At 42.8% G+C, this 266,091-nt stretch overlaps 4 protein-coding genes across 10 annotated transcripts; 1 reads left to right on the plus strand and 3 right to left on the minus strand.

Annotated features, from left to right (window-relative positions):
* Positions 1-12,199: 12,199 nt before the first annotated feature.
* On the plus strand, positions 12,200-134,196 carry CASTOR2 (cytosolic arginine sensor for mTORC1 subunit 2). 7 transcript variants are annotated; one of them, XM_039732920.1, is made up of 10 exons: positions 12,214-12,379; positions 72,196-72,266; positions 93,368-93,412; positions 114,849-115,042; positions 115,806-115,938; positions 117,245-117,368; positions 117,943-118,053; positions 119,407-119,489; positions 120,297-120,391; positions 124,276-134,196. In XM_039732920.1, the coding sequence occupies exons 1-10, from the start codon at positions 12,267-12,269 to the stop codon at positions 124,339-124,341; spliced, it is 1,035 nt and encodes a 344-aa protein (XP_039588854.1). In that variant the 5' UTR covers positions 12,214-12,266; the 3' UTR covers positions 124,342-134,196. The 7 variants fall into 7 exon arrangements, with proteins under 7 accessions (XP_039588858.1, XP_039588854.1, XP_039588856.1 ...); XM_039732922.1 differs by having other exon boundaries at positions 93,371-93,412; XM_039732923.1 differs by lacking the exon at positions 12,214-12,379 and adding an exon at positions 58,941-59,053.
* Positions 134,197-134,695: 499 nt separating this feature from the next.
* Positions 134,696-153,432, minus strand: RCC1L (RCC1 like). Its single transcript, XM_039732919.1, has 11 exons — positions 153,121-153,432; positions 152,357-152,486; positions 149,747-149,875; positions 148,849-148,915; positions 147,731-147,782; positions 146,076-146,160; positions 144,874-145,055; positions 143,163-143,247; positions 141,961-142,134; positions 140,544-140,629; positions 134,696-139,008 (listed from the first exon to the last, which is right to left on the minus strand). Exons 1-11 carry the CDS (start codon positions 153,385-153,387, stop codon positions 138,931-138,933), a joined length of 1,335 nt encoding a protein of 444 aa, XP_039588853.1. The 5' UTR covers positions 153,388-153,432; the 3' UTR covers positions 134,696-138,930.
* Positions 153,433-155,564: 2,132 nt separating this feature from the next.
* On the minus strand, positions 155,565-164,227 carry NCF1 (neutrophil cytosolic factor 1). Its single transcript, XM_039732987.1, has 11 exons — positions 164,083-164,227; positions 163,547-163,627; positions 163,157-163,232; positions 161,764-161,929; positions 161,577-161,632; positions 161,149-161,271; positions 160,682-160,789; positions 159,755-159,872; positions 159,044-159,151; positions 157,367-157,509; positions 155,565-156,466 (listed from the first exon to the last, which is right to left on the minus strand). Exons 1-11 carry the CDS (start codon positions 164,152-164,154, stop codon positions 156,348-156,350), a joined length of 1,170 nt encoding a protein of 389 aa, XP_039588921.1. The 5' UTR covers positions 164,155-164,227; the 3' UTR covers positions 155,565-156,347.
* A 5,715-nt stretch (positions 164,228-169,942) lies between these two features.
* Positions 169,943-238,971, minus strand: GTF2I (general transcription factor IIi). Its single transcript, XM_039732894.1, has 34 exons — positions 238,742-238,971; positions 230,350-230,455; positions 228,872-229,010; positions 221,296-221,430; positions 220,763-220,946; positions 220,547-220,575; positions 219,517-219,565; positions 218,780-218,823; positions 217,507-217,584; positions 214,417-214,476; positions 210,583-210,645; positions 203,708-203,812; positions 195,368-195,433; positions 192,465-192,648; positions 191,022-191,074; positions 189,391-189,474; positions 188,481-188,664; positions 188,109-188,167; positions 187,367-187,438; positions 186,666-186,858; positions 185,859-185,917; positions 185,116-185,211; positions 184,559-184,654; positions 182,916-182,981; positions 181,490-181,673; positions 180,600-180,652; positions 179,938-180,045; positions 179,033-179,116; positions 178,035-178,218; positions 177,074-177,102; positions 175,638-175,700; positions 174,207-174,245; positions 171,881-171,955; positions 169,943-170,448 (listed from the first exon to the last, which is right to left on the minus strand). Exons 2-33 carry the CDS (start codon positions 230,446-230,448, stop codon positions 171,897-171,899), a joined length of 3,000 nt encoding a protein of 999 aa, XP_039588828.1. The 5' UTR covers positions 230,449-230,455; positions 238,742-238,971; the 3' UTR covers positions 169,943-170,448; positions 171,881-171,896.
* Between the last annotated feature and the right edge of the window lie 27,120 nt (positions 238,972-266,091).

Consider the following 266,091-nt stretch of genomic DNA (forward strand, 5'->3'; position numbering starts at 1 on the left):
TAATTGCTGAGAAGATTGGTGGCACAGCAGCATGCTCTAACTCTTCTCAGTGTTCTCTACATGGCTAATGCATGGCTCATTGCTGCTTTCTCCCTGGGCAATTGCCTCTGGAGTAGCTTATACATCAGCAATCTCTGAAGTACAAGGCATTATCACTTGTTGTTGCTACAACAGTCATTGCCACAACAGAAAATGAGGTACATAAAAATGTCAGTCACAAAATACCAATCCACAAATAAACCTTATTTTGGACTAGCAGAAGGACTTAAGGTGAGATAATGTCATGGTGTTTGAAATGGCTGTGGTTCAGCTCTTAACCCTAACTGCAGACTTGGGTCAAGGCAGCTGTGAGCTCACAGTCAGTTTGTGGACAGGCCTTTCTTGTTGCTTAGAATCTCAATCAATTTGCACTCAGCTGTGTTCCAGCCAGTAGCATCTGTAAGACTTTGTCTATATCCTGTTTCCATGGCTTGTGGCGTCCAAAAAAATCAACTAAAAATATTTTAAAATTGCGTGTTCTTTGGTAGAATATATATATATATTCAAAAGGTAATTCTTTCATTTGTTTTTTGTCTAAGTTTGATAGGGACTTGGAGCTAGATGAGGATGCTGCCTTGGAAATACAGCATCAGGGAGTGGCACAGTTCTTTTCAGACTCAGGACAACTACAGTGAAACATGCATTACCTGCCTGGAGCAAGGCAGCACAGTGCAGTACACTGAGCTCCTCAGCCCTGGGCCCCAACAGCAACAGCTCCCCTGCAGCCATGAGCATGGACAAGCACACACCCAGGTTGAGTTCACTAAGAATTTGCCAAGCAGCTGAGCTATGTTTTAAAAGCCTTGGCATATACAGGGTCTGAGATCTCTGGGAAAGGATTTAAACAATGCAGTTGCTTGTGACAGCATAGAAATATTCAAGAACCAGAAAGGGCCTTTCTCTCTTCCCTCTGGCTTAAAAGAAAAAATTTCCTGCAGTTAGATTGTTGGAAACAAAATCTTACTGTAGCCACATAATTTAAAAGGAGTGTCTGGCACTTTTAGGGCTCTTAAACATCATCAGAAAACACTGCTTCCCTAGCCAGGAAACTCAGCTTGCCCCTTGTTCCACTGATTTGTTGAAACAGTGCTGATAATGAAGTGTTGCATGCAAGGAGATCCAGTCTCAGGCTGGGGGGGTAGAGAGCAATGAAGGGTCTCTCATTTTAAGTCTTATCCTTCTAAAGACTTTAAATCTTAATCATTCTAAATGTAGTGCTATCACAAGGCTTACAAGGTTTTGTCCTTGTTTAGTTTTCTTTAGCCAAAATAATTATCAATCCCTAGTGTGAGTGCAATTATGTAATTTGTGTTAAAACTAGAGTGTGGAAACAGAGTGCTATTTTATAAAAAGTTTGGTGATTTTGTCTTTCTGTTTGTTCTCTTCTTGAAAAAGAAGAACAAAGTGCCTGAGCCTACCTTTTGGAGAAAGAGACTGACAGAAACCAATTCCTTCTATTGTAGCAGTAGCCCAGTGGGAGGGCCAGGTTCAAACACTTCTAAATCTGGCCTTCTGCACCAAAGAGGCTCCCCTTTCTGGGTTGTGCTTGTCTGTCTGTCTGTCCATGCTGTGCGTGGCTGGTGCAGAAGGACCCCAGAAGGGACGCTGGATCTGCCTGGTCTTGCCAAGCAATTGCACTGTGAACAGAGGAACATCTTCCAGCTAATATTTTGTTGAAGATGACAGTTTTCCACAGAAAGCTTTGTTTTCAACAAATCAGCACTTTCCAACAGGGAAGTCTTTTGCCAAAGAAATTCCCCAAGTATTTAGTTGTGGTTGTGATGGCTCCTCAGTAGGGGGAGTTCTGGTATGCTTAGTTAGAGGTTCATGTCCAAGAACTCGGAGAACAAGATAAAGTGCTTCCATGACTGTGGTTGGTTATGAGGAAGGGGTAAAAACCTCTTGGCTCTTCCTTAGGCTTCATCATCTCCTGCTCTTCTTTCTCTTTGCACATTCCTGAGTTAAACAAATACTGTGTAGTATTTATTCCATTATCATTTCCCCTGGGGACAAATTACTACAGTGCAGAGACCTTTCTGTAATTTAGCTTAGACAGTGAAATATTCTTGTGACTATATTGCCTTCCCTTCAATTCATCCATTTGTTCTGCACACATGGAAACAAATTTTGTGTTATTTCTGCCTCAGAAGTTTATCCCACTTCTATCTCTACCCAAAATCACTGCTTACTCACTTCACTTAAAGAGTAAGAAATTAATATGAGTTTTATGGGAAGAGAGGTAAAGAGGACTCTAGTTAGTGCAAAGAACTGAGAAGGCTTAGTCTTCAGGTAACAAGCAGATTAGGAAGCAGGTAGCTGTCTGGAGACTCTCTTCTTGGTGTAACTCTGTACTTTTTTTTCCTTTTCTGCTTTCTGCAAGTCATGAACAACAATGCAAAAAAAAAAATTAAGAGTAATTTCTTGCAGAGTTTTTTCTCTAGAACTGTTTGCCCCCTTGTGAAAACAGGCCACTAGAAAAAAAAATCAATTGCCAATGCAGCAAATGGCTTTCACTGTCCATCCACCTGATTGCCAGACTCTCCTCTTCCCTTTCAGCCAGAGCTGACCTCCTGTTGATTTGCCAGGCCGCATGTATAGTAAGAAGCATGGATTTTCTTCACACAGTATTTAGTGCATCTCACTTCTCCCCACCCATCCCCCTCTGCACTTTCTCCCCTCCCTCCTTGTTAGACATGATTACATGTTGTTTGGCCTCATTCCATTTAGGTTACTTTCTGTATCATCCTGTATTTGTGTGCAGCATAACAGCTCCAAAGATCTCCTAGTATGAACCAAATGATAGAGTAGGCAGAGTTCATTAAAATAAATAACAGCATAGCGTGAAACAGAGCCTTGAAGTAATCAAAACTGAGATTTGAAAAGTGACTCTGAGTGTAAAGAAGTGTGTTACATGCTGGCTGATACAAGCAGCAATGGGACCTTGAAAACAGCCAGCTTTGTAAGCACTAGTCAAACCTCTCAGCTCTCAAGACAAAGATATAAGTAGTTCTAACAGGGGGAGAGAAAACAGTTGTAAAAGGGATATGTGTGGCCATATTAAAAAACAGTGTGCCTGAATTTCTCCTTTGATCCCTAAAGCTGGGATTCTTCATGTTGTTGCTGTTGTTTTTTATTGTGGCCAGTGGCAGAGGAAAGCCATGATTTAACCTAGCAGTGAACTATTTCTTATAGAGCAAACTTTCTACACAGATAAATGCAGTTGACTCTGCCTCCTTCTACCTGCTTCCCTGTGTGTCTTGCTGTCCCATTTCTTTAGACTGTTTTCAGTGTTTGTAATATTCCATTTTTAAATATTTCAATGTTTTTACCCTGCTGTCTAACAGACTTTCTTCTTCAATTCATCTTTAGTTCTTCAGGGCACTCAGACTATTACTACTAAAATTTTCTCTTAAAATAAAGACTGAGTGGTTTAGAAGAATGTGAGCTTTTCTACCTGTTAGACTGTAGACTGGGTGCAGCAGGAGGGGCTACAAAAATGTTATATTCTTATATTCTGCCTTGAGTTACTGTGTGAAACAGCATTCAAGGCAAGATGATCCAGTTCTACAGCTCTTTATGTTCACTGCTGCATTGGTTTCAGCAACTCCTCCCTTGCAGCATCTATGAACCTACAAATATGGTGTATTATCCAAGCATAAAGTATTCCTATGTCACCATGGTGAAACACACAATATGAGGAAGTGAAAACACATTTCTAGTTCTCTGCAGAGGTGTCCATCCTATTGATAGATATGACATTTATAGGATTCTTGCACTTGCAAATTGGAACCTGAAACTATCATACATGATTTCCAAGTGTTACAGAAGTGGGTCTGCTGTAGGCAAATATGTGTACATTTTCTAACTGTTTAGTTGTTTCAATGTCTCTTTAGTACAGCCTTCATTTTGTTATTGGTCTGTGTCTACTATTAAACTTCATGAAGTGCGTGAGAACTGTTGTGCATGCTGCTGTTTCAAGGGATAACAATAGCTTAAAAAATTAATGCTGGTATGACAGGCAAGAGGAGGAGAGTATTTTCAAGTTCATGAAGTGCATGAGAACTGTTGTGCATGCTGCTGTAGCCTGTTTTCAAGGGATAACAATAGCTTAAAAACTTAATGCTGGTATGACAGGCAAGAGGAGGAGAGTATTTTCAAGTTTTTGCTGGAATTTGCTGTCTGGAATCAAAAGGGTTGAGATATTTAAAGGCAGACCCCATGTTAGAAACTATGAGAACAACTGGGCTTTATCTTCTAAATTGCTGCAGGAGGGCTCATTTGTATCAAAGCAATCATCTAAAAAAGACCCTGCTGGAGACAAACACGAGGGAATGGATGTTGATAAAGTGCTGGAGGAAATGGAGGTGGTTGGACAGACTAGGCTGCTTCACTATTAGAACTTCTGCCAAGACAGACCAGGACATGCTGGCTCAGGCTTGCTGTCTTTTATAGACAAATGACCAACTTTGTCCAAGCAAAGCCACCTTCCTTTACTTTGATTCCTGCCTGCTTGCCTCAGCTTCTCCTAAAGAGGGCAGGCTGTAGAGTGGATTTAAAATATTCAGTTTTGTCCTCTTTGTTGAACTTCTACCACAGGAGCTCCCTGTCAGTCCTGTGGCCAGACAAAAGCTTTGACTAGCACAGCAAATGTGTAGGAATTAGTCTCTTTGGGCAGGCTGCAGCTTCTAAAGCCAGCTTCAACAGCAGTAAATGCACTGCCACAGCCAAAAACTCCCTAGCGAGGAAAGAACATGTTGTTCCAGGCCCACAAAGTCAGAAGTCCAAAGGTTTTATCCAGAGGTTATATTCACCAACAGATTCAGAGGGTCTTCAAGTGGCAATGACAGGACCCTGTGAGCTCAACTTAGCCACACCAGTTGTAAAAGAAGCATGGTCTGGTCAGAAGTGTACTGCCTTCTGTGCACCTAAGGTTACTCTATAAATATTTGGGCAAATGAGGCCTTCTCACCATTGAGATATGGGATGTAGTTTATGGAGAATGCAAGAGGAAAGGGGATTTTTCCATATACAGGGGGGGTTTTCCATATGGCATTTCATGCGGAAATAAATCTTGTGAATCCCATGATCCAGCAAAGCATAAAGGATTCTGTCCTGTACAATCAGATCTTTCCAGTGTGTATAAACCTGCTTCTGGAAAATACTAACAATTTACAGATTGGACTGGTCTTTAGGAGTCCTCAGGCCACTGTGGAGCCCTACCTGGTCACACAGTAGACAGTGAGATATGCACTGTGTTCTTCAGTGGGAGGTACAACAAAGGCCATTGAACGAGATACTGATCTGTGCTTTCTCATGAAATCTTTTCCCCACCAGCAGATCCCTTCTTGCAGAAAATGCACTGTCCACTGCCTCCTGAACTCTGGTGTCTCTTACAGCACTGGGTTTCTATAGAGCAGTGACAGTGTTTATTTGATTTGGTGCAAAATGGTGTGGTTAAGAGGGGAGCTATGGATAAATTTCAAATCCTTAATTTGTGGATCATTAACTCTGCACTGTAACCCTTGGGAGACAAGGTCACCTGCTTCATGGGCTGGGAAGGTGCTTTTGCAAATAAGGGTGTTTGTTCAACACTGCTGATCCCTGCTGATCTGTTATAAAAGCCATGTTAGTTATTGTATTCATATGTTATGTACAGTCATGTGATGCTTGAGGCCTGAAATACATTCAGCCAGTCAGAAGAGATAAGGCAGGCTGCAATCTGGCTTTCTTCCCTGAGGTTTGCAGAATGTATTTGCAGATGTGTTGATCTTCAGGAGGCTGGCAGTCTGGAGCTGGGAGAGGGGGAGGGAGTATTTTCATCAACTGATTATTTCAGTACCAGAAGTAAATGAGAAAATGAGGTCATTTTTAACACCTCCTAGTAGTTGTGAAGTTGTCTTTCCCACATCCTGAGCCATGCTTTCTCAGTTTACAATCAACAATGATTGTCAGCATTCATAAAGTGGACAAGACCTTAGTAACTTCATCTGAAATTGTGTAGAGATAATGAGCTGGACTGGGTCTGCTTCAATAATGCTTATTGCAGCAAAAAGGTGTAAGTAGCTCACCTGATCAACAAACCAGTGGCATCAGCATCTTAGCTAGGAAACTACGAGTTTCTGTCTCATGTGATGTTTTAGTTCAGCAACATGCAGGCTACTTTTCCTCCTGTTACTAATCATTTTACCTTCTAGACTTTGAATGTTTCCAGCAAAGTCAAGGTTCAACTTCTTAATGCATCTAAGTGTAAAATAAAAATAAGGGCTTCATAGGAGTGGCTGTACCCAAATAATCTCCAAGGATAGGGACAAGCTTTGCCAGACATTAGTTAAGAGAAGGAAGAATTGAATAAAAATACCAACACCAAATATTTATGTTTGGCTTCTCACAGGCTAAAGTTGAGTAAATATTGCTTAGCTTAAAGGGGTTCAATACAAACCTGCCACTTTATGGTATATGAGTTTTGGCAAGGTACTTTGTGGTTGGTGAGTCCTGCATCTGGGAGTTGCTATGTCCAGCTACACATGACAGGTACATTGAATTTCATCCCTTCTATCCAGAGGCTACGTGACAGTAATTACAAGTGCCAAAGCTTCCTTTCCCCAGGCCAGAACTGGGAGTCCCATTGTTTTCTGTTCTTCCTCTTTGGTGAGGCATCACCAAAGCACAGAACATAGGTGGGGCAGTTGTGACATTTTGTCTTCCCTGACCAAGCTGTTTAGTTGGATAATCTCCATTTGCAAGCTGGTGTGTGAATGTTTAATGGAGCTCTCTGGTGCTGTTTAGGTTAGGGGTAATGTGACTTTGTGCACAGACAGAGCTGCCTCTGCACATTCTTTGACTCAGCTCTCCTGCAGGACTTAGCCTCTCCGAGGAGCTGAAGCACAGGACAGTTTCGTCTGCACCCCTGCTACCTGCTCAGCCCATTTTGTACCTCAACAGTAGATTAAAGTCTTTACTATCTTATTGGATAGTTGAATAAAATGCTTTGAAACACTGGCATATTAACTGCAATCAAGTTTTGAAAGGTCTCTGGTTACTAGAAGGAAATTAGTCTGATAAATGGCTCTTTTTAATAAATGAGTAATTTTCCATAAGCAAGCTCAGAAACGATCCTCTGAGAAGCTTTCTCCCTCTTTTAATTTTTTTTTATTTTTATTTTCATTTTAATATATTACACATGATTGTTCTTAAAGAACTGGGATTTTTTGCTTTAAGAGATTAAAGTGAAGTTTACAAGCTGCTAACTGAAGTGTTAGCAGCTTGTAAACCCATCCTGTCTGTCTGCCTCAGCCAACCCTGTAGTGGTCTCGTGATCAAGCAGTGGCCTATGAATTGTTCTCCCAATATGATAACAACTAATGGTGTGACCTGGGATCATTGCCTGCCTTTCTGTGCCTTTGTTTACCTGTTTGCCTAAAGAAGCATTACCGTCCCTGGGTCGAAAAGGCCGGTTTAACTTCAGCAAGGAGTTCCCAGATAATTATAGTTACTTAGTAACTTCCATCTCAAGCAAACTGGTTGACGCTGCTAAAGAAATGTTGTGGCTTCCCTTTTGGTCAGAATCAGCAACTGACCTGAAGGTACCTCCAGTTCTCAAACCTTTAAACAGAGTCTGAACTCAAAAGTACAGCTTAGGAGCTGGAACAAATTGCTGTATCCCTGTACTGGGTCTGAAAGGGAGCCCAGAAATGCACACTGACCCTGGTTTCACACCAGAACTACAGATGTGCTAAGATCTTAATATGCTCTGTCTACTGAAGAAAAGCAAATGCTAGTACAAACAACTGTGACACTGGATTCATTTTGCCTTGGGCATGTTTATCCAGGGTATTGCCATTACATCATTCACATTAGGCTTTTATTATCTACTATTTTAGGTCTTAGCAGCTGTTACGAGCTCTAGTCAGAGGTCAAGATGCTGTTGAACTTCAGATCTTTTTGAAGGAAGAGCATAATTCTACCAACAACAATGTTAGATTTGCAGCAGTGCAATGTCATGGAAATCATGAAAGATAATTTAATCTAAATTATATTTATTTTTAAAAATTAGGTTTAATTGCCAAAAATTTTAGATACTTTTAATTAACATACAATTAATGTATGTTAATGCATGTTAAATTCCATCTGGAAAAGGCTACCATAATTTCATCTTTGAGAACTAAATAAAGTAATTTTGGGCTTTTTCATTATGTCAGAAAAGACTACAAATTATTTAAGAACAATTTCCACCATCTAAATAGAATAATACTGAAATATCTGCTGTAGTTTGTAGTAACTGCATAAAACATGATGACATGATTCTCCTTTATTTTTCCTCTGTGTGCAGTGCTGACCTTCATGAACTGTTCGTCACAGTGCATAATTACATTCCTTTCACCTAAACTATTTCTACATATTCTCAATTTCTATTTGCCAAAGCTGATTGCTGTTGAGTGTTTCAGTGTGGTTTCAATGCAAATTGCATGCAGACACTTGGGTGGTGAACTTCTGTGTAGTTTATGAGAAATTTTGCTCTCAGCCAAACTTCAGACTCAGGAGAGCAGAGTCTCCCAGAGAACTGTTGGTGAACTGTACCTTGGTTGCCACTGAGAGAAATGCTCAAGGCAAAAATGCAGCCCATCTCCTCGAGCTCAAGTTTTTCATAAAATAATCCACTCCGCCTGAGGACCTCACTTCCAGATAAACAGTGCTCCAGGGCAAGCAGGAGATGGCTCTTGCACTACTCATCAGTCAAAAGGTCCTTGTGATCATGAGCAGAAGCCAGGATATCTGAGCAGTCCCTGTTGGTCCAAGTACAGTCTCTGTTTTTTACTGGAGAAACACCCCCCGCCACCTCTGGCCTCAAAGCTTCAACCCCCAAATTCTGCTTAGTGTTGTGGGTGGTATTTGACCCAGAGCACTTAGAAATCTCATCTGCTTATGACTTATGCTCGCCATCCAGGCAGGAGATGACTCAAAGAGCCTGGTGAGATTTGTTTTGCTGCTATCTCCTCTGCCTTTGTTCTTGTCCAAGCTCCCCATTCCTGAGCCCTGCCTGCCCAGCATGTGCTGTGGTACCTGACACTGCAAGCTGCGTGGGCAGGGAATGAGTTTTGGTTTTAGTAAAAATGGGCAGTTATATCATCTTGCACAACAGGTCCTTGCTCTGTGCCTGGCCTGGGCCAACTGAGTCCTCCCAAGCTGCAAAAATATGGCAAACTTGAAATTGCAGTAATCAAAAAATACTATAGTATGTTATGTATACTAACAACACATTCTAGGCTGCTCCCTGCATAGAATCTCCCAGATGTACCTGGCAACAAGGGAGAGAGAGATTTGAATACTAATGTCAGCTGGAGGAGGGGGCCCTTATTAGTATTTTGGCTAATTGCCAGGTTGCCTGCTCTTGAAAAATTTGCCTGTGCTGAGCTAGACATATTTTTCATGTGTAGAAAATTTTACTGAGTGTTGGTAGGGCTTTATATTTTCCTAATGCTTCCTACAGTCAACTGTGTGAAGGTTCACAGTAGCCATGAGGTCGGAGTTTCTAGGCCAAAGGCCTTTAGGGCTTCTTTGGAAGACTTGGAAATCTGTAGCAGCTGAACAGACCCAGAAAAGACATTGCAGTTTTGGAGAGCACCAGATGTAAATTCACAAAATGAAGAAGTATTTTTGTGTTTTGTGGGCTCGGGGGGTGGGATTTTTTTGCTTGTTGCTGCTTTTTTTTTTTTTTTTTTTTTAGTAAATACAGATGACTAACTCAGGGCCTCCTTTTCTCCTTCCCTGCAGGGAGAACAAAGTCTCTGATGAGTTGCTTGTTCAAAAGGTTCCCACAGATTTTACCTTTGGGTCCGTTTTAACTTTCTCATTGTTTTATGTAAGCATTTTCTGTGGTAATTAGTCTGTAATAGCATAATCCCTGGTGGCCTTCCTGGAGTGTCTGGACTGGGCTGAGAAAGCTCTGCTGGGGGGCAACATATTTTTCTCTATGTGGGAAGGGGAAGAGTTGTGAATGGTGTCCTGACTATGATGGAAAAATCTCTTAAAACAGGAAAGTTTTCAGCATTTCCTAGAAATGATTCAGGCTACATTTGTGTGATTTCCTCTGGAAGATCCCAGCAACCAAGACGGTGTGTATATATTTTGTCACTGGCTGCTTCCTTCTGCACTCTGTGGTCTGCATTGTCCCAGAGGACACAGGTATGTATCTCTGTGACTTGTAGATGCAGTTGCAGGCATTTTTTGTAGCTGGCCACAGACACACTCAGAGCTTTGAAGTCCAAGACCTTCAACTGGAAGTGGAAACAGATTAAAAATCCTCTTCAGCTTCCTAAAATGCAATGCCTAGAGTCATCTGAACTGTGAGGCCATGAAGGAAAACTAGTCTTTCTACTAGCTTTTTAAAAACTAAGTAGAGATTTGATACTTTGTGTTGGTTGCATTTACTCTAAATGATTTTGACAAGCTATCAATACGAATGCCTCAAATTTCAAGTTTTTCTTTTTTGGATATAGCAAAATTAAGAGAGCCTTTGAGGAGTATTGCCACAGACAGAGGAAGAACAGACATGTCCAGGGGAAAAACGCAGCCATCCCATGGGAATTAACAGAACAGAAAGGGCTTGGAAATCCTGGTTTTGGAAGCTTATCTCCAGACAAGGGATTTCTGCAACACAACAGACCCTAAAAAACCTAACTTACAGCTGAAGAAGCTCTTCTTGCTCTGTAGGGGGAGGAGTCACTTGGAGTGGGATTTGGCTGGCTGAGCTCTTATCTTGGGCCCTTGGCCACATCCCATGACTCAGTTTCCCTGTGTAGAACAGAAAGATTTCTCTTGATGGTCTTTGAAAAGCTTATTTGAAATCTTTTGGTGAAAAGGGCCATAGTGACCAGGTGCTGGTGGTGTGTTCACAGCAGAATCTGTGATCTGAAGTCAGAGGGACCCTTGTACAGCAGCGGAACCAGTTTTATTTCCTAAGCCCTGTTTTATTAATCCCCCGAGGCTGAATTTAACAGCAGTTGGTCAGTGGTGCAGTGCAGAGGTGCTCACACCTGGGGCACCCGGAGCAATCCCATTTCTGGGACTGGTTTGGAGGCCCATGCCTTGCTGCCTCCACTCTGCCTCCTTGTGTTGAGGAGAGGGGCAAGAACGGGGACAAACAGTTCACCCTTCCAGCCGTCCAATTCACCCTTCCAGCCACCCAATTCACCTTCCAGCCACCCAGTTCACCCTTCCAGCCGCCCAATTCGCCCTTCCAGCCGTTCAATTCACCTTTCCAGCCGTCCAGTTCACCTTTCCAGCCGCCCAATTCACCTTTCCAGCCGTCCAGTTCACCGAGTGGCAAGTTGTTTGTTCCAGCGAGCACCAGCTGCTCGGCACTCCGGGCTCCGCTGCTCCGCTCCGCGCCCCGCCGGCCTCCCCGCCGCTACAACTTTTGCACCCTCTGCTCCCTCATCCCCTGCTCCTGCCCCCGGAGCTGGGAAGGGACAGACGGAAGCGGGGAGGGGAAAAAGAAAAAAAAAAAAAAAAAAAAGCCACCGACAAAAAAACCCCCCCCCCCCCCCCCCCGGGCAAGAACGGGGACAAACAGTTCACCCTTCCAGCCGTCCAATTCACCCTTCCAGCCACCCAATTCACCTTCCAGCCACCCAGTTCACCCTTCCAGCCGCCCAATTCGCCCTTCCAGCCGTTCAATTCACCTTTCCAGCCGTCCAGTTCACCTTTCCAGCCGCCCACCCTTCCAGCATTACAGCACACACAGGGCCACTTTTATGTTCCTGACAGCTGTCATCTTGCCTCTGTAACACTCACATGCCAAGCAGACTTTTTTTCCCACATTATTTTTGCCGCACAGTGAAATAGACAAGGATTTCCCATCTGCCACATGAAGGAATGAACAAGGTACGGTTTGAGTATTTCCCCTGCTGTTAATGAAACTTCCAAAGTTCTCCTTCCTGCTAGTTTTTGGCTTGTGAAAGATTTTCCAGCAAGCCGATAAGTACAAAAGAAAATTAAACAAACCAAAACAACACCCTTACAGGCGCTGATGCTCGCTTTAACGCTTTGCGATTGTTTGAAATGACCGTCCCTGAGGGCGGGCGGGGTGTGGGGCCGGCCGGGCGCCCTCAGCGAGGGGCGGGGCGGCCCCGGCGGTGGCGGCGCGGACTCCAAGTCCCGGCGTGCCGCTTCAAAAACACAACATAAACCCCAGGGATAGATGAACTACAAATGAGAAAGAGGAAAAGATGGAACTGCACATCCTAGAGCACAGGCTCAGAGTGGCCAGCATAGCCAAGGAGAGCATCCAGTTGTTTACCTATGGATTAATCAAACTTGCTTTCCTGTCCTCTAAGACGAGGTAGGTGCTGGGGATGGGGCAGCGGGGGAGGGGGTGTCCCCCCTGCGAGGGGACAGGGTTGGGGGCGCATCCCCCTTGCTACCAGGGGACTGCGTGCTGGCAGGGCACCCTGCTCCTCTCCCAGGGGCTGGGCTGGGGGGCATCTGCCTTTGAGGGAGCAGGGCAACCTCCTGGGGAAGGGGGTGGGTTGATGGGTGCTCTCCTCCTTGGGGGGGAAAAATAAAGCAGGGTCCTGGGATGGGGGACACCCCTCTTTGCAAGGGGACAGCGTTGGGGTGGGGGTCACCGTCCTTCCTGCCAAGGGGCAGGGTGGTGGCACCCTCCTTCAGGCTGCTGGCTGGGGGGCTCGCCCTCCTCGCCAGAGGGCAGGGATTTTGGGGGGCGAGGAGGACACCTGCGTGTTCCCTGCGCACACCCCCCATCCCAGGACGGGGAGATGGTGCTGAGGGTCAGCGCTGGAGCTCGGGGTGTCCCCGGGCAGCTCGGGGGCAGCCCCCGGGCTCCTCCTGCCCGGCCGATGAATGGGAGCAGGTGGGGGCCCGGCCGGGCCGGCCGCAGGCTCGGGGCGCCCGCCGGACAACAAAGGCAACAACAGCAGCCCGAGGAGGAGGAGGAGTGCTGCTGGGCTTTTTCCTCTCTCGCTCTCTCTGTTTTTGTTAGGGTTTGCTATTTTTTGGTGTTTTTTTTTTTTTTTCACCCCCCGGATTGTTGTTCCTTGCAGCGCTTACAAAAAGAGCGGGTCCTCCACACGCGGGTTGGTTTAAAAGGAGCTTCTCCAGCGCTGCCAAACTGGGGGAGGACGAGGGGCGATGCATGCCCTGCGCTTAAATATTGTGCTGTTAACTCACTTGGGTTGTGGTAGCTTTCGGGAAAAAGAAAAGCATAGTGGAACGCACTGAAAGCACTGTCAGAATTATTTTTTTATTTAGGGGGAGGAAAGAAAATACTGTGGCCAGTTTGTTGGATGTACGTAAGGTGCTAGGCCTTTTGCACAAAACAACTTGAATTGCAATTGCAGATTCTTCTGTCTTCACTTAGTTTGTTGACTTCACGCTATTCAGAAAGAGAAATGGGAATGTAAATAACACAATTCAAACTCTTCTTGTTTTTCCTGCCTGATAATTAGTATTTCAGTTTTCTCCCCACATTCATTCTTGTATTAAGGTGGGAAATTTTCTTTGGCAGTAGGAAAATAATGAATAGATATTTAAGAATAGAAAGCAAATTAATTTGTTTTATTTCAAACTGTAATTCAATGCTCTCTGTTTAAATGCTTGCAGATGAATGGACCCATTTGTGGTGTAATTTGATTACAGCCCTTTATCTCTAACTTCATGCCTTGAAATTTCACTCTGATTTGGGGCTTGTCCCATTTGGCTTTCTGCTGACATTGTTTGCAGTGTAAAGTATATCAGCACCTTGTTTACTGTTGTCCCCGAATGCTCCATAGGGCATTAAAGGGTCCTCAGTCTTAAGCTTCTATTTTTATGTATTGTTTCATTGTAATTGAAAGTTGCTGCTGATTTTTTGAAGGTCTTGTTGCTTCCTCTCCCATGCTTAAAATGTCACTTTTACTGTCAACAATGAAGTCTTTAATCTGTCACTCTTAACGCATAGGCTGGAGTTTCATGGGGCTTTTTCTGTTTGTTTGGGATTTTTTATTATTTATTTTTATTTTTATTTTTTGAACTTCAGGGATGGTCCTGTTGCCTTTTTGTTTCCCATTACATTTCATGTTTTCAGTGTTAGAGAGCTGTGAAAGGGTCAGGGCAGTAAGATAACCCCAAAGGGGTTATCTTTTGGGATTTGTCCAGCTTTTGGGTGCAGCACCTGACAGTTTTGTGTTGTCTCTGGTTGCTGTGTTGTCTTTTAACATATACACTCTGAGTATCAATCTTTCCTTACCTTCCATGGAATCTCACTGATCAGGAACAACAGATGTTTGTGGAATGATTTGTTGGCATGGGAAACTTCTCTTTATTTCCCTTTTGTTAATTTTGTTATTTTTGCAGACAGTAGAGATGCAGGGGAAGCTTGTTTGTGTCATTCTTGAGACAACTGACAGCACTGAAACGCTTTCTCCTGAGTGCTTCTGCATGCCCTGGGGCAAACAAGGACCCTGCCCCACGGATCTTCTCTGATCAACATCATGTGTATAAGATGAGGGTATCTGGGAGATGTAACTAAGAACTGTTTCTCTTTCCTCCTCCTTTAGAAAGTGAATATGCTCAAAAGTAAGATGAGGGTCTCTGGGAGATGTAACTATAAATTTATGACCCCACTGTTTCTCTTTCCTCCTCCTTTAGAAAGTGAATATGCTCAAAAGTCAACAACTTTTTAAAAGGGTGCAAGACAAATCTCCTCTCTCACACACCCCATGTGCAAAGAATCCCTCAGGGGAGTGAAAGAGGGAGGGCGGTAGTCCACATCCCTGCTAATCTGTTCTAAAGAGATAGCAAAGATACCAGTTACCACATCACCTACGTTTTTCCCTGTGAGACTTTAAACAGAGTTTTACTCGTGCTTCGAGGCTGCCAGTAAGAAGTAATGATTTGTAGGACAGCTGTGATCCAAAGGGGTGACAATGACATCATTAGTATTCTTATGTTAGTCATGCAAGAAACTAGGGGTTTTACACAGCCTCCTGTGAGAAGTGATTTGGAGAGTCTCTTTCATGTTGTCATACATCAGGGAAAAGGGCTGGAACAGTTATTTTTTTAATCTTGCACATTTTTCTTAAACCCCTTGGGAAGGAAAAGTAACAAATCTCCCTTTTTACTTGGCCTTTTGCCACGCTCTCACACTCTTGCCCTTGTTCATGACACAAGTGTTTTAATTTAGCTTCTGTTACAATAGCAATATTTTCTGGTACAGGGAACAGCAATTTTGAGACTATTCTGATGGCCAGAAGCAAGACAGCAGCTAACATGGTGAAGAGGTGGTACCAGTAGTGAATGAAATAGTGGGCTGAACTGAGCTAAAAGAAAAATACTCTTAATCATAACTTTAAGTTAGGCATGAGGTATTTTATGCAAAGTTGAATTAAGAGAGGTCGTCTGGGAATAAATAATAGTGGAACTGCTAAGTAGTTACATTGAGGACTGTGCTCTTGGTGTTCTGCTTTTGTCAGTGCAGGCCTACTGATTTCAGCAGGCTCTGCCAGGCACCCCAGTGGAGGAGTGATCCCTGTCTTTTTTAGTGGCATGCTGAAGATTTGCATGTGTCTAATGTTTTTGCTGTTGCTGTCATCACCGTTCTGGTGTTTTATTGATTGTGTTGGTTAGGGCATGGTGCTAATAGCACCAGGGTTGGGGATTCAGCCCTCATACTAGCCACTCATCTAAGAGCTGGGCTTGATAATCTTTGTGAGTCCTTCCAGCTCAGCCTATTGTGTCTCTATGTCTGGCTTGAATGTTCCTTGGTGCCAGGGATTCTCACCTATTCAGAAGCTGTGCAGTGTGTTTGTTTATGCATGTAAATATAACAATTGTGTGTGGCTTCACCATTGCATTATTTTTCTTTTGTATGTGCCTCTGTGAATGCTTGCTCTCTGAGACAGAGAACTGTGCTCATCTGAAAACTCCTGCCTTCATCTCCCTGTGTGCTGCAAAATGAGCAGTTTCCCTTACACCAGTGTCTCTGCTTCCTTGGTTAAACTGTCTCATGCTGCTGGGAGCCTAAGAGCTGGGCTTAATAATCTTTGTGAGTCCTTCCACCACAGCCTATTGTGTCTCTGTGTCTGGCTTGAATGTTCCTTGGTGCCAGGGATTCATAGGAGTTACATCTGAATGGAAGGCAGTTTGGGATAATGCATGCATTGAGTCACCAGTGCATGCAATAGATAGTAGGAAGGTGAGCCTACCCTTGTCTTTGGAGAGTACATAAAAATATATGGAGAGTCCAGAAAAATAAAGTGAGGTCAGGGTTCTTCCAAGCACTGGGTCTATGTCATGTAGTTATCCTGATTTCTGGCTAATGCTTTACTAGACCCCTGAACATCTGGAGTCAATGCCAACAGGTTATCTTTCCTGTCTGTTCCAGTACCTAATACAAAGATTTGGTGGTAAGCAGTGAAGTGGTTGAGGGAGAAAAGTATTATTTAAATTGTAAAGCTATTCAATTATAAATAGAATAAAGGTGAGCAGTTAGTTTGTTCACAGGGCTGGGTGTTTAAATTACCTAATTGTAGGTCATCACAAATTTTAAAATCTGAGGTTTTTTTGATACTCTTTGGTTTGAGATTATCATTATTTATCAATGCTGAAGAGAAGGAAAAAGTTCTGTATGTGTAAAGGATGAGACCTTGGTCACCTGAAATGTTTAAATGCAGCCATTCCAAAGGCATCTGTCACTCTGGGTTCTTTTTCAAGGTGCTCCAGTTTCTATATATTGGTGAGTTGACACAGAATTACAGACACTTTGCAAGCTTACAGGTTTGGCACTACATACACATGGCTGTCCATGTGAATGGGATGCTTTCCAAAAAAGCTAGATGGGATGTAGTGATCCCACTACAATGGGATGCTTGGAGGCAGAAGGTATTCTTAGTGTGGAGAGGTCCTTAAAAATATTCATTCCAATAAAAATGCAGCAAGAAGTGAATGGGGATAAAATGTACGGAATAAGTTGGATTTTCTTTGGGTTTTGAGCAAAAAATAAAACTAGGTTTGTTGTCTTTATGTTTGTTGTGGTATTTTTGGTAATCTGTCCATTTTGCTTAGTAATAATTGACACCTCTACTTATGAACAGTGTGCTGTTGCTATTAATATAAGTGTTTCTCATTCCCTGATCACTTGTTTACTGTATAGGTGTCCTGAAATTGGAGATACTGTTTAAAAGGTCTATTTTGGACTTCAGAATATAATAGGACAAACAAGTGCTTAAAATGTGTCTGTGCATCATTTGAGGACATTGAGATCAGCAGTCTGTTTCCTTTGGTATGAACTCAGACAAACACATGTTGTTTATGCCCTTATATGAGAAGCAGATCGGCCTGCAACACTGGATGATTAGCTGGCAAAGGCAAGTTACTCCTATTGTTAAAACCTTTTTTTTTGGTCTCTCATGGCTCCTGCCATCCTGTGCGTGCTAGGAAGACCACTGAGTAAAGGCTTTTGCCAGTTATAAGATCATATCTACTCATTTAAAACATATTGCTCATGTTTCCTTTTGTTGTGGCAAAAACTCCCAAATGCCTTGAATATTTTATTTTGTTTTCTGGGTGTGTATATGTGTGTGATATCTGAGGTGTGGGGACTTCTTTTTCAGTGTGATTTGGTGACCATCTGTTACAGAGGGAGTGAGTGCTGATGTCCAGACACCACGGGAGGCTGGAGTGATGGGAAGCCTCATGGCTAAAGCTGCCTGCCTGCCCTTCCCCAGAGCACTCTGCTGCCCTGTTTGTTTCACCATGGGCATTTATGGTGCTGAACTTGCTGGTGGATGTTCAGGATGAGTAGAGCTAGTGAGAATCAGCTAAGTGAGTAGGTGGAGAGAACAGAATTTACTTGTTTGGGCTGAGGAAGTATATAAGCTCTTTAATTGTGGATGTCATCAGTTTGTGTTGAAGGCTGCTGGGTGTTTCAGCTGCTGCTGGGCTAAGAGAGCATTCTGCAGTGTTTTAACATGTTAAACCTTGGAAGGAACAGAATTCCTTCCTGATGGTCTCTTACTGTTTATCTACAAATGTTATTTTTTTCCCTTTATTTTCTGCTTCTGGCACATGGCTTACCAGTGGGGCACTGCCTGATTTTCTCTTTCTTTGCCTGGCAGTTCTGTCAAGCAGTCAGTCCTCAACCTACCATGTGGTCCCATCAGGCTGAGGTTGATGCCAAGTCAGAAACTGACAGGAGTGCTTTAGAAATTAAATGAGATTCAAAAGGTGGGATGGAAGTACTAGATCAAACCCAGAGTGTAATGAATGCTGGGCAGCACCATGTGCTGGAGAAATGTTGATTTAGATATTGTACTTTTAGAATAAATAGAGATTTGCCTGTAGTTGGTAGTGGGCTAGTTGTTTACCCTTATTTCCCATGTTTCAGTTCATTGGAAAAGCTGTCACATAGATGAGATGCATCACCTGTGGATAAGGCAGAACATCAGTTAAGTGAAAGAAACATCAATGGTGCCTGCTCATGTTGAGCTGAGAAATAGAAAAAAGGAAAAAATACTCCTCTTTTGCCATGTAACTCATTGAAGATCCCCTCAGATGAATGGTTTTTTATTACTTTGAGGTGAAAGTCAGTATTTAAATTCAAAATGTGGCTTTTATCAGTTAGATGGCTCTTCCTGCAAGCTGGTACTGATTTGCTTCAGCAGTGGAGCCAGTGCCAGGTCTGTTATGGGAAAGTATGAGTACTGGGCATTTGTCATCTAGAAGTAGCAGCTAAATTGTTCATTAACACAACCCTTCTACCGAATTATAACTTAAATTATAATAAAAAACTTAAATCTCTATTTGATAGTTGAGTTCTTTGACAATGCCTTGGTGATTCTCTATGAACATGTCTTTTTGTTGATTTTTTTAAAAAATCTGTTTAGCACACCACCTCATTTATCCAACACACATCTTCTTAGTCATCCTGCGTGTTAGAGTTTTAGGATATTTGGATAAAGGCTCCAATTTCTTTTCTCACCAGAAACAGTATGGATTTGTTCTTTTGTTTACTGCCAGCTCAAGAGTAAACTCCAGCTCTGATCTGCTGGTAACTGAAGGCTGGTAAAGGAAGAATTATCCAATAAGAATGTGAGGAAATACCTCCATTCATTATAGTTCAGAATCAGCAGCGTAAAGCCTCTGAGCTGCTGTTAGCATTTCAAAGTAAAAAGGTCTCTTCTCCCCACCTCCAACTCAGCTGAGTTTTGTGTAGATAAGATATATTTGCTAAGGAAGAAAACAACAGGCAAAAATGTTCTATTATGGCACAAAAGAAATGAAGATTGATTAGGCCAGTTCCATGACTGTACAAGCCCTTGTTAGTCCCAGATGTGGTACACAGTTTTACTGTGCTGACAATTGAAACAGAGAATCTGATCTCATTTTTGTGGTCTTATATATAACAAACATTATGTACTGGTTATTAATGTTTTATTTTCACATCCAAAGAAATACAGTGAACGCCTGAACTTTTTCACCAACCAGAACAACCTTACTTTGGTCTGTTAAGTGTGGCTTACTAGAGATTAAAATAAAAAGCCTACTTCTGATCTGTAGCCTGCTTTAGGAAGCTCCCAGTAGTAATACCAGAGATACCAGATCTGCCAGCAGATACCAGAGCTGCTGTTTAGCACAGAGTTGGCATGTGGAAGAGAGAAGTGGCAAGTTTGCTTGGTGACAAAAAACCATTCACTCATCCTTTGGGGACCTCTGAGGTATGCTTTTGTGGGGATGCCTGGGTAGGCAAAGAGATTTGTTTGAAATTTTGTGGTCCAGTTATTGTTTAGTAATGTAATGGAATAAATATTTTTAAGATAGTTGTGCTACTTATTGGCCAGTAATTGTAGAGAGATGTAGGCTGTTGTTGATGGTAAACTGTCCTTGACCCAAATTTTTTTCAGTACAAATTGTTTATAAAGTAGGAACCAAACCCTCTCAGGAGTGTGAATGTGTTTGACTGAGATGTAACTGTAAAGGAGAAGTTCATCTTTTCCTGTGAAGTTTGTGTTCTTATTATAGAGGATACCAGAGATGGCATAAAGTGTGCCTATTTAGGAGCAAAATGCAACCTTTAAGTCTTCTGCAAAGTATTCAAATAGATGAATTTAAAAAGTTGATACTGGGGGAATTTCTGAACCTGAGAGGGGAAAATTTACAAGTTTCGACACGGGTGGAACAGTTTAAAATGTATGTGTGACTCTCCCTGACTTTTTCTGTTCATACTTTTTAAGAATGTTACATGAAGAGAGTCTGGGTAATGATATGCACTGGTTTTAGCAATATCTGAATATTTATCCCAGTTCTGTGGTTAAAAGATCAGTATTCAGCCCTTTCTTATGCCATGCATGTTTCTACAGAGTGAGTTGGTGGAAGTTGATAAGTCTGAGACCTTGACTGAAATGGCCCATGTTAATCTTGTTTAACATTTGTAGCTTTTATTTCTTTCCCTAAAGAAAGATTGACTCTTTTCCCTTGATAACCTCTAAGGCACTCACTTGCAAATAAATGTAGTCTTGGAAGAAAAAAGGTAGCTCTTAATATTGAGAATATACTCTGCATGCATGTAAGCAACTGTATACATTTACATACATTTGCTTAGTCTTTATTTTGGTGTTTTTTTTGAAAATGATGGATGACTTATCATGATTAGTCTTTCAGCTGTGATCTTTTTCAAGCTGCTTTTGGGTGGAAATCGGAGTTTGTAACATGGAAAGCAAACATTTTCATTTGCTCTTTTTAAACTAGTACACAGTATTAAATGTGCTAAGTATTTAGGAAAAAAATCTCAGCTTATTTTGTGTTTATAACTAAGCAGTGTAACATGACCTGTACTAAACAAATGAAGCCAGTGGTGACTTGAGACTGTGCTTGGCAGGACATTGGAGCTGGGAGGTCTCAGCCTTTCACACCTACTTCTTATTTGCAGACTGGAAGAAGAAAACCAAGTTTACTTGTCTTTCCAGTTCCTAATTTGTTTCCTAACCTGGAATTAACTAGTGATCATTTTGAACTAAACCGAGTAATTTGAAATTAGGAAAATATTCACTCATCTTACGGAAGATAATATGCTGTCAAAATCTGGTGTATTGATAAGTGGACTGGTTACAGTGGCTTTGTCAGTGACTTCTCCTCACCTGATGTGTTTAATTTGCTTTGGAGTAGCAAACATATTTTGATAAATGTTATTTAAATTATCTCACACCTAAGATATTATCTCTGCAAAAATATTTGGATTTCAGGTGTCTTTATATCAGATGAGCTAATGTTGAAATAAAATTGTGCTCTTAGTTGTTTTCATATTCAAACTACTTGGTTGCAGAAGGGTGGTGTTTCACTTTCACTGCTGTAGGGATAGATTTCAGGCAATTTATGATATACTGAGATGATGTGTTGGGAGTTGCATGTTATTACCTATTTGGCATTTTTGTAAACCAAGCAGAGTTTTGTTGTGTGTAGTTTGTTTGCATCTGCTGAGCCAGTGAGGTGTGAAACCACACACTTGTGGCTCAGTCTTTCTTGAGCTTCCTGCAGGTGAGTCTAGTTAGTGGATGGTTTTCTGCTGTGAGTGGTGGGACTGTGTCCTTTGCAATGGTTCCATCTCACAAATGAAGTGGTCACAAATTGACATAGATTATATTTGTTAAGAGATTTTTCTTCAGGTAAAATGCCAGCAATGTAGAGTGGTTATAGCAATTTTTTTTTTGCAAACAAAATCAATGCTTCGTTATGGAAAATAACATGGATGAAGATACCTGCATTGCAGACAAAGTACAGATGTGCAGAACGACTGGAATCCTAAGGAACAGGGCATCATTTTTAACACAGATTTTGTTTTTCAGTGAGTATTTTCTTGTCCCTACTCCTGGCATACGGTGTAACAGAATTTTTATGACTACCACAAACTGCTTTGCTACACCAGTTTGATGTTGCTAAACAAAGAAAAGTAAGCAAGAATTGGGTTTGACCAGAGCAGGCTTTATGGTTTAATGGTGAGAAAGATGAAGGGAGGTGATAAAGGCCAGAGCTGGCCTTGTGAATGAGCATGGATGGCTTATGACTGCCCAGGAGCCTCATGTGGGACTGAGGGTTAATGCAACAGTGCAGCCTCAGGCTTTTGCTGCAGTTTTCAGTCCAAGCCTGCTACATTGTCACAAACTTAGGAAATAGCAAATCTTCACGGAATGGATGAGATCAAGAAGGATCTCTAAAGATCAGGTAGCCCAACCCCCCAGCTCAAGGCAGAGGCTGCTCAAGCAGCTTGCTCAGGATTTTGTCCATTGGGATCTTGTGCTTAAAGCCATGCATGGGGCTTTGCTCTCTGCTGTGTTAACAATGTGACCTCGTTCACATTGTAATGCTTTGCTCCGTTTGGCATTACTGTCCCCACAGCATTATAATGTGTGATTGAATGTCTCATCTCAGCACGACCAAGTGTTTTTGAAACTTTTAAGTGAAACTGTGCAACCTCTTGGTTGTGGAGAGAACTGTTGGTATGAATAAGACTGTGGCTGTAGTTTATTGGTGCTTTGTGAGCATTTCAGGTGAAACTGCTTATTGCCTTTAAACTGTGAAAAACTAGCTGAAACAAAGTAGGTGCCAAAAAACTCCATAGCTTTGTAAGAGCAAAGCTTGCCTTGGGAAAGGGCATGTACTCACTTCTGTGCTGGTGCAGACAACTTAATTACAATTTGTAATGATGTTGGATAGATGCACAGGACTAATGAAGCTACTGCTACCCAACCCCTCTACATGGAAGTTTCATTTGTGTCCTTGACCTAACTAAGAGAAAGTTATTAGAATGATATGAAGTCCAGATGTGACTTAGTTTGACTTTAAGTGCAGTATTGTGTGCTGCATGCCCTGCAGTAAATGTGATGCTTTGGTTATTGTGCAGTTTCTGAAATTCCACTGTAAGAGTGGTCATGTGATGGAGCCTCACTGTAGGGAAGTGTTTTCTCTGTACTCTTCCTATTGCTATCCAGTTACTCCAAGCATTTCTGAGTGGTTCTTACAATTCCTGTACATACAGTCATGCTGTTGGCCTTATGCCTTATCACATTACCCATCCCAGTGCTGTATTCCAGGGACTGCTGGGGTTTGATCCCTGGACAAGTGCTCTGTGTCTCTATGTAGGGAAAACCTGATGTCTGAGGATGGGTAAGTTTATAAGGCAAGAGTTTGCATGGAATCACTGAGCTGTCCCCTGGTAGCTCTTACGCTGTGACAGGCCAAAAATACTTCCTGTTTGCACAGGAGTGTGAAATCAGGCCAGAATGATTAATGTAAATGTAAATTTATGTCTTCTGTACCCATTTGAATGGCTTTGTTCATTCAGATGGTGTTTGAATTGTAATTTTAGGCAATGATTTAAATATGAAGTAGTCTTGAAACAATATAGTTGCCTATTGGCTTTTAATGATCTTGTGAAGCAGTGTATTTTGAATGGATGTCTCATTATAAAGGTGATAACGACCTAACAATTGGTGGCAGAAAAAAAAAAGAACCAAGCCAGAAATGCTAAATAATATGTGCATGTGTAAGTTATATTCTTCATGTAAAATTTGTGTCCAAGATGTCCATGAGCATGTCCACGTTTGAAATTAATTTTCTTCTATGTTTACAGAAGCATTGAGGCTTAAAACTGGTACATAATTGGCTGTTAATCCATTTTTTATAGCCTTCCATGACAAGTTACTGTGGTTTATCACTTTTTGAGATTTCCTACTACCATAACCATGTGCTTTCTTAGAGATGAGTGGATGGCCACACTACATAAAATCTATCATAAAGACAGGATCTATCTTTAGGTTCAGTCTCTGTTGGCTGGATAACTTAGGGTGTACTTGGAGTATTATAGCAAAGCAGTTGATGAAATTCCTGTCCCTGATTGAACAGTTTCCATCTCCAGTGTTTTGGAAGTTGCTGTTAACTTGTTGTGTGTATTCCAAGTTCAGGAGACTAAAAACACCAAACCACCAAACATCAGACCCCCTACACTTTGAAGCCAGCTCATTTTGTTTATGGTACAGACTCACAGTTGGAGTAGTGTGGCTGTGGGCTGGTTAATTCAGAGTTGGAGTAGAAATTACTGACTTGTTAACTTTTCTTTATTCAGGAGAATGAATGGTTAGATGATTAGATCTTGTAAGGAGAAAAACTATTTATATGGGTATAAGGTGTGTGACTAGCAATGGTATTAACCTTTCTTCAAAACCTTAGGGGAGGCTTTATCTATATGTATTACTAGTATCCCTCTTTGAATATTACATTTTCTTACTTTGTGTTTTTACAGTAATCATTTTTCCCTTTCACTTGGGTTTGAAAAAATTCAATGACAGGAGCAGCTCCTGGATTCAAAATAGACTGGTACTCTTACTTTTTCCTAGGCCTGTTAAAACATACTCCTGGTTATATATTCCTTGCAGAATCAGCACAGCAAAAAAGGACATGAAAGAATTTCATCTGCTCCTCAAGTAAGCCTTACATAAAACAAAGTTAAAAATTAATTAGGACTTACCTTTTAAGCACTTGTTAAATCTTCTCAATGTCAGGTTTTCTTCCCACTTAAAGTTCACTATATCAAATCAATGGTAGGTACATGATAATACTTTCCGAATCACCTAATTTCCATTTAAAAAACCAAGTACTTGGGTACCCCAAGGCTCATTGGGTGCCAACAGTGCTTGGACTCCAAAATGGCTGTTGCTGTTCCAGCAGGAGATGCTTAAGGGCTTTAAAAAATTTGCCTCCTGCTCAGACTAGCTGGTAACTTTTAGGGCAGAAGTAAAGTAAAAAGACACCAAAGGGAAGGAAAGGCTTAGTGTGGATGCTCATGTGGGCAAGAGTGAAGATATATATTTCTGAGCATTAGTATAGAGGATCAAAAATGGGGGTCTCTGTTCTTCTCTCTTCTCACAGCCAGGTGTGCTGTGGGCTGCCTTCACTCCATGTCTCCAGCAGCACCTGTCCCCTGTGCTGCCTCAGCAGTGCTCCCTGCAGTCCCTGGCCCCCAGAGGTGCTCCAGGGTCACCCAGCACAGCGTGTGCTGGCTGTGCCTCTGGGAGCTGGGCAGAGGAGGAAACTGAGGCACGTAGGAAGATGAGTCCCTTACTGTCCTGGTTTAGGGCAAGTTTGGGAGAAAAACCTCTAAAGGGGTTCCTCTAGAAAGCAGATTCAGCTGGTTCAGGAAATATTCCCTTGGAAAAAGAGTGTTTATTTAACAGACAAAGCATTCACCAGCACAAAATATTGAACAGTATTAAACAATAGAACCTTGCTGTTCTGAAGAGATGGCAAATTCAGAAAGTCCTTGTTGTGGGACGTAGCTCAGCTCACTCAGTCTCTTATCAGTCCCTCCTGCACTGGAAAATGCCACATCCCAGCCCTAGTGGGCCACAGGTGTGAGCTCCCAGTGCTCTTCTGGGTTTTCAGTCCAGAGCCAGTTTGAACATTCCAAGAAAAAGAAAAGCCACAGTTCAGGGAACTTCACTGCCTCAGCTAGCTAAAAAAAAAACTAACTAAAAAGCAAAGGAGAGCTCTGTCCTGTTGTCTGTCCATGCTGCAGACAGCACAGTCTGTGAGAAGGAATGCAGGGGAGCAAGTGCAGTTTCTGAAAACAAACTGTGCTTCTTCTCTCCCCACTTCACTCTCAGAACCAGTCTTAAAGGTGTAAAACTTAATATCCAGCATAAACAGATGATTGGGGATAAAAGCATCATTTAGGCAACCCAGGACTCTTACCCATCTCACTCAGCAGGTCTGCAGTAACAGCTCACTCTTGTTCTCATCCTGCATAGTCTTCACCACTAGGACTACCCCTTTCTAGTAGGACAGATGAAGGCCATGTTTTCAGTCCATGTGTGTATTAGCCACTTTGAAGTCCTTGTCATCCGCCTGCTGCTTTCTTTTGTGGTTTTTTTCTTCCTAGTTTTGGTAGGCTCGTTAATGGAGGTGTTCTCTGCTGTCTCTCCTTGTACCTTGAGAGAGCAGTGTGAGTTGGAAGATGCCCATATGAGTTTCCAGTGGTAACAGCAGTCTTCCTTAAACTCACAAATAAAACCACCAGGAATGTACTCATATGTATGTGTGGCATTTAAATGCACATAAACACACATATGTATGAACATGTGTACAATATGTCTGTAGCTGTATACATTTATCATTCCAAAGTTAGAGTTCTCTTGAAATGGAAATTGCCTCAGCTAGAAAGTAGAGGTAGCTCCTGCTGACAAATAAAACCACATGTTTTTAGGAGCTCTAATAGCTGTGCTTCAGGACAGAGAATGTCTCTCTTCCACTATCCTTCAGACAACAGCTGCCACAATGAAGCCTGAATATGAAGAATACATTTTTCTGTGGCTGTATCCTGGGCGCTGGGAAGACTCTACAGTTCAGAACAATAGCAGAATGTGGAGCTGCCAGCAGGCAGTCTGAGTGGACAAGTATAATCATGCACCACTCAGCTTTCAAGGAAATTACAGTTAGTGCACTGACTTGCTCATAATAGCGATCCATTGTTTGGCTTAATAACTTATCAGCTCCCCAGGAACCAGCTAGTGATCACTGTCATCACACACTGCTAATCATTCCGTTCTTAAATTATCCCAAGATGAACTAAGGACCCATCACATCACCTATTAACCAGCAAACTGAGTGCACTATAATTTTTTTTTAAGCTACAAGGAACAATATTGCCTACCTTTTTTCTTTTCTTGTTTTGTCATTATCTTTGTCATATGTAATTGTGCCTGTAGGTTTTTTAAAATGTCTGGTTGAAAGGACATTGTCAAATTGTGTTGGGATATTTTTAGATAGATAGAGTTTATGTTAAATTGTGGGGTTTTTTTGTGGCAACTACTAGAGAAGTGAATCTGAAACCTCTTTTTTAAGGAACATTTGTTTTTGATAAAGCATTTTTGGCAGAGGGGTGATTTTTTAATGTGTTTTTCTGTAGTACCTGGGTTCCTGTCAATCACTGGTAAGTGTAGCTTGAGAATGCCCCTCTTTAGTAGTGAAGAGTGATTATCCCTCTTAGACAAATGTAGAATTTAGGCACAGGAGGATAGCCTGATTTACCCAGAGCCTTGCAGGGAGCTGTAGAAGAATAGGAAGGAGAAGGAAGCTAGTTTGAGTCCTGATCCCAGGAGGCCTTATATCATGCTGAATGCATTCTGCCTTCTTACTGAGGGGTTATTTGTGAGTTCTGAGCTGCCAGCACTGAAGGAGCCTTGGAGTATTTCTGCTGAAGGAAGAGTGGCCACAGCCTCATTTCCAGACATAGATATGAAAGATCCTAGAGTGGTGCAAAGTACCAAACCTGTTGAGACACCTTTTTGTGGTTAGGAGTGCACAGACATGCAAGTCATGTGAGCAGATCTCCAACCTGTTTCATGCTTAGGACTGAAATGGGAAGTTTGTGAAAAGGGAGGGGAAAACAGATGCATGTGCCCAATGAAATAGGCCTCCTTGCTGTTGTGAGTAGTGCAGGCAGCTGTGGCACAGCATCTCCTGGTCTCAGGAATTGTGCAGACTGTGGGGTTGGCTGTTTTTATTAGACCAGAACAGGTACACCAGGATTTAAATGAAACCCTGAGTATTTTTGTGGTTTTCTTTAACTGTTTGTTTTGCTTTCATCACTCCTGTGTCTGTCTTGGAAAGACAATTGTATCTCTTGACCAGTGACAACTAGAATTAAAATAAGGACCCTTCTGCTCCCAGGTTTATTGCCTGGCACATCTATGTCTCATGAAGTGTCATCTTTCATGTTTTGAGAAGATGGTGACTGTGATGTCTCTGAACCATATGAGAAAACACACCTATTCTTGTCAATTATAGTAATAGTCTAGCCTCAAATTATGTAGCTCTTTGTATATTGTATTGAAAAATGTAGATCCGGCCTTTGTTAATAAACAGAAAAGATCAACTAGTTACAAAATGGTGATCTCTACAGAGACTAACCTTTGCATGTACTTCAAATACATCACCTCCTTTTGGCAGCAAGAAGTGAAAATGCTGAGTAGGTATGTCATGTCCCCAAGGTAAGTTCTGTAATAAGGAAATACCTGAAGCTTACAGGTGTGGCTTTCTCTTTTCCATGAAAATATTCACACTTCTCCAGGAGTTTACCATCTTTCTTTGAAAACAATTGTTCAGCTTGCAAGTCAGTCCTGTTTTATTGGCTTCATTTGCTCTAGGGCCAGCAATTGGCATTCAGCCCAAGCTCCAAGGTTGTACCAGTTCACTGTATTTTGCACTGTACAAAGTTGAAAAGCATTGCCAGATGAAAAAATAGAATTGAATTGGAAAGCCTAAAACCTCCTGTGCCAACCTGTTCTTTAATACAACACAACGGCTGTGCAATGATTTACTTTATAGTGTGTTTTGAAATGTGCCTGACTTGGTAGTTATGCCTGACCAGAGGTTTCTCTTGCAGGAAGTATTTCTTTCTTTGGCCTGTCTGCAGATACAGGAGTGGAAATGTCAATATTCAAGGCAATGATTTTGTTACAAATCTGCTTGGGATGCCCTGATAACCCAGTTCTCTGCATAGCAGAGTCAACAAGTTTTTCTGTGTTGATGTTGGCGAGTTAGAGCCCAGGCTGAAATATTCATGTTAGAGGGAATGTTTCTTAAAACCCTGTTCATGCAAATTGGACATCAGTATGCTTGAGGTTTCTGGGAAAATACTCTTCTTTGCTTGGCATACCATGCATTGGGATCCTTGGATAATTCATGTTACATTAAAGCCAGGTCTTGATTATCTGTGATGAAATGTGTGAATACTGACAGTCCTGTACTAAGAGGACAAAACATCCCATTTGGCTCTAGATGGGCAGACTGAAAGCAACATGGCATTTTGTTGTTGGTTTCTCAGCCTGGAAAAATCAGCAAGTGACAGGATTACTGATGGTTCTTTCCCCAACATCATATTCCAGACTCATATGTATGGTTTCTGCTGCCTTAACTTTTACTTTACCAAGGCTCTGCCATTCCTTTGTTCTCCTGGCTAGCTGATGCTTACAGTGCTCCCGTCTTTTTGCAGGTCCACCATGGTTTCAAGCTGTTGTTTATTGTGAAGTGTGAATGTGAAGATGCTGGTACCTGGTTTGATAGTTCCCTAAGCTTTGCTCTGTTACCTCTTCCTCTTTTATTGCTTCTCTGTGGCTGTGAGATTCTGTTCAATGCTGATTTGTTAAAAAATAAAAATCCATGGTGGCTCTGTGCCATCATTTCAAAGAACAGCTATTCAGCAGGCTCTTGATGGAGAGGTTTAAGAAGAAATTATTTTGCTTCTTGGGCATGAAAATGCTGGTTAAGAGTGTAACTGGCACAGGACCTCCTTTGCTGTGGGAGTCTGGCCAGAGAGAAATTTTTACTCCCTTTAAGCCATGGGTCTGCACCTTCAGTAGGCTTTTTCATTGATATTTTGTTTACAGCTGTCTGTGCAGCTCAAGAGGATGCTGTGATGCCTCAGAACAGTTCTCAGGCTGCTCAACAATACTGGACTGCCATGCTGGGAGGGTGAGGATGCAGGCCAGAAAGGGTCCAAGGGTCTAAGAAAACCCACATGTAAATTTTGGGGTTGGGCTGAGTCTTTATTTGTTGTTTTTTTTTTAATTGAAGGAAACATTTTCTGTAGACATCTGTTATTTAAACCCAGATGAAGAGATTGATTCCTTCAGTACAGGTGACAGTAGGGTTGACCTCTTTATACTGCCATTGTTTAGAGCAGGAAAGTCTGAACTTTGCTACTGCTCAAATAATTGTAGTAAAATCATCCAGTCATTTTATCTTCACCAAATGTTTGCCTCATTTTGGAGGCAAGGATTTGATAAAGATTAAATTATTGGATCTTGGCTCATTTTGTAGATTTTTCAGGTACTTGTATGGTCATATTACAGCTGGCAGCAATACAGGCTTATTGTAATCCAGTCAATGCTCTCAGTTGAGGAAGTTAACAGGAGCATGGCCCAATACAAGCTGGTTTTTTATAGACAGTGAGCAAGCTAAGCCCATATAACAGGAGAAATCTTTAGTCAGTTGCAAGCAGTGGCCACATTGACATTAATGTATTTGGAAATTACAGACTTTGTACCTCTCTGTTGATAGATTCAAGCGTTAATTGCTTTTTCCAGTGCACTTATGTTCAGTTCTTCAAGTAGAAGATGCTGCCCAGTGTTCACACAGCTCTAGAATGAAGCCTCACGCACCAGCTGAAACTCCACAGCAGTTGTAGCTTTGCTTTTTGCAGCCACAGTCAAAAATGAAGCTTATTTTACAGAAATCCAGTCAGTACACTTCAGCTTTTCTTTGGACAGGTCAGCAGTGATTTGCTTGGAAACCTTGGCGTACTGTTGAGTTTCTGCTGTGGTGAAAGCTTGCCTGTGATTTAATCTAAAAGATTCCCTTCCCCTTTCTCCCCTGCCATTTATTCACCTCAGCACAAAATTATTACTTTGACATTGTGTGAGTGGATTCCCATGAAGGTAACACCCTTCCCCACAGAGTGAGTGCCCTGGCACTGGAGCTTCCCAGGAAATCTGTCAAAGCTGCTTCACCTTGGCCTTCATACCTTCACTGTGTCTAACATTGCTATTAAACCAGTAGTAAACTCCAGTCCAGGCTTGCATACTGAGAGATTTGAAACAACAGGCTCTGTAATGTTACTTTTGGTATTTTTACCCATGTGTTCATATGGCCACATGGAGCCCCTCCTGAAGTGTTTCTGGCCTCTCCAGTCAGCAGATCACTGCTGGGAGCATGTTTCCTTCTTGATGAATTATAGAAAATCAGTGTAATATAGTTACATGGCACCAAACTAGTGAATGTGAGGCCTGATCCAAAATTGGGAAGTGTCTTTTTGGGAGACTGGCTTCAGTGGAGTTATCTGATATTCTGGTTAACTGGTTCATTGCTGGCTTTCTCAGAACCCCGTAATATCCCTTGGTCATTTTCTTTCAAAATTACTCTGGTTTTCTTGGTCTGAGTAGTGGGTCCTTAAGTAAACTAAGTGCTTGGGGTTTTGGGGATTTTATTTACTCATCTTCAGATTACAGTTTTGGTTCCTTCACTGGCTGTTTTTTCTCTAGCTTGCTGCCTTTTGAAAGAATCTGCATATTCTGTACTGATGGTTCCTCAATCTGTTGCCGTTCATTCCTTGTCTTGTACTTGTTTCAACTTATCATAACTGTTCTACTGGCTCCCTCAAGCCCTGCAGAGCCTTGTTAAGTCAGAGTGTGTGGGAGATCGTTTTATATATTTTTGTTGTTGAGGGAATCTCATTTTGAGTCCTTTTTCTTTTATATCTCAGGCGTTGGAGGTATTTGGTTCTTCCCAAAATGTGGTGTTTTGAAGAAGTGCTCAGCTGGCTGAAGCCTTTGCTGCTGAAGCACTGAGGTTGTTGGGTGGATTGAGCAGTCTTCTTGCAGCAGGGACTATGCAAGGAGCTGGAATGCAGGCTGGGAGCTTGCAATAGAGGTGGTAGGACTGTGGGCAAGACCAATGCCATGATAAAACTTACACCAAAGTCACAGTCTTGACACAGGATTACTAAATCTGTTTTCAGAAGGTTGAACTATATAATGACAAAGCATTTAATCTTCACTCTTTCTGTCTCTCGCCCTCCTGTTCTTTCACACACACACAGACACACAATCATCTTTTTCATTCTTCTTTAGTCTGCAGAAAGCAAATTCCTGCAGCATTCCTGGCATTGGGAAGGAAGCTGATAAGGCTGGTGTGTAATGCTGAAGCAGGAGCTGAAGCCACAGCTGTTTAATAGTTTCCAGCACAGGGCTCTTGCATTTTAGCTGGGGGAAGATTCCTGAGTGAAGCCTCACAAGGGCACCGTGTCCTCTTGCTGCATCCAAGTCCAGTTGTGTGCCTGAGTGCCCTCTTTGGGAGAAGGCAGGGGTTGTTATGTACTGACTACAGCACCAGGAACCAGGATTCCTAGCTTCTATTCTTAGCTCAGCAACCAATTTGTTGTAAAGCCTTTGGCAAATCATTCAGACCTAATCCTGCACATACAGCAGCCCCCAACAAAGTCCTTTCTGTTTTTTACTGGGGACAGAGGATCAGCTTCTTAACTTCTCCTTTTCTCACACTCCAGAGAACTGGTGAATTGAAAAATATGCAAGAAAATGTGATAATTTGTTCATGTTTATGAAGCAGTGACATGGGCATCACTGTGTGATGTGTGTGATCTTGCATGCATAAAGGGAGATTGATTGATTGCTGTTATCAGCTGGATCTCTGGATCTCAGGATTTTTGGCCTCTGTCATCAGAATACAATTTTACATGATTATACAGGATAATGCTGGAAATGCCTCTGCACTGTCCAGATGGCAGGGTCAATGTAGCGTGGACCTTGCTCAATTGCTTTGTGTGCCAGGATAACTGCTGCTGCTTTTCTCTCTTATGCTACTGGCACAGCTAGAAATTGAGGAATTCTATGGCTGTTGATGAATTCTGTGAGATGGAAATTAATACCTGCTTTTATTGACCTTAAATTAATTTCCCATCCTTTTGCAAAGGTGAATGGCAGCGCTCATCTTTCTGTGGTACTTTTGGTTCAAAATAATCTGAGCTGCAATCTGAAAATGAAATGGTGTAAAAAAAATTCCAGTCTAGGAGTTAATTTCAGGAGTACCTTGTAAGATAAAAGGGCATAACAAAAAGGTACTTTAATCTTCAGCCTCCTTGCCTTTACATCTGGCTGTGCTGTATTTTGTAGCATGTGTGGTTCTGGTATCTGCTGAGTGCAGCATCTTGCTCTGCTGATTTGTGTAAGGCTTTATTTGCCTGCTGCAGGGACAGAGGTGGATTAATCTATAGAGCTGTCGGCAGAAATCCCTTAGAAGGCTTTTGAGGGGAGATGAGCTTGAAGAAAACACAACTTGATTTTTGTGTCAGTTGAATTTTTGGTATTATTACAGAAAGTCTGGTCTCTTTGTAAGCTAGTTCTGAAAACACAGCCTGCTAGGGGATTTTTTAGGTAGGTGATGTTTTAGTGTAGTGCTCCTGGCTGTGAAGGGACAGGACTGTCCCAGAGCTCACAGATATTTGATAAACAGGGCTCAAAAGTAGGCATGCCTTGCTGAATAAATTATTTAGTTAAAATAACAGACAGAAGAGCAGAACTATTACCTTCTGTGCCACTCAGGCTGGGACAACATTCTTCTTTCCTCTCTCCTCAGTGAATGTAAATATCCTGTCTCCCATGGCAGGTCATTTCGGGGCACTGGAGGGGCAATGGTGTGAAGAGCACAGGTAGCCCATAGGCAGGAGCTTCCAGTTTGTTTGGGGCTACATGCCTATACCTTTAAATATGCATATCAATTTATTGGTGTCTCCCCAGCTTTACAGTTTTTCTGTTGTCTCTGTCTGCATTTGATGCAGTAGACTGGAGCTGCCACCAGTGGTAGTGGCTCCTGGTCCTCATGGGCCTTCCCCAAGGGATGTACCTGCTAGTGCCCATGTCCCACCCCATGCTGAGTTCTCTGAGACTGATGCACTGGGGCTGGGTCTGTGCCCCCCAATGATGATGATAACAACAATACCATCTATCATACTGGTTTTGGCAGTCACTGCATGGTTGTGATTTGGAGCCCTTGTTCAGCAGTCTCCTGTACTTTAAAGAGATTCTCCTCATTTTGTTCTAATGCTTATCCAAATGTGTTTTCTCTTCCTGAAAGTATAGGAGTCTCTTGCTTTCCTGTCTGCTTTCTCCCTCTCAGTTACTAGAGCTCTCCTGCCTTGAAGGGAAGGCTGTCTGAAGGAACTTTGGGATACATTTTGGGTTTTGGGGTAAGTTGGCTGGTTTGCTTGTCTTGGGTGGACTTGAACTAATTGTGAGCTTTCAGTTTTCTTCCCGCCTCCTTGGTAGAGAAGGTGGCTGCCCTGCATACTTCTCACCATGAAAGAGCAGGTTTATCCCCAACAAAATTGGCATCAGGAAGGGGGCCAGGAAAAGAACTTCTGCTCTGCTTCTGCAACTGCTGCACTGGACTAGCATCCCAAGATGACATCCCAGTTGACTAAGTTCTACACTGGGTGGCTTTAGTATTTCATTAAAATACTAATGGAGGCCCTTTGCCTCCTTTCTACACTGCTATTTTTTTCCATTAGTTTTACTAAGGTTCCAGCCATAAAGCAGTTTTTTTGTAATTTTGTGTTAATCTCCTTGTGTTGACACTGGAGCATTGTGTGATTTAGGGCTTTGTCTTCAGCCATGATATGAAGGCTAATTACTTCCTTCTGGCATCCTCTCAGTAAGAAAGCATGGGACTTAATCTTTCAAAAAGAGAAAAGTAAGGAAAAAAATTTAAATTCCTAGAAGTATTTGGTAAGTCCCTAGATTTGAATCTATTCTTCATAATGTAATGACAATAAAACATTAGGAGCTAAGCTCTGAACTCCATAGCTCTGTCTGTGTGGACACAATTTTCTGTTTGGTTGTTTGTCCTCACTAGGTATAATTTTGCAGTTAAAATTTAACCTGTGCCTCAGGATGTTCAGTAATGAGGGGTATGGTATGGATATTTATTGTTTATATAAAAGTATGTATTTGTCTTGTTTCAGCCTTGTGACTTGCTTTGATTATCCATTATCATCTAGATAATTAAACTGTATATTTTCTCCCTTTTTCTTCATATTCTCTCTTGCCTTAATTTGATAAGAGAGGGAAAAACTACATCAGGAAACTTTGGAGCACTGGTAGATTTTTTTCAGTGGAAAGTGTGTGATAGTGTTTCACAGAGATTCCAACCTAAAGGTAGGTTGCTGTGCAGTATGGGAATAAAAAGGTTATTGATCCTCACCAAGTGCCACTTTAATACAACCAATGGAACATCAGCTCTTGGGTTCACTCATGTAACAGAAGACTGAAGCTGAAAGGAATCATATTACACTTCTGATTGAAGTAGTTGTTGTTCAACTTTTATATAAAATTTCTACATGGTCTAGGCAGTAAGGATTTGAGCCCTGCATTAGAAAATGCAATACTCCAATGCAGTGTAAATCCCAGATAGTTTGGGAATGTCTCTGTATGATCAACAGTCTTGATGGCAGCATTATGCTTTTATAAAAGCTTGGTGTTTGTTGGATGGTTGGTTTTGCTCAAGGGTCAGCACGGGACATTCCCAACATCACCAGTTCATCAGGCTGCCTCAGGCCATGCAAAACTTCAGGCACATTAGTCACTCCATTTAAATGTTATTAGCTAGGTATATAGAAAGTAACTTGATAAATTGGGAATGCAAGTTCTCAGTAGGGACTGGGGAAGTGTTCCCCAAGTCTCTCATCAGGCCATGACCCCTTTGGCAGAAGAAAAGTCAGGTGATTCCTTTGAAGATGGTTGTATGGGCAATAATTCAAAGGCAATAAACGCAACAAACTTGCTTTATAAACAACTAAGAGCATCACAAAGAATAGCTTTTTGTCCCTGGGATCACCACAAAGCTGCCTCAGGCCAGTTTGTATAGTGCAGGATGTGGGAATGAAGTACTGTTTTGCTTAAATGCTCACAAATAGCATAACAGAAATTCAAATTAATTTTCAATCTCTCCTACAGAGTGTGAAATCGCGGCTGTCTGAACCATTCTAAATACTTGAAATAGAGGGATTACAATTCCATAAATGTTTTACAGAGATCTTAACTTTTTCAAAGTGTTTATGATATTCCTCAAGACTTTTTTGACAGACAACATACATACCTTATTAAAAAACAATAACGCTGTGTGCCTACAAGCTTTGTACTAAGGGAGATTTTGCAGACTGCACACACCTGTGGCTATTTTTCATGCATTAAAAAAATACAAAATAAGCATTTTTCACTCAGATCAAGTATGCATATATTATCCAAAAAATGCAGTTAATTTTGAAACCTTGATATAGACGTTAAAAAAACATAGGGCTATTTTTATTTATTTTCCATTGTAAGCTTCTTCAGTTACACAGGCATTGTGTTTATTTTTCTTTTTCTGTTCAAGCTCCTAGCATACATATCCTTGGGCTTCATATGATTATTTCTATAAGCTTTAAGAAAGCATCAGTGACTGTAAAAGAAATCATCAGTCCTGAATTTTATTGCAAGTGGAATCACAAACAATGTCGTATATACCTTGACAGTCATAAGTTGGAAATTTAAAGAAAAGATACAGAAATTACTGGTTTTTAAAGCTTGATGAGTATCTTCAGCTGCACAATAGGATGAGCTCTGACTTAGTGGTCGAGCCTTTTCAAGGCTTCTCAGCTGACTCTCAGGCAAGGTTTTGGTTGCAGTACTGAAGAGCAAATCTTCCTGCATTCTCAGTGAGGGGCTGCTTTGTTCAGCATGGCCCCTGAGCACCACTGGAACAGCTGCTACTGACTTCACCAGTGTCATTGCATAGTGTCACTTGTGTTGGAGACAGCACTGAAATGCAGGCTTGTCTAAGGGATCTGCACAGGAATCTCTTCTGGTTTGAATTTTATCCATATTTGGCCATTCAGGTTGTAAAAGCTAGTTTGTACTTTTTAGAAAAAAGGTGTCATAAGAAGAAGAAACAGCACAGCACAACATGGACGAGTGCTGATGGCATCTGCTCAACAGTCAGGACTTGCCAGAGGCCAGATGGAAAGAATGTGATGTGGTGGCCTGGTTGGAGTTCCTTGTCCAAGTGTGTAAGGTCAGTGCTGCACAGCAGCCAGGCTCAGTCCGAGAAAACACTGCTCAGGGACCTCTCATAGCTGGCCAGCTGTTTTAGAAGTGGTGTTACCACAACCTCTGAATAGAAATAGTTGTCAAAGGAACAGCAGCATTTCATGAAGAGTGGTTAAGCTGTGGAACACATGCATGAGGTAGGTGTTGGCTGGACATGCCATTTTCAGCACCGACATCCCAAGTAGCCAAAATCCCCATGAGGCTGGGCCCTAAGAAACAGGAAGACTGGCTTTAAAAAGCAAGTTCCTTTCTGTGCTTAGTACCCAGGCTTCCAGTTTAGATTTGTCTGCAAACAAGCCTAAGCCTATTTATTTAATTATTTGATTCATTTTGTCTTGCATAATCATGTTATTTGAGGTGGAAATTTGGAGAAAATATAATTGCTTTGTTAACCATGTTGCAATTAGTGATAGTTCAGGGTTTTGCAGAAAGCTAAATGAGGGGAGAGGTTTGGCTCAAAGCTGCAGTACCTTAGAGTTCCTGACCTTTCTAGCTTTATGGAAATCACTCATCTGAATGTGATTCCATGCCTTTGAAGAACAAAGTTCTTCCTTTTCTCAAGCTCCTTCCCATTGCTTTCTCCACTGCCCAAAAGGTTTTGATTTTTGTGGTGATCCCAGGGGCTAAAAGTCCTTAGGTTTTGACATCAGATATTTAAAAATTAGGTACAGAGAGCAGCTCCCTTTTCTCAAAAATGGACAGTTGTCAACATGCCCTCTCAGCAGGCAGATCGTGTGCAATAAATTGGGAGACCTGTGCCACAGAACTGGGCTGCTTATTTAATTACTACAGTATATAATCAACTTCCTGTTTTGAGGAGTATCTCATTGGTTTGTAAGAGATCTTTGCAGATCACTTGCACCTGTGGGGTTTTGGGGAGTTGTTAGGGGTTGTTTGTTTGTATTTGTTTGTTTGGTGGGGGCTTTGTGTGTCTTTCTGATTTTGGTTTTTGTTTGTTGGTGTACCACATTGAAGTGCGATAAGGAACTTCCGGCCTGATTTGGGAGAGATGGTCCCAGCCCTGAAGTACTTGTGCAGATCACTAAGACCTGTTCTTAGCATGCAGTTTTGATGAGGAGATAAATGTAATTTGGAAAGGTAGTTTCCATGAGCACTGTATTTCCTAAAAATTGTATTTGGAATGTTTTTATGATGTCGTGTGCTGGTCTTGGTTGGGATAAGATTCATTTTCTTCACAGCAGCTGGTACAGGACCCTGTTTTGGATTTCTACTGAAAACAGTGATGATAGCTCAAGGATGTTTTCATTACCTCTGAGCAGTGTTTGTACAGGGCCAAGGCTTTTTTTGCTTTTCACCCCACCAGTGAGGAGGCTGGGGGTGCACAAGGAGTTGGGGAGGACACAGCCAGGACAGCTGGCCCCAGGGCCATCCTGGAGGGTATGGTGTCATGCTCAGCATACAGAGCAGGGGGAAGAGGGGAGGGGTGGACATTCAGAGTGATGGCATTTGCTTTTTTTAGACGAGATGGAACCCTGCTCTCCTGGGGATGCCCAAACATTTGCCTGAGATGGGAAGTGGGAATGAATTCCTTGGTTTGGTTGCTTTTCTTATCCATATAGCTTTGGCTTTCACTATTAAACTCTCTTTATCTCAGCCCACAGGTTTTGTCTTTTACCCTTCCAGTTCCCTTCTTCATCCCACTGTGGAGGGAGGAAGCAAGCAGCTGTGTGGGGCTGGTTGTTCTCCAGGGTTAAACCATGAAACATGGGTGGATGAAAAATTGTTAATCCTCAAGCTCGTTTTGAATTTTCACTTGTTAGCTTATACAAACAGGCCAGTTCAGACAGAGGAGTAAAATCATCATGTCCCTTTACCTTGCTGAACTGAGATACAAAGAAAAGCTTAAAGAGCCTTTTTCATGTGCAATGGTTGTCTTTTTGTAAGGAAAGTCCCCAGCTCCTGACACAAGCACTTTTGACTTCCTGTGCTTGTTGGAAAAGCTCCACTTTGGGCCAGGCAGCTCTGTGAGTGCAGGCAGAGACATGCACCCAGTGAGTCGGGGCAGGGAAGCTCTACTCTACTCTTCTGCACCTTCCCCAGGGCTGTGTTTGCTCCTGCAGCAGCACAAGTTTGCAGTTGGAAAAAACTGCAGATGAACATTGAGCAGTGGTTAAATCCAACAAAACTGCAGGAAATACACTGGCATGTGAGCTTCAGCAGATTAACTTTTTTGTTTCCTGTTGAAGTGCTTCCTGGGGCTTGTTACATACAAAAGTGTATCAAACAAATCTCTTGAGCTTTCTGTGTTTTCAGAATCTTGGAACTCTCTTTTCAGCTTTCAGGAAGTTTCCTTAGTAGCTGGGGAAAGAAGTGAGGCTAACACTGGAATGTCCTTGTCCATCCTGTGGTGTGATCACTGCACTTACAGCATGAGCCACCTGCCTCCATCCCAGGTGTTACTCTATTTGTGAGCTTGTATTTGGGGGTGAGGGTAGCTTTTCAAGCAGAAGGCCCTGAGAAGGTCCCTCAAGCATTGTTGCATCAGAAGAGGGCTGGGCTAAGGTGCCTGGCTGCCATCACTGCCTCGAGTGGCTCAGCTGTCTGCTGCCAGGTGATCTGTCCAAGGGACCCAGAGTGCTGAGTCTGGCAATCAGTGTGTTCAGTCTTTACTGTCATGGCCTTGATTCTGGGCATTTGTGGAACTTGTTGGTTCTTTTATTTTTCTCCACAGTTTCAAATCAGAAAAAGTTTTGACACCTCCAAATCTTTCACTAAAAGACAGTTTTTAACCCATAAATTAAACCAGCTGTCCTTTCCAAAATATTTATAAACAAAGAATTTGGAGCCTGCTACAGTGAATCCAGTTTCATTGGTGGGATTTTCAAAGGACTGAGATCAGTGTGAGTCCTTACTGGTCAAGTCTGCAGTCAAGCAGCTTGTCCTCCCTGTCCTCTGAAACTGGAAAACCTGGTGGAAAATTCTCTTGTTACCAAGTAAAGCTAATCATTAATTAGCAGGGGATGAAGTACACCAAACAATCTGCTATGCCAGATGGATGCTTCAATGTTAATTTATGTGCTCAAAATAACTGGACATAGATATGCTCTGCACCGTGGCCTAAATCTTGCTTTTGTTAAAATCACTGGTAAAATGATGTTGGCTTTAGTGATCCAAGTGCATATTTCTTTGAGAAAAATGTATTTTGGCATCGAACTGTAACGGTAAAAATGAAATTAATAAAAGCTGTCCAGAGCAATGGACTTTACCTTCTTACACAGGGGCACATTGGTGAAAAAATGACATTTTGTTTATCTCCCTAGAGCATTTCTATTATCTGAATGCCAAGAAATGAGTAATTTGGTTTGATTTTGGTTTTTCTGTTTTGTTCCTATGAATAACTTCTTATGTGTCTTCCCAAGAGAGTTGGAACCAAAGCCTGGTCTTGGAAAAGTTAAGCTGTATGTTGCTTTCTCTTTGAAAGCCTCGTGAAGGAGACCAAAAGAAAAAAACAGTTAAGTTTAAAATAGTTGTGATGATGGCTTATTCTACCACACCTAATTTTAAATGAAGAAGGCTTACTACAAATTTCCTTCCACATTTTTCTTCTGTTCTTTCATTTTGTTAGGGTTTTTCTCTTTTCCATTCAGCTTTTCATAGCCAGCAGTTGGTGTACTGACAGATCTTTATGAGCTGCCTGTTGGAGAGCCACAGAGCTCACTGACAATCTGCATTCAGGCTTCAGGGGATACTGAAGGCTGTTCCTGCTGGCTGGAGGGAGAATATGGCTCACCCTCCTGGTGTTGCAGGGGGAGCTTGCAAGTGAGAGTTTGGGAGAGCTCTGGATCCTATCAATAGTTCATCCACATTTTGTGAAAGGCAGTGGATTTGTTCTGTCATGCTCATGCAAGGAGACAGGTATTTACTAAAGGTATTATTTGTAAAGCTGGAGAAGAGACAGGCCCTGGAGGGTGGAAGAAATTTGAATTTTTCTGCCTTTGTCTTTTTCATTGAAATTCAGAATATTGATGATACATCTTAACAGTTTTTAACAATAAAAATAAGCATTCTACATTGACCTTTACCTGTGTCCAGATGAATGTGGTAGTTATTTACAGGATAAACTGTGTAATCAAAAAGCCAATTCAAGTCTCTGTTAGTGTCCTTTAAAAGTAAAGCACTATGTGGTACACGCAGACTGACCTCACAAGCTTCAATTCTATTTTCAGGGCTTAACCAAAACATTCAATTACTTTTACCTTTGTGATACTGTGAGGATTGTTTTTAATTAAATGAAGTGTTTTAACATGCTCTAATTGGTTTTTTAGCAAATGTGTTTAACACTTAGTAGAGAGGGGCTGTTTCTGGGAGCAAGACAATGCTGTCTTGCCTCATTTATCTGAGAGCTGGGTAAACATTCCTTGAGGATCAGGAAGGGAGAAGTTATTGATGACTTCCCTCTTACTACAGCCATGTGCAAATCCCAGAATATTTGTGCCTGAAGTGCAGGGAGGAGATGATGTGTACAGGTTAAATGGTCTGAGCCTCACGTGTGCTGTAGGAGCTGCTTATTCCCACAGGAAGCAGTGCAGAAAGCAGAGGCTGAATCTGAGCAAGTGTTGACCTTGGCTGACTCAAAGTACCCATCTAGCTGCTCTATTGCTCACCTTCCCAGCTGGACAGGGGAGAGAAAATAAGCTGCAAAACAACTTGTAGGTTGAGATAAGGCAGCTTCCTAAAGCCAAAGTCTGAATGTGCACAAGCAAAGTGTAAAATCAGTTTTATTCCCCACTTTGCATCAGCAAGTGCTTTCTGGCCCCTTCTGGGGAAGGAGGGTTTCGTCACACATGGTGGTAGCTTGGAAAGACAAACATCTTAAATAATGAATGCCCCCCTGCTTCCTCCTCCTTTTCTTAGCTTTTCTATCTGAGTTAATGTTGTATGGTCTGGAATATCTCTTTGGTTAATTTGGGACAGCTGGCCTGGTTGTGTCACCCCCAGGATCTTGCCCAGCCACAGCCCCTTGTTGGGGGGGACTGTTGAGGAGACAGCCCTGATGCTGTGCTCAGCAGCAGCCAAAACTGGTGTGTCATCAGCACCTGTGCACCTCCCAGTGCAAAGCACTGCACTGTGGGGGCTGCTGTGGGAAAATCCATCTCAGGCAGACCTAATACAGCAAGCCATTAGTTCAACTCATTCTTACTCCCTGATGTATTCTCAGCCTACTTTTGAGGTTACACTGAAACCTAAATATACATTTCTCTGAAAAAACATGCCATAAATAATAAACTATTTCTTCACCAAAACATCACAAGAAGTTCTGTTTTAAAACAAGATTTTAAAAACAAGGCAATGGGTGAACTTAAGGGACTCAAAGCTACTGCAGAGCAACAACCTGTACTGAACTCTTCCTGCCAGGCCTTTGCAGTCTGGCAGGGCCCAGAAGGTGGGTGAGGGCCATACAGTGACTGAGGTCCCTTCAGGGGGTCTGTTCAAATGAAAGGGAGTCAGAGCAGAGAGCAGTGCTTGGTCCTTTCCTTATCAGAATACAGGTGACCCATAGTGGGGTGAGGAAAACTAGCTTTTCTTACCATGGTGTAGCTTTTAGGAGACTTGAAAAGGAGATCCTTGGTTCTTCCAGTAGGCTTGGTGTTAGTGTAGAGGATGGGGTAAAACTGTCATGGTTTAGGAATGGTATTTCCCAATTTAGTGCTCCCACTGGGTGGCTCACGCCCTTCTCCTTCCCTTTGGTGTAATGGAGAGGAGAATTGGAGGCATGAAAGGTAAAGAGCACAGGTTAGAACAATTTACGGGAAACAGCAATGAGATAAGAAAATGAGCAGTAACAGCAGCAATGCTAGTGACAGAGGGTGCAGCAGAGGCAAATGATTCACCTGGAAAAGCCCCAACAGCAGATTCCTCTGCCACAAGACTCCCTTCCCCCAGCCCTCGGCAATGACGTAGGATGGTATAGAATAACTTCCAAAATAACCTGGAGTCCTGGCCAGAGCCAGGACAAACTGAGGAGGAGTTTAATCCAAGGAGATTTAAAGGTGTTGTGAAAAAGAGGCTACACAGCAACAGATGAAAGTGTGAGAAAATCTGGGAAAATGAGACATCTTCACTTAACTTGCAGTTGTAATGGATTTCCTTCCCCTTCAGAGTAAGCATTGAGATTTGCAGAGAGCTTGAGGGTCTGGGTCAGAGCTGAGCCATAGCTAGGCACTTTGGTACTAAAATCTGCTCCTTCATTTATTCAAAAATCAGAGTTGGCTTTAGGTTAATCCTACCCCTCATCTCTTGCTTGCTGCAGGATTTTCCTTTTCTTCTCTCCTGCTTCCTGTTGGCTTTTAATCTGTCTCCCAGTCTGATTCCTAGTAAGGTGTAGGGCTGAGATGTGACCCCTGTTCTTGCATCCCATGCATCTCAACAGGCTGAGAGAGAACTGCTGAAATACAGGATGAGGTTTCCAAAAGGGATGCCTTCAATTATCTGTATTACAAGCACCATTTCAGGGGAGGAGAAGAAGGGGATAAGGATCTGTTTGTGATCAAGGGTTTTCTGTGTTGGCCTGCTCCTCTTTTGCTTGCAAGTGGGAAGTCTACCCTTATGTGGTGATGCTGGATATGGTCCCTCTCCCTCCATGTGAGACAAAGACATTTAAGCTGAGTATGTAATTAGGTAGTGTCTTAAATTTATGTTTAGTAGCTTCCAAAAACTCCAAACAAGCTAAAGGAAGCTTGTTCATGGTTTGTTTTGCAGGGCAGGCTTGAAGGATGGGTGAGTGTCCAGGTTTAGAGGAAACTTCCAAAGGGGTCCTCTAGAAAAACAGATTCAAGCGACCCCTCCTCCAGCTGGTTGGGGAAAATATTTCCCTGGATAAAAAGTGGGAAAATCTGTTTATTTAACAAGCAAAGTATTCACAAGCATAAAAAATAAATAGTATTAAACAGCAAAACCTCTTGCCGTTCTGAAGAGATGGCAAATTCTAAAAGTCCTTGTTGGTGGGGGATAGCTCAGCTCACTCAGTGTCTTATCAGTCCCTCCTGCACTGGGAAATGCCATGTCCTGGTCCCGCTAGGCCACAGGTGTGAGCTCCCAGTGCTCTTCTGGGTTTTCAGTCCAGAGTAGGTTTGTACAGTTCCAAGAAAAAAAAAAGCCACAGTCCAGGGAACTTCACTGCCTCAGCTAGCTAAAAAACAAACAAACAAACAAACAAAAAAAAACCAAACAAAAAAAACAAAACCAACAAACAAACAAACAAAAAACCACACAAACCCACCAGAACTAAAAATCAAAGGAGAGCTCTCTCCTGCTCTCTGTCCATGCTGCAGACAGCACAGTCTGTAAGAAGGAATGCAGGGGAGCAAGTGCAGTTTCTGAAAACAAACTGTGCACTTCTTTTCCCCTGCTTTGCTCTCAGAACCAGTTTTAAAGTGCAGAACTTAACATCCAGCATAAACAGAACAGACAACTGGGGATAAAAGCATCATAAAGTCACCCTAGGACAGTGAGAGATGTTGACATTAATGTTCTGAGAGGTTGGTTAGAACTGGTGTTTATAGCTACCTGGTGCCAACTTGCTTGATAAAAACTGTGTTAGATTTCCAAGAGTATCAGGAAACCCAGGGTAATGCTGGGAGAGGGAAAGGAAGCCAGCCACTTTTTTATAGATGAAACTGCAAGAAAATTTGAGTTACTGTGCGGTTGTATTTGTCAGTGGGGACAGCGGGGTGGTGTGAAGTGTAAGCAGACAGATGCATTGCAGATGACAGCTGGAAGTCTCTAACTGACTGAGTGACATCTAGATAATATTAAGAAGTGATCCCATCCCTTTGCTATGGTGTTATGTTATCTGGGTCCCAGCTATAGCAGTTATGCTTAGTGCACAATCCTTCAAAGTAGCGTGCAGCCTTATGATCTGCTGCACCGTGGGCCTGCAGACTGTGCAAGGGGAAAACAGGCTGTGTGCATTGAATCACAGAGTGGTTTATGGTGTTCCTATCAGAGTGTATTAGAGTGCAGCTTTTGGAAGTGCCCCAGGAAAAACAAATACCGTATTTGAGACATAATCACTGACTGTAGCAACATTGCTTAAGTATGTAACAACATATCTATGGGTGGGGGAGTGAGAATTACATGGTTCAGTCGCAACACAGGTAGGAAAAATTGCTCTCTTTATGTGTCTTCTCTGTGGCTCAGCTGGGATTTATTGTCATAACTAAATAATTTTATACCAAAAAGTAGCCATTTTCTCCCACTGTAGCTTTAAATACTGATTTGGAGGTGGAAAGGCAGCACTGAGATGCCTGTGGCTCTGTCATGTCCATGATTTCTTTCAGCACAGGAGGCAGAGTCCCTGGCATAGTCTGGAGTGCAGCGTCCCCTCTGCTCCCAGCAGCAGCCTGGGGGGTGACTCCAGACTCTGCTGCTGCTCTCTGTCCACCAGCAAAAAGTGAGGCACTTCCAGCATTCCCTGGGGTGGAAACTTGGACTCCTATTTGCTCTCTATTTAAATTTTTATTTCCACAATAGTAGATGTACTTAGTGGAAACAAACCTGAGAGATTGGAGGTGTCTGTCTAGCCTTCCTGGAAGGAGCAGCTGCCTTGGCACAAGGAACTTGTCTGGGCTGAATGGAGAAATGGTGGTGGCAACAGCTGGGCTTTGTCTTTGGGCTATAAACAGGGACTTGCAAGTAGGTTGTAAAGGGGGGGCTTGGGTTAGTCTTTGAGCTGAGGCTTGGTTTCTGCAGTTTAGTTTCAGTACTGCCACAGCTGCTTCACAGATTTTTAAGAGCACCAGCCCCTCTTTAGGCAATAAAAATCTTCTTGAAGCCAAGTAGTGGTATTTTTTGCCTTAATTTCTCTGACTCCTTTTCCTATCCACAAAGTAGGATAAATGTGCTTCTATCTTTACCCTTTCCTGCTGAGACTGTCTAGATAAGAAGTTTGCTAGTGGTACAGTCATGGCTTTGTATACATGTGGGGCACTTCTCCCAATTTGCCAGGTTGTAATCCTCCAGCCTTAGAGCATCAACAGCAAGCCAAGCAGGCAGCTGTCTTCAAGACAGAGTTCTTGCAGTGTTGCTGACGTCCCTGCTTGGTTATATTCATTTGTGTGTTTTCCCCTTCTTTCTAATTATGCTGATATTTACTGCTCAGCAGCTGTAGTCTGAGAAGGAGAGTGGTAAGTGCTGGCTCTGCAGCTGACACCCGCCTGGTGCCTTGGCTGTGTGTCAGCAAAGGCCTGCTGCCAGCTGGGGTAGAGCTGCGCGGCCTTGGCCTTCCCTTGACCAAAAGGTTGTAGGTTGTTTGGAGTTGCCCACTAGATAACACCCTGAAACTGCACCAAAAAAAGAAGGAAAAAAAAAAAAGTGGTTGCCTGATTTCTGTGGAAGGAACTACCTGGCAAGTGACTGAGAATTTGGGGGGAGGATCCCAATCCCTAAGGATTGGGATCTGCTGTAGTGAAAAGCACCCCCCCCCCCAAAAAAAAAATGAATGCTTGGGCAGTTCTGGGTAGCTGGTACTGGGTAGGTCCTCATTCCTGGTCCTAAATTGCCTGTTGTGTGTTAGTATGTGTTTTGTAGTTTTTCCACATGTTTCTGAAGAATTACGGATGTGCTGGTTTCACAGGAACCTGCTAGGTAGCCAGTGTGGGAGAGCATCAGAAAATGGTCTTGAGAAATTTTCTTGTCCAGAATCCTTCATCCTCCATCTCCTGACACCCAGCTCCATACTGGCACTGAAAGAGACCTGGACTGAGTGATGAACTGGTCTTCTGGACCCTAGGCTATAAATTTCAGAATTCTTTTAACAATTTATCATTCTTCCAATTCTGCAGCAAAGCCTGCTTTGTTTTTTAAATGAACAAAAAATAAAGTCTCATGACTCTGTTTCCACCAGTCACTGTCCCAGTTCAGGAGCTCTTGAATTTACTTGATAGCTGCTTCCCATTTCCATTTCCAGTGGCAGGAGTGCAGCATCATGGTTAGGAGCATTATACTCTGTGGAACAGATACGGGAGTGAAGGGGTGGGATGTCTGAGTTGAGCTCAGATGTGGCATCTAGGATGGTTAAACCTGACTCTGATGTGGTCTCTGTAAGTCGGTTTTACACCTGTTTTCATGTGGGAAGATGAAAGTGATGAGGTTAAGGACAATTTACACCTATTTGCTTCAAGGAAATGTGAAGATCTATTTGTAAAATCCGTTTGCAGACAGTGCATGTCCTGAATTGCTGAGTGTCAGGAAGTGATGGAAACAGGCTGGTGAAAGGCCTGCTGCAGGATGCTGCATTGTTGTTGGGGAAGGGGGCGGGAGGATGAGGTGTCTGCATTTGGAGCCCCATTTTTCCCTGGCAACAGCAGACACAAATTATTCCCAGCTCTGGTGATTGCAGTGTGTTTGCCAGCATAGAGCTTTGTACTGAAATCTTTGGGCTGGCATGCAGTAATTGGTCGGTTTTTAATTTCTTTCCTTTTTTAAACAGCACTTCAAATGGTGTAGCTTTGCCATGGGGTTATAATTACATAAGCTATAGAAATGTACTTCAATGACCAGTCAAATGACTTTGTTTTTTCCAGTAGTTTAAGCTTGCCATTTTTTAAGTTGTTGAAGGAATAGAATTTAAATTCATTGGGGAGCTTAATTTCATCAAGCCCTCTATAGCTTCATGCTTTTGCTGTGTCTTTGTGCATTTGGGTTGCCTGTAAATGCCTCGTTCACTTTCATAAAGGAATTAACACAACTGTGCAGCTGTGTAAGGAGCCAGTCCCCAATCCCTGCCCCATGCTGCTCTGCTTGCTCAAGTTTATTGATGTTTATGTCAGTGAGGCAGAAGTGGCCTCTAAGTATTTCAGTTGGTAGAAAAGTTTTATATTTTTATTAATTTTACTGCAGATCTTTATTCTTCTCTTGAGCATAAACAGACACCTAAGGTCTAATGTAGTACAGAAGGTTTTAATGACTGCTCTGGGGATGCTTCTGCCATGCTGACTGTTGCTGGGAGGTGGCTGGTGCCTTGCAGCCCTGTCAGGCTGTATGGTCAGCAAGAAACTCGCTCGCTTTTTCTCACTTCAGGAATTTTCAGCTCTGTAGGCTTGCCTGCTGGTTCTGTAGGTGTCAGCTTGATCAGGGGTCTGCCCCCAGCTTAGTGTGGAGGGCTTAGCCAAAAAAGAGGGCTTTGCAAGGCAGAGTCCTCTGCAAGCAGTGCTTGGTGCCCTGCTACATCCCCCGTTCCTGCACAGCCCTGGGTTCTTCTCCATGTGTGCCACTGTGTCCCCTGTCAGCCCCTGTGATTTACCTTCCTTCCTAACATGTAACTTGTGAGGCCCGGTGATGCTTTCTGGCACTCCGAAACTGAGAGGGAGGAGTCAGGGGACTTGTACTTCTTAGATGTGGCAGGCCTCTTCCACTGGGATTTCTATAACCAGCAAATCCGGGGAGGAGTTAAAGCCCTGCTTGTCTGATCTGAAGACAAGAACTAGCAGGAACCTTCTCCACCAGCTCCTGCTCTGCGGAAAGCACTGCCTCGACATTACAGCCTGAACAGAGATCTGCCATCTGTCCTGAGTGGCTGTCCTGGATTTTGGGGTGGTGGCTCTGGTGCTGTCCAGGCGCTCCTGGTGCAAGCTGCCTCATCAGCCGCGCTCAGCGCGCGCTCACCGCCATCCCCATGGAAACGCAGCCACTCTTTTCTCTCTGCATGAGAGTGCCTAACCTGGATTTTCATGCTTTTGGCAGTCTTGTTCCTTAAACCAGTGACTTTACCTGTGAAAGGTGAGCATGTGGGGAAGGACCTGGTTGCAGATTGCTTTAATTCTTTCACTAATGGGCTTCAGGTACTCAGTCTTGACTCTGGCCCCTTGCAAGTGGGGAGGGCAGAAGGATGAACATTGTCAGTGGGTTCAGTTCTGCTCCACAGTCTGAGTTGGAGGCTTGGGGGAAGGGTTACTGTGTTACGTGAGTTTTTTTGCATAAATTGGCCTTCTGAGTGATTATAGGAATTATTCTCTGCTTTGACTGACTTGGTTCTCCTGCCTTCCTCATTGTCTGGCATCTCTGCAATTCCTCACTGGAAAATACCAGGCTGATGGGTATTTAGCATGGGCTGAGCCCAGCAGGACATACATGCTTCTCTGCAGTGTGGTCTCTCTGCCTTTTCTTTTAATTAAACTTCAGCATCTCCTGATTGTTTTCTTGTGATTGTGCTCCACTTTGTTGAACCCATCCTTGACAAGGCTCAGCCTGTTCAGTTTGCACCAGAGCTTCTGTACTTTTTGGCAGTGTCATAATGCCAGTCCTTCTCAGACTTTTTTTCTGAGGCAGATGTGAAAGGGAGCTCACAGAGCAGAGGTTGGCCTAAGATCACACAAGAAAACCAAGAATAATACTGCAGGCAGCTTTGAATTCTCAATTTTGATCGGTAAAACGTGGTGGGGGAAGTCTCTTCTTCAGTCTTATAAGGGTAAGTGCATCAAGAGAATAAGGTTTTTCTGTTCTGATGACCATATAAACACAATGTATTTCAGGCTTGGGGATGCTACGGACTCTCCAGATTCTTGTCACCTCAAAAGATGCAACTGTTGTGTGTCTGCTGTAGCTGCAATCACAGAGTAAGGTGGATATTAGGAGTATGTTTTGTTTGAGGCTACTTCTTTAAGCACCCTAGCAAAACTGTCTTCTGTATCTGTGCAAAGCAGTGTGGAAATTTTGAGGGGGGTATGCAATACCTTGAAGTTTTCTGCTTACTTAGTAACTCAGGCTTGATTTCCACATCTGAGATGTAGGAAAAAGATGAATTAAATACTCAGAGATGATTGGGGGTGGAGGGAAGGACTTGCTGAGCAGCCTTTTCCTCTGTAAAGTAAAGTCTCCCTGTCAGTTAGGGGACATTTGTTGCACCGTTTAGAATAATGCTACAGTTAAATCATGTTTATGATGAGCCCTGGGAGGCCAGGGACATGAACACAGTGAAGCTGCTCCTCTCTTCCATTCTCTGCATGAGATTATTTGGGAACATTGATAGCCAGGGGGATCCCTGGCCACCCACGGCTGGGTTGCAGTGGCTTTGTGCTGTGTGGCTTTATCTACTGGAATGTTTGAAATCAGGAATAAAGTTCTAACTTGTGAATGTTCAAATTACCACTGAGTTAGCACTGAAACACTGAGTAGGTTGTTCTCTACAGAGGTGCTGAGGCATTGCAGCTCCAGCTGCTTGCAACAGGAATTACCAGTGGCTCAGCAGTTTGGAAGATGCTGAAGGACTTGCAGGCAGATGTAGATGACTGCCTCTCAGCAGTGAAGTTGAGAACACTGGCCTGAATTTCCATGGCAAAGGAATATAAATAAATAGCAACAAATTAAGCAAGATGGAGAGAGCAAGAAGTTCATGACAGCCATAAATGTTATGAGAAATTAACTCTTCCTAGCTGTTTTTGGAGTAGCAACTCAGCCAGTGTAAACTAGCAGTGATGTTAAATCACTCATGGTGATTTGATGCTTGGCAGGTGAGTGAGGCTGGCTGGTAGCTTGGTGTTGCATTGATCTGATTTGATGGGGTTGTTCCAGCCCAGTGAATCACACACTTTTGCTTCTGATTTACCCCCATGTCCCAGTTCTGGGCAGGACAGGGTTAATTTTTGCAGTGGAGAGGAGGGGGCATGGTGAGCACCTGGAGGGTCTGGCAGCAGTCAGGTGTTGCTGGGCTCTGTGTGGTGACTGAATGGCAGGTGAAGCATTCACCTCCCTTGTACCCTGTTATTAATATTGTTGCTGTTACTGCTCATTTCCTTACTTCACTACTGATTTCAGTACATTTTTCTTGTCTTAGCCCCTGATCTTTACCTTCTGTGCCTCCAGTTCTTCTTTCCAGCCCCTGCAGTATTAGGGGAGAGATGTGAGCAAGCAGTGCATGGTTTGGAGTGTTTCAGTAGGAACACTAAATTGGGGAATACCATTCCTAAAATACAGCACCCCACCTCCACAATGGCCTAATCCTCTTCTCATTTGTGACAGAATTCTTGTTCTTTATATACACAGTAAAGTTACTAAGAATGTATCCTTTCTTACCTTTGTGTTATCCTGCAAGAACTGTTCTGATTGAGTTTGCACTAGGGAATAGGGAGAGACTCCCAACTTTTGGATCCTTGTGTCAGCCCTGTTGAATTCACCCTGAGCACAGATCTGCAGAAAACATGTTGTTATCCAGGAGTGGGGCAGTTCTGATCTTGCAGGGCAGTGAGCCTGTAAAAAGTGATAGAGTTTTTTACCTGGAGACTGCTTTAATACTGCCCTGCTGTGACTGCCATGTGTGCCAGCACAGTGTCAGGTAGGAGCAAGCAGAAAACCTGGAGTTTTAGAGAGCACTGCCTGCTCCTGGCATATCTGAGGGAGAAAGTGTATAGGTGAGCACTTGATAATATAATAGGCATTGTTCTGAAGCAGCAGTGTCTTTAGAAATGCCATAATATATGCCTTATTTTCCTCTTCTTTTGAAAGCTGAGTGGTGGACAATTGGCTGTATTGGGAGGACAAGACAATGACTCTCAGTGTGGAGGCAAAGTCTGGCACTACACTGAGGTACAATAGAGCACTATAATTTCTATTTTAAAATGCAATAGTTAAATTTTAAAGCCATAACTGAATATACTTGTAAATGCTTACTGCAACTACTGCAACTATCTCTTCTCCCCTTCTTGTTTGTTTTTTTGCCCATTGCTCTGCTTTTTGCACACCAGTGCATAATTCTCCCTGCAAGATTTTTTTCAGCACATACAGCTGTGAGTCGGCCTGCACATCAATCTTCTCTTACCTAGGGAAATACTTCAACTCATGTAGATCAGTTCTTTCCATCAAGAGAGTCATCCTCTTCATAGACCTTCAGGTCATTTGAAAGAAAAAAATATCTTCAAGCACTTTTCCAGAATCTTCACTGCTAATTGAATACTCCCTCTAGGAATTATTTGGTAAACGATAAAAGCAGAGCTGTGAATGTGGAAATGCTCATGGGTGTTCAAGCACAGGAATGGGTTAATTGTTCCATGGGGACATATTACCATTTGCTTTCTCCCCTCCTTGCTCTTTCAGTAATTTTTTTTTTTTGGTCTGAGATAAGAATTAGGGCTGTTGAACCAGACTTGGTTCTAGTTGAATACAAACAAGAAGCAATTTTCTCCACATACACACAGAAATTGGCATCCTGGTTTTGATTTGTGGAGTAATGCTTCAGGACCCTTCTCCACACCTGTGAAGTCTAGCTGAGCTGCTTCATTTAAAAAGGGCTTTTTTCTTTTTTTTAAATAGCATGTGATTACATAAAAACTTCATCTGTTTTTAGGTACATCAGCATCAAGGCAGTCATTTGATAATCAGAAAACCATACAAATCTGATAGCATGGCACAACAGCAAATTGCTGTTGTTTGGTGGAAGTGTAGTGGGGAGTGTTGCTTTCACTGCTGTTCCCTCAGTTCTGTGCCAGCAATTTCTAAGTTTTGGGACAGGATGGAAGCTGTCTGAACACACAAGGGAATGTGAATAAAATGCCAGCAGTCTCTGTGATTAACTGGATATCTTAGTACTTGGTTCTTGTTTAATAATACACCAAGGCTGTGCTTCTCTTGCTTTGTCTCTGTGAGTTGAAATTGTCTGATGCCTCAAATATGACCCTTTATGTGTAATTTTACTTTTGTGTTTGTAACAGGAGTTAAGTTGGTGACAGTATTTGGTCCAAACTGGGCTTCTGACCTATGTCTCACCTTTTATTTCTTTTTCCAGCAGCTGAGGCAATTGATATTATGTAAGTTGGTAATAATATTTGAAGCATGCCTGGAAATATCTGATAAGTGGCTTCATTCTTTTGATAAAGGAGTGAGGCAGAGAAAAGCAGAGCTTAGTGTAAAGTTTATTAAATGGCAGAGCACGTTTAATCTTCCCACCCCACAAATTGAAGCCAGAATCCAGCATTTGTAATCACCAGTGTCCCCGCAGCATCACTAAAAACTGATTTGTCTTTGCCACAGCAGATTGGTTTTTTCTTTCTCAGATGGACATAATGGGTTGTTTGTTCTTTCTCCTTGGACAGCTGAATAATCTGTGCACAAACCCACCTACCTCAGTGCTCCAAAATCATAGAAATCAGCAAGTTGCACAGCTACCCTTTTTGTCATTATTGTAGCATGCTGTAAATGCTAATATTCATTAATATGCAGTGGCAACTGCTTGTGTTTGAAATGACATATTCTACAGCTTCCAGTTAAAAGGCAGAGGAACATAAAGAAGTTGCATTTTGAGCTACAGGTATGTGAACACTTAGAGCATGTACATGAGCTCTCATACGCCCACTGTTGAGACTTCTCTCCTTATCACTTTTCCCATATCTTGCCTTCAGTGCACTTCATTTTATTGAACTTTAAGGATGATTGAAAACTTTGTGAGAACTAAATTAAAGTCTTGAATAGATAGGTTGTCAGAAACTACTACCTGAGTTGTAGTAGTAGCAGCAGAACCAATAATGTGTTATTGCAAATTGCATATATTTTATAATTTTAGTGCTTTGCCACTTATATTGGTTATATCATGAATTATCATCTGAAAAATAAAATAAATTGGTTCATTTACTGATTCTGGGTGAAAGACTTGCCTGTGAATTTGCAGTCCTTCCCCACAGCTGGTAAGCTCAGAGGTACCTGAGACGTTGATATGGTTTTTTTGTACTTGGATTTTTCACTGAAGAAAATGGATGGCAGACAGCCCAAAATACTGCAATGAGTGCATGTTGAAGCCATAAGCTGCATCTAGGAATCCCAAGTCCCAGTGCTGCCATTTCCATCATATTTCTTCCATTACTTGCCAAAAGATCCAGGGTTGTCCTGGCAGTGGGAATGACCATGGGCATTTACATACACATTTCTACTCCTGTGGCTGCTTTAGTTTTCACTCCAACTTTCTTGGACATTTCTTGGAAGAAATTGAACATAGTAATTTGCTTGTTCCTGTGCTTGAGAGACAAAAGCCTTTCCCGTTGTAGACATAAAGCTGGGGAGAAATGCAGGAGCAAGTGCTGCATTCTTATTTTGTGGGGTGTTTTCTTAGAGTAGAGGAGCTGACCTTTCCCAAGGGAACAAGGCTGCCATTCACATTTACCCCTTGAGAACAAGAGCTCTCACACACACTAAAGCATCTTAAAATGGAAGAATACCTTTCTTGACCTTTTATTTCCTCACTAAAGCCACAGGACTTTGTTCCAGAGAACTCAGCACCTGTATGTACAGTTGCTTTTCCACACTTGAAGTTCTGCTTTATAACTTTTGGACTTGATGTCAAAATCTGAGGGTGTGTAGGAGAGAGATCAGTCAGGACAATGGTCTCCTTTTAGCCCTCAAAACCCATCTTTGGAGGACTAGTGTTGGTGAAACTGCTCAGAGACTGTATTTTTCTCTGAAGTACACAGCTTAAAAGATAAAGCTTAAAAGATAAGTGAAACCTTAAATAAATGTGTGTTGTTGCATCAGGCAGTAAAAGAGAATGCTGGCCTCTGTTGACAAAGCAGATCACACAGCACCTGTGTGATTCAAGGGGTGAAGCATGTCCCTTATGAAGCAAAAACATTTTCTCTTCTTTGAGGTTCCTTGTCCCTGGTGTCTCCTTTTATTGTGGGCTTTTTCTATACAAATACCTTAGGAAAAAAGTCTTTGTGTGCTGTAAGCTGTGTGAGTTGTGTCCTCCCCAAAGGCAGCAGAGTACCAGGATAAACCAGTGAGAGTGATTTGGCTGATTCCTCATGATTCATTGTACATGTAATTCCTAAAGGCTTGAGTTCACAGTACTGCCCATAAATGGTGCAGAGTGCCCTTTCTTGGGAATCTGGTTTTGCTAAATGGCTGATTGGATACAAGCGTTGCAAGACTGGTAAAAGCAGGAGAATTCTAAATCTTGTGTTAGTTTGACTGATCTTTGTAGTGGTGCAAATGTGAATTTATATAGAAAGTTGTAAATAGTGTTTGTCTAAGACAGAAGTAAATTCTTTTCTTAGGAAGATGAGTGAAATTTTCCTTACCTGTTCTTACCTACTCTGGAGTGGAATTGCTCATGATGAACGTGAGTGCTGAGGGAAAACTAACAGTACTAGATTCAATCATGTCTTTAAATAAATTAAAAAACAAAACTGTTAGTCAGCTTCATAACTTATATTTAGCATGACCATTTAGTCCATCTTGAATATATCAGAAACCAGTGCAGAGGAATTAATAAGAAACCATATCACAAATTAGTGCAGGATGACATTATTCAATGTGTGACATTAAAGATTTGGCACCATGAGTTCATTTTGCTCTCACTTGTTGTGACTTCTGCCTCCTACCAGCTTAGAAAAGAGCTGGAGCTGTGCCTTAATGAGATTAACTCAACATGAATGGTCTGTGGTTTGCTCAGAGTTTATCAAATGTATTTAACTTTGATGAAAGCAAGGATTGCTTAGATGAAGTTTTCGTCACCTGTTGCCTCTGCTCAGTGATTCACTGGGTCTAGAAATTATAACAGCTCCAGTGAAGTCCCTTCTCATCTTACTGAGGAAGAGATCCCATGGCACAGTGGCACCTTGGATGGAAAGCAGAAGTCCCCTGCGCTTACAGGGTGAGACTTGGCACCCAGGTGTGAAGGAGCTCAGTTCATTTTGGTCACCCATATGGGTCTTGAGAGGTACTGTAATGCCTGACTCCTTTTCCACTTCTCTTGAAGCAGGAGGTGCTTTGGAAACCTCAGGGTAAAGAGCCCTGTCTACCTTTGAAAGTTGGCCTGCTGAATTTTAGTGTGGAAGTCGGCTGGTGAGTAATAGTGGAGAAGTCCTGCCATCAGTGAGGCAGAAGCAGCAGCTCTAAGTTGATTTTCCCTTTACATCAGTGACTAAATGTACCATCCCCCAGTCTGATTTCTAGGAGATTCTCCTCAAGCCTTGTTTGCTTGGTGCCTTACATCTAATACACAGTGCTGAAACCTGAAATTAGTTCAGCTGTGTCAGGGCTAACAGATGGCCATTTCCTAGGAGAAGATACTGAGCGCTCTGTACAGGTTTTGCAGTGTGGTGAAAATCCAGGTTAACAGAAACAGCCAAAAGTGAAGGCTGAATTATATCAGATTCCTGAGTCATCAGCTATTGATGCAGAAGATCCTGCTACGCTTTTGTTGTGATGCTACTAAGTAGCATTTCCAGCCCTCTGGGCAAAGACATCAAAGGATAGTGAAGATAAAAACAGACCACTGTTGACTTTGAGAAAAATGTTCTATTTTTACAGGCAGATGTTAAAGTAACTAAAAACTTTAGAGCTGCTTTAATGAAAGTTTGGCAGTCCTCAGCCTCCAAAAACTCATACCCAGGCTTGCTTTCTTTCCTCCAGACTCATAGAGCTGGCTTTGAGTGCCCCTGGTTCTTAGCAGAGGAAAGTTTTCCAGAATGAATGAGGAGCTCTGGGAGCAAAGCAAGGCCTGCTGTGACCTGGCAGGGCAGGAGGGTTGGCTGAGCCACGTCCTTTGCCAAAGATGCCCCTCAGTCATGGCAGTCTCTCACATGGACATCTGGGCTCCTGATATATGGGCTGCTGTGTTTGGGTCAGGTCTGATTCTCTTCTGGAGTGGTCCCCAACTCATGCTCTGTCACAGCTCTCTTCCACCAGTATGGCCATCCATCTGCTCTTCCCTTGCCTGGTGACACTCGCTGTTGGGTTTAACTGCCTCTTCAGACAATTAATATAAAGAAACACCACAGCTTTACGTGGGATTTCTAAACCAGGCAGGATACTGGCTCACAAAGCCTTCCCAGGCTGTACTTCTCTGTTGAAAATGAACAGCCAAACTAGTAAAGCTGGTTTGCTCTTGCTTTCTCTTGTAGTGAGATTCTTTGGAGTCTAGCATGGTTGAGCTCTGAGGTTTCCTGTGGTTAGGACAAGCTTCTTGTAGATTCTTGACAGGCTGGAGAGACAAGCCAAGTCCAACAACAAAAAGTTTAACAAGTCCAAGTACCTGCATTTTGGCCACAATAACCCCCTGCAATGCCCTGGGCTGGGGATGGTGTGGCTGCACAGTGCCCAGGCACAAAGGGACCTGGGGGTGCTGGTCAACAGCGACTGAACGTGAGCCAGCAGTGTGCCCTGCTGGCCAAGAAGGCCAATGGCTCCTGGCCTGGAGCAGGAATGGTGTGGCCAGCAGGAGCAGGGAGGTCACCCTTCCCCTGCACTGGGCACTGCTGAGGGCACACCTCGAGTGCTGTGCCCAGCTCTGGCCCCTCACTTTGGGAAGGACGTTGGGACGCTCGAGCGTGTCGGAAGGAAGAAAGACCTTGGTGTATGACCCTGGATCATCTTCAGCTGCTAGAGTACACTGACAATTTCTCCAAATGCCTCCTGGGCGTCCAAACCCTCTATTGAGGTTAACCAGGGGAATATAGTTACAGGGAAGACAGAAATAAAAAATTCATGTTCCCAAAACATTCCCATCATTGTGCCAGATCAGCAGGAGACAGCAGTGCATAGATATTCCTATCACTCTTGTCTCTGTTCCATCATGGACCAGACTTTTGGTCCCACACTCATAGGGAACAGCACCTAAATCTGTGGGTGAAATTGCAGCTTATGGTGCAAAATGCTCTTTGGGCAATTTGATGTGATAGGATTTGACTGCTTTGTACGTCAGAGGATCATTCTGCAATTCATGGAACTGCTTCTTCCAGCAGTGGAGCAAAAAGGCAAAGAACTTATTGGCGAACAAATGAATAGTAGCTTCCCTCTCTTGAATTTATTCAGTTCTTTAAGATACAAATGTATTCTTGATGGCCGAAGAAATCAGTCATTCTGCATTAGGAAGCTGGTTGATGTCTTTAGCAGGCGTTTATTAAGCTCTGTGTAAGTGGTTTTAGAAACAACTTAGAGGAGAAAATAGGATGTGGTTTAACACAGAAGCCCTTAATTATGTTTTTGTGTTACTACTTAAAATTTTAATTGTAAATATGTGAAAATATGTTACTTTGTATGTGAAAATGAGTTAGTTCATCCTCCAAAACACCCCTGGTGTGACATTCATCACTGCCATACTACTGTGACTTGTACTACACCTGAATTTTAATCATTGTATTGTTATGTTCCAATTTGATAACTCTCTTAGTGTCACAAGATCAGATGTGTTTAATTATGGAACAGGATCCTGCTGAGGTTTACAGATAGTGCGTGCCCCAAGGACGTTGTAGCTGAGCTGTGTGTTGGCTCACGTTCCTTAGCAGCCTCCATCATCTGTGCAACTTTCCATCCCCACAGGGAATGTGCTGAGGAAGGAAGGGCTGTTCAGCAGAGCTTGAGGCGTGGGAAAAGGTGCATCAGAGTGGGCCAAACAGACTAGGATTGTGTGTTGAGATATTCTGCATCAAGAATAATAGCAAACACTTGAGATTTGGAGTAAGATGGACAATACTGGAGTCTGAGGTCTTGCCTGTGATAATGCACTGGAATAGCAAAGGAAACTCTCAGCTTGGCAGCTGGGCACACTGTCACAGCCCAGTGGAGAAGGCATTTTAGCTTTTAACCTTCCAGTGAGATTTGAACCTTGGCACTGGGTGAAGGAGACCTTGTGCAATAACCACTGGATTTCCTAATGCCTTGTCTGTTGCTCTCCCTCTTGATCTAAGAACTTTGAAGATCAGAGAGTCATTTATAATTGTTTTCTGTTTTTTGAGCAGCGTTCACCCACTCACTCCTTGTTCAAAACCCCCCATGTTGTTTATTTACTGATATATGCCAGCAGGAAATAAAAGTGATGACTTAGCAAATTATTTCTGCCAGAACAAAGCCTGCAGACTGTATCTCCAAGCCTAAGCTTGACAGTAAAGCCTTGGGTTCAGCAAAACAGAAGCTGTCTGTATTGAAAGAAGAGATCCTGTCTTTCCCAGGCTGTCCTGTACTCTGTGTTCCCCCTTACAGTCAAGTCCTGGTTTCAGACAGTTTTTGTACAAATTCTCCAACTGCTCTCTCAAGTGCAAACAGCTCAGGCAGCAGTTTGCAGAAACCTCCTGGAACTGCTGCTGGAGACTCCGGTTTATGGAAGTGAGGTCCTGCTGGAGACCTGTGCACCATGTCAGACCAAATTAGGTGTACATCCATATTTATGCTACAAAAGTCTTATTCATATTCATCCTCTCTACAGGACTGAATCTTACCATTCAGGTCATTATTTCCTTTGCCAGCTTTTCTGCTGTTGCTTGGATTGATCTGTGGATGAAACTGGCAGGGTGCTGTCATCCTGCAGTCCTGTGGGCCTGTGCTTTGCTCTCCTCACTGCTCTCTCCCTGCAATGAGTGTGCAGGCAATGCCTGGTGAGTTTGTTTCTGTTGTTTTGTGCTGTGAAAAAAAGCCAAATTTTTGCTTGAAAGCAAAGTCCATATATTGCTGAAGGCTGTGCTCCCTTTATCCTCAGCATAGTTTAAAAATATTCTTTAAGAGTTACAAACTGTTTATTCCACCAGAGAACTTATCGGAAGAGCAGTAAATGTTAAGACCTGTCTGGGCTGTGTGAGGCCACAGTGAATATCTACTTTTGTGGTCTGTTCTATAAAGATGAGATGCAATAAAACCTGATATTGATACTGATTTTTTTTTTTTAGAAAGTGCTTTGAGGTCTTGTGAAAAGCAGCAAAGAGAAGCCAGGTGGAAGAGTCTTTTCTTCTTTCTTGTGCTGAAGAGTCTTTTCACCTCCCTGCCAGGTCTACTCACAGTCTAGCTAAAGAATTTGTGTTCTCTAGTTCTTATTCCATATGCTACTGTCTTAATTCAATATTTTACTTAGTTTTGTATGTTTTTCTAGGGTATTCAAGTGTTTTCTGTGACCTAAATATATTTTTAAGACAGAACTTTCTGAAAGTGAGACAGGGAGAACTTCCTGAGAGAAGCCCTCTCAGTAAGAGAGGAGAAAGACTTGGGGTGGCTGAAAAGTTGTGCATGAGCCAACAACGTGCAGATGCAGCCCAGAAAGCCAACCACATCCTAAGCTGAATCAAGAAAGTGGACAACAGGTCAAGGATTCTCCCCCTCTCATGTGAGTACCTGGAGTGCTGTGTCCAGGTCTGGGGGTATGGAGTTGTTGGAGAGGGTTCAGAGGAGGTCAGGGAGATGCTCTGAGGGCTGGAGCCACTCTGCTCTGGAGCCAGGCTGGGAGAGCTGGGGGCACTCACCTGGACAGGAGAAGGCTCCAGGGACACCTCAGAGCCTTTTCCAGTGCCTAAAGTGGCTTATAAAAAAGAGGAATTTTTTCACATGTGCAGATAGGGAGAGGACAGGAGGGACTGGTTTTACACTAAAAGAGGACAGGTTTGAAGGTCTCTTCCAAGCCAAACCATTCTCTCATTCAGTGCTGCTAATCACTGGTATTTGCTGGCCCTGGAGACGGGAAAACTGAACTAGGTGAGTCAGGCTATGAGTTTGCACTTTGCATTGTGCCTTACACTACCCAAAGTCCAGGGCTGCATCTCACCTAAGATTTGTCATTTATTCTGATTGTGGTTTGTCAGGAAAACAAACTTTTCACTGGAGTCTTTATGAAACATTAAACAAAATTTAGGGTATTCACCCAGATGAATGAATAAATAAGCTTTTTTCCTATGATCATGCTTCGATGGGTTTTGAAATAACAATGACAGAAAGGACTCCCACAGGCAAGGAATGAGAACCCTGGTCTGTAGGTTTAAAGAATGTTTCAAATCCTAACTTCAGTGGAAACAGATTGTTGACATACTTCAGCCAAATCCCTCAGTTCACAGGGCAGTGTTTTTCCTTAGATCTATAGATTTTTACAATTTACACAGGTCTGTTATCCTGGAATCCTATATTGCTAAAGTAATTAGGTTTAAAAATACAGAACTGAGGTGACAGAAGAACCTTTTACATTATAGACTCAGGTTCCTGAAGTTTTGACTTGTTTTCTTTCTGAGCTGGACACTGTTGATGTTGAATGCTTGAGCTCTTGGATGCCTGAGCTGGTTGCATTTTTCCACAGCAGGGAAACATCCCCTACAAAGCTTTTCAGCCCAGGCAGTGTGGCATGAACGTGCAGGTGTCACAGTGCTAGGCATGTCTGGAAGTATCTTATCTTCCCTTTTTTAAGTCATCTGATAGTTTTATGAAAATTAAAAGCAACATCTGGCAGCATATTTTCTGTTGTGTCCACTTGCCCCCTTGCAGGTTGGAAGGAAAAATGAAGTCAGAGCATTTCCAGCCATGGAAATGGGTGTTGGCATTGCCCAGCATTACCCTTATTTGGTTTTCATGGGCCTCAACATAGCTGCACACAGAGGAAGATCCAAGACCATTACTCATTAAGTTCTCATACTTTGGAGGTGTCTTGTGATGATACAGCCTTATATTGTTCTGAGAGTATTTGTTCTTCCTCAAACCTTTACAATAGGAAGATCGTGTAGTTTTTTGTAGTTTTTTAATCTTTGCTATTGATCTCACAATTTTAATTTTCTGTAAATCTTTGACAGCTGTTATTTTGTTGCTTTAATTTTCTCAGTCTATTTTAATACTTATACTGCACAGCACTTGGTGAGGACAGGACATAAGTACCTGATTACAGTCTGCTGGACCTTCATAAGGCCTGGTGATTTTGCAATAGGGATCTTAGGTTGTTTCCAGAGAACGTGTTTAGGGACTCTGTTGGTTACTGAAGCATCTCTTCCCTTTTCTCATTCTGCCCTTCTCTGTGGTAATACAGGTAATGCAGTAAGACATAAAATTAAATGGGGATTAGAATTTCATGAGAAGTAGCATTTTAAATGGAGTTGCACTTGATTCATTTATGCTTTAAAATAAGAAGCATAAGGCAAGGGAAAATCTGCTAGTTAAAGTATTAAAATCTGCCAGGGGGAAGGCATTTCCCTTAACTTCCAAAATACCTATCCAGTCAAAGACAAGTGGAAGTAGATGTTGTCTGTTCCCTCAGGGTCTCACTTCTAACTTAGTGTCATGCTACCTCTGCTTGTGGAAAGTTTGTCTGAGCATTATAAATGCATTGGATTGGTTCCCACAGACTTGAAATGCTGCTCTTTACAACATAAGGTGACCACTGCCATTTAGGTGCTTTTTAGTTTGACTAAGATGACAGCTAGTACTGATTTCTGGTAGTTGGAACCATAAACTGTTAATGAAATGCTGACTTTTTTCCTGACACAGTTCTGTCATGCCCCCCTTCCCCAGCACAATTCCTCTTGTGTCTTGGTTTGAAAGACAGGTGTCTGCTAAGGAAGGCAAGAACTTCCCTTGGAATGTAGAATATGACCCCCTCCCCTCTGAATTGTTATAACTTTGAAATTAAGGAGCTTTCAGGCAGAGATACAGGAAAAGGAATAACAGTTGTGTACTAGTAGTAAAGAACTAGTAGTAGTATGTGTATAACAAGGCAAACAAAAATGGCAGCAACAAAAAACAAACAAAGCAAAAACAACAACAAAAAAGAAAATAAAACCAAAAAAACCTAACCAAAACCAAAAAGCAGAAAACAACAAAGTCTCTTTGAGCACTTCCCCTGGCTGCAGTTCCGGGCGCGGCCAGCAGGGGCGCTGCTGGCTGCCGGCGGGCAGGCGGGGCGGGCATTGCCCCGCGCCAGCAGGGGGCGCTGCGGCGGGCCCAGGCTCCCTGGGAGGGGGAAGGGGCTCGGAGGTCCCAGGGTTTCCCCTGAGGCACCCCAGCAGACGGTGAAAGTCCCTTTTTTAGTGAGGCAGGGCGTTGATAAGGTCCCAGTGGCCGCTCTTACGAGCAGAGCTGCACTTATGGTAGAAGAAAGGCAGCAGACAGAACCCCGCAGTGGTGGGGAGCTCTCCCCACAGCACCGCAGCCTGTCTGCCCTATGGATACTGAAAGAACAAAAGCCAGCAGCCCCTTTTTTCCCAGCCCAACTCTCCCAGTATCTCTGAAGGAGAGAAACCCTCAGGAAAGAGTGCAGCCAGGTGCCCTCCTCCGGTGAGCTTGGCAACTTCTTTTGTCTCTCCAAAGTACCTGGTCACTATTATCTCTTAGCAGCAAAAATTGGAGAAAATTCCCTAAGAAAGAAAAGGAGAACTCCTAAACCCCAACATCTTGGTTGAAAAAACAGCTGTTTTCTAGTCACCAAGCAAAATGAACAGCCTTACAAAGCATATTCCTAAAGCACACCTCTGTGTGATTTGCTCTCTGGAAACATCTACACTTCCTTGTGTTGGGTGCTGCACAGAGAGCACAAGAGTTCTTGTGCTGAAACTCTGAAAGGATCAAAAGCCAAATATGAAGGCACTTCAGCCCCTTACATCAGCCAGCAAACATATCCCAAATGTCAGAACGTGGCCTGGGAATGGGTAACTCCCTTAACTTCTGGAGACTTTTGGAGCATTGCTTTGAGGCCCTGAATTGAGTTGCCTTTGAGTTCGTGTGACATCTCTCATACTGGTGGTTCTGCAGGGGGCTGAGCCAGACCCAGCAAAGCTCAGTCCCATGGAGTGACTGGTGTGTTCTTCAGAGCGTGAGAAACAACTGCTCACTTTGAAAACTTAAAAATGTTTATTAAACCTTAACAAAAATACAACAAAGGACTACACAAGGAAAAAGTTACAGCGCTGGGAACTGCCCACGTGCATACCATGTGGTTGGTTCATCTTCAAGATGGATGCTCAGTCTTTTATACCCCTGGGGGTTGCATCAGCCAGCCCTGGCTCCTCTCACAGTCTCTCAGTCAGCTCTTCTTTGCCATTTATTAGTGGAGACTGCTTTCCTGTAACTTGACTGGAGGTCAGGTGTTGCCATGCCTCACCCCCTAAGCAACAAGCTTAAAAGAAGGTGTGCACATGTGTCCCTTACCTAACTGCCCCAGGTAAGGGACACATGTGCACACCTTCTTTTTATCTGTCCTAGACGACCCTGGCTGTCTGTGATGGCAACAGTACAGGAGGTGAAAAGGGAACTATGGGGAGAACAGAGGACATCTAAACTACAATAACATAATTATACATCACTAAAGCTTTTCTTAGTATTCACACAATAGTTATCCCTTAATTGCGAGAGCCAATCATCTCATTATCCATCTATAACAAGAGTAGGGGAGCAACAAAAGCATCTGTGGGATGGTGCTGGCCATGACACTGATTTTGACCCAAACAGTGACCACTCTGCATTATCATTTATGGCATATATACTTCTGCAGGAGCTCTGACTTTTGTTTTGGGTGTTGATTTGGCAGCTGGATTTTAGGAACAGTATTCCAAAACTGCAAAATTCCATCTGAGCCATGTAATGCTGATTTGCAGAATAATCTCTCGTGTTTTCCTTGGGGCTGGTAGGCCTGGGAAGAAGTTTTATGCTTCTGCCTTTACTATGGGCTTTTCCTTTGCAGTGTGAAGAGACCAGTTTAGAAAGAGTGTTTTGGAAGAGCATTGTTAAGAATAATACCATCTGACATTTTCAAGGCTGAAACTTTGTGGATAGTCAGTATTGACTGACTGTAAAAACCTTAAAATTCTTAAAATGCATTTTCCACTTTGCTTATGTATATAGGGATCTTGATCCAGAAAAAAAAAATGGCACAAGAGGAGTTTCCTTTTACTTCATTAACAAAGGAAGCAAATGAAGCTTCCTTTTGGTGCCTCTGGGAGTTGTAGATTTGGTTAACTATGGGTTTATGGAAAGCTGGGTACAGGCACATTTACAACACTATTTTGTATGTAGTATGAGCTAGAATACACAGAAATACTAAACATCACTGGGCTGGGTAGTATCCATCTTGAGCAGGACCCAAAAGCAGAGCCTAGGAGAATGGGATCAGTCAGAGGCTGCTTTTGCTGTAACAGTGTCCTTAGTCACACACAAAGCTGAAACTTCTCTCTGAACTTAAAGGAAAGTTGGTGAAACTCTGTTTTTTAATTTTTTATTCAGGCTCCTAAATTGTTAATGTGCATTAAATTTGGGGTTGACATGCAGCCTCACAGCATTTGTCCTCAGATTGATGTGGGGTGTTGGACCTGCTTGCAAGTAGAAGCTCTTTGAAAACGATGAGGCCTGAAATGTGCTTCTCCTGCCTCTCCACTCCCACGGACTGTGGCTTGCTGAATCTCCTCCCTCTTTAATTCCCCCAGCACACATGTTCTCAATTGCCGCCTGCATTGAAGCTGCAAACATTTCTTGTGCATCTAACTTCTTATACTGAGCACTGGAATTATATTTCAGCACTTTGTGGGAGAACTATTATATCCCATGCTGTGAAAATTGTGTCTATGGTTCCTGTAGGAAAACAAGTCCACAACAGATTTTCTGTTTCTTCATCCTTCTTTATGTCTCTTGGAGCAATATTGTATGAACCCCTTACCCCCAGTGCATTGAGCATGGGTTGCTCCCATCTTTGAAATAAAAAGCATATGCTCTGCAGTCTGTGTTTTTCATTGCTGTCCACAAAATAATCACTGTTTTTTTGCTGATCACAGTAATAGCTACTATGAACCCCAAATAAATGAGTTTGGATGTACAGCAGCATTACATTTGATGAAAACTCAGTTGTATTGTAGTGTTAGTAGGATTTAAAAGTCAATATTCTGCAGCAGAGGGCATTTAAGGAGTGATAGTATAATGCCTGATTTGGAGGGGAAAAGGAAATTGGAGTTAAGTCTTTTTCTCAGTGTGTGCATTGTTCTGATAGTGTAATCCTTCAGGATCCAGGTGGTATCATGTAGTCACGAGCCTTTGTTGTACATTCATACTTATTTTATTTTCATCTGTAAACCATAGGACCCACACCCACATCTGTAATGTGTTTCTCAGTTCAGATTTTGGGTTGCAGAAGATAATTTTATGGTTAAGGAAAATGCAGTGTTGTACTCCACCTCTCTCTTGTGCTGAAAATTAGTTCAACTCTGACAGTGATCAGGGGATATTGTTACTGCTGTACAGACAAAGTTTTTAAAGCACAGTTACCTTCTGCTTAAATCATGATGGGCTTGTTCAAACGGAAAGAATTACTTTTGCATCTCATGTGTGACTAAGTTGACTCACAATAGAGGGGCCTCTGAGAATGCCTGCATGCAAAGAGAGAAGAGGAAAAGGTGTGTCTGGATCAATTCGTTAATTGTTAGATAATAAATGACTGCTCTTTGCCATTGCACACAAACTAAACCTCTTTTTCATTTACTGCTCCAACTTCTCCTTCAGAGATCTGATTACAGCATTCTCTGCCAAAGCAAGGAGCTCTTGCCATTTCGATGTAAACACTCATTGACCCTCTGAGGAGATTTGAAAAATTGCTTTTCTGTCATTAACAATGATAAATCTGTAAACAATATTGTTAAAGATGACGGGGAGGTGGGCATCAAACCAAGATGAACAGATTAAAGGACTTTAAGAAGTGATGTACACTTTTACAGTTATGCACTCAGAAGGAAATTTGTACAGGCAGCACTGTACAATGCGTCAGATGTAGTTTCATGAAAATTATTTTTATAATTATTGATGGAATTTAGGGATATTTTTTTTAGGTTTTTGCTATTACTCTGCTGCTTGTCCTGGGGTAATGTTGCACCGAGGCACTGTTGTTTCTGGTGTGTTGCTTAAAAAATGCTGGAGGAACAACAGCAATAAAACATGAGCAAAGTGCCTGAGATGCTCATTTAATTCCCATTAGCACAATAAATGTGAATATGATGAGGTTTGTTTTGGTTTTATATCCCCATGCTTCTCCACAGGGATGGTTTAGATCTGTATCAGAAATGGAAGCTGAGTCATAGGCTGGCCAGGAGGACCAGAATGGAACCAGGCATTTGATCTGAGTTTCTGGAGCTAACAATGTAACTCTGGCCATTTTGGAGGGAGGTGTTTTTTATTGGCAGTCTGTTGGGTTTTTTTAAGTGGATAGGAGTCTTGCCTCATTGTCCAATTTGTAAATCCAAAGACCTTGCAGTCTATATTAGCAGACTGAAATAATTCCTGATGTAATTTATGAATTTACCTAAAAGAAAGAGAGCTTTCCTGCCTGCCACATAGGCTTGGGTCAGTGGGAATGGCCATAACCTCCCCTCTTTGCCCAGGGCAGTGTGCCTGCAGCTATGGGGACTGGATCATGTAACCCAAGGGTGTGTTGCTGCCTGCCTCCGCACTGGGTCAAAGGTGCTCCCATCCCAGCAGGCACAGAGGCTGGGAACAGAACCAGTTGTAGGGATCTGGCTTAGCAATGACAGCCTGTCCTGCAGCTGTCCTCACATAGCTGGCTGTAATGACTGAGGAACGTGTTATCTCAGGTAACTTTAGCTTTTGGATATTTCTGTTATGGGCAGCTCTCCTGTCTCTTGGGTCTGAGGGCTGTGACACTGTTCACACTTCAAGTGTCTTCATCCCCTCTCACAGTAATTTATTCCTAAATATTTTTTTCTGGAGAAGGATGGAAAAGCTTTTAAATACAGGGTTTATTTTCTCAGAGAAGAATGTGCTGAGAGGCCTTGCAAGCAGCTTTCTGTTCTCCCCCCAAGTGCTCTGAGTTGAGAGGATGTGTCTTTGTCCTTCCTGCATGTTAATAGTTATTATGGTTTGATAGTAGGTCAACGTAGCATAGGCAGCACCTCAGCAGTGCTTAGGATAGCCATGGTTGGTCCATGTTGAAGGCTTTTGCTATTCCTTGATGCTGGCAGTGCTGTGCTGCTTTGGTTCCTGAAGAGAATCATGGCCTGCACTCATGTGTGTCTGCTCTGGTTCACCTTCTGCCTAAGCTTGCCTTAAATTCACTTTATCCCAGTATTGGGGTTCCAAGTATTTCATTTTGACATAAAGAGCAGCAGATGATTTTCTTATCAGTCTCCTGGCTTTGTGGAGCTGCACGGCACCCTGATAGTGTTCTGCAGCTCTGCACAGCCCTGGCAGGAGCTGCAGAAATGTCTCCAGTGGGGAAGTCCTCAGAGACAGTAGGAGGGATGATGTTGGTTTTCATCCTCTTGAAGGGACCTCCAGTTCACATTTACAAGAAGTGAACATGGAGTATAGTGGCCAGAACTAGAGGGGTCCTGCCTCCAGCCAGGTGGAGAAAAGGGACCATTGGATCTACTGGGCTGTGTGGATCTGTGGCACATCAGAGCCACAAGCACATAAGGCTTTAGTTGGCATTGCTGCACTGTGTACCCCAATTCTATCCAGGTATGTAGGGGCAGAATCCAGCTCCATTTCTGCAGTGACAGGAGGATCCCAACAGCTGACTGTACTGGAAGCTGAAGTGAGCCTGCCTGGAAAAGAATGGCAAAACCAGCCCATTGTGCCTGGCCCAGAGAGCCCGTGTGTCCTTGGCATAGATGGTCTCAGGAGAGGGTATTTCAGGGACCCAAAAGGGCATTGTTGGGCTTTTGGGAGAGCTGTTGTGGAGACAGAGGAAACTGGGCAGCTGAGTACCCTGCCTGCTCTCTCAAAGGACCCTTCTGCAGTAGGACTGCTGAGGGTGGAAGAACAACAGGTAGTGATCACTGCCATACAGTGCCCTGACAGCAACACTGCACCAGCTGGGACTGTGGGACCCCATCCATGGGATGAGTTGAGAACTGGAGAGCCAGGGAGTGCTCAGCAGGACTTACCCATCATCCTTTAGTAGTCCTCAGTGGCCTCTATGTCATTAACAGCACAGGTTTCCTTTACTGCTTTCCAAATATGTCTCACAAGATGTTGCATTGAATCTTCCTCTTGTCATTTTTATAAACTGCAAAAAGGATCAACAAAATTTAGATTATTAGCATGTGTCTTATTCTGTGATAAGATTATATATTTTGTCATGATAATATTCAGAGTGAAACATACAAATTCCTCCTCATCTCAAATGGGAAGACAGCCTGGAACAAATCCCAATAAATTATGTTTTTCATATTCACACAGATGAACTTGCTGCTGCTGCTTCTAAATTTCTATTCAGTTCAACTGCTTCTTTGCAAGCTTCTGTGTTACTTCCAGACTTTGCATTTGACTTTCTTGAATGGCATTTAGCCATGGTTTCCTACCTGTGGGGAGACCAGCTGCCCACGTGCTTCTGGAATGAATCTTTTCCATAGGGCAAGCAGTTTTGTAACTTTACCCTGCTGAGACAGCAATTAATTAAGCAGTTTCTTTACAAATTAGGAGGTAGGACTTGTGGTCTTCCTTTAAGACCATTGCCTGTACTGAACTTCGAAATGACCCAAAGCAGTTTCCCTGAAACTTGTGCTCTGTGTGTGACCCAGAACAAATAGAAGTCACATTCATCCCAGTATTACCACTCTTGTGATCTCAGCAGACCTAGAAGACCAAATGTCTGGAGGAGACACTTCTGGTGTGGACCTGCAAGCACAGCCAGCACTCCACTTTCCTGCTCACTTCTCCCATGGAGACTGGAGTACTGTTTGCAAACTGAAATGATGCTGTTGCTGCATCCCGTAGGCACTTTCCTGCTCTGTGCAAGCTTGAGTATTTCTTCCATACACAGTGTACGCTTTGCAGTTTCAAAGATCTAATCTAATAATAGATTGGTCTACATTTGTGGCATTGCCAGAAAAAGGCATATGTTGTCAGGCAGTCAAAGTCAGCAACAGTGCTTAAGTGGAAATGTGCTTAAACACTGAGAAGGCAGAAATCCAAAATAATCCATCCAAGGTTTGGCTATTAGGAAACTAAAAATATTGTCTTCCTACATATAGGGTTTCCACATGTACTTAGAGAAATACTGTTTGTCTGATGTCTCAAAATTATTAAAGGGTAATTCTTTTCCTTTCTTGGCTTTGGTGTGATAATAGAAGATGCTGTTGGCATTCAGCTTATTGAAGACTGAGTAATTTCTATTTCCTCTTCTATTTAAGAGGAAATAGAAATTATTGAAATAACTGGAATGGAAGAGGCATGTGTAGTGTAATGTGGTAGAGAGAGATGACATTGAGTTCCTTTTTTCTATCACACAAGGTTTGCAATTTCAATTTTTCAATTTTAGATTTCCTCTGGGAAAAGAATGCATCATTGGCTTGAACTAAGTGAATGTGTACCACAAGAACCACTGGTCTTCTCTGTACTGGTGAAATTCTTCACTTTTAAATTCAGATGGCTCTGTGGTCCTGACCTTTTACAGAGCTGCACTGAGTTGGAGATTGGGCTTTGAGATGGTATATGAAGATATGAGGTTTTGACATGAGTTCCGAGGCAGCAATTATGGGATTTCATGTGTACATATCTCTTAAATATCAACATATTTAGATGTGTGGCCAGAAACTGGCATCTGTCACAATCATTCTTCTTCTGCTGAGATCAGTGTGTGCACACAGACACATATTACTGTTCTAGTAAAAAATTCTTCCATAAATGCCATTGCAGATCAGGAAAGGTTAGGTTTTTAATATTAATGTTTTCTCCTTTAGGACCTCTAGTTTCTCCCTAACTCAGCATGCATGTGACTCAGTCAGGCAGTAGTAGCAAAGAGTTTTATTTCAGTGACTTCTCTAGCGAATTCACCCACTGTAACAAATACTTCTGCCTCCTGGAACCCACCTGAAGCAGCACCCCACAAGTCCTTTTTGCCCAGCTTGTATTACCCCTTGCACTAGTGTATTACACCAGCCTGGTGCAGTTTAGAAGTGATGGTAAAAAAATTGAGCTGCTGCTGTTTTCTGCTTCTTTTGGCACTATTCCTGGAGAGAGTTGAGTTGGTAAATGTGGCTGTCACAGCAGCTATTACCAATGACACAAAATAATTAAGTTGTGGTTTCTTTTGTGGTGGGGCTGCGGCTGTATTTTATAATGATATGTCTGTGCTAAGAGGAAGTGTTGTGCTTGATTGTTGTGATGGATGCTTCCAGGAAAACAGGACAGGTCTCTAAAGGCAGGTTGTCTAATGCTTTCCATGTACATGAAATCCTGTTGGTTACATGGCAGACCACTAATTGAACTGTGTGTTGTTTCCTCTCAGTTTTCTGATGAGGTGGTGAGGAGGGCAGCATCCATCTCATTTTTCTCCCTGTTACTTTTGGAGGGGATAGCTGCTGTTTCTTCTTTTCAGCCAGTCAAAAGAATGCTGATGCCAGGTTTTCATCTGATTCTTTATGAAGTGATGCTTTCATTTTTTGATGTCTTGAGCCACCACTATGGGGTTCCAGACGTCCAAAAGTCTTGAAGACTTTTTGGACACTTTTTCTCAATAGTGCTGAGAAACCCTGGTAGTCCCTGGTTCTTGAATCCTGCTGAATTGTTCTTCATGCAGAAATTACACTGTGAAGATGCTGTGAAATTTGGGGGCCTTGAGAACAGTCTCTATTTTTCTAGTATTTAAAATATTTTCTGTAGGTTGTCTCAGATAAATTTGAGAGTATTGTAGTGTAATGGTGAAATCCTGCTCTTTTGTTCTTAGAGATACATGCTCTTCCTGCTGCACCTAATTTAGAGGGAAAAATTTTTCCTGGTCTTAGGCAACAAACACAGTCAGCCCATGTGCTCTGGCATTCTCCTGGAGGGGCAGGGAGCCCTGTGGGTGTCGAGGATGCTGGCCAGCACTGTCCTGATGCTCTGCTGAAGGTGAACATGAGCTTGCAAAGTGTCATGCTAACCTTCCTGTCATTGCTGGGGATCAGCTAGATAGAAGCTGGGGTTTTTTCAGTAGATGTTGGTGTACATATGTTGGTGTGTCAGGGGGAAAAAAATCTTTTCAACTATATGTAGTGTTAAGCCTTAAGGCTGAAGCTTTTTTTGTTTGTGTGTCTGCGGTGGAAGAATCCCATGTCACATTTGATTTGTATCTGCTGTTAGAGGTGACATTGTGTTAAATGGTGAACCAGCTGGGGGTGCTGCACTGCACATGGCCTGTGGTGTCAGAGGATGGAGCAGAACAGAGGCCACAAGGGATGGGGCCGGGGACAGCTCAGCCTTGTGTGCATTGCCTTGATGGCTGCTACCACTCTTCTTCACCAGGAGCACCCAGGAAGGGGAGAGGACCAGCACAGGAAACTGGGATGCTGTCTGCTGGTGGCAAAAACCTCTGAAGGAGCAAGAAGAGATACTGGGGCTTGGTTGAGAGGTTAGATGTCCAACCTTGATAAGGCAAGAAACTTCAGTGGGCAAAAGGTGTATGTGTGAGCCATGGAAATGCTTTTGGAGCGTGCTGGAGTGAGCAGTCAGTGAGCAAAGTTTTTTGCTTTGTGTCAGTGCAACACAGCAGGTCCTGGATGCAATGGGAAGCCTTAAGGGATATGGTAATTAAGAAAAGTAACTAAGAGCTAAGTAATAAAAATAATAAGAGTTTTAGCAGCTTCATTGTGCATAGGCAGGCAGCAGGGAATATGGGTCACACAGTGTGAGCTACCCAGAAATAAAATCCAGGTCTGTTAATGCCTCAGGCCTCTCCATAAACATCAGACTGTGACTCTTTCCTTCAGCACAGCTTGGATGGGAAAGGATTTCCATTTTAGGTGGAAGATGAGGCTCTGCTCAGTCCAGGTGCTAATCATGTTCTCCTGCTGTTTGCCTTTGCCAGGTGCAAGTTCTTCAGCCTCACAGAAACCCCTGAGGACTACACCATCATTGTGGATGAAGAGGGCTTCCTAGGTAAGTGTCAGCACGTGCCACTTTGATATCCAGCATGGGGTGGATGAGGAAAACATGTCATCTCACTGAGACTGTAAACCAAAATGTTTGTAAAACAAGTCTGTTTGTAAGTGCTGGTAGTACAGCTCTGAAAGGTGCTTTGATCACTTGAGCACGCTGTCTCTGCTGCAGTGCTGTACAAGGCAATTCAGACATGGAATATGAATATATTTGAATGCTGGGAGAGGATCACACACAAGTCTTAAAGAGTAGTTTAAGCAGGTTTGAAAAAGCAAAACCCTCTGCATATGATCACATCAAAATGAGCTGGCCTGTGTCCCCAGGCCTCCGTAAGTATACCACATCTTGCATTTCCAGCTTCTGTGAACCCCTGTCTTTGAAAGGAGCACTTGTTTGTATCATCCCTACAGCCTGCACAATGCTGTGGAGTTGTGACTGGGCTCCTTTGGCACATCTGTGTAAGCTGTGATTTATCCCCCTTTCTTACACTACCCAGCTTTCCCTAAAAGTGTGCCATCTTTACCTGGGGTGGCTGAAGGGGTCAAAGGTGGAGTTGGTCATATGTCACAGAAGGTGGTTGGCATGTGCTTGAGAGCTGCAGATTCTTGGCTTTGTGCAAGAGCTGATGTAGAGAATGGTTTGGCTTTGTAAATGGAAATAGTTTGTAATAACCTTTGCCATGTGTGGAGGTTTTGTTTGTAATGGTGTTATTGCAGTGAGGGAATGAGGAAGTGTTGGGCAGCTGTTATTATTTTTGTTCCATTACTCTTTCTGTGTTTGGAATTAGAAGTCTACACATTTTGAGGTCAGAGAAAATTCATTAAAATATGAAAAAAGAGGATTTCATTCCTGAATAGGAATTACCTCTTGTGATACTGTAATATTCAATGGTTTTGTAATAGACAAACTACAGGAGAAAATTTGAAACTACATCATCTTTAGTACAGAGTTTTATGATCAGTAACCTTGTTGAAGCTGGCCCTTTTCTGCTTCAGGAATACTCACAAACATGATAAAACAAGCTACATTTTAGACTAGTACACTGGTACCTGAACATTTTAGTAAATTAATCACTAGGCTGAGAATGTTGACTGGATCTTTACAGCTCTATCTGTTTATAATTTGGGAGTTTTGAGGTTTGATTGAAAGTCTGTGCCATGTACTTTTGATCCTGGAAGAGGTGACAGAGGGTTCTGCTGCCAGAGTGTCCCTTGTTGTATTTTTTTAAGGGGCACGTGTACAAGAATTTTACTTCCAATGGTAGTATCAGCTTTTTTGTTATCAGTGACAGCTGAGGAAAATCAATTCTAATTTGCTTTTGCCATGACAGTAGGATGCAGAGCCTCCCTCTAACAGCTTCATTTTAAGTGAAGACTCACTAAAGAAGGAGAAAGTTTCTGGGTTATTTTTTTAAGCGGCGCAGTACATGGCACAGCAAGAAACCCAGGGATTCTCATTCTTAGGAGGGAGGCTGTGTCACTGAATCTTCAGGTGGGATGTTCCAGGGGCTTGCTCATCTCCAGCATTGTGTTTGTGCCTGACATCCATGGCACTCGTTTCTCTGCCCAGTTGGCATGACACACATTTTTCAATTCAGTCACTGGTGACAAGTTGAACTGGAACCACCCCTGTGGAGTCTCCAGCAGCCACAGTGCTGTTTATCTCTGGAAATTATACTACTTGAAACAAAGGTGAGCTCAAGCAGTGGTCTGGCTCATCCATACTGAGCGACTGTTGCACTGTGCACCATTGGTTGTGTTCAGAGCAAGTCCCAGGTCTGGCACAACCACTGTTCTAAAGAAGCTGCATGTCCCAGGTTATCTCTGTGAACCAGGCAGTGCTGGTTCAGTTCAAAGCGCAGTCCTCTCTGGATCTTCTGTTGCCTTGGCACTCTCTGCCACCTGAGCTTGTGCTGAAAGTCACAGTGCCCACCTACCTTCCTATGGCTGTGGTTTGGGGACAGAACAACCCTGGGGTTTTTTTTTGTTTTTTTACAAATACACTGTGTGCAGTTGGGCTGCTAAAGCAGGGCTTTGCAGGAGACAAGATCAACTTCCAGGCAGTGCATGGGAAGGAGGGAGTATGCTAAGGCCATTCCAGCATGGTGTGGAAGCCAGGTGCAAAGCCCAGCCTAGTAGTAGTGTCACAGAGCTGCTGGCTTCATCACCTTTTCTGTGCTTTCCCTTCTAAGTGATGATCTGCTGGTGAGACCTGTATACATCACGTCCTGCTGACTCTACTGTCACAGCCCCCATATCCTTTGGGTTTGTGTCCAGCCCATGTTCTTCTTTATGAATTGTCAGCACCACATCCAAGGCTTCATCTCAGGGTTAGCCCTGTGTGCAGTTCCATCCCTGCCCCTCAATTCAGTGTGGTGTAAGTTTTTCATAGTCTGGAGGAGTCCAGAAGTCACAGTCTAGCTAGAAATGTCTCAGTAAGAAAAAGTTCACTTTGTATAGCCCCTAATCAGCACGTGGGCTTGAAAAGAATCAAAATCTCTGAGTTGCAGCACCCACCTTCTTGCAGAGCAGCACCAATTATGTCTGCCTCGAGTGCATCAGCTGCCTCTTGTCCTGAGTAGTGAAGTGCCAAATTCAGCTCAGGAATTACAGGGTAGATCTGCACCTTTGATGAGCAGTTCAGATAGCAATTCCAACAGTAAATTACTTCCTTTTTCTTTTCAGGTAACTTTTTTTCTTGCAGTGCTTAACAAACTCAGTGTAAGTCTCTGAAGGATAGGTTTTTCTGTGTGGGAAATGAGAACTTTTCTTTCTCAGGCACCTGTATGAATTTCTGCTGCAGCAGCAATGAGAAGGTTCTGTTAGCTGGCATCTTCCATGATAGCCAGGCCCTTTCTCCTGCACATCACAAATACCCCTGATGGGAAAAGAGCAGGCTGAAGAAATACCAGCACTTTCATCAATCCTTGAGGTTAACACTTAAAACATACTGACATGCAGTAATCATTCTTAACTATTTTGTCAAAAAATAATCCCTAGGCTCTCCCCTGAGAGCAGCAAGTTGGGCTGGTAAAGCAGTCATTCTTTTTTCTCACCAGAAAATGTCCACAGTGCAATGCTTAACCTGCTTAAGCATTCATTGTGCTGAAAGGGAATGGCTGCAGCCTAATTCTTGGCTTTTATTCCCTGGTGGTGAGGTGGGGATTATATTTGCACAGAACCTTGTTTGTTCCAGTGGCTGTTTCTTGGGTTTTGGCCTGCTAATGAGAAATAATTTTATTCAGCAAGTAACCCAGGGAACTGTGCACAGAAATCTGTTTTCCTGGCTGATACAGAGATGAACTAGGAGGAGAAGTTTGACCATGGACCCTCCTGCATGAAGACAAATGTCTCAGGTAGTGGGGTGCTTGGATAGCCGTGTGTGGTCCTGGCATTTATCCCCCTGCTGCACAGCCAGCACATGGCAGAAAGGTGGAGTGGCTGCTGCTCCCTGAAATACAGCAATATTTGTTTGGCTGGTTTGCTTTTTCCCCCAAAGTTTGGCTGAAAGCAGGAGCTGTTAGTGCATGTGCAGATACGCCACAGCCCCCTGTTCTCTGCATGGTCTGTTCCTTTTTCAGAGAGCAGCAAGGACAGACTCGCTGTCTCTGGGCAGCTGCATGAACAGAGCTTCTAGCCTGTGGTCTTGCTGGTTCCAGTAGTCTCTGTTTCATCAAAGGTTTCAGCTTTTACACACTGAATTGAAACACATGCCTTCACACCTGGAGTAGCCATCATCTTGGAAACCCTGTTTATATGCACTGGGAACATCTGCATAAGTGGGGCCTGGGACAGTCTGTCACCCAGGTGAAGCTGTCCTGAAGATGAATTATTGTAAAGCAACGTGTTGCTAGCATTTTCAAGGTGAGGTTACTGGCTTCCCAGCCTTGGCACTTGGTTGATGTCCATTGCATGCAATCTGTCATGTATGCAGTGAACTTTGAAGATATTGAAGAAGGGAAAAAGAAATCAAGTGCTAGAGTCAAGGGAGGAGTGAATCACTGTGATTTTCAAATTGGTAAATGTGCATATTCTAGGTTCAGGGAAATTTGGGATGAGGGAAACACACCAGCTCCTTCATGTACTCTGGTCTTTCTCCTAGAACTGGTAAGCCCATTTCATGTAGATTATTGTAGTCAGCAGACCTTAGGTCCTGGGTGATCTCTTCTGGATCAGAATCAGAGAGGAAAAGCCATTTCATTTCAGTATTGAAGCAGCAGTGAGAAACATTGTTCTGAGATGCAGATCTGCTGTGTAAACACAGAGCAAGACTCTTGGTCTCCTCACACTGAGGTTCATCTGCAAAATAGGCATGACAGTCCTTCCTTAAACCTTCTTTGGCTGCCTAATATGGCTGGTAACTTCTCTAAAGCCAGAAATCCATTCACTGATGCATTTTCTAGGAGCAGATTCTTAGTCTCAGCTCATACTTCATAATAAATTGTCCAGTAGATGAAAAATAATGCAACTATTTGAACTAACTCAGCTAGTTATAGTGGCAAAAAAAGTCTCATTCTAATAAGAAAAAGACTTAATAAAATGAAATAAAATGAAAAGAAGATCTTGCTGTCAGTACTTTGTTTTGATAACCATCATCATCAGACAACCCTGTCTGACCTTGGATTCAGGACCATCATATACTTTAGTACCACATTGAGTTCCTATTTCAATAACATCAAAATGGTAAATTGCTTTCAGTGTCCTCTCTCTTTTCCTGTATATAAACTGGGTGAAAAAACAGCTTATAAATAAGTCCAAGCACAGAGCCCATCTAGCTAGGAGCAATCTTTATTTAAGAGGGAAGCAAGCTAATAATTGCATCTGGTTTTCTGAATATTCCTTCAATAACTATTTTTTATTTAATTTTTGATTGCCCAGTGACTAGGCCTTTGTATCTGAGGCACAGTGGCATAAGTTGCTTGCTGACATTTATAGTGTTAGATTCCTCCCCCAGACGGCCAGGAGTCCCTGTGGTTGCTAGGCAGAACGTGTTTTTCTCTACTAAACACTTGTACAATCACTCTCTTCTGATCTCTGTATTGGCTAGACTATGCTTTGTCTAGGGTTTTTAGGTTTTTAAGTAATGTGATATTAATGACCTAAATTCAAATTAAAATGTGGGATTCGACTATTGCCTTATTAGAAATATGTGCTTGGTTGGGGAGGCTTTTCCTGCAATGCATCTCTGCTGATATAGATCAATAAACATTTTGGGGTCTGTGATTATGTGGGATTTCTGCCCTCTCCTAAGAGGCAGTAGGGTTTGGTGGTTAAGGTTTTTTGGGGAAGGGAGGAAAATGAGAAATATATAATATTCCAAGGTCTGCTTTGCGTCACATGGGGAAAGGAGCACTTCTTAGAGCTCTTATGTGAGTGGGTTTGCAAATTTTGACAGCATATATTATTCCTTATGTTTGTAACCTGCCACATAAAGTCTTTTGGTTCAGTTTCTCTGCTCACTCCTATTTAAAGAAGTACTGCATAAATAATACATATTTTTCACTGTTTCCTCCAGCAGATGGGTGTGTATTGATATCTATTTTTGTTTCACAGCCTGTGTGAGAAAGCCAAGACTTCTCTTCCTGAACCACTTGACTGGCCATGATTTCTTCCTTTAAATTTATTACATCTTGGCTGCTTCCTGGTACTTTCCTAAGTCCAGGATAAATGAGCAGATATATACCAGGGCTCATTTTTATCAACCCTCCTCATAAATGCAAGACCTACAAAGCTTTTCTGACTGAAACAATGGAACAATTCATTGAAATTTAGGTTGTTCTCTAAGATCGGGATGCAGCTCAACAGAAAAGTAGCAGCCCTCCTTATTTTTTTTTTCACTAGAGAGCATTTGACCAACTGCTTGTTCTTCCACTGGTGCATTTCTGTTTTTTTCTGAAGGGTGGACTGAAGAGGAGAGGGTGGCTTGCCTTGTTTGTACTGGAGCTGGCTATTGTCTGCCAGCTATGAGGAGACATGCCAGGGTGCTAAATGTGCAAGGAAGGGCCAAGGCTGAACACATGCTCTAAGACTTTTTGAAGCCTTTATATATTGTAAGTGCTGGTAAGAATGTGATTCCTCATCTTTCTCTACTTTTTAAGTGAATGTTATATGGAGCACTTTGTGAGAGATGGGTAAGTGCTGTTGCCCCCTGTCATATGCTGAGAAGTGAAGCACAAGGAAAGCTGAAAAATCAGTGGTACAAGCAGCAGAATTGAACAGCCTTTTCCCGTGGCTGAAAACACCCAACCATCAGTTCCCAATCTTTGCTAGCTGTGAATCTACTTTACATTTAAACCATACTTTTCTCAAGTTCATGACCTGGACACGGAAGTGGATTTCCTCCACCTTGGCATCTCATAAATGCTATGGCCTCAGTCTAGAAATGGAATCTTCAGTAACCCATGATAAAAACAGTCTGTCATCATCTGCAAACAGAGAAAACATCTCTTTTGTGGTAATCATTGCAAAATTCCAGTGTGCAGCACTCCACAGGGTTGGTCTCTGAGTGTGTTTGCCAGATGATCTCATGAGTGCAGGAGATGCCTCAGGTTTCCCAAGGATCAGCAGTCATTCATCAGGGTGAGAACATTTCTGTTCCTCACAGGCTTGGAAGATTCTCCTGATCAAGTGAGATTGGAAAACCAAACAAACTTAAATCCTGTCTGTACCCAGACAGAGACTCTCAGGCAGAGGTTGCAGGTTTTGTGCCAAAAAACTTCATCAACTTTCTTTTCTCCTGGTGCCAGTGATCAGTGTTTTCCAGCGTTTCAGGTACAACTCCAGAACTAATGATGGATCAAGGGTAACTCATAATCCTGGTGCAGTATGCCTGGTTTGCTTTTCACTAGAATCAGTTGAAATCCTTCTGTCTGACTCTAGAAATGCAGACTGATGCATGTGCAAACTAGCAGTTCTCTTTTGAAGAGAATTTGCTTTGATGCTTTGAGCTAATTCTTGTGCAGTTGAAACAAAGGGGGGATGTTTTGTTTTTTGATGCAGTATTAAGCTGATGGTGACACACTGGCCAACTATCATCTTCTTCAGGCTTTTGGACTGACAGTCACACTCTAGGGTGTGTGGAAGGACTTCTCCAAGGGCACATAAGCCTTTCTCAAGGGAACAGCTTTGCTGTTGCAATCACAAGGTGAAGGCACAGGGAACCAGAGCACTATGGTGAAGTTCATAGGTCTGCTGCAGGCTTTTCTGTTTCACCTTGGACAAGTCTCTCATTGTGTCTCAGTTTCCTCATCTTAGAAACAGGGATAATCCAATTAAATCACCTCCTAATAGGTCTTGTAAAGATTAATTAGTAAACATGTGAAATGCTTTGATAATGTAAAAGACAAAGGCCATTGTAAGTAATAATAACTGAGGGAGTTTCTGTCCCTCAGGATTCCCTTTTACAATGGGTGCATTTGCAGCCTAAGGAACAAATCAGGTCTGTAGTGGAACAGATTGGAGATTATGGGGGGAAAAAATACCCTTTATGGGAAAAGTTACATAATCTTTTAGAAAGCTCATATTTTAGCTTTTAATCTTGCACAGGATTCAGATTCACAACATCAAAGTTACAGTCATACAGTTAGGAATTTAGTGGCTCCATCTTCAAGTCTTGTTTGAAATGTAATTATTTGCTCTGTGCTGTCAGTCCATTGAAACCTTGTCTGAAATACTGTCTTCTCTAAAAAAAAATAATTTTTTTTTTTTGCTACTTTGTTTGAAAATTCAGAAGGAATTGTAAATGTGAATCCAGCTGCATTGGTTCTTCTTTTGATATTCTTTTATTTCTGTGGGTGTGGCTTTTCAGTGGAATGTGCTACCTGTGTCCCCTTGCTGGCAGTAACCAGAGCTGGCAACCTTAGCTTTGACTTTGTGTCTGGGCTGGGTCCTCTCCACCCCTGGCTTGCAGAGTCTGTGAGCAAAGCCTTGCCAGGAGTTTTTAAACACGGGAAAGTTTAGTCAGGAAGTGGGAAATCTGCTGATTTCTGCAGTTCCTGTTACTGGACTGTCAGAGACAAAATCCTCAGTTCTTCTGGGCTGTGGATCCCATTTGCTCGTGAAGCAGGGTGAGCAGAGGCTGCCATGGCAATGCTTTCCTGGCTGGGAGCAAAAAGCCATGGTTGACAGGCTGGGGAAGACCCAGCTCTTGATCACAGCACAGAGATGGCACTCAGGAAAGAATCCTGCACAGGACAAATGCACCCACCGCTGTGCTCTGAACACATCTTGAGCCAAACTTTTAATCTTCGTTGCTTGTCAGTAAAGAAAAAACAGCCAATCTTTGCTCCCTTCTTCATTCCCATGAGCAAATGTCAGCTTTTGGAGATTGAATGTGGTTTTAATTTTCCAGGTTTGCTTGTTATTAGTGGTGTGCTATACTGCAGAAGGAAGAAAGAGAGCGGCCTGATTTCCTGAAAACTGACCAGAGCCTAATCTGGATTTGTCTTCCCAACCCAGCTCTCCAGTGAGAGTGGGCATAATGATTATTTTTGGAATCTGCCTTACCATGTTCCACATTTTTAGCCAAACATAATAATGATGCTTTGTTTGTGGAGTGTATTCATACTTCCTCTCTTATGAGACCTTTGTGAGGTAAGAATTATTTTCTCCCACATATGAGGAAACCGATAAAAAGAAGACCAAATAACTTGTTTCAGGTCACATACATACTTTGTGGGACAAATCAGATTTTGCCTGAACTGGAAGCCCAAACTGACATCTAGTTACCTGTACTTCAAAATCAAACTTTATTTACCACTGTATTGCAATGACCTAAATATTTATTCTGAGACACTGCTGTAAAACTGTCATTTCCTCATGATCCAGGTCATCTTTAGGGAGTCTGTCATCCCTCTGTGTCCCTGGCCGGGTGGGAGTTGTGTTGACACATTATAACAGCTTTTGTTTATAGACTTGACTTTCCTGTGCAATACCTTTTATTGCTGGGTCAGTGTCTGGCCTGGTAAGAACTTTGTCTCTTTCTCTTAATCTCAGACTTTGATATTAGTCTGAGTTTTTTGTTTCTTGCAACAGAAATTACAAGTGGAAAGCTAAGAAAGGAGGCCACCAGAAACAGATTTTCCCAGGTGGGCATTTTTGTGCATTTCACAGATTGCACCAATCTCACTGGAAATGCACTTCTCCTTTTTGTTTAATTCTTAAAAAATCAGTGTAAAAGCATAACTAGCTTCGTTTTTAGATTGCTAACAAAGTTTCAAGTTACAAGGATCGTAAGAAGAGAAGTCATTTAAATGAGATGAAAGCAGGGATTTCTGTATAAGCATTTCCTTCTATCAGTCCTTGGTTGCTGTCTTTGTAGACATTTGCAATGGGAGCTCTTTCCTCAGGAGGTGCTGCTGCTTTTAGTGGATATCTTCTTTATATCTTGGATATATGGATATCTTGTTTAGTGGATATCTTTAGTTTATATCTTGTAATATATGGATTTGCAAGATCAGCATCAACCCCTCAAGAAGGACCAGTGTTTGTTATCCTATGGACTGATTGAAAATGATAGTTTCATGCCCTAGTTAAATGTCGAGTCCCTTGGAAAGCAGAGGGGATGCTTGTCAGAGTCAGGATTTCAGAGCTGGGTCAGACTTTGATATTAGTCTGAGTTTTTTGTTTCTTGCAACAGAAATTACAAGTGGAAAGCTAAGAAAGGAGGCCACCAGAAACAGATTTTCCCAGGTGGGCATTTTTGTGCATTTCACAGATTGCACCAATCTCACTGGAAATGCACTTCTCCTTTAATTCTTAAAAAATCAGTGTAAAAGTATAACTAGCTTAGTTTTTAGATTGCTAACAAAGTTTCAAGTTACAAGGATCGTAAGAAGAGAAGTCATTTAAATGAGATGAAAGCAGGGATTTCTGTATAAGCATTTCCTTTTATCAGTCCTTAGTTGCTGTCTTAGTAGACATTTGCAATGGGAGCTCTTTCCTCAGGAGGTGCTGCTGCTTTTAGTGGATATCTTCTTTATATCTTGGATATATGGATATCTTGTTTAGTGGATATCTTTAGTTTATATCTTGTAATATATGGATTTGCAAGATCAGCATCAACCCCTCAAGAAGGACCAGTGTTTGTTATCCTATGGACTGATTGAAAATGATAGTTTCATGCCCTAGTTAAATGTTGAGTCCCTTGGAAAGCAGAGGGGATGCTTGTCAGAGTCAGGATTTCAGAGCTGGGCTATGTGTTTGTACAGCTTTATTTAATTCCAAGTTACCCTTGGGTTATTTAATTTCCTGACAGCTGCAAAAACAGTGTTCTCAGATAACAATGGTTTCTAATTAGGCAATGTGCCTAAAATGGTAGAATGTTTTATTTTGACCATGACACTGATGTTTTGTATGCAGCTTGGAGATGAGAAAGTTGAGCAAGTTGGACTTCCAGCTTCCTTTGGCAAAGCTGTGTCTCTCTTGTGATCCCCAGTGAAAAATGCTAAAGGCATGTCCTCTCCTCTGTCCCTACACTTCAAACACCTCTCATTGTTTTGGACTGTGTCATCAGTAAATCTGCCTTTCAGCTGGAACCACCTTCCAGAAATATGTTGTATCAGCACAGCAGGACTAACATGACTTGCATAGCTGAGGCTACAGAGCATTCCAGGGTGAGGAAAGCAGGTGAGATTTCCCTGTAGCTGAGGGCTGTAGCTCCTTGGGCATTCTATTACACTGCTTAGCTGCCCAGGTGTAGCTTTAGTGGCTCATGCACTCAGTACAAAATCAGGCAGTGATAGATACAAACGTACAAGTCAACTATTCTTCAAAATAATTTATTCAGTTTAGAAAGCGTGTTAGCATCAAGTTATCTTAATTAGATCCTGATATGATTTCTGCTTGTGGAAGGTTTATGCTTTGGGCTGTACAAATTGATGATCTCTAAATTCCCTCCTGTGACAGCAAAAAGAGGCTGTTGGCAGGTCTGTCACCTCCTTTAATTCTTGGACATCCATTGAAATCTTGAATCTAAAAGAAAACAGGCAATTTTGTTCTGCTGTTTTGCTCCCTGTTTTAATTCTTTTCCAGAGCTCACAGCTCTGACAATTCCTGTACCACTTCTTACCACTGCAGAACTTTTAAGCTCATTGTTTAAGATCCTCCTCATATAACCATGATGCAGAATTGTACCTCTAATAAATCAAATGCCTACTTAAAAGTTTTGCTACTTTAATTAGGGGTTTGCTGACCTACAGTCAGAGTTTATCCCTGCCTTTCAGCTGAGCACTATTTATATCATGTCCTGAACCACTGACCAGGGGCTCTTTTTGGAAGGTTTCTGTTTGGATTCTCTTTAGCCATTTGCTTTTAGGTGCCTGATCCTGCTCAGATACCACAATCCAATGAAAGAGAGATTACTGCATCAACTGCAGTGTAAATAACAGTGAAAAAATATTCTCTGTAATAATCTGGCCTTACCCAGTTCTTTTGAGATGCTGGTCTCTTTGAAAGAGCTGTGGGTGTTGGCTCAGATTGGTTTGTGGCTATATGAACAGTGTGTCATCTATGTGAAATGAGCAGGAAGTTTTTATTCTTCTTTCCCCACTACAGTTTCCTACCAGTCAATAACTGAGGGATTCCTAAATTACAGGTTGAATCTGCATTACCATATTTAATAGCTATCAGTATACCAATCCACCACAGAGCTGTCTAACCCCTTATGAAGCCTCTTCATTCTTTTGGTCCCCATGACATCCTCTGTCAGCACTCTGATAATTTTATGGGGTTTCAGGTGTTGTCTGTTTGCAGTGTAGCATGATGATGTCTGTGGTCTGTTCTCCTCCCAACAGTTCTTTAGGATCTTTGAGCATCAACTTGTTTCTCAAAGAACTATCCACAGTGTCTCCAGGACTCTTAGCAAAGAGGATAAACAGAGCCATAATAAAAATACAAAATAACAAAGGTTGTGCCAGGTTATCCTGCAAATGTTCCTTCATGGAGGACTACTTATTCTTATTTTTCTTAAAAGTCCAGTGGAAGATCATAACTTTCTAAGACAAATTTTACCTTTTGATGAGCTGTTTCACAATATATCTTCCCTTAAAATCCTACCTGTGACCACTGTATTACAGCTATAGTGCACTTAACAGAAAATATCCAGTAGATTTTCTCATGGTAGAGAAGAATAAAATCCTAAAATAAGAACACTTCATCCCCACGAGACAAATCAAAAGAATTACAATATGTTTGGGTTCATACCTCCCTCTGTCCTTCCCCCTCCCTCTCTCTATGAATGTGCTTATGAGTTTGAATCATATAGTATATAATCCTAAATCCTGACTAGAATCAAAGTTTGGTGTAAGATGCAACATGCTTTTCCAGAGATGGAATTAGCTTCCTTCAGAGTAGCATAAAAACTCAGGCTTATATTCCTTCATAATCCTTCTCCAAGATCTCGGCAGACCATCACCATCTAGGCATAGTGGTAAACACGTTCCCAGTTTTGCTTGTCCATTTTTATTTTGGGTTTGCGCTCTTTGGAATTTCTGTCACCGTGTTCTACCAAAACATTCTCATGTATATTTTACAAGATTTACCAATCCCTCCTCAGTTCCAACTTCCCTATGTCCACATTTATCAAATTTTTACAGTTGGAAAGAAGTGTATCTCCACAGTCACAGTCTGCATGTATTGTTTGAGCTGGTTTTGGAGCACATTAAATTGAAGAGGTTGATAAAATGTGAGAAGGTGATTTCTCAAGGACTGGAAGTGTCAGCAGCACTGGCATTGTGGCTGGCAAGCCCTTGGAGGGTCCCCCAAAACCTGATTTCTTCATCTTTGTGTCTTTCACATTGCTGAGCAGACTTGCAAGCACTCAGAACTGTTAACCTCTGGAGCCCTGCTAAAGTAACTGTATCTGCGAGGTATTTATTTCACAGTTGTTTTCTTCTGCTTCCCTGGGCTTGGTTAACATGTTTATTTACTGAAACGCTTTGAGCTGAACTTGTATACTTAGGAATTGCCAATTTAAATATATATGTGTGTATGTGTATATATATACATATAAAGCCTATGTATGTTAGTGTATATACCTATATTTGTATATATTTATTCAGGGATAGAGAAGATGTTTAAGAGAAAGCATTTTTAGCTCTTCTTTTTCAGAAACCTGTCCTTAAACTCTAGCTTGCAACTGAAAAAATATATTGGATTTTCACTATATAATGTATTTCACTATAAAATATATTGGATTTTTCACTGCCAGGACTAAACCAAGCTTTTCTGTAGCTGGCAAGTTAAAAAAGCAGCTCACACGTGGGCCCTGGCGCCCATAAGTGAGGCAAGCCCTGTAGAGCAGGAATCCTCAGGAGCTTGATGACAGGTTGTGTCCTGACTTCCTGAGTACTGTTGTTGTACTGCTGAAATCCTCAGGTTTTAAGTTTGGTGAATTAGGTGTTTTATTTTGTTTCTTTTAAAAAGTTAGAATTGAGCTTTTGGAGAAGTGGGATGAGAATTTATGCAGACTATCATGTGGATAAACGTTTCTCTGTTGGATGCCTGTTCTTGCATTTTAGCCAGTGAACAAAAATAAAGTAGCATCTTAAGCTGTGTGCTGTTTGCAGCAGACAGGAGTTCTTGCTCTGATGGATGTTTACCATGGTTTTTCATGTTCTAAATATAGCAGATAGATTTTTTTCCCCAAAATTCATTTTTAGAATTTGTATCAACAAATTCTTGACCTAGATGAGTGCTCCCAACATGCCACAATGTGCCTGGTTTTTAGTGGCTTGTATGCACCTTTCTCTACAAGAAAATGTATTTATGTATCCAAGAATTAAGGACAATCCGTGAAAGCTTCTCAGATTGTCTCAGATTACCACCCATTTGGATGAAAGGAAACCACAAACTGAAACCAGTTTGCTTTCAAAAGTGCAATTTGTGTATCTCATAAACATGAAGTTCAAAGGAGCTGCAGTGTACTTCACCAACCCCAAAGGAAAATGCTCTTGAGAACAGGAGGTTTAATAGCTCTTTGTGGAGTAACGGCTGCATCTTTAAGTCATTTGCGCCTTCTTAATTTTAAGCGTATTGAGCTGGGTTTTAGCAAGCCCCTTGTGTGCTGAACATGGCTTCAATATCCAAAAGATGAGGGCCCCTTCCTGTCCTGCCCCATAGAAGTGAGGAAAGGCAGGGCAGTTGGATGAGGCTGGCTCTTCACAGGGGAGGAGGATGGCATGAGCAGATGTCTTCTCCGCACAGGAGTCTCCTTGGGTGGCTTGGTGTCACTTGGGTTCTGTGGCAAAGAGCATTGATGTTCTGTTGGCAGTGCAGAACACCGGGTTTGGAGCAGGACACAAGGCATCTGCTGGGGTACTCCTTGCAGAGCACTGCAGTGTTTCAGATGCTGTTTGTCACTAGCTCTCAGTCCTTACCCAGCTGCCTTAAAAAGTCGCTTCAGCTGAGAAGTTTCTGGAGGGAAATTTACTAGGAAAAAACCAGCCTGTTCTGTAGAGATTCGTGTGCTTGACTTCAGTAGGCTTTTGATGGACTCTTCTAGACTGGGACACTTTTGATGTCAGTTTTGATTAGTTGGGCTCCTGGCAGAGGGTGCTTCCTTGTTTGAAAATAGAAAGGTGATGCTTTGAAGGCACTCAGTGGAAAATTGGGTAAAGGAAAAGAGTTAAATACAGCTTTTCATCTGCTGCTTTACGTGGGTTTGAGTTTTTCTGTTTCTTTTGTTTTTCCTGCAGTGAGCTCAAGACAGCTCCATGACTAGGTCTCCTAGCCTCTGCCACAGGATAAAGAATGACAGTCGTGTGGCCCAGGAAGCAAAATCTGAAAGGCTCTTGTGTGTTTTTACCAAGTACTTTTTTTCCAAGCAGCTATTGCAGCTCAAAGGTTCTAGGTGGCAAGAAAGGTTTGAACAAAAGTGCAGAAGGTCCTTATTGCTAAAAGATGAGCAGAAGGCAGAGAAGCTTAATGTGACCAATTCCCCATACAGAAAAGGGCCTCATTACTCATCTGTGTGTGACTAAGTTCAGTTGCTGAATAGTGACAATAATATAATTTCTACAGTGGACAGATATGCAATAATCTATTCATTTTCTCCCAGCTTCTTTCTTCAATTCTAACGTTTTGGCTACTCGTGGATTAGAGAGTAAGACTGATTTGGCCTTTTTTCCTTTGGGTTGAGTGAAATAAGGCAGCTGCTTGTCAATGTAGGCCTAATTTCACCTGATCTTCTCCAGCTGTGTGAAATAGTGGAGTAAGAGCTGGAGTCACTGATACACTTTGCATGGATAGTGAAACCACTGAAAACACATCATGCTTAGCAGGTTGGGAAGCACTTAATAAGGAGAAGGCACTTGTACTCAGAAATGAGAGAGTGAAATTGTGTAGAAAATTCTGTCAACTAATGGTCTGAAAAATATTTTGCAAAGGCTATTTTCTACCCTTACTTCTAATACATCTTACACTTTAATAGCCTGAACAACTGGAGAATCACACACATTAATGTCACAGTTCACTTGGGACAATTTGTTTTGCAAGATAATGAACTGTGTCAGCAAAAGTTTAACACTTGCTCTAGGTGGGGCTGACAGTTCAGTTTTCTGGTAGCTTTGCCAGTAAAATGCCCATGGTCTGACTAAATATCTGTGAAATTCGGTAACATGGAAGAAGATAATGTCATCACTTTCTTCAAGTATTTTTTATTTTGTTTAAGGCATTCTCAGGAGTAGCTTGGAAGGAAATACTGCAAAATACTGACAACTGATTTTTCTAAAGAGCTCTAGTCCTCTCATGCCTTGGCAGCAGAGGTGTCTCTGCATGAGAAGGTATCTTCACCTCATTAAATCATTCAGCCCAGGTGGACGTTTGTGTACTCTAGTTTTTCAGACACAGTGTCAGGAGTGACATCCAGTCTGGTGGGTTTTTTGCAGTCTGTAGTGCAGCTCATGCTGGCAGAGGATGCTGTACCCCTGGTTTTGGGGGAGGCCTCAGTAGTGCAGCTGGAAGCTGAGATCCTTGGGGCTGTTCAGGAGCAGGGGAGGTTTCTGACCCTGGTGTTACCCTACCTCTTCAGAGGAAGAAGCAGAAGAAAGGTATAAATAGTTGTTTTGAGATTGTAGGGGACAAATCTGTGAGAGCAGCAGTGATGGAAATACAGACAGGGGATAGAGATCCAGTGTCAGGGAAAACAGGGTACAGAATCAGTGGGGAAGACAAGAAGAGACAAAAAAGAGTAAATATGGACATAGCAACAAGGAGAATAGGAGAAGATGATGCAGTTTGAGCTGTAGTAGAGGGTGACTGGGGTGGAGAGGTGGAAGGAGGGAAGAGAAGAAAGAGGAACAGGCTGGTGGGTGTTGGGTTTGTGGGCAAGCAGAAAGTAGCCACCTAGAGCACTTGCTCCTCGCACTGCCCACGAGGACACTCAAGGCAGCAAGTACCTGCCAGACAACAGGCCATTCTTTCATTCAGATCAGCTCAGGGCAGTGGGAAAGGCCAGCTACATTTTCAGTGCCTGTGACAGTAGGATGGGCTGGCTCTAAAGCAGCAGCGTGTGCAGCAGGCCATGAAGCTCTGATACAATTGCAGTTTTTCAGCAGCTTTCAGTGCCCAAGATGGTAGTTGTACTGATTTTGTTTCTGAGCATTTTGTTTAACTATTACTAAAAGTGCCTGTGGTTAAAAAACTCAGTTTGCCTGTGCTAATTTACCTCCTCTTGTATGTGCCTCATGAAGCATTCATTGCATCATTACAGGCTGCTGCTTTGAGCTCTGTTACAGTGCCCAGAGCCCTGGCACTGGGGTGGCACCTGGCTGAGTGGTGAATGTGGCTGGGGCTGCAGACGGCCCTGTCCTTCCCACTGGTGGAAGCTGGAGACTAAATAAAGCAAATGGCAGGAATAGAAATACTGGTTTCATGATATATTGGATTGTGTCCCTGCCTGTGACAACCTCTGTTTGGCAGCCTCCCACCTGCAGAGCACTCAATATTGCACCACTTTAAACATTTTCATGTGTAAAATAAATCCTCAGTTACCGTGCCAAAGTGGTTGAGTAAAGCAGGCTGCAGGATGGTGATTTGTGAGTTGTCAGCAAGGAACCACCATTTTCAGCACCAGGTGCTAAATGGGTCTTTAACCTTCACTGAGGGGCTGGGGCACATGCATTAGTACTTCCCTTGGTTTGCAGCATTGCAGGATGAGCTGCTCCCACTGGGGACTGACCAGTACTGTGGAGCATGATCCCTGACTGATGATGAATGTATTGCTTCCCTAGCATAGGTAATAGCTTCTAAATTCCTGTCATGGGATCTGCAGTAAACTGACCCTATGGAGAAAATGTACAGGTAATGTCCAGCTATACTGAGAAGCATTACCCTTTTCATCAAGGGCACATGTATAGGGAAGTTATAAAAGCTTAATAAACAAATAAGTAGTTTATTGATTATTAACTCAAGTGCAGATTGCTTTTACATGTTTGAAGGACCATCTATGCCACTCTTGGGAGAGACTGGGCTGCAACAACCCCATCTCTAGTGTTTCCTTGCTCTCTTCCATCTTTAGGAACGGTTGGGGGTTCTGGGAGTGGAGAGTCATCTCTAGCTGTGTCTGGTTCAGAGGTCTAGATTTGTTTACTCTAAGGAAGAGGTCATACGAGTCCAGTGCAAACACAGCGGCTTTGTTCTGCGAGATGCTTCTCTTCTGTGCTTTCTTTCATACAGTGCTGTCTCATGGCATTTCACAACAACAGCGGGGCACAGCAGAGCTCAAAAAGTTATCTATCCTTTGATTCCTAGGACCCAAGCTTTGGAGGTCCAGTTCTAATTCTTACTAATTAGAGGTTAGCTGTGTCAAGGCAGCACTTTGGGAACAGAGTTGGCGAGGACAGCCTGAAGGCAAGAGTGTAAGCTGAAGGCATGCTGAGGTGTGAGGTTGCTGCTGGGGCTGTGTCATAATCCAGTTTTAAAGTTATTAGAAATGCATCTCCCCAAATCAAGGTGCAAACAAGACCATCTGCCAAGGTCAGTAGTACTTTCATTTAATATTAAATTGAATAAAGGGTTTTGTTTAATAGTAAATATAAGAGAGAGAAGAAAAGAGAGAAAAGGAAGAGAAAGAAGTAGAAAAGAGGTGGAGGGACAGAGAGAGAGAGACAGAATGAAGAAAATATCACCATTCCATGGATCCCAGTGATGTTCCATTGATCCACTGGTTGTCTTGGTAGTGAAGGTCCCCCAAAAAGCACAGCATCTGATGGATTCATGTATATTCAGGCCAAGTGGGAATGCCCCTGCACATCCCCCAGGGCAGGGGCCAGGCTCTCACAGCAGACTCTGGATCATTTTGCATCATGTGCAGTCCTGTGGTGCAAAGCCTCAGGAATGAGTCTGGGGAGTGCTCTGGGGAGTCTTTGGATTATGACACCCCCTCATCTGCCTCTCACTTGAATGTCCCATGTTTGTGGCCTGTGAGGTTGGGGGTCCCACAGCTGGGCCAGTTTGTGTAAGGGAGGATGGGAGTTCAGTGCCTCTGACCAGAGGTTACACCTCGCACCCAAAACCTCCTTCTCCCCACCCCATTTCATGGGGAGGATGTATAAACTTGGCTTCTGTGGGCTCCCCCACCCCAAACCCAGCCAGAGATGATGACTCAGTGCAGCTGCTGGGTTTGGCTTTCTTGTGGATGCATTCCTTTCCCTCAGCCTTGTTTGTTTCTCCCTAGACCTGAGCTGATTGAACAATAGTGTCCCCTTTATCTTATCTAGGCAGCTTAATTCACAGTCCAAAGTTCCAGTCAGGCATCTTCAAGGAGGCTTCTGTGGTTGTAGCATCTTTATACAGTTTCTATATAGTTTTTGCTGTAGTGGCCAAAACTCCTTTGTACCAATGTTGAAGGCATGAGCTGTTTCAGGCCCTGACAGGCTGTGTGTCTGTCTGCCCGTGGACTGACCAGCTCGGAAGGAGAGGGTAAAGCTGGGCAGCAGGGTGTTAGTCTGCATCACTTAGAGCCTCCTTCTCTGGGACATCCATCATCTCTCTCCGTCAGTTCTTGCAGAACTTGTGTTTATTCTGAAGATGTCTGTTTTATTTCTTTACTTAAGAGCTTGTGCTGTGTTTCTGCTAAGCCTTGTCATGGGACTGACTTTTGCTTTTGATTGCCTGCAATGTACAGTGAAGTTCCACTTGGCACTTGGATTATGTCTGCAGAAATGAATTTAAACTATTCTTGTTTCTACTTATCTTCTTTGCTCTCTTTTGCTTCTCATGCTCTGAGAGCAGGCAGAAAGTATCTTTGCTTATATGCATGGTCTCTCTGGATTAGATGGAAACGTAAACTCATGGAGGCAAGAAACACCTCTTGGAAGCAAGTGCAGGGCCCTTTGGAGTACGGCTGTTTCTGCTCCATTTGGTGCAAATGATCAGTAAAAACTTTGATTAAAAACTTAGGTTATGCAAGCATTTAAAACCAAACTGCATATTTTATCAACCCACTCTCAGCTGGTGAACATCTTGAAGCTACGTTTCTGCTTGCTTCTTTTTTTTTTTTTTTTTAATAATTAGCACCTCACTTTCCTCTGCAGGGTTTTCTTTTCCCCATCTGGTATGTCCTGCAGCGTGGGCAGGTAGAAGCCAAGCCACAGTGGTGCTTCTGGCTCAACAGTTGGCTCTTCCTGGCATCCTTTGGGCTGTGCTTTGTTCTGCTTGAGGGTCTGGAGAAGCTGCAGAAGTGACTGGGGGGTTGAACCCCCACTGTCCCTGTCAGGGAGGAAGTGGTGGCTCTGCTAGAACAGAGGAGTGAGTGCTGCCTGCTCCCAGCTGAGCAGTGGTTGCTTCATGGGCTCCCACTGGGGCCAGTACTGGCCAGCCTGCTCCATCAGGGCCCTCGTGCTGCAGGGCTTTTGCACCTTTTCAGTGGTTACTGCTTTGGCAGACTTTAGATGAGCACTGCTTGCCCATTTTCTTTCATACAGACTAATCTGAAAAACCTTTTAACTGGTGTTATTTTCCATTATAGAATGGTTTATGTTGGAAGGAAAAGATCATCTTGTTTCTCCCTCTTTCTAAACATTTGCATTTCTGTTGATGAGGATTTGCAGTAATGCAGATACCTCTTGATGCATTCCAGGATAGAGTAAACACTCTGTGGGATAAGTTCTTTGCTTATAACCAATCATTTATTCCCCCTAATTTGAATGGAAATCAACATTTTACTTATCTTTTTCAACTGTCATCTTAATTCTGTGTTTGTTACCAGTGTAAACTCTTGTCTCTGGAGCATTCTGGGCAATTTGCAAACCTAGAAGTTATACATATTGTGCTCAGCACAAGTAGGCAGGGACCACTAGGTTGATGAAATATCAGTTCTCCTTACCTAGCCCAGGCAGATTTTGGCATGCCTGGAGTTGCAGGTGATGCTGAGGCAGTCTGAGAGATGCTGCTATCAGTTTGCATCATGGATTGTGCAGTACATGTAAGCAATAGGCTATTAAAGAGGCTACAGGCTCTCTACTGCTGGATGATTTCAGATAATGCATTAAATACAACTGGGAATGACAGGGCTAATTACCACATACTGGCTGTATTTTACCTGAAGAAAACTCTGGTTTCAACTGTGGGAGTTTTTTTGTCTGCATGGTGTATATTACATATGTACACAGCTATCATCACCAAACAGGGACAGACAGCAGTGCACTCTGTGAGTGTAGGAAGGAGGTAGTTATGCCCTGCAGATCCTGCTGTAAAGCTAAGCAGGAATTAGGAGCAGGGCATAGTCTTCTAGATGGGGAGCTGGGATCCAGTGAGATGCTTTGCAAGATGATCTGTGGCAGACACTGGTCCCAGCCCCCAAAGCTGGTATTCTGTGCCCCAAATGGAGCTCCTCTTTGCTGGAGGTTGTTTAAAAATACATGTCAGTGAAACAGAGCTCACAGGCCTCCTTGGCAGAGGGCCCATAGCTAATCACTAGAGATTTCACAATGAAGTTTTTCAGAGTGTCTGTTTGATTAACGGTTCATATTTTGCTGATCTGAGACTTTTTATTTTATTCTTAAATTTAATACATATTACTTATATGACTTAAATATGTTTTAATTCCATCTTAAATCAGTGGAACAATCTTTAAAGTGGAGTTGGCTTTTTTTTTTTGCACAGCAGCAGCAGCATGTTTGCAGAGGCTCGTGCTTGGACATGCAGCTGGTTAGTAGGATTCTTCACAATCCCGTTGTATGCACTTCCCTGGAAGTCTCTTAAAAGTAAGAAACCAAAGAGCTCAGAAACACCATGGAACTGAACCTCAGTGCATTATGCCTCAAGGCTATGAGGGATAACCCTGCTGCTCTCCCAGGAGAGAGGTTTGGTATGTCAGGCTGCAAAGGTATGTGCAGAGAGGCTGGGTGGGAATGGGAATGCATGTTTGGGTCCACTGAGATGACCTTGCAAAGTCCAGCTGGTTTCCCTTGGCCAAAATTTGAGTATGTCAGAGTGAAACCTGATTTTTACAAGTTCACACAGTCTGTATGCTGCTCCCTTCCTTTTAAATTAAACATCCTTTTCTTTCCCCCAGGCAGGAAGGCCCCCAGGCGCGCTCCCATTGTGGCTGCGCTGCCTGGGGACAGGCTGTTTGCTGCGACTCTGGCACCCGTGCTGCAGCAGCAACTGCAGTCGGTGTTGGATAAACAGTGTCCCTCCATCTGTTCAGCTGTGGATTCCTGAGGATGCCTTTCCCCCCTGCTTTGCATACATGCACGAGGCAGCCACTGCTATCCAAGTACAGCCATGCCGAAGGGTTCATGAACAAGGGATTTAGCAGTTGTGCCATGTTTGCCTGCAGGGCTTTGATCGTGAGAAGGGCACCCAGCAGCAACACCACTGCTGCCATATCAAGGGCCTTTGTCCCAAGCACCTGGGGCTGGAGGCTCAGCAGGGAGGAGCTTTGAAATGAACTAGGAGTTTTTCTCCTGAGAAAATGAACTTTTGTCTCAGTGAAATGTGTGTTTGCTATTTTTCGGTGCTCGGTTATTGTAAAATCCCTGAGTAGTTTGTATTGAGGAGAAATCTGTGACAAATGCATGTAAACCTACTGCTTTTGACACTTGTTTCTCTTAATATTTTCAGTCCTGAATGACAAATGGACTGTATTCTTTGTGGTTAGCACAGACTACTTGCAGAAGAAGTCTCATGCATTCATGCCTTCATAGCTCAAAACAATTTCTCAAGCCAGCTTTTCCAGCAGATTTCCTCTTCCTGAGGTTAATGGTTGAAGATCATAATAGCTAGGTGGCAGAAGTCCACAAAACAAGGCAGTATTCTCCATGTAATAATATATCTTAGTACATTTGTTAAGTTTTTGTATGCTATTCCTTCTACCCTAACTGCACTACTTCAGTCCAGACCTAACACTGTCATGCCAGCTAATTCATTTCCATGTCTTTTCTCCCTCTTTGTCCTGCTTTCTTGGATTTTTGCTCTTGTTCAGAGGAGCAGCCCTGCCAGGCTGTGCTTCCACACGGGGCTGCAGTTGCTGCCTGCAGAGCACCACTGTCAGTAGTGGGGTCTGCTCTGTGCTGCAATAGCCTTTAAAGCCCACAAGTCTCTCCCTCAGCTGAAAGAGTGCTCTCCAAGTGGCTGCATTTGTTTGTGTTTTCTCTTTCTCCACCTTCCCAGGGTTGTTTTTATTCCTGTGTGTGACACCAGTGAAGTGCACAGCACGCTGCCTTCCCATCTAGGTAGTCCAGGGTTTGGTTTATTTATAGGTCAGGAGAGCATGAGTGGCATTTCCAGGTTTAGGGAGGTGGAAGAGAGAAACAACAGAAGGGAGCAGCTTGCTAGCAAAGAGGAGATTATTTGTCAGATTATGTCTCTTGCTCTTCCTGGAATCAGTTCATTTGTTTTAGAGAAGCAGCATGAGAAAGGCAGAAGTCCTGAAGAGTGCTGTGTTTGTCAGGAAAGCTCTGTGTTGGGATTACAGCAGCACAGAGGGCCCTTGCCTAAACTGGGGTGACATGATATGGGAGCTTGTGGTGTGCCACTGAACTGATTTTATTTCTCCATTCAGAGGCAGTGTGCCTGCTTTGGCTCTCTTTAGGTTCAGAGATAGGAAGTGTAGGAAAGGAAATATTTCTGGCTTCTGGAAACTTTCTTCTCTTTTTTATATAGCGCATAGTCTGGAAGCAAAAATCTTTGTTGCTCTGCCAGTATGGCTGTTAAGAAGAAAAGATAAAAATATGCCAAAGAATATTTTAAAGGAGCACCAACAGGCAATGATCCTACCAGCAGATAAAAAAAAAAAACTTCAGTTTTTCCTCAGCATCTCTTATGTAGTGCTTCCCCCCCACCCTCTTTTTTTGTCTTCTGAACTATCACTGTGAGATAGAAAAAAAAAAGTATTGAGAAATTTAATATCTGCGCAGAATCACAGCCTGTCCCTTTAAACTACAGAGAAGCCTTAGTGGAATTTCTATTCTGGGAATAGTTAATTCTGTTTGAGGTTGGGCAAGAGAGAAGCGCTCACAGGCTTAGTAGCAATATTTTTACTCCATTTGTTTTTTCTCTTAAGGATTTGCCTGCCTCATTTGATGGAAAGTGCATTTATTGATCAATCCTCCACTAAGGAGAAGATCTTGAAGAAAAAGAGGGTGAGAGAAAGAAGGAAAAACAGCCAAACAAAAAGCCAAAAGACAATATTTGTAGCTGTAGTGCTGTTATGTAATAGCCATTATGTAATGTCTGTTGGTGCCAACTAAAAATATACTGGAAGATAACTTCCAATTCATTGAAGCATTTAACTAGCATCATCCCAGGGTTTCTGGTTCTGGATTCAGCCCCTTCTGCAGCTGTTGCAAAGAGCTTACAAGTCCCCTAGGTAGCACAGCAACCCATTCTGTCTTCTAGCCTTCTTCTTGTGCACTCTTGATTTCTTTCTTATAACTGGAGTTTTAGAAGTGGTAAATCTCTCTTCAGGTCACCTCTCTGCATACCCCACTGACCATGCCATTGGTCCTTAGAGCCTCTCTTCTAATGCTTTGTTCCGCTAAGCTTTAAATGTCTATGGCAGACGCTGGATTCCAGGAGAAGCTGAGCGTAAAGCATAGCAGGGATTAGATTTTGCAGCAGACATTGAAAACTTGACAGCTTCATAGGTAGTGTTTTACAGGAGGTTGTTCTCCTGTAGCTGAGCTGCAGCTAAAAGTACCTTGCCTTTTCCATCCTTAAGCCTCCCCTTGAACTGCCATTATGCCCAAATGCTTAGTCCAGCTACAGTTGCAGAAGTGGGCACCCCAAGACACCCACAGCTGGCTCTGGTGTGATGCAGACCAAGGTTTGCTCTTCCTCTCTGAAGCACAATATCAACGTGGCTGTGCAGAACCTGGAGTGCCATTTCCTGAGGCAGAGTGGGCACCTGAGGCTGAGCAGTGCTGTCGATGGAAGTGCCTTGGCCAGGGCTTAAGGGCAGTGGCAGCCTCTTTGGGGAGGGAAGTAAACATGAGCTGTGATGCCTTACACAGGGTGGGTGTGACAGCTGTGGTCCCCTTAGTACAAGGGAGCATGACAGGCTGCTGAAAGTGACCCAAGGAGGAGCAGCAGGGAGGTGACCCAGACATCAGCACCAAGCAGCATCACTGATAGGGACCCAGCAAGGTTTCTTGATTCGGACAACAGAAGTCTAAATAGTGCTGTCTGAAAAAGCCATGAGCAAAAAACCTCTTTATATCCAGGATTTCAGCCTGGACAGAGCCTTACAATTTTGTAAATAATACAATGTATCACAGAATTGTGTGAGTGCTTTAATTAAAGCCTCGTGATAGTGCTGGGGGAGGGTAGTAGACATGTTATCACCGGAGATGAAGCTGAGCTGTGGTTGAAGCACCTTCACACAGAGGGATTCAGAAAGTGGGGTTTAGACTCCCATCTTGTGCTGTAATTGATGTAAAGCATTGCCATTTCTGTTCTTCATTATTGAGAGTCATGGTTCTGTTCTGTACCTAAGCACTAAGACTGTGCAATGGCATACATCTATATTCAGGCTTGTTACTGCAGTAGATAAATCCTGTTAATGAACAATGGTCAAGGAGACTAATAGCTCCACTGCAGCATAACAGGTGAGGAGAGAACTGTCCACTCCAGAATCACTGTTCCAATCCCCAAATGGGATCAGCAGGGGGTTTTGGTTTTTCAGAAGAACAAAGATTTAGTATGTCTTCAATACTTACTTCAAGACAAGTCTTGAAGTATTTGTTTTGTATGAATTTACACAAGAAGCATCTTGTGATTGCATCCACAAGCATTATGTGCATCAAGCAATGCTTTTTGTTCTTCAAGGTGCAGAAGAAGTCACTAGTACCTATCACAGTTGCTGTTGCTGCTACTGCTTTATTACAGCAGCAGAATGAAATGAGAGTGCATGTAACTCCTAGTTAAACTCGATTTTTCTGCAGGAACAGAAATGTTGACAAACTAATGAAGGGAACCAGTGGTGCTTTGTGTGTGCATTGGCTACATGTCAGCTGCAATGACAAGGGCAGTTATGTTGTGTCAAGTTTTAATAAGAGGGAAATCCTCATAAGTAGAACTAAGATTTTATCCAACAAGTATTTTTGTCTTGCTTTTAACTGAAGCAGCCTACTTTCTGCCACATGAATGTGCTTCAAATCCTAGCTCCTGGCCATAGGCAGGAAACCTTTCTACTGGAAGATGCCTGTTTAGGAAGGGCAGTGGGTTAAAGCAGTGGATCAGGACATAGAAATCCAGTTATCATGTGGGATCAGATGTTTTAACCTGGTTGTTTGTTGATGCTTGTTTCTGTTAGTTGTTGAGTGATGTGGATGCTTACTCAAAACTACAGCAGATTAGGTGAGTGATAATTGCTTAGCACTCTGGGATACAGATTAGAGCTCTACAGACTCAGGCCAGCATGATTTGTTTTCTGTAGGGTAAGATACGGTGCATAGTGCTTATTCCTTTATTTGTATGAAGACAGAGAGAGAGTCTATACAAAAGCTTTTTGCTGAGGTGTGTATGAATAGAAACCACTCTCCATTTCCTTGTGTTTCGATCACAGGTGGCAGACATTTGGAGAAGAAACATGTAAGAGCTGTGGAAAAAAGAGGCAATGAATTTACTGCTGCCTTGCTGGTCGAGCCAAGCACAGTTAGAGCAATACACTCACTTTGGTCCACTTCCCTTGGTGACAACAGCAGCATAATAATTGAAGACATGACCATAAATCTTTTAGTGCCAGGAAAAAGCTGGAGGTCTGAAACATTGAATAGGGAATAAGATCCACTGTCCTGCACATACTCCCCAGTGGGAAATGCACAGGGCAGCCAGCACGGAGCAGATGCTGGGCCATTGGCTGTCCTTGGAAAGCTGGAAACCATTGCACTGGAGGTCCTCAGTGTGCTTTTGATGGGGCCAGTCTGGGGAGTTGGTTCTGCTGCGTCATGGTTTTACATGCTTATGGCAAGATGTGTTGAGGAAAGCATTACATTCTGAATAGGCACAAATAAACCAGGGAGTACTGTATCAGTGATATTGTTGTGTGGGAATGTTATCTAAAACACTCTTTCATCTGGAAGCTCTGACCAGCTCTTTGATTGGAAATCATCTGGGTTTGTTTTTGTGCCTATGTTTAAATTGTACTTTTCTGTAAATGTCTTTAGTCTACATCTTGCATTAAAAAGCCACATAATTTTATGGCCAGAAGATGCCTGGCTGTTCCTCCTGTACAACTGTTTCACCACCAAATATGCCATAGCCATTAAATCACCCCCTGCAGCAACCTGCATATCTTTAAGTCATTTAAATGACTTCTGTAAATTAAGCTTTTAGGATTAGTCATCGTAGATTTGCAGCGTCATTGGTGTGTTGCCAAGGACCCCAGTTTTGTCACCATGACTACTACCACAGGGTTACTGAGAAACACAAACTGCAGGGAAGTTTATTCACGTGCCAGAATGTGAGTGAGTGAGTGAGTGAGTGAGTGAGTGAGTGAGTGAGTGAGTGAGTGAGTGATGATGTTTCACCAGTCACAGCCAAAGGAGCACCTGGTTGTTTATATCCAGCACAGCCTGGAGGTGGGCCTCCAGAGGGGAGAAGATGCTGTTACCCACCCAGGGAAAATCACCATCATACTTCTTGTATTGTCACTTGTGTGTGTTCAATAAATAGTGTGCTTGGAGAAGATTGGAAGGCGTGTGCCTACTCTCTGAAATGCTCTTATCCTGTGGGGATTATCCCTTCCCAGGAAAGGCAGTCCTTCACCATGGGGTGTGAAGCTGCAGGAGAGCTGATCCTGTGATGAAGTAATTGTAATTATCAAATCCCCTGGTACTGCCTAGTGAGATGAAGTGTCATGTTTGGGAGATTTTTTTTTTTAAACCTGAGCACTGAAAAACAGAATTCCATGGTTTGTCTCCAGCGGGGAATTTAACACCCAGCTCTCCTCTGTTACTGCTTCTTTAAGTATATGCCTATCTTATGCAAGGGCAAGCTCCTGGCCCCTGTATTCGTTTTCTTCAGATGTTTGGGAATTAAGTCTTTAGAAATAACACTGCTGGAAACTCTTAAGTGCCATCTCTTCCAGTTTGGTGCTCTTCTATTGTTTGAAAACCCATCCCTGTAGCTCTTCTCCATCTTCTCTCACAGCATCTTCCTGGATATCCAACATGTATACGTGAGTTTACCTGGGAGATCTTGAAGAGAATGTGCTTTTGGTAGCATAATTTGGTGTATTTTTTCCTATACTGTTGATATTTGTGGCTCTTTCTCATGTAGTTGTCTCTTGTTCCTCAACATCACCTATTTGTTTCATAATGGCTCAGGACCAAAGTTGTCCTCCTGGCTGAACCTCCTGTCTTCTGGTTCATGTCCTGGACTCTCCTACTGAGTCCTTCAACAAAACCGTGCCAGAAATCATCAGTTCGCTGGCACCTCACAGAAGAAGGGTTAAGTTTTGAAATGTCTTTCACAGTCCTTGGAGAAGGAAATCCAGGGAATGGTTCTTAGCTCCCTATCAGCTCTGTAGGCATTTTGTCCTGCTCCAGGCAGGAGTGCTGATAAACAGCCTGCCCAGCAGTGCCTTAGTGCCAGGCAGGACCAAAGCCCTTCTCAGAGTGTTTTTCTTCATGCATGAATCTGCCTTTTCCAGCTCATTCCATCCCACTCCCATCTCCTCCCACAACAGCTCTTGTAGCTGAGCATCTCTGTAAGGGTGGCTGCCCTGTCTGAATGTGGGATCCTCCCTGTGCTGTTCCACCAGCTCTGGGCTGCCAGCTTGCCATCTTGGCACAAATGCCTGAGTGGGTTTTTTGTTTTTGAAAGAGATTCTTTGAATTCAAAACATAGCAAATTCCTGGCGGAGGCAGCTGATGGATTATGCTCTGTGAGTGCTCTGTGCCTGGGACTTGCTTTTCTGTGATCCTTCACTGACCTTCCAGCAACAGTGCCAAAAACCTCTGTTGTGGGTTACAGATCAAAAATGCATAAATAGAATGAACCAACTTGCTGGGGTCAAAAAGGGGACAAATGCTTCTGATGCCAACTCACGTGTGTGGCCTGAAGACAAACTTCCTACAAGCCAGCTACTCCCTGAAAATGGGGCTGGTCAGGAGGAGAGGGCATAGCTGTGTGCTTACGTGTTCTCTTGAGGAGCATGTCTGGTGACACACACAACTGCTCAGCATGTTTGTGTGCTAGTAGACCACCACAAGCCAACTGCTTCTTCCATTTAGGAGGTTTCCCACTTAAACAATTCTAGTTTCCATCTTATATTTTGGGTTTATCTCTAATTTCCCACAAATAAGCTGTCAGGTTCTTCACCACTCCCATTCCCCTGAACAAAACTGCTTTTGCAGGGTGTTTTCACCTGTGCAGTAAAGTGCTTGTTCTGAGGTCTGTGTGGGTGTTGGGGTTTAGGAGTTCTCCTTCTGTTTTTTTCTCTTAGAGAATTTTCTCCCATTTTTTGTTGCTAAGAGACAATAACAACCAGGTACTTTGGAGACACAAAAAAGTTACCCCAGGAAGGCTGTGGCTGGCTGCCCTCTTAGCTGGGGGATTTCTCATGGAGGGGCAGATCTGCGAGAACTGGGCTGGAAACAGGGTTGGATGGAGCTCCCAGCCCGCTCTCGTTCTCTCAGCATCCATAGGGCAGACAGGCTGCGGTGCTGTGGGGAGAGCTCCCCACCACTGCGGGGTTCTGTCTGCTGCCTTTCTTCTACCCTGAGTGCAGCTCTGCTCGTAAGAGCAGCCATTGGGACCTTATCAAACTGCCTGGTGTTGAAAGCATCTCATTTTTAATTACTACTGTTGCTGATATTTTGATGGTAGTTAGCACTGGATTACTCAAAAGCCTGGCTGTCTCAGGAATACCAGTGTTATCCATAGGCAATGCAGAGAGGACTCAGGTTTTGTCAAGCCTCATCCCAGCAATGCAGAGGCAAGAGGAAACCCTTCTGTGTCCTGTTTGTTTCATTTTCAGCTAACTCTTCTATCCTGGTTGGTTTTATCCATGGTTTCCAGCCTATGCTCCACCTCCATCTCTCTGTATCCTGACGAAGGAAGTGCTGTGATGAAATGTTAATGTTCAGACTTGCTGTGAGCAGCAGCGCTTGCATCCTGCTGTGTAATGTTCCTTGTCATGGGCTGCAGTGCTCGGTGGCTGGGCCAGGCTGCCTTCCCTTCCCTCCCCATGCCAGCCACTCTGCAGGCCTTGCCCCAGCTCTGGCACTGGGCTGTGGGGAGCTGTGCTGGGCACTGCTCCTGCCTTCCCCCCTCCACAGCAGCACCTGGTGTGCTCTAGCTCTCATAGTCCTTATCAGCTCCAGCTTTGTTTACTTGCATCATTCTCTCAGTGCCTTATCAGATGAGCATGATTTCAGTGTTAAGAGCATCAGTGCCTCAAACAGTTTTGCAGTAGCTTGCCTTGGACTCAGATTAGATGCAGACATAATAATAATAGAAAATTGAATAATAGAAAATTCTTGTTTGGGTAGAGATGCTTCTCTTCCTGGATTAATAATAGAAGCATGTGCTTCTGCTTCTGTTGGAAAGGAGTAGGGTTTTCTCATGTAGTTGCTTTAATCCTGGCTGTGTCTCTGATGACTGTTTTATGGGTTCATGTTCAGGAGCAGTGGAGAAAGCCCCCATGTCCCATATCAAAGGACACATGTGCTTCCCTAGCACATGAAGAGAATGGGATTCCTGTTTGTCCCTGTGGCTGGGTAACAAGGCCCACCTGAGCAATGTGTTATTTCTCTGGGTGTTTGGAGATGTGATTTGTGTAAGGAAGGGCTGTGAAGGAGCTCACACAGGAACCAGCCACCATCCTCCCTGCTTCCCTCCCTCCCTCCTTCTCTTAGAGCAACAGTAAGGCATGCTGCATGTATGTGAGTGCTGTGTCAGCACATAGGAAAGAATGAGATCTTCCTGTTCTGAACAGTGACAGGAATAATCAGACTCTTCAAAACATCCCAAATGACAAAGGTTGTGTGCTGCTGAAGACCATGATTGGAGATGGCCACCCAGCCCCTGTGAGGATGCTCACTGCTCTGAAGGGAGCTGGTTCTGAGCCTGGTCACAGACCTGGGCCCAGCCCTAACCAAGCTGATGCCTGCCTCAGGTGTTGAGGGGCCAGTTTGCACCTTGTGCCCTCCCACCTCTCAGGGAGGATCTGTTTACAGAGTACTTTTGCCTTGCTTGGAGTGCTAGGTACGGCAGAAAACAGGCTTATAGTATAACTAGGGAGATATCTTTATTTGTAGACAGAAAAAGTGTGCTCTGCTTTCCGTGTTCAGGCCATATATCCATCCCTCAGCCCCTCCACCTCCCTCTGTCCCCCATTTTCCTGGTTGCAAAACCATCCAACAGCCAGCACTCACACTGTAGCTGGGGCTCTGGCAGCACCAGGCGTTGACTTTTCTATCCAGAAAAATTTATTGTTATTCCTACTTGCTCTCACCCTTCCCTCACCATTCTCCCTTTAAATTCCCACTCCTTGGCTTGCTGAATAATTTTAAGGTGCTAATTGCCCCGCACTGCAGCTGATCCATTGATCTGGAACACAAACAGTCTCAAGGTAATTTTCCGTCTGAGCCAGTCTGGGGCTTGCGCAAGTGCTGATGTTTGTTTCCTTGCTTTTTCATTTCCTGCAAAGAAAAGCTTTTGTGTTGCTCTCGGTAAGATGCCTGTGCCTCTGCCTCAGCCAGCGGCTGCTCTCTAAGGCCACGTGGGGCTCGAGGAAATGACACTAACACTACCCAACTGAAGTCTGTGGGTGGAAATGGATCATCCTGCTCAGTTATATTGTGTCCTCCCATCAAAACTGTTAGCCTAGTCCCTGAGGTATCAGGGGGCTTCTTTGCCCATCTTTAGTCCTGCATTTGGGACAGACTGGGAGCAGCTCAGATTCTTTGTCCAGTTATAAAAATACTTGTTTGGCTAGATAAGTACTTGGAGGCAGAGGTTGCTGGGGTTGCACATCTCTGAGGCTTCAGACATCCCTGTCTGTAACAGCTGACCACAAAATCCAGCACTGGGTCACTACTGGCCACTGGGAAGTACATCCTGCACAGCAGAGAGTTAATTTTCCTGGCTATTGCTTCCAGCAGCCTCAGCAGAAGCTGTGCCTTTGCAGGGTTTGATCCGAGGGGCGGGGGTGTGGGATGATGTAATGTTACCAACTCCCTGCACTGGTGGGAGGAGGTGAGGTAAAAAAAACCTCATCTGCATTCATTTCTCTCTCCAGCTTGTATGCACTGGTTCGGTCTACCTGGAAGAATTGTTTTTGTATTTTTAAATGAAATCAGTGGTTGTTTTTCTCACCCAGGGTAAGGATGGGGTTAAAGGGAGCACTCCTCAGGTGCTGGCAGGGCTGCACCTGCGGGAACCCCCAGAGCAGGGGTGGGATGAGCTTTGAAATCCCATCTCTGGAGGCAGTCTTGTCTGCAGGTGGTGTGTGCATGTAACTAGAAGCCAGTAGCAGTTGTCTACCCCTGAATCCTAAGATTTTGAAAAATGTAACACCTATCTCCCTCCAGAAAAGCAGCCCCTTCACAGGCTCAGATGAGTTGCCCATGCCTCAGAGCCCTTTGGATGGAACGCTGCAGGTGGAGTTGGAAGGGAAGGGAAGGACAGGTCTAAGGTGGCAGGTAACCGGGCAGAGGGCCGGGAGGGGAGAGGGAGTCATTGGCATTATTTGAAATCCTTGCCTCTTTCCAGGCCAGCTGGTAGATCCTGTCCCTCTGGCAGGGCTGTTGCTTTGGCAGGAGGGGAAGAAGGTTCACTCCTGCTACCATCTCACACCATGCCTTTGAAGGGGTGCTGGCTGGAGTGACTCAGCCATTGCTCTAAGGACTTATAAAAAAGGAGGATCTGCGTGAGTGAGTGTGTGCAGCCCTTACAGCTGTGTGCCTGGCTTTTCAGAAATGGCAGGTTGATGACACCTCAGGAAAAATTTGGCACCTCCCAGCCAAGGAAAGATTTTCCCAGTTCAAACACTACTGAATATCCTCTCTGTCCATCCACAAATTCACAGAGAGTAGAAAAAGGGGAATAGGAAGACATCTCACAAATTGGAAACTGAGCTGCTGTGAATCCTTTTCCCAGCACCAGCCCAGGTGACCTGCGTGCCTGGCAGTGTCAGGGGATGGGAACACGTCAGAGCTCAGCTGGCAGCTGGGAAGGGTCTTGGTTTTTTATGATGATGGGCTCAGATGACAGGAAGACAACAGGTGTAATTCTTGTGGTGGTGATGGGTTGGGTAGCCAGTACTCCCAGATTTCTCTCAGACTTCTCCACAGACATGCAAATATGTCTGCACTGTCCTGGAAGTCCCTTTTGAACTGATGTAATTATATGGGCGGTGCTATGAATCCATTCTGTAGTCTCAGAGCAAGATGTGAACACCTGAGAAATGGACCTGTAATGGATGTCTGTCACTGGACACTGTTGGAACTGCCTCTGCTCTGACTTTGTGTGCTGAGTGAGAGTTGTGTGTCCAGAAATCTCCAGAAGGGAAGTCTCCTCCACATCCTTTAACTGCACCAATGGCATGCAGGCATTTAGCAAAACATGATGTTTTCATGGAAAGTTAATGACTGTTAAAATTGCCATTTCTTACTCATTTCCCTGCTTGAGGCCTGCCCGTGGTTCTGGAGTGACCCAGGATGGACACAGGACCCTCTCTGTGGCAGAACACAGAAGCAGCTCTTCCAGGAACAAGAGTCTTGTGTACTGACCAGGACACAGCTTCATCTGACTTTCCTGCTTGCTGCAGCCTTCATGTCAGTCCCAGGTGAAGGACCACAGGCAGTCCAGAAGGCTTCCACGAGGCCAGGAGAAAATCAGAATAGCAGAAAAACCCCTGCAAAACCCCATGCATACACTCACTGGATACTAAATACTTGAGCCAGGGGAGGGAAAGGAATGGGCACAAGCGTTCTTGTGGGTCTTCAGAGATTTGTACTGGGTGCCTCTGGTGAAGCAGCTTCAACTGCAGCAGGTCTGGTAGATATGTAGAAGAACTTGCCACTGCTTGGGCATTAGGTTAGTGCAGGACAGGCAGAGGTTCGAGGTGGTGTTTGTGGCCTGTGGCAGTGCAGCACTTGGTGGTTGTTGAAGTCAGCTCTTTGTCAACACAGGGATGCTAATTCTTTGCTTGAAGGTGGGGAAGCTGAGGTTTGGAGGAATATATGCTGATTTTAAAGGAATTACATTGTATTTCACATGGCTGAATATCTCTCTCCTGCAAGGGAAACTTGCATTGCAAACATATTCTTTTCCCCTTGGGAAATTCTGGCTTTTCTTTGATCCAGCTGCTGTCCAGATGAAGACCAAAGGAGTCACTTGTTTTGGGTTTAGGTTGGAGCCTAATGAAGAAAGAGGAGCTTGGATTTCTGCAGCCATTGCTGATTTTCCCACTTCATTGGGACAGGAGAGGAGACCCCTCACCTCCCTGTCACAGGCACTGCTGGGGATGGCTCTGAGGTGCCACCCTGCTGCAGACACAGGAGGCTTTGGGAAAACAGCATGGAATGGAAATACCAGCACACAAGTAAAGCAGAATTGCTTCCTTTAAGTACACAAGTGTGGCTGGCCAGATCACACCTCCTGAACTTTATTTTGGTGCTGTCACTGTAACACCCAGGAGCCACAATGCTCCTGATGCCAATATTTCACAGTTATTTAGTGCAGGAGAGAAGGACTCTGGCAACCAAATGTTTAATGTGAAAGGGAGGCACAGTTGTGGGAGAGGATGTGATATGCTCAAGATCACCTCACAAGCTAGTGGCAGAGTAAGACAGGTAAGTCAGTAATAAGCCAAAAAACACTTATAATGTATTGTAATTAAGAAATAGTAGGTTTCTGATTGTAATAGTGTAAATTATAACATCTGTATTGTCTCGCCCTTTCCATGAGACTGAAAATAGAATAAAAGTTTTTTAATGCCTCTCAGTTACCCCATCTCTAAGTCAAAAAAGGGCTTATTCCAACAATATCTTGTGGGGCCACACCACAGTTACAGACACAGCATTCACTTGCAGCCATTGCCACTGCTCCAACATTCCTGCACGTGGATTGTCTCTGTCTGGCAGGGACAAGGCACCTGTGCAACAGCCTGCAGCTCTACTTAAACATCAAGCCAGAATCCAGCTGGGCAAGGAATATAAAAAAGTCTGGAAGAAAAAGCAAAAAGCTGCACCGAAATGGTGCATTTATGAATGCAGCACATTTCTTGCCTCTGCTTCCTACAGTCAGCAAGAGCAGCAGAGTATTAATCTGGCTATTGCTGCTTTTTGCTTTCACAACACGCTCCAGCAATAACATTCACTGTATTTTAGCTGTCCTTCAGAAATGGGCTTTTCAGTTTCCTCTGCTTGCCCGTTTTCAGGCAGGAGAGAGATCCTGAACAGCTTATATTAGATAAAAGTCACTGGTTTGTCCAGTCCCAGTGGTGTGCCAGGGATATTGGATTGCTGGAACTAGCCCAAATTCATGTCTGCACCCTTAACTGAGGAACAGAGATGGGAATGAGCAGGGAACTCCAGAGGTGTAAATAGATCAGTCAGCCACATGGCGTCAGCTCTGCTCTGTACAAATATAGCTGAGGACATGCTGAGCAGAAAAAATAATTTTAATCAGCACATGCTCCTTTGCCAGCTCTGGAACCAGCATAAATACATTCCCACTTCTGCTGCTTTTAGCAGACTAGCTACTGAACTTTCTAGGACAGTGCCACACCTCAGGATCCACCTCATCTCATTCCTCAAAATCTATGAAGGCTGTGTGTCCATGCCAGCAGAGGTGAGGATTCTTTAACTGAGATAAGTGGTGCCTGTGTTCCCAGATGGGTCAAGAGAAGCAGCTCCATAGTGTCGTCCTCCTTCATCCCAGGGCATGGACATTGTGTCTGGGATGTCTTTGTAACTGTACCAGTAGTGGTAAAATACACATTTCTCCATCTTTGAATGTGCTTTCATGTCAGACTTCCCTATCTCATGCAGATATGTGGGCAGATGTATAACAGTGGAGGAGCTTTACAGCAGTATAGTCTCTCATCTCTAAATTTTTTTTTTATAAAGCCCTTGCTCAGGAGTTGCTGGATCACAGTGGCTGCAGAAATAGTTGTGATCTGGGGGGTAGTAGATGGGACAGTTTAGGAAGAGTAGGTACTTTACATCAAAAGTTTCATCTGTTTCAGAATATTCGCTTGCCCCTGCAGATTGTTTATATGGATAGTGAAACTGGTACAGTGTCTGCTGTAGCTGCTGAGGTGGCTGTAAATACCCAATATTAAATCCCTTGATCTGTCTAATTAGGAGTCATTTCTCTCTTTGAGAACAAGGCTTGAAAAAATTCCCTGGGTGACCTCAGTGCTCTTTGAAGCAGATTTTTGAGTCTACTAATTTTTATAAAATAAAGGTGGGATGAATGTGGTTATCATTTCTCTCCAGTAATGGGCTTAGAGGACTCCCTTGTATGTGACTGTAGCAGTGCTTTCCGTTAAATGGACATAGGTCCCAGAGTACATGTGTAATTCCCTGTGTGTGTAATTTGTCCTATTCACATGAATAGCTGAAAATTCACAGTGGTTATTGTGCTGGGTAGAGCTTGTATTGAATTGTCAGGACAACATGAGAAAATTGCACTGGGTACATTCACCCATTCTAGTGTAATCCATAAATAGCCTTTAGAGTTAATTACTCCATAAATTGAAAGAAAATCTGTAGCAGCAGACAAGGAGTAGTACAAGATAAATGTCATGCAAGAGGTGAGGGAAGATGCACTGCTTGAAATTGCTTTGGGAACACTCCTAGGAGGCGTGGGTGTGGGGAGTGCTGGTCTGTACTGGAGACAGCTGCTCAGAGCTCACAGAGTGGCACTTTGACAGGCTCAGGGTGCTGGCTTTTCCCTAGAGTGTATTCTTGTTTGCTTACTTCTTCTTTTCATTTTCTTCCTCTTCCTCTGCCTGTTTGTCTTTTATGGTCTTGATAGTGGAAATTAAGAGACCTTTGCTTTTCAAACCTACCTGATTATCCCTGAAATAGCACTTGAACAAACAGCTTCCTCCCTCAGAGACAAAACAAAGATGCTCAGAGAGGTCAGAACAAAACTTCCCAGTCCCTCCCATTCTAACCTGGTTTTAGACATTCAAATCTTTGTGCAGGAATTTTCCATGCTGCTTTGTGTTAGCTGTGAAATGCTTCAGTTGTGGGATGTATATATACCTCTGCTTTACAGGTCAGCTGGTTCTCAAGGGCAAGGTTTAGAAGAAATAGGGGGTTTGTACCCACTCTGTGACTAGGAAACTGAGGCACAGACACATTGAGGGCAGATATATAAAACATCAAGCTGTTACTTTCTCACTGCAGAGTGTGTGAGTTTATGAACTTAACAATGTTCTTTTGACAGTTGTGTGAGTGGGATAAAGCTAAATAGGAAAATGAGATTACACGTTTCACAGCTTCCCTGTTGAGGGTATTTGGAATAAAAAAACCCTCTCAGTTTTGCATGCTCTGTTAGGAGAAAGTGTCAAAAACACTGAAGCATACAGTTAGAGGTGGCAAGGTTCTCTGGCTGTGGATCCAGTCCTGCAGAGATGCCCAGGCACATCAAGAGCAAATCTGAGATGCACAAAGAGCAAAAAAAGACACAGAAATTAAAGTTTGAATCTACTAATTTTTATAATCACTCATTTCGTTTGAAGATGGGATTTTAAAACTGCAGAGCAATGTGGGGAGTGGGAAAAGAACCCTTTAATGAACATAAAGATCCTATTGAATATATATGTACATATAAACTGTGTTGCCACTTGGTGGCATTGGACAACAGCTCCCCCAATTTATCACGATTTCTGCAGCTGGCAGCACTTATATTTTTAATGACTTACTGCTGGGGTCCTGTTATTGCAGGAGCTTTTTTCTCTATCTTTTTAGTGCAAGCCAGACTCTCCCTGCCATTTTTGCAGAGGGAAACTATAAAGGTGAAATAAGTACAGTGTAAGGTTTCTAAAGCCAGAACACTGATCAGAAACTCCACAGTATTTTTTAATTTCATTATTTCTTCATATTTGGAGTTAACTGTGGCTGGAAGCATAAGTCTCATAATGATGAATCAAATGAGCAATTGATTCATTCAGAGTACCAGAAGAAACCAGGGAGTAACACATCACTCAGAGCACTCTGCTGTAGTGTAAAACTTTGTGTACTGAGTGAAGATAAGTTTTTAGGAGATGATCCAACATACCACACCAAAGGAGGAAATCAGCTGAGGGTCTTCATTTCTCTCCAGGCACTATGAAAAATCCATGGTTTCTCTACAGTTTCACTTGGAAGCTGAGAGGTGTCTGATTGCTGTAAAGTTGGAAGAGTCCACAAAAAACAATTCAGAGTGTCTTAGTGGGGGGAAGGGCATTAGCAGGTTGTAGTACAGGACTCACTCAGCTATTGGTGTGGGTAGGTGAAATGCATTTCTGTTGTGGAACTGTGCATTTTCCAGTTATTTCTCCCTTAGCTATAAACTTTTCATGAAAATGTGAACCCATTTAAACTAGGTGCAGAAAAGGAAAAAAATTTCTGGTGGTGTTGCCCTTTCTCAGAGCATTTTGAACATTTTCCAGTGTACTTTTGGAGAGGTAGGGCTCTCTCACAGTGCTGTGCGTCCTGCTGTGCAGGGTGTTTGAAACTGAGGGGTCTTCAGGGTAGAAAATGTAGGCAGAGAGAATGTTGTTTTTCTAATGTTGTGCAGACTGACACTGTCAGACTGACTCTGATCAGGGTTTTAAACCTGGGGATGTTCCTTCCCTGCTCTCTGTAACTTCTTTGGCTGCTTGCAGACCCATGGGCTGGAATCTCATCATCATCCCAGCATCCTCCCGAGGATATTTTAGGAGCAGCTCACAGTATTTACAGCATTGCATAATGCTCCAGCAGCAGCAGTTCAATCCTATTTGGGATTCAGCCAATGTTTGTTGTCTTCTTTGGAAATGGTATTGATTATTGGAGCTCAGGAGCCAATTATGGCCACTATGATACTCACCACCTCACATCCCAGGGTGATGTGCTGGAGAGACTGCTCTACTTCAACTGTGGCTGCCAGTGGGGCTCTGGACAGACTCCATGCTTTGTAAATCAGCTATACTGTGAATAAGCAGTTACTCACATCCTAAATGTTATTTGACATGCTGGCTGGGTTTGGTTTGCACAGGGACTGGCATTAGTTTTGTACCTGTGCCAATGGAGAGCAGCCCCACAGGCTTTTGGAGACCACCAGCACTTGATACCCAGTGCTGCATTGCCAGGGAAAATCATCCTGGACTATCACAATGATCACATCTTGTTGAGGCTGGTGGTGTTCCACGCCAGGGGCCATGGATGGAATAACAGCTTGGGTCTGGAATCCTGCTCTTCCAGACTGTGGTAGCTGTCATGTTGGGCAGCAAATGATGGTGATGGAGCCTGCAGGCAGCTGAGCTGCTCCTGGTGTCTTCTGCTAGCAATTCTGCAAAGCCTTACACAGCAAAACCACAAAAATCTTAAGGCTTCATCCCAATGAAAGGTCAAAATGAAGACCCTGATTATAATAAACAAAGCCCAAATCTCTGAACTTCTAGAGGTCTTTCTCAGCCAGACTTGAGATGTCCCCCATGGTCAGAAGTGGGAGTGACTGCACTTTGATATACCAATTGCAAAAGGATCTTGAGAGCCCAGCAGAAAGATTTCTGCCCAATGGAAGGACAAGGGATGTGGCAGTGCTGAAGCTGTGGGGGCCTATGCTCTGTTCTCCTGTGGGGAAAGTAGTGGGGATGGTGAGTTGGTACAGGAATGTGGGCAATTCCTCATTTTGCTCTTTATTTATTACCTTATTCTGCCTGAGTCTGTGCTAATCTTACAACTGGTGTTCTCAGCTCTCTTTAGGTTTACAGTATTCAACAGCTTTCTGGGCAAAGCACCATCCCATGTGACTTATTTAATGCTATTTAGATGAATTTGTTGAACCTTCAGCCTAGGTTTGTTTCATTAAAATGTGGGCTGTACTTTCTATCTGGCTGCCTAATGGAAACAGTGTCCAAAATTGGTATTTCAATCACTTCTTATATATTTTTCCAAGTACATTGAATCATGAGAAGCAGGTTACTTAAGCAAATGCAATGGCCCTTGTCACACTTCATAGGGCCTGTTAAACACATAAACCCAGAAATTATTAGCACTTCGAAGTAGTTGCAAGTGAAATGAGCAAATCAGCCTTCCTCCCCCCTGAGGAAGAGCTTGATGAGGTCTTCTTGGGGCACCTCATCCAGCACAGCTGCTGCTGGAGTGAAATGGGATAATACCTCTGTCCACCACAAAATACTGCATCTTCCATCACATCCCTGGCCCAAAATTGTGTTTAAACTGGTATTTAATGATGTGCAAAGCAGGAATATTATCTCCTCTGTTTATGGAGCAGGGAGTGAGCTGTGATCTCGCTGCCAGAAGTGAGTCCTCAGTGGGCTTGGGCATACCTGGGATGTGCCTGCTGCAGGTGGGATCAGTTGTGAGAACAGGACCCTGGAACATATGTCCAGCAGTTGTTTTGAGCTCCAGCTTCTCCATGCCAGGTGATGCAGAAAGCTTGGATTTGGAGGTGTTTTTCTGATGCAAAGGGCTGATGATAAAATGGTATTTTGCTGCAATAATTTGCTCCAAGCACCTTGCACAGATCTCTCTGACATAACATGCTGTTGATTAATGCACAAACTTACCTCCTCTCCCTGGTGTCTAGTTTTCATCCCATGTAAGCTCTGATTATTAAAAAAGAAACATTGGCTTATGAAGCTAAACATCAAAATGCAGCAGCAAAACCCTCGGTGTCCCCACTGTTTGCAGTGTGTATGCTCAGGGTTGTTTTCATGCCACACACAACTGAGGTTATTGAAGAGAGCAAAATGTGTTTGTTATTCAGATCATTTTGGGTTTTCAGTGCTGTCAGTGTCTCAGGGAAGTGATGCCTGAGGATTTGGAGAGGGTGAGGTTAGGAATTTATTACACAGTGTCTGGGGCTGTACAGAACCAACTCCCAAAGGTCTCGTTGAAGGAGAAAGAAAGGATGGAGGAGCCTGGAGTGTGTGGACATGGAGACATGCAAGCACTTTGAGGTTATTGAAGAGAGTGAAATGTGTTGTTATTCAGATCATTTTGGGTTTTCAGTGCTGTCAGTGTCTCAGGGAAGTGATGCCTGAGGATTTGGAGAGGGTGAGGTTAGGAATTTATTACACGGTGTCTGGGGCTGTACAGAACCAACTCCCAAAGGTCTCATTGAAGGAGGAGGAAAGGATGGAGGAGCCTGGAGTGTGTGGACATGGAGACATGCAAGCACTTGCCCAGAGTGCTGACAGCAGTGCCAGAGTGCTGACAGTGCTGGGGTCTGTGCTTTCAGGCTCCTGGGCTGCATCTCACCTCTGAGCTGAGTGTGTAGGCCTCCCCTGGCACTTCTTCTGTGTCCTTGCTGGCTGGATCTGCATCTGGGATCAGGTTCCTTACCCCAAGTAGATTTAGCTGGGCTTATGCATTTCTTAGTCTGGATCGGAACTGTTTGTTTCTATAATTTGCCAAACAAAAATCAAAAATCCAGAGAATCCTAGAGCAGTGTATGCATTCATTCCAAAGTCTGCCTCTGTTTTTCTGGGCTGTTAATACATTAAGGGTTTTTTGAAACAGTTAATAATTTGTATTAAATTGTTTAGCTACAGATTTTTAACTACTTAACCCCAACAGATTAGAAGGAAGTGGAGTGGGATTATTCTTGGTATTTTCCATTTCCAAAGTAATTTGCATTATCTTAGTATGTGCTTACTTTGTAATCCCTAGTATATGTGTTACACCACCCATCCCTTGCAGAGCTGTGTGGGTCTTCTGCTTTAGAGATGGAGGCAGGAGCCCACAGATGCACAGGGTTCCTGCTCTGCATCTTCAAAGAGTAGGGATAGTGCCCAGGCTGCTCTGTCAACCTCCATCTGCACTCCAGGAGTACAAAATTTGGGTTTTGATTAGAGTGGGAAAATGGAAACAAAAGAGGCCAGAACAGCTTGAGTAAAATGTTTGGAGAAATTATATGATAGAGATTTAAATCCAAGACGACTGTGCTCCTTTGAAAGTAAACCAGGTGGAGAATCCCCATGGAATTACCTTGAGAGAGATTCCAGGTTGCAGTTAAAATTTAATAGAAAGATTGCAATAAATGCATCGATACACAGAAGATTGGCACCCTGTTGGGAAGGATGCTGATCACAGTCCTGTCAAATGATGTTTGCAGTCAAATGCATGGTCCTGTGGAAGTTCTGGTCCTCTGGATCCATCCAGTGGTGGTGGTAATGTTGAGATTATATAGCTCAGGTTCAGGCAGGAATGCTCAGTACCTCCCCCAGGCAGGGAGCTTCATAATGGGGTGATGTAATAGTGTGAGTCAGAGGATATTTTGGGGAGTTCTTGATGGTCGAAGTTACAATCCTGTTCTGGTGGTGCCCCATTATGGCCCATTAGCAGAGATTCCCCCCTTCAGGATGGGTGTGACTGTGCTGGTGCTTCCCCAAAGGGGAATTATCACAGCTGAGTCATTGGTGTGAAGAAGAAACACTACCCTGCCTGGAAGGGTTTGCTTCTTCTCCCTTATCTAACAGCCAGCTTGTAGCCTGGGGTGTCAGGTGTGGGATGGGCAGCTCCTGCAAGCCACCTATAATGAACAGTTTGTCAGGAATGATGATCCTCTCTCCAGCCTCAGAGGGGAGTAGAATGCACCGTTTGTTTAGAGCCACTGTTGGCACTCTCCTTTTGTAACCACACAACCACCACGGGTTGTTTCCCCTTGGGAAGGTCAACAGAATTGGTCACTGGCATCCAAGTGAATGCTGAGTCACCTGCAGTTCCCTGTGATGTCCTTGACAATCTGTGTGAATCCTACCCTGGAAATCGATGTAATTAATATGTGAAGGAGTGTCACAGTATGAGCCTGTGGAGCAGCATGGGAAGGCCAGGAGGTTGGGATGAGGGGGCTCATGTCACTCCTTGCACTGAGCTCTGTGCTAAGCACATACTGGCACATAGTGGACCTGGCTCTCTCTACCTCTAAAACAAACCTCTGTCCTCCCCTTCTGTCTCTGCAGAGCTTCCTTCCTCGGAACACTTGAGCGTGGCCGATGCAACATGGCTTGCCCTCAACGTGGTGTCTGGTGGAGGTGGTTTCTCCAGCTCCCAGCCCATCGGAGTGACCAAAATTGCCAAGTCAGTCATAGCACCCCTAGCTGACCAAAACATCTCAGTGTTTATGCTCTCCACCTATCAGACGGACTTCATCCTGGTAAGAGGACATGAGGGGACCAGGCAGAGTTATTGCCACCAGATGAAAATTCAGTTGGGCAATTCTGGGAACAAGTTGTCTGGGAGTGGCAGAAGTACCAAAGTCTGCTTTCCCCAGAGCTCTGTTCCTTGTAGTTAGGCACTCTGACATCTCAGGAGCTTTTGCCATGGGATGAAGCATTTGTTGTCATGGGTTGTGTGGTCTAATGGGTGCTGAGCCCACACAACAGTCTCTCCTGGAATGGAGATACTGGTAGCACTTCCCACCATCACTCAGACATTGGTTTTCGGAAAGTTAGAGGAACACAATGTCTGCTGTCAAGTTGGCTGGTGATGGCCAAGAGGCTCCAAAGTTGTTTTGGTTATAGACAGACAGACTGTCTTTCTGTCTCACACACACATGTGTGTGCCTGCACACAAGGAAACAAGACTGAAGAACAGGCAGTGCTGAGTTGTTGCAGCAATGCTGGAAAAGAGGTGAAGCATCTCCTGCTTAGAAATCTCCACATTCTTTTTACAGTCATAAAAGCACTCTGGTGCTTAATCCTATTGATATCCCAGTGATACCACCAAGTGTGCTTCTCTTAAGATACACCTAAATGGTAACTCAAGCAGGAGTCATGTCCACTTTGCTGTGCTCTAAAAGTGTGTACCCTCCACTGCAGTGTTCTGTCATTTCTGGTGCATATGCAGATAATACCATAATATAAGATATGCAGATAACTCCATAATACCATCACCAGATGATGCTGTTGTCCCTGCAGGTGCGTGAGCGAGACCTGCCCTTCGTGATGCACACGCTGGCTGCTGAGTTCACCATCCTCAGAGTAGTGAACGGGGAGACTGTGGCTGCTGATGACTTTGGGGTAACAAATGGATTTGTCAAACCAAAACTAGGTAAGGACCAGCACAGGCTCAGCTTGCCAGGGATTGGGTCTCCCTGACACATGGGGTGGAAGTTCTGCCTCCTAGCTTCCTTCAGCATTTGGGTGAATATTTATCCCGTTGTAAGATTATAATCTTAGAAGCTTCTCCCAAGTACAACCAAGGATTTCAGTAGGTTCTTAACTTTCTGAGCAGTGCTAGTAAGTTTGGCTGAATTTTGGCCTTCTAATGCTAGTTTTTCTAGAGAAGACATGCCTTTGGTAGGACAGAAAGTTCAAGTACAGTTCATTGCAGTTGCAAAAATAATGTTGTCTGTAGCCCATATTTCCATGCTTCAACATTCCAAAGGAAAATGGCTTCTCTAAAAGTTTGTTTAAGTATTGCAGTGATACACAGAGAAGATTGTTTTTCAACTTTCACACTTCAGTGCCAATGAGGATCAAGGCCACAATGAGCCAGGGCTGTACAGAACCTTAGAATGTTTGCAGGCTAAAGGAGCAAGTATCAAGCCAAAGGGCACAGTCAGAAGAAGGAACAACTTACATACATATGCTTGCCTACTGATGTGTGTAATTTTTTGCCCATAACCAGGCAAAGCAGGGATCAGTTATTATGAAGTGCCACTCAGTTTCATCACTCAAGAGCTAACAATCACCTTAAGAAAATGAGTCTTAAAGAAAGAAAGCATCAAGAAAGGGCACAGTGAAACACATGTTGATAATGCACCAGTCCACAGTTTGCTGTGTTGGTCTATTGGTTGCATTCCTAAATGCTGTGTTGCTCTGTTAGGTTGCATGCCTAAATGCTGGCTGCTTCTCAGCCACTGGCTGCAGTCAGACAAATTGCTGTGTGGCAGCTGGGTTTTAATTTTTCAAGATACTATGGCAAAATAGGTTCCCAGAAATAAGGGAAAACAGGATGGACTGCCAGCAACCACAGCCTTCCATAGCCCTGCCTTTTAATGGTGGAAACCTTCATTTTTTCCCCACTTTTCAATTTCTCTTGGCTCCTCCTTTAGCTTGCCCCTCAGGTCATGTGGATGCACCCAATGGCCTGAAAGCCCCTCCGAGCAGAGAGCTGGCATCATATGCAGGGTAACACCACCCTTACCTTAGGGACACCAGCACAGGAGCAGATTATCCACAGGCCCTCATTCCCTGTGTGAGAGCCAGCAGGGCTTCAGCAATGAGGCACTGCCTTACAAATACTGTCAGCTTTCTCTGTGACCCTTGCCAGGGCATGGATAACACGGCTGATGGGACAGGAGCCTGCTGCAGATGTGGCTTCACCTGTGTGTGTCTGTGTGTGTCTCTTCCAGTTCAGAGGCCTGTCATTCATCCTCTCTCCAGCCCAAGTAATATGTTCTGTGTCACCAGCCTGGATCCAGATACCCTTCCCACTGTTGCTACACTCCTGATGGATGTCATGTTTTACTCCAATGGGTAGGTGCTGCAGGGAGATGGGGCCCAGGAGAGGTGTGCCCAGTGTCTGGAGGCACAGATTGCTCCAGGGATGTGCTGTGGCCCTTTGCTGCTCCAATGCTCTTCACTGAGGGAGGGAGGGAGGTTTCACAGGCCCAAGAGGGTTGTCCTGACGGGTGGAAGCCAAACAGGTCATTGAGGGTGCCCAAAGACATCTGCTGGCTTTGGAAAGCTGAGCTTTTTCAGAGTGAGGTGAGAGTAGCCATGTGGTCAGTGTGCTGCATATCCACACAGGCCCAGAGCATTTACAGCTGGCTGGGTTGCTGCCCCTTGGTGCCCATGGCTCCTGGCCCACAGCTTCTTGTAAGGGCACCTCAAGGCAGGGATGGAGAGTTTTGTCAGTTGTGGAGACTGGATAGTTTTCTACCTGCAAAATAAAAAAAAAAAATCAAATCAGTATGATACAACAGAACTCAGTGTCACTTCCCTAAGTCAGTGTAAGAACATTTCTGGTTTCACTGGCTATATCTGCTTTAAAAACCTGTTTTTGTGCTCTTCTAGCCACAGTTAATGTAGTTCTCTTCTGTTTCTCCAGAGTAAAAGACTCAGTGGTGGGCAACGAAGACTCGGGACATATTCGCTTTTTCTCCTTTTCTCTCATTGAGGGTTACATCTCCCTGGTCATGGATGTCCAGACGCAGCAGAGGTGAGCTTTGATCTTAGAGTAACCTGGACCTTAAAAAAAGGGATGTTCTCAAAGGAGCAGGGAGCAGCTTAGACTCCTCTATGTTAATTATTTGGACTGTCTTGTATGGTTGTCATGGGCCTGTACACCCTGTCACTTTTCTGAGTAAAATCTGGCATTTTAGTTCCAGTGTCTAAATTTTGGACTGGTCTGTCCAAGCCCTCAGTGAAATCACAAACCAATGTGATGCAGAATTATCTCACTTTCAAAAGAGGAATACTGGAGCAAAGTGCTTTTTGCATTTTTATTCTGTTGCTCATTAACTGTGCTAACAAAACCCAAAAAGAAAACCTGGTGTAGGTGTTTGAAGTTTTCCTGCTAAAGGAAGGTGGAGATGTCAGTGATGCTGTCCTACTGCTTTGCTTTTACACATGGATGGGCTTGGTTCAGTGTTGTTATGATGATAATGTCCCAAGTCATCACTGTGCAGTGGGAGCCCATGACTTGTTTGTCCAGCAGGGAAGGAGCCAGCTGGTGAGCAGTCAGCCCTGTGTGTGTGTCTGCAGCTGTGCAGCATGGCAGGCTCTCAGGTCTGGAGGCTGGAGAGAAGCTGTACTCAGCAGTGCTCAGATTTGCTTTTTACACACAGAGCAGTTTGGGTTTGGTTCTTGGGGGCAAGTCATCTGCTCCAGGGACTTGTTTTTAAAGTAATGAATTGCCCTCCTGAAAGTTTCTTTGACTTTATTGCAGTAAACCTTTGTCTGTCTTAAGAGGAGCCAGAGGGCTGGAGCTTCAGCCTGGGGTGTAGGAAATCTGGGGAGCCAATTCTTCTCTCTCACAGGCTGCCTGCTTCACCTTGGGCAACTCTAAGCCTCCAGTCTCCTTCCCCCTGCTAAGAAATAGAGACTGCAGTGGTCCCAGGCACCTCCCAGAATGGGATGGAAAAAAGCACTGATGGTGCTCAGACACAAAACCAGTGGTTACCCTTCACATTCCTGAGAGCAGGCATGGAAACATATTCCATCCCTAGCTGTTTCCAAATGCAGCTCAAGTTTCAAATCTTCACAGTTCCAACATTTGTAAATCTGGGACACAGCTTGTTGCTTACGAGATTTTTCCTGTGCCTCTCTGGGTACCTATGCCCACCTCCAGCAGGAGTTGCTGATTTGCCATAGGACACCTGGGGGATCAGGCAGGTGCATCTGCCCCACCTGCCTTGAGTCTTCCCAGTTTGCCCAAGCTACTGCCCTGTTATTGTTGGCTTCAAACATCTCAAGGATGCAGGAAGAGCAGATTCCCCACAGGCAGAATCTGACACACTGCTGTGTTTTAATTGCTATGTTTGGTGTTCCTTTTTTTTTTTTTTTTTAACAGATTTCCTAATAATTTGTTGTTTACAAGTGCATCTGGTGAGCTCTGGAAGATGGTGAGGATTGGTGGGCAGCCTCTTGGCTTTGGTAAGTAACATTTGGTGGATCATTTGGTGTGCAGGCAGTCAGTCACCTCAGGGCCTTCAAAGAGTAGGGAAAAATCCATCTGAGGCTGATGCATTTTAAGAGCCAGCAGCTTAACATGACTTTGTGAGCTGAGATTTTCAAATAGAAGCCTGATTCCTATTAAGTTTGACTTCTGAATATACTCCTGAAAGTGCTACATGCTCAACAGTTCCAGCTGCATTGCGTTCATCTCCTGGACTTTGGGGGTGGCTACAGCTGGGGCTCTGGTTAAAGAGACAAACTGGACTGCTATAAATCTATAAAAAATCTACTAGAATCACAGAATTACCCAGGCACTGCACTGGAGTATGACATTGCTTTCTGACCACTGATTTCAGTAATCTACAATGAATTCCCATGCCACCTTTCAGTCCAGTCAGCATCTCCTCTTTCAGAGTTGCAGGCCAAGTGTTCAATAACAGAGAAAAATGGATGTTAAGGATATATGGGGCTGGGCTCTGTGCTTTCTTGTTGAACGTTGTTCAGTGCCTTTCTTTGGACCTCTAAATGATTCCACTTCTAACGGTTTTGTGCCTTTGGAGAGTGTGTGTTTCTCTGTAGCAAAAAGAAGGTAATAAAACTAAATGTGCAATGTATTGTTGTGGTCCATAAATTTAATTTTGTGAGAAAGAACACATTTTATTACAGAGATTCCTTCTGATTGGAGTTTGTGAAGACAAACTTCTCCATATGTAGGCATGGAGCTGGTGAGCTCTGAGACTTTTGCAAGCCCCTCCAGACAATGTTTGATGTTTTATCTCCCCACAGATGAATGTGGAATTGTTGCTCAGATTTCTGAGCCTCTGGCTGCAGCCGACATCCCAGCCTACTACATCAGTACTTTTAAGTTTGATCACGCCTTGGTGAGTATGAATACAGCTTCTCTGGAGTGGGGGAGAGCTTTTCCTTAGCAGAAAACTTTATGGCAATGTCACTTCTCATCTGGATAGCTCGTTGGAGTGCCTTTGCTCCGGTGTAGCCCAGCAAACTCCAGTCTTCAGCCTCCTGCCCTGGGTGAGAGGCTCCTGAACCAAGCCAGGCCCTGCCCAAGGCAAAGCTGTGTTAGTGAGTGTTGTCTCAGTCCTTACCTGCAGTCCTGGAAACTTCACAACCTCCCTGAGCAGCTCCTTCCACTTCCACAAACCCTTCCATTTGCTTCCAGAAGTAGTTGCAGGCTCCAGGCTCTCAGGAAGGTGCCTCCTTAGGTGCTTCCTCTCTTTAAAGGTGGGTCATCACAGGTGCCTTTGTGTGTTGGGAACTTTTTGGACAGTCTACCAGTAGCAGCCCCTGCCTTCATCTCTTAGTGTCTGTATTGTCCTAACATTTCCTTTCTGAGACCCATCTGTTAGCTTTGCTGTCCCTGCATCTTCCTGGGTCTTGATAAACAAGCAATAATTGCCAGCACAGCAGGAGAAGGTGATTTTGAAGCAGATAAGGTTGTTCCCATGTTTGTTCTCGTGAGTGCCCATAAGCAGCTGCAGCAGAGTCATCAACATGAGTCTTGCCATCCTTGGAGAGTTCTCTTTGTTTTTTATATTGATGGATATTTTACTTTCTAAGCCTACCTCTGCTCTTCCTTTGTAGAGAAGACACCCTCAAAAATTAGGAATTCCCCTAGAAAGGGAAAATGCAATGCCTGTAGCCACAAATGGGGTGGCATTTGTCTTGGAACCCATTTCCCCAATCCTGAAGGAGGGAGTCAGCTGCTTTATACTATTCATTTTTTTTCTTAAATGTGCCCTTTATTGCATTATACTTCTCTTTCCATCACTTGCAAATTCACTATTCAGGTCCTACCTTTAACCTGTAAAAGCTCTAGTGAGATCAAAGCAGGTTTGGGGGTTTTATAATTACTTTGTTTTTTCACAGTTGGTGTGAACTGTTCACAGCTGATAGGTCATGTGTGTAAAGAGTAAAAGTAAATATTATTTCAGATAGCAAAGGTCAGAGTGTTATATATGTTTGTCTTATTTTTTTTTATATTAACTGTGCTGATAAGATAAGCTAATAAAACACCATTTAAAAATCAATACTGTTAGCTTTGCCTCACATTTCTGCCCATTGTGTGGCCCCAGGTGTGCACTTTTTGTGGCAAGCACGAGGTGCAGAGTGCTTCTACATGTCAAGCCATATCTGGAGAGCTCAGCCCTGTCAGCTAAAATAGATCTGTAGCTGAAAACTTGCACCACACAATTACCATGACTGCAGGCTGCTCCACCTTCTCAGAGTGCTCATCCTGCTGCCCCCAGGCCCCACAGCTCCTGCTCCCAGCAGCTGGCAGGGTATTAGGGGCCCATCAGGTCTGCAGGTCTTCCTTATTCTAAGCAGTGTTTCAGTGTTTTTCTTTGCTACTTACTGTTTTCTTTATGTATGGTTTTAAAAGCCTTTTCCCCTGGACAGTGCTGTTCCAGTTGTCAAACCCATCCCTTGGAAGGTGCATTTTGTGCCTGACTTTGCTCTGGGTGTGCTGGCTGGGTTGGGTGCTTGTTGGCTTTAGGGTGGTTTTGTTGGCCAAGACCCTGACCTAGATTTTGTCATGTTTTCTTTAACTTTGCTACCCAGATACCTTGACTTCTAGTGACATTCCTGGAGGAGTAAATGTATCTTGAACCCTTTCTCTAAATTCTCCCATTCTTTAATTAAGGTAGTTCAGTACCTGTTGTCAGCAATTTAAAGTACTGTGTTGTTCCCTTTGATCTGATCTTTTTTCTCCTGTGCATCTTAAGGTGGTTTTGGTTACTTAATTTTTATTTGACCCGAGTGTAATACTCAGGTGCTCCTGCCATGCTGTAGCTGTAGACATTTAACCTGGTGATCAGGACTTGTGCTTGAGATGAAATCCCTTTGGGAGGCAGTGTTGAGATGGGAACCTGCAGGTCTCTGGCATGTCCCTGGGTGAGGCAGGGTCAGGCTGGAGAGAATCATGGTTACCAGCTCCCTCTAGAGAGAGCAAGGAAGAAGAGTTGCCTTTCCAGGTACTCTGCCATTGCTGCCTCATGCTCACAGGTGTCTTGCTCTCTTTCACCAACATTTTGCTTCTGAAGAGGCTGGAGCTGTGTCTGGGGTGTAATTTGGAGCTTTGGTTCTTCCTTCATGGTCAGTGCTTTGATCTGCACTCTGCCTGAGAAGGGAGCACAGTGCAGCAGCTGCCTTGGGACAGGGGTCATTTCCAAGGGGCAGGGAGGGGAGGACTCCTCCACTGATGGCAAACTAGGATGGGTCCTACAGATCAAAACTGTTTGGACATCTCTCCTGGAGAAAACATTTCTGGGGTGACTGATACAATTTCTGTGCTGTTTAGGGGTCAGGCATTTGCAGGGAGTGAAGGAGCACTGTCTTTCATGGAGGAGATGGGTCTGTGCAGGTCAAAGCCAGCTGGCCAGGGCTGGCCAGGGCTGCTTCCTCCTCTTCTGTCCAGTGCTGAGGAAGCAGAGACCCACTGAGCATCACTGGGGCTGGCCAGGGGAGTGTGGTTAAAAAAATTGACAACTATGTCTTTTCTCATTATCTTATGTAGAGGAAAAGAGTCAAACAGCTTCTTGCACTGCAGTGTTCAGTGTACTGGGAAGAATGATGAAGGGGAGGCAGAGGAGAGTCCTGCCTCAAAGTCCTGTTCCCTGTGGTGGAGGTGTCCTGGTGTTTTCCTTCTAAACCAGAAGAGTTTGCTGTATGCTTGTTTTAAGATTATGTTCTTCCTTTCCAAATGACTTTTGTTCACACATCATCTGTGTGTGTGAACTGCTGTTATTCCATCATCCTATTGGAAAAGTGAACATTTTTCATGTTATTTCTCATGGGCTTTTTCCTCAGTTTTGTTAAAAGCCTCACAGAAAGACACAACCAGTTGTATTTCCACTGAGCTCTCGAGAGTGTCCAGAGAATCCAGGTATTGTACTCTTGGCCTTAAATACCTTGTAGAGGAAACAGTTCCCTCTTCAATTTACTTGACATGAATTATTTTGACTTCTTGCAGCAACTTAGGGCTAATTTATTTTTCCCTCAGTCTTCTTTCCACTTTTCAAGAGCTGCCAGTGTCTTGGAGTTTATGTAGAGTTCAGACACACTTCTTCTGCCAGATGTAACTTTACTTTTGATGTTCTTTTCTGCCAGTGACAGTCACTGTGAAATTTTTTTGCATCTTCTGTTACAAGAGGCTTTTCTTGCAGTAAATGTGAAAAAACACCATGAATAATACAGACTTCTATGGCTAAGTCTCCTCACAAGGCTGGATAGGAAAGCACCTCAAACAGGCTGGTAGCTCTCTTCCTCTTTTGATGGGTGTGTTCTCCTGTCACCCACCATGGCCTTCCCACCCAATTCACAGGTCCCAGTCCTGTAGGGTGCCCCGAGAGCCTCATGGAGCCCTTAGGCACCACAAAAATCCCTCAGCACAGGCACCTTGCACGAGTGAGCCCCTGGCATGCAAGTGCTTCACCAGCAAAAGGAAGGGAAAGGAGGGGACAGGGGGAGCAGAGAGAAAGAGAAACCCCAAAACAGTTGGCTTCCCACCAGCAGCCCCCACACAACAGCAAACCCTCTGCACCTCACTTACAGTGTTTGCTCTGGGGGCACCAGGGGGAACAGGGCTGTGCTTGTACCTGGGGCCCTTTCTCAGTGAACTTCAGGTGTAAGCAAAAAGCAGCAAAGTGTCTGCCTCCTTGGGACTGGTCTGGCTTTGTCTCCTGCCTCTCTTTTCCTTGTCACCCCCTTTGCTGGAACATGACCTTTCTTTTTGTTTTTTTTGCAGGTACCTGAAGAAAATATAAATGGTGTGGTCAATGCACTCCAAGTCAGTCAAGCTGAAAAGCATTAGAAATCTTCTGAGCTGGTTCCAGATGCTTTTTATTATTCTAATAATAATAATAATTATTATTATTATTCTTTTTTTCTCACAGTATTTCTTGAAAAATCTGATTACAGAGAGTGACATGAAAAGAGACTGTGGAAAGTTGAGCAGAAACAGCTCCAATAAGCCTTTGTTTTAATTATTATTATTATTGTTATTATTATTATTATTATTGTTATTTTATTAAATTTATGAATGAGGGGCAGGAGGAGAGGGAGTTTGTATGGTTTACTGATGTTCAGCTCCGAGGTGAAGTGACCCCTGGCTGTGCTCAGTGTGGAAGGAGCTGCCCAGGGACACCTGGGGACACCCAGGGACACCCAGCACGGATGGCCCTGGGCACACTGTGAGAGCAGTGGGGTGGGCCAAGAGCAGATGGACAGGCTGCTGCCTCAGAGAGCCCTGAAAACCAGAAACAAAGTGAAATATGGAATTAAACAGAAAAGACATCGCATAGTACTGGCTTGTCTCCTTGCATCAGACTTCTGAGGACTGTCCATCACTGCCTGTGTTGAGACAGGATGCAAAGGGTTCTGCTTCCCCTGACAGAACAATTTGGTGTTGGAAAAGAGGAAAATAACAAATTGTTTGACATTTCCCCTTTTTCTTTCTCCCTGCAGTCAAAGCCTGGGCAGGGGAGCTCAGCTGTGGCCAGCTCCTGGCAGGTGGTGTCACCAGACTTGTGTCTGCACTGAAACTTGGCTGGTTTGGGTCAGTTTTTCCAGTCACTTCCTCACTGTTCCAAGTATTCTCCTGCCATGTCCCCTGCTCCAGGACAGCTGTTGTCCCCTTACCCCACATCAGAGCCTTCCCCCAGCCCTTGTTCCTCAGGGCCAGCAAGAGGAGGAAGGGCTCTTTTCTCCTGTCCCCTCAGGCTTTTTCCCATCCAGTGTGCACACATGGGGAAATAAAGCATTGCCCAGGGTCCCTGGGAGGCTGCTCTTGCACGTCCAGGCCACCTTGGCCAAGAGCCACTGAAGGTTCCCTCTGCTAGGGCCAGGAGGGGGCCTGAGTCTTGTGGGGACCCTCCTGCAGTTTTTCATCACACAGGTGGAAATTGCTGCTGACTGGGCAAAGTAAAGTGGTGCTGAAAATGCCTCAAACCTGCTGGCATCTGGTCCTGCACAGGAAGATGATGGGGCTATTCCCATGGGGAGGCAGTAATGTGTTTTCCTCTGGCTTGTACCACGGCCAGCAGGAGCCTGGCATCAAGGCCCACAGTGGCACCTGTGTCCAGGCTGTGCCATGGCCACTGCCAGCACTGTGGAGGACAGCAGAGAGCAGGGCTGGCAGAGAAGTGTTACCCAGGGTGTGGGTGCCAGCCCTCTGCCCCACTCTGACCATGCAACGAGGGCTGGTGAGAGGAGAGGCTGCCTGCAGAGGACCTTGCTGTTGTGATTACCAGCCCCAGCTTATCTTGCATTTCTTAACTTCTTCCACTTCAGGCTTGACATAAAGAATTTGCAGATCTTGCCTTTTTCCCAAGGGCTTTCCAGCCATGCTTCAGAGACAGCCTCTGGCAGGATTTTCCTGAGGCTGTGCCATATACAGCTGTGAGCCAGGGTTTTGCATTAATCTGGAGGCAGGAAGCAAACACCTGGGGTCATGCCATGGCATGGTTTTTACTGGAGTGTAGGACAAGCAAACACACACACAGACAGAGCTGGTTGATTAGTTCTGCATTCACAGTACTGGAGGGCCAAGCAGTTATGGTTTCTGATGCTGCTGGAATCAAACTGAGTTTCAAATCTGATTTTTCACCAGTGGGATGTTTTGTGGCATGTAGACAGGGAGTCAGAGCATCCATGGAAAAAGTATGGATGACTTTCATTGGTTGGCCCTACTGGAGCTGAAGCATCCCTGCTGAGGAACACGGGGGCACATGTTCATGTTTTACCAAACAGGATCTTCTGCTGTTCCTTTGCATGGGTTTTCAAAATTGTCCCATGATATGACTAAAGGTTTATTCTAGATGTGGCACTGTGCACCTCTGGATGTTTGTTTGGAAAGATGCTGTGGTCTCCTGCCACAAGGACAGGCACAGTGCAGTGCTGAAAGCATCTGGAGATGTTTGCTGTGGGCACTGAGCTGGGCTGGAGTGGGCAGCAAGGCCAGAGGTGGCTTTTCACCCCAGATGTTGTCAGAGGGCTGGGGGGAGAGGGATGTTGAGTTGCTGTTCAGCTGCTGAGTTGCCAGCCAAGGTTTGTGTGTGTGGGTGGTGCCACCATGCCAGAGTCATCAGGACAGGTCTGCCTTCTGCTCTGGGGTTCTGCCAGCCTTTGGGAAATGCCAGTTTTGGCATCAGAGAGTACCAAGTGTTGCTGTGCATGTGCCAGTGCTGCTTCCAAAGGACTTCAGCCTGGATAGAAAGGAAGGAACTTGAAACAAGCAACTTTACTGAGCCTTAAATGAAAGCAAAAAAAAAAAAGAAAGTTTTAATTTTCTAACAGTGCATTCAGGCTGTTTTAGAGGCTGATTTTTTGTAATTTAATTTTTTTTTTTCCTAAGGGAATCAGCCTTATATTTGTGAAATCTGTAGAAAGCTCTATGGTATTTCAAACCTTCGAAAGGAAGGTTGAATGTCCCAACATGGGAGAGTTGGCCTGAAAATCACAGGATGTAAAATGCTGTTGAGGGACTCTGACACTGCCACCATCCTTGGCTTCACCTTTTCATTTCCTTTTATCTTTTTGTTCTGACATCCAAGAAGATTGCTTCAGACAGCTTGATGCTTTCCCTTTAGTGTTCCTTTCATATTTTTTCTGGTGGGAACTGGGATATACTCCAAATGTGGCCATAATTGGTGGAACCTTGTTCCTGCACCAGCCTGCAGTCAGGATCAATTCAAGTTTGCCCAGTAGTGCTGCATGTGAGACCTACACTGCAGGAAGGGCTCTGCAGGGGCTTCAGTAAATATTTTCACAGAAATAATGATACCACCACACTACTGACACCCCAGTGCTTAGTGAGCCCAAAGTAGGGGGGCTCTTAAAGCTGCTCCACAGCTCCCACTCTGAGCACACAGCCTTTGAGGTGGGGAAGAAGACTTTTCCTTTTTTTAAAGGAAGAGTCTCTTCCTTTTATTCCTTATGATAATACATCTGAGCATGCCTGACATTTTGCTGTTCAGTAATGTGTGGATGAAGGAGGAACATGTCTCAGTGGGACACCCTTGGCCTGGGTGCCTGGATTACCTGCAGCTGCCCTCAGCATCCCTGCTCAGCGCTCTGGGCAGCTCCACCTGGCATGGCTGCTGTCACGAGGGATTGCCTCAATGCCCCTCCCCGTGCCCTCTCTCCTCACTAAATTTACCAAACAGCAAAATGCAAAAGTGTTTCCAGCCATGCAGAAAGGGGTAGGCTTTCTCCAAGACCTTTATTTTCTTAGAAGCCTCAACCTTTCCAAGCTGTGCTATTAGAGTTTTGTCTTTCTCCCTCAACCCAATTAGAATGTGACTACAAATTCCTTTCTACTGAGCAAGTGTGTGCATATATATACATGTTAAGTGTTTCCATAGAAATCCACAGCGTGTCCCTATGGCACACCTGTAAATACCATGTTTGTCTGTAGGGTTGTACCCTGTGCATGGTGTGGGCACTCAGGCACTGTAGGTTCACACACATGTACAGTGTATGTGTGTGTACTCTGGGCACACTCCCTTGTGTGTGCATCTGTGTAGTGAGTACTGTATACACACATTGATTCACCATCTATTTTTAATTCAAGTAATGGGCAATGTGAGTATTAGTTCCACTCTTGCTTTTTCTTACATATGTTTAGTGAAGAGCAGCAGTGGAGTCGACCTGAAGCAAAGCAATGCTGTGCTTTAGATGTATCAGCCTCCCTCATGGGGAGGGGCCTTCATGGAAATAATATACACTCATCATACTGCTGCTCTGAAATGTGTTTTAAACCCCAAGTTCTCTGGTACCATTCCCAGGGCACAGGCTGCTGGCCAGAGACAATTCAATCCTCCTCTCTCACTGGGAGCTTGTTGGTGTCAGGTCCTGCTTTGGGCTAGCACGTGACACTGAGCAGGGATGCACTTTTTAAGATGTACCACGCAGATTTGGGTGTGGGAGCTTCTAGGTTGTGCTGGGAGGTCCTGATGGCTCCAGCCAATCAAAGCATCCAACAGAAGTGTATCAGGTTTTATGTCTCTGAAGCGTGATGTTTGTCCTGCCAGCACTGGGAGGAGATAAGGCAGTGCAGGATAAGGGAGTGTGTGGCAGAGGAGGTTGCTCAGGCTGCAGCCTAGCTCCCTGAGAACTCAGTTGTTTCCCTGGTGCTCTTGATGCTTTAAGGAATGTGTCGACCCCTGAGAGAGGCAAGGCAAGGAGCAGCTCTGCTCAGAGCTCTGCCATTGCACTGCATTTGCAGGATTTGCTGCCTTCAGGCACGAGCTGCTGACACATTCCCCCACTGGCTGCCCCACAAGTCTCACCCTGTGTCTGTGAGAGGAGGGTTAGTGACTGACATCCTGTGAAGGTTGGGAAGCTCTCTGGGACATAAAAGGCTGAATTGCACGTGCTTGATCAGAGCCTGCCTCTGAGAAGTGGTTTTCTGTCTTTTCCCAGCTTTGCTATACAAAACTTGAATTCTTTTTCTTAGAAAGAGGCCCCATCCCTGGTGTTGCTGATGCTGCTGTGAGTGCCTGGCTGCAGAAGGGCCAGGGCTTCAGGCCATGCTGACCTGCAGCAGCCACGGCGTCAGCCCAGGCTCCTCTGTTCCCAAAGGCATCTAGGACTGACTTGGCATTGTCCCACCCATCCATTCTGTGGCAGTGCAGGGTCTGCAGAGATCCCTCTTAGTGACAGGCATGGGAAAGGCAGGGGAAGAACAGGGATAGGTGAGTGCTGAGTGATGCAAAAGAGTTAATATGTTCATTTTTAGTTGTGCACATATGAAGATACTGAAGTTCTGCTTGTTGTTGTGAACACCAAAGCATTTTCTTTCTCCTTTTTGACTGAAACAGATCACCCCACCCTGCCCAGCCTCCATGCTCAGCCCAGTATCCCAGAAGATGCATTTGTCCCAGTCACACCATCCCAGCAAGGGTGGGCAGCATGACCCCTCTAAACCCCCAGTACTTCAATATCTCCTGATGCTCAGCCTGTCCATAGGGGAAGGCTCCCAAGAATCACTGTGGGTTTTGATGTAATGATGGTATTGGGTTCTGTGGCCAGAGGGGTTCCTCCCATCCTTGTGGTTCTCCCCATCCATGCACCCACACAACTGTTCAAGAGCACCAGGTCATCCAAATTCCTTAATTTACAGGTCAGCAACATGAATGGGAGGTGCTGGGTTCTGCATTGGTACAGTCACTGCTCACTGAGCACAAGTGTTCCTGTCAGCACTGGATAATTGGTATTTTCTGTTAATGAAAAGGGAGAAATGCTTTGTTTGGCCTCAGGCTGAGCATTGCTCCTAATTCCTGAAAGAAGGTGTCCCCCCAGCAGCATTCTGTTAAGGACAAAAAGTAATTTTCTGATGAGGGTTTCTTCTCTCTCTGTTGCTTTGACTGTTGTGGACATCTCCAGTAAGCAGCTTAAGGCATCTCACTTACCTCTTCCAGTCCTGCCTGCAAACACTGGATTGGATTAAACTTCTATTATTTGCAGGAGAGTAAACCCCAGTAATCCTTTGCCCATAGTATTTACAGGTTGTAGCATGCCCTGGGGTGTATTTACATTGGCTGAAATGTGCAAACCTGCCTCCAGATTTCCAGGCCTTCTCCCCATGAGTGCATCTGTCTGTCTGTCTGCACCCTGCCATATGTCAGGGGCCAGCAATATCCCTCAGGCATCCTGGCAGCACTGAACTGGTGTGGAAACAGCCTGCACATCCCCACAAGGCTGTGGGACCTTCCCAGGCTCCCTGGACTTCACACTTGAGTGTGAAGATAAGCTTTAGTTACTCTGCTGTCCTTGGCCTCCTTCTTTACTTAATCCTTATGAAGCACAGCTGGGTTGAGCTACCAGCTCCTGTTAGCAAAGGTGAAGGAAAGAAAGGGGTTCTGCAGTGAGAGACGTGCCCTGGATGCTGATCAGCAAATCCTGGCTGCAGCAGGAATAGCCTCTGCAGATGCTCTGGTGAGCACAGAGCAATGCACAGCCCCTGCTGTATGAAGGGGAAATGGATGCAGTATGTGTCACAGTACATTCTCATTTTAGGGCATGGATTTTAGGGTTCAATACCTCTTTGGAACATGTATAAGCCAGGATCCTTTCTTGGTTTCTCTAGACAGCACTGTTCATTTCAGGTTCAAAGCCTGGGAATGAATTAACAAATAACCTTGTTATTGCAGATTACATGGAATAGCTTCCCCCTGCTCCATGATTCTCTTCAGCCACGACCTGTGCTTGCAAGCTCTGAGTTTGCAGAGGGCCTGGCCAAGGGAACACAAACCCCTGGCACCTCCTCCTGAGAGTGCCCAGGTCTTGTGGCCAAGGTGAAGGGAGTGGCAGAGGGATGCAGGCACAGCTCCTCCCCTGCCTGCACAGCTCCAGTGTGGCCAGCCCAGCTCAGCACTGTGTGGAGAAGGACAGCTACAAAACAACTGTTGGATGCCCTGGGCTCCCTTGGGGTTTTGTTTTCATCCATTTTTAGCTTTGCAAATATCTGTAAATGAACTATGGGTGGATTGTGGAGCAGACATGGACAGAGATGCCCATCAGGCATCTTGCAGGATTGAAATGTTTTGCAATGGATTGAAATATGTTTGAGAGCAGAACAGAAGCATGTCATTCCCCCTCTGTCTGGCTCTGTCCTCTGCCTGTACCACAGGAGAGCTGACCAGGTGCCATGTCCCTCTCTAGGCAGAGCCAGTGGTTTTACTGGGGTCCTCCCAACTCTAAAAGATTATGCCACAACCAGGGCTCCTTTCATCCTTCATTTTGCAGGGGCTGGTTGCTTCTTCCCTCCTTGTGTGGCTGTGGCAGAGGCAGTGTCTGTTGCACAGCACCTGTGCAAGGTGCCATAGGAGGCTGCTGTTCAGAGTCCCCCTGCTCTGGCTGCTTTCTGCTTTTCAGCATCCTGAGGATTTAAACCAGCTTTCTGTAGTTACAGGAATTAGTTACAGGAATAAGCTTGAGGCTTCCTATTCACTCTTTTGTTACTTGAAAAACATTTTACAGGTACCTGATTCCCTGGTCTTGTGGGAATGCTGCTTGAAGCACCCACTGGTGAGCATTTCTGCTCCCTTGGGCCCTAAAAGAGGAGTTCAGGCTGAAGCAGCTCCAGGCTCAGTCCAGCAGGATGCTGCTCTGGGCCAGGTCACAGGGGAGAGACAGCCCCAGGAACCAGAGCTCCCTCATCCTCTGTGTCCCTGCTGCCCACACAGAGCCATTCCCATCAGCTGGAAGGGAATGCAAAGGGAATTCCTTTCTGCTGAAGAAAAGCAGCTGTCTCCTCTGTGGATTTGTGGTCAGTGGCAAAAGCAGGAGTGTGTGCCATGTGGAACATTGAAAGAAGGAGTCAGAGGTTCCTATACATAGGGCAGAGAAAAAAATTTGCAGCCTTTGTTGTAGCTGTTTCTTGCAATTTCTGATGCCAGCCTTGGATGGGGTTGACTTTTTGAGATCACTGAAATTACCTGAAGAGCTGGTGGTGTTTTACAACTCTGGGACATTGCCTCTAGGCAGGACCAGCCTGCACAGAGCACAGGACCCTTCCCACCAGGGCTCAGCCCAGGCCATGGGATGTTCCCCTGCAGCAGCACCTACAGACAGGCTACTGAACCAGGGCTGCCCTGAAGAAATCCTGAGTTTTAACATTTTGCTCCTTCCTGGGAGCAAACCTCTGCTTTTCCTGGGTGTGTCAGGCAGTTGGTGCTGATGCAGGAGGTTCAGAGTATGAAGGAGGTGGCTGTGCAGGGGGAGGAGCACCCCATTTCTCCTTCACCCATTAGGAACTGTCGGGTCCAGCTCAAGGACCTCAGCCATGTTTTTAGTTGTATCATAGAATTAAACATGAGTCATGTCCTCGTTCTCCCCCAAACCCCACCTGCCCAGATCCCTGTCAGTCCCATGTGTCAGTGCTTCCTTCCTTCAGGTTTTTATTTGTTCTCCAATTGCAAACTGCTCCAGTGATTTCATGGCAGAAAATCAGCATCCCAGGGCAGGCTCTTCTGGGTTCTTCTGGTTGGGCTGGATCCAGGGCTGCCCTCAACTCTCACCCAAAATCCTCCAACTGCTGCTAAAAATAATCCTGCCAATCCAATGGCTGTTGATAACAGTGTGAGAACTGCATGCAAGTGCCATTAGTGCCCAGGTTAATGCCTGGAAATGCACAGGGTAGTTAGTGCCTCTTTCCAGCCCAGGACTGTGGTGTCCCCTGTCCCTGCTGGCTGTGGCCAGGCATTGTTATCCCTCCCCTGTGTGGGAGGCTGTGGCTCCAGGCTTGACTTTGGGGCTTGTGAGACATGAAGCTGAGGAGCAGGGTGTTCACTTTAGCACAGTGGCAGCCACGTTTTCTGCCTGTGCATCCTCCTCCACACTGCCTCTGCAGCAGCTGGGGGCAGCAGGGACAGAGGGGACACTTCTCCTGCTGACCCAAGCACCAGGACAACCTTGGTGGCTCTTGGACAGGCACAAGAGGAGGCTGCCAGGCAGTAACTGACAGGAGGATGCAGCTTCAGAAGCTCTGTTCCAGCCTTTGGAAGAGTCTCATTCCCTTACATAACCCATTCTCCCCATTCTTGTTTCCATCAGAATTAGAGGATGGGTGATCACCTCAATTTGCTTGACATGTTCACCTGTTCCCAGCACCCAGCCAGGCCAGCAGCTCCTGCTGCTGCTGGGATTTGGGCCTTGGAGCCCCAGTGCCCAGGGCACACCTGCAGCCCCAGGCTGCATGAGTCTGGCACTGGCAGGTTGGCTCCTGCAGCTTGGACACTGTGGGCAGACAGAAGGGACAACCTGAGGGAGAGCTGCACAGAGGGAGGAGCAGCCTCATTTCCTCCTCGGTGCTTAGGGCAGATTTTTGTTTGGTTTCTCTGGGCTAAGCTTCAGCCAGCCATCACCCTGCAGGGTGACACTGCTCCTGTTCAGGGCTGGTTACAAGGGGCTGGCACAGCACCACATTGTCAGTGCCTCAAGGGGCTTGAACAAGTCTGAGCATTTCTTTCTTTCTCCCCTTTGTATGGACTCCAAAGGAGCCCAGATTCCCTCCAGATACCTACACAACACTAACCCAAATTTCTAGAACTGCCAAGAGAGCAGAGAAGCTCCTGGTGCAGAAGCTGCCCAGCTTGGATCAGGGTCTGGCTCTCATCCCTGGCCAGCCTGGGGAGGAAACACAAATCTTTAGGATTTTTTATTTAATAAGTTATTTATGTATCATTTGCTCTGTAAGTGAAATAGCACTTTTGGCCTCAGACACACACCAAACAGGCTGAAGTGGGGCTGGGAACCCCAAACTCTTGCAGCCTCTCCTTCCTGCTCACCTCTCAGAAACCCCATGCAGCCTTTCACTGGGGAGGGTAGAAAAAAAAAAGTGTATTTATTTCCCTTTAATTACCAGACCTGATGTAAACAGACAGGGTGGGGGAATCCTGCCCATGCAGGGGCCTTTGGTACAGCTCCTGCTCTGGGCTGCAGCCATGCAAAGGCTGCTTGCACCTGCCATTAGGCTCAGTGGGGCCAGGCCCTGCATGTGTGGGTGGGCAGTTCCTGCAAGCTTGGGGGCACAAGGCACAGGGGAGCCTGAATGCATCAGCTGCCTTCATGAGCTCTGCACAGGGGGATGTTCCACCACCAGGCACAGGCAGTGGTGGCAGCAGCTTGGGATCATGCACTGGACATTGTGTGGCGCTGAGAAGTGGCTGCTTTGCTTTCCCAGCAAGTGCACACGCTGCTTTTCTTTGCTGGTCTTATGCTGAAAAGCTGAGATTTATGTACTGTATGAAAAAAAAAAAAAAAAACAAAACCGAAAAAAAGAAAAAATCCTAATGTTCCAGAATAAATGACAGTATATTTTGTACTTTGTAAAAATCCTAATGTTCCAAAATAAATGACAGTATATTTTGTACTTTGTAAAGTAATTAAATCGAAAAAGAATAAAAAGTGAAACTTATGCTGTCTGCTTTTGTACTGATCAAACTGATGAAAATAAAGCAGAGCTTGGCATTGTCTGTAAGATGTAATTCATTTCTTTCACCTACAGCCATGTTGGGTGCCACTCTCACACACAATTTCTGAAGCCCAGCAGACATCCCTGTGGCTCTCTGGTGTCCAGGTCTCATCTCTGGGTGCACTGTACCCCTACAGATGGAGCCCACCACCATCTCCATCCTCCAGCTCTTTTCTGGAAACCACCAAACCTGCCCTATCCTCTCCTTTAAAGTAAGAGGTCAGTGGGATGCTCCTAGTGCATTTGCCAGCTGTAGTTTTAGGTGCTCACTGCAGAGTGCAAGATGCCCAGGAGCCTGGGCAGCCCCCCAGAGATGCTGGCAGGACACCCCCAGAGCCACACCCCAGCAGTGGCAGGGGAACAAACTCAGCCTCCCCATGGGCTGTTTTAGGGCAGCCACTGTGGGTCTCAGTCACAGTGTGGTTGCACAGCACCACTGTCACATGGTCTGCAAGAAAAACCTGAACAACCTGTGTGAAGCATGCAAGAAAAACACTGCAAAAAAATATCATCACCCTCTCACAGTTTTAACCATTTATAGTGGGTGTTTAAAGGGAAGCAGCTCATCTACATGAACTGCAGTCAAGGCAAGCATCTCCTTTTTAGTGTAGTGTAATCCATTGTTTACTCTCATGATCAAGTGTTAAAACATTCATGTAAGAAATTAACTGAGGATTGTTAATATGGAATGCAGCCTTAATGCAAAGCACTGCCTCAAGGGTTTAATCCTGTAAAACAAAAACCCAAATAAATCAACACACACTGCCACACAATCTCAACACTGCCTACAATTCCCCACAAAAGCAAATGGCATCTCAAGGTAAATAAGAGGACTGAGGCTGTTAAACTGGTGTCCAGACCCCAAACACTGATGCCTTCTCCCATCAGTGTTTTTCCTATCTCACCTGCCCAGGCTCACCCCTTTGAGCAGGAGGTGCTGGGGCACTGGAGGGAGAGGTGGGGAGATTCCAGCCCCTTGCAAAAAATGCTACAAAAATAGATTTTTATGAGTTATGATGAAGCACAGTGAAGTAATATTGTTTCAGGAGTATTTTGAATGCCAAAGGCTAATTATTAGTTTTCTGACTCATCTGGTTTTGAAGGATCCTGTGGAGAAAAGTCTGTTGTAACACAGCAAATGCTTAAGATAATCTTTGTCTTACAGGTGTTCCTGTGTTTTATCCCCTGTGTTTTATCCTCATCTGCTGACAGATGAGACCAGCCTTGCTGTGTGGGGCTGCAGGGCAGCCCAGGGGCCATGCTGGGTTCAGCTCTCCAGCAGGGAACTGCCAGGACCCCTTGGCATGGTGGGGTGAGGAGGCCTGAGCTTGCACAGGTGCACTTGGACTGAACCTCTCCCCATCCTTCCTGCAGTCCTCAGCCACTGTGGCAACCCTGCTGGGCCACTGCAGTGCTTGGAGCTGTTCCTGCACAGGGCTCTGCACCAGGGGACCATCCTGAAGCCCTTCTGGGCTATTTTAAGCCAAACACACCAGCACAGTGCTGATCTGAGGGCACATCACTTGTGTAATCAATGCCAAATCAAGTAGGTTATTCTAGTTCTAATTTGAGCTGTTCCCCCTGTGCATCCTTGGCCCATACACTCCCTCACTGCAGGTATATTTAGGGATGCTGGTATATTTTGGGCTGTCTACTTTGCCATACTTTGAAGGACAAAATGATGCAAAGTTGCTTTGCAGCTCACAATGGCAGTGACCTGAAGCCACCCCAGCACAGCTGGGCTCCTGTGTGGCCCTGATCCTGCAGGAGCATAACCCACACAGGCTGGATCTGCCTTCAACAGACACGGGGTGTGGCAGGGAAGAGGGTGTTTTCATTTTCTGAGCTAACCCTGAGCCATCAGCAACAGCAGGAGCAGCTCTCAAAGAACTGTATTTTAGAAAGGGGAAAAACTGCTCCACAGCAGCAGCCAGAAGAAAGGAGTAAGCATCTGTGACAGACAACAAATACAAGGGTCAGCAGAGGAGATGAAGGAAGTAGAAAAGTCAGGAGCAAGGCTGAGCCTGGGAAGAGGGGAGATGTGTGGGAAAAGCACTGTTTGACTTCTATTCAGACATACATAATTCCTCATTACCCTGCTCTACTTCATTGGCAATAAAATAATCTCCCCAGTGTGAGTCTGCTGTGCCCATGATGGTAACAGGTCCCCTGTCCTTGTTCCAACCCCAGTTTTCCATGAGATTCTCTCTCCTTGTGCTGCTGATGGGGGAGGGATGACAGAGCAGGTTGGGGGGCACCTGGCTAAGACAAAAACACTTCCTCCACACTGTAACCAAAACATGTAAACTCATTTCCACCAAGCAATGTCTGAGAATGCCCACAAGCACATAAGGAAGGCACAAATACCCCACTGCACTAAGCCATACAACACCTCTATTTAGGGCTGAAGATCTCACTGGCATCTCATCAAGACAAAGAATTTGCAATTTATTGTACAGCAAGAATGCAACACAAGGACTGAACCCAGCTCTTCACAAGGGCCAGCCCCAAGGTGCATTGGGAATCAGCTGGGAATGAGCAGCTGAGAGCCCAGCACTGAGCAGCCCCCTCAACAGCAACATCCATGACAGGAATTGTTTGTATCACCTTTCTAACCAGTTTTTGTACGTGTTTTCCATGGTTCAATAAGCCTCCTCAAGTTGAAAGGACAAACCTACTCCCATGAGGCCAACAAGACATTCTTGGGCACTGCAAGTTGCCCAAGCTGCACATGGAATCAGGCATAAATTAAAGCCAACCAAATGGGAGTTCAGAGTAGTGAAGGTCTGCCACTTTCATAGCAGCTTTCTGTTCTGCCTCAGCCACCCAGCAATGCCTGTTACACAGGAACATCAACAACAACTCAAGAGATGTGTCTCTATTTCCATGTCCTTTGGTTCACCTTTCCTGTATTTTATGCAAACCCTTCAAAACTCATTTAATCAAGGTAAAGTGTACACGGCGAGTTTTGGTACAGAATTCCATCTAATGAAGCCAATAGGTGTGGTGTGCCATGGGGCCATGGCTGCAATGCTGACTACAACACTATAAATCCTGCAGGTATGGAGCTGGCTCAGCTGACAGAAGTGGTTTCCTGTCACATAACTGAACCAAAATGCTGCAGTTCAAATGCAGATCCAACCAATGCATGAGCAGATCCTGCTCAAGAACATTCCTATTACTACTGATAAAGATTTTATAATCACTTTATTAAAAACCTACTAGCTTGGATTCCACCAAAATAGTTTGCACACTAGAAGTATCCCACACAGAGAGAAAAGACACAACTCTGCCTGATGTTTGGAGTGTTTCACAGGAGAGTTTCCCATACTGGGTGTGAGATTGGGTGAGAAACACAGAAACACACAGCTGCTGCATCCCATCTCTATCACCTTACTGCTATGAAGGCACCAAGGAATGAAGCTTTTGCTTCTTACCCATTGAGACTCTTTCCCCTGGTAGGCATCCCTGAAATCCCAGCTAAGTGCAACTGAGAGCCATACCTCTGCAAACAGAAAGGGTGTAGGAAATAAAAAAAAAAATCAAAGATGGTGATGTGTGATCAGCAAAAGGATAAAAGGTACCTGAGGGGCAGTGAGCACTGCTCACATCCACGCCTGAGCACTGATTTTGCAGGCAGCTGATCAGGGGCTTTGTTTCCAGCCCCCCTCAATAAGCTACACTGGCTGCTGTCACCATCCATCTGTCCTCCTGCAGCACAGAGAGCCTGCTGTCTTATTTGATAGTACTTACCCTCCACACAGGTTCTCACTCTGAACGTGTTCCTTTGGTGTTTAGTCTTTAGCACTAACACAGAAAGCCTCCAACAGCCCAGAGAAACATTAGTGCCTCCAGGCAAGGGCTGTGCATCCAGTTTCTGCACAGGACAACAGCCTGAGCACAGTGCAGCTGAGGGTGGCCACCCAGGACAGCTGTGCTGGGCTTCAAGACCTAGCATGACCTCTCTTCCACATAACAGTAATTAAAAAACACCCAACTTTTCCCTTGAGAAATAGTTTGGCTCTGCCCAACACTGACACTCCAGAGCTGGTGACAGGAAATGTCCATATATCAATGTCCTGTGCTGTAGATCTCATCCCATGCCAGTCTTCCTTAAGGGAGATGCTCTTCATCTTCAGGCACAGAGGGGCTCAGCAGCTTGAGGCTGGGCCTCAGATCCTCTGGGAGCTCATCAGAAAGGAGCCAGAGCACTCCTTGCATTTCCACACTCCTCAGGGAATGTGCTTCCTTCCTGCAGCCAGGCCAGAGCACTCCAGTGATGCAGGGATGAGAACACACCCAGACACTGCTATGGCTGTCTCTGCTCACAGTCACTTGGTTTCACAAAATGAGTTTTCCTTTCCAAGAAGCTTGTCACCAAGTCCCTGCACGGCCCTGGTGCAGTGCTGAGAGCCAGCAGCATCCCTAGGTGAAAGACCTGACCATGCTTACCATGTGATCAACTCCACAGGCCACATCCACCACCTCACCAGGAACAGTCACCTGCATGAAACACAGGAGAGTGGGCTGTTATCAAGCTGGTACTGCACACCTGGCATTTCCTATTTCTCATCCTCCTTCCACTCAACATGCACCCAGCTTCCCAGGGATTTGTACCAATGCAAGCGCCAACTAGGAAACACAGAAAGAGCAAGATTCAGCACCAGGCAGGCTTGTGCACTGAGCTGTGAAATACTCCTCTTTCCTTCACAGAAGCACATAAAGCTTTGAAAGCAGAAAGAAGAGCAGGCTCCTAGCAGACAGTGAGGAGATTGGAGCCTCAGCCCATCTGTTCAGCAGCAGAAGCAGCATGACTGAACAGAGCATAATCTGGACTTTGGGAAGGTGTGCCCAAGCACCACAGGGATTTGCCTCTTTCATCAGCAAGGACTGGAACAAGGCAAAGGCTCAACTCAGCCTAAGGCAGTTTGTGCTTTGATGCTAAGAGACCAGCTCCTCATTCCTGAAGCTTATTAGTCACTTATCAGTCACTTAAAACTGACTTCAACCTTGAGGAAAGCAGAGTCTAAAAAGGCAAGTTTTTCCTCAGAGCCAAGAGAGAGGACAGCAGCTAGTTCTAGGGCAGGAGGTCACAGACAAGGATCCTGGCACACTGCCACAGCACTGCCAGACAGGAGCTGGCTGTCTGAAAGAGCATAACACCCAATGTCCACATCTGGGGAAATGAATTCAGAAATTCCAGCCACAGCACTGTGATTTTAGGCAAATGTTCCAGAGCTGGTCTGGTTTTGTTCATTTTTAAACAAAGAAGAAAGCATACTACAGAAACACATTTACAGCAAGTTCAGACACACAGACAGGGACTCTAGGGTGGTCCAGCTGATTGCCTCCCTCATCTCCTACTTGGCTTTCATGGAGACCAGCAGCATCTGCTAGGCTGCATGCTGAACTCCAGAACCAAAGACTCTTCTACATCCACTGAGTCTGGCTCTCAGAGCCATCTGGGAGGAAGCAGTGGAACTGGAAGCACTGTGAGACAGCTATGAACACAGGTGAGGAAGGATCTTCTGGATAACCTGACAGTCACTCCAGTGACCCACCACCACAGATGGGAAGGCAGCCCACCACTATGTGGACCTGCAGCCACTACAGACCAAAATGTTCACCTAATTTAGGTGAGTAATGATTTGGACAGATGACCAATACTGACGGTTTTCCTTGCAGCACATACAAATAGAAGAGAGGTTAGAAGGGGAAGGAAGAGGCAGGAAGGGTAGCAAGCAGATTATGGTGGACAGGAAGGAGATAAAAACTGTTCAGATGTGGTGGCACAGCACCAGATGCTGTTTTAGGATTCAAAATCATTACTGGCATAGCAGACTAAAACATTTACTGAATATCTCCATTCCCAGGCTCCACAAGGACCTCTGGAAAACAAAGCACTTCTACAGTCATCTTAGCCTTCCACTCCTTTCAGAATTACTCAACAAAACCACACAGCAAATGATGATCCTTGCCCTCAGGATAACAAAAACTAGCCAAAGAATATACTCTTGGCCGTAATACACCATCCTTACTCTCCATGGGAAATACTGGTCTTCCATTCTTCCAGTTCCCAGGCACCCTCTTAGATTCTTCCCCCACACAAACAGTTCTCCTCTGTCTACACAAGGAAAAAAAAATAGAAAAGAACAGAGTCATTAAAAAGGAAGAATTCTATTTGTGATGCTGGCAAACGTGGCTACAGTGTTTCTGGGAGTACACAGGGTTATACAAGCAGACCAGATTTACTTCAATGTAAATGTACTTGTGTTTGGAGAAAATTATGCCTAATGAGCAGTAAAAGAAACAAGTTCTGTGCACAAGTCTTTGTTTTCCCCCTTACATCACCTGCTTTGGAATTTTATTTGAAGGAAGAGTGCAGCAGCAGAAATTCCAGGGAATCTTTAGTGAAGTGAATAATTTTTGCTGAAAGTTAGACAACTGCAGTTGATCTATATCAGCTACCACCAGAGCAAATCCAGTAAGCAAGGCAGTGAGATCTGTCCCAAGCCATCACCTGGAGACTGCTTATTTGACTGTCTGAAGGAAGTGACCTTCTAATGACAGCTAGGGAAAGGCAAAAATTGGTGTTCAACAGAGCTGGAGAGTTTTGAGCTCCCCAGGAAAACAGATCTCAGAAGTGTCTGGATCAGCTCCACAGCAGAAACAACCAAAACACAATCTATAATACAATTTTTATGTATGATTAACAATTTAATCAGAACACTGTTTCTAACTCATTCTGAATACCAAGGGGAGCCCACTTACAAGCACTCTGCAAACAAACTGACAGTGTCACACACACTGCTTCTCCCAAAGGACTCAGCCCTGACATTTTTTCCTGCTGCTAGCTGGATCTCTGAAACTGCTGCCTGATGTTAAATGACTTTCAAATTTCAAACCCTTCGAAGGCTGGGAACCCACACAGGGTGCACAGAGCACAGCATCACAACATTTGCAAATTAAATGCTTGGATCTGGCCACCTCAGGCTGCTAACTCAGTTGGCCAGAAATGCCAGGAAACTCTGATATCTAGCTTCATTTAGACTCTGTTTTAGTTTGTTCATTCATCACATTAATTTTCCAAACTGCTAAAGTGCAGCAGACTGACTCATTCTATACAGGAAAATGAAAAAATCTTCTGAATTTCGTGTATGAGAAAAGTTTTTGTGTTAAGACAAATAACACTTCCTTGATTAAAGCATAAGTTAGTACAAAACATATGCCAGGAACCATGCTGACACCTGTAAATGTGCTGTCTGGCTCCCTGCTGCTGCATTCCAGTGTGCCTTCAGGTTCAAGAAAGATGGGTGTATTTTTTTGGGTGTGGGGCTTTTTTTGTTTTGGATTTGTTCTGGTTTGGGGTTTTGGTTTTTTTTTTGTTTTTTTTTTTTTCTTCTGTCAATAACACAGCAACATGACCTCTCCATGAGAGCAGGATGAGAAACTTACTTGTAAGGGCTGCAAACTGGCTGAGGCCACAGCGAACGTGAGCAACACGGGTGTCTGGACTGAAGTCTGACCAGCCAAAGAGGCTGGGTGGGATCATCTCTGGCACTGCTGTCTCTATTAGGTTTGGTCCTTTCCCAAGAATTCCATATCCCCAGACAAAAACATTTCCTTCTTCTGTATTACAATAAGAACACATTCTGTAAGAAAGTCTGTGCTTGTGAAATTCATGCCACAACCAAAAGTTAATCAGAACCAAAGGAGAGTTTCCTGTCTTCCAACTCAGTCTAACACTTTTTGATTATTTAAAATCTGTAAATAATGCATTTCCATCCAAACGTCTCAATCTTTTCCTAAGCTGTGCAAGCAAATCAAGCCCCCTAGGCAGAACTTTCATGGGGAAATAATGCCAACACAAGAGTGAGCTGGATAAAATACTGACTGATGGGACAGAGGTTGAGAGGTTATTATCATGGCTTTCCTCTTTGATGCACGCCCAGATTGGAAGTCACTGCCTGCCATTCTGCCTTAAGCTGGGTGCCTGGGAAAGGCAACACTTGCACAGTGCAAGAAAGAGTCAATTTCTATGTCAGCTAGCTCTGGTCCCTTCATATTAGAAGCTCTGGTCATCACAATACCCCCATTATAAATATGAACATCTTCATGGAGATCATCCTTCAAGAAAATAATACAATCCCCTCGCTCATTCCTTCATGCAGCAACCCTCCAGCTATGCTGCCCAGACACCAACAGTCCAAAGAACAGTCACTAAGGACCTGCTGCACAGTTCCACTGTTCTCAGAACTCTCTTCTTTCCATCCTAGTTCATTATTTATAAACATGTCAGATTCATGTGGAGTCTGAAGGGCTCTACTTTCCCTCAAGTGTTGCCTTACTTCCTCCCCATATCCATCCTCATTATAGGCCATATCAGCATGACCAGCAAGCCAGCAGAAGAGCAAACAGCTGCCATGCTCTCGCTCCAGTCTGCAGCACTCACAACAGCACACACAGGAGCAATGCTCTGCACGAGTGAAAACAACTCCTCTAGTACATCCTTAAATCATGTTTCTCAGTCTCCCAGTTCTCCTCACAACATACAGTATCCCCCTGTTTCCAGAACACAAGATACTTGTTTCATAATGTTACAATCCACCTACAGTGCAGCCCTACACCAAAGCGAATGGTTCTGGAAATGAACTCACCTGTTAGCACAATGTTGCCAGTCCCTCCACAGGCAGCCTCCTTCACCTTCCCAATCTTGAATGGCAAATGCCTGGGAACATTCACCTGTACAAGATTGCAGAAGAGTTGTTTGAAACAAGGTAAACTGCAAACTAATACATTTTAACTTGTTCTCCAGTTCTGGTTAGGGCTTACATACTTTGGATTCCTGATACAACCTTTATTGCCTGAATAATAAAATGAGTGCAAGTCCCCAAATTAAGAAAAAATCTACATGAAATTCATTAGGTGAGAGCAAGGTGGAAAAAGTTACCTACTAGAAAGCTTACATGGATGGCAACAAGGCTGAGAATGACTAATAACTGCTTCCTATCCCTGGCTTTTAAAGTTAGACACTAAAGCCTTAAGACACAACGGGGAAGTCAATGAGTGCAAGTCCCCAAGTTAAGAAAAAATCTACATGAAATTCATTAGGTGAGAGCAAGGTGGAAAAAGTTACCTACTAGAAAGCTTACATGGATGGCAACAAGGCTGAGAATGACTAATAACTGCTTCCTATCCCTGGCTTTTAAAGTCAGACACTAAAGCCTTAAGACACAATGGGGAAGTCAATAGGTGAGCATGTCTTCAAATCTTCACACTGGATTAGATCACTAAAATTCAGACTGCAGTGGCATTTTTTAACATAGCAGGGAAAAATTACTTAAAGAAAATGGTACTTATTGGTACAGTCCAACACAACATACATACACAGCTTGATGTATGTAAAGAGCAATCTTTGATCTCATAGCTCTGCCATTCTACACTTTGGACTGCATCTATATTTTAGCTAAGACTCTCATTTTTGGAAAATGTGCCATTCATCCATTTCAGATACCACAGACCTCCTTCACACACCCAGCCAGGAAAACTGCTACACTGCATAACCTGATTGTTGTCCTCAGGCCTTATGGGTCTCAGCTTTAGCCCTACACTAAGGTTACACCAGGAGAGGCACAGGAAACAAAGCTTTCTAAAATTTTGTTAAAGCTATTCTAATAAAATTGTTTGCTCTTAGCCTTCTGCCAAGAGTAGCTTGATTATTGATTAGTTTCCTGACTCCATTTCCTAAAATAGCTGTAACATGAGACCAGCAGCCTAATTACCTCAGTAGTACAATGCCTAGTGTGAAGATTGCACTCTACCAACGCCCCATGTAAGTTTGCTCAAAAAAACTTTTTATCTGTGAGACACTGGAATTTGTTTAGGACTCGGTTATAAACCCACTAAGGATGTCCATGACAAATCCATGAGCACACAAGGCTGACTGCAGGGGACTTCCAAGGGCCATCTAGATCAGCACTATGCTCAAAGTAGGATCACTTGAAATCCTAGATTATTTGCCAGCCAAAAAACTAATTCCTGTCCTGAAATTAGCAAAAGCACTTGAGCTGGGTCTCAATTGGGTGCAAAGTCCATAAGATGGAGAAAAAAAATACAGAGTTCTTAGGCTAACAAGCTGGGGTGAGGTGACACAAACCTCTGCCTATCAAAGTGGGGAAATATACTGCCCCCTAAAGCTACACAAACATGTCACACAGGCTGGTTTTGTAAGCTTATGTAAAAGCAGCCTGCTAGTGGTGCTTGTATCTGCTGTCAAAAGAATCCAGAACAGGGAGAAACATGTCATTTTCAACTCTGTGCCCAGCAGCTCAACTGAAAAACATAAAAACACCCTCAGGGTCAACTGACCTGTGTGGTTTCTGTGACAGAAGCCAACTGCAAGTATTCTGAATTTCCCCAACCAAAGACATCTCCTTCATCTGAAACAGCCAGACAACAGTCCCCATAGGAAGAGACCTGGACAATGTTTACTCCAGCAATGTCACCACGCAGCTTTGTAGGAACACTGGTGATGTTATAGTGTCCAAGACCTGAAAGGAAAAAAAGTAGAGATTATGAAGAATTTTTTTTCCAGACACACTTTTAATGCCTGCATAGGACCATTTTTGTCATGCTATAACAAAATCACCCTTCCTCTGAAATAAATCTTTCTGTCCATACTGCTCACTGCCCACCAGCTGCAACAGACAAGCAGACAAAAGCAAACATCACTTCCCCTAGCCAAAGCCACCTCTCTGGAGTACACAACTTTATAAAATCACACCCTGAAGAATCTCATATCTCTTGTCTGCATGGACCAAAGTGTTTGAAGAACAATAACCCAGCCAGGCAGGTATCCCAACAGGGATGAAGTTTCACAAACTGGCTGCATCCTGTCTTCTGCAAAGAGAGCCATGAGTGATAGCACACTGCAATCAGTTAGAAAACAGCAGGGGAAATGGCAAAACAGGCTTGGAAGCAAACACTTTACACAACAACTTTCTGCCTGGAAAAGAGACCAGAATGTAGATGACAGCTGAGTTATGTTATATTTGGCACAAAAGAATCATGGGAAGAACTCAGCTTTGGGAGCAGCAAAACAAATAAACAGTGGAAATGACTGTGAGGAGGAAGTTCTCTGTAGCAAAAGCCACCACAAAAAGGGCCTGCCCAAGGATCTCATGCTAAAACATGCCACAGCTACCAAAGCACTTGTCAGTTCAAAAGAGCAGAACAGACCCCAAAACAAGAATCAGGAAGGCAAAGCTGCCACCACACTGAAGAGCAAAGATGTCCATGTCACATCCCCTCAGAAGCTTTAAACAGCTGATACACTCTCCTCCAATTGCATGCTTGGATTGCCAGGGCAGCATCCTAAAGGCCCTCAAAAAAATGAACTGGATTGTCTGTTTGGTTACACAAGAGTACTGAAAACATCTACACACAACTGGAAACATCAGCAGCCCTTTTCTGTCCACACATACATGACAAATACATATCACAACTTCTCAATGAGGACAGTTTGCTATATTCATCAATGCCCTAAAAAGCAAGCTGAGCTGAGTTCCTACCTGTTTGTCCATCAGCTCCCCATCCACAAGCATAGACTGTACCTTTCTTGGTTCTAAACAGACTGTGGTCCTGCCCACACACAACCTGCACACAAACAAGAAGTCAGTCAGGAAAGGTTACATGTTCAGACTTGATTTAGTGAAGCATTACTGACAGACAAATTGAGCAATGAACCTCTGTGATGTCCATCAGCTCAGATTTTGACCTTTTTCTCCTGATCACATGGCTCTCGAGAAAGGGAAGGTGAAGAACCACAAGACACAACACAGAAAACAACAGATTTTTCTTTATGGAAAGTGATGGTGCAGTTGAATTGTTCTGAGATCCAAAACAAGGAAAGAAAGCTCGATTCAGCAGTACAACAATAGAAGCAGCAAAGAGTAAATGAGTTCTCCCTTCACAGGATGCTAACCACATCATTCTTGATGCCAGCTACAAACTGCTATGGATTCTTTGCCATGTAAGTGTTCGAGGCACACAGCTGCTCTCAAATCTACATTTATGTTGAACTAGCCATTGTGTCTGCCACAGACTTGGCACGAATTAAAGCCAAGGGAAAAGCCATTCAAAAGCAGACATTAAAAATTAAACAAAGATTAAAGGCATTTAGTCAACAAGTTAAGAGAGCAACTACCGGTATTAAGCACATCACTGCTGTTATTCAAGTACAAACAGGTACCAAGTAGCCAACCCCCCTGAAAAAAAAAACAAAACAAAAACCAAAAAACATGAAAAGTCCAAACAGAAGTTTTATAAGCCTAATTCAAACCAGTTTTAGGATGAACCACAGCACAGTCTCATCAGGTGGGTGTACAGGAATCACCCTTCCTTGGAACAGGAGCAATATCTGCCCTTCTATGGCTACAGGGGCACAGACAGACCAACAAACTGCTCCTGTGCTTGGGAATACTGGAGCCATGGCAGGTTTCTGCTGCCCTGCAGTCCCTTGCTCTCCTAGGAGCCTGACCTACTGCTGGCTAGTCTAAGTGGATAGTTTCACAGCTCATTTCTGGAAAGGCAAAGACAAAATTTAAACTCCTAAGCAATAAAAAAGTGAGAAAAGGGAACAAGAAATGACAACAGGAAAAGAGGAGTGGAGTGGAGAGCCCAGAAGTAGACACAGTACTCTGAGTGTGGCTGAGTAGAAAAGAAGAATCATCTCCTGGACCTCCAGGTAACACTCCTCCCAATGCAGCCCAGGGTATCTTTAGCCTCCTCTAGAGCAAGGCACACTGCTGGGTCATGGTCAGCCTGGTGTACCCTAGGGCCTTTCCCACACAGCTGCCTCCCAGAAAGTCATCCCAGCCCATGGTGGTGTCTGAAATTGCTCTTCACCAGCAACAGGACTTGGCCATTTCCACTGCTGGACTTGATGAGGTTCATGTAGGCCTATTTCTCCAGCCTCTGGATGGCAGCACCACCCTCTGCTTTATCAGCCACTCCTCAGAGTTTTATGTCATCGCTGTCTGCTGAGGGAACACTCTGTGATCCAGATCATCAGTGAAAATGTGAACAGGACTGGACCCCAGATCCCTGGGGTACCACACTTGTTACTGGCTTCAACTCAGCTTCAAGCCAGTAACTGCCACACTCTGAGCCTGGTCTAGCTGGTTCCCAAACCTTTCTCAGGACTGAGCTCAGATGATCCTCTCACCTGGACAACTCTGCTGTCAAACTCCTTCAGCTGATGAATGAGATGGCTTCCACTGGACACCAAACAACCACCAAGAAGAGAAAAGGCAACACAGAGGATTTCAAAAGACTGCAAAAAAACACAAAGGTAAACCTGCCTCTACTGAAAGCCATTTTATTACCACAAGTAGAGAAATTTTGTTTGCATGTAGTTTCATCTGCACTAAGAAGGAACATAACTCTGCATTCTTTTATTTAAGAAGTTAAGAACTGCCATTTTTAAAATATAAGCTCTTGTGACTGGGGGTAGGGGCAACTCTCAAAGACAGTCCCTAGTCTAGAATGAGCAGAGACACTACATAATACTGCAGTACCCAAATAAACACTACACTTAGCTAGAGATAAACCAGATATCCCACAGCACAGTGCAGTGCTAACATCCCTGTCATTTTTTCACAATACCAGGGATCATCAACAACTCAATGACTGACTTCCAGTATCAAGACTAACAAAAGCTAGCTAATTACAGCTATTTTCTCAAACCTAACAGACCAAGTGTTGTGGATCACAGACAGTGCAACGTTTGGTCCTACTAGGGAATCAGAAACTCAACATATTCCCACTGTTCACTTACTCTATCATAGAGAGCACTTTGAGCCTATGCTTTGGTGCAACCCACAAAAAAACCCAATGAAGGAAAAGCACTACAGACTCAAGAGGCAGTTACAGCAGACTTAACAAGAGGATGCCTCTTTCATAATTAAATGGCACTTCTAACATCCTCTGCAACAGCACATGTACTCTGAGCAGCTAAAGGGAGAAAGGCCAACGACTAACACCAATCACCTCAAGCAATTTATGAAGGCTGGGTTCTCTCACTATGCCCTGCAAGAACTGTCCCATGCTGACATTCTTTTGTCTCTTGTGAATGTTGTCAGTAGAGTGCTAGTGCCCAGCGCGGATTCAAAGTCAGGCTGTTTGTACAATGCCTGTAGGACAAAAGCCTGTTCTCAGACTCCTTTATCCTAATTGGCATGCCTATACTAACAGACCTTTTTCACCTTCAGGATTTTCTGCAGGGTTGTTTTCATGCAATTATGTTTCCAACAATAAGAAAGTTCAGGATCTTTGAATTCTCACCTGTAAATTTCATCTTCAACAACCTTCCGGCCACACTGTCCATAAGAATTGTTTCCCATTGTGAAAACTGAAAAACAATTATAAAACACACTACTTTTATTACTGCCCAATCCCCTGAAAGCCTCTTTTCAGGTCCTGAAAATATTTTCACACAGTTCTAAGTCTGAAAGGTAGAGCACAGCAATGTAAAAATTGGCATAAGCTTTTTTCAAAGTCCATTTGAATAAAATTGACTGAATCAATTTTCACGTGCAACACCCAGCAGTGTTGTGCCAGGCACAGCAGCAGCACCTGTCTATCTGTCACAGTGGGGAATTGCCTAGCTCATCCTGCCACTGTCAGAGACACTCACAAACAGATCAGCATTCCCACAGGAGAGGGAATCAATGAAACAACCAGCTCACCCCCTAAGAAGCTGCACTGGATCACTTGGTGCAGCACTGAAGCCACTGCACCAGAGAGCTCCCAGAGATGTGAAGGGACAATTCACAAACAGGATCTTCTCTATAAAGGACTAGTAATTAATTAATTGCTTTTATAAACACAGCACTCTGGGGCTTAAAGGGGAAGTAACACAGGAGTACTGGCATAGTCACCCCAAATCTGCATTCAAAAACACATCTGAGTGAACAAGACAAAGAGGCTGCACTCACCAGGCCTGGGGTTAGAGAAACAAATCCTCTAGTAAAAAGCTCCCAACACATTTACAACTTGAGCCAAGTGAGGCTCAGCTTTCCCTCACAGAAGCAATCCTACAAAGGTCAACAGCTGCCTGCATCCCATTTACAGTGCAAACAGCCCACCTGGGATATAGTTCTAAAGGACAAAACACAATTTTTTTCAAGTTTTTAGTAAAAGCATAGCCAGGCACCCACAGACATCACCAGCAACACTGTACCTCCTTCACTGTCTGTCAGGACCAGGGAATGGGCTCTCCCACAGGACACTTGCAAGACTCGAGTTTGCTGCGGTTTCTCCAGTGGTAATGGAATTGGAGATGGTTCCAAGACATACTCATAGAACTTGGCTTAAGGAAAAGAGAACAATTTTAAGTCAGTACCTTCCACAAAGTAAATTCAACATACATTTGCTGATCCTGTTGTACATTCACACACTCATTTCTGCTTTGTTATAAAAGCAGATACACTTTGGAAAGCCAAGACACCAACCAAAGAGGCTGAGAGGGATTTATCACAGAGGGAAGGAGAAGGCAAAAGCTATGGAGATAGCTGAGGCCAATCACTGCCTAAACAAAGTCCACCATAACTAGACAGTGACTGTTATTAAGGTTTCAGGTGGCAGAACTGTAAAACTGAGGCTTTCACCCACATGTTCAACCACTTCAGTGAATACAGCTGGATTACTAAAGCTTAATACCATGCACAAACATTCTGTGCAACTGGGGATATTGCAAACAAGGTACAACAGCAATAATCACAAAAATGTATCAGGAAAGGTAAACAAAAAAATCTTAAAGAAGATTACAGGCATTTTCAGAAACAAGGAATGCAAGAAAGACTAGCTAGGCCCATAGGGAATAAGACATCTAACGTTTATGAAAAATGACATGCTCCACTTTAAAAAGATTTAGCAACTTGAAAAACACAGAATCAATTACAGTCAACTGGGAGAGGGGGGGAAAGAACAGCAAACTGTAAATCAATACTAGGGAAATAGTTAAGAGGAGATGATAAAAAGATAAAAAGCCTTGATATCAAAGTTACTGTAATAAGTGAAATCAAATCCTGGAGGACCCAAAGCAATATTGCACACAGGCAGCAGTGCTTTACTGGTTCTCACTGCCTTCGATAAAAATAAAACTAAAAAAACCACCAACAACAAAAAACCCAAAGAAACAAAAATGAAAAAAAATCTAGTTTTTTTTTTTAATTAAATTTTAAAAATCTACACAAGGTCTTTTTCAATAAGACTCTACTGGATGTGAGGACAGGCAGCACAACAGGCAGCTTGCCAATGGTGGCATCTGCCATGCAACAGAGCAGGAACTTAAACACAACCAACTCTCTGTCTAGAAACACCTGGAAGTCACAAAGCAAAACAACCTTTTCCTCTCTCTGTTCTCTCCAGCAGAAAGACACATGCCACTGGGATCTGTAATAACCACCACTGATAGCTGAGGGGATGTGGAGAAAAGAGGCAATGAGGTGGGTAAGGAACACGGGGTGAGTGTGAAATATCAGCAGTTTAGATGCAACCATCTAAAAGTCAGAAGGCTGCAAATTCCCTTGGAAATGAAGCATCTACAGCAACACAGCGCTGGAAGCAGCAGGCACCAAAGCTGTCTGTAAAACAGCAATGAGCAACACATCCCAAAGGAAAGCTTGCCTAGTGGGACATTAAACATGAAGCAGTAGCAGTCCCACTGATCTGCACCACATTTTCAACTGATCTTGCCAAACACACTCTCTTACTTAGCAGGGCTTGAACTGCAGAACTATTTAACCTATTTCTGGATTCTCTGACAAAAATAACTTCCAGGTCAGGTGAAAAACAAGGCAATTGCAAGACACTCCTAAGACATCAGCACGTACATAAGGCCCAGCAGGAGCTGAGACCTTTAAAAGCAGAAGTGAGCAGAAGCTTCTGCAGCCCCTGCATTTTGCAGCTGCTGTTTAAGCATGCACTTGCTGTGTGCACACACTTGCAGAACTACCCAGTGCACCCCACAGCACCACTGCAAACCTCACCATGCTGCACTGTAGCTGCAATTTTCTTTTCCTTCTCCACCAAGTTTAATCTTCTGCCCATATCATACACTCCCCACCTTGATAGATTACACTCTTATACATCATAATGACAAAAACTGCTTTTATTGTGATTTTCCTGAACTGTTTATGAAGGAATGTCTATGCAGCAAACCATTCTATGAGGAAAGTTTGTGGTTTTCCTGTCTTCAGTGGTAGGTGGCAACATTCTGCACAGAAATTGCCTTCTTAAATGAGTTGGAGAGCCTGGTGTAAGACAAAATTACTAAAAAACAAGTTTCTCCTTCAAAATGCAACCTACTGAAGTAATTTTAAAACAAGCCCTACAGCTTCACAAAAACCCCACAGACTGTATTAAAAAAACTCTAACCAGGGAGGGAAGAAGGATTAAAGGACTTTAGTTTTTAAAGTGCAAAGGCAGAAGTAAGCACAGCATCCTGCCAAAATGATTTTATTAACTACACTGAGCCTTCTGTCAAACTATAGATTCAAAGCCACAAATTAACCAACATCACACTCTGCAGAATGAACAACTACATTCCAATCCAGGTGAAATAATGAAGTGCAGTGTACAGAACAGAAGCACACGCTGACCAATTACAAAGCACACAAAAACACAGATAAATTTCAGAAAAAAAGATCTCTTTAAAAATATAAAGCACAGCCTGGGACTGCATCAAAGCCTCCTGATGTTTTTCACAGCTCCAAACACATGGAGATTCCTGTACCACAGGCATACTGCAGTGTCACCCTGTAAGTCTTTAAAACACTTAAATCCTTACTTTGATCTCTTCTGCTCCTCTGGAATCCAAGCTGGGAGTCCTTGTTGAGCCCCATGCCCCACACTTTGGTGATGTCCCTGGTATTCGAAGCCAGCAGTGTGAATCCATAACCACAGGCAGCAGAGGTTATCTTTGAAGGCAGACAAAACCCACACCATCCAGTTAGAAACTGCCTTAGAAAAGCAAATTTCACTCCAGGCTACTTGTTCATCAGCATTCATTCTTCATTAAGCTACATTCACATGGAGCTCAAATCCATGGCATGCATGGTCTTCCAAAAATTATCAGTCTTCTGTGATAAGCACAATGGTGAAAACTCAGGCCCAACCATTCTGCCTTAAAAGTTTTGGTTTTGTCTGCATACATCTTTACTTCTACATTATCTTGGCCCCATCAACACCACAGAAAGACCTACTTGCTGACCTGCATCAGCAGATTAAAATAAATTATAAAAACTAAAAAAAGAAAGATACAGAGCTATTAAGAGAATAACGTGTTTTACTCCTTTTCGTCAGGCGGGAGCAGCCACGGAGCCACGGAAGAGGCCCATTCTACCCGGCAAACGCTTCTATTTCACCCTGGCTCTCTAACGCCTCTGACAAAATTACAAACGCGTATTTACTAAGCTATATGCTGCTGCAGTTAAAACAGTCACCATCCCAAGCAATACCACTATATCGACAAAAAGCGCTGAATCACGGCGAAGCCTTTAAGCCGATCCAGTAATGCCCTTCTCGGCCGTGCTGACACCGGCCCGGGCCCACCTTCTCCTCCGTCTCCAGGCGGTACGGCGTGGTTTGGATGCGCCGCGGCTTCTTCCAGCCCGCGTCCGGCTTCACGAAGCTGGGGATGCCCAGGGCGCCCGAGTAGCTGAAGCCCCACACGAACACGCGGTCCTTGCGACGGGCCGCCTTCCCCGCGTACTGGAACACCGGGGCAGCCTCGTCGGCCTCCCGCAGCTGGCGGGAGCTGGGCGGCCGTGCCGGCACGCACAAGGCCCGGCAGAGCGAGCGCCGCGCCAGCCCCGCCATCGCTGCCCTCAGGCCGCCGCCATGCCGGCTCGGCGCCTCCCCTGCGCGCATGCGCGCGGCCGCGGCGCGCTTCTCTTAAAGGGGCCACGCCGCGCTCTGAGGGGAGAGTCCCTGAGCTACGGCTGAGCTTACAGCCAGGCCCGGCCCAAACTCACTCCCAAACCGACACCTAAATCTAAACACACCCCCAGACCCCAATGCAGACTGAGACCCAGCCCCAGACAATCAAAACTAAAACACCCAGGTACAAACCCACAGGTCGGCCCGGCGCCATCCCAAAGCCAAGCCGAGATCCCAGCCAAGGGCAGCCCCGTCCCCACAGCGGCGGCAGGGCCGGCTGCGGCGGTCACCGAGTGAAATAAATGGGCAGGAGACCTTTCTCCTTTTTAATGCCTTTATTAAAAGGAATCAGCTCAGGTGGGGAGAAATCGACGGGTCGCGCCCACGCCGCCGCTGCTCCCAGGAGCGGCACGGAGGAGGAGGGTGATGGAGCTTTGTCCACTGGTCTGCAGGCAGAGCTGGGGACTCTGTCCTCACGGGAGAGTAGCAGATTCCTCCTTTTTGGTCCAACACCCCGGGTCCTCTTTCTAGTTAGCATCTTTGAGGTTAGGGTGAGAAGCAAAAAGGGTCCAAGCAGGTACGGGACTACGCTCCCATCCTTAGACATCACCTAGGTCACTCAGTTCTAGGTTGGCTCGTAATTTTTAGGGTTTTTCCTGGAAAACTGCAAAATTTGGTGCAACGCATTTCTCATCTGCATACCAGCTCTGATGGCACTCCCGTTCTCCTGGTACCTGCAGGATCTCTGGGAAGCATCAGGGGGACAATGGTTAATCACCAACCATTAACAGGTAATTGAAGAAGAACTCTTAACACTGAAGCAAACTTAACAGCACTGGTCCAATTTGTTTTAACTCTGCAACCTTAAAAAAAATAGATAACTTTTTATTCATAACACCAAGGGCAGCCACAGCACGCTCCGTGTGGGAAGCAGCCCTGCCTCAACACCGAGCCCTCGCTGCCCTCTCGAGCGAGCCGAGCAGCCACCTGCCAGTGTGAAATACAAAGCTGTGTTGTGTGTCAGGTACCTACAGGCCACCTGTGTATCTGTGATCGGGATATGTGTGGGAACTGACCATGGGACAGTTATAAAGACAATTCTAATAAATAACTGAGGAAGTAAAGCATGGAAGAAGGCCTTTGAGGCTATCCTTTGTTTGCAATTAACCTTTATAAGTCTTAAGCTGATTTAGGAGCATTCAAATTAAAGCTTTAAGGATGTTGCTGTTTCACAGGAACTTTCTGCTTCTAGCTAAAAAAGAGTTTTGCAATAATAAGCTTTTGAAGTATAATTTTAGAATATTGCTTGTAGTAAGGATCTTTGAAACGATAGCTTTAGAATATATAAAAAGGAAACATGGTTATCTTGATGCCTTAACAAAATATTGAAAAGCAGCTTGAGAAAGGAAGATGAACATCAACTCTATCAAGGACTGATAGTTTCGACCAAGGGAAGCTGGACATCACTGTTATGAGATTTACAGTCCTTTCAATCAAAAGATGAACCCGCATCTGGACCCTGGTCCTCACCAGCTGGGAGACCTCCTTCTTCTTTCAGAAGCTGGACCCCACCATCTGGGGATACTCCTTTCTGAGATACATCCTGAGAAAAACTAAATCACAATAGTGTATAGAATTGTGACGTAAAAATTGGGAATAAAAACTGCTGAAAAAGCTTATGAAAACCCCTACAAATATCTGTAAGCCCCAACTATCGGTGTGCAGTTGGAGGGAAAATTTCCCCCACTGTACCCACTGCTGTATTGCTCATACTTTACCATATTAATTAATAAATTGATTGCTGCTTGAGTATTGGCCTACTGAAGCTTCTTATTTATACCACCAGGAAGAAGCTGCTGGCCTTTCATCCCCATAGCTAAATTTCCTCACTGCCAGCATTTTTTTGAAGATTCCCTTGCCCAATATCCACCTGGAGGAGCACTTTTCCTGCTGCCATGTCCACACTGCTCCTCAGGGTCTATCAAGTGTCTCCCCTTTATTGATGAAAACCACAAAAATAATTCAAAATACAAAGAGGTAATAGAAGGCGTGAAAAACGCCAATCACTTGTTTCTAAAATTTTAAAAGTTTAATAGTAATAAAATGGTTATAAAAATAGTAATATAATTAGAGTAATAAAATTTGAACAATTGAGATGAGGACAATATGAGACACTAAAAACAAAGAGATACGGATGTCCAGGTACCTTTTTCTGGGCAACACAAGTCTGAAAAAGGACCCCTCTTAACAGAGGATTAACCCTTAAAAACAATCACCTGTTGCACATTCATACACCTCAGAGATGATGCATAAATCCCATTCAAACACAGGATTCTGGTCATTCCTCTTAATCCTTATGCCATCTTCCTGTCTGAGCGAGGTGGGAAGAAGTTAATTTTCTGCTGATAAGGGAGCAATAAATTCCCTTTCTCTGAAAGATTTAGGTGTCCTGTGGCTGCTATTTGCTGCAAGTCCTTTCTTACAATCTTTCACAACATAGTTTCAATTTTAACATTATGTTATAACCTAAAACTATATTTAACACACTACTTAAGAAAATTAATACAGCATAACTTTCTAACATAACACATTCAATATTCATTTTAATACTTGTGAAAAGCCAATCATAAAATACACATTTTTCAGAGAAGGGCATGTAGAGACAAGGACTTGGTGTTTATAAGGAGCTGGTAGAGCAGGGCTGGTCCCTCCTCAGAGTGCTCTCAGGACACCATGGGTGGGTGAGGTGGAGGATGAGGAAGGGCACTGGGCTGGGCTGATGTGGCCCCAGCCTCCCTGGCCTGTGCTGGCTGCCAGAGCCACCTGGATCCCTGTCCAGCTCCAAGCCTAGCTGCACAGGAGCTGGAGGAGATGAAGCTTTGGGTGGCTGGTGTGGGGGCTCACAGGATCTTCCTCCATGTGCTCTCCGTGCAGCGGTTCAGGATGAGCTCCTTGCTGGGACGGGGAGGGACAGCAGGCTGAGCCTTGGGCTTGTTGTCCTCCGGCTCATTTTTCTCAACTGCAAGTAAAGATGATGTACAGATGGGTCAGAGCTCTGCACCACACACCACCCTCATGAACATTCAGCAGCTTCCTACATCATGGCCACCAAAGCTCCTGCCTCTCCTCCTGTCCCTGCTGCATGTGTGGGTCTTCCTTAGGTCGTGGTGTCAGGGTGCACCCAGCAGTGCCCTGCTGGGAGCTGTGCTCAGGGAAAGCCTGTCTCTAGGTCTGCACCAGGTTTGCCCATCTTTAGCTCTGGGAAGGTCATGGATACTGCATGGGCACTAGCAGATCTAAAGCGTGATGACTATCTCTCTCCTTCTTCATGAAGAGAGCCTGAACTGGTAGAACAAGAGGGAGTGGCTTCACACTGTCAGAAGCCGGGATTAGATTAAATATTAGGAAATTATTTTCTGTGAAGGTAGTGGGGCACAGGTTACTCAAAGAAACTGTGGCTGCCCTGTGCCTGGAAGTGTTCAAGGCTAGGTTGGATGAGGCTTGGAGCAACCTGATCAAGTGGAAGCTTTGAATGAATTGGTCTTTAAGGTCCCTTCCTACCAAAACCAAATTCTATAATTCTATGGTTCTTCATGTAACACTTCCTTCTGAGGGCTCTGCTGACAGCCAACACACATGGCAACTGCAGTGGTCATGGCAGCACGGGGGAGGTTAGCAACAAAGGAAAGCACAGCTTTCAAATGTGGGCTGACCTCTTCCAGGACCACATTCTGCTCTGTCTGACTTATAGACAGGGGTGAGAAAACTCATTGAAAGAAACACTCCCTGCACAGACTTTCCCCATGGGGAAAGGGCAGGTGGGCGTGGTGTGACCTCAGTGTGCCATCCTGCTCCAAATGCCAGCAGTGGTGGGGGGCATGGGTCATGCCTGCAGGATTCCAGTTCCATTGAGACTTACTGATGACATTGGCCTTGTTCTGGGAATTCCCCCGTATTTTCCGCTGGCTCTGGATGTACTTCTTGCTGTTCCTCCTGTAGGTCTCCTGGCTGATTTGCTTCCGGCCCTGCTTGTGGATGCTCTTCGCATTCCGGATGGTGGATCTGCAAGGAGTGAGAAACAAAACTTTCAGTTTTCATGCCGGCAGCTCTCACACCACACACTTCCTTTCCCCACACTTCCTCCTCTGCTTCACCCAAACCCCAGTTTCTGCTTTTGGGTTTTGCCTGGTGGATGCCAGCCGTTGAGGCAGCCACCAGTGAGACACAATGTACGATGTGTTCAGAGGCAGCTGGATGGTGCTCTGCAAGCAAACGCTGAAGGGTGACCCCTGAGCACAAGTAGTAATGATAGGGATTGGTGAGGAAGATTGGGCACAAGGCTGGAAGGATGAGATGGGCATGAGGTTTATCCAAGAAAGCCCCAGAAGTGATCTATAGCTCTTTGATGAATGAACATACAGCACCTATCCCGGCCACAAAATTGAGGTCGCTGCTGTGGGGCTTGGCATGGCTCCCTGAGGCTCAAGGGTCAGGTGCAGGGGAATGGAGTATGGAGCAGGTGTCAGTGTGCACCCAGATGGGCGGTGTTCAACCCACAGGAGAGAAACTACTGAGAGAAGTGAAAGACTGAGCAGCCTGGGGCTGCTGCAGGGGAAACCCCAGCACTGGGGACTGTCCCTGGGCAGGCACAGAGGCCTCTGCTTTGTCTTCAGTGCCATGGCAGGAGTGAGGTGGTTCCTGATGTCCAGCCCATGGCATTGTCCTCCTGCTCTTCTCAAAGGAATGTGCTTCTCTGCCTTCAGCCCCTTCCTGGTCTGAGCACATACCCCAAGTCACAGCAAAGCTCTTGCCCATAGCAGGTCACCACACAGACAACAGGCTTGGCCTGGCTGCCAGTGCCACTGAGGTAGCAGTCACAATGCAGGGGAACAAGCCACTGTCCTTGGAACAGGCCACCTCATCTCCCCCAGGGCTACCAGCAAACATCTCTGTGGTCAAATAGGTGGATCTGGACCATTTTACACTGTCTCGCATTCAATCCATGCTCCAGCAAAACTGGATTTGGAGAGATTTTATAGCAGGCCTGTGTCATCTTGCAGAAAAAAGAGACAGCAGCAAATTCAGCCCTTTTTAGCCATTGTCTTTGCACTGGAATTAATGAGTTATTATTGCTTTTTATTTTTTTAATCAAAATAAAATCCCTTGCATTAGCTCAAATCCTCCTGTTAGATTAGGCCACTTGGCAGCTCCATTTAGTCAAATCTCTCCTTGCCTCTGAAAGATTCAGTGCACACACGTAGGAAGCAAGAAAATGGCCAATTTGAAAATTAAACAAGGTTAGCCCAGAAAAGAAACTTTGCAGAAGGACAAGGAGAAATGCACCTGACGGGTGGATCTGTTGGAGCAAGGATCTTGGAGCCCTGCATCAGCAATGCTGGGGTGCCTGTGGTAGCTGGGGAGCACAGAGCTGGTGGGAGCACAGCCCTGCTCTGTCTGTGCCCTGCTTACAATCCTCCAGGCAGTTCCTCACTGACAAGGCAAGCAGGTGACACCACAACACCCTGTCTGGTTTAATTTCATCTCCCTCAAGGAAGGGGGAGATGTTCTTCTGCCCTCTGCACAGAGCTTCTCCTACCTCCGCGGAGGAGCACCCCGGTTCCTCAGCTCACTCTTCACAGAGGTGTTCACCTCCCCAGCCTTCTGCAGGTACATGGAGGGGTAGTAACCTGTGGTCTCATCCTTCCTGCAGTGCAACACAAAGCAACATCACTTGCAGTCATGGCTCTGCAACCACCTCCTCAGTCCAGGAGAGAGATTTGATCATTCTTGTGGGTGGTCACAGAGTCCCAGAATGGATTGGGACTTCATTCCAACACTCTGCCCCAGGCAGGGACACCTTCCCCTAGAATAGGGGAAGTACTTTTCCAAGCCCTGTCCAACCTGGCCTTGAACTCTTCCAACTCACACCTTCCATGACTCATGGTTCAGGCCTGTCCCTTGCTGGTGCCATGTTACCTTGAATATTCTTTGCAGCTGGGATAAAAGTTGAGGTTTTGCAAAGCAAAATGTGCCAAAACAATTAGAGGCAAAGTAACAAATATATGGTGTTTTTTTTTTCCATCTGCCTCCTTCTTGGATATTTCTGAAGCCCTCAGGAGAGGAATCTCCAGCTGAAATGTTTGAGATTTGGCAAAGAACAGACTCTGAGGAGAAGCCCTGCAAAAGGAAGTGGTAGGCAGTGGCACCAAAGGCACCTTGGCTTTCAGAGCCCTGATGTGGAGCACCATGGATGTCCCTTCCCTCTGCCTGTGTGCTTCTCACCTGAGCTCTTCATGACATCTCTCACCTGATGACCCACCAGCCATCAAGGAGCTTGTGGATGACTTCAATGGTATCACCCTCCTTGAGGGTCAGCTCATCCTCTTCCACAGCAGTGTAGCTTTTCTGGACCACGTACGCTTCACCTACACATGAAATGGGGATGGTGGATTATGTGCTGACACCTCAGGGATGGGGGCTGAACCTCCCCAGCCACAGAGAAGAGGAGGCACCAGAGCATGAGGAGGCACCCTACATTTTAGGCAATACTCAGGGTGCTTCAGGTTTGGATTCAGACTTCCCCCAGTCTTGTCATTACCCATGGCTCATCCCAGCCCCTTCACCATCTCTCCAGAAGAAAACTTTTGGGTGCAGAGGAAGCACTCCTATCTCTACTCGAAAGTGTGTTCAGAATTCAGGTGGTGAAATAAGGAAGTGTTGTGCTAATAGAGCCTTTTCCAGTGTTGTGAAACCCTCAAAGCTGAAGCCTGTTGAGCAATGGGCACAAGTCTGCAGGATCCTTCCTCTGTTCCACGTGATAAAGCCCTCCTGTCACGGCAGGGCAGTGCAGGGGACAGGGAGCAGGGCCAGGCCCTGATAAGGACAGCACAGAGGTGAAGCACTGTGAATGCCTGTGCCTGATTTGGATGCTGCACCATGCTCTTCTGCTAACCCAGCACCTCAGCCTTCACCCAGCCAGCTCAGCATGGCCACTGGGTAAAGATCAGCCAAAACACAAATCTAATGCTGAGTTGCAGGTCATGGGAAGCTCCCAAGGTTGACACTGAGGCACCAAGCCATGAGATTTATCCCTCCTGGCAGTTCCTACAGCAGCATCTCTCTGCAGTGATCCTGCTCAGTCTGAATTGCCCAGCTTTGCAGCCATCACAGTGGAGAGCCTGCAGCAGGCTGTGCTCTGACACACACACACCCCCTGGTCACCCCAACATTTTACCTGCATAGTTAGGCTCCTGCTCTTCAGACTCATCGGGACCATCCAGTGGCTCCAGATAGGCAGCAGGTACCCAGCCTCGTTTATTCTTCAATTGACAAAACCACCAGCCTGCAAAGAAAGCAACCATGGGCAAGAGCAGAGAGTGTTGTGGGGACTGGCACCAGGTCTGTCCTGGCCAGGGCAGGTGCAGGCATCTCCATGTCCTGGACCAAAGGGACAGTGCTGGGGCCAATCTCTGTTGACATGGTGCAACCAGAGAACTTGACCAGTTCATTGTGCTGCTGCTGGGCAGGAAGACAGGCTGAGGCATGACAAGGATATTGCCCAGTTTTCTAGAACTGCCCCTCACCCTCAGCCTCCACTGCCATAACTAGCTCACATGCTGAAAGGGCAGTACTCATTCCCGCTGAAATTGTGCCAGGGAGTGGGCTGGCCCTCAGGGGCTCTCCTGGGGGGTGGACACATACCATTCTCACTCTTCTCCACGACATCCACCATGTCCCCAGCCTTGAGAGCCATCTCAGACGTGGAGCTCTTCTCATAGTCAGCGATGGCTCGGTACGTTTGCAGGACAATGGGGCCCGTGATGTCTGCATGAGAGGAGTGACAGATGTTCCCTCTTCCAGTCCCCAACCCAGAAACATCCTATTCCAGACAGGCCAAAAGCAGCCCCAGGACATCCCAAGGGCCCTCCCAGCCTCTTTCAACCCCAAACCAACTGGATTTCAGGACAATGACTAATTCCTCCCCTAAGGATTTGGCTTCCCCACAGCTGCAGCAGTGGCATAGCAACCATGTTCTTAGTGAGGGTATCTGCCATGGAATGACAACCTCTCTCCCCAGCAGGCTTTGCTGCTGCTGAGGCAGCCACTTGCAGCCCTCTGAGACCTCTTACCAGTCAGGCTTTTCTTGGAATCCTTTGTCAGGAGGAAGACCTCAGGCTTCTTGATCCTAGACAGGTCAGAGCAAAGGCAGCTCAATGCCAACCAGCCCTATCCATCAGCACCCTCCCTGCAGGCTACTGCCAGCATCCAAGGCCAGGAACACAGATTTCCCTCAAAATAGCAGGCAGCTGGACTCACTGGCTGTCTGTGACAGGGTTCATGTCATCATGACGGACTTTGAAGAAGTTGACCACATGCAGGCACCGGGAGATCTTGTGGGGCAGGTTCACCAGTGTGTAGCAGTACTCAGCCAGTGTGCCCTGCCTGTTCTCAGTTGAGCGCTGCCCATCGAACCACTTTGGGGCTGGGGAGAGGGAAAAGGGCTCAGAAAAAGCAGACAGAATGCCTTATTTTTAGTACTTTCCCAATTACACTGCTCTGAATCGTTAATTTTGCCTGGCAAACAAGTGGGTCTGGCCCCAAGGTGCTGCATGGCTGCATTGTGCCAATAAGGTGAAGCTTTGTAGGAACACAGCTCATACAAGCCCAGCAATGATCCTGTTTGACCATATTTCATTTTTAGGGTAAGTCCTACACGTGTGTTCAGACTAAGCCCAACTCCTGGGCCACAAATACAGCAGAGGCACCAGGGCACCAAGAGGAGCTCAGGGGACCAGCCTGCAGTCAGAGGAGAGATGTTTATCCTCCCACCCACCTGGTTATGGTGCTCTTGCCTCCAGAGCTCTAAAACACTGCTGGCAATCCTGACCCCGAGCAGTGTTGAACCGCATGGTGGGAGGTGTTTTTGTGTGGTCAGTGGCACCCATGTCCCCCCAGCAGTCTGACACCTGTCTGCTCCTCAGTGCTCGCAGTTCCCCAAATGGAATAAGGATGCTTTGACCAGCCCCAGCACCGTGGGGCAGCATGATGAAAGAGGCCCAGCACGGTGGTTGGTGTTAGTCCATTTGCAATGGAACCCCCCCAGACTGGCACCCACACTGCATAGTGCAGGCTTGCTCCTCCTCCAGAGATGTTGACCACAATTGCAGCTCCTTTTCAGACTCCCTTCTGCTTCCTTTAAAGCAGGAAATTAAATAAAATGGGGAAGTTTTCTAACATGCTTTCTAACATCTTGCTTGGAGACAAAGTGTCAGCTGTTCGGATCAGGGGTTCATTCTCTGTCACTGTAGATATATTGCATTGCTTCCTCTTACAAAGTATCTGTGTTGCCATGAGGGCATTGAGCCAACACCAGTGATGGTGTCACCAACACAGGGCTCAGCTCAGCTCCACTCAGTTCAGCCTCCCCAAAGCCAGACACTTTGCACCAGCCAGGGATCACAGGGGTCACAGCTGACTCTTCTGGACATGCCTCTGGGATGCCTTCAGAGAGCAAGGACAGGGTCTGCAGGGCTGCTGGTCTTGGGAAGAACCACTGCCACTGCTCAGATCTTACTGGGGTTTTGATTTCAAGCCTGGTGTACAGGAAATGCTGCACCACCCACCTGTCTGAGAGGCAGCCAGCACAGCTCAACCCACCAGGGAGTTCCCCAGCTAGCTGCAGTTTCTATTCACCCCCCTTGTCCCTCACCTGGCAAGTGCGGGATGATCCGGTTCTCTATGTTGATGTCCCCGGATTCAATGGGGAACATCTCCTTCAGCGCTTTCTGCAGAGCAGAGCCAGGCACAACAGTGAGGATGGCACAGGGGAACACGCTGTGACGCCCACTCCTCTGCCCCTAGCTTGACTGCTTTCCTGGTGCTCGCCCTGCTGCCACTAGCATGTCTTGGCTGGATCCCACACCTCGGCACTGTGTGCCCAGGGACACAGAGCCATTGGCTCCCACCTTCAAGGGGCAAAAGAGATTGAAGAACTGGACCCAGGAGCCTCTTTTGAACGTGGTTTGCTTTGAGGCAATTTTGGATGGCATTCACTCTCCCTTTTCCCCACCCCAAGCCTATGTGTCCTGGGGGGACTCACGTGGAACTCGTATATCTCAGTAAAGCGGCGGTAGACGACCTTTTCGGAGAGGTCATTCCACTTCACCAGGAACATGTAGACCTGAGGAGCAAAGCAGAGGCTGCAGTTTTGCAGGCAAGTGAGACACCACTCCCCACTGTGCCCGGGGAGCCCTGTGGATGGTCCAGCTTCAGATAAAATTGAATGTTTTCCTTCCACCACCCCAATGAAAGTAGTTCTGCCTGCCAGCAAATAAACTGAGCACTAGGGGAGTTGGAATGGATGGAGAGGGGACAGAACCATGCAGGTGGGGGGAAACAAAGAGGAAAAAGCCCTTTCCAAAACTGCAAAGTAGCCAATGGCTTGCAAAGGAGGTGCCTGAAGTCTTGTGTGTTCAGGACAGTTTAGTCTCCGGCTGCCTGCAGCTCATGTTATCAGCCATGACCCCCTTAAAAGGAAGCGTTTAGGCTCTCAGCCACATTTACCTCAGAACATTTGCAGGCCAGGGCTTTCACCCTGGCCAGTCCTCACAAGCCAGAGCGCTGCTGAGTACTCACATAGTGCTGGCTGGGGAAAAACCTTTTCTCGTAGCCCAGCAGTTCGATGTGCCGGATGAAGGCGTCCCCCATTCTGCTCCTGCCCGCAGTGCTCTGCTCCGGACCCTGCTCCTGCCTGGCCGGGCTGTCCCCTCCCCTCTGCCCTCGCTCTTAAAGCCCTGGGGAAGCGGAACTGCCGCTGCAATCGCACCCGTAATTGTTCACTCGCTGTGGTTTGTACCGACCGGGGCTTCCCAGCCCAGCCCAGCCCCTCCAGCGGCTCCGGGCTGCGGAGGAGCTGAGCGGGGAGACCTCGGGGATAGCCTGGAGGGACCTCTGGAAGCAGAGAACAGTGAAGGGTGAGGGTCAGGCTGGCTGCCCTGACATCCAAAGGACTCCCCTGACTGCTGATGCTGCCCCGTGATGGCACAGGGGTCAAGGACAATGGAAATGGATATGGATTTGGATATTGGATATTGGATATTGGATATCGGATATTGGATATGACAGCCAGAGGCACCTTCACGCTCTCTATCAGAGCTGGAACGGCTGAATGGAGCATGTAATGCACTCCCTGAGCCCCAGGAATGGCAGTACTGCCTGTGTGGGGGGGATTGGCAGGTGGGGAATCTGGGACATAGCACAGCCAGGATGGGGCAGCCACGGGCTCAGTGTGCAAGAGACCCTCCCCTTGCATCACCATTTCCTTTCAGTCACTTGCAGCTTCTTCAAAATCTGCCACCAAAAGGTTCCCTTGAGGAGTCCCCGAAGACCTGAGTCAGTCCCAGCCCTGCTCACCACCTTACCGGGGCGCAGGGCTGAATGGGAGAGGACCCCAGGCACAGGGAAACCCCGCTGGGAGAGCAGGAGAGTCCCTGCTAAGCCATTCTGAAATGCCAGTGCACCCACTGCATGTCCTCCCCCTTCTCCATCCTCAGCCCTGAGCAGAAAGACCTGAAAGGGAGGTGAGAGCTGCAGGGATCAATTCCACACTGCTTGCAAGCAAAGGTGTACCCAGGAGTGCTTTTGTCCCCACCAAGGGCACCTCAATTACAGTGGGCACCAGAGGTGGGCAGAGCCAGGCCCTGCTCTGCACAGGGTCCTTGGAGGCGCCCAGCTCCAGCCAGCTCCATCCCCTCTGCAAACCTGTGCCCAGTGCAGCCAGTGTCCCCAGCAGGCCAGCTCGTTGCCATGAGCTGGGTGTTAGAGCAAACCCAGCCAGGAGCAGAGATGCCTCAGGCAGAGGCAGGACCCTGTTCCCTGACCCTGGCAGGCAGCAGCCCCAACCCACAGCAGAGCTGACAGGGGCTCTCCCCACTGAGCAGCAGCAGCAAGCCCTGGCACAGGATCAGCCCAATGCCCTTGTTAGCTTGTAAAGACAAAAGCTTGCTCTGGCCACATTAAAAACATCAAATACTGACTGTAGCCCTGCCCTGGAACTTGGGTGTGGTACTTGCAGCTGTGCAATAGTAAATGGTCATTTACATTTGGTTTCTTATTTTAACAGGGGGACTTCCCTATAGGCAAGGGAAGTCCCTTGCATATTACAGAACCACAAATATTAAAAAAGATCCATCCAGGGCTGTTTGGATTCTGCTCAGTTAGTCACCAGCTAACTGCTGCTTATGCAGAACACCATAAACTTTGTCATAACAGCTAATTTCATAACTACAATTGTTTGTACTAAATTTAAACTCCATTACAGACAGTACATTTCTGGAAACCTCTTAATTCATAGTTCCTTCCTGTTTCCTCATTCTTCATCCTGTATGTGAGCAATGAGAGGTTTTAGATGCCTTCATGTCCGAGAAGAATTAGTTCACAGTGAAACACCACCTGTAACTCTGTGTGATACACTGCTGAGTGTTCCATCAAATGTCTTACATGTCTAATATGTGTCAAGAAGCAAGATTTTAAAAGAAAATTCTCAGAAGAGAAACATCCCATCTGAACAAGCCAATTTCTTTTGGTTTTGCACAGTCTGGTTTTTGGTAGCAGGGGGGCTCTGCTTGCAGCTGCTCGAAGCTGCCAGATGTCAGCAGAGCCAACCCCGATGGCTCTGAGGATGGACACGCTGCTGGCCAAGCCTGGGCCAAGCAGAGATGGTGGTGACACCTCTGTGATAACACATTTAAGAAAAAAACCAAAACAAAGGGGGGCATGCACAGTTTTTCCTAGACAAAGAAGAGGACATGTGAGGGAAAAAAACCTTGAGATGCCATGGCCAGTGGGGAAGGAGGGAGAGGAGGTGCTCCAGGTGCTGGAGCCAGGATTCCTCTGCAGGCCATGCTGAGACCATGGGGAAGCAGCTGTGCCCCTGCAGCCCCTGGGGATCCATAGGGGATGCAGAGATCCACCCACAGCCCCTGGGGATCCACGGGGGATGCAGAGATCCATCCCCAGCCCCTGGGGATCCACAGGGGATGCAGAGATCCACCCACAGCCCCTGGGGATCCCTGGGGGATGCAGAGATCCACCCCCAGCCCCTGGGGATCCACAGGGGATGCAGAGATCCACCCCCAGCCCCTGGGGATCCACAGGGGATGCAGAGATCCACCCCCAGCCCATGGGGAGGTGCCCATGCTGGAGCAGGTGGATGCCTGCAGGAGGCTGTGATCCAGTGGAAGACCCAGAGAAGACAGGGCCCTGCTTCCAGGCTGGAGCAGCCTGTCTTTGGAGGACTGCACCGCATGGGAAGAGAAACCCATGTCACAGCAGTTTTGGAAGGACTGCTGCTTGTGAGATTGGAACCACATTGGAGAAGTTCATGAAGAACTGTCTCTCCCATGGGAGGGAGCCCATGGTCTCATGGGGGCAGGACTCCTCTCCCTGAGCAGCAGGGATGATCTCAGGTGATGAACTGATCCAAACCCTCTAGCCCTGTCTCCCTGCACTGTTGGTGGATGGAGGGGTTAGGGGCAAAATGGTGGTTTAAGGACTTACTTTACTTCTCAGTATCCTCCTCTGATTTAGCTAGTAACAAATTCACTTTGTGTCTCTAAGCCAAGCCTGGTTTGCCCTTGGAGTGTTCCCTCCCAGTCCTTATCTCAACTCATGAAGCCTTCATTAAATTTTTCTCTCTCCTCTGCCCAGGTGTGGCAGGGGAGGGCAAGTGAGCAACTTTTTTGGGTGCCTAGCATCTGGCCAGTGTCAAACCATGTAAGTTTATTGAGTTCATGAACTGATTCATGTTTTTGGAAACAAGGCTTGGATCTGAACACAGGATCCCGTTTTGAGAGAGATGGAGAAGATCCATGTCCTCCAGACCAAGCTGGCAGCAGTGCTCTCAGCAAGGCCCCATGCTCTGAGTGGGAACAGCACACACAGGACTCCAGAGGATGGGTTTCAGTCAAGGCTGTTGTAGTGTTGGAGGCTAAGAGTTTCTTAGGCAAATGGACTATCCTCTTTTTGGCACTGCTCCACCCAAAACTAGTACCAAAACCTCTCAGGATATAAGAGGAGATGGAAGGAATGCCACCCTAATCTTTGTTCAAAATGAAATTTTTGATTTTTCAGTAGTGTAAATTTCAGCTTCATTCATTACAGAGCCAAGGGAGGCCTTTCTTATGTCACTGACACCACAGAGCTGTTACACAGTCACAGAAATGTGAGCCTGCCCTCTTCCTTGGCTGTGGGTCTCTGATGGGACAAACAAAGAAGAAGAGGTTCAAATTTTATATGTGGAAAACTTCAACTCTCAAGAGGAAAACACTGGCCAGCAACTACATCACAGATATTGGACCTCAGCTGGTGGGTATGCTGTGAGAAAAGGCAGGGTGCCACATCCAAGGGATGCCCAGTTCCACCATGGACACCCTGAACCCTACACTACTACTTGGATACAAAATTCCCATTTAAGAGAAAGGTCTACTACACAGGACAGTCTTTTAAAGTTCAGTAAAACATGGGAAATAAATACTTGTCTGCTCCTTCGTCACCACAAACCTTCCCCGCTGGCAAAAAACTAGTCAGAGCTCTTGTAAGTTATTGGAATTTAATTTATTCATTTCTTTATTAGTACAACAAAGTCTTCTTAGAGCCTCTTATGTACTACTAGTTTGAAAATGAGTGAGATTTTCATACAGGGTCAACATCTTAACAGTCTGCTAATTGTTAGGACTGCAGGTAATTTCTTAATATTGAATTGATATTTGGAAGGTAAAAATACTGGTGCAATCATTTTGTCAGACTAATTTCTCTCAACTGGATATAACCCAAAATGTCTGAAACCAAAGAGCCTTCAGCATTGAGTGCCAACCCCTCAGCAGTACTGCCCACCCAGCAGCAAAACTCACAATGCCCACCGTGTAAAGACTCCAGTCCTTTCAGCAAAACTTTCACTTCATTTTTCTTTCAGCTCCTGCATAGAGTTTCAGCAGAGCCACTCTGCTGTTACACACATGACAAGGCAACACCCTGGAATTATTTCTTTTCCCAGTTCCCTTGCTGTGGCACTGCCCTCATTTTGAGTGAGCACTAACAGCTCCAGCAGCAATGCACAGCTGGCAGGCAGCTGTGCTGGAAGTGCCTCCTCAAGAGGGCTCTGAGCAAAGAAGGGGTGAACCATCCTGCCTTTTCAGAAGGGGAAGTCAGGCCAGCTGAAACCTGGGGAAAGCTGCATTATGTCATTTCCCCATTCTAAACATGTCCAGAAGCAAGTGTGAAACCTGGTCCTGAAGTACTGCTGGAGGTTCATTGGCTCAGCACGTCTGTTCCAGTGAGCAGCAGGAAAATGGGCTGGTGGTTATGATGTGGGCAGTGCTGGGTTAGCAGCTGAGGTACAGCAGGTGGACTCATTCCATGGGCTGGGAATGGCTGGCTGCTGAGGCAGGAAGGAGCAAGGCACCAGTCACCACCAGCTCCCAGCTGGAGAGAAGGGAGGTAGGACCAGGATGAGCTTTTTCAAAAGGCCTCAGCATGGAGCTGCCCCTGCTGCCACCACCAGCACAAGGTCCCAGTATTCAAGTGGGAGAGCTGCATGTTGTGAAACAGAGGCAGATGTCCTATAGGGTCTCCCTTATCTCCAGAATGACAAAAATGTGCTGCTCTGAATTTACCTGCTGAATTTCAGGTTGCTCCCATGGAACAGACACTACACACAATTGAATTTAAGGCTTCAAAATTTTCCTTGAAGGTCCAATCACCTCCCCCACCCAGAGGGGGACTGCAGTCTGAACAGCACAACTGGACCTTACCTCTCTGCTGGCAGGACATAACCATGCTGCAGCATGTTCTACCTGCCTGCAGAATTACTGCTAGGACTTGGTTTGCTGTAAAAGACATAACTGCATGGACAGTCTTGAAAAACATCACAAAGGTTTTATTTCTTCATCAGGGAACATAATTTACCACTTGTGCATAGTGCAATCATCTCAAATTAATGCCAGTAAAATAGAAACCTTTGCAAATAATCTGCATTTTTAGAAATTATCATATAGCCAGAACTGTACATCTCCTACAGTTTATCAAATTTGAAAAAAAAAAAAAAAAGACGTTTTTACATATTGTGGCACTTAACCAGGACCACAGGGGACTTAATTTAATTGTTATATTCACAGAATATTCAGCGTTTTTGACATAATAGGACTTAGAGCAGGCTGTAGCAGGTTTCCATAACTAGTTCTAGGTGAACAGAAGAGCTTCCCCACAGCCTGCAGCAGAAAAGCTCTCACACAAGTCCACACAGCTACTGCCTGTGGCAGGACTGTAAGACCAAACCCACCATATGTAAACTGTGTGATACTCTGATATAACATGTACTTACTACTTGGAATTAACAGAACAAACTATGATGAGGTTTCATTTCAGTTGGTTCCTAATCCACACAGTGGAATATTGACCATTTCACAGTCTGTCTCATTAATGCACACTAACCATCAAGTGGATTATTTTATCTTTTATTTAGGAAAAACATATTAATTGTGATAGATATAATAGGAAAAATTAACTCAAATATACAGATACTGTTGTCCAATGAGACATTAAAGTTATAGCTGAAAATTAATGTAGAGTGTTTTTTCTCCAAAGTAAACAAACTGAACTCTTTGCAGGAATTTTTCATTAGAAAAGTTAGGATGCATTCAGGTACAGTGAAATTCAGCTTTATTGGAAAATATAGACAGCCTGAGCTAAGTCCCTGTTGATTTTAATCCCTGCCATCTCCCCAGCACCACTGCATGAAATTTATTCATTAAAATATATTCCAAAGTAAACTCAGACAATCCAAATCTACAGTCATTATTAGGTCAATTCACAGAACTGCTGAAAAAGTAGACATTTCTATATAATAGTACAAAAGGGTTTGTATAGAAGATACTTCTCTTATACAGTTATATTACACAGCTCTAGACAGGCCGAGCAGCTCCTCTCAGAAGGGGCAGCTTCTGACTAGGTAAGAGAAATAAAAAAATTTAAGTTAGTTTCATTGAAGCCTTGTGCCTTATTACAACTATGAGCAGTTTGTATTCTCTTTTCCTGTTCTTTAGGCCTAGATTCAGCAAGCATGCAGAAGCTGAATATTGCTCTCAATAAATATGAGACTAAATGTGTGCTCTAGTAGTCTCTTGTCAGAATTTAGAACAAATATTTGTTTTAGTATAAATTCAGCAGATGGCCTAAAGGATCCAAAACTCTGAACTCCAGCAGCATCAAATTGTGCAGCCATTGCTCAGACAACGTTTTTGTGACCTTTAATAGACAAGTGAGATGGTTTTTTATATCTCACTGCCTGCAGTGTGCCCCGTGACAAATCAGTTTGTCCTTTAGTATATTTTATCCTGCCAGATTTATGACAAATACCTCCAACACAGACTTCACTGATTTAACAAGAGCACCACTGCTGTGCCTGTAGAGCCCAGGGCACAGTTGGGATGCTGGTTTGTCAGCTCCTGCAGCTTTCCACCACATCACTTCATTGTCCTGGGCTGTGTTTGTGCTGCACCAGTGCAGGGCCAAGGCTGTGCCTGGGCTCCAAAAACTCAGATGGTGCCAGGGAAGAAACCCACAGGCTCCCCATGCCAATGCTTCATTTAACATCACACCAATCAAACACTGCTTAATGAGGAAGATACTTGGGTTCAGTATTACCAAAAAACTGAAATGGGAAGAAGTACTCCCATGTTCTTTGCATGAAGCACAGAGACTCCAAACCACGTGGGTCAGCATTTGAGATTTGGTGATATGATAGCATTGCTCTCCACCATCACAAAAACGTAATTTTTAGGAACAAGTGACGTTAAAAATAGAGTAAGAGAAAGATTTGGACATTTGTAATTTGCATTGTAAATTAAACTAGGCTTCCCATAAAAGTTTAATTTATGAAAAGAAAAGAAAGAAAACTTTTAAAGGAGATTAGTTTGTCATCACAGTTAATAGCTTTACTGAGTGTCCCAAGCTCAGACAATATTGCAATCACAGTGAAGAGCTTTCCTGCTCAATTACAATTTGGAGATGTATGTGTATTACCAAGAATAATAATGCTTTTCCACAAAACTATGTCAGAGCTGTTCATAAACACTAATTCCCTCAGCTTTCACTTGCTCTGCTTCTGAGGTGTAGGATTACCATCACACATTTTAGGCCACATTTTTCTAGGACTTTCTCACAAATTTGAAAAATGTGCTTTGTATTGTATTTGGATAAGTGCAAAACATCTGACATCTTATATGTGGGAACTGAGACAGATACAATAATTCCCAACTAAAGTACTGGCACCTTCTGACATTCAGTATTACACTTCATCTCGCCTTTGCCCAGCCAAAAATATAAAAGTATTATTCCTTGACCAGTGTTGACTTCAAGAAACACTAAATTATTTTACCCAGTATTGATGAGGTCTATGATGTCAGGTCTGGATCATGCTTTACTTGAAACTTTTCTTCTGTTTCTGTGTTATCTGTTAAAAAAGTAGTAGTGAATGAAAAAAATGGAACTACCCCACCAATTTTGTTAATGTTGTACTTAAGTAAAAATGCACAAAAACAAGAAAAGCATTCATTATCTCTTTAAACTAATAACAAATAAAAGCATATTCACAGCAATCTGATTCTGTGAAAATTACCTTTTCCACTGCAATGTAAAGCACCTTAGGATCTTAGAGCACTCTAGTGTTAATGAATGGAAATAAAACTGGCATTAGTAGCACTGCTTCTGTCTCAACTAGATACAGATTTCTGCATTGCTCTATTTCAATCTGTCCAAAACAAATTTTAACCCTAGCTAATTTCCAAAGTACAGTAGCACACAGGAAAGCATTATGATATGTTTTGTTTTGTTTTAATCACATTGGCTAAAGCATTCATCACCTTTTGATACAGTTTTATTCATTGTAGGGATGCTTGGAGGTAAATCAAATGAATCTCATGTCTGTGTAGCACTGTCCATATGACCCAGAGCCTGGTTCTGTTCTTTTTACAGACAGTATGATGTTGGAAGGAAATTGGTTTCCCCTGAAGTTATTTGGAAGGTTTGGTATGAGAGTAATTCTTCACTACAAAGCCAGGCTGTTTCACCACATGATCATTTTATACCTTCCAGCCTAGTTCTGAAGTGATTTTGCCACTGCATGCCTTTCACAAAAACATTTCTGTAGTTAGTGTCTGAAGCCAGTTTTGGATGACAAATTCATAACTCAGCTTTTCTATTTCTTCCAAACCATCACACTGAAGGCCCACAGCTGATTCTCTTCCACATGACAGTATTCAGGAACAAGTGTCTTTCTCTGGCACCATCTAGCTTCAGCAATCCCATAGAGTTTTGGCATAATAAAAATATCTGATGTTCCAGCCTTCAAAACTATGAGCTTAAAATCTGCAGCTCAGCTCTGCTGAGCTAACATTTGTGACTCTAACATTTGCCTTCTTCCTGTCTTGACTGCTGCAACAGGGTCAGTCTATACTCCAAGAGAGACTGACTTAAAACCCCTGGAGTGAACCTGTAACACTCATTCTGATTGAGAATGGTCTCTTGGCTTAGAGCTCAATGGCATGACAGGGGGAGTGAAGCAATGGAGCCTGGAAAGGGAATTTCCATGAAAAATGCAGGAGAAGAACAGGAGCATAGAGATTTGCTGCTTTCTCTTTTGGGGCAATGTAAGCAGGATTAGGGAATGAGCCAAAGTTGAGAGTCTCAAGATGAGAAGTGCTGATGCACAGCAGCTGCCATCCCAGGGCTGCTGGCTGCCACAGACACATCAGCAAACCCTTCCTGGGGCCACCTGACACAAAGGCAGCACCCAGCAGACTACAGAGCCCCTTGGGTGACCTTGGAAGCACAGAGACAGCTGTGGCTGTGCTGACAGCCTGGGGGGAGGCAAAGGCAGCACTTACAGGAGCAGAGCACACAGCACACAGCAGCCCAGCTCTCAGGTCAGTCCAGTATTTCTGATTCACCAGACAAGATGCAAAAACACATGGGGGATACAAAACCTACAGCTCCCTTACATGTATGTATGGGTTAGAAAACACTCTTCACCACAAGGGCTGTCAAGGCCTGGCAGAGGCTGCCCAGGGCAGGGGTGGAGTCACTGAGGTTGAGGCATTTAAAAGCTGTGTAGATCTGGCACTTGCATGGTTTAGTGGTGAGCTTGGCAGTACTGGAGCAACATTTTGACTTGATGCTTTTAGAAGGCTTTTCCAAACGACATGATTCCGTGATTCTATCTGAAAAGGATACAGTTCAAATATATTCTTGGACAATAGGAAAGTTGGATGTTTTCCAGAGTTTAAGTGCTAGAAGAACACCAATGCTCCACTCCTTGCCCCCAGCAGTGTATCCAGGCCAATATGGCATTCAGAGCTCCTGATGATGGCAGTCACTCACTTGCAGTAATGGTGGAAACTACTGCACTGAATAACTGGATGCATCACTCAGGATATTAAGTCAGTCAGAGCCTATGTATAGGCATGACTCACCTAAGTTATTGGTGAATTCGTAGAACTCCTTTGTAAAATTATTTAAATAATAATTTTTGCTGCTAAGTATTTTTCACATGATGCAGCATGATATTACTATAAATGAAGAAATGTGCCAGGAACCAATAAAAGACCTTTTCTTGGTTTTGATTGACCTGATTTTAAAAACAGATGCAACTTTGTTCAGCATTACTTAAAAATATTTCTTGATAGTAACTGAAGACAAACACTTACCTCCTAGAGATACTTTTAAATGGCTTGGTTCAGCTGGCTCTTAAATGAAAAAAAAAAGATAGTCAAATGAATATGAATATAGTTTCAACAAGATTAACCAGATTAGGGAAATCAAGTTTTCCCTCAAAAAAGCACCTTATTTTTCTTAAACAATCAGACTCATATCTCTTTGACTGAGATAAATTTGTTCAGCTTTCTATAGTCTGCAACAAAATAGAAAATATCCCCAAACATTTATTACATTCAACTACGTAACACTTTCTCTTCTAAGAGTGATTCACTGTGGCAGAGATATCACCAAGACCCAGAACAACATCATGTGCATTTGCACAGAATACACCAAATTTGGAACAGCTTAAAGAAGGAGCCACCACTTCTCCCAAGCATTGTCTTTGATGGCAAGGATGTGTACTTGGGGCAGAGTGGGGAGGTGCATAACAGAGGACAGGAAGTATGCTTTAATTCCATGCTGAGTTTGCTGCTATCTCTGCAGGGACTGTAGATGACCATGCACTGGGAAAACCATTTAACCTTTGTAACACTGCAGATGTTAAGGAGCAACAGACTACAGCAAGCTCACAAAGCAGCAGCAGCTGATCTCCTCCCTCCCACACCTCCACATGGAAACAGAGGAACCAGCAGTTTCCTTTACAATAATCTTCATCATACAAGTGTCCCTTACTCTTAAAATGTTTATCAGATGTTTTCTCTTAGTTTCCCAGCTTCTTTGTGTAATGATTCATTCAGTCAATTGCAGAAGCTTTCCCCACACTACACCAACTTAGCATACACATTTTTAAAAGGTATACGAACATTTAAAAGCTGTATTGGATCACAGCTAAGTTGCCCAACCATTGGGCAGGAAAATTAACATTTCCTTTCCTTAACATTAACTAAAGGAAAAAATTAACATTTCCTTTAGTTAATTCACAGCCCAAAGCTAAGTTCCCTGTTCAGACTAAGACAGGTGATGTGTGTGCAGTCCCAGATGCAGTCTAGCAGGGGTTACAGAGCTTGGCAGCAGGCAGAAACTCCACCCAGACCCCTCTGCCAGCTATGCAGGCAAACTTCACTTGGCTGTACCTGCAGACATGCACACATTTGAGTTAAGCAGACATTAATAAACGGATACTGAATTGCCTTTACACACTGCCCCCACTAATCCTTCTTTCCAGCTCACTCATCATCTGTAAAAATCAAATCCAGGAACACACCAATGACACAGCTTGAAGAAAATAGAGGCACTTTCCACTGATGTTTAACAGCTATTAAAGTTATTTGAAGTTTAACAGTTATTGAAGTTAACAGCTATTAATTTCTCAAAATGAAATGGCTCATCATGAGCACCCTATACCTAGGACATGACTGCTAAGGATGTCTGCCAGTCCATAGCCCACCCCTCCTGCAAGGACACGTGTCACACTGCATCACCTGGTAGTACTGCTGTGCTAGTGGCTGCTGCTTCTGCTTCTGCTTCAGCTTCTTCTAGCAGGTCTAAGATTAAACATGATCATTGTTTTACTTCACAATGAAAACAGTTCACATGCAACACAAGAAAAATCTTTGAATCTGCAAATCCTGAAACGTCTCACATGAACAGGTCACTAACACTGTGACTGAGATGCAGTTCAATTCTATCTGTTACAAGAAAAACATTCCCTGTCTTGCCTGCAAGCACCAAAACTTTCCTCTTAAGTTTCCATATGTTCTTTAGATGAAGAATAAATAATAAATAATAAATAAATAATACTTATGAGCAGTTGGCTCAGGGCCTTTGAATCATTCACCTTGGTATCATCAGTATAAGATCATTTTGCTGATAATTAGTGGACACAGATAATGCCCACACCTCATGTGGTCCATGGCCAATCTGCTCCCCCATTCCCAACACTTGTTGACAGCTTATGCTGAACTGACAACAGCTCAATGGATTCTTTAATTTCTGCCTGAATTCCCTGGAAATACTATCACACATTTACTTGCCTGGAAGGCTCCCCCTTGCAGAGAGACCTCTCTGCCAGCTCAGAAGTGCACCTAGGTCTGTGAGCAGGTCAGTGGGAGTCACTGGCAACAATATCCTCTTGAGGACATCTCCTACTTGCAGTGCATGGACCTCAGCTTGTCAGCTGGAATACACTGGTGGCTGAATGCATTTGAACAAACACTGGGTTCTAAGGCTCCAGCTGGGTAAGACCAGTTTGTGACAGGTTATTTGGCCTCTGAATTCCTAACCTGACATTGGTTCATAAAGAACACAACACAAGGGACACTGTAGTGACAGTCTTTGTGGTTTGCTTTTTCTCCTAAATTACATCTAGCAACCAGGTCACAATTATTTTAACCACCAAAATACTTACTATGCCTCTCCCTCCCACTACCCCAAACAATTTCATTGTGAGGGCTAAATTGGCCATGGCACTTCAGCCTCTCTAAAAAGTTATAGTTTCAGCAGAATGCAGAATTTTTCACTGGAACAGGGCTGTGCAGCTACTGGAAAGCTCCTGCGTACTAACTGCTACTGTGATGGATTTAAACCTACAACACAGCAACTCTCATGTAAGTGTGCTGCTCAATCAGGATCCTAAATTTCTTTGGGACTCTGCAGCTGAAAAATACAAAATCAGAGTCTTACATTTTTATATCAAGTCAATGCTAATCTTATGTTGTTTAAATGTAAATTTCTCCCCCTGCCCTCAAGTTAACTGTACATCCATGTTTAGTCAGGAAATCTTAATAAGAAGTACATAGGCAAGAGTTACACATAGACCTTAACAACTTGGGGCCTCTGTCACTAAGACACAATGCAGAAAATGAATCTTGGTAGGTTACAAAAATGCATTTATCATCAGTGTCTCATAAATACTTACGATTGTTAATCACAAGTCCTGGAAACGGTCTGGAAAAAAAAATAAAAATTACTAATTCTAAAATGCACTGCGTGGTGTTCCCTCCCAATGTAACCTCCCCACACCTTCCATAACAGAGGTCGTGCTAAAAAATAGGAGAAAGGCAAGTAAAAGAGAAGGAGTAGTAGCTCTTGGGCACTTTGGTTCTTCAAAACTAGCATTTTGAAAAGTAACATGTATGGGAAGAGCTAAATCCTTCCCTTGGTCACTGCTACTTAGCAAGGAATCACCTCTCCTTCAGGGTTCAATTCAAAACCATATCAAAGTCCTTTTCTAGGTTAGTATATGTCATGATGTGTTGAGAATTCAGACCCCTTAGTAAAATCTAAGAAATTTCTCTCTCTAAGGATAAACTGAAGCTTTTAAATTCCTGTGAAGTCGTCTATGATTTGAGAAGTTACAGAAACTGATCAATTTTATATTTTCAACTCCTCCTTAGAATGATTCCAAAGTTTGATCTGTTTTGCTTCAATGCATACAAATTAACACTGGATATGTTTGTGTGTGTGTCTATGGAGATATACACATACAAATGAACCTCCCTTATACTATAATTGGACAATACTGTACTTTAAAATATTGCATAGTAACCAATGAGCTCTGGACTTGTTTCAAAACTTGATATTATGACTGGGAGAGCAAGGCCCAGAAAACTATAGGACTTTTTAGCATGTTGTGATTAGATTTGAACTCAAATGACAGCTTTCTGTAATATGCAGTATTGGTAATATCCTTTTGTCATACTAAATTGGACATGTCCTCCTTCATTCATGCTAGGAACATCTGGGCTTCATTTGACCTGATGTATTCTTATCCAAAAAGAGCCAACACCTCTTTAAAGATGCACTACAACTTCTAATCTCTCACATTTATTCCAGCTATGGGGCTTGTACTCATAATCTAATTAATGGCAACGACATACCTAATGACAGTGAACTTGATAGACTCTGCTGAATCCAAAATCTTCCTCATTGAGCTGAGTTCCAGATAACTGGGTGCTTTAAATGACACACCTGGAGGCATTCCATCCACCAACACACAGCCAGGGTTGTTAGTGATTTTTCTGTATGGAACTTTCACAGGAAAATTCATACCAGTGGCTTCACCTAAGTGAGAGAGGTCGTGTTTATTTTCAAACCCACAGTATTTATGATTACACTGAAGAAAAAGTCTTCAGATGATTAAAAAACAAAATTCAAACCATGCTTTCTATCAGATCTGAAACTATCAAACTTCACTTGACAATGAAACAATTACAGTGTTGGAAATGAGGCTCTGGATTACATTAATGAACTTTACTATGAGAGCATCAGTCACAGCTCCAAGTCTGACAGTTCAGCACATGAAGAACACAGACTCTGCTCTTAGAGAACAGGGTATTAAAGGAGATAGCTCCATGAAGGAAAACAGCATTTCCTGCAATTCTATGAAAAGAAATTCAATAAAGCCCAAGTGAAGAAATTTCAGATAAGGAAACCCAAGTCATTGCTACTATAAAATGCGAAGTAAAAAAAAAAATCAAACAAAACTATACACAGCAAAAGGGTTAAACTGCATTTTTAAAATTACTCTAATCCCAAGTATTAAGAGGTCAGAATTATGAAGCCCTGAGAAGAATCATGGACTGCCAGCAAAATAAATACTTCATCCATGTTGACATAGAAAAAAGGAAAAGGGAAGGGGAACCATGAACCAATCTAGACTCTTAGGACTTTGTTTAAAACACCAAACTGTCTACATCACTTACAAAAGATTCTTTTTGGAGTCAAAGCACAACATTCATATACAATTCTCAAATTTGTTCATTTTAATGACCACAGATATAATTCACTGTGAGTGAATATTCATTCAGTAACTGCACTATGGACAACATTAATTGCACTCACACCTATATAAAAATGGAGAGTAAAAAGCAATTACCAAATTTCTGGCTAAAAAGATCATTTACTTGCTCTCTCAATTGTTTGGCATTTTCTGCTTTTGGCAGTTGCTCACTTTCATCATCTGGAAGAAATTGTTAGAACAGCATGAGAATTAAGCACAAATTTCCCCCCCTGAAGCTTGTTTATCCCTACATGTTTACTCAAAGCAGGTATACCCAAAAACTTCTAAACAGGGACTGTCTTTGTTCCTCAATTTAGCAGTAACACTGAATAGCAGAAATACACACAAATAGATGGTTGCTAAGAAATTACAGAATCCTAAAATGGTTTGGAAGAGACCTTAAAGATCATCCAGTTCCAAACCCCTGCCATGGGCAAGGACACCCTCCACTAGACCAGGCTGCCCCAAGCCCCACTCAGCCTGGCCCTGAACACTTCCAGGGATGAATCTAGAAATGTCTAGAGTTGATTTTGTAAAGTAATTTAAACCAACAAATTGTATTTTACTTTCTTATGGAATACAGAACGGTATGTGAAGGTAAAAGCAAAGTGATCATTCAGTAGATGGCCATAACATGAAGCAAAAAAGCAGTAATTGGTGTTAAGACAAAGTAGGTCTGCCTGCATGGTCAGTTCAAGTACTGACATCTGCAAGTTGCCAAGAACTGCAAGTCAATACTTAATTTATTGCATCATAAAAATGTGGATACTTCTTAACAGGTGGTTGGACTAAGAATATTCTACAGATGTCACTGATGAGATATTAATGAGTGTTAGATAATATTTAACATCTCAGCTAAACCAAAAGGTAACTTATGTTCCTTCTTGACTGTACTTGTATTTCAGCAAACCAGCTTGACTGTAGGAAAATATCAAACTAAGCAGATATCATGAAGAATATTAGCACAAGTATTATGATGTGAAACCAGACAGAATACACACCTTTTATGGTTACTTCAACAATGTTTACATCTTCAACACCTTCAGCTGTTTTCACTGTGTTTTTTGTGGTCCTTGCTGTATTGGCTTTACTGGAGGAATTATTTTTTCCTAAGAGGATTAATTTAGAAAACATTTATAGAGAGCTCAAAATCTTCAGTTTCATCTATAAAGAAAATATTGCAAAACAACAAATATTGGCAAAGTTTTCAAAGAGGACCTAGTTTCAGTTTCAAAATGGAAGCATTTATTCCATGACCTACCTACCTGACACAATTTTCTACTGGCTATCTGCACTCCTGTCTCTGGTGCCTGTGTCATTCAGATGATCTACACACTAGGAGCAAATAATTTATCTCTAGACCCAAATAAATCCTGTGAATCCTACATGACTGGTTATGTTTACTACAGAATGTAGTAAAGAATACATCAGAGGCACAATTATTTGTGAATAACTTTAAAAAATTAATACTCCCTTGTGAGAGCTATATTTAAACTGTAACTGGTAAGTGTTTTTCCCATCTTGAAAACAGACAAACACACCAAGCAACTGCAATGTAGAATAAATCTTTCAGGAATTTATTAACACCATACTGCTCTCATAATTAATATTTAACCCTTGAAATAAACTGTTATCTAGAAAGTAAAGCAGCTGCAAAACTCACCTTGGGGGCTTCTATCAGAACTTCCTTTGATAGCTGCCTCAAGCATCTCAGGCCTGCAAACAGATTGAACATTTTACATACAATAATAAAATTGTAACATCAACATTAAAGAAAATCCCATTTTGTAAAAATGGTAACTAAGTGATATCCTCTCAGCCAAACAGACAGTCAAGAATGCAATGACTGAGAGGCTCCATAACTTCCCAGAATCACAGAATCTTAGACTGGTTTGGGCTGGAAGGAACCTAAAACCTTACCCCTGCCATGAGCAGGGACACCTACTACATCAGGTTGCTCAAAACCCCATCCAGCCTGGCCTTGAACACTTCCAGGGATGGGGCAGCCACAGCTTCTCTGGGTAACACCCTCCCAGGGAAAATTTCTTCCAAACATCTAATTTTACCCTGCTCTCTGTCAGTTTAAAGCCATTCTCCCTTGGTCTGTCACTATCTGTCCTTGTAATTTCTCTTGCCACTGTTTCTGCACTGGCACAGGAATATCTAAACCTGTTCTAGGCAAAAGAAAGAAAATTCTTACAGCTCTCATTAAAATAATCTCCACTCCTCAGCTCCCCATACACAAACAGCAAGCTTTATGAGTAGCCCATAAGTGCTCCTTGCAGTAGGAATTAAACCAATGATATGATAATTGTGATGGATTAAGAAATATGGACTTGTTCTTCCTCTCACAACAGTCTAAGAGTCTGTCAGAACAAAGAGATTATTGTATCTTGTTCCACTGGCACAAGAGCTTTCCCACCATTTCCTCAATAAACATATTCCAGTGTGTATTTTATAGAGTAATTTAGCAACTTGGCAACACAATTTCATTTTTTGGTCTACATTTAAATTCTCATAGAACAGATTATTAAAGACATATGGGAGCCTTACTTTTTAATAATAAATTTTATTTTGGATCTATTTCTCAGGATTTTCTCTAGTCTTGGAATCCCAAAAGTCGTAGGCTGGCGGAAAGGCACCCCCTCAGGCAGTCCTTCCACGTGGAAATCCTCTGGGTAGGAATCAAACAGTGCATATGGCACCTTCACTGGCCCACTGCGTCCCAGTGCTTCCCCTGAAATGCAACAGAGCAAATAAGGACCCGTTAGGCAGCTGGAGTGTACAGAAATAGCATACCTCTGCTAGAAATGGAATAGGGTAGTTGGCACACGCATAATCAATTTACCAGCAGGCTTTGCCTTCTTTGGTGACAGCTATGAGTATGCAGGAAGAAAATTAACAGTTCAAACATGACTTTCTGTTGCAGTAAATCTCACCATAATTTGCTGAAAATCAGTGATTTGCATCCAGCTCATGCCACTGGCTTGGTGTGCATGCATGACTATCCTACCTGTATGCTCCTTTTGTCTTAGCTTTCAAAGGCAAGATGTGGCTGGGGTGTGTATTCCATCACCCTCTGTCAGAGGTGGGGCAGTTCTCTGCTGTTCATGGGGCAGTTTTCTTTATCTCTCCCACAGCCAGTCCTCCCTCCAGGAGATCTCTGCTGTCCATGGCCACTGAGTGTCCCTGCAGGGCTGATCAAATTCCAGCATCCCATGGGGAGATGCTGTGCCCAGGGCAGGAGCCAAAGTCTGACTTTGGCAGGGTTGTTTTGTTTTACTGCATTTTTATTTTTCCTAATAAGGAACTATTATTCCTAACCTTTATCTTTGCCTGAGAGCCACTTAATTTCAAAATTATAATAATTCAGAGGGAGGGATTTTACATTTTCCATTTTAATAGAGGATTCTACCTTCCTTAGCAGCCACCTGTCTTTTCAAATCAAGACACACTTTGTTGAAGGTAATGCATTCTGCCACTTTCTCTTCTGGAGAACAGTACCAAGGACAGATGAGATTCATGCTCTTGTTCAAGAGTCCACACTCAGCTGAGTAATGAGAAGCCATTACTTCCAAAAGTCACTCATTTCCAAACAGCCTGCACTAACTGTTGGAATATAATTGAGCAATTTCTCCAGATACCACCCATAACCTATTTTGAGTCATGCAGAGTCAAAGTCCCATCTATAAGCAGAGTGATGAAAGCTCAAAATGATGTGCCAGCATGTGACATCACTGTGGCTCATTAAAGAAATTGTAATCCAACTACAACTTGCCCATTTTCAAACCCAAGTAAAATAACAAGTGGAAATGTGACATTGGATTGCAAGCACATGAGAATGAACTCAGATGGGAAACTGTAAGGTACACAAGGATTGCAGGAGCTCTGGAATAAGCAGATGAACACCTCTCATACATTTATCTAACTGCATGTTCATAAGAAAGGCATCTCAGTAATAAAGAATCAATAAACATACCACATTTTTCATTAAAAAGATCTTCTACTTTCTCCTTCAAGTCATTGATTTTGGCATTCCACAGCTCTTCCAGGAAGAAATTGGATGTATTAGAACAACACTTACACAATGAATCACTTTGAATTTTAACAAATCTTTAATAAATTATTATGCTTGATAACCAATTTACTGTGGCAGTAAAAATGTGCAAAATGGCTTTCATTTTGCAAAACTATATCCACATCAATCCTTATTTTCCTGAAGCTTTGAAATACACTGTAACTAAATAAAGCAATTGTGATTAAAAGCAAAATTAATCCAAGAGTGATTCTTATTTACTATCAGATAGCATAAAATTTACTATCAGATAACAGAAAATTTATTCATCTGAACGACCCAAAATAGTGGCAGAAAGTTCCTCCTATGTTCAATGACACAGCCCTGAAATACATGCCTCTCTCCTGAGAACTTTAATCTCTAGCACAGTTTCTACTTTAGTGGTGAGATGAAAAGTCCATTTAATTTAAGCATTTTGTTTCTGACAGCCATCAGAGCAATTTCCAAACCAGTTTACTTGTGGCTGCACTAAGTGAGCCATGGCTGGTATACAAAACTAAAACCTCAGTCTAGAGTTTAAAAAAAGTTGCAGATTAAAAAAAAAAAAAAGCTTAGGTCTAACAAGCAACAGGAAAGTCCAAGCAAACTGTTTGCAACTCTGAATATGAATACCACCCTAAATCAGTAGCTAAATCAGTATCTCATTCATTCTGAACTTGGTAGGAGTAAATAATTCATTTCTTATAGGTTTTTTGACCATACAGCTTTACTAAAGAAAGCATAGGGCACAAAAAAGATAAGCAAATAACAGCAAATTCCTACATGAATATAAGCAAATAAACTCAGAATGTGAGTATGCTGAAAGAAAGGTTTACTGAGACATGGAACTACTTACAGTTATTTTGAATGCAGTCACTCATCTCACTTGACAATGAAGAATTTTTCTGGATTGCAAATTCAATGCTGAGATTTCTGTTCCAGAGCACTGCACTAACAGGCCTGGGCCTCCATGGCCAAAAGCTCTGGCCTGCATTCATGAACACAACTACTTTCAGGGCTTTCAGCCCTGTCCAGCTTTTCCTTCACTGATTTTCTACAGCTGGAGAGGCCAGTCATGGCAATCATGCACAATCAGCTCTGACAGGTCATGGCTTACTAATGCTGGCTCAAATCCTTCCTGGTCCCTACATCCTACCTAGGTATCTCTGCACAGTGATGTCAATATTTCAAATTTGTGGAGGGTTTATGAAATTTATGCACATTATGCTGGGTTTATGCACTTGATGGTACTTTGTACCAGAAAAGTCCTTCAAGGGTCTGCAGCACTGTGCAGTAACAGAGCAGCACAAATCTAAAACTGCCTTTGCACCTGAATCAATGATATCTAATGGATCTGGGCTGCATTTGTACAGCATACTCCACATATCATCCGGTATTTCTCCGCTGGAAATTACTACACATAATGAAGAACTGAATGTACACAAAAGGGAGGACTTCAGTCATTCACTAACTACATCAGAATATGAACTCAAAATATCTGATATGTAATCTGGATGTTCCATACCAACATTAAAGAATGCATGGGTGCTAGTTCTCCCAATACTTACCAAAACAAAACCCTCTTCCTTGTTGCTTCAAATTTTCATTGGAGTCACTGGTATGAGAATTAGCTTCTGCATTTGTGGTTTGGTCTTTTTTAGGACCTATGAAGAGACATTACATATATAAGGCAGAGAAGAAACAAGACATCATACAAAAAGAACAATGCATCAAACTTGATTACTAGAGAAATCTTCAATTCTGAATCAAGAGTAGAATTAAAAAAACCCACCCTTGTTGGTTCTAGAGTTGTATTTAAGAATTTAATGCTACTGACCACATCTGTGATCTCTCTGTTCAGGACCACAGCAGTTCCCCACATTTCTGCTTAGAATAATGGGCCCAAGCAAGCTGTCAAAACTGCAACATTTTACATAAGCATCATCTACACAGTTTGTTTCAGAAATGAAAAATAGAGGCGCTTTTATATTGAAGTGTATCTGGAGCCCTCAAGAGTTTGCTACATGAAATGTATGTTACTTATGAGATATGAAAGCTTAGAAGAACAGAAAATATAGAAGAATATAATAAAAGAACATCAGAAGAATATTTATTTCTTCCATACTGTCTTCAATAGTAACTACAATCTCTGGGACACTTGAATTTTCTGAAGAGCTTCGTGACCTTCTGGAAGTCCTTGGACCTTTGGAAGGACCAATTCCTGGAAGCCAAAGAACACAAGGTGTAAAGCACAAAGTTTGCACACCTAACAAAGGAACAGCTGTATTCTAACCATTCTAACAGACTGAACTAAGCAGAGTCTACACAGTAAAACCTGAACAATACAGTGATGCTCACAATCCTAAGAAGTAGGTTTAGTGCTCTTGAAAAAAAACACATCTAGATTTTCCACTAATTCAGAAGAAAAGACTTGGTTTTTTTTAAGTGTGAAGGAGAGTTTTGGTACTTTTTATTATCTAAAACCCCCAAAAATTACTAACATCTGAATTTTCTACAGACAAAAGATTCTTTAATTCTTTTCTTATAAAACACCATTATTGTTTACAGCAGTTCACAGCTCTCAGTTAAAAATGGTTGAAGCCATTAAAAGTGAAATAAAAGTTGTCAAAATTGAGGAAATTCAATTTTCTGTACCAGAACAGTCAAGTAGAAAAGCAGATATATTTATGGTTTGAGTGTCTTTCTCAAATAACAGCAGATTTAGAGGCTACTATGCTAGATCATCTTAAATAATGCCTTTTATTTACAACACCTGTCTTTTCAACCACAAAGATCTCTCAGTCTGCTAGGGAAGCAGAAAAGAAGTATTTACAAATGGATGGCAGCACATAATATTGAATTGCTTACCTTTTTTCTTTAGTTTACTAGCCAGTCTTAGAGGCAAATGGGGAATGATAAGCTCAAGCCTAGAAGTTGAACAGAACAAATCCAATCAATTGCAAGACAAGTCATATAGCAAAAAGTTACTAATTTCTTGGAATTCAGTTGAGTTCCTATTCACATAATATCAGCTCTCTACAAGGAAATTCTGTTAGAAGCACGGATGACTCTCCATCTACTATAACAACAAAAAAAATAGAAAACATAAAGCTGTACTTTCTATTCTGCAATTTTCTTCTGGGTTTACTTCAAGCAAAGAAAAATACAGAAAAAGAAAAAAAAGAAGGAACTAAGCTTCCAGGTACAAGACCATTCCCCCCCCTCAATTCTTGCTGAATGAAATATACAATTTATACATCTACAGAAATTTAATGAGGAATGTACGTCCTTGCATGAGATAAATGGATGACTCTCCATCTACCATAAGAACAAAAAAAAATAGAGAACATAAAGCTGTACTTTCTATTCTGCAATTGTCTTCTGGGTTTACTTCAAGCAAAGAAAAATACAGAAAAAGAAAAAAAAGAGAAGGAACTAAGCTTCCAGGTACAAGACCATTCCCCCCCCTCAATTCTTGCTGAATGAAATATACAATTTATACATCTACAGAAATTTAATGAGGAATGTACGTCCTTGCATGAGATAAAACATATGTGCAAAATATTCTTTGTGTTTCATGGAAGCAGAGTTTAGGTAGCATTTAAAGCCTAGAGCTGCTGGGAATGAAGTCAAGTAACTTCAAAATCAGAGGTAACAATAACTGGACAAACTTACTTCTTAATAACAAATTTGATTTTGGTACTCCCACGGATGATTCTTTCAAGGCGTGGAATTCCAAACCACGTGGGACTCCGGAAGGGGACTCCTTCTGGCAAGCCCTCCACCACCAAGTAGTCAGGGTTTGATTCAAACAGAGAATAGGGAACTTTCACTGAATCGGAAACCTCTGAAAGCCCCAGAGCTTCAGCTGAAAATAGAGATTAAATGATATATTACAGACTTCAATGGGTGGAATTTTATCTCAAGTGATTTTAAGAATCTTGTCTTACAAAGGCTCTGCTACTCAAAGCTAACAAGCCCCCTGAAAAAAATAGAAATATTTAAATATATTTTAACAGATTCCTTATTATTTTCTGTGGAGTAACTGCAAATGGGAACTTGGCCCATCTTGTTACAGATAACAACTCATATAGGCCTACAGTGCCTAATATTTTATTTTGAGAACTTCTCTTCATCCAAAAGCTTTTGAGCAATCATCTCGTCACACAACCAGAAAAATAATGGCCTAGGATGCTGTTATAAAAACATTTGTGTCAGTTATAGGAAAGAGTAAGTATAACATAGGTAAGAGGAGTCAAGATTTCCATATCTGTCCTAGTTTACTTCTGATGCTTAAGTAAATACAGTAACATTTAAATAGAGGAGTTTTAAAATGCAGCAGCATTACAGAACAGTTCATTTAGCATTTAACTTACCAAACTTCACACTAAATATATCTTCTACTTGCTTTCTTAGCTTTGTGATCTTGGAATTCCAATCTTCTCTCGCTGAAAACCAGAAATAGGTGTCAGAGAATCACCCAGCTCTAGATACAGAGGTACATTTAAACATACTTCTTTCAACATGAGAACATGAAAACTAACAACACAATTACATCTGATTAGACAGGGACACACAATGAGTAATGATTATTAATAGCAGCTTAAATGATACACGTAATTTCCTCTACATAATGAAAAATCTATTTAAATGTAGTTACGAATTTCAAACACTGACCCTAGCAGAACAACTTGGTCTTCAGAGCCTTCAGATGCAGGAAGAAATTATTTTAGTGGTTCTCCCTGTTAAAGGCACATAATGCTTTCAAGAAGACACTATAATTCCTTAGCAACAGAGACCTGAAAGAGCTCAGGGTCACCTGTGAAATCCCAAGGGACTCCAGACCTTTGATTCAGGCCAGGACAGTAACTCCAGCTCTCTGGGGCTCTGAAGGTGACCTAGGCTAGTTATTCAAAGGCAGCTGGGACTGCATCAGGATTTCAAAATCCAGACATCCATCCATGTTCACGGTGACCAGCTCATTCCTTCCAACCCTCATGAAGAAAATCCCAGCACACCCATCACACATGGGTTCCTTCTTGAAAAATGCTGCATTGATCTAGATGTGTTTCCCCATCAAACCCTTCCATTCCCACCTGGAGACAGCACCTGTCTTACCTTGAGGGTTTGACCTGTGCTGAGTACCGTCGTATGAAGCGTGAGTTAGCAGCTCTGGCCTGCAACCAGGACACAAACAATCTGCTTATCCTTGTCATAAATTAAATACCACTACCTATTATGACATGAACTGAAGAGTTTGAATTGTTCCATTATTTTTTTCACATATGTCAACATGTTAAACAGATGCAAAACATATTTTGAAATATTTGTCTGGATTGCAAATGCCCACTTTATGATGCAGAATATTCAATGTGCCTATTTGGTATTTAGAGACCAAATGCTTAATGACTTAATGAAACCAGCTGCTTGATTACACATAGGGTGTTTGTTTGGACTTTTTCTTAAAAAACCCTCCATGTTCAGACTTACCTTTTAATCACAAATTTTATTCTGTGGCCTGCTTGAATTATTTGTTCAAGGCAAGGGATTCCATACCAGGAGGGACTCCTGAAGGGGACGTTCTCTGGCAGCCCTTCAACATAGAGGTCATTTGGATGAGCTTCAAATTTCTTGTATGGAACAGCTCTGGGGTCACTGCTCCCCAAAGCCTGGGCTGTTGGAACAAAATGCATCCAGTTACTGGACAGACTGGCAAATCAACCTTTATTAAAAGCTAGCTGATACCAATTCCTCAGGCTGTTGCAACTGTGCTCTTAAAATGTGGAACAATGCAGGACATCTAAATCCAACAAAACCCAAACCTCTGCATGTAAAAAAATGTTAAAAATTTGCCATATTCTATGATGTTGCTGTTGGGCAGTCACAGTACCAGACTGGACTGCTTACTGGGGCATAATACATTTGTTTTATCCAAAGTTGATAATCTGTTGTAGAGTATCATGAAAAAATTTATTCTAGGTCTTACGAAGTTGACCTTTTTTTCATATTGGACAGAACATAAAAATTCACCTAAAAATGTTTTAATACTAATTATGTTTTAATACTAATTGTTTTAACACTAACTATGATGATATTGCAGTGGATATAAGTAAACAGCTGTTTTACCACAAAAGGAAAAAAATCCAAACAGGAAGGAATCAAGAGCAATCAGAAGAACTGTATATGTAAGAGTTAAAATTCTATTTAAACTATGAATTTACCTTGTATTAGCAGTAAACTAAAACATTCTTTATCACTGAACTTCTAGAATTTTAAATATTTGAAGAAAAAAAAATCTGAACAAAGGTCTCATTCATGCAGACGTTCAAAGGAAGGAATGAAAGCAACCTTCAAGAAATACAAAGCCATTCAGAAAAGAAGATAATAATACTGTACTTACCATACATTTTACAGAAAAGTTGATCTACCATCTTTCTCAGTTTGGTGACTCTGGAATGCCAGTCCTCTTTCACTGTATTTGAGACTGACACAGAACAAAACCAACATTCCTTAATTATACTGGTTATATTTTCAGTTGTTCAGTTTATACAATGCATAATCATCCTGCATTTTCAGGTAACAAAATGTTGTATGTAAGAAGTATGGATTCAATGTGGAACTAGAAAAAATGACCATAAAATAATGACAGAATATTAAAACTGACAAAACTCCGCTGAACCAGTGACATCACTGCTGCTACAAAATACACACAATGTTTTGGCCTGAAGAACTGCAATCATCCACCTCCAAACTGCAGATTCCACTTGGAGATGGAAATAGTTTTTCAATGGTTTCATTTCCTGATGAATTTATTGATATTCAGTTCAGAATTAGGAATGCGTACGGAATGAAAATTTGCTTTTAAGGGAACAAACCACATACAATACAAATCACTTTTTGCTCTTGAATATGTCTTTGTGACTAACAAGTGAAGCTTCCCAGTCTCAAAGAAGACACTGGCCAGCTTACACACCAGGGGTTTAGTCAGAATGCAAAAGCAATGACTTGTGCTCCATACTTGCACCAGACTGGGCTCTCAGCATAAGCACCAGCTGACACATCCTGAGATCCAACTGGTCTGTCTTGCAGCCAGTATCAGCCTTCTCAGAGTTTCTGCACTGAGGCCATTCCACAAAACCTTCCTGACCAGACTACCTCCCACAGGAATGCAAATGAAAATCATCTTTTCCTCTGCCAGTCAAAATACAGGTTTCATGCTCATCCCATCCCTTTCCTGCTGGGGACACAAGCTGTCAGGGCCTATGAACAGAGCAGGAATTGGACATGGAGCCACGAGGAGCTGAGAGAGCAGGGGCTGGTGCTCCACAGCTCTGTATCCTGAGATGGCAGTAGACACAGGGAGCAGCAGAGGAAATAATAAATTACTGGGAAAGAGGGAATCCAAACAGGAAGAAAACTGCAGGAAAGGAGGCTCAGACAGCTGCTGTCTCCTGTGCTCTCTGAGATGTTACTGACAGCTCCCAGGGATGCTCTCTTCTCTTATTAGAGAGAATGCAGAGGTCACACGTTTCTCTATCAAATGGTAGCTGGTGATGACAAGCCATATAAGCAACTGCTCAGAACCCTGTGCCATAGAAATTGCTTACCACCAGTTTTCTTAGCTACAGGGGTTTTATGAGTTAAGCAATGTACTTGCTTTCCTCCATAATCAGTACAACCATATTAAAAATTACTAAAATAACAAAAAAAAGGCTAATTTAAACAGCCACATAACAGTCCACTTAAGGATAAGGCTGAGTTACTAGCCTACCTACTATTTTTGTAGTCAAATTTTGTACTTGGAGGTACAGTAGGTTATCAGGACTCAATATACTAAGTTACCTTCAGGAAGAGTTTAATTCCTGCACACACCTTAAATGGACATCCTTATGGTATAGCTGCTTAATTTAGATCCTTAATATTCACTTTAATACTGTCTTTGATAAACTTTTTACAAGAGAACACTATGTGTATATAGGACAAATAGGAATATCACATGTTCTTGTGCAACTCACACATTTGAACACCTACCTGTTGGAACTGTATTGACCACTGGAGCACCTGTCAAACTCAGAAGTTCAGGCCTGAAAGATTTAAGATACGTTTGAACAGTGACAGACACTTTGAGAAACTAGCCTCCAGGTACAGCCTCAAGTAACTACTTACTGAAGGATCAAACTCAAAAAACCTCCCAGGGTACATCACAATCCCCAGCACTAAATCCCAACTAATGCTGAAGTATCAGAAGAGCTGGCTGGAACCCTACTGACAAACCATTTTTCATGCCAATACCCATATCTGATGACTATGGGTATTTACCTATTTCACGGTGACATACAGGTTCCATTAAACTTACTGCTGAGTTGTGAGATACACTTAATCAGAAACAAAGATAGAAATTAAAAATTTCATCTCTAAAAGAGTAAACTTCAAAGCAGACACTTCTGTTTCCAAAATATATCTAATTTTATCCACATTTGAACAAACAAAAAAATTAAACATTTTGATGTTTCTCAGAGAGCCAAACTGGATTTTTAGCTGCTCTTGTTACACATTTCAAAATCAACGAACACCAAAAATTAATTTCTGTTAACAACTAAGACATATTTGACAAAAGCGGGTGCCAGCATTGTATAAATAATTAGATTTATGTATGATATCTGATTTTAAATGAGACACAAGGTAGATCTACACTTCTTCCTTTTCTAGTTATCTGCAAGCACTAGGATGATAGAAACTGACCATGTTCCTCTTAGATGTAAGCAACTAGCACCTGTGGTAAAGGCAGCATGCACAGAGGCAGGGGCTGCCACTACCCCCAGTTCTCAGCCTGACCATTGCAATAATCAGATTCCTGTCCATTTCAAAAACTCTTGCATTAGCCCTACACCACTGAACACAAGAAAACATCAGCTGTTACTCACTGAAGCTTCCTTTAAACTTCAATCAGTCTCCATCTGAGGTCTCCTTCATGTACACTACCTCCAGACACACCAAGGACACCTAAACCACAGGAACCAGTAGCTATGTGTTGGCCTCAAACTTGCCCTAGAAAATGTTTTGTACAAACACAGCCATAGACACCTTGATACAACATTCCAGCAAATTTTTAAAAATAGCATAAGCTGAAATTAGGCCAGGATCCTCAAAGAGGATCAAATATTCCAAAGTCAATGGCTTTCAACATTTGCAGCTGCAGAGATCTGAACAGTACAAAGAGATCTGCCCCTGACAAGAAGTCCATAAGATTGAAGAGATCTGTCCAGAGATCTCTGCACCAGCACTCTAAGTGTTCCACTGGTCTGATAATAAGCTGAATATATCAAAGTGGACATCAACTAAAAACTACTCCTTAGCACCATAAATTAACATGCCAGTAGAAACCAGTTTGGAATTCCGTGAAGAAAAATGAAGCAAAGTGGCACCAGCAGAAAACAATGAGTAATGTAGCGACCAAAATGAAGAACTCCTTACTTCTTAATCACAAAGCGGATCCGCTCCTTTACTAGAAGGATCCTCTCCAGCCGGGGAATGCCGTACGTGGCTGGGCGCCTGAAGGGAATCCCATCTGGCAGCCCTTCCACAATTAAATCTTCTGGATGTGAATGGAAGGTTGTGTATGGGACAGACACTGGACCTTTTGCTTTTATAGCCTCACCTTTAATGAAAAAGGAGAATAAAAACATTAGACTAGTGTCACATTCATATTTTCAGAAAAATCCCTTTGCCCAGAATTTTTCTCCTGAGAAGCTGAGATGCCTCAGTGAAAAAGGAAAACAATTCTTATATTGTTTGCTTCTCCTGTGTTGTGCTCATGTGGAATGTGGTTGGAGATTGTTTACCACCAGGTGGTTGTTTCATTGCTTTTTGCTGTGAATTGTTTTCACTCATTGGCCAATCAGGGCCATGCTGTGTTGAGACTCTGAAGAGAGTCACGAGTTTCATTATTAGTTTTTTAGCCTTCTGTAAGTATCTGTTCTGTATTCCTTAGTATAGTACAGTATAAAATTCTTTAATATAATATGGTATCATAAAATAATAAATTAGACTTCTGAGAACATGGAGTCAGATTCATCATTCCTTCCTTCATCGAGGCACCCCGCAAATACAATAGATTAGCTTGTGGCTCTACTCAATTACCTGTTTGAGATCACTCTGACAAACATTATAATTACCATACAGGCAATAACCCCTCAGCACATTTAAACATTCAAGCATTCATGCTGTGAGGGACTTTGTTTAATAGCAAAATCACTTTGATTCACAGTAAACAAGCTGCAGACCTGCATACATATGCAGATCATCCTCTTTGCCCTTTATGCAAACATTTAATAACAGTGACCACACCTGTTAGAGTGAGGATTCTCACTATTCTGGTTTTGCTTAACAGAGATTTTTGAAAGATGAAGTTATTTAGACTTAATGACAAACTAAGCATGTTTCAGTTCATGTTCAGTTTCTAGCTCTGTTATAATTTGTTACTACTATTGGCTTACAAGTCATTAATGCCTTGGAGTAAGGGCACACATCCCTACCTTTTAGTGAATTCCTGAAGTTTCTGTGTATTTTAAAAATCCAAAGAACCACTAATGAAATAAAAAAATACATTTCTAACACTGCTGAAAAAGCATGGCCCTCCTAATGAAGTCATTGAAACAAATGAAAAGCAACTACCTAGCAACTTGGGAAGGAGCAGGGCACACCCCACCATCCTGGACTTCCCATTGTTGCCATGGACTTCCAGACATTTAGCAATTTTTTGTTATTTACTCTTATTTTTTGCCCATTCCTGTTTTGCTTGTAAATAGGCTGTTATTTTTTTCACTTACACCTACTAGTAAGTGTAGTATTGCTGGAAAGGGATTGGTTAATACCATCATGGGAGGCAACTCATTCTAGAGTGTCTACCTCATCGTAATTTGGTTCTGCTTAATAGAGCATTTTGAAAGATGAAGTTATTTAGACTTAATGACAAACTAAGCATGTTTCAGTTCATGTTCAGTTTCTAGCTCTGTTATAATTTGTTACTACTATTGGCTTACAAGTCATTAATGCCTTGGAGTAAGGGCACACATCCCTTCCTTTTAGTGAATTCCTGAAGTTTCTGTGTATTTTAAAAATCCAAAGAACCACTAATGAAATAAAAAAATACACTTCTAACACTGCTGAAAAAGCATGGCCCTCCTAATGAAGTCTTTGAAACAAATGAAAAGCAACTAACTAGCAACTTGGGAAGGAGCAGGGCATACCCCACCATCCTGGACTTCCCATTGTTGCCATGGACTTCCAGACATTTAGCAATTTTTTGTTATTTACTCTTACTTTTTGCCCATTCCTGTTTTGCTTGTAAAGAGACTGGTTTTTTTTTCACTTACATCTACTAGTAAGTGCAGTATTGCTGGAAAGGGATTGGTTAATACCATCATGGGAGGCAACTCATTCTAGAGTGTCTACCTCTTAAATTGTCTTCAACCAAGTTAATTTTCTTCAGTGAACTTTACTATGTGCAAACATCAAAAGCAAAATTGAAGCAATTCACTAAGAATGATGCTCCTTTCTAGAGCAATTAAAATACAGTGAATCAGATTCTGAACAAGGAAATAAAAAAGGAAATTAAAATACAGTGAATCAGATTCTGAACTGTATTACCTTGGTGCAAGTTGCTTTCAGTGGGCTGTTTTAAATGTCAGATGATAGTCACATCCCAAACATGTAGTAACTCCAAATCACAAGGGATATTCTGAAAGCACTTCCACTTTTCGTGGCAGAGGCAAACCAGCATTTATTTTTACATCTTTACTAATGCTGCTGTAGTTTTTGATATGTGGACACAAAACATATCTAAGTGCAGCATTTGGAGACAAATTTCAAAGTCTAGCACATCTTTTTATTTCCAAGAGCCACTGTATATATAAGTTTTGCTTCACTGTAAAACAATCATAATCAAAATGAACAACCAATGAGTGGCAGCCTCTCTTCAGTGCCACTCTAAAGATTCTTTCACTTAAAGACTCAGTGTAATTGCAGAGAAAAGGACAGCTCTCTCACATGTGGGTGGCCAAGATATGTCAGCATGCAAGTGCTGCAGGAGACTGAGCACAATTGAGAAATAAAATCAAATTTCCCACTTTGGTGCTAAACAAAGGTATCCCATTTTGAAATTACTCTGTTAATCAAAAAAGCTCTTCTCAATTTTACTCTTGCCAATTATATGTCTTCTAACAGTATTTAGCCCTTTGGTGCTGTCAGTTCTGGCGTGCTCCTGAGCCAAGATGCAAGCCAAAGAGCAGTCTGTCACTTGCTGTGACAAAGGACTACAGGCAATGGCTTGGAAAGGTGTGTAACACATACCATATTTTTTATCAAACAGCTCTTACCATATTTTTTATCAAACAGTTCTTCAACTTCCCTTCTCAAGTCAGTAATTCGTGTATTCCATTTGTCTGCAAAGAAGAGGAAGACATGTCAAGCTACAAAAAAACCTGAGAATCTTGTTACCCCTAAATAAAATATGAAGCATGTATTTTTACTTGCAAACAGGTGCCTCCTGAGTACAGTTCAGACTACACCTTAAAATGCATGGATGTATTAAAGAAAAAAAGAAAAGCACAGAATAAAATGTTAAACATTACTTCTGAAAGATGTACATTAAATGAAGTTTAAAAACCACAACAAAAAACAGGTTAAAATAACTTCAAAAAATGATTTCTCTCTTTGATAGCTCATCAAAGCCATCAGCTTTGTCATCAGCTCTTGCTACCTCCAGGGGTAAAGGCAGTTTATAGGTCCTGTTGACAGTAACCTAGATTTGAGTGCAGAAAAGCTTGATAAAGCTGACAGAAAGTACATGGAGTTGTTTTGGTGGAAATCTGTACAACAACATGGATCAGGAGGCATCTGCCCGTCTCTATTTTAATCTACTATTTCTCCAAGTCCTGGTGTTGCAAAATACACCCAGAATTCCTATTTCTGAAAGAAAATACAGCTGCAAAAAGAAGTTCATCCAAATCCAAACCTGTGCATCCAATTACGTTGTCACGTCAAATAACAAAAAACAACAGAGGCAGCCTATGATGATGATTATACTGCTGCAATCCATCTAAATAGAAACCAGGGCTCTTAAATGAAGGCTTGCACTAAAATGCCTCACCTGCACTACAAAATTACTCAAATCCTTTTCATAAAACAAAGCAGTGAAACAAAATAATCTAGAATTTTAATCTTACCAAAATTGAACCGTATTCCACTGCTTGTCCTACTACTGCCCAAGTCGTTACCTGACTTGGGGCTCCTCTGTCTCCTCTCATGGGGTAAGTAGTCATCATCATTATCTTAAACAGAAAAAAACAAAATCACTGGGTTTTTGTGAAAGAAACTCGAGTGCAGCACTGGAACTGCTTTGAATTTCAAAACTACAACAGAATTAAGGAACTGTGCTTACCACGCAACAAACTTTCAACAAATTATTTAACTGAGTAACTTCAGAAAGCTCCTGTTCCTACCTGTGAAGGAACAACTTGTTCCTTCAAAAGGGCTTGTGCAAAGCACAAGAAAGCAAAGAACAAAGCTGCTCCTGTACTTCCTAAGGAAAACAACATTGTCTTCTGAAATATGACTGGGCATCACATGATTGTAAAACAACCATGCAACTGCAAAAGGAATCACAGAATAAATTGTGCAGACAGGGACTACCTTTCTGTTCTGGTACCATTCTTCCCAAAAGCATTTCTTAACTACAAATGTTACATCTAACTACAGTGTGGTTATAAATCAATGGGTTCTCCAGAATGAAGGAATGTTATAACATTTTCTCTGCTCAATGAGTATTATTCATTAACAACACCTGAAAATTATGCAAAAGACACAAATTGCTGTCAAGCATCATTTCAAAACCAGCTCACCAAGTCCAAATATGCTTCTGTATTTTATGGTTTTCTGACACTTCTCCACCAATTTTGTTTACCAAGCAGTGCACAATCCAAACTACACTCGACACCACCACACAATTCTCTTCATTCACTGCCAAGTAATACAAGCTTTGGAAAACACAATTTAGGCAGAAAAATACCCAACCAACCAACTGAAATCGGTGACTTGGGGAACTGACCTTCACTAGTGAGTTCAGCCTCAGAAACCTCACTTCCTTCTGATGATTCATGCTGGGAGGAATCTGAAAGGGAAAAACAGGACAGTTGAATGATTGGCATGACCAAGATTTTTAACTAACAACTCCATGCCTCTGCATCTAAACAAACATTGTCAAGGAAGCCCACTGCATTCACAGCAAGCAACAAAAATAGAAGCAAAGATATATTTACCATGAGCCTTTGAGCAATTCCAGACAAAGGCAAGGAGGTGAAGATTACACATACTCAAAAGTATGTAACTGATAACCAGCTAACTGCTTAAAAAACCTGGGTTTTTACAGTAAAGTGGCTCACCTTTGCTCCTGCATGGGAACCCAGCATCACCACTGACCCTCATCTCGAACTATTCAGCAAAACCACGTGCAACTTTCACACTTGTCTTACAGGAACTTGTAAAATACAACAGATCTCAGAAAAAGGTGCTACAAAGCCTAACTCTGACTTAAAGGGCCACACTCAGCTTCTGTAGCTATTCTTGTCAAAACTGAGGCACAGTCAGAGCCCAGGTCATTTCCTCTCACACTTCCCCTTCCTCATGCTCCCTCCTCACAGTCAGGTATAAAGCACATGGCATTATGCTGAGGAAAACAAACCACCCAGATTTCTCTTCTCCAATGAGTTCAGTTAATACTGCAGCCAGCACAGGCAATGAACGTCATTCTCCATTATCAGGAGAACTGCTGCTGAAATTTCATGCAATGGTACCCCTAACTATGGTGATACCTACCTGTAGGAGTGTGCCCCCTGACAAAGTGGCAAAACTAGCCTTTGTCCCCCAAAAAACGGAAAGAAGCCCAGAAGTTTCTCTCAACAATTAGGTGAAAAGCCACCTCATAGGACCTCAGAGACTTCACCAAAAACTTGAGGACATCTAATTGGATAGAGGCCAAAAAGTCCTGCCTGACCCATCAGGTAGAAAAAGAAGAGAACAAAAGAGCTAAGTGTTTTTGTGAGGTGTTTTTACCAGGAGCAGACCTCTGCACCTGGCTCGGGTTTTTGTGTTTGTTATTTTGCCTTTTATTAAACCTTTTTGTTTCTAACACTGCAGCAAAAGTCATCCTGCTTTTATTATGCTCCCAAAATAACAGCTGAACTATCCTTGGGTGTATTATATTTCTTTTGAGAGCTTATGAGACCTGGCTCAAGAAAAAGAAATATAATACCTACCTGCAAAACAAAACTATGGCATTTGCAAGAAGGAGCACTGCTGCTAGCAAAACCTGCCTTGAAAAGCACACAGCTCAGGCTGGAGAGCCACATGCTCAGAGAGAAGCCAGCAGGACAATAGTGTAGTGTTCACATCCTGCCAAACCACTAAACTTGGGGTGACCAGCACCTTACAAATGCCTTTCATGACTTAAAATAATGACGATTACCATCACAATTTGCTTATAGCGAGCCCCAGAGTACTGTGATTTGGGAGATTAAAAGCAAAACAAAGCAAAAAATCAAAAAAGCCAACCTGGTGGAAATATGAAAAGAGGATGATTGGAGAAGATGTACAATTTCAATTAGGCAACATCTTTGCAAATATTTATATGAAAAAATATCCAATTATGGTAATTTGTAAGCACAAAAAACACATCTGAAATGCTATAACTTTATTTCCACATCTTTTCCTTCACTGATATCAGAACTCTGGTGGCTGCCTTCAAAAATATAAAGTAAAAAACATATTCCTGACTGCACAGAATCTTATAAAAGCAGACAGATTAATGTGCCCCTAAACTAAAAAAAAAACCAAAGCACAGGATAAAGGAGAGTTACTCAAACAATCCCAGGTGAAGCATCTTTAACCAGACTAAACTGAAGCACAAAGATGCATTTCAGGGGAGAACCCAACATAAGGGATCAGGAAAGAACACAACCAGAAAATCCCAACTTCCTGTGTGTCTAACGTTGTTGTCAAGTCAAATAACAAAAACAAACAGAGGCAACCTATGACAATGATTATACTGCTGCAATTCACCTACACGGAGCCCAGGGCTCTTAAATGAAGGCTTGCACTAATGTTTACTAAGCAGTGCACAATCCAAACTACACTCAACATTAGCACACAATTCTCTTCACTCAGTGCCAAGTAACACAATATGTGGAAAACACATTTTGGATAGAAAAAAGCCCAAAACCATGAAATTTAGGACCCATAGTACTCACCTTCAAGGGTGACCTCAACCTCAGGTTTCTCACTTGGCTCACTTGTTTCTGACAAGTCATGGTGGGAGGGCTCTGAAAGGGAAAAAAGAAGAATGCTGAGTGATGGACATGGACAAGATTTTCAACCAAACACTCCATGCCTTTGCATCTAAACCAATATTGTCAAAGAAACCACTTGCTATCACAACATTCAACAAAAATAGAAGCAAAGATATTTTACCATCAGCCTTTGAGCAATTCCTGACAGCAGAGTAAAGCTGCACTTGTGCATTTTGAAGCCTACCTTCTTTCAGATCTATCTAAGCTGGGGTATGGTATCACTTTGGCAGCAAGTCTGAAGGAATCTTTGCTTCAAAAGTTTCTCTTCACACGATGTGTGGGGTGTAGGGCAGAAAGTCAGCTCTATCTACTGGGACACCTTAACTGGAGTATGTTTGAACTATGTCAAATACATCATCCTGTTCATGGAAATTAGTACCATGTTTTGATCTAATTCCAAGGCAATGCTGTATTCATAACTAGCAAATGCAAAGTAGTACAAAAAGGAAGAATTAGGAGTTCTTTTACTGGACATGAACACAAAATAGGGTCGTAAAAAAGCCTGTCAAGTCAACTGATCACTTAGAACCTGGTTGAGAGAAGTAAATAGGATTGAAACAATTGAAAATATACAGCATTTTTAGAAATTTAAGAATAGGTATTAAATTGGAAGATGGTCTATCAAGTCTAGCATCAAATCCCCGAGAAACACTCAGCATTGAGGGAATTGGTCAAAACCTCAAATCAAATGGCAGCAAAGTTCTGCAAGAAAACTCCCAGATGACACATTTCTTCTTAAGACATATTATACCAATGGCATTAAACATTGAAGTAAGTTTTTTTTAACAACATATCATCATCACTAGGTCTCCTCTGATCTTGGGTAAATACACACAGCTCCTATATAAGAAGCCTTCCTCACAGTTCTAAATGTTCTCATTTACCAGCACTGGCTCCAGTTTCTCAAATGTGATTTTCTTCCCTTCAAAACAAGTTCTTCTGACACACGTAACCTCAACTTCCTCATTGCTGAATTCCAATCACACCACGCTGACCACTCATCCAATCTCATTAAGACCACCTCAGACACCTTCATCAGCTACAGCTAACCTGGGGGATTCCAGGCATGCCACAGTTCTGCCACTTCCCTTTTCACCACCTTGCCAAGGTTACCAGAGAGGAAAAATAGTGAAAACCCCCAGTGACATAGAACAAAAGAGACTAAACCTAAAGATTTTCTTTGAGGGATACAATCACTTGTGCAAATCTGCATCACTGACTGTAGCTTTCAGACAACCTTCTGGAAGAGCCAGATCTGATTGGCTATAACTTATCTGGATTTTTAGATTCTCATTCTGCCTACTTTGCTGTTCGGGCCACAGTTCTCCGCGAATCACCTCACTTTCACATTGGGGTCACCAAATGTAGGAGCTGAGATGGTCATAACACACAAAGTAACAGCACACAATTTAAAGCAGACTTAAGCATCAGCCCTTTCTTGTCCCACATTACAACCTTTTACACCCTTTATCTTACATGCATTACACCTGTGTGCCCTCTGTACCCTTTTATGATTGGTCAGTACACCTTGGCACTCCTTGTCTTATTGCTTTCAATACTCTTCTCCTGCTTTTCAAAGCTGTAGCCCATTGGGGCTGAGGCTCAGCCACAGCCCCAGTTCCAACTACTGACATAGTGTGTGCCTGCACAGAGTGGTATGATTTGGGAGATTAAAAGCAAAGTAAAACAAAAATTAAAAAAGCCAACCTGGCAGAAATATGAATAAAGAAAGGCTGGAGAAGATGTACAATGTCAATCAGGCTACATATACCTCAAAATATTTCTGTGAAAAAAATATCCTAGGATGTTAACTTATCTCCACAAAAAACACTTCACATCTTAAAGGCTATAACTTTATTTCCACATCTGTTCCTGCACTGACATCAGAAGTCTGGTAGGTGCCTTCAAAAAATATAAAGTAGAAAACATACTCCAGACAGCACAGAACCTTAGAAAAGCAGACAGATTAATGTGTCCATAAGCCAAATCAAACCAAACCAAACCACAGAATAAAGGACAGGTACAGAATCACAAAAAACACCAGGTAAAATATCTTTAAGGATGCTAAACTGAAGTGCATGAAAGCATTTCTGTGGAGAACCCTAGTGAAGGCATCAGGAAAGAACACAACCAGAAAATCCCAACTTGCTGTGCATCAATTTATGTCATTACATCAAATAACAAAAAACCAACAGAGGTAGCCTATGATGATGATTAAACTGCTGCAATTCACCCACACAGAGACCAGGGCTCTAAAATGAAGGCTTGCATTAACACATCTCACTCCTGCAGCACAAAACTACTCAAAACGTTTCCATTAAACAAAGCAGGGAGATAAAATCATCTTGAATTTTTATCTTACCAGAACTAAACTCTTCGACATTTCCTCTCTCAGCATCGGCAGATTCATTTGCCAAATTTTTGGTCCTCATTTTCTTGTCAGATGATAGGTAGTCTTCACCATCATCTTTAAGAAACAATAAAAAACCCCCTGTTTTTTTCTCCACGGAATTTGCATGCAGAACCGGAACGGCCTTGAATTTCGAAACTAAAACAGAAATAAGGAATTGTGTTTATCAGGACAACAAATTTTGCAACACATTACGAACATGAGTAACTTCTGAAAGATCCTGGCATCACATGATCATAAAACAGCCATGCAACAGCAAAAGGAATCACAGAAAAAATTGTGCAGGTAAGGACTACATTTGTTATCTAACTGGGAGCAATATCATTCCACTTGTAGATCCCTAAAGAAAGCACCTATGTTTTTTGTTGAAGAGCTCAAATGTTCTAAATACACATTATAAACCAGTTTAAAACTAATTGGTGCCAATGAAATTCATCAAACAGGTCAAATCTGCCTTAAACACACACAAGTGAACAGACTTGAGAACAGCAAACCCAGCAATGTGTCAGAGAGCTGCTACTCAGCCTGGCACTTCCCAATCCACCCTGATCTTCCTTAAGCTAACGAGCTTTTGAGACTGCCCAATTAACAATACCTCCAACTGCAGAGAGAACAAATGGGTAGAGCAGACAAAAAACTCATTTCACATGCAGAAAAACATGCACCCATGTCACCAAGGGTATGGTTTACTTAGCAAGAGTAACATCACATATTGACAGATCTTGTACCAATTCAGTTCTGTTACACTCTGTCACAGAAAACCTTTGCAGAGCACTATTACTTTTGTGGTAAAGGCCTTTACATACAAGCAGAACTCAATGACTCCTCTCATATAAACTTTTCTGTTGAGGTAACGGTGGAGTTGTTTCCATGCTGCATTATAAAATGGTGAAAGCAATGCCAGAAGTGTCCCCTTTCTCACAAATGCTCTGCCTACTTCATAACTGCAGATTGGGTGCTCTTAGTCTAATTCCACAAGCAAGCACAGCAAAAGCCAATCTCAGCAGTGTTTTAAAGCAGTTCCAGGACACTCATTCACAAATACAAGAAACACAGCTCACCTCCTACCAAGATCCTAGCATGAGGACAGCAAGGACACTGCTTAGCAGCTTTAGAGCCACTTGGATGACAAAGGCAACTGGTCAGTCCAAAGGTTTGGATCTCACAGTTACCAATATTAGACTGACACTTTGAGGCTCCACTTACACCACCTGCAGCACTGCCTTTCTGTTCTGGTACCATTCTTAACAGAAGCATTTCTTAACTACAAATGTTACATCTAACTACAATGTGGTTATAAAGCAATGTGCTCTCCAGAATGGTCCAACATGCTTCAGTATATTGTGGTTTTCTAAAACTTCTCCACCAATTTCGTCTACCAAGCAGGGCACAATCCAAACTACACTCAACACCAGCACACAATTTTCTTCATTCACTGCCAAGCATTGCAGCTTTTGGAAAACAGAATTTAGACAGAAAAATGCCCAACCAATTGAAATTAATGACCTGGGGAACTCACCTTCAACAGTGACCTCAACCTCAGGATTCTCACTTGTTTCTGACATGTCATGGTGGGAGGTATCTGAAAGAAAAAAACAGTACTGCTGAATGGTGGACATGGATAAGATTTTCAATGAAGCACTCCATGCATTTGCATCTAAACCAACATTGTCAAAGAAGCCAAGATCTTGCATTCACAGCAGGCAACAAAAAGAGAAGCAAATATATTTTACCATGAGATAACCTATGATGATGATTATATTGCTGCAATTCACCTATACAGAGCCCAGGGCTCTTAAATGAAGTCTTACACTAAATTGTCTCCCTCCTGCAGCACAAAATTACCCAAAACCTTTTTATAAAAAAAAGCAGGGAAATAAAATAATCTTGATTTTTTATCTTACCACAACTGAACTCTTCTTCTTTTCTTCTCTCAACATTAGCATCTTCCTTAGATGAACTGGTGCTCTTCTGTCTCTTATCAGGTGGTATGTAGTCATCCTCATCATCTTTAAGAAACAATAAAAAACACCAATGTTTTTTTGTCCAGGAAACTCGAGTGCAGCACTGCAACTGCTTTGAATTTCAAAACTAAAACAGAAATAAGGAATGGTGTTTATCAGGACAACAAATTTTGCAATAAATTACTTAACTGAGTAACTTTAGAAAGATCCACTACTTAACTGTGAAGAAACCACTTATTCCTTCAAAAGGGGCTGTGCAAAGCACAAGAGAGCAAAGAACAAAGCAGCTACTGTTCTTCCTAAGGAAAACAACATTGTCTTCTGAACCATGACTGGGCATCACATGATTGTAAAACAGCCATGCAACAGCAAAAGGAATCACAGAATTAATTGTGCAGGTAAGGACTACATTTTTTATCTAGCTAGGAGCAATATCATACAGGAGTAGATCCCAAAAGACAGTACCTATGTTTTTTAATGAAGAGCTCAAATGTTCTAAATCCACTTTGAAACCAGTGTAAAACCAATGGGCACCAATGAAATTCATCAAACAGGTCAACTCTGCCTTAAACACACACAAGTGCACAGACAGGAAAACCCCACTCTACTTACACCACCTGCAACACTGTCTTTCTGTTCTGGTACCATTCTTCCCAGAAGCATTTCTTAACTACAAATGTTACATCTAACTACAGTGGGTTTACAAAGCAGTGTGTTCTCCAGTATGAAGGAATGTTATAACATCTTGTCTGTTCAATGACTATTTTTCATTAACAACACCTGAAAACCATGCAAAAGATACAAACTGCTGTCAGGCATCATTTCAAAGCAGCCCACCAAATCCAATGTGTCTTGTGGCGATCCTCCCATGTGTGAGGACACAAGGCTTGTCTCCATTTTCCTCAAAAGGCTGATTTATTATGTTATATATTATATTAAAATACTACATTAAATCTATACAAAAAGTACAGAGAGAGAAGAAGAATCAGAAGGCTACAAAGAACAAGAATAGAATAGAATAACAAAAATCCTGTGACTGCAATTGGTCACTAATTGAAAATAATCCACATGGACCAATGGAAGATGCACCTGTTGCATTCCACAGCAGCAGATAGTTATTGTTTGCATTTCTTTCCTGAGGCACTCAGCTCTCAGGAGGGGAAAAATCCTAGGAAAGGATTTTTCATAAAATATCATGGCTACAAATATGTTTCAGTATATTGTGGTTTTCTAATACTTCTCCTCCAGACTCATTTACCAAGCAGTGTTGTATTGCACTAGTTATTTAGTTGTTTGCACTGGGTGTTTAATAATTTGCACTGTTCACATGATTTGTATCCTATGACCACATGGTCCTCCCCTTTTCCCCTCTGCCTAAGTGTTAGTGTGGTGGTCTCTCCCTGGTTTACCCCTCCACTCGCCCCTCCTCACTGGTATCCCATTGGCTGTGGTCCTCGTCCTACCTCCCCCTTTCCCCCAGGTATAAAAGCCTCCCACCATCAGGCAACGTTCTCTTTCCCATCTGGGTGTCGCCGGAATCTGAGGTGTCTCCTCACAATAAACAGAGGACATTCGTCCCCACATGGAGAAGAGCACTTCTGGTCTTTTGCCTTTTGTCCATGTAAGATCGTGTGGGCTGGGGTCCATAGCCAGCCGGAATGGACCTGAAGAGCCCGCCCAGACACAGATTTTTACAGCTGGCGCCCAACATGGGGCACCATTTGTTGCAGCTTGAATTGCTGCTAGTACAGTCCAAGGTAAAGAAGCAAAAATGGCCTTTGCATAATATCCACAGATGTTTAATTCAGCCGTGTGGTGAGATGTTCAGGTCCTCGGCCACACACACATTCAGGGTCCAGCATTCCCTCGCCAAGGGCAAGGGGACTGACCCTGCTCTCGGGGCAGTACAAAAATAAGGGCTAATCAGGGAAATGGGAGGCAGTGGCTCAGGAATATAAGAAGAGAAACAGAACGGAGGAAGGAGACAGTAGGGTGTAACTAAGGAGATGTCCCCCAGGGCTTCCTCAAAGCAATGCACAATCCAAACTACACTCAACACCAGCACACAATTCGCTTCATTCAGTACCAAGTAATGCAGGCTTTGCAAAACACATTCTAGGGAGAAAAATGCCCAACCAACTGAAATCAATGACCTGCAGAACTGACCATCAACAGTGACCTCAACCTCGGGATCCTCAGTTTTATCAGACGAGTCAAGTAGGGAGGAATCTGAAAGAGAAAGATAGGACTGTTTAATGATGGACATGGACAAGATTTTCTACCAAACACTCCATGCCTTTGCATCTAAACCAACATTGTCAAAGAAACCACTTGAGCTCACAGCATGCAACAAAAACAGAAGCAAACATATTTTACCATCAGCCTTTGAGCAATTCCTGACAAAGACAAGGAGGTGAGGATTACACTTGCTGAACTGCACAGGCTACACTGCACAGCTGCTGCTATGACTGAAGGAAATTCTAGTGTCCTGGCTTTGTAGGCTTAATACAATCACAAGTATATTCCCCTCTCTTACCCAGGATAACTGAAAATATAAACAAAGGCTGCCTGTCCACACAGATTAGGTATGTTTTACCAGCTCTACAAACTCATGGTTGCTGTGCTAACAGGAGTTCCAGAATAGGCTGCAAGGGCAACAATCAAATATGGCAGGGAAATTCATGATCACAATGCTTTTCTTGAGGCAGAGTGCATCAACAAGACAAGCAGGATTAGCCAACCAACACTCAGTATGAGAAAGAGCAATTTATACTTAACTGCACTGCAATTAAAGAAAGTGGAGCTAATTTTATCAGGATCTGTACCAAAACTTAATTCTCCATTATCAGGATAAATGCTGCTGAATTTCATGCAATGGTACCCCTCACTATGGTGATACCTACCTGAAACAAAACTAATGGCATTTGCAAGAAGGAGCACTGCTGCTAGCAAAACCTGCCTTGAAAAGCACACAGCTCAGGCTGGAGAGCTACGAGCTCAGAGAGAAGCCAGCAGGACAATAGCGTAGTGTTCACATCCTACCAAGCCATTGAACTTTGGGTGATGAGCACCCTACAAATGCCTTTCATGACTTAAAATAATGACAATTACCATCACAATTTGCTTATAGCAAGCCCCAGAGCAGTGTGATTTGGGAGATTTAAAATAAAACTAAAAAAAAATCAGAAAACCCAGTCTGGTGGCTATATGAAAAGGGAGTGGTTGGAGAAGATTTACAATTTCAATTACGCTACATATTTCCAAATATTTCTGTGAAGAAATATCCTAGGATGTTAATTTATCCTCACAAATACACTTCACATCTAATACACATGCATTTCCACATGCGTTTTTGCACTACCATCAGAAGTCTGGTGGCTGCCATCAAACATATAAAGTAAAAAACATACTCCAGACTGTACAGTACCTTAGAAAAGCAGACTGATTAATGTGTCCATAAGTCTAAACAAATGAAACCAAACCATAGAATAGAGGAGGATCATCAAAAATACCAGATAAAGCATCTTTAACCAGACTAAACTGAAGTGTATGGATGTATTTTTGTGGAGAAACCAAGTGAAGGGATCAGGAAAGAACACAACCAGAAAATCCCAAATTGCTGTGCATCAATTTACATTGCCATGTCAAATAACAAAAAATAGGAGAGGCTATGATGATGATTATACAGCTGCAATTCACCTATATGGAGCCCAGGGCTCTAAAATGTAGGCTTGCACTAACACATCTCACTCCTGAAGCACAAAATAACCCAAGATGTTTTTATAAAACAAAGTAGGGAGATAAAATCATCTTACTGCAGTTGAAATATTTTGATATTCTTCTCCTTCTATTGGGAGTTTCCTTAGCCGACCTGGTGTTCGTCCTCTTCTTTCTCTTGCTAGGGGGCAGGTACTCATCATCATCATCATCTAAAAAAAACGGGGTCCGAGGAATTCTATGGAAAGACCGTATACCATTACAAAATTGCAGCCTACAGCAGGAAGGGATCTAATTTACAATCAAAAGGACCTAGCCTGGGTGGAGACCAACTGCAAAAAAAACAATTAAAAAAACCGTGGTTTTTTGGCCCTTCTATGGACCAAAAGTCAGGCATAGCTCTAGAACTGCCTTGAATTTCAAAACTTAAGCAGAAATAAGGAACTGTGGGCACCAAATTTTGCAGTAAATTACTTACTTGAGTACCTTCAGAAAGCCCCTGTTCTTACCTGTTTTCTAATTCGTCACCACCAGGCTTGTTTACCAAGAAGTGCACAATCCAAATTACACTCAACACCAGCACACAATTTGCTTCATTCAGTGCCAAATAATGCAGGCTTTGCAAAAGACACTCTGAATAGAAAAATGCCTGTAATCAATGACCTGCAGAACTGACCTTGACTACTGATTTCAGCCTCTGAATCCTCACTTGCTTCTGACGAGTCATGATGGGAGGAATCTGAAAGAGAAAGATAGGACTGACTGCATTTGTGAACAGAGGGGGATCCGATGTGATAGAGATCGGACTAGTGTTCACCCAGTGCTGATCCTGGGGTCGACACTCTCCCTTTTATTGTGGCTATTGAGACTGTATCAGTCATGGAATAAAATCTATCTTTATTAATTTTTAATTTGGCTTTATCGTTTTTTAACTGTAACACATAGAACAAAATAGACCAAATCTAAAGGTTTTCTTTGAGGGAAACAATCACTTGTGCAAATCTGCATCACTAGCTGTAGCTTTCAGAAAAATTGCTGGAAGAGCTTTAAATGCGTCTTCTGTGTATTTCTTTACTTATACATGGATTGAAGCCAAGACTATAAAATCCAAACACTGTCACTGATTTGTCTGTGTCATTTACAGATAGATAGATATAGATATACATATACGAGAAATGCTACTAACTTCCAAAAACTTAGAAAGGTTTATTCAAACCTTATCAAAAGGACAAGAGAAGACAGAATAGAGAAAATATTACAGCGCCAGGAGTGAAGGATCTTTCCCACCACGTGCTCACCCACACAATGGAGGTTTTGCCTTTTAACCCTTTAGGCCGTCCCAAAATTCTGTCCATCGACTCCTTCTTCACTGTCCAGTGATGGAGATCACTTCCTGACACCATGACTGTAGGTGTCAGCTGTTGTCATAGTAACGAGCCAACCCTCCCAAATGCCCAAAACCCTGATAACAATGCAAGGGGGATAAAACACAACTAGAAATGTATAAAACTTCTCTTAATAGATATACATGATATTTGCCTTTTAATTGTGAATTGTGAGAGTCAATCATCACATTACTCAACTATCACACATAGACTAGAAAACAACTATTGTTCATTTTCCCATTCCTTTGCGGGGAAGACATGTATTTCACCAGTCATTAAAATTTTAGATGAAGGGGGTCATACTTCTGTTCCAGGGAGGGCCCCGCCCCTTCTGGAAAATTACTGTGATTTAAAGCAATGAAAAGAGATGAGAAGTAAAACAAAAAAAAAATCAGAAAAGCCAACTAGGTGAAAATATAAAAAGAGAATGCTTGGAGAAGATGTACAATTTCAATTAGGCGACATCTTCCACATATTTCCATGAAAAAATATCCAATGATGTTACTATATCCTCATAAAAAACACTTCACATCCCAAAGACTATAACTGTCTTTCCACATTCTGTTCCGCCACTGATATCAGAACTCTGTTGGATGCCTTCAAAAATATAAAGTAAAAACCATATTCCTGACTGCACAGAACCTTATAAAAGCAGACAGAGTAAAGCAGCAGGACAGTTGAATTATGGACACGGACAAGATTTTCAACCAAACACTCCATGCCTTTGCACCTAAACCATACAGGTAAAACCTTATGAAACAAGGGCCTTGTTAGCCTTGTAAAATCATGGCTCAGGCCTGCTACTTCAGCTAAGCAGAAAAGGACAATGGGAAAGTGACATAGGTGCACTGGAGGCAGAAAAAGAAGTTATATAACCATGACATGCTCACATCGTGGTTAGGGTGGTTGGTTGAAACGTATCTGTTATACTAAAATAGAATGTAATAAATAATGGGCTACCTGCTAAAAAAAGGCCTGTTTTTTGCAATAAACAACTCTACTTTGCATCTGCCTGGGGACTCTGCATCACTCTGCTTCGTGCAATTTATCCTCACAAAAAAAACATTATACATCTCATAGTCTCTAACTGTATTTCCACATCTTTTCCTTCACTGCTATCAGAACTCTGGTGGCAGCCTTTAAAAACATAAAGTAAAAAACATATTCCTGACTGCACAGAACCTTATAAAAGCAGACAGAGTAAAGCACCCACAAAACCAAACCAAACCACAGAATGAAGGAGAGGTACAGGATCACAAAAAATCCCAGGTGAAGCATCTTGAAGCAGGCTGAACTGAAGGCATGGATATGTTTCTGTGGAGAACCCAACAGGAGGGATCATGAAAGAACACAACCAGAAAATCCCAACCTTCTTTGTGTCTATTTACGTCATCATGTCAAATAACCAAAAACAACCTAAAGTTAGCCAATGGTGATGACTATACTGCTGCAATACATCTACACAGAGCCCACGGAGCTTACATGAAATTCCAAAAATATTTCTTTTTTAGCTTAATCCTGCCAAAAAGGTACAAAGTGATCAGTTGATGTGACAGTTATTTTTGCAACTTACCAAGCAGTGCACAATCCAAACTACATTCAATACCAGCACACAATTCTCTTCATTCAGTGTCAAGTAATGCAGGCTTTGAAAAACACATTCTGGATAGAAAAATACCCAACCAATTGAAATTCAGGACCCATAGTACTGACCTTCAAGGGTGACCTCAACCTCAGGGTTCTCACTTATTTCTGATAAGTCATGGTGGGAGGGCTCTGAAAGGGAAAAGCAGGACTGTTGAATTATGGACACGGACAAGATTTTCAACCAAACACTCCATGCCTTTGCACCTAAACCATACAGGTAAAACCTTATGAAACAAGGGCCTTGTTAGCCTTGTAAAATCATGGCTCAGGCCTGCTACTTCAGCTAAGCAGAAAAGGACAATGGGAAAGTGACATAGGTGCACTGGAGGCAGAAAAAGAAGTTATATAACCATGACATGCTCACATCGTGGTTAGGGTGGTTGGTTGAAACGTATCTGTTATACTAAAATAGAATGTAATAAATAATGGGCTACCTGCTAAAAAAAGGCCTGTTTTTTGCAATAAACAACTCTACTTTGCATCTGCCTGGGGACTCTGCATCACTCTGCTTCGTGCAATTTATCCTCACAAAAAAAACATTATACATCTCATAGTCTCTAACTGTATTTCCACATCTTTTCCTTCACTGCTATCAGCACTCTGGTGGCAGCCTTTAAAAACATAAAGTAAAAAACATATTCCTGACTGCACAGAACCTTATAAAAGCAGAGTAAAGCACCCACAAAACCAAACCAAACCACAGAATGAAGGAGAGGTACAGGATCACAAAAAATCCCAGGTGAAGCATCTTGAAGCAGGCTGAACTGAAGGCATGGATATGTTTCTGTGGAGAACCCAACAGGAGGGATCATGAAAGAACACAACCAGAAAATCCCAACCTTCTTTGTGTCTATTTACGTCATCATGTCAAATAACCAAAAACAACCAAAAGTTAGCCAATGGTGATGACTATACTGCTGCAATACATCTACACAGAGCCCACGGAGCTTACATGAAATTCCAAAAATATTTCTTTTTTAGCTTAATCCTGCCAAAAAGGTACAAAGTGATCAGTTGATGTGACAGTTATTTTTGCAACTATACTGAACTTTTTGGCACCACAAAATCACCCAAAACTTTTTCATAAAAGACAGCAGGGAGACAAAATCATCTTTAATTTTCCTCTTACCAAAATGAAATTCTTCTTCATTTCTTCTCCCAGTACAGGCAGCTTCAGCAGCTGAACTGGGGCTCCTCAGGCTCCCCTCAGCAGGCAGGTACTCATCATCATCATCATTATCATCACCAACATGCTTATCATCTTTAAGAAAGAAAAAAAAAAAGGCAATTGGTTTTATGTCAAGAGGACTCATATGCAGCACTGGAACTGCTTTGAATTTCAGAACAGAATTAAGGAACTGTGCCTATCAGGGCAACAAATTTTGCAATAAATTACTTAACTGAGTAACTTCTGAAAGCTTTAGTTCTTACCTATGAAGGAACAACTTGTTCCTTCAAAAGTGCTTGTGCAAAGCACAAGAAAGCAAAGAACAAAGCTGCTCCTGTACTTCCTAAGGAAAACAACATTGTCTTCTGAAACATGACTGGGCATCGCATGATTGCAGAACAACCATGCAACTGCAAAAGCAATCACAGAATAAATTGTGCACATAGGGACTACCTTTGTTATCTAACTGGGGGTAATATAATTTACTAGTAGATCTCAAAACACAGCACCGATGTTTTGTCTTGAAGAGCTCAAATGTTCTAAACCCACTTTCAAACCAGTGAAAAACCAATGGGAACCAATGAAATTCATCAAACAGGACAACTCTGCCTTAATCACACACAAGTGGACAGACAGAAGAACAGCAGGGACACTGCTTAGCAGCTTTAGAGCTACTTGGATGACAAAGGTCAATGCAAAGGTTTGGATCTCAGAGTTATCAATATTAGACTGACACCTTGAGGCTCCATTTACACCACCTGCAGCACTGCCTTTCTGTTCTGGTACCATTATTCCCACAAGCATTTCTTAACTACAAATGTTACACATAACTACAGTGTGGTTATAAAGCAATGTGTTCTCCAGAATGAAGGAATGCTATAACATCTTCAGTGTTCAATGAATTACCAACACCTGAAAATTACACCAAGGGCTATAATTTGCTGTCAGGCATCATTTCAAAACCAGCCCACCAAATCCAATATGCTTCAGTATATTGTGGTTTTCTAATACTTCTCCACCAGGCTCATTTACCAAGCAGTGCACAATCCAGATGACACTCAACACCAGCACACAATTCTCTTCATTCAGTGTCAAGTAATGCAGGCTTTGGAAAACACATTTTGGATAGAAAAATGCCTGAAATCAATGATGTAGGAAACTGACCTCCGTTACTGAACTCAGCCTCTGAATCCTCACTTGTGTCTGATGAAGCAGGCTGGGAGGGCTCTGAAAGGGAAAAACAGGACTGCTGAATGATGGACATGGACAAGATTTTCTACCAAACACTCCATGCCTTTGCATCTAAATCAACATTGTCAAGGAAGCCCCTTGAGCTCACAACATGCAACAAAAACAGAAGCAAAGATATTTTACCATCAGCCTTTGAGCAATTCCTGACAAAGACAAGGAGGTGAGGATTACACTTGCTGAACTGCACAGGCTACACTGCACATCTGCTGCTATGACTGAAGGAAATTCTAGTGTCCTGGCTTTGTAGGCTTAATACAATCATAAGTATATTGCCCTCTCTTACCCAGGATTCCTGAAAATATAAACAAAGGCTGCCTGTCCACACAGATTAGGTATGTTTTTACCAGCTCTACAGACTCATGGATACTGCACTACTGCTATGATTTCCATAACAGGCTGCAAGGGCAACAATCAAACGTGGGAGGGAAATTCATGATCACAATGCTTGTGTTGGAGCAGAGTGCACCAACACCACTAGCATGATTCGCCAATCAACACTCAGTGTGAGAAAGAGCAATTTATGATTAACTGCACTACAATTAAACAAAGTGAAGCTAATTGTATCAGAAACTCTATCCAAATTAAGTAGCAGTGCATGAAGGAACATATTTTAGTTATTCTGTGAGACTAAAGCTGTACTTGTGCATTTTGAAGAGTATTTTCCTTTAGATCTCTCTATGCTTAAGTATTATACCATGCTGATGGTTTCCTTTACAAATATAAAGGAAAAAGATACCACAGTCAAAATACATAAGAAGTTTTTAACAATTTTTACTCCCTACTATTTAAAGTAAGGATTTTCACAGGAGAAGTTCCAGAATTATTTTGTTAATATGAACAAGACTCAGAAGACCATTTTCTCACCTTAGAAATTTATGGTAGCAGGAACATTCTGACCTTACAATGAAATTCAGAGTGTTAAATGCAGGTCAATATTTTCTAGTCTTTGCAAATGGGCAATCTAATACTTTTAATGTAAACTGTAAACAGTTGAAAAAAATTGCACCATTTGTTTATAAAGGCATTTCAGCTATTACAGAGTTTTGGTAAGGTACTGCTTTGACTAACACAGACTTTTGCATTTATTTATTTATGTGCTCATTCACTTCAAACTGAACTGAAAAGCATAGTTCAGTTGCACTTATAATTTATAAAGCAGACTTTTATTAAACTGTAAGTCATTATGAAACATACTGAATTTCTTGAGAAACATACCAATTTACACAAACATCTTTTGCTTTAGAGTGATCAACCTGATGCTCCTCTTTGAATTTAGAAAAGGAAGAAATTAAATTCCCACTTACATGTCTGTCTACTTGGACAGCTGGAAAGTAAAGCAATCGTAATTTTTATTTCTATTCATGTTCAAGTTCCAGTACCCTCAGTTTTATGGCAAATCAAGTAGCAAAGCTGTGAAAAGCAACACTCACACACTAATTTCTAAAACAGATGTGAGGAAAAAATACAAGCAAAAGATATACCTGTGTAACTTCTTTCAGGAGCAATTTTTTCTTCTATCTCTGATGTTTTGGAAGGGCCTGCTTGAGAACAGAAAAACCAGTTTTTAAGGGTGTCTCACAACAAACACATACTTCCAGCCCATACAGGAATTTGCCAAGTATCTTTTAATTTCCTATATTATGTGCTCACTTCATACCTTTTGTAATGTTAAACTTTGGAAAGACACTGTTAAATATTAAATATTTATAAAACCTTACTTACTTGTTTCAACAGACTAAAAATGGGGTTCCTGGCAGCACTGTGCATTTCTTGGACTACTGAACAGTCAAGAGATGCATGCTGAACAGCAGGTTTCAACTAATAAACTAATTTTTAAAAAGAAATGTTGATGCTTCTGCCTTTCTTCAATGATACTTTAATCAGCTATATCTTTTTCCTGTTCATTAAAGTTTATATTCCTAAGGAGTATTTGTATTCCTAAAGGAGTATATCTGTTCCAAGCCTCAGATTATATCCAGGTAGGAATGCTTGGTTTCTCCCCCTGGGCAGAGCATCTCACAATGGGAAGATGTAATTTATGAGTCATGCAGTGAGATTCGATGGCCCATTAACAGAGACAGACCCCGGAGTTATCAGGGATGAGTCATGGAGGAGATAAGGAACACTGCCCCACCTGCTCTAGCAGTTTATGAAGATGTAATAGAATACATTCTTTTGGTTACATCTTTGTAACTTAAGACAGTTCTAGAGCCCACTGACAGCAAACTGCCCCTTATTCTCTGTCAATACACCCACATGAAGTTTTAAATGGCTGAAGTCCTTATTTTTCAGTCATCTTACTGCGTACTGCTAAAACAATTCTAAATTTAGTAATTCAGTATTAACTTATAGCAACATCTAAATGGTGCAACCTTCAACCGAGATGAGAAGAACATCCACCTACAGATATAATTTTCCCTCTTTAATTAACAGAAAGAGGCAGTGTGCCACCCAGGCACATAGCACATTGATCAGCATTACAGTTCTTAGAGAGGAAGCACTTAAGAGAAAAAATACAACCATGAAATTTTATCAGTGAATCATTTTCTCCAGGAAGCCCAAGCAGATTGCTATCCTATAACACTAAAGTTGTTTCTTCTCAGAAATGGATAAGCCTGGCTTTTGCTGTAGGTTATTTTTAGCAAAACTTATCACCTTATCTGTTTTCTTTATTTTGTAGCAGATCTCTCCAAAGGCAATGCTGGGGTAAAACTGTCATTCCTCAGGAACACCCCACACAATAATCACTTTTTAAAGGTTCACTTCTTGTACAGCACCACAACCCATACACAAACATCTATGTGCCTCCAGAATTTATAGCTTTATAGTCTGGACACCCTTTGGCTTGAATCAGAGTGGTAGCTAGATGGAGAACAAATGGGAAGTTGCTTTACTTGTCTAGTCAGCATGACTTGACATAAAAGAGAAAACATCTTTAGCTCACAGCACCCCATCACTTCTACCAATATACTCAGTTCTGTCGTGCTTTAAATGCCATTTTGGACAACTATACAGCAGGCACAGACAAGGAGTTATCCATCAAGCACCACTTTATCAGAAAGAGATATCTATTTCTCTCCATCAATCAGAAGATTTAAATTTAGAGTTCTGTGAAAGACAACAGAAATCCTCCCTGTAAATGTGCTTAGACTTCACTCTGGAAGCATACTGCATGACTTGGATTTTTCAGCTGCAGTGCAATGGATACTATTTTGTAAAGAAGCTATTTCAGTGTAGACTCTCCTCAGATGGCATTGAGTTACACTGTGGGCTATTGGCCAAATTTGGACATCATTTGTATGCATGAAATGGGAAACCACAATGGGGATAAAAAGCAAAAGGATGAGAAGACTTGGCATTGCAAGGAACAATGACTAAGTTGTCTTCACACCAGTATCTACTTTTACTACATTAAATCATGCCTGTAAACGACTGATTTGCCTAGCCTGTAAGCCTCCAAGGCTAGGCAATGTACACATATGAAGAGCAGATAATCCTAACACCTTTCCAGTTCTGCACTCAAAGGGTGACACTTTGCTAGGCTATGGTTGAGATCTCTCTGAATGATGCTCTTATGCTTCTTGAGATATAAGTATTGATTCCACATCCCCATAGTTAGTTATTAAAGCACAATACAAAAGAGTCTCAAGAATCTTCTTGTCTGAACACACACAAAACGTTATCATAATAATATATAATACTACAAAATGAAGGGATGTGCTGTTTTGCACTTCACTGTTGAACATGTAACTGTCATTGAGAGATGAGTGGCAGCTTGCCCATGTTTCTTTGTATTACTCAACTAACAAAATGACAAGTACACATAAGTTGAAATTACAAATTTAAGGTTTTAGCTGTTTTATATTGCCATTTACAGTCACAATTTCTTAATTACCATTCATGTCAACATAAAGAAAAAACAATTTCTGTTTTCTCCTAGCTGAGGTGAATATGTAAGCTGGATACAAAGAGGTGAGGCAAAGCAACTGGGAGAAAACTTAAAACATACATGGAGGCTGAGCCATGGGCCTCATAAATATTGTTATGCTTTGTCCATATAAATAAACCTATCAATACAATTTTGACACATATTTTTCATTCCATAAAAGAAAAGTGACTGATACACTTGCAATCACAGAATCATAGAATGGCTAATTATATGATTCACAGTGTATAAAAGTTACTGAAATTTTAAACTAAAGAAAAAATTCAAGCAGTGTTCTAGAAAGCATCACTATAAAGGTTTATTTCCTGTTTAACAAAGTAATTGAATTATTGAATCTGCACATTGTACCCTCAGAAAAATAAATCAAGCAGTTTCAAAAGACTCCTGGAACTCCTTCAGGCCAAACACAAACATTTGCATTTGGAATGAAGTTGTTCTTTAGGTCTTTTGGTATTCTTCATAATAACTTGCATGATAGGCAGCATGGAAATGCTGTATCCTAACAGTGCTAAGAAATTGCATGTATAATGACCAAAAATTACTAAAAAGAGAGGCATGGAGGGATCAACACTTAGGCAACCAATCATTTCATGAGATAAACACTTATGAAAATTAGTAGAATTACCTGAAGTATTGAACTGATAGTAGTTAGGATCATCTCTTTCCTGCTTCATTGTTACTGTTGACATTTTGGAAGAAATTCCTGTAGAAGCAACAAAAGAATCAAATATGGAAACCAATAATAAGCAGATTCTTTAAACAAAACAAACAAAAGCACCCACCATGATCCTCGTTTGTCTCTATTAAAAAAAAAAAAAAAGAAGAAAAGAAAAAAAGAAAAGAAAAAAACACAAAACATTACACATTTGTTAAGCTAAAATAATGGTAACAAAGTGACCTGCTGGTTTCTTATGTTTCAGTTTGGTCAACCCCAGAAATAATCTAGGATTAAATACCTCCCTACAAACTAGGCTTCCCTGAAGATGCTGTCTAAGATCTGAAGAATATTTTTTAAATGGGCTCCTTCCTCTTTGCATGCTACCACAGGAAAAAAACATATTTTATCACTCATTGTGCTGAAAGTCCTGGAAAATCTCCTGCTCATTTTTCTGTGAGAATTACTTAAAATGTCTAAAAAGCAGCACTAGAAAGAGTCTGGGACTCACTTGATAAAAAGTTCACGTTAATGCTTTGTGCATGTTAAGCCAAACATAAACCACAAATTTAAAATTGTGACGCACAAATAACAAGAGCAGAAAGCTGGACTACGTATGAAAACTTAATTCTAATAGGAAAGTGAGCAGTGCAGCTCAACCCAGCAAAAGGGAAAGTCACCAGTTTATCCCCCAGCACACCTGCTGCCTCACTGGCTGTAATGGGATTACCCACGCTTTTATCTCACAGCACACACTTCAGCATTAGTCTGCCACAGATCACAGTGCCTTGGGGAATCATCTGCTACCTGCAGAGCAGCTTAGGAATGATCTGGCAATTTTTAAATAACAAATAACACATCTTGCTATTTATGAACTCTTTACTTCTATTTTAGCTAGAAAATAGATATTTTTTTCATTTTCAATATTTTAGGAATATTAACAAATAAATTCTTCTCTAAATTACATAAAGATAAATTTAGTCTACAATGTATTACAAATGTTTGTAATTTGTAATTTCCCTCTTGAAATGGAAGCATTTGGCTAGGGTTTAATATTTTATAAAAACTCCAACTGAAAAATGGACAGTTTCAAGGAAAGAAACGTTTTTCTATCTCACCAAGGATGTCTTTTTGCTCCTTTTATTTGGAGCTTTTTTGCCCCCTGTCCTTGCTTAAGTTCAGTCTTCTAACAAAATCTGACCTTTATTTTTTGCTGCAAATTAAGACAAAATTTTGAACATACCAGAATCCTTGCTTGGTTCCGTTTTCACATTAACAGGAGGACAACTATAAAATTAAGCAAATCAAACAGAATGACATTATTAAAAACAAACCTTAGATTTCTGGGAAGTTCTTAAAGCTTTATAGCTTGTTAAGCAAAATCAACCTCTCAGAATTTTTTCTAACAAGAACATAAAATTAAAAACCCCTGCATATTGGTTTATCTGATTTTTTAAAACTGAATTGTCAGCAATTTCCTATTCCTACATTTTTTTGAGGCATACACAATATTCAGATCATGTTTAGCATTTAATGAGAGGGAAACACAGAAGTACATAAAACTGATCCCTGATTTCACATTAAAATTTTTTGACATATTACAGATATAATATCTTCATTTACTAATTTTTAAAAAAACACTTTTTTCAAATTGAGGAGCGGGAAGGAAGCAACATTCCATCTGTTCTCCCTCAATGCTGTACCATAAAATATGGCAAAATTATCCCTGATTAACAGACTGTGAATTAAGAACACCTATTTAAACTAAAGAGAAACTTTGCCATTTGTTTAACTTGTAACAGTTTCCTCACAAATAATGCCCAAAATAAAGAAAAGATTGAGCTTCATGATTTTTATAATGCCAAGCAAGCAAAACTTATTCAAAGGTCAGCTGGGCAGAAAAAGCACATTGAGACAAAGATAACAACATGAAAATAGATAGTTGATTTTAAAAAAAAATCAACATTATTTTAAACTCACCTTTCACATGGGGGTATAACTGAAGGTGAAGGATCTGTCAACTCAGCTTCTGAAAGTTAAAAGACAATATTTTAATTTCCTGTACTCCATTTACTTTAAACTCAAATTGAAAATATAACACTGATTTCACAAAGCAAAAGCCTGTGCACATTTTAAAAGCATATGTGCATATTTTTGTTATTTACAGATAATGAAAGATCCTGTTAAACCATACTGAGAGAAACAGCTTTAGAATGTCACTTAGTACACTGAAAACCAACCTTGTATTTTTGATAGAACTATATTATTAACAGAATTCTGTAATATTCCATCTCTAGTCCTCAACCCGAGCATAGGCATCTCTACTTTTACTCATCAAGCATCAACTGCTAGCTCTTTCACTTAAAAAATGAATCTTTTCCTTTTTGACTACATTCCTACAGAGATTGCTTCATCATTTTCATAAAACAAATCCCCACTCTTATGCATTTAGCAAGTAAAGGAACATGATACCATAAAAGAAAGAAGAGAAGGGATTTCTCCTAAGCTAGACGTGAATCTCTCAAGTTTTACAATACTCACTCTAGCTCAGAATTTTTCATATATAGAGGCTTTCATAGGAACTACAACACCTAGCCACTTCAGAAGATTAAGTTACTTTTAAAAATTAAATGTAACTGCCAAAATCAGCTGGGTAGTGGAACACAAGCACTAGAATATCTTGGCATCTTCTAAAAACTGAAAGCAGTCCTTCCTATGTTCATTTCTTCTCCTAGGATACTATACAATTCACATTAAATTAATACTAAGTATAAAGATGAAGAAGACAAAGACTGACACAGAATGAATTATCTCTCATGAGTTGCTCCTGCCAAACACATAAAGGGAAGGGTTTTATATAAGAAAGGGTTACTTATAAGTAAGGCAACTCACAGTCTAGAAATTTCTGCAGTTTGCCACTTCATTTACATGACCAAATACTCTACATATATTGCTACCTAAACTCAAATTCCAATCTTTTTCTGTTTAGTCTGAATAAGGATTAACTTACCGATCTGTTTCTTTGGTTCTAGGATAGGCCTGTGAGGAAATATGGGAAGAAAAACTCAGTTTCAGCAAAGACACTGTTAATTACTTGGTAGTGTACATTAGAGAATTTCTGTATAAGAGAAGCAGTCTGCAGTGTATTTAATTAAAAATTAAAATTAATTTTACTTAAGTACAAAACCAAATTGGACAGACCAGCAAAAGAAAGAGAGCGAATAACCTGTTGATAATAAATGAGATCTCTGATTTGTTTTCCAAAATCCATTTCAGGGTGGAAAGATCATAATTTGATGGATGTTTAACTGTGACTCCTTCAGGCAGGCCCTGCACTATCAGAGGAGACTGGTTCCTCTGAATCTCTTCATATGGCACAGATACTGCTGTTGACTTTCCTAAAGCTTTTCCTAAAAAAAAGAAGAGGAGTTGTTGTGATGTTGAGTTAGCAAAAGAATGAGTCCCTCACAAAACTTTGTAACTTTGGAGAGAACTGGGACAAAAGCAGTGTGTGGATGTGAATCTTCTCAGAAAACCAAATCCTGCTGGCACTAATATGCACTGTGCAAAATCTCAAATCACATCCCACAAAACACATCCAGAGGAACCACTATATGTGTATTTTTTAGGAACAGCTACTAAACATGTCTAAAAATAGCAGTGTAGTTGGAAGGCTAAGACCATGCAGTTTTTTCCTCCCGAATGGAATAAAAATTTAAAAATCTAGAACAGCTCTTCAGAAGAATTTAAAGCACCCACCATAGGAAAAGCAGAAAAACTCCTCCACAGACATTCTAAGAGCCTCCAGCTCCTCAGCATCCACCGTCTTTCTGTTTACAGGTGCTGCAGTCTTTGTTTTCTGCAGTTCTGGAGGCCTGTCCTCTTCTGTAACACCTGGCAGTTATTTATAAAAATAAGACAAGCATAAAATAGTAAGTTATTAGAAGTGCCTAGTCCCACCATTTTAGATATTCTCAAGCAGGAAGTCTGCCAGGAAATTGCAAGAACTGACTTGTATTAGAAGCAAATGCACACATCTATGTACACAAGCAATGAGCAAATTTAAATTTACACCAGAATTAATACATCCTCACTACAATCTTGCAAATATCACCCCCTGAAGAACATGAATGACAAATTAGGAGACATATCCAAGGAGGATTTTTTTGGCATGGAGAGATTGAAAACACTATTAATCTCACAGAAGGATAATACAGTAAAAAAAAAAAGCTAAACTGCCAAGAAAAGAAGGATCAACAGAGTCACTAAGGAAAAGGTAAAATGCCAGTGTGAAGGGTCCCACAGCTCTCCAGTGCTGTGCATGTCATCTTATGCAGCAGTTCTATCATGTCCTGGTTTATTTATTCTGTATGTGCTTTGCAGAACATTTTACAGAAGGGATCTGACTTTTGCCATGACAGCTCATCTCTTTCAAAGGACATTTTAAGTACACACCTCCTACTGCTGAATAAGAGAAGCTACAAACAAGACATCATCACGCAAACAGAGAAGATTTCAGCCCTACATCTTGTTCCAGTCTCTGAGCAGAAGTCACTGCAAAATGAGTGAGGAAGTAAGAACACTTCCAGTATTAAAAAGCAAAGGGAAGAGATGGTTTCAGGTGGCAGCCTTCCTTTCTCATAACTCAATTCTTGCTAAGATTTACTAAGAATCATCCAGCAAAACCAGAGGCAAACAACAGAGATATGCTTGCCTACCTTGAAGGAAAGGCAAGGCAGATCTGTGTTCCTTTGTGCAAGAGCATGATCAGTGCTGAAGCTGTGTCATGACTTCACCACGAGCCAGCACAGCAGTAAGCCTGAAACACTGCGATGTGCATCACCAGGACTGCTGGCATCAGAATTCTACACTGACACAAGAAAACAAGCATCAGTTTGAACAACTGATTATAAATGGGCTGTGAAATGAGCTGAAGCAGCAATGCTTTTAGTAAAATCACAATTATCATCTTAAAAACTCGTATTTTCACTTCAAAGAGAATCTCATCCTTCCTCTGCAGATCATACGTCTGCTTCATGCTCTGGAAGCCCACCTCCACATGACATTTAGCTTGCCAGCTCTTCAGGCCTGAAACTTTTGCATTCTCTGCAGTATGACAGGGCCTATCAAAACATGAAAAATAATGCAAAACTGGGATATTGTTATATACCTGTAACACAGGTGGTTAATCAATGACAGCATTTAAGATTTGCCTGTGGACTTGGGATAAGACATCAGCTTCCATTTACAGCTACATCTAATGCAGCTTTTTGAGTGGGCATTTTTCCTATGTAAGAAATCGATTCACTGAAAATGTCTTTACTGCCAGCAGCTTCAGAAAGTGTACCCACACTTTCTAAAAATAATAAACAAACCAAAATTAAGATGACAACATTGCCCTCTTCATATGAAAATGAAAAGCAGACAGAAAGGTGGAGAAATTTTCTTTCATAACTAGAAGACAAACCCTTATGGGTTTTTTTCATTACATGATTTTTATGTGTTTTCTTAAGATCACATTATGCATCTGCCTCTCTAATCCCTCCCATAATTGTTGGCTGATTTTAATCAAGACTCACAAACAAGATTAAGTTTCAAATGCAGCAAGATTTGTAACAGCCCTGCACAACTGATCAAACCTAGCAAGCATTCACTCCTGGCACTACCAATGGACACGAACCCTTGGAGGCTACACAACTTCACAGGCTCCTCCAAAGCCCTTGCCACAATTACTGGAACCCCAAGCAGGATTCGGGCTACATCTGGGAGGGCATGCCTGGGACATATGCACCAAGATCTGGTGCAGAAGAGGGATGAGGGGGCGATATTTATGGCTCATGAAGGGGGAGGGATGGTTATATGGTAAAAGAATAGCATTCTGCACAGTTGTGAGCATCCTGTGGAATTAATTTCACTACTCCTCTGGATTCAGCAGGACTACAACTACACAACTCCCAACAACTCTCATTTTGCTTCAGTGTCTTATTTTCTTCAACTGTCCAATGTTTTGGTTCTTCAGAATATCCTTCCCTCCAGGTCTGACAGTCCAGCATACCACTTAGCTGGAAAAGGAATCTGCCAGCTGTCCCCGTTCTAAGAACAAATCCAGCACTGTCCTCATCTCACCAAAGAGTAAGAAACAAAGAAATCAAGCTTTAGCAGAACAACAATTTACTTAATTGAAACTTCCTCAAAAAAAAAAAAACAAAACAAAACAAACAAAAAAAAAAACACAAAAAAAAACCCCACCCACAAAAAAAACCAAAAACACCTGAAGATGAGATGCTCAATAGACTATCTGGTATCTGAAGCTGACAGATCTCAGGACTCTTCTAGCAAAAGAACTGTCAGTCCCATGGCAGTTAAGGCATCTTAGAACATCAGAAGGTTTTTAATCTGGTGTGTTTCAATCCCTCAGGGAGAGAAAAATAAGAAGTAATTTTAAGAATATGAATGTGACCCCTGCACAGACACTCTAAGAGGCAACTTAAGAGCAACAACAATCTTGTGACACCTCTCGTAAACATGTATTTCATTATTTGTACTTAAGGAAAACTACTGCAATGAAAGAGGAAAAGTAAATGGGAGCATATCTAAAAGCATTTTGCTTTGGTTATAATGTCATTCACTCAATTCATCTGTGAGCTTTTTAAGGCCATCCAGCTTTACAGTTCATGAAATTGGAAAATTTCCTCAAATTAAAGAAAAATAATTTTATAATTATCAAAGGATCACTTGAACCACACAAAAAGTCAATCACCTGAAGCAGAATTTAGGAGGCAGGAAATTTCAAAAATACTGACTACCTACAGTAATTTTCTGTTTGTTTTTGACTCTGAGGGAACAAGATATGTAGTTTCCAAGGAAATGGGACTGAACTTTCCCCACAGGTTTTTAAACCAGCTGTTAACTTCATACCCCTTAGCTGACTAGGCAGAGACAGAAAGGTTTGTGGCAATCAAGCCAAGCAACCTAGCTGTGCAAGTTACTCAGAAGGATGCAAAGACACAAAAGCCTAGCTGCAGATCTTCAAGCAGGTCCACAGTAGCCTAGTTTATGGGAAGAATCATTTCACTTGTCTGCAGATGATGGAATACATCCAAGAGGAAACAGATATTCACATACCAAAAAAAACATTCTGAGGAGCCAAAACTGAGCAATCTTTCCCATAAAGTCTGTGGAGAACTGCATTCCATTCATTCTTCCTGAGCAGCAGGAATGGCTGTGTTCTTACATTAATAACACCCAGATTGTGAGCATTCTTGAAACTACAAGTTCTCACATGTGGCTGGGTGGACATGGAGGTACAGGAAAGAAGAATAGAAGACTCTGGCCCAAAGTCTCTAGCAGGACTTGGTCAAACTCAGGCCCATACCAGATGCACTCTTAAGATCAGTGCGGAAACCCAAGGCTATCAGAAGAAAAATGAAGGCTCCAAAAATAAAGCACCTATCCAAGACAAAACACCTACAGGTGCAAGATGGCCCCATCTCAGGCAAGTGAGCCCAAAGCCCTGGCACCACCAAAGGAAAAAGCAGCATGACTGGGAGAGCTGCCAGAAGTTGCAGAAGTAGCAGGATTAAGCCTCTCTGCAACCTACATATTAATGGTGTAGCAGCCAGTACCAGCAGAGACAACTGGGATTCTTGGGAAAGAATTGTCTCCTTGGCAGATGGGATGGAACACATGGTGCTGGATAAGTATCTTTCAAAGTCCAGAACAAGTGACCAAAAGTCAGGAAGCTCTTCTGAAAATTCCCTTCTGACAGGAAAATACAACCTGGGGAAAAGTGTTGTTCTGAAGTAATGTTTTCTGGAATTATCAACATCGTTCTCAGGGAGAAAGGAAAACTACTTCCAGCATCAAGGCTCTCCTGAAAGCATGGGAGATAACTTCATACCCCTTAGCTGATTAGGCAGAGACAGAAAGGTTTGTGGCAATCAAGCCAAGCAACCTAGCTGTGCAAGTTACTCAGAAGGATGCAAAGAGACAGAAGCCTAGCTGCAGATCTTCAAGCAGGTCCACAGTAGCCTAGTTTATGGGAAGAATCATTTCACTTGTCTGCAGATGATGGAATACATCCAAGAGGAAACAGATATTCACATACCAAAAAAAACATTCTGAGGAGCCAAAACTGAGCAATCTTTCCCATAAAGTCTGTGGAGAACTGCATTCCATTCATTCTTCCTGAGCAGCAGGAATGGCTGTGTTCTTACATTAATAACACCCAGATTGTGAGCATTCTTGAAACTACAAGTTCTCACATGTGGCTGGGTGGACATGGAGGTACAGGAAAGAAGAATAGAAGACTCTGGCCCAAAGTCTCTAACAGGACTTGAAGTCAAACTCAGGCCCATACCAGATGCACTGTTAAGATCAGTGCGGAAACCCAAGGCTATCAGAAGAAAAATGAAGGCTCCAAAAATAAAGCACCTATCCAAGACAAAACACCTACAGGTGCAAGATGGCCCCATCTCAGGCAAGTGAGCCCAAAGCCCTGGCACCACCAAAGGAAAAAGCAGCATGACTGGGAGAGCTGCCAGAAGTTGCAGAAGTAGCAGGATTAAGCCTCTCTGCAACCTACATATTAATGGTGTAGCAGCCAGTACCAGCAGAGACAACTGGGATTCTTGGGAAAGAACTGTCTCCTTGGCAGATGGGATGGAACACATGGTGCTGGATAAGTATCTTTCAAAGTCCAGAACAAGTGACCAAAAGTCAGGAAGCTCTTCTGAAAATTCCCTTCTGACAGGAAAATACAACCTGGGGAAAAGTGTTGTTCTGAAGTAATGTTTTCTGGAATTATCAACATCGTTCTCAGGGAGAAAGGAAAACTACTTCCAGCATCAAGGCTCTCCTGAAAGCATGGGAGATGTGCACTTAGTGAAACCATAAAAGCAACGACTGACAATAGTTGACCTTGTTCACACAGATCTATGCTATAATGTTCTGCAATAATCATAACGGAAACACTGTTTTCAAAGTTAGTATTTTTTAATCCTATCAGCCTGACAGTACAAAAACACAGCCCAAGAACAAGTATCTTGTAACTGGAATAAAGCAAAAGGTGAGGATTATCAAAACTGATGTAGGATTTAAACACAAGCATGCATCTATAGAAACCACATCTCATAAAGCCAAATACAAGCATATATGAGAAGCCAGTGCTTCCCACAGTACAAAATCTGAAACAGAGATCTAGCCAAGAGATCAAACGGCAAATCCCCGTAATTTCAGATTCCCTACTAATACTGTGTCCACTACACAAAGTCCCTGGTGTATCAGGGCCCATGATACCACTGTACTGGCAATAAAACATAGTACCTAGGATGTCAGAGAAGTCACTTAAGCAACAAAAACAAAAAAAGCCACCAGGTGAAAAATGGAACTCCCTCCCCAGTACTCAGATAGCAGTTTTCACAAACAACAGTATATGAAGATTGTCCCTGTAAAAAATGAACAAAAAAGAAAAATAAATTGATTCATCTTATACTTGATTCCTCAACTGGGTTACAATTCTACATTTTGATATCAGTTATCTGTTACAACCCAACACTGTGGTGACTTTCCTTTGAGTAAATATGTGCACAGAAAGTCACTGTCCATGCCAGTAGGACAAAAAAATCCCAGAGCCCTACTGTCTGAGGCTTCAAGATGTGGCTGGGGGTGTGTATCCTATTGCCATCTGTCAGAGGTGGGGCAGTTATCTTCTGTTCACTGGGCCACCTGTTAAAACCAGGTGGGGCAGTTTTCTTTATCTCCCCCACAGGCAATCCTCCCTCCTCTGCTGTCCATGGCCACTGAGTGTCCCTGCAGGGCTGATCAAATTCCAGCATCCCATGGGGAGATGCTCCGCCCAGGGCAGGAGCCAAGCATTCCTACCTGGATCCAATCTGAGCCTGGAACAGCACAGCAGCCTTTGCCCACTGCATTCCCAGAGGAGCAGCTTTCTCCTGCCCTGCATTCCCAGAGGAAGAGCAGGCCCATCTCCAGCAGCCCTGGAGCTGCAGAGGAAAACTCCCCCCTTGTGCAGGATCCCTGCTGCAGCAGAAGCACAGCTGGCACTGCAGGAGGGCTGAGCCCCCATGGGATGGGACTGTGCCACCACCCTGACCCACAGGGGGCCAGGGCCTGCTCTGATCTCTGGCAGTGTTTTTTGGGGTTTTTTTTTGTACTTTTGTATTTTAGTTTTTCCTAGCAAAGGACTGTTATTCCTATTCCCATATCTTTGCCTGAGAGCTCCTTAATTTCAATATTACAGTAATTCAGAAGGAAGGGGGTTACATTTTCCGTTTTATGGGAGGCTCCTGCCTTCCTTAGCAGACATCTGCCTTCTTCAAACCAAGACAGATAGCACAAACAACTAACCTTGAGACAAGCCTCAACCTTGAGACAGAGCCAAAACAATTTTATGTAGCAGCAAAAGCATTTTTGGGAGTAAGTCTTTCTATTACAGACTAAACGCAGTTGCTTTCCAAGTAGTATTTAACTGGACAGTTTTTTTAACTCCTCCTCAGACTGATTCTTCTATCATACCCTACCTTTGATTTCCATCTTCTCTCTTTCTCTAGGCAAATAATTTTGTTATTTATTAGGCAGCATCCACCACCAACACCTTCCTAAATGAGTGCATCAATGCTCCCCTAAATCATCACTGAATCTTTGAAACCTATCCCTAAAAATACTGTCCTGTATGAATCAATTAATCAAGTTTTGTTAACACGAAAGTTCCACTGTTTTACTGCAAAAATGAAATTAAACAAAAAACACACCCTAGATGTACTTAAAGCAGTACAAAAGTAATGCAGATGTAATTTTAAGTCATTATGGTACTACATACATGTACTTCTGTCTACTAAATAAAAGTGATATAAAATAACTACATGAAAAAATACTATCTTGTCAAAATTGTGCATCTGCTTCAGTAAAGCATGAACTGATCTGAAGAACCAGGATGATCTGAGTCGACAGAAGTACTTCTCTACCTGTTCAGTGCTCTCCTCACTCTTCCTGAGTGGAAAAATTTTGGAGGAGAGGATACAAAAATTAACACATACTAGGAAAAGCAAGATGTATTATAAGAGTGGACTGTCTAATACTTCTTATTGTACTACTTTTCACATTATCTAAGAAAACAGGAAAGTTTCCAGCCATTGTAGAAATAACACTACAAACAAGACCCGTGTTACTGCTCATTTTACAGCTTGATTTGCATTAGCTAACAAAATTATAGCACACAGCCATGAAAGACAGAATTTTGCTCCCAAAATTATCAATACTATGCAATATACATTATGCAGCTTGTGACATACAAAAATAAAACATTGAAACTTACAGTATTCAATAAAATCCGTCTTAAAATCTTCCCTAGAGTTGACAAAGGCTTTTCCTCTTTCAGTTCCAACAACAAAAACATTTCTTGCATATACACCAATACAGGCAATTTCTGCCTTGGACTTGGAAAGTTCTTTACACTATAAAAAGAAAAAGAAAAAGCTTTTATTACCATAGTTAGATGCAGTTAATAAAAGTGTATATGATATCATATAAAACAATTACTGCTGCCAGCATCCACCCTTCAGAAGGTACTGTGAGCAACATAACATCAACCAGTAGCAAAGCACAATTTACACATCTGGAATGCTTTTCATCAGAAATCTTAAAAGCATTGTAGATTCATTAGTAAATTAAGACCTTGTATAGACTCAGATTGCATTGTTTTTAATTAAAATTATTTATTACATTAATCCATGTTAAATTACCACTTCCATACTGAGCGTCTTACTCCAACTTTCAACAAAGCATATAGAAGTTTTGTATATTCACAGCACAATTCTCACACACCATCTTCTGTTCAGAAAGGTGTGGTTGCAAGCAGGATGGCTCCCTGTAGACTGCCCTGTCCTGTCTGCTGGGCCCAGCCTCAGGTGAATGTCCCCTGAATGGAAGGATTGCACCATCCCTGCCAACATCTACATATATTCTGCCAGGAGAAATTTCTGGCAAGAATTAAGGCAGGAAGCCTATGGAGAGAACAAGAATCCCAAGAAAACTGTTGAGATGACCAAGTAGTAATCACAGAAGGTCAGTCTCTCCTAGGAACTAAATCAGAGATTGCTACAACCTATAAAAGCTAACAATTGCAGCATGGGCAGAAAAAGTGACACAAAGACTTTAAGAAACAAAGGGAGAAAAGACTTGCAATATACTGTCTTATAACTATTCCACTCAAAATTTCATTACTAAAAAGAAAACTCTTGCTTATCATTTAAAAATCTCAATTTTAAAGAAACAAATCTTGGACAGTGCCTCAATTTCAAGGAAATGTGACAGGCATTTCCACTCACAGCCCCAGCCAACTGTAAGCCCTGCCACACAATTTAATAACTTGTAAAAAACAGATGATATGCCAACAAAAAGAAGTATTTTCTGAACAAGTTTTGTTGAGTTGGTACAGCAGCTGAAGACAAGGCAGTAGCCTCAAAACCATTTATTCACTCTACACAACATATGACAAAGAACAGAACACACTCTTGCCTCTCAACTACGCTGTACCTAAGCAATCATCAAATACTTCCTCTATTTATCTGACAAAATAATTTTTAAAACAATCACCCCACAACAAGAAACAAGATAACTGATAGTATGATTTACCACAAGCAAAGATAGAATTATAGCTGGTTGGACAACATACATTATGGTACAAATACAACAATCCACCTTCCCTGCTGCCCAGTGGGAAGCAATATACTGATATAATCCTGCAAATACCAAGACACATCTATGATGCAGAAACGTAACTCCTCTACTAACCATTGACTCAAGTCCTGACATGAGGAATGTAACCACCATTCTGCTTTCCAAGGATTCCTCATCATGGATGGATGTTGCTGGAGCAAGAGTTTGAGCCATTTTACTCCTGTAAAATGAACAGAAAAAACCTTTTCAGATACATACAACAGTGCAAAAAAATGAAAACCCTTCTCATGCAAGCAATGAAAAAAAATAAATTAAAAATCCCATAGAACATAGCCCACTACACACAAGCAACCAAACACATAGGTAAATTAACAGGAGAAAGTGCTTGCCCTTCTTTCATGCTTCCTGCTGTTTCATCCAAAGCTGGAGCTAAACATAAGATAAAATGTTGTATCATGATCTGGCCACACACTATCTGTGCCCAGAAAAATGCATTTTAATTGATTAGCTGAATTTACATTAGTTTTTCTTTCTTAGTATGTCTAAATAAACACAGCAACAAACACTGCCATTAACAAACAAATGGCAAACTGTAATTATGACGCAGGTATGAGAACAACCTTCCATTATAACTATGATAGCCTAGCTCAAAACAAACAATCACCACTCTGCCCCAAAGACTACAGTATCAATAACCAGAATGTGACATTCTTATTTGCATATTCTTCAGTTGTGGGATTTACTCAAAGCTAAGTAGTCTCAACTAAGGTGCTAAAATTAATTACTAAATTTCAGCACCCCTTCTTTTCTGTAAGTCATTCAGGCCATTTTCGACCTACTTAAATCATAAGTAATAATCAAGATTTGTTTATGCTTCTGTTGTAGAATTGTTTATACAAGACTGATATATGAGAATGAAGTTTCAGCAGCTTCTAAGAGCACATTTTTCTATTGGAGTGTTGCAGCTTCTTATGTTTACACATATCTAGAGCAATAACCTGACATGCTTGCAGGAAGAGAGAACTGCTAGATAATTTAGCTCTAACAACTCCACATGCAAGTCAAGAAAAATCAACAGACAAGATGTAGCAGGTAAACAGGACATTTCATAGGTTGATGACATAGCTTCCTGCTCCTGTAGAACCTGGCCACACAATGTGGCTCAAGTTTTCAAAGCTGACAAGTATCCTATTACATACATACGTAGGTAAGTCAGGGCAGCACATTGCATGTGATAATGTGCTGTCTTTGGAGAAAAAAAGAAGACACTGTGTTGTTTCTAGGACTTAGAGCACTTCAGGCTACAAATCGGATGAGAGGGGGGAAAAACCATAAAGCCCAAATTATAAACAATGCAAACTCAAAACACATCTATCAGCCTTCTGGCTCTCAGGCACAAGGAAGCAAACTGCAATTTGGATGAAGTGCACTGTGGAAGAAGTGGCAGGGACTGGCATGGTCAGCAGGTGTTGGAGGATGCCAGTAACGAAGATGCTGAACACTGGTACCTGCTACACTGAGGAGGAGGCACACAGGTCCTTCACCAGGTCTAAAAAAGGAGCCAACTTTGAGAGTGAATATAAAGGAACAATTGTAATATGTTCATGGCTTCAGCAACCTGAGAGAGGGCTTATGGGGACGGATAGAGGCTGATGAGATTATTCTTCAGAGCAAGAGAGGCATTGCTTCTGGAATATCAGAGATAAAAGGGAGATTATGACATAAATAAATCTTTAGTGAGCCATGACTTGATACATAATAGAGTTCTCAAGCTCATCTTTGGAACTCCTTTAGGGTTGGGATGCTGACAGTGATTTTAAACATGATAGCTTTTAGACTTTCTGTAAAATGACACTTTAATAATCACAATATTAAAGATTAAATAGAAGATAACTACACATTTCCACTTTCTCCAATATCTCTATTCACTGTCTGATTTGCAAAGCTACCTTGTCCAGAAAACAGACCAAGGAAATTCTAGAAACCATTTGAAGGCTGTGGATGCACAGTCACATCAGAGAAGTGCCAGTTCAAGCTGCCTCCCCATGCAGTATTGCTCCCACCCCTGGAAGGTGATTTCTGACCCATAGGTGCAGAGTGGATCAAGCTAAGGAGTTTGTCCAAGGAATAAAGAAGTGCTCCACTGGACTGGGTCACAGCCTCAGTACCTCAGAATCACATCTGGATACCATCCTGGGGTGACTTTATGACGCTTGTATCCCCAGTTGTCTGTTCTGTTTATGCTGGATGTTAAGTTCTGCACCTTTAAGACTGGTTCTGAGAGCAAAGCGGGGGAAAAGAAGTGCACAGTTTGTTTTCAGAAACTGCACTTGCTCCCCGCATTCCTCCTCCTGGACTGTGCTGTCTGCAGCATGGACAGAGAGCAGGAGAGAGCTCTCCTTTGATTTTTAGGGTTTTTTTAGCTTGCTGAGGCAGTGAAGTTCCCTGGACTGTGGCTTATTGGGACATTGGCAGACACAAGACACCTGACGGACTTTGGACCTGGTTAGCATAAAAGATTTGATAACAGGATGCCTTGGCAATAGCAAACAGAACTCTGAGGATTAAATCAACATTGCAAGAAGATTCAAACAGACTAACTTACCAGAAAAAGAAAATTACATCAGACTTCTGCAAGCAAGAGATTTGTAAAATGCCTAATTTTGTTTATGGGATGATTAACCCAATCCTGATAGTAAAACATTATTTGCTTTCCTAAAATACTTTATAAGCATTTGTATCCCACAATAAATTCAAATTCTTTAACCATCACACCAAGTCCCCATCTCCCTCTCTTCATCACCAATAGTGGCTTTTCTTTTTCTTGGAACTGTACAAACCTACTCTGGACTAAAAACCCAGAAGAGCAGTGGGAGCTCACACCTGTGGCCCACCAGGGCTGGGACGCAGCATTTTCCAGTGCGGGAGGGACTGGTAAGAGACTGAGCAAGCTGAACTAAAGGACTTTCTGAATTTTCCATCTCTTCAGAACAGTGAGAAGTTTTATTGTTTAATATTATTCTTTTTTTATGCTTGTGAATACTTTGCTTGTTAAGCAAACAGTTTTTTCCACTTTTCTCCAAGGAAATCTTTTCCCGAACCAGTAGCAGGAGGGGCTTGAGTCTGCTTTCTGGAGGAAGCCTTTTGAAGCTTTCTCCTAAATTTGCCCAAAACCAGTAAAAATAAATTTTTTTGGCGCCCAATGTAGGGCTCGAGCAAGTGGAAAAACCCTGTACTGATTGCATTCTGGTTGTACTTACTCTGTATTTGAATAAAGCAGTCAGTAGCTATATTGCTTGAAGAGATAATGTCTCTCTGGGTGGAGGCCTTCATGCATCTCTGGTCCCCAGGCTTTTTTGAGTTTTCAACATCTTTTTGGCCCCTAGATTTATTTTCTTATCTGGAGATAGCTTCAGTATTGTCCCTAACATGCAGTTTTTACACTAGAGAGGCACAAATCAGAATAGCTATTTTGCTTGACATGGTGATAATGATTTATAGGGAGTTTGGAAAGGTACTGGAGTTTGCCCCAGATATATATGTTTTATGGTTTCTTTGTCCTATCCTGCATCCCTGTTCCAGTAGCATGTTTTGGGGGTTTATTAGTAATTGCACCCAGTTTATTAGAGGAGGAGCAGGGGAAGAGGCTTTTCAGCCTTTCCTTTCTTTCTTCTCCTTTGAATCGGTTACGTCACTATTTGAGAATGTTTTGTTTCCCCTGAATGTTAAAGAGACCACTTTCTTGGCATTTTATCTGGTAAACTTCCTCGGTATAGTCTGCAGCTTGTCTAGAATGAGGGTTGAGATATCCATATGAGCTGATGAAACTCCTGACCCAGGAGTAGACCCAGACATGGAAAATCCTGAGTGGCTTGGAGAATGGGAGGATATGGGCCAAACCCTGAAGAATTTTCTGACCCTAGAGCCTGGGACTTTTCATGTGAACAAATATAGAACTCAGCTGAAGTGCAGGAATACCTGAGGAGAACTACAATGATGAGTCTAAGGAGAAAAAGCTTATTATAATAAGCTGGGCCCTGGCCTATGTTTATGTCTTGGTTTGAAAAGACAGGAGCATACTCAGTTCTCACTTAAGCACAAGCCAGGACAGTTTATCACATGCTGCTAGATACTGCAGGGCAGCTGATAGAGGAAGGGGGGCAGGGAGATAAATCAGCAGCTACCACACTCACTCAGGCTACAGCCAGCACCCCAGCTAATCAGGTTTGTAGCTAAACCAGACAGTGAGCTTAAGCCACTGGCAGATGCTGCTGCAGGAAAGAAGCACAAAAACAAAACCAATCAACAAGTGGACAATTGTCTTGGGGGGAGAGTCAGATAACATTTTCCCTTTGCCTCCCTACACATGGTCACCCACAGCAGGTGCCATCTTGGAAAGAGTATTTCTGCCATTTTGGGTGCCTCTTTGTTCCCCAGCAGTTGGTGAGATTTAGCAATTTTGTAGCTAGTGATTATTTACTGTTATTTTTTTGCCTGTTCCTTGTTAGTAAACTGATGTTTTTCTACTTATCTCTACTCATATTCACTTTCTCCTTATTGATAAAAAGGGATTGATTGAAATTAAGGGGAGGTAACTCATTTAGAGTGTCTACCTTCTAAAATTAACTTAAATCAAGACACCAGAATTCCATGCCATCTAACAGTGACTTGGAAAACCAAATGACATCACCGAATGTCCACTCCTTCCTTCTTCCCCCTGCTCTGTATGCTGAGCATGACACCATACCCTCCAGGATGGCCCTGGGGTCAGCTGTCCTGGCTGTGTCCTCCTCAACTTCTTGTGCACCCCCAGCCTCCTCACTGGTGGGGTGAAAAGCAAAAAAATCCTTGGCTCTGTACAAACACTGTTCAGAGGTAATGAAAACATCCTTGAGTCACCACCACTGTTTCCAGCAGAAGTCAAAACCAGGGTCCTGTACCAGCTACTAAAAAACTATCTCAGCTAGAACCAGCACACCCCCAAGGTAAGGACCACGACAATACAGTGCTAAAAGTATCTCTGAATTTTCCTTTTAGAAGGACAAAACTAAAGACCAAATGTTACAACCCACCTCTGAAGGCAGGATAAATGAGGTTCATGTTAATAGAGCCCCTGAGGCAGATTAGACTGAAACAACAGTGAAAGATCAGTATACATATATATAAATAAATATACATATATATAAATAAATATATATATAAAATATATATAAATAAATATATATGTGCCTCAGTTTGAGAGACACATGTCGGCCAAGGAAGGGGAGAACCTCCCTTGGAATGGAGTGTATGACCCCGCTTCTATCCAAGTTATTTTAATGCCAAAGTTAAGGGGCTTTCAGGTAAAGATATAGGAAAAAAAAGATATAGGAAAACCCTAACAGTTCCTTACTGGTATGTATGTGTATAACAAGGCAATCAAGCAAAGAGCAGCAGCACAAAGCCAGCCCCAGCCGTGTCCCGGCTGCAGAGAAGGGCCCCTTCCCCTGGCTGCAGTTCTGGGCGCGGCCAGCAGGGGCGCTGCTGGCTGCCGGCGGGCACGCGGGGGCGCGGGTTATTACCTCAAATACCGTGCATGCTAATGACAGAAAACTTCCTATTTATATACCATATTTTACATACATATTCATTGATTTTTCTCAAAATAAACATACATATGGTAATAATTTCTCCCAATCTGTTAACATAGGTTTTTTCTACCCTTTATCCATGCATTTTCCTGTCCTGAGGGACTCTTTGGTGGCTCCTGGTGGTTGGCGACCCCAAAGTCATACCTGACCACTCAGTGAACTGGTAGAAATTGGTACAGCCAGGCTGATTGTGCTCTGGTTCTTCTTACAGAATGGGCACTGTGCAGTTCCAGCACATCCAACAGCACTGACTCAGCACCAAGTCACAAGAAACCAGCAGCATTTTGGTAGAAGAGGATGAGGTGGCGAGGAGAGTTCATCACACAGCTGAGACCTTCCCAAAACCAAGGATAACTTTTTTCTTGGTAATTTTATGGTAGTCAGCACCGTGACTTTTTAGTCAGCCTACATGATCTCTGATACTATTAAGAACAATTAAAAGAGTAAAACACAATTCTAGCAGCTGCTATTTGAAGTGTCCTACTGCAGCACCTAGGCATTCATAAATTACACTGGAATTATGCAAACAAAATTAAATATTAATCACAGCACATCTGACCATCTGATAAATCCTGTCTTTACCGGTGTAATTTTATTTACTCAGTCAACATGATGATCAGCTTCACTAAGAATTACAGTTCTGTGTATCCATCAAGACACAAGAGTATTTGAGAAGTGAATTAATTTCATCTAAACTCTACTGGTACTTCTTTAATTTCAACAGCATTGGTGCTGACACATTTTTCAGACAGAGAAATTGCTGTCCTCACTAATGCAAGCTGTTACTTTGTATTTCTATACTGCAACAGTCACATACAGCAAACAAAAGACTCAGGTTTAAAGACAAACAAAACCTTTCAAATTTTTCTGGGGCTCTTACAAAGAGGTAATTAAACACTAAGCACCTATTCGCATTCCATCACCTTGGAGGAAAAAAAATCATCTGGTCAGTTTACAGCTGGCATCCAAAGTGGGCATCTCTGCACAGTGGCTTCATGCCCTCAAGTGCCCCTTGTCCCCAAGTGCCCCTTGTCCCTAAGTGCCCCTTGTCCCCACTGGAGTGCTGCTGCCTACCACAGCACACATCAGGGCACTGACTGGGAAACCAATCATCCCACCACTCTTCAGCAGTATTCAGCCCCCTCCACTTGGTCACTTCATTCCCTCTGCAGCTCTCTCCTTTGTTCTTATTATTACATGGAACCAATTGAACCAGAACGCTGATTTCCATGGAATTAATTACATGTGTTCTTCCTTGCCTTAAAGGAAGAATACTGGTCAATCCTATTATGAGGGTCTCTTCACCCAGAAAAAAAGTCCAGGGACCAGAAATAAAAGTCAACTTGACAAGCCAAAGTTTGGAAATGTGTCATAAAATTACAAATACACAATCTTTTCAGAGGAACACAAGCTTCAATCAAACTTCTAGGAAAAGGTTTCATGTCCTGATGGATAAGAAAAAAGGCTATCAGTAATGGTACCTCAGCTGTCCCTAGAGTCCCCTATGCCAGACTGCTTAGGAAACAAACTTTTATGCCATCTAATTTACATAATAGAACTACAAGTCTGGTTCTTCAGTTTCGTTATTGATTCCTTTAAAATGCTTCATTAGATTTTGTTATCTTAAATGCAGAGTTTAAGTTAAACAAGCAGAAAAAAATGTTAGATATATTTACAAAAGCAGTCAAAAAGTTGTTCCTTATTGTGAGATACTGACTGAAAAACTTGTACACTGACAGCTCAGCTACGTGATTAGCTTACGGGGGCAGCTGCACTCATGAAACTGTCACCATGTTTCTATCAAGTACCTCACATACCAAACCTTTGGTAAAAGGAGACTGCAAACAGAAAACTGACAACACAACAGGTGATACCCAAAATATTTTGTGATTGAAAATGTTGTGAAAGCAAAAAAAGCTCATAAGGTTATATATCCATACAGATGTACAATTATATGCCAAATTCTCTTTAACACCAGGCTAAAGAGGCTTCTGCAGCAATTCTTTCTTGTCAGCTGGAGCTGTTCTTTGCTGGTGGCTGTGCTGTTGCACGTGGGGCCACTGATAATAGGAAACGTGTGTTTATGAAAATTCAGAATTTTAGAAGCATATAATGTACTTTGGTGGGTGGAATAAAACAGAAATATATATAGCTTATTTAACAAGTTTGTAAAAACAAGAACAAAGCTTGGAACAAGAATGCAACTTGTTAGGTAGAAACAACTTGTGACAGAACACAAAAGAATATAGCTGCTAGGTAAAGACCATAAAGATAAGAAAACTCAGTAAAGCAGGATTCAGGTATTGTTGAAACCCATAAAGCAGAACCCAAACCAGCCAGGACCAGGCTCATGGTTTTGACCAGAACAAACTGGGACAAACCTCCACTGCACTTGTCCAGAAGAAGTCAAGCAGCAAACACTGAGGATCTTACTTTATCAAGAAGACCCCTGCCCAAGACCTCCAGGGGGCATGGCAACACAGAAGACTAATTATAATATGAAGTGCAAGGAGGCAGAGTAGACAGGAATGGGTGGGGAGGAAGGTGTGGGCTTGGGAGATCAATGAGTATTTAAACCTGAAACCAAACTCACCAGGTACACATGTATGGAGGAAATATTCCCCACATGTCCTACCTGGTAATAACATTCCTGCTCTACAATTTTAATTGTAAAATCCTTATTCATATACTCACCACTAAAATTACTAGAAGGATGGAACAATTCTCCTACAACAAAAGGCAGAAAGAATATCTTTTCACATAAATATTAACAGCAAAATAAAGGGTAAGACCAACCTTTGTTCTCTGTCAGATGCAGGAGGAAACTCAGTAACTGCAGATAAGGAAAAGGAGGAAGCGCTTAATGCCTTCTTTACCTCAGTGTTTAGTGGGAAGACTGCTCATCCTCAGGACAACTGTCCTCTTGGGTTGGTAGATGGTGTCAGGGAGCAGAATGATATCCCAGCTATCCAGGAGGAGGCCATCACAGAACTGCTGGGACACTTGGATGTTCATAAATCTACAGGCCCAGGTAGGATCCACCCCAGAGTGATGAGGGAACTGGCAGATGAATTTGCAAAGCTGCTCTCCATCCTTTACCAACAGTCCTGGCTCATGGTGAGGTTCCGGATGACTGGAAGCTGGCCAACGTGACACCCATTTACAAACAAGATGGGAAGAAAAATTCTGGCAATTATAGGCCAGTTAGTCTGATCTCAGTTCCCAGTAAGGTAATGGAACAGTTTGAGCATCATATTAAGCAGCATCACACAGCACTTACAGGATGGCCAGGGTATCAGACACAGCCAGCAAGGGTTTAGGAGGGGAAGGTCATGTTTGATCAACCTGATCTCATTTTATTACCAGGTGACCCTCCTGGTGGATGCAGGAAAGGCTGGATGTTGTGTTCCTTGACTCCAGTAAGGCCTTTGGCACTGTGTCCCACAGCATTCCCTGGGAAAGTTGCAGCCCAGGGCTGGGACAGGAGCACTCTGTGCTGGGTTCAGAACTGGCTGCATGGCCGGCCCAGAGAGTGCTGGTGAGGGTGCTGCATCCAGCTTGCTGCATTTCAGCCACAATAACCCCCTGCAGTGCTCTGGGCTGGGCACAGTGTGGCTGCACAGTGCCCAGGCACAAAGGGACCTGGGGGTGCTGGTCAACAGCGACTGAACGTGAGCCAGCAGTGTGCCCTGCTGGCCAAGAAGGCCAATGGCTCCTGGCCTGGAGCAGGAATGGTGTGGCCAGCAGGAGCAGGGAGGTCACCCTTCCCCTGCACTGGGCACTGCTGAGGGCACACCTCGAGTGCTGTGCCCAGCTCTGGCCCCTCACTTTGGGAAGGACGTTGGGACGCTCGAGCGCGGCCAGAGCAGGCAGCGAGGCTGGAGAGGGGCTGGGAACACAAACCCTGAGAGGAGCCACTGAGGGAGCTGGGGGTGCTCAGCCTGGAGAAAAGGAGACTCAGGGGTGACCTTATCACTCTACAACTCCCTGGAAGGTGGCTGGGCTCAGCTGGGACTGGTCTCATTGTCCAGGCAGCAACTGATAGAACCAGAACACACAGTCTCCAGCTGCACCAAGAGAAATGTAAATCAGATATTAGGAAGGTTTTTTACAGAAAGGGTGATAAAGTACTGGAATTGTCTGTCCGGGGAGGTAAAGGAATCACCATCCCTGGATGTGTTTAACAAAGCGTGGATGTAGCACTCGGTGCCAAGGTTTACAGGTGTTGGGGCATGAGTTAGACTCTCTGACCTTGAAGCTCTCTTCCAACCTTGTGATTCTGTCATTGGGATTGTTCAGCCTGGAGAAAAGAAGGCCTCAAGATGACCTAATTACCAGGCAGACCAAAGAACACCATAACTGCACATGATCTGAAGACAAAGCTGAAAAGTTCAGGTGCAAAGAAGACCTTGGAAGCCTTCATCAAAAACCCCGTATAAAAAATGTTTTTGTGATTCATGTCAATTGGCAATGGAATCAGCAAATGCTTGCATCTGTTGTGTCAAAAGCCAACACGTTTCCTGGGATAACTAAAAAGAACAGTTTTGAAACTTTGTGACTAAACAGCTAAATAATGCATCAAACAAGAAAACACCACAAGTATAGTGAGCAGATGAGGTAGCGAAACGACTGATGCTTAGAATAAAACAGAGGAATAAACAGTTAACTGGTTGTTTAAGAATGAATAAAAACAAACAAAAAAAAAACTCACCAGGCAAATATCTTTAGAGATAGACAAGAATAGTACTAATGAGAAATTGCCCAATGTAAAGCCAATTAGCCACAAAACAAAGAATTTAGGACCAGGCAGACCAAAGAACACCATAACTGCACATGATCTGAAGACAAAGCTGAAAAGTTCAGGTGCAAAGAAGACCTTGGAAGCCTTCATCAAAGACCCCGTACAAAAAATGTTTTTGTGATTCATGTCAATTGGCAATGGAATCAGCAAATGCTTGCATCTGTTGTGTCAAAAGCCGACATGTTTCCTGGGATAACTACAAAGAACAGTTTTGAAACTTTGTGACCGAACAGCTAAATAATGCATCAAACAAGAAAACACCACAAGTATAGTGAGCAGATGAGGTAGCGAAACGACTGATGCTTAGAATAAAACAGAGGAAGTTGTGGTACAGCTAAGGGATATTGTAACATAGTGAGTAAAAGCTTATGTATAAGAAAAGGTGTGATACACTTGTACCAGACTAAAATTATGTAGCAAACACTAGTGAAAGGTCTCCCAGATGACCACAAGAAGAACAGGAAGCCAATGATCACCTAGAAAGATGAAATTGCTGATCTCAGCTTATTGATATTTCCCAATTCAGACTAACACAAGCATACTGGAAAACACTTTGTCGGCTTAAAAACCATACATGTATAGCGCCCCGAGCCGCCCTCAGGACCAGCCATGGGAGCAACAGCGTCTCCACCAGCAAAAACCTTATTAATGGTCAACAGTGACCTTCACAACAAAACAGTCTTTTATTTCGTTTTCAAAGACGTTAAGCAATAGTGAATGCTGTCTATAAGATCTTTTTTCCTGACCAAAAAGAGTCGAATGTTTTGTCTGACATCACTAATCCTTTTCTTCGAATTTAGGTTCAATGTGGTAAATGTGGATGGAAAGTTTTCCATTCAAAGGAAAATGCTGCATTTGAAAATTTGATACAAATCGAAAGTACTGCAGTTAAAACCAAGAGATTTAAAATCAAACTACCATGCTCATAAATAACATTTTTACAGTGTGTAGACTCCCAAAAGTGCTGATGTATTTTCAAAATGTTCACTCTGTGTTTTAGAATTGGTCAAGAGTAAGCACCAAACACTACATCTTTAAGTAAATCTCATTTGTAAAGAAATTGAAGCATTTAGCTTCCTCCTAGTTGTAACAAATAGCAAGAAATCCATCTTGGGAAAGGGCCCCGCAGGATATGCTTTGGCCATTCTTCTACCATCACTGAAGGCTGTGGACTTGTGCAAAGCAAATAACCCAGCTGCAAACACTGACCAGAGTACCCTAAACAGCTGATCTGAGTGATTCAAGCCATCATGGTTTTTGTGGTTCCTTGTCACTGTTCTCTTGGACCTAACTGTCCTCATAATTTACACTGTGGGAGACAGAAGCATTCTGCAGCAGCCTAGAAACACAAATCCCAAGCCCCAACCAATAAAACACTTCAAAACCCTAAAAAGGTTAGGAATCATCGCCACCTTAGCTGAAACTGCAGTACTTGGATGGTTCCTTTTTGCAGACCCTGTGCAGGGGAAGGCCTAGCTGCTGGTGAAGAACTTCAGCACAAACATCAAATCTTCTAAGCAGCCACAACTATTTACTATATCAATTTGTCAGTTCTTTTGCTGTTCAGATGTCATTTTCAGTAGAAGGCATCCATAACTTCATGCTCCACTATATCTTCACCCTGGCATCTTCCAGTTGCACCTTACTGCACACACAGCTGATACCATTTGTCATGGTTTGACCCTGGCCCAATGCCAGGGCTCCTATGAAAGATATATTTCTAAAATAGTTACTGTGAGATGTGACTCAGAAACAGAACAAAGCAGGTTCTTATTTGGGGATGGAGGGAAAACCACAACACTTTAATTAATTTTAATTACAATATCTAGAAAGGAACACACACAAAGCTAAGAATGAAAACCCTCCAAATACATTCCTCCTCCCTTCTCTGTTATTCTATTCTCTACAGAATAACACCATAGATTTCTACCTCGTCACCATCTTTTACATAATCAACTTTCAGTCTATTATCACTCTTCAAATAATCAACCTTTAAATTTATCAGGGAGAGAGGAGTCCCCCCTTGCACCATAGGCTTCCCCCAGAAACACAATTGAAACCTCTTGTGTTTCCGTGTTATTTGTGGCACTGTTTAGAGAGTATTAGTTTTTGTGACTTCTTCTTCTTTTTGTTTAGTGCTCTTACTACTGCACATGGGTCAGGATTGCTTTTAGGGTTTTTCGTTTAAAGATGCTCTGCTCAGTTTCAAAAGCAGCAGTCTCTCAGCTTCGGGACACCAGTCCCCCCTAAATTTTACTTCTTGGGGACGAGGGGCCTCGTAAACAGAGATCTCAAACCCTCTCTGAAGATAGAGGGCATCTCACACCCTTTTCGCCTGTCTCTGTTTTCGCTACTGCTTCACCTCTTAACTTTGAGACACCAGTCCCCCCAAATTTCACCCCCTGGGGCCAAGTGGCCTCATGAACAGAGATCTTCCCCTCCTGGAGACAGAGGGCATCCCACACCCTCCTCAGCCATCTCTGTTCCCACCACTGCTTCACTCTTGACTCCAAGGCATTGCCTCCCCCTAAATACAGTCTCTGACCAGATCCAAAGAGGAAGTTCTCTGGGAATGCTCTGCTTTTAACCCCTGTGTGTTCTCAGAGGTGTATCCAAATCCTCAGTAGCCACCACAAGTGCCAGTTTCAAATCTGGCCACTGATTGGTTTGACCACAACTTTTCCAGAAACTCACTTCCTGACCCAACCACGACACCATTTCATACAGATTTAGATGTCATAAGTACACCCTGCTTGAAAGTTACTCAAGCAAATCCTTCTGGAAGACAAGAGGAGTTTACTTGCCTATGAAATGGAAGCCCACTGCCAGGACATTGTTCACAGGCTGTGCCCAGACTGTTGCCCTGTAGGCATGGATTGTTCTGGGGGCAGAGAAGATGCCTTTTGATTACAAATCACAATCATGATTCATTTTGAGAGTTATATGTACCAGCTGCTTCCTGCAGGTAAGACCATTATTGCTATGACATGGTGTCGTGGTTTGGCCGGAAATCTGTTTCTAAGAGTGGAAATTTGGTATTTCTCCAGGTCAGGATTCTTTTCACTGTACTATAGCGCTCTGTGTAAGTCAACACATACAAGTAACTAAGGATAACCATCAAATCACAGCTGAAATGCAGAGCAGATTTATTTCATTACCTTGCTAATAAGACCTTGTGGAAGACACATGGGGACACAGGCTCTATTTGGCTTAGTTTATTCTAGCAGAGCATTGGGGGGGCTGCTAACTGCCTGCCTCACTAAAACAAAAGGGTTTACATGTTTTTGACAAAGCAGAGGATAAGCAACATTAAACATAATAAATGGAGTTTTCTGACACCAACATTTCTCATATTCCCAGCTGCAAAATCACTTTGATCAAGTGATTTTTGATCAAAACTGTTCTCCTCACCAAACCTTCCAGTTTTCACTCTTTCCTCCCAACACATTCTCTATAACCTTCTCCAGTCACGTGAGCTATGAAGCTGGATAAAGTTAACTGAAGTCATAGAGTTAAGTCAGGCATTGCGTGGAATAATGTTTATCCAGCACGATTACAAGATGACTAACTGAAAAAAAATAGTTTTCTAAGACTTCTAAATCTATCAGAAATATTTGCTCTATGCTGTAAATCAATGTTCAGACTAGAAGTAACTTATATGTTTTTAGCAGATGGAGTAATTAACAAGTGTAATATAGTACCATAACAATTGCTGCATCAGTTCAGAGCCTGGAAATTAAGAACTTCCTTCTAGAAAAGATGTTCAGTATAGTACACAGCCTCCATGGAGTTTTGCTGTCAGATTCTTGAACCAAATATAATATATATAAAATACCTGACTAATTAATCTTAGTATTCTTTCTAGATTTAAAATTCAAGAGCAAGCCTTCTGGAAGAAAATTTTTGGATCTAAATTCCTTGGTTTAAAGTATTTTGAATCACTTTGCTTTTCTACTTCTACTAGTTAACCAGCTGGGCTTCAACAACAGGTTGAAAGAAGGTTTCATGTAACTGGCTTGTGTACTGTAGCTTTTCTAGAAGAAGAGGAAAAAATTTTAAAATAATTTACCTTTTGTGCCAGAGGGTTACAGTGACAGTAAACACGCATTTTTTCCAAAGTTCATAAATAAAACCCCTCAACATGCTATCCAAAACTGCAGACACTAGTAATATGTCATAATATGTAATAAGAAGGCACAACTTCTTCAAGCTATAAAAGAAGCTGCCACTTTGAAAATCTGGCAAATTTGTGTGGTGAGATGCTTCAAAGAGCATACTGGTTAACAAGGACATTAAAATCATTCATGACTGCTAAGTAATTATTCATGTCTCTGAACAGTTGCTGCTGTAATAAATGGATATAATTTGTGCTAACTAAATTGTAACTGTATCAATATAAAATAAAGCAAAAATACATGTGATTACTGTTACAAAGCAGATGGGCCCCTTTGCAGATGTGACATGTGAAAAACAGGGTACACGATGTAGTATTGAGATAAGCAAGATCCCAAAACAGAATCGGCCTTGGAATGAACCAAGTTGGGACAATTCCAGAAAACAGAATTGGCCTTGGGATGATTTCAGGTATATGCTTGATAATATTTAACATACGTGATTGTATTCATTTATATAAAAAATTGCTGCTCAATTCAATTTTGTTGTTTATTAAATTAGACATATAGACTTCATAACGCTGCCATTGCAGGCTTGTACAGACACTGTTGCAGCAGTTTGTGATTAATGAATTTTCCTCCAGCCACACCAGCCAGGGACCAAGCGTCTCTAAAATGAAAGCCAAAAGGGCTGTACACAAACTGGCAGAGCAAGAGAGGTCCCAGCCACCACCAGGCTTAGATGGCACTGCAGAGAGTCCTAGGCAGAAGACAGAGGAATGAGAACAACTGGCATGCCCGAATATCAAATTTCATAATGGAAAATAAGAGGTACACTAACCATCAATGACCAACAAAACATAAACCTTACATTATACAGAGCTGCTCCAGAACACCTCAAAATGAGTCAAACGCAATCTTACATAGATATTATCTGAGGGCAGGGAACCAAAGAACAGAGAGAATCAGAAACAATACCTTATATGGAACACAAGATTACCCAGAGGGTGGGGTTCAGAACATAACCTTATGTGGAATGACTTAATCTACATAACTGTTCCTATCATTCTTCTCACCCTAACTTAACTGTGAACAGAGAGAATCAGAAACAATACCCTATATGGAACACAAGATTACCTAATCAGAGGGTGGGGTTCAGAACATAACCTTATGTGGAATGACTTAATCTACATAACTGTTCCTATCATTCTTCTCACCCTAACTTAACTGGATGTTTCCTGTTTTTGCTTCTAACCTCCCATGGCCTAATATTGTTACCTTGTGCGTCCAGCCCACAGCCCATCCTTTCCAGGATGAACTGCCGCATCTCCCCCTTTTAGTTTTTATTTTAAAAAATTTAAAAGATCTCAAGGTCTTCTATAGTAGCTTTCAGCAAACAACTTAAATTTAACAAGGCTAGCATTAATAACTCTTCTAACAAAAACTAATCTTGGTATAATTATTGTTGAGCAAATAACATTTTTAACAGGCAATCTAACATAAACACAATCACTACTATAACTTACATTAACAATTCCGTTTTAATCAACAAGAACAGTTGCTTTAGCGAACCTTGAACTTTTAAACTGTTTTACCTGACAATGTGTAATATTTGTAAAAGTAATTACGAAAATCAACAACAGGGAAACTGGTATTAATGATGATAAGTGTTTTCATAGCTACTGCCAATTTGTAAACTGCTGATATATTTGAGTTAAGAATGAAATGTGGTAATTATTCAATGGGTTAAAATAATGCTATTATTTTGGAAAGTTATTAAGATTAAAATCTTAGGGAGTGTATATAATTAATTAAGATTGGCTTCTGAAATTAAATTAAAAGCTAAATAAAATCATTCAGCAGAATTAAGAAAACAGACAAGAACTACATCACTACAACAGAAATACTGAATAAAATAAACATTTGGACGGAATTGAAAACCATATTTTTGTATAAGGAAATTGTATAAAAATCTACTGAAGTAATTGTTATACAAATGCACAAGCCAATTGATTAAATAATTGCGAGATTTGATAACTATGGGATAAACTTAACTAAAGTATATTAAGTAAATGTGTGGAATCAAACTGCAAAAAGATTAATAAGAACTCGAACTACGTTGCTAGATTGTTACTAAGGGTATACTAAGTGATAATTGTTGCACTTTGTGCAATTGAAAATCGATTAGTGCAATATATGAAATCAACTATTTTCATTTCTTAAGTTGAAAACTGGACATAACATCTATTCAATTCATTGAAAAATCCTCAATTAACTATGTTTAAATCAAAATTTAAACACGAAATATTATCAATCAAATATAAAATATCAACTATAAATAAAATATTATCAAATTTGTCCAGCTCAGTTAAATCACTCAAAGCTTAGAAAATGAAGACACTTCCTCTACCTGACACTTGTTATAAAATTTTTTTGTGGTTAAGCTAATCTAAAAATCTAATAATTTCATTGAGACAATAATTACATTCATCAACATAGAGTGGTGTTGATGTCACTGATGCCACTATGTTATTTTCGTAAGCTGGTAGATGATATAAAGGCTGAAAAGATACAGTTGCTGCTAGGTATTGCCTAGTAATATCTGAAGAGTTTCAGGTGGTAGGTTTGTGAAGCTGATAGACAAAATGGTGATGTTGTCGTACTAATTTTCTTTTTTGCGTGATGTTGTCAGCACTTGGATCTCAGCCTCAGCTTTGTTGTTGCTCATGTCAGTGACATCATTTTGTAGGATGGTGTTCTTGTTAAGTGCTGGCTTGGGAACATGTAGGGAAATGGCAATTTCTGGAAGAGGAGAAGGGAGGAAGAGGTGGAGTGGTAGGAAGGAGAGGATCTGGTGGGTCCATTATGGTGTGACCATTACCATCCTGGACCAACGGAGAAGAAGGAGTAGGAGGACACAATATGGCAGAAGGACAGTAGCTCATCCATGCCTCATGGCGGGGTCCATCTCGTATCTTAGTCATAGAGACCAAGGGACAAGGAGGAGGCGACGGTGCTGTCTCACTCTGGGTAGGGGTGGTAGTGGCTAAGATCATGTGGAAGACAGGGGCATGTGAGGTGCCACTGAGTAAAAACTTTTTGTAAAGTTTTATTCCCACCAAGTCCCAGAAATCAACGTAAAGTTGTTAGTAGCCAAGGCATTAAGGAAATTAGAGAAGACCCACTTCAAAATCACTTTTAGTTTACATTTCCAGACTTCCTTCCTATGATTAGCCAAAAGTAATTTTAACTGTCCATATATATCCCTCTGCTGGTCAGACATTCTCAAACACATTTTTCTCCCTCCGATTCGGTGATGGGCCAATGTTCTCCCCATCTCTGGCTCATCTGCAGTCCATCACAGGAATCCTCACCTCTTCAGTCAAGGCAAGGTCGACTTCCTGTCACCCCTAGTCCACCATAGTCCAACACCTCTGGAGTGACAACCTACTGGTCAGCACCGCTGTTCATCCAATCCCAACAGTACCCTGAATATCAGTGCCCCTGTTCGGGCGCCACTTGTAGCATCACAACCAATTAGTGTAACTTTCGGACCGGACTAGCCGGGAGGTGTGTGGCAAAATAAAAAGGGATGGGAATGACTGGAGTGCCTGGATATAAAATTTTAATAAATTTTAATAATGGAAAATAAAAGATACAATAACAGTCAGTGCACAGCAAAACATAATCCATACATTGTATAGAGCTGCTCCAGAACACCTCGAAATGAGGCAATCTTATACAGACATTATCTGAGGGCAGGGAACCAGTGAACAGAGAGAATCAGAAACAATATCTTATATGGAACACAAGATTACCCAATCAGAATTTAAGGAAGTGACCTCCACCACTGGGCCATGAGGACGGAGTTGACTGACACAGATCTAGGAGGAGCTAGAGATATAAAATGCAGAGTATCTCTTTTGAAGATGAGCCACGTGGCTGGTAGTCACGGGGGAGGGCTCCCAGTGCTGTAATTTTTCCTTTTTTGGTCCTTTTGTTGTATTTTTGTTAAGGTTTAATAAACCTTTAAAATTTAAAAAAGTGAGTGGTTGTTTTTCACAAGGGGCAGGCAGTAACACCTGTAAATCTGAGAATGAGACAGCTGTGCTGTACATTTAACAAAAGACTTTGGTACTCCACTGGCAGCTTCTCCATGAAGCCAGTGTTCATAAAGGAGACAGAGGAGTTCTGAAACTTTATTTGAATAGGAGTGAGGCCTTGGGCGCTTTCTTACTTGGAAGTCTTGGAGGGCACACCCTCCCTTTATCCTAAACTCCCAGTGCCATGTTGCCTTCTTGTAGCCGTGATATTTTATGAAAAATCCTCTGCTAGGATTTTTCCTGTCCTGAGGAGCTGAGAGCCTCAGGAAAGAAATGTAAACAATAACTCTCTGCTGCTGTGGAATGCAACAGGTGCATCTTCCATTGGTCCATGTGGATTGTTTTCAATTAGTGACCAATCACAGCCACCTGTGCCAAGGCTGTGAGCAGTCACAAGATTTTGTTATGCATTCTATTTCTATTCTTTCTTGTTCTTAGTAGCCTTCTGATCCTTCCTCTCTCTCTGTTCTTTTAGTACAGTTTTAATGTAGTATTTTAATATAATATATAACATAATAAGTCAGCCTTCTGAGAAAAATGGAGTCAAGCCTCGTGTCCTCACACATGGGTGGATCGCCGCAACACCTTCTTCCTTTCCCTATTGGCTGAAGTACTAGGAAGATACAACCTTCCTGAACCATCTACCATATATGCCTCCTTGAACCTGTCATTTTTCCTCATAATTCAGAAACTCAAGCTTGTGCAGACCCACTTGACTGTTTCAGGAGTCAGGCTGTCTGGGCTGTGCAGCAATCCTGCTGCTTGAAGTTGGTAGAGACATTAAGGCCCATTTCAAAGCCATTAACACCCATGCCTTCACCCACAGAATTCTTTCCAAAGACATTAGCACACATCTTCCCTAGCAGAGTTGACCTCAAGGGCAAAGATACAACCTTCCTGAACCGTCTCCCATATATGCCTCCTTGAACCTGTCATTTTTCCTCATAATTCAGAAACTCAAGCTTGTGCAGACCCACTTGACTGTTTCAGGAGTCAGGCTGTCTGGGCTCTGCAGCAATCCTGCTGCTTGAAGTTGGTAGAGACATTAAGACCCATTTTCAAAGCCATTAACACCCATGCCTTCACCCACAGAATTCTTTCCAAAGACATTAGCACACATCTTCCGTAGCAGAGTTGACCTCAAGGGCAGCACTGAGCCCTGGATGGAGCTGCCTGGGAGCTTTCAGGGCAGCCAAGCCTTGCCACAACCAGGATGGAGCCTCTCACAACCCTTCGGCCTCCATTCCATAAACTTTAGCCTTGGATAAGCAACTTGCTTTAAGCTGTGTAGGCTACACAGGGATACAGGTGATGTCTGTGCAGCCATGCTTGCTTTGTGCACTGCTAGAAGCGTCTGGAAACTGCAGGAAGGAATGGATTGTAATGACTTCTGGAAAACAGTCTGAAACTGCATTCTTGGTTGTGGCTAAGACATAGTCTTACTTTGGCAACAGCTGAACTTTCCAAAAATAAAAATAAGCATTAAAAAAAACCCAAAATCAAAACTACCCAAAGAGGGAAGCAAGACCTCCCTCTTGACTGCATTATTACTTTCCCAGCCTTTCCCTAAAGTCAGTGGAAGTAGGATCCTCTGGAAGCACCCTCTGGCCATACTGCCTGCCAAGCTGCATCTCACAACCTGGGATTGCTCTGGAAGGAATTGCAAAGGGATTCCTCAAAAATGCATCCAGTCTTCTGAATAAAAGCGCAGATGCTGTTTATGCTGTTCTTTAGCATCTCGGTGCACTATATTTTTTAAAATTTATTTGAATCAAAGCTCTCATTCTTTAATTAAATTTCATTTAGTTGCCATCTGTCTGAGATCAACATGGCTTCATGTTTTGCAGCTCTTAATGAGGATTGTTATTGGATTTGTAAACACATACACACCACCCCCAGCCCCCTTCAAAATACCAAACAGTTTGAAAGGTGATAAATGAGAAACAAGGCTCAAGCGTTAAAATCTGCATCTTCACTCGTCTAATTGTAATTGCCAGAAAAATCAATCCGCAAACACCAGAGGTTTATGTCCAAAAAGGAGACAGAGGAGTCCTGTAACTTTATTTGAATAAAGGGAGAGGACATGGGACATTTCCTCTGGGGTCCCTCAAATTTTTGGAGGATGCAGCCTCCTTTGTATCCTAATTTCCTGAGCACATGTCCCTCTCTTTCCCCATTGCCTGAGGTACTTGAGGAATACAGACTTCCTGAAACACCTAATATCTAAGACCCCTTCTAATGTAAACCCCCCCACTTTGTCTTTTCCTTGTGTCACTCAGTGGAATTCCTTATGGAATTTGTGGTTCTTCCCATTGTTTCTTTCATCTCTCAGTATCCACTTTTATTCATCAGCAGACCTGCAGTTTGTTTGTAAAGGCAAATCTCTCATTTCATTTATCAATCAGTGGAATCCTTCCCATAGTTTATTTTATCCCTCAGTATCTAGCTTTATTTAGCAGCAGACCCACAGTTTATTTCTAAAGAAACTCCCTCATTCCTTTCAATCCCTCCTTTTTTGTTTTCTCAATAATTCTTTTTACAAACCTTAGTTATTATTGACTTAACTTTCTGTTCCTGGGTCCTTTTTGGTTTAGCAATTATTTGCAGTGACATCATTTTCTGTCCCTTTGTCGCCATTCCTGGATCTGTAAGCATGGCTACTACATTGATCACATGTTGACTAAGTTGTACTAAGCAAGGGATTATACATGGTAAAAAGATTAGAGTTACTAAACACATAAGAGGAACGAAGAGCTTTCATTTAACCCATAGTCCACCAGGTAGCATGAAAACATGTCCCATTCCTATCCTTTCCATGTTTGGACTGGTACATGAGGTATCTTTCTTATCTCATTTTAGTTGTTTCACCACGTTTTCATTGTCATCTATTTGCAAAAAGCAGTTTGAGTAATTTAATTTTCCACACACTCCCCTTTCTTCTTAACTGATTTGCCTGAGCCTGTTGTAGCAAAGAGAACAGTCTAATATATCCTATATAACTTATTCCTGACCAGTTTGGAGGTAACCTGTGATAGGCATGTTGGCAACCTGTGGTCTCTGGTCAGATCGTCCTGGCCTTCTGCAGATCCAGCAATTGCTAATGTTAAAGGTTTTTGCCTTCCTCTCCTAGGACTAAAAAAATCGATTCTCCCACTTCTGGCCCAAACTTAACTGACAATATAAAGCTAAGATTATTAAGAAAAACATTCCAATGGTGTAATCTAATTTTCTAATCTAATTTTCGCAGTTGATTTCCACACCACCTGTGGTGAGTGAAGGCACAGAAACAGCTTAACATAAAGAAAACAAGGACAGCAAGAATTAGCCCCCAGTGAGTGGAGATTCTAAAGAAGGGCTTCCCCCAGTGTTAATGCACTAGCTGCTGCTCTGGTCCACTCTTGTGGAGTGTCAGTCACAGCCTCCCATCATTCTCCTTCAGCTGTGATGTCCAAGTCTCCAGGGCTTCAGAGACCTTGACCCGAGTGTGATGGGTCCACCTGTGTTCAGCTGTCTTGATGGCTGTTTTTGTGGTCAGTAACACCTGGAAAGATCCATGCCACTTTGCCACCAGTGCTGCTTCTTTCTGCTCTTTAACTAGTACCCAGTCTCCTGGTTGGATGTTATGAACAGTAAAGTCCAAAGGCAGCATCTGTGCTAACTGGGCTGTCTGTCAACGAGATTTCACAAGAGACAGGATCCTGGCCGCATATGTTTTAAATATACATCACTTATTTCCACACAGGCCCCCCGCCCCGCCCCACCTGCACCATGTTGAGAATTACATGGATAAGGCATTACAAACATCAGTTCAAAGGGAGATAATTTAATATCTCGTCTGGGTGGCCATTATTCTTGCTAAAGCTAATGGCAAAAGCCGTGCTTATGGCATCTTAGTTTCTGTCACCAGCTTCAAAGGGGTTTCTTTATTTGTCCATTCATCCTTTCTACTTGACTGAAATTCTTAGGGTGCCACAGGGTATGGAGGTCCCACTGAAGTCTCAAAGCAGCCATAATCCCTTGAAGGATTCCCTTGTAAAATGTCCACTGCCTTCACATTCCCATATTCAGAAATCATTTGTTAACTGATCAAATAGTTGCTGTAGTGACTAGAAATTCCCCTGGCCACCCTTCCAGGTGGCATATCATTATCACTATCTAAGTCCTCTTGCCTGCAGCATCTCAGCAAAACACACCTGGCATCCCTGGAGAGGACGCATAGCCCAAGGTCATTTCCCCTGCCTTGCAATCACCTCTGCAGGCTGGCTGTTATTGTCATCCCTCAATAGCTCCTTTTGCTAAAACAAAAAGACTCAAGGTAGTCCTTGAGAGTCCCAACTACTCCTCCTATTGAGCTGTCTCAATATTTGCAGGCTCAAAGCTCTTGGCATCTACTGTTAACTCTTTGTGAATCAATTCTCTCCCCTTTCTTCTGCTCTACCACCTTTAATTATCTCCAACTCCTCTGGTGGAAAAGACAACACCACTACTTTCCCCCTCCCTCTGGCAACAGCTGAGCCCCAGGGAGCAAAGGGAGGATCCCAAAGACCTCTGGCATAAGTGCTGCTTTTTGAACATCTCCATTTTGACCAGTTAATTACCTGCTGTCTCTTCTGAGCACTCTGCCTGATGTCCATTAACAGATCTTACTTCTGTCTCTTTTGGAAAATTCACCACCTCCAACAAGTGAGTAATTGAGGTCTCATGAGCAGAGTTTTCCCTGCAAATTAAACCTCTTTCCTCCCAACTTTCCAAACTCAGGTACTGCCCCACATGCATCCATAAGACCTTTAGGACCACATTTTTTTCAGTAAAAAGACAAAACAAATTAGACAAAAATCAAACTCAGTAATATGCAGGATATTTTAACTAATATTTGATCTCTCACCAAGTCACTCGAACTGAAAACACAAATTACAAACAAACAAAATGAAAATGCGAACACTTAAGGTGGCACTTTAAATTTCATTGGTTTTCACACAGGTCCATCTCATGGATTGGTAGGTTCCTATTAAAAAAAAAAAAAAAAAAAAAAACCCTAACAATACATCTCTATTATCTTCCTTCTCCTGAGTGTCCACCTGTCTCTGCAGATAGTCCCACTTCCAGTGGTCCCTCTGTCTTTCCCCATTGTCCAACTGGCTCACCCTCCTCCTGTGCTCCCAGTGCCCAAGCACCACAGATGGCCTGGGCATCCCGCAGCCTCCTGGGGGCCAGCGGGCACTGCTGTTAAAAATAGAAAGCTATCTTTTTTTTTTACCACGCCTGGGAGCAGTGGTGGCGACTTCTCCCCACCTGAGCTGATTCTTCTTAATAAAGGCATTAAAAAGGAGAAAGATCTCCTGCCCATTTATTTCACTGCCACCCCTGCCCTGGGGTGATGCACTGCTTGGTGCTGAGCCCCAGCTGCCCCACAGACCCCACAGGCCCCCAGCCCATGCTCCTGGTCCCACACTTCTGTGCCCGGTTATGCTGCCCCTTGTCTTAACCACATTTCTCCACATCTCCTTCAACCAAATCTGTTCTGACACACCAACAACTATCCATCCTTGCATCCCCTGTTGTCAAGACTTTGAGAAACGACACTCACTTTTAAAAATTTCAAAGGTTTATTAAATCTTAACAAAATACAACAGAGGACTGAATAAGGAAAAAGGAAAGCACACTGAGAGTCAGTGACCCTGGCAGCCATACGCTCATCTACAAAATGTCTGCTCCATTTTTTATATTCCTGGGGGTTGCATTAGGCAGCCCTGGCCCCTCCCAAAGCCTGCTAGTCAACTCTTCTTTGTTGTTTATTGGTGGAGGCTACTTTCTTGCAACTTGATTGGAGGTCAGGTGTTGCCATGCCACGCCTCCTAGTAATGAGCTTTCCCTCCTCCCAAGATGCCCTATGCAAGGACACAGGTACACACCTCCCTCTACGTGTCCCAGCTACTAAAGTCATTTCTTGGCAATCTCATGGAGGGGAGGGGGACTATGGGGAGAACAGAGGACATCTAAACAACAAATCATAATAATATAAAAATACATCAAAAAAACTTGCTTTAACATACACATAATATTCATCTCCTAATTGTGAGAGACAGCCATCGAATTACCCATCTGTAACAGCTCCTTCTTGACTCCCCTTCTTGCCCCCCCAGGCATAGATTGTCAAGACCCCTTCTCAGCTTTCTCTTATTGCCCCCTTTGGGCGTCTGCGTCTTTAATTACCTCTGGGAGAATGTATAAACCAACTCCACATTCTTCCAAAGGATTCTTCTGAGATATTTTGGGATCATCATCCCTTTTACCGGGGCCCTTTCCTTGGCTTTACTTTGCAACCCTCCATGGGTGCCCTGTTTTACCTGTGGTACCCTCCATGGGTGCTCTTCCGGGTTTACTCCCTGAAGATCCCATGGTACTCACTGGTGACATTTTCAGTGGTCCTTCCCTGTAGACTCTTCATGGACCCCCCTGGTCCATCACTTGTCTGCCTCCTGGACAGTCTCGGGAACCCAATCAATTGCCCAGTGCCACCAAGGGGAGCTGATCACCCAAACTGGGTGAGGTGTGCCTTCAGCTCTGCTCACTGCCTGCTGCACCTGGATGGTGGAAATATCCCTGACGAATCCCCAAATTGTCACATGATTAATGTTGTTAGTTGACAAAATTAATCCACAAACACCAGAGGTTTATGTCCAAAAAAGGGACAGAGAAGTCCTGTAACTTTATTCAAATAAAGGAAGAGGACATGGGGCATTTCTCCCAGGGCCCCTCAAATTTTTAGAGGATGTAGCCCCCTTTTTATCCTAATTTCCTGAGCACATGTCCCTCTCTCTTTCCCCTTTGCCTGAGGTACTTGAGGAGTACAGACTTCCTGAAACACCTAATATCTAAGACCCCTTTCTAATGTATACCCCCCGACTTTGTCTTTTCTTTGTGTCACTCAGTGGAATTCCTCATGGAACTTATGGTTCTTGCCATTGTTTCTTTTATCTCTCAGTATCCAGTTTTATTCATCAGCAGACCTGCAGTTTGTTTGTAAAGGCAAATCTCTCATTCCAGTTACCAATCACTGGAATCCTCCCCATAGTTTATTTTATCCCTCAGTATCTAGTTTTATTTAGCAGCAGACCCACAGTTTGTTTCTAAAGACAACTCCCTCATTCCTTTCATAATGGAGTGGCTCCCATTCAGCAATTCCCATAGGGGGCATTTCTCCCAGGGTCCCTCAAATTTTTAGAGGATGCAGCCTCCTTTGTATCCTAATTTCCTGAGCACATGTCCCTCTCTCTTTCCCCTTTGCCTGAGGTACTTGAGGAGTACAGACTTCCTGAAACACCTAATATCTAAGACCCCTTTCTAATGTAAACCCCCCGACTTTGTCTTTTCTTTGTGTCACTCAGTGGAACTCCTCATGGAACTTATGGTTCTTCCCATTGTTTCTTTTATCTCTCAGTATCCAGTTTTATTCATCAGCAGACCTGCAGTTTGTTTGTAAAGGCAAATCTCTCATTCCAGTTACCAATCAGTGGAATCCTCCCCATAGTTTATTTTATCCCTCAGTATCTAGTTTTATTTAGCAGCAGACCCACAGTTTGTTTCTAAAGACAACTCCCTCATTCCTTTCATAATGGAGTGGCTCCCATTCAGCAATTCCCATAATCACATCATACATGAAACCCATGTGTAGAAATACTCTACCACTGCAGGATCAAAATTGGGTAAGCTGTGAGAATTAAAGCTGAGGGAAAACAGTAATAAAGCCCAATCTGACTTTTTTTCAAAGTAGGTCAGCATTTCTGGGTCACAGTGTTACTGTTAAGCTTTGATTCATTCTTTCTACTTTCCTGCTTAGGTCTCCATAGAGTGTGCAAGTCTCACTTCGCCCCTGCTCTTTTATCTGGCCTTTGCTCTATTTCAGCAATGAAGTGTGAACCTCTGTCTCATGACATTCCCACTGGTAGTATCCAGACCTCAGGATAATTTATTTGAAGAAAATCTTTACCACCTTGCCAGTTTTATTGGTGCAACAAGGAAAAGCTTCTTGCCATCTTGAAAAAGTATCTACTGGTACCCATTCCGTAGAAAAAGCTCTGCAAAGTCTATTTGCCAAGAGTCTCCTGGTCAATTTCCTTTCTAGACACAGTCCCAAGTACAGGCTGCCTAATCTAATGTGCCTGCTTCTTTAAACAGGTTTGACACTTTTAAACAATGCTTTTATAATACCAGTCATTCATATACTTGAAACTTGAGGTTTCAATTCTTCTACCATAGACTCTATTTTCCCTGTTTCTGTGCCTTCACTCACCACAGGTGGTGTGGAAGACCACTGTGTAAATTAGATTAGAAAATTAGATTACACCATTAGAATGTTTTTCTTAATAATTTTAGCTTTATATTGTCAGTTAAGATTGGGCCAAAAGTGGGAGAATCAATTTTTTTAGTCCTAGGAGAGGAAGGCAAAAATCTTTAACATTACCAATTGTTGAGTCTGCAGAAGGCCAGGACGATATGACAACAGTGAGCAACCTTCTGTTGCTTCTCCACCATTTTCTTCATAAGGTGTTGGGGAATTATTATGTGTTTGCTGGGTGTAATTCACCATCCTTCAGTACTCTTTTTCAGCATCTAATTTCGCCAATTTCTCATCTTCAGTCTGATAATCAGCAGCCTCCTTGTCCAAATCCTGATACTTCTTAGGTGAGAATGACAGGATGTCCCCACTAGCAGCCTCCTTGGCTGATTTGTCAACCAGGCCATTTCCAGTATTTACTGGAGTCTCTCTGAATTGAGGAGCTTTACAATGCATTATTGCCACCTTTCCAGGTAGCTGCCCCTCTTCTAACAACCTCTGTATTATTTTTCTGTGTTTCACAGAAGATCCCTGAGAAGTTCATAGCTCCCTCTCTTTCCATATGAGTTCATGAAGACCACTCCAAAAATAAATTTCAAGTCAGTCCATATAATTACAGTCTGGTCCTGTGAGAGACATAATGCTCTTGTAAAATGCAATCAGTTCCAAGTTGTACTCTGCGTATGTGTTCTTCTGTTGCTAGGTGGTCGTATCCTGCCTCCCGGTGGTCTCTAGATGAAGTCCAGTAGTCTTAGATTTCCTCTGGGTGACCCATTCCTTGTTTAGTACCAATGCTTGTCTCTCTGAAACTTAAAAGTTGTTATGCAAGCGCATTTTGGACAATGTGGGTTTTATCAAGTGCTGGAAGTCTGTTTCCTGTTATCTTACTTTAATCCCTTAGTGAACAAAACACGCCGTGTTCTATCACAACCCATAAAGGAGATGAAGGAGTCCTGCAACTTTATTCAGATAAAGGGAGAGAGGCCACTGTGACACAAACCCAGAGGGCTTTCTCTCTCGGGTTTCTGGGGTGCACCCTCCTTTTATCCTAAACTCCTGGCCGCATGTTGCCGTCTTCCTTTCCCCATTGGCCAACACACTAGGAAGGTACAGCTTTCCTGAACTGTTTACCACATGTTCCCCCCTTGAACCTGATTTTACTCCAAAGTTCAAAAACTCGAGCTTGTGCAGACCCACTTGACTGTTTCAGGAGTCAGGCTGTCTGGGCTCTGCAGCAATCCTGCTGCTTGAAGTCAGTAGAGACATTAAAGACCCATTTCAAAGACATTAACACCTGTACCTTCACCCATAGAATTCTTTGCAAACACATTAGCACACAATCTTCCTTATCAATCCCTTCTCTTAGTATTTTTCAAATTGTCTTTACAAACCCTAGGCATTATTAACTTAAACTTTTTAAACAACCTGGCACGGTATAAAGATTGACATTTCAAATACCCCCTCCCAACTTTTCCGCATCTGGCCCCTGCAAGTGGCAAGTAAATACAGAGAAATAGAATACAGGAAATGCAGTGAATTAACATAAACAGTTCATATTAGCCCGCTTATCACTAGAGGTCCTTGTAGATGATCCATGGCTACTGATAGCCGAGGACTCCCATCCTTTTCCTCCTGCTGACAAGTCCAGATCCCTGGGGTTTTAGAGACCTTTACTCAAATATGATGGGCCATGTTCTGCTCTCCTGACTGTGTTCCTGCATTCCTGGTTTGGGTGTTATGAATAGCAAAGTCCAAAGGCAGCATCTGTGCTGACTGGGTTTCCTCTCAAAGAGATTTCAAGGGACACGGTATCCTGGACATGTACCGGTATATATCTTCCCTTTCCCTGCCACATTGAAAATGAATTCCAGGGGGAATGATTTCCTCAGGGTTTGGCTCTAATTTTTGCCCCAGCTAATGGCAAAAGCCGTGCTCATGGCACCTTAGTTTCTGTCACCAGCTTCAAAGGGGTTTCTTTATTTGTCCATTCATCCTTTCTACTTGACCTGAATTCTTAGGGTGCCAGAGGGTATGGAGGTCCACTGAAGTCTTAAAGCAGCTATAATCCCTTGAAGGATTCCCCTGTAAAATGAGTTCCTCCCACTCAGTCCATTGTCTCCACAATCTCATATCCGGGAATTACTTGTTCAAAAAATACTTTAATAACTGACGCAGTAGTTGCTGATGTAACCAGAAATGCCTCTGCTCACTCTGCCAGCTGGCACACCACTACTATAAGATATTTAAGCCCTCTCATTCGGGGCATCTCAGCAAAATACAGCCGGCCTCCTTGGAAAGGACACACAGCCCAAGGTCGCTCCCCTGCCTTGCGCTCTCCTTTGTAGTCCGGCTATCAGCTTTAGCTGGGCAGCCCTCAACAGCTCGTTTTGCTAAAACAAAAAGACCCAAGGTAGTACATCTTGAGGAAAGTCTTTGCCAATCTTCGAGAGGCCAAATTACTCCCTCTGTGGAGTTGTTTTAATATTTGCAGGGTCAAAGCTCCTGGCATCTACTTTTTACTGTCCTTTATATAAATTCTCCCCTCATTCTTCTGCTCCACCACTTTTCATTATCTCCAACACCTCTGGTGGAAAACACAGCACCACTTCCCCCTCCCCAATCCCCCCCAGCAATGGGTGGGGAGCAAAAGGAGGGTCCTGGAGACCTCTGGCAAAAGTGCTGCTTTTTTAACATCTCCATTGGCCAGCTGATTACCTAGAGAGCCCAGACAGCTTGAATCCTGAAACAGACAAGTGTGTGAAAAATGTGTGTTTTATGATTGGCTTTTCGCAAGTATTAAAATGAATATTGTATGTGTTATGTTAGAAAGTTATGCTGTATTAATTTTCTTAAGTAGTGTGTTAAATATAGTTTTAGGTTATAACATAATGTTAAAATAGAAACTATGCTATGTAAGATACTTTTTTTAAAGAAAGGACTCACACCAGATAGCAGCCACAGGACACCTAAATCTTTCAGAGAAAGAGAATTTATTGCTCCCTTATCAGCAGAAAACTAACTTCTTCCCACCTTGTTCAGTCAAGAAGACTCTGTTAGGATTAAGAGGAGAGGATGACAGTTACCCGACAAAATCTTTTGGTTGAATGGAATTTATGCATCATGTATGAGTTGGATGAATGTGCAACAGGTTATTGTTTTTAAGGGTTAATCCTCTGTTAACTGGTGTCCTTTTTCAGGCTCTTTGTTTTTATTGTCTCAAATTGTCCTTATCTCAACTGTTCAAATTTTATTCCTCTAATTATATTACTATTGTTATAATCATTTTATTATTATTAAACTTTTAAAATTTTTGATTGGCATTTTTCACAAGTGGGTCTGCACAAGCTTGAATTTCTGAACTTTGGGGTAAAATGACAGGTTCTAGGGGGGATATGGGGTAGGTTGTTTGGGAAGGCTGTACCTTCCTAGTACCTCAGCCAATGGGGAAAGCAAGAGGGCAACATGCAGCCGGGAGTTTAGGATAAAAGGAGGCTGTGCCCTCCAAGACCTCAAGAGAGAAAACCCCTGCAGGCATGTGCACCAAAGTGGCCTCTCTCCCTTTAATTTGAATAAAATTGCAGGACTCCTCTGTCTTATTTGTGAGAAAAAGTAATCCACAAACATGAGAGGTTTATGTCCAAAAAGGAGACAGAGAAGTCCTGTAAATTTTTCAGGATAAAGGGAGAGGTAATTGGGCATTCCCCAATTAGAAGATGCAGCCTCATTTTTCTCCTAATTTCCTGGCTGCATTTCCTTCTTTCCCCATTGCCTGAGATACTTGAGAGGTACAGAGCTCCTGAAATGCCTAATACCCCCTTCTAATGAATACCCCTCGTGTTTTAGTTTTTCCTGGTGTCTTGAGTGAGTAACAGTCTGCATCAATTAGGGGAATTCCTATGGAATTTATGGTTCTCCCCACTGCTTCTTTCACCTCTCCATATTTGGCCTTATCTACCATCAGGCCAACAGTTTGTTTGTAAGTATACCTCTTTCTCATTCCTTTCACCTTTAGGGACACTGGCTTTTCATAGCCTGATTTTCCACACACCTGCAGCTGGAAGAAAGTCTGTCACACCCTCTCAGCCCCTTTTGTGTGTTTTTTATTCTTTTAACACCATGTGTTATGAATAGAAAGTTATTTTTTTTTTTAGGTTGCAGAGTTAAAAAACAGGTCAGACCAGTTGCTGTAAGCTATTTTCACTCCTAAAGAGGAGTTCTTCAATTACCTGTTAATGGCTGGTGATTGTCCCCCTGATGCTGGCCGCTTGCCAGGGAGGGACAGGGACAGACCCTCCAGGTACCAGGAAAATAGCAGTGACATCAGAGCCAGTATGCAGATGAGAAATGCATTGCGCCCCGAATTTTTACAGTTTTCCCAGAAAAACCCTTAAAATTACGAGCCAACAAGTGACCTAAGTGACGTCTAAGGATGGGAGCGTAGTCCCGTACCTGCTTGGATCCTTTTTGCTTCTCACCCTAACCTGAAAAGATGTTGATTAAAGAGACGCCCCGGAGTGTTAGACAAAAAAGGGAGGAATCTGCTAGTCTCCCGTGAGGAGCACCAGAATCCTCATGCATATAGTTCTTCTGCAACTCAGGATTATTCTGAAAAAAAAAACCCAAAACACCAAACCAAAAAACAACAAAACAAAAAAACCCCAACAACATACAGCTCCATTCCACTCCTACAAAGCAGCATTAGCTGAAAAATGGTCAGCCCCATTAACATGCCACTTTTTGAGATCATTTAGCTCATACATCAGCCACAAATGATAATAATATTCAACAAGTTGTTTTCATGTCAGGGGATCACATACACTCCCCCCCCCCGCACCTCTTCCCGTTCCTTAAAACACAACTCAGGGGGAGATTTGAGGAATCTCTTCTTCCAGGAGCTATGAAGATAGTCGCACACTGTATTTACCACCTTACAAAAAAAAACTTTTTACACCTTTAAAATATTTTTAAAAGCTCTTAGAAATTTTTAAAATAACCTTTTACAACCTTTTAATAACTCTTTACAACCTTTCCTGAGATTGAAATTGTGCTATGGACATTCCTGTTTTAACTAGCATGATTTTAGCTAAGCCACCACAGTTAAAAAAACACTGAGCACCGAACTGCTTCTGTTAACCACTTACAGTTTTCCAATTAGCTGGGGACTTGTACTCCCTTAAAAGTACACTTTTCTAATTAGCTGAGGACTTGAAGCCTTTTGATACTCACTTACACAGTTTTACAATAATTTTAGATAGAAAATAACAAATTATATCATTACTTTTATAACCCAATTGTATTATGGAGCTCCATTTCTGGAGGGATTCTCTGCTGCAGCTTATGGTTAGATATAATTTTATACCCTCAATAATGCCTTAATAAAATCCAGAGGTTTTGCCTTAAATTCGTTGGATTATAGGATCAAAGGATTTCCCTGAAAAAAGCTTTTGATGCACACCAGAGTCCTCCATCCTGTAAATCCATGGAGTATCAAAAGCATTGTCCCATTTGGGATCACAAGTAAATTGTTGTCCAAATCATCAGGATAAGTAAGACTCTCTTACACTTTTTTCAGTGTTAGGGAGTAAGGTATTATTTTATTCTTGACTCAGAGGTGTGTGTGTGGCTGACAAAGTTCCAGCCTCCACACAGATGCTGATACGAGTCCTTTTCACTTATTTTCACATTTTTAGCAAACAAAGAAATTAATGTTTATGGATTCTAAGTTACATAATTATTTTCATAATTAGCATTCAATCCTTTACTGGTTATTGATTTTTTACTCTTAATGCTAATTTGATCCACATTCTTTAGTCCTCCTATCATCTTTTTCTCAGATGGGGGGTGTCCAACTTTCCAGGCCTTAATCTCTTCTGTATCTTCTGGTTACTCCAACGTCCTAGAAGGGTTATAAATTTAAAGATCCCAGGTGTCCAGTCTTCAACTCCCTTTGGCTTTGTTTATTGAAGCTTGTCAGGGTTAGTTTTAGCAAACTTAACGTTTCAGTGATTTAATGATCAAAGAAACAATAAGAGCCTGTAAAGAAACTTAATTAGTGCTGGCTAAAAGTGGACACTGCTTGGAGTTAATTAAAACAACTAATTAAGTTAATAGTTAGGAAAGTTCTATAATTTCCAACAACAAGCAAGCACAGGCACCAGGGCAGGGGTTTCCTACCCCAGCCTCAGAAAATGGAAAGTGGACGTTGTGGCCTGAAGCTCACAAAAATCACAGCAGGAATTACTGCCATTCACTGCTCAAAATGCCTCTGTTACCAGAACCCAGCAGTCTCCAGACCCTGCTGGGGGCACTGGAGGTGCCAGGTGGATGCAGAGCTTCCCAGCCAAGCAGGTGGAGCAGTGTACAAGCTGCCCTTTAGTGAGTGGGGCTCAGGGGCTCATATCATGGACCAGGAAACTTGGGGAAGAAAACCTGAGGCAGTGTTGTGACTCAGCCCGTGCCCTAGTGGCACAGCCAGCCTTCCCCTGCCCCATACTGCTCACCAGGCTCTGAGCTGGGGATGCTGGTGGGGGGAGAGTCTCTTTGCTCAGTTTCTGTACCCATCATTTACAGCCTTGATGATACATTCAGCTCTCTGAACTAAGTCATTAGTCCCCAGCACAGTTCCCATGCCCTGATTTAACTCTGCTTGCATTCACCTCTGCCTTTTGGCAGCATCATCAGAGCCTGTGTGGGCACAGCACTCCAGCCCCCCACCCTGCCAGAGCCTCCAGCAGCAGCCTCAGACATCCCTATCATTGCTAAACCATGCTAATGCCTTCAGTATTGTGGTAAATAGGTAAGATTCATGCTGACAAATTTGAAACAGTAATCAATATTGGTACAGTAATTAATATTTGGAAATAATAAAACAGTTAAAGGTGTAATGGCAAGAAAGAAAGGGAGAGGAGGGGTCTCCCCCCTTCTCCTGCAGACATGCAGAACAGGAAGAAGCGAGAGATAACTATTACTAAATTTAGTTGGAAGAGAGGAGAATTTGGTTGGACACCAGGAAAATGTTAATTATATGAGATTTATTGCTGTAATGTTAGAACATAATATTGGCTTATACTATACCAGCTTGGTGCACATGTGTAATCCAAAAGGTGAATTAAAGGACACCGAGGAAGAGGAGAGGCCTCCTCAAAGAAGACCCCAAAGAGTGGCGTGACCCCCTGAAAGAATGGTGGAGCATGCATGGTGAAGGTGATGATGAGGGCAGTGATACAAGTGTGACAAATCAAATATTGGAGGAGATGGTGATGACATACAGCATAAAAAGGGGAATTTTGGCTTGGCAAGCTTGCACATGAGGTGACGGGGGTCAAGCCCTGCCCTCTGTACCCCACGTGGTTATTTTTGCTTATGTGCTGTTATCAGAACCAAATTATTCCTTATTTTAACCAAATTATATTGTCAATATTTTGAGCGCATTCAATTTAATTAAAATTGTTGTTACATTTAATTTTGTTGGTTTTTTTTAAATTGGATAATTGGGTAAATATAACAGTGCTATGGCATCAGACTTTTATGTCCTTAACACAAAAAAAAAAAAGTATGCCCTCTTATGAGACATCTACTTGGTGGGGTATAACCTGTGAATAAGCCCCTTTCAGATATTTGGGAAGACAAAATGAGTTTTTATCTCTGAATTATGTTTCCTAATTGGAGATGCCACAGGTTTGAGTATAAGGCAGAAACAAGAAAGTCTCAGATTTTGATGCCAACTGCTCAGATGTTAAATGTATTTCTAACTGGGGTCACCGATACAGACTTCACCACCTTTGTGTCATATCCTACATTTACTTGGGATTTTGTTATCTTGTGTGACCATTTACACCTAACTCCAGAGCAAATTCAAGTCCAGATCCAGGAAACTGCAGCTGCCTTGAAACGTGTCTATCACCATCAAGTAACACTTCTACCCAGCATCAAATAACACTTCCATGCACTGTCCAAAGCCTTCTCATGGCCTGAAGAGAGACAGGCTCAAGCAGAGCAAAAACATGTAAAACAAATAAAGCAGCAGATTCCTCAGAAAAACTGTCAGGAGTGATTTTGATCCTCTGTCTGCCACCATCTACCCACCAGCAGACCACAGCTGCTGCTGCTGGGGCAGGTTTGCTGTGACCCATCCTGCAGTCCTGGAGGGACACTCAGCAATGGTCACCCCACAGTGATGCCCCATATCACTGTTTATGACTCCAAAGCTAGAAGCCCCAGGGCTCTTGCTTCACTGCTGGCTCATGCTGGGCTGCATTTACCTACGCACAAGCCAGGATGTTTCTTCTTCTTGGTTTCTCCAGTGTCTCACCCATGCACAGCTCTCAGCAGGCACAAAGCACAAGTTAAACACATGGAGTGGGAAGGAACAGCATTTGCTTCTGCTGCCAGACTCCAGGAATGGAATGGAATGGAAATGTAAGGGCAGGAATGTCAAATTATACCCCTCAATTTATTGGTTTGTTTATTATATGGGTGAAGGTAGTCCAGGGCACATGGAGGAGTCTAGGGCCACCCCTGCATGCACTCAGCATTGCTTCTTGCAGTGATCCAGTGTTGTGGAGCCTGTGGAGCATCCGTGTGATCAGGTGCAGAACAGGAGGCTCAGGGGGACCCTCTTGCTTACAGCCACCTGAAAGGACGTTGTAGCCAGGCAGGCAGCAGTCTCTCCTCACAGGTAACAAGTGGTACAACAAGAAATGGCCTCGAGTTTTCCCAGGGGATGTTTAGATTTGGTATTAGGGAAAATGTCTTTGACAGAAGAGAGGTCAGGCATTGAAATAAATTGTCCAGGAAAGTGGAAGCATCACCATTATCCTGCCATCATTCAGGAAACATGTGGATCTGGTCCTTAGGCATGTGGTTTAGTGGT

The sequence above is a fragment of the Passer montanus genome, unplaced genomic scaffold, assembly GCF_014805655.1.
Source record: "Passer montanus isolate IOZ18808 unplaced genomic scaffold, ASM1480565v1 scaffold81, whole genome shotgun sequence".
In the NCBI taxonomy this organism is placed as follows: domain Eukaryota; kingdom Metazoa; phylum Chordata; class Aves; order Passeriformes; family Passeridae; genus Passer; species Passer montanus.

Bases quoted from the DNA above. Each gene is read 5' to 3' on its own strand.
- RCC1L (XM_039732919.1), bottom strand. From the start codon at position 153,387: ATGGCGGGGCTGGCGCGGCGCTCGCTCTGCCGGGCCTTGTGCGTGCCG. The intron at 148,916-149,746 runs GTACAGTGTTGC...ATTGTTTTTCAG, and splicing joins CCTGACAGACAGTGAAGGAG to TTTTCACAATGGGAAACAAT. The intron at 146,161-147,730 runs GTGAGAGGATCA...GTTTGTGTGCAG, and splicing joins TTGACAGCAGAGTTGTCCAG to GTTGTGTGTGGGCAGGACCA.
- NCF1 (XM_039732987.1), bottom strand. From the start codon at position 164,154: ATGGGGGACGCCTTCATCCGGCACATCGAACTGCTGGGCTACGAGAAA. The intron at 161,272-161,576 runs GTAAGAGGTCTC...CCTCTCATGCAG, and splicing joins TTCCAAGAAAAGCCTGACTG to ACATCACGGGCCCCATTGTC. The intron at 159,873-160,681 runs GTAAAATGTTGG...TTTCATGTGTAG, and splicing joins GCAGGAGCCTAACTATGCAG to GTGAAGCGTACGTGGTCCAG.
- CASTOR2 (XM_039732920.1), top strand. From the start codon at position 12,267: ATGGAACTGCACATCCTAGAGCACAGGCTCAGAGTGGCCAGCATAGCC. The intron at 12,380-72,195 runs GTAGGTGCTGGG...TGCCTTTGCCAG, and splicing joins TTCCTGTCCTCTAAGACGAG to GTGCAAGTTCTTCAGCCTCA. The intron at 115,939-117,244 runs GTAAGGACCAGC...TGTCTCTTCCAG, and splicing joins ATTTGTCAAACCAAAACTAG to TTCAGAGGCCTGTCATTCAT.
- GTF2I (XM_039732894.1), bottom strand. From the start codon at position 230,448: ATGGCTCAAACTCTTGCTCCAGCAACATCCATCCATGATGAGGAATCC. The intron at 210,646-214,416 runs GTATATCTTTTG...TTTCCCTTTCAG, and splicing joins TCCTGAAAGAAGTTACACAG to AGCCCTCCCACCATGACTTA. The intron at 171,956-174,206 runs GTAAGTGTTTGT...CTTTTTTAACAG, and splicing joins TTTAAAAGTATCTCTAGGAG to ATAACACAGAAACAGAAGAA.